A 260,172-nucleotide genomic window follows, 5' to 3' on the forward strand; every position below is an offset into this window, starting at 1 on the left:
CCTCAAGGTTCCTGGTGGAGCATCAAAGCACCATTCCCTTTTTCAACATTGGCAGAATCCGACTATCACAAAGCAAGGTGCTCATGGTTTTCCAGGTGGACAGTGGCCTTTTAAATATAATGTGGATGCCAGAGACGCTGGTCTTTTGGAGGATATCCATTGTGCAGTGCGCTGTTCCGGTAGGTTAATGTCAGGCAAAAGGGGCAACATCAGCACTGGGTAAATAGTTAATTCGATAAGTTTGGTAAGGTGCAGCGAGACATCCTGCTCGGCCTTGTTGCAAGAATATCTCCAAAAACCTCTGGTCAACTTGCACTTTGCCAATAAAAGGCCACTTTTTCAATCAAGGTCTTTCCCTAATATAGGGAATATTTCCAACATTCTTCCATCAGTGATCTATCATTACATTGGAGAAGTGACCGATCCACAAAGGTTCAGGTTCACAATATCCAGGAAGGTGAGGATTTATCAATGTGGCAGGCATTTCTAGGTTATAAAGAACTGTGAACAGCAGTCACACGGTCATTGTAACATCAATAAATTGATATGTATTAACAGCAGACAATGCCAGTCTGAAGGTGTTCAACTGGTAGGTCACTATAGGTTTAAGATGCTGCTGTCTACACAAGGCAATTAGACTGTTGCATGATAAATTTATAACAAGACTGGCTTCTATCTCAGCACTTTCTGTTGGTCAAAAGCAAGTTTCTTTTGGCCTCGGGGAGATAAATTTTACACTCTCCAATCTTGGCTGATAGCATTCCTCACAGTAATACACAGGAGAGTTACAATGAAACCCATTCAGACATCAGAGTCATGATAGAGCAGATTATTGGAATGCTGACAAATGCTGACATGGTTTGTGATACTTTACAATATGCTACAGAATAACTTTCATGACAGCATAAGATACTATCAAAGTACACTGATTTCAACATTGGCCAAATTGGAGATTATCTTGCTGTAAAGCTTCTGAATTATTTCTCCTCATGCCCATCTAAAAGTGAAACTTCATTCTGAATTTGTATCCCCCAGTTCTAGTCCTATCTACAATGTGAAACATCTACTTAGAATCCACCCTGATAATCCCCCTGAGGATTTTTATGTTTCAATAGGATTATCTCTCAACTTCTAAACTGCAATAGGTAAAGGGCCAACTTGTTCCCAAGGTAAGTCCTTTATCCCAGTAAATATTCTCTGAACTGCTTCTGGTGTGATCATTATTCTTTTTCAAATAAAGATCCCTAAATTATACACAGTACTAACCAATGGCATGTTCAGCTGTAGGAAAATTCCCCTGCTTTTGTATTCTATTCTGTGATGATGCTGTGGCTATAAGTGGCATTTTTTGTCCTAGTTGCTTTTAGAACGATAAACAACTTGTGAGGTCTTGGATTTTTTTTCTAAGTTGTAACAATAGAAGCAACTTGAGTGGGTGTGGTCACGCTCTCAGATCCAGGATCTTTAGTTCACTTTCAGTAGTTGTTGCTGGGTCTTAGCAGGGTTGGAAAGCAATTAATCTCTCCCGGCTGCTACACTGTTTCCCTCTGGAGAGTTGCTGCATATATCTCCTTCTTGCAGACAGCTCGCATGTGAGACAATCGGGTTTTTCTGAATTTGCCTTTTTGCCAAGGGTGTGTTTATGGGATGGTGCTATATTGGAACAGTTACTATTTAGTAGTAAAATAATCTATCATTCTGTTAAGTTCCAATGGACTTAAGTTATACAAGTTCCTCTTTGTTTTGTTGTATTATAACTATAATGGTTGAATAAATTGTGTTTTGCTTAACATTGAATAGTTTGACCAATCAAATTGCATCTCAAGCGCAGCACCTCGCATTTACCCTTGAAATAAGAAAAGGTTAGAGTCCATACTACCTTCTTAATATATTTTCAGGGTATCTTGTCTGGTCCATAACTATTCTCCTTGCAATAAACACCATGTTCCATTTGCCTTTCTCTTCACTTGCCAAACTGCAGTGAACCTTTTGTGATTCAGGTAACACGACAGCCAGATCCCCTGTATCTCTGTGTTTTGCAATCTCCCTCCATTTAAATAGTATACTATTTTCCTATTCTGCCTGCAAAAATGTACATGTTTACATTTTTCCACATTATATGCCACATTTTGCCCATTAACCTCTCCATGCAATATGTTACCCCCTTACACCATGAGCTTTTATTTTCCACAATAACTTTTGACATGGCACGTTATCAAAGACATTCTGGAAATCTAAACATCCACTGGTTTCCATTTATCTCCAGCACAAGTTGTTTTTCAAAGAATATGTTAGTTAAACATGATTTCCCTTTAACTATTTCAATGGCTACATCTTCTAAGATACTAGGATGAAATCCATTGATCTAGGGATTTGTCAACTCACAGTTCCAATAAATTACTCAGTATCACTTCCTGCTAATTGTAATTTTCTTGACTTCATCCCTTCCTTTTAAATCCTGATTTATGGCTATTTCCAGGTTGTTGCTTATATCCGTTTTAGTAAACACAAATGCAAAATATCTGTTCAATTCATCTGCCATTTCTTTATCCTCCATTACTGATTCCCAGACTCATTTTCCACAGGACCAATACTTAATTTGTGATCTTATTTCATTTTAAATATATGACATAAATATAAATTAATATAAAATATTCCTAACTGATTAATGTTTTTGGCTAACTCGCTTTCATACTCCAATCTTTTTGTCTTTTGTTAAAGCAATTATTTACTTATTTTAGTGTGTAATTTAAGCAAATATAAATTTTCAGAACAGGGAGCGACAGATTAAACAGGAAGTAAAGAAAGGAATTAATGAGGTTGGATGCACATTTTTCCCACAGTGCAGTAGGGGTAACACAGGAATTTAATTCGTGTAACTTGTAGTAAGAATAATTTAAATGGGATACGATTATTCTAATAGGTAGCAAACATGGTTTCAGTGGTAGTTTTCTCAACTCTGAGTCATGTAATGTGTTTAAGCACATTCTAGAGTTAAAAATATGAAGTCATTTCATGTTGAAACTTCAATGCCATATTGAAGGGCTGCTACACTGTTAGAGGTGTCATCTTTTAAATGAAACATGTCCCTCTCCTCAGTGAACACTGATGCAAAGTAATCATTCAGAATCTGACCCATTTTCTCAGGTTCAACACACAGCCTTCCTTCCTTAAGCTTTAGTGGACCAATCCTTTCTCTAGTTACCCCCTTGCTTCTTATATAAGAATTAATAGCTTTGGGATTCTCCTTAATTCTGCTCGCTAAAGCTATTTCATGACTCCTTTTAGCCTGCTGGATTCCTCATTTAAGACTGGTTCTACTCTCCTGGTATTCCAGAGAAACAGGACCCGTTCTGTTCTTAGCTGCCTGGACCTTATGTATGTTTCCTTTTTCTTCTTGGCTAGTTGAACAATTTCTCATTCACGAATCTTGCCTTTCCTAATCTTTGCTTTCAACAGGACATGCCTATCCTACACTATCTTTAACGTATCTTTGAAAGCCTCCTGCATATCAAACATGGACTTCCCTTCAAATAGCTGTGTCCAATCCACATTTCCCAGCTCCTGCCTAATTTTGATATAATTGGCCTTGGCCCAGTTTAGTACTCTTCCCTTAAGACCATTCTCATCTTTGTCTACGAGTATTCTAAAACTTACAGAATCGTGGTCACTGTTCCCAAAGAAATCCCCCACCTGGCCTGGCTCATTTCCCCAATACCAGGTCCAATACGGCCCCTTCCCTCATCGGACTATTGATATACTGCTCTAGAAAACTCTTCTGTACACTTCTTATAAATTGTGCCCAATTCAGACCTCTGACACTAAGTTTATCCCAGTCAATGTTGTGAAAATTAAAATCTCCCATCACCACCACCCTATTGCCTCCACATCTTTCCATAATCTCCTTACCTATTTGCTCTTCTACCTCATGCTCACTGTTGGGAGATCTGTAATGCAGCCCCAACAATGTAACCAAAGCCTTATTTCTCAGCTCCACCCATAATGCCTCACTACTCACCATCCATAATGTCCTCCTTTAGCACAGCCGTGATATCATTCCTGACCAGCAATGCAATTGCTCCCTGCCCTGTCCTGTCTGAAGCATCTACATCCTGGAACATTTAGTTGCCAATCATGCCCTTCATTCAACCAAATCTCTGTGATTGCAATAACATCATACTCTCAAGCACCAATCCAAGCCCTAAATTCAACTGCCTTACCCACTATTTACCCCTCGCATTAAATATATGCAATTCAGGCCACCAGTTCTTTTGCATTCATCTGCTCTCTGCTTACTCTTCCCCTTATTAATGCTAACTTCATGATTCTTACAGTCTCCAGTTTCCACCTCGCTGTCTGCTTGTCTTCTCTTCTGGTTCCCAGCTCCCTGCCACATTAATTTAAAACCTCCCCAACAGCAGTAGCAAAACCTCCCCCAAAAGGAAATTAGTTCCAGTCCGGTAGAGGTGTAGACCATCCAATTTGTAATAGTCCCACCTTCCCCAGAACCAGTTCCAATGTCCAATAAATGTGGGCGGCAGGGTGGCACAGTGGTTAGCACTGCTGCCTCACAGCGCCTGAGACCCGGGTTCAATTCCTGACTCAGGCGACTGACTATGTGGAGTTTGCACGTTCTCCCCATGTCTGCGTGGGTTTCCTCCGGGTGCTCCGGTTTCCTCCCACAGTCCAAAGATGTGCGGGTCAGGTGAATTGGCCATGCTAAATTGCCCGTAGTGTTAGGGGTAAATGTAGGGGTATGGGTGGGTTGGCTTCGGCAGGTCGGTATGGACTTGTTGGGCTGAAGGGCCTGTTTCCACACAGTAAGTAATCTAATCTAAACAAAATCTGAACCACTCCCTCCTACACCATCCCTCAAGCCACATGTTCACCCTTCCTATTCTAAAAAATAATGAAATGACAAAAGTTAAGACACAATGTTTGAATATTCACAGCAATCGAAGCAAAACAGGTGAACTAGTTGTACAAATTGAAATAAGCATGGGTCTAATGGCTGTAACTGAGATGTGACTGCAGAAGGATCCGATTGGGTCATGAATATTGAGAGAGATGTGACATTTAGAAAGCACATTGGACTGGGAAAAGGCGAGAGAAGTGGCTTTGCTAATTAAAAATGTTAATGTTAATTAGACATTCGTATGTTCGTGCAGATTGTTCAATCGACACAATCATCCGATCATTTATCTCGCGGACCGACCTGTGAGCATTTTGGTGAACTGTATTTGTACCCAAAGGCCAGTGACTGAACTTCAAAAGTAAATAATTGGCTCTGAAACGCTTCCAGCACACAAAAGGAACATTCCTGGTTTGATCACGAACATCCCTGACGGATAACAGAGCTTTTTTCTTTTCACGTTGAAAATGTGGAAACGTACAGAAGTTATATTTAGGACGAGAAGATGTTTATCCCAAATAGAATAAATGAATGCAGAATTACCAGCAACACACATATTGGAACTGTGATTGTTAGGCAGTTATTTATCAATTCTTCCTGTGAAATGTTCACAAGATTGTTATAACCACCGAGTGGAGGGAAGTAACAGCGAGGAGTCCGGGTGCGTTCCGACAGCGATACCCTGTTGAGGTTTCACAGTGTGCCCTACAAGCCCCGCCCACTGCACTGTCAATCAGCGCACACCCACCGTGTCCACCAATCATTGCCCCAGAGACGTTGTCACCGTCTATTCACCTGTCTGCCCCGCCTCTCGGGCTGTCATTCAGACATTACTCCGCCCCCTGCCTGTCAATCAGACCTCGATCCTCTGTCCTGACCCTCTGTCTGTGTGCAGGACATGCTCCGCCCCTCAGCCTGTCACTCAGACACTGCCCCACCCCCAGGATTGTGAATCACAACAGGTCCCGCCCATATTGGTGTCAATCACTCCCTGCCCGCCCTTCTATCAGTCAATCAGACCCTGCCCCGTCCCTCAGGTTGTCAGTCTGACCCAAAGCCGTCGTCAATCCGTCACTGCCCGTGCCCCTCTGGAGACAACCAGATTTAGCCCCGCCTATTGGACTGTCAATCATTCACCGTCCCACCCTCTTCCCCCAAATTGACTGGCCCCGCCCCAAGCTGTCAATCAGACACTGTCCCCACCCCAGGGCTGTCAGTCACAATGGTTCCTGGCCCTGGGCCGTCAGTTAGATATCACGTCCCTTCCTCCGGGAGATGGACAGAAAGTCTTCCCGCCCCCGAGGTGTCAGTCAGACACTCCCCACCCCCACGGGCAGTCAGTCAGACACACCCCGCACCCAAGCTGTCAGTCAGTCAGGTTCCCGCCCCTCGAGCTGTCAGTCAGACTGGATCCCGCCCCTCCGAGCTGTCAGTCAGATATTGTTTACCCCCACCCCCCCGAACAGTCAGTCAGACTGGGTCCCGCCCCCCGAACTGTCAGTTCGACTGGGTCCCGCCACTGGGTTGTCAGTCAGACTGGGTCCCGCCCCCCGGCTGCCAGTCAGACACTCTCCGCCCCTGGGCTGTCAGTCAGACTAGGACCCGCCCCCGGGCTGTCAGTCAGACACTGTCCCCGCCCCCGGGCTGTCAGTCAGACTGGGTTCCGCCCCCGGGCTGTCAGTCAGACACTCCATGGCCCTTGGCCGTCAGACTAGGTCCCCCCCACGGACTGTCAGTCAGACACTGTCCCCGCCCCTGGGCTGTCAGTCAGACTAGGACCCGCCCCCGGGCTGTCAGTCAGACTAGGACCCGCCCCCGGGCTGTCAGTCACTGTCCCCGCCCCCATGCTGTCAGTCAGACTCTGTCCCCGCCCCGGGCTGTCAGTCAGACACTGTCCCCGCCCCTGGGCTGTCAGTCAGACTAGGACCCGCCCCCGGGCTGTCAGTCAGACTGGGTCCCGCCCCTCTGCTCGCTCTGGTGGAGAGGGAGAGTTGTGTGTGTCCCGGTGCACGGTTATTGTTGGAGGCGGGTTTGTGGCCGACGCCGCTCGGGTCGAGGGTTCGCGATCGCCGGCTGGGCGCAGCGGGAGTGCGGCCCGGGGCGGTGACCGTGCGGCCAGGTGAGCCGGTGCCGGTGAGAGTGTGTCCCCGGCTCGGGGGGTGCAGCATGCCCGCGGCGGGCCCCCCGCACCAGCTCGCATCATGAGGAGCGCAGCGCTGCTGCTGCTGGCTCTGCAATGGCTGTGGAGCGCGGCTTTGGCGTCGGCCAGATCCGACTCGGAGTCAGCGGAGGACGAGGAGACCGTGGCCGAGATAGAGGTGGTTCAGTACCGAGGGAACGGCGTGGTGCCCAACAACAGCACCCTCCTCCTGCACGGACACTTCGCCGGAGCTGGCATGAGAGTGGCAGCAGAGGGCAAACTGCTGCAGGTAAACCCGGGCTCGGCAGCTGGGAGTTCAGGGAGAGTCAGAATGGGGGAGAGAGGGAGGGAGGTGCAGGTGAGAGGGGGAGAGAGAGAGAGGTGCAGGTGAGAGGGGGAGAGAGAGAGTGGTGCAGGTGAGAAAGGGGGAGCGAGGGAGAGGGCGGTGCAGGTGAGAAAGGGGGAGAGAGGGAGAGGGCGGTGCAGGTGAGAAAGGGGGAGAGGGTGGTGCAGGTGAGAAAGGGGGAGAGGGTGGTGCAGGTGAGAAAGGGGGAGAGGGTGGTGCAGGTGAGAAAGGGGGAGAGGGTGGTGCAGGTGAGAAAGGGGGAGAGAGGACGGGCGGTGCAGGTGAGAAAGGGGGAGAGAGGGAGAGGGCGGTGCAGGTGAGAAAGGGGGAGAGAGGGAGAGGGCGGTGCAGGTGAGAAAGGGGGAGAGGGTGGTGCAGGTGAGAAAGGGGGAGAGAGGACGGGCGGTGCAGGTGAGAAAGGGGGAGAGAGGGAGAGGGCGGTGCAGGTGAGAAAGGGGGAGAGAGGGAGAGGGCGGTGCAGGTGAGAAAGGGGGAGAGAGGGAGAGGGCGGTGCAGGTGAGAAAGGGGGAGAGAGGACGGGCGGTGCAGGTGAGAAAGGGGGAGAGAGGGAGAGGGCGGTGCAGGTGAGAAAGGGGGAGAGAGGGAGAGGGCGGTGCAGGTGAGAAAGGGGGAGAGAGGGAGAGGGCGGTGCAGGTGAGAAGGGGGAGAGAGTGGGCGGTGCAGGTGAGAAAGGGGGGAGAGAGTGGGCGGTGCAGGTGAGAAAGGGGGTGAGAGAGTGGGCGGTGCAGGTGAGAAAGGGGGAGAGAGGACGGGCGGTGCAGGTGAGAAAGGGGGAGAGAGGGAGAGGGCGGTGCAGGTGAGAAAGGGGGAGAGAGGGAGAGGGCGGTGCAGGTGAGAAAGGGGGAGAGGGTGGTGCAGGTGAGAAAGGGGGGAGAGAGTGGGCGGTGCAGGTGAGAAAGGGGGTGAGAGAGTGGGCGGTGCAGGTGAGAAAGGGGGAGAGAGGACGGGCGGTGCAGGTGAGAAAGGGGGAGAGAGGGAGAGGGCGGTGCAGGTGAGAAAGGGGGAGAGAGGGAGAGGGCGGTGCAGGTGAGAAAGGGGGAGAGAGGGAGAGGGCGGTGCAGGTGAGAAAGGGGGAGAGAGGGAGAGGGCGGTGCAGGTGAGAAAGGGGGAGAGAGGGAGAGGGCGGTGCAGGTGAGAAAGGGGGAGAGGGTGGTGCAGGTGAGAAAGGGGGAGAGGGTGGTGCAGGTGAGAAAGGGGGAGAGAGGACGGGCGGTGCAGGTGAGAAAGGGGGAGAGAGGGAGAGGGCGGTGCAGGTGAGAAAGGGGGAGAGAGGGAGAGGGCGGTGCAGGTGAGAAAGGGGGAGAGAGGGAGAGGGCGGTGCAGGTGAGAAAGGGGGAGAGAGGACGGGCGGTGCAGGTGAGAAAGGGGGAGAGAGGGAGAGGGCGGTGCAGGTGAGAAAGGGGGAGAGAGGGAGAGGGCGGTGCAGGTGAGAAAGGGGGAGAGAGGACGGGCGGTGCAGGTGAGAAAGGGGGAGAGAGGGAGAGGGCGGTGCAGGTGAGAAAGGGGGAGGGGGGCGGTGCAGGTGAGAAGGGGGAGAGAGTGGGCGGTGCAGGTGAGAAAGGGGGGAGAGAGTGGGCGGTGCAGGTGAGAAAGGGGGTGAGAGAGTGGGCGGTGCAGGTGAGAAAGGGGGGAGAGGGGCGGTACAGGTGAGAAAGGGGGGAGGGGAGCGGTGCAGATGAGAAAGGGGGGAGAGGGGGCGGTGCAGGTGAGAAAGGGGGGGAGAGGGGGCGGTGCAGGTGAGAAAGGGGGGAGAGGGGGCGGTGCAGGTGAGAAAGGGGGGGAAGAGAGAGGGCGGTGCAGGTGAGAAAGGGGGGGAGAGAGAGGGCGGTGCAGGTGAGAAAGGGGGGGAGAGAGAGGGCGGTGCAGGTGAGAAGGGGGAGAGAGGGGGCGGTGCAGGTGAGAAAGGGGGAGAGAGGGGGCGGTGCAGGTGAGAAAAAGGGGAGAGGGAGCGGTGCAGGTGAGAAAAGGGGGAGAGAGAGAGGGGGCGGTGCAGGGGAGAAAGGGAGAGAGAGAGAGAGAGGGTGATGAGGTGAGAAAGGGAGAGAGAGAGAGAGGGTGATGAGGTGAGAAAGGGAGAGAGAGAGAGAGGGTGATGAGGTGAGAAAGGGGGGGGGAGAGAGAGGGTGATGAGGTGAGAAAGGGAGAGAGAGAGAGAGGGTGATGAGGTGAGAAAGGGGGAGGGAGAGAGAGGGTGATGAGGTGAGAAAGGGGGAGGGAGAGAGAGGGTGATGAGGTGAGAAAGGGGAGGGAGAGAGGGCGGTGCAGGTGAGGGGGGGAGAGAAAAGGTGGAGAGAGAGGGCGGTCAGGCGAGGGGGTTGGAGAGAGAGGGCGGTCAGGCGAGGGGGTTGGAGAGAGAGGGCGGTCAGGCGAGGGGGGGTGGAGAGGCGTGAGTGTCGCAGGTGAGGAAGGGGGAGGGGCGGTGCAGGTGGGGAAGGGGGAGGGGGGAGGGACGGCACAGGTGGGGAAGGGGGAGGGGTGGCGCAGGTGGGGAAGGTGGAGAGGGGGCGGCGCAGGTGGGGAAGGGTCAGGGGAGTCGAAGGTGAGGAAGGGGAGCGGGGGGAGACGCAGGTGAGGAAGGGGGGCGGGGGGAGACGCAGGTGAGGAAGGGGGGCGGGGGGAGACGCAGGTGAGGAAGGGGGGCGGGGGGAGACGCAGGTGAGGAAGGGGGCGGGGGAAACGCAGGTGAAGAAGGGGGCGGGGGCGGCGGCGGCGCTGGTGGGGAAGGGGGCGCAGGGGTGGCACAGGTGGGAAAGGGGGAGGGGGCGGCGCAGAGGGAGAGGGGGCCAGGGGGCGGTGCAGAGGGGGAGGGGGTGAGGGGGCGGCGCAGGGGGTAATGGGGAGAAGGGGAGGGGGCAGCGCGGAGGGGGCGAGGGGGAGGGGGAGTCGCAAGTGGGGAAGGGGGGCGGGGGAGGCGCAGGTGGGGAAGGGGGGCAGCGGGGGAGGCGCAGGTGGGGAAGGGGGGGAGCGGGGGAGGCGCAGGTGGGGAAGGGGGGGCGCGGGGGAGCCGCAGGTGGGGAAGGAGGCGGGGGCGGCTCTGGTGGGGAAGGGGGTGCGGGGGCTGCGCAGGTGGGAAAGGGGGAGGGGGCGGCGCTGGGGAGAGGGGGCAGGGGGAGGTGGTGGCGCAGGTGGGGAAGGGTGAGTGAGCAGCACAGGTGAGAAGGGGGTAGAGGGGCAGGTGTGGAGGGTGGCTGTATGTAAGTAAATGGGAAAGAGATGCAGGTCCGAAAGAGGGGCGGGGGGAATGAGGGAGGGATGCTGTTGAGGAAAGGGAGAATGAGAAAGGTACAGGAAAGAAACAGGCACGTAAGAGAAGGGATGCAGAGGAAAAGTGTGGGTGTGAAGGGGTAGAGAGAACAATGTTATTACTATGTTGTCGTAGTTCTCTACATACAGGAATGGTCAAATATTGTCAGAAAGATATGGAAACTTGGATTTCAAAGCCATGATGTACTGGCAGTCAGTGGAGCACTGTTTAATAATCTAATGAAACACTCTGAGAGAATTGGAAGCTGCCATATAAACAGCAGTTGGTACTGAGTAAGGTGTCCAGAGAGTTCCACCTTGTTTAATCATGTTCATGAAGACCCGCAGTGCTCTTTCTGCCTATTCAGCCAAACGCTGGTCAGAAACTAACTTAAATTTCTGGTCAAATGATGTTCTAGTTAACTAATATGAGACAAGCTGATGTTTGAGATGTCCTATCATCATTGAATTTGAATCACTGTTCTGTGAACCCTGCTAAGATATGTCAGTATGCAATTGGTGAGGACAGGATTCCATTTTACTGTAGTGGATGGTCAACACTCGTTCTTTTGACTTGTGCATGAATCATGTGCAGAATTATATGTTGGCATCGGGCAAGAAGAACTCCCTGCCTTCAGAAAAGCAGGAATGACATTTCTACTTTACTCTTAATATAGCTACAGTACTGCCTGGAAAACACTTACCCAGTGTCTGAAGTACTGTGGACAGTTTTGATGTCCTAATCCCTGTGTTCTAATTTTTTTTCTGGGATGAAGAAAATGAGAGGTTGCACAGATCAGACCTACACCCCCTCGAGTTTTGAAAAGGGGGAGCTGATCTCACTGAAATACATCAAAAAGGTACTGAGAGAGCATTTTACCCCAGCCAAGGAGTGTAGAATTCTAAAGAATGATTTATTTGTCAGTTCCTTCGGAACTGTCTACCATTTGGTGAAATAAAGCTCCCTCCCCCCCACTATATACACTTATGTCAATGGTTTAGAAAGCTCTCTTGTTCTATAAAGTTATCGAGTGTAATTAGCTAGCATTGTCCCATTTGGTCAATGTTTCATCCAGTTTCTACAAGGTGATCTTAGATGAAGCAGGCTTTAGTCATGTTCCTGCTTTTGTACTGAGAAGACATTCTGAACATTTACTCCATGGAAGCCTTTTCTTCCGATGTTTTTCTTGGATATGTTCATCTCGGAATCGAAGTGGTTTGATGAGTTGAAACATGATTCATGATGATCTAATAGCTGGTAATGCTATGTTTGATTCTGCTCTGAGATTGATTAATTTGAATTGCTCCTGTATGGAGTCACCAGGTTTCTGTTGCTGTTACACAGCACAGGTGAGGGCAGCCGTTCCATACAGTCTTTGTGTGAACCGTGACTTACTGTTGGTAAAACAGCCTTCTCACACCAAGTATCCTCAGCAAGCTCTACCTTCTGCTAACTCACTGGTTTGTAATCATAAGCAGGAGCTGTGGTGGTGATTATTTTCTTTAGTTCAGGGTAAGACCAATTGCTGTCCCAGTTGGACTCATCATATGCGGTGCAGACTCAACTGTCTGCAGTTGTATGCCCATGCCATATGATGCATTCATCCATATTGCAGGGTTTGTTGGCCATTTATTACGCACAAATTTCTGCATCATTTAGAATCTATGGAAATAAAGTAAATAATCTATGCAAACAGTTTGCCATGGAAAGGGAGTAGCTGAGTTACTTTGGTTATGCCATAAAACACTTTGGCGTTGGAAGCCCTAAACATTGGTATGATGCATACTTTGAATCGTTAGGTAGAGTTGTAAAAAAATAACCTGACCCTCTGTGTATAGGCTGCCCTGAGATAGACTCCAGTGCCAGCTTTTGTGGTACCAAGAAAATTCTTTCTTTCTGCAGCATCTGGTTGCGAGTAAGAGTTTTAACTTACTCTATGATATAGGAATGCTTTAAAAAAACAGCTGGAAAAGAGTTTATTTTCTACCTGCAGCTGCCCTCAATATTCCCACAGCTATTGATTCCTTTAGTATCAAAACTTTATTGATCCCACGCACTTACCATCTGACCACCCACCGCTCCCTTGTATCGAGAATTGCAGAACTTCACAATTCTTTGAAGAAGTTTCTCCATATTGGCCTTAAGCTGCTGAGCCCTCACCTTGACATTCTTTTCTTGATTCCTTAGCTGGAGTAAATAGTACCTGCCCAAATTGTTTCATTGAGATCACTGTCCGTTCCAGAGTTGAAGGTATATGGACCGAGTTGACATTATCTCTTCATGTTGAACCATTCCCTCATCACAGAAATGGTTTTAGTCAAACTTTATTGCTGTCCCTGAAATATAAGTTTATCCTCTCTGAGGTTCAGTGGTCAACGCAGTGCACATTACTTCAGTTGTGCACTCAGAGGAAGACCTTTTTACTGTTTTGCTCCAAACCTTTTAGAGTAAAAAGTGCCATACCATTTTTTTCCAATGTATGTTGACTTCCTAGAATTCTTACAGGATTCAGATTCCCTGAATACTGGCATTCCCCAATCTTTCACTATTTGAGCAAAATTTTGACTTTTCTGTTTTATCTTTCAAAGCAGATAATTTCACATATCTTTGCATTCTGTTCCATTCGTTATCCACAGTTAACCTGTCTTGATCTCTTTTCATAACCCCTACAGTTTACTTTCCCACTTAGCTTCATATCATCAAGCCAGGATCTTTTAGACTTGATTGCTTCATCTAAATACTAGATGTAGATGGTAATTGCTGAGTGCATCACTGATCCTTCCAGCACCTGTCTTGTTAAAGCCAGAGGAGCTGAAAAAGGCTGGTTTGTTCCTATACTGCTTCTTATCTGTTAATCTGTGCTATTATATTGCATCCAATCCATTGGCATGATAAGATCATGTGTGGCACATTATCAAATGCTTTTTGAAAATTTGGAAGCATAATCACTAGTTTCTTTTCACCCTATTGGTTGCAACCTCAAAAAAACTGAAGTTTTTCAAACACCATTTCCTTTTCATGAATCTGTATTGACTGTGCCCGATCATTGCTGTTCATAGCAATCGCAGGTGAAATGCTGGAATCTATGGGGCTGTCTACTTCCCTGTTTTCTCTCCCACTGCTTTCTTAAAAGTGGAGTTATATTTGCAATTCATAGGGACCATTTTGCTATATGAAAAGCATTTAATGTTTGGGAAAGTTTGAACAGGTTAATTATGCAATAATTGAGCTGCTTAAAGCACAGCAAAATTTGAAGGTTGCATAGTTACCAGATCCTGATGAAAGGTTCCAACCTGAAATGTCAGCTCCCCTCCTTCTCTAATGCTGTTTGACCTGCTGTGCTTTTTCCATCTCTACACCCTATCCACTCTGGCTCTCCAGTTCTCACTATCTCCAGTTTGCAAGATCACCTTATGCCAAGTTTGCTAACCTCATACATTACACAAGTAACTCCTTAGCTGTGACAACACTGATACTTCCTGAGGTCCAAAAGGAGAGAAATCAAAAGACCATACAACTAGGGTGAGTGGAGTGGTGAATAATAAATCTCTGTTGCTGACTAAGAATATTAGACAGTGTGAATAAAGTTCAACAGCTCAGTAACAAGCGAAGGGAAGATCTGATTAAATGAGACAGAGATAATTACAAAAAAAAATTAAAAATAAGGTGGTACTGGAGACAAACTAAATGACTGGAATAACGTGGTTGGTGTAAAGGTCACATGCCGACAGTCTAATCGAAGTGATAAGTAATCCAAAACTTACAAACTTTTTGATGTGGAGAGATCATAGCAATTTATCACAGTGGCAGTGTCAAAACAGAACTGGAAGGAGGATTTAACATATACTGAACAGTATGGTGGGGTCACGTAGCGTTAACATGAACCCAAGATCATGGTTTGGGTCGTCTTCATGGGTACAGAACTTGGTGCTCAGTTTCTGCTCAGCGAATCTGCACTATTGTGTATTTCAAAGGCCACCTTGGAGGACGTTTACCCAAAGATTGGAGGCTGCATGTCATTGACTGCTGAAGTGTTCCCTGACTGGGAGGGCACTTTCCGGTCTGCGATTGTTATGCAGTGTCCCTTCATCCATTGTTGTAGTGTCTGTGTTTTCTCACCAAAATGCCATGCCTTGGGGCATCCTTGCCAGCAACATGAGAGATAGACCACATTGGCTGAGTCACAGGAGAATCTGCTGTGTACAGTGGGTGGTGTTCCCGTATGTGATGCTAGTATCCATATTGATGATCTGGCATATCTTGCAGAGGTTGCCATGGCAGGGTTATATGGTGTTATGGTTGGTGTTGTCCTGAAAGCTAGGTTGTTTAGTGCAAACGATGGTGTGTTTAAGATTTGACGGTTGTTTGAGGGCGAGAAGTGCAGGCGTAGAGATGATTTTGGTGAGATGTTCATCGTTTTGTTGAAGACTGTAAAGAACATGTGGTATCTTTGCTCTGGGGAAATACTGGACGACCAAGGGTACTTTATCAGTTGTATCTTTCAATATCCATCCTGTTTCTTCTCCTCTGAGCAGAACCTGTGCATGCGCAGGGCTTGTCCATAGGTGATCAGTTCTTTAATATACGTTGTGTAGAAGTTCTGAATTGATTGGCAAGTTCACTGAAAAGGTAAAGAATAGGACCTGGAGAGATTGACTGTATTGGGAGATGGGTTGAGAGGGTCTGAAGGAAGAGTTGAGGAACCTTTCCATTGAAGCTGACTGTGTGTTTGACCTGGGAATCATTTGATGCTGATACTGAATCCATAGAGTGGATAGACTTCTAAACACATCATTGACTTTGAATGCAATAAGCTGGTTGTTCTTGTCTTAGTTTTTTTTCCCTCATTGGGAGATAGAGAATTTTGGAAATTTTGCTAATGTAAGCAATGTAATTAGTCCCCAACACACAATAGATTTTGACTGTTCAGATGAAGAGGCAGTATTCATGCAAATGAAGAACCAAGTATAACTTGTTGACAGTGTGAGATTTTGGGTTTTTGCATAAGTCCATGCATGGTGATTGATCTTCCCTCCTCTGTAATTTTGCTGTTGCCATAGAACACACTGTACAGTTGTAGTATGCTGTCTTGCATTGCAGTTTACAGTCAATTTACTGTTTGCTTTGTTGAACACAGGAATCTCTCTCATCATCCTCCTTTGCGTCAACATAAAGTACAAGAGGGTGATTGTGCTTGATGCAGGCTCCTGGATGTGCGACAGAGATAAAAGGTCCATCTGTGTTTATAACTGCACTTGTCCTGGGGATCTTTGTGCTGACAGGTGGAGGATTACTAGTGTCTGTTGGTGCGGTGGGTACTGCACCTGCACAGTGCATGTCTCCCATGGGGCTTGAACCTATCTTCTGGCAGCTGGACACTTGGTTTCCTTAATCCCTTCCTGTTTCTGGTGTATCACTGGTGAATTGCTGTCATCTTTTCAGTGATTGTTGCTACAACAACACGATAAGTTTAAAATTCTAATTTACTGCTAAACCGTTGCAACAGAGTGCAACAACTGTTTGCCTTTTTACGATGTGCTGAGTTAAAAGCCATCTTGGTGTGTAATGTAAAATACAATTCTCATTATACCCCATGTTACAGTCAATTTAAGTTCTGATTAGTTACATTTTATTGACTGCTGCTTATCAATCTCTTCTGTTAATTTGTTCAACTTTAGTTGCTTTAATAGAATATTTTTTACGGGGATGTGGAAAATTTAAGAACTTGTCCACTATTATCCAACTTGTGAGCAGACCTCATACATTAGAATTTATCTTTCTCTGCACCTTCTCAGTAGCTGTAACATTGTATTCTGCATTCTGTTCTATTATCTTGCTGTATTTGGTTAGGTATGATTTGTCTGGTTAGCATGCAGTGCATTACTTTTCATGTATCTAAGTACATGTGACAATAGTAAATCAAATCAAACCTCAATGACTGTCAGTGATGGTACAGTGCATGGTGGAGGCAGGAGGTAACATGAGATGGGTGGTCAGTGGTAGTAAATGATGAGATCAGTCATTATGATGGGATGGCATGGTGTTGGCGATGAGTCATGTCAGCCGGTCATAAGCTTGGTAGTCATCTGCAAGGGTAGGTTGATAGGAAGTTGTGCATTGTATCAGTTAGTGCAGGAGGGCAGCTGGACAATGGGTGGTTGGTGTTGGTTGTGTTGAGGAAATTGGAATTTGATAAAAGTTATCCATTGGTTCAGTGGGAGGATGGTGAAGGCTATGGCTCAGCAATGGGAGGATAATGAGGGCAAGGGATGTTGATGAGAGTTACATCTGGCCATTGGGAAGATTGTAAAGTTGGTTTCACCAAGGGGAACTAGTGGCAACTTTGTTTGCTTTCTGGAGGCCATGTGGATAATACTGATATTGAATGACCTGTTGAGGAAGGAGGATTTTAATGAAACAACACAGAATGCTGGAGAAACCTAGGACTGGCAGCACTTATGAAGAGAAAAGCAGAGTTAAGTAACTCTGTTTCTGTCTCTTCAGATGCTGCCAGACTTGCTGAGTTTCTTTGGCATTATCTGTGTTTGTTTCAGATTTCCAGTATTTGCAAGGTTTTACCTTTATTTGAGAACCTTAGTGAAATTTGTTTTCTGAAAATACTCTTTCTTTTGTTTGGCTGTCCTTAAAATCCAAACTGAATATGATTGATACCGATGAGATTCCTTTGATCTCTTTTTAGTTGTTTTTAGTGAGGAACGTAGAGCTGTTTTCCAAGCCTGGTTCTGTACTGTTGTTGTGAAGATGTATTTTGCTACTGTCGTAGACGAAGGTTTTGATCACAGCTGGTGCAGTAGAGAGAATCACCTAAAGAGTCAAATGCCTCTGAATTTACAATTTTTAAATACCTTGAAAAATTGTATTTACTGGTTCAGTAAATGCCTCTTTGTAGTATTGCCATCAATGTACTGTGTATTGTCTTGTTTATTGTAAGTTTCCAGAGGCCTGCCACTATTGGGTTAGTGAATTTTTTTTAATGTGATGTTTGATCTCAAACTATAAGCAAAGCTTTTGTTCCTTTTCCCCATCTAAGCTTGGTTAAGGAAAATTTTCTGTTGACAGCATTAACCCTTTAAGTGCTGGAGATATTTTTTTCTTTGAGCTACGATGCCAGTGTTTTTTCTCTGTGGTGACTAAAATTGGATAATGATGGTGTCCCTGGTGGAATTACTGAAACATAAGGAGTTGGTATATTCCAGATTGCTGCATTTCCATTTTGTCAATGGGTGGAAGCTGAGATTTACCTTCCATGGTTGTTCAAACAGGTCATGATCAAAACCCTCCTGTATGAATATTTGTAATTCAATTCTTGTGCCGGGGTTAAACCAGTCTGTTTGTGAAAAGAACATTTCTCTCTGAACACTGGAAATCTGCTACTTTAGAGGAATGCATTGGTCAGAATGAGAGCTATGTAACTGATAGGGATCTGTTGTATTTTTAATTCTTTTTAATCTTCATGGCTGACGAAATGAATATATTAAGTAGATGAAAGGCTAGGTTCTGACTGAGGAGGTGTTTATTGAGTAGAGAATTGTAGCCCAGCCCTAAGTACAGCTTAAACAAGCCAAAAGCAAACATGAGAGATTTGTTTATCTGAATACTTCAAAGCAGTTTTCTCTCAGATCACCTGATAACCAGTCCTAAAGTCACACTGACTCTAATAAAGATAAAGATAAAGAACTTCTTATCTCTCAGCCACATCTTTGCAGCCTTGTATACACTATGGAGCCTGGTTTGGACAGCAACTAAAGAATTATTAAAAGCAACTAAAAAGAGAAACTTAGGAATCTCACCTGTGTGTATTTAGTTTGAACTGTTCTGGTCACTCTACCTGGTTGTGAAGCCTATTTGATCTTGACTGAGTCATCTTGGCTCAAGGTATTTGCATCAAAAGAGTATAGGAGAGGGTAATGCAATCAATGCACACTAGTATAAATGGCGAGTACTTCAAAATGCAGCAGAACATATTTATTGCTTCCAACATCCCCCACTCCCCAGCCCCCAACAAATCACTTTCTCAAAGTTGGGACCCATATTCAGTGGCCTCTTATGCAGCAGCAAGTTTTATTCTTTACTCCAGTGAATGTTGGCAAGCTCAAAAAATGACATGGGCGTCAGGATGAGACCATTGCGTGTTAACCATGGGCAGGAATCCTTGCTGAATTTTGTGTTTTCAAGTCCAGCAGCACTGAAATCAAAATTAATTCCAAATTAAAAATGAGCTGAGAACTGCTGACTGTCAATACTCAGGGAGCAGTCAAATCCAAGGGCCTTATTTTGTGGTGAGTGAGAGTCATGTTAAACAATGGGCTTTCTCACTGAACAAAACAGGGCAGTATTCCTGTCCTGCTGTTCTATCACAGCAATTTGGTGTTTCAGATAATTTTGCCAATTAATTTGACACTTTTTTTTAATCCTCCTTTGCATTATTCTGTTTAGCAATGTAGGCATGCATCCATTTGCGATTTCAAAAGCTATACCTTTGGTTAAAATTGTTCAGTCCTTATTTTGTGAACTGCATTTACCTGTAAACATAGAAATTTATTACTTTAGAGGAATACATTGGATGGAGTGAGAATTGTGTTACTGAAAGGGATCTGTATTGTGAATAGGTGGATTAAAGTTGAACCTCCTTGTGCATTGTTTTGCAAAATTCAATGAACCAAGATGGTCTTGAAGTGAGCCATTCACACCACATCCCAAGTTCAACCTAGGGGGATGGTGTAGTATTGATACTGCACTGGTAATTCAGAAACCCTTTTATAATTCTCTGGGACATGGGTTCAAATCTCACCATGGCAGCTGACAGAATTTAAATTCAATTAATTAATCTGAATACTAGTCTCTGTAATGGTAACTGTAAAGCAATCATTAATTGCCTTCAAACCTTATCTGGTTCGCTAATATCCTGTAAGGAAAAAAAATTGCTGTCCTTGACTGACTTGGCCTACATGTGACTCTCAATGTACATTAGTCTGGTTGAGTCTTTAACTGCCATTCGAAATGGCCTCGTCATTCAAGGTCTTATGGTGATGGGCAACAAATGCTGACCTTGTCAGTAATGTCCCACCTACTTTGAAAGAATAAAGTAGAAAGAGTTTCTCAGCTGCTCTAGTTGATCTCAGCTGTACAACAGTGTTACCTTGGCACCTCATGGGTGAGAGGAATTAATGGGAGGTAAGTCTTCCACTAATTCTCTTCTACTTACTAACAGCTGCTGGGAAATTTCATATGGATGTTAGGATAAGATTTTACTCTGTTCCCTCGGTTGATTAGTCTGAAGAATGGTGTCGGGGATGAGGTGCAATGGAGCTATAGGCAACTATTTTTAAAAATACACGCAAGGGCAGTAGCATAATCAAAACGACTAGTTCAGACATTTGTCTATCAAATACAGACAAGACTTCAGCGTTGGATTTATTTTCCGTACATATTAACTAATTTTAACAATTTTGTCTGATGTAACTAACACACAAAATGTCATCAACCAGATCTGGAGTTGGATAGTGTCACCAGAATAACATTTAGGAAAGATCAGCATGAATAATTTGACGAAGATAACTTATACAAATCTCCATATCTTCAAACCACGAGAAGTAAATATTTTCACAAGTTTTATTTTGATTTTTTTAAAAGCACAGAATCTCTTCATTACTGATGGAAATGTTTAACCAGATGCAAAGTTGAATGAACTTCCTGAAGCATTAAGGTTGGTATAAATCAATGTGCTCTTTAAAGAGAGCACAGATCTACTTCTAAGTGAAATGATAGGATAAGTTCTGTTATCAGCTACAAAACAAGATAGTTAAATGCTGCTACTTGCCTCAAAGAGACATTATCCTCTCTGATTCATGAAAACAAGCTGGATTTTTTGTAAGTGACGGTATTCATTTACAACTGTTGTTGGTTTATACCCTTATTGCAAGTGTAGACAGGCCTGGAACACTTGTTGAGGGTAGCATGTTAACTAGCGTTGAGTGATGGATTCTGAATTTTGGACATAGTTTTGTGAATCCCAGAAGCCAGCTTTGCACATTGTGAGCAGGAAATGTTCTTGAGTGCAGCCTCACTGGCTAATCAGTCAAGTCACCATCACTTAAAATGCTTAGCATAGAGAAAACTGTCAGGAGTTGTTAAAGGTTTCAGAAGTCACTTTTGTACAGTGTAGGCATGGTATAACAAATATTTCTTAGTTGGCGTATCAGCTGGAGTGTTGTGTTCTTTGTCACTATTTTACAGATTTTGCACAACCATGGGAAGAAATCCAGAAAAAGCTAAAAGACCGATTTCTGAATGTGAGGTCTGAGCTGTGAGAAAAGATGAATCAGCTTTTAGTAATGTATACTATGTGCAGAAGAAAGTCAGGGAAACTTGATGGAGGTCTTTTTATATTTTCACAAGTATAATGAATTTGGATCCAGGAAAGTTCTTTCATGAGGTAGAGCATTTGAGAATACATTTTAAAGTTTAATTTGTCAAAGAAATGAAAGCAACTGTTAGCTTTCAATAAAAAGCATGGTACTAGTATGGAGTACACACTCAGTGAGCAATGGAATGGAAAATTTGTTTTTTTTCAAAGAAGGGAATGAATTTCTGTTTGGGTAATGGGACACAGCTATTAATTCAAAGTCAGTGTGGGGCATATGATAGCTGGTTTTGAACAACTATGGGCTGAGCAGTGGTCTTTGTATGTCCCAAATATTATGCTATTGCTCTACAGCAATCAACAGCAAATTCCCAGGGAAAAGGTATAGTTTTTTAAAAAAAAAATCAAGGAAGAGGAACCAGGTCATATGGAGGTTAGCCAAGCTGGACTGGTGCCTAGAGAAAAGGAAAGGGCAGTAGATAAAAAGCTCTGGTATTGTCCCTTTTTTAATGTTAGATTTAGTTTGTGGTTCTGTCCTTGGCGCGCTTGTCATGATTTGAAAACACTTTATTGTCCAATGCTCAGCATTCAAATGTTGGCCCTGTACTAATGATAATTGGCAGTATGTGTTTATCATGACAAAGGCATTCCATTACAGGTTTCTTGAACTGATGTACTCTGTGTCCTCTGCTGGAGCTCTCTTTTTAGAGTGAATGCCAACTTAATATCTATCACTATATACACCATGGATAGCCTCCAGCTTTGTCCTGCTAGTATGACCAAGTGATTATTTTCTCTTCATTCATGAGATGTAGGTGTTGGTGGCTGGGCCAAAAGTTATTGCCCATTCCTAGTTACCTTTGGGAAGATGGTGGTGAGTTGCTGCCTTGAACTGTTTGTATTGTGAAGGTATAGGTTTATACTGTATCTTTGAGAGTGAAAGCTGGCATGGACCTAGAGAAGCACACTGTGCTGAAAAATACAAATTACAACATTTGATTGTAACGCAAAGAGCTGGAGCTGTGTTGCCACAGTACACAACAAATTCAAATTTGGTCAATCAATTTAAGTTATGCCACAAGGTACTAAAATCCAATCAAATTTGAATTTTAATGTTTTGATGACATCATGACGGTCCGATGTTTTCAGGTATATAAAATTTAGAACAGCAGAGAATGGCAAAGAGCAGCCAAGCACCAATTGACTGCTGGAAGAATAGCTTTCTGAAAGGTACCTGTCCATAAGAAATTTGTGCAGTAGCTGACCAAAGAAAAGACGACACAGCTGGCTGGTTTTGAAATGTGATTTTTTTTTGTAAATCTTAATTGGAGTTTTTAATCGGACTAGCATTGTAGAGTAAAGATGGGTTTAAGGGAAAGTAGTTGTAAACACTTGTTGTCTAATGTTCTCTTTTGGACGTAAAGAATAAAATTGTTAAGTTTTTCTTTAGTGATTTTTTGGGTAGTTCTTTGCCTCTCTAAATCTAACAGAGTATGAGGTGAGGTGAGCTTTCCTGTGTGTCCGGTTTGAATTAGCAGAGGAGTTTACCCCATGTCGTAACAGTTTGGGGACTTGTCCAGGATTGGAACAGGTTTAGATAGATCCATTCTGAGATTTGGACAGATTTGAATAGATGATGGAATGCTTGAATGGGATTTTTGGATTAGAGTGTCCCCATGTATCTGCTCCTGTTGTCCTTCCGGATAGTAGTGGTCATGGGTTTGGAAAGTGCTATCTATTGATGGTTCATGAATTTCTGAAGTGCATTTTGCGGGTGATACACCTTGCTCTTACTGAGCATTGCTGATGGAGGGAGTGAATGGTTATGGATAAAGTGTCAGTCAAGTGGGCTACTTTGTTCTGGGTGGTGTTAAGCTTCCTAAATGTTTTTGGAGCTGTACTTATTTAGGCAGTGGGAAGTATTCTGTCACCCTCCTGACATGTGTCCTGTAGATGGTGGACAAACTTTGGGGAGTTGAGAGGTGAGTTACTTGCTGCAGGATTCCTACCCTCTGACCAACCTTGTAACCACAGTTTTTATATGGCTAGTTCAGTTGAGTTTATAGTCAATGGTAGCCCCCAATATGTTGATATTGGGGTAAGCATTGATAATAATGCCATTCAATGCCAAGGGTGAAGTTTACATTCTCTCTTATTGACGACTGTTGGCTAGCACTCATGTATGGCAAATGTTACTTGCCCACATGTCAGCCCAAGTCTGAATATTGTCCAAATCTTGCTGTATTTGGACATGGATTGATATGGGGATGATGGCACCTTTTTATTAATAGGAGCAGCCCAGACAAATGGGAGATTTATTAGACTGTATAGCTGAGTTAGGGGAAGTTGGAAGCACAGCTTTTTGCATTCTGAATAATGCAAGGTCTCTTCTTATTGCACGTCCTGTTGTGTATGTGGGTAATATTCAAATTGTTGGGAATGTTGTTAGGTATTATAGGCCTTTTAGGGTGTGCTAAAGCATAACAGTCCTTTGGATAGTTATTGAGATGAGGTTAGAAAATTAGCCTGGAGATGAGAACAGAAAGCGCAAGGTCGAGAGAGTTCTTCCTATCAAGGCAATGCTTTGGTCAATCCAAGTTGACTTCCTTAGCTTAGAGTTTACACACAACTTGGCATCGTTAGCTGATACATTTTCCGTGACAATATCTTTATCAATCGGTCCAGTTGCCAAATCAGCAGACGCCTCTCATACGGTATAAATATTGTTTTCCCCTCATTTTGGTGTTTTTTTTTTCCAAATGTCCTGATGAGAGCAAGACAGAAAACATCAACAAAATGAGAGTTCTTTTAAGTAATACTCAAGTCTCTTTTAGTAGAACTGATATTTAATGTTCTTAGTGTGCAGATGTTTAGTACTTCATTGGTGGTGTTATCCTTTGATTCCAGGAAAAGTTTTACTCTGAGTGCAATAAGAATTTCAGCACAGACCATTCTGCTCTGGCTTGGCGCATGAAGTGATTGGTGTAGGATATTCCAAACAATGTAAGAAGCCATAGTTTTAGAGCCAAGAGCAGAAATGTGTAGCTTAGCTTCTCTTGGCCTCTATGGACACTCTTCATGTAATGAGGGTTCTAAATATCTCATGTTAATTTCAGATATAATCAATTTGGTCAGATTTCATCCTGCTGTAGTTGGCTATACTTAAGGTGATCTTTCGATGTCAGTGACATTTCAGCTTTTTCCTTTTTCATGGACATAAAAGCCATAAACTGTGTGAAGTTTATTTTAAATATTTTTGTGAAAAGAGTGCACGGAGCTGAACCCAAAATCTCCTGTGACTTAAACCATTCTTCAGAGCACTCGGTGAGGAGATGATTTTATGTTGCTGTCCTTGGCTGTCACATTGGTGTTTGTGATAATGAGATTTGTGGAGCTGTTAAATTCTGTCAGTGCTATTGATAGAGCCCAGTTCTGGAGAAGGGTCACTGGTCCCGAAACATCCCTCCTGAATTTCTCCAGCAATTTCTGCTTCTGTTTTTTTGCAGCTTGGTTTGAGTTGAAGGTAGCATTTTGGCTGGGGAGGAAACTGTTTGTAGTTGCTTACTAACCTCTTGGAACTAGTTAATAATGAATGTGTTTTGATTATCTTTTCCTGTTCCTGAAATCCCCTGTCTTGGTTTCCTGCTATCACTGAAAAACCTGTTTATATTTCAAATACCAAGTTAATTTGCGTCCAGATATCCAAATAAAATCTTTGCATTTGGATGAAGCTACTATTTCAAGCTGTCTGATTTGTTGAGGGGTGGGTTGTCAACTTTTGTGAAATTATATTCTCCACAACTTCTGTCCTGTTATCTACACAAGTAATTTGAGCAATAGCAGTTATCAAATATACTACTGTCTGCCCTGGGCATTCTCCGAACTGGAGAGTATGCATGGTGGTGGGTCAGCTTCAGTTTGGAAGGCAGCAGACAATCTGAAACTGAAATATTCCTGCACTACTTTCGTTAATATGCTGCCAATCTTTTGAAGATGTGTGACTAACTTCATGCATATTATTGTGAAGCTTCAGTTTAAAAGACCACCCAAGTATCAAATTACCTTTGCTTCAATCTTTGCTTTTTTTTATATAATGTGGTTCCAGAACACACCATTGTTCTTGTAAATCCTCAAACTTTTAATGTTTGTTCTTCTCTCCTCCTCCGCTCATGGATTTGCTGTAGCTTACAGCTGACGATTTTCCATTGGTGTGCTGTTGCAGTGTAGTTTGCTCAGAAGTGCGTTTTGGGAGACAACCTATCATGCTTCCCAAACAGTGAGCACAGCCATAGCTATGGAAGATGGAGTCTGGTGGTGATCCAGTGAGAAGCGTGCCCAACTGACTCTTTAATCCAGTTGGAAGTAATGTGGCTGGTAAGCAGATGGTGCAGTGGTTAGAAGTCTGATCTGTTTGCATGTACTCTGCTGCAATGAATTAAACAGCCTTCTTGCTCTCTGTTAAAAGGTGCTAAATGAAATGTTTGGGTGTGTGCTGTGGCCTTTTGCATGTGTGTATATATTGCACACGTAATTGGTATTTGCACCATTTGTCTCAGGCAACAGTAACTCTGTAGGCTTCCTGCATCAAGTTGCTACATCTGGCCTCTTATTACTAAAATTATAGCATAGAACAAAAGATTCATCTCACTAAGTTTGTTCTTGTGCTAACCTTGAATTCTACTTCTCAGTTAAATATAAATAATTTCCTTATGGTCCCCTAAACGTTTTAACAGGAGTTGAATTTTTTCATTGTGTAAAAGTTGACACTAAAGCAACCTTAAATGAGCTGTTATGGATTTGAATTTTCTAAAGAGAGAATCCAGGATGTTACTGCACAGTATTCAAGTAGCAGCAGCATCTTTGGAGATGCAAATGAAATATTCAGGTTGGATTCTCATTAACATGCAGTGACAGCAGGTTTCATCTGATATAGAAGTTTTAACAGTTGGCATTTTACAAATGGAACCTGATACAACAGTAGGTGCTATTCTGTGGATGGAGAGATTGAAAACTTGATCAAATAAACTAAGTAGCAGAGAGACGAAAGGTGTTTTTTTAAGGGGGAGTGTTGGAGAATGGATCAAATTGCCCTCAGTTCTGAGGATATGAGAGATGTGGTGAAAAAATAATGTGAGAGAATGTGAGGCTGCAGGATATTGCAGGCCAGCATGGGACTAAGTCATGGTAAGATTTAAGACAAGGGGCAGTAGCTTAACTTTCCCCTCAATAAATCAAATTACCATCAATTGTACTTTGAAGAAGTTTTCATTTATTGAGGTTGTGAAGCAAGAAGTCAGTGGCAATTGAATAACTGTATCTAAAGTTAACAAAAGTATCCATGAGGAGGGGTAACAACGAAGATGTTGTCAAATTGGTGATGAAACACATGATGTACAGAGGATTTTGAACATGCTGTCTGGGATTGTTGGACAGGTAGTAATGTGTCCAAAACCTTTTGAGCCACAAATTTAAGTTTGAGATACAATGCGATGATGTTTGAGGGGAGGTGTGCAAGTAAATCAATCCACTGGTTTTCCAGTCAGTGCAGTGTTTGAGCTGCTTCTTGAAACACTTAATGTGACTTGAATGTTCACTTAATTCTCTCTATTTTTAACCCAAAGATGACCTAGTGAAGTTTTGTTTTTGTACAAATCGTTTGATCAGAATTATGAATGTTATTTATACATTTGCTTCAATTTATTCAGCATTCTGAAAACTGTACGGTGACATGTAGTTTACTGGTGTGGTTTGATTTTCATCCCATCTAATGCTTGTCATGCCCTGGTGTCAGATCCCATGCTCTGTCTTGTTGCCCAGGACCATCTAAATGAGCAAACAGCCCTCTATGTTCGAAATTCAAATCACATTTTGAACTAAGATAGCTGAGTGGTTGGGAAGTGGGAAATGGCTGTGATGTGCATATGGACCTGGACAAAAAAAGGCAAGAGTCATCCAAGTTTTCTTTTTGATAAATTGGTGAGAAAACACTGTTCTTTGTCATCCTTTTATAGTCAGACTGGCTACTGTCATTTTTATCCAGTTTCTTTGATGTGAAGAATTGATATGCAGTTTGAGTAAAGGACATCTCCCAAGATGAGCACCTTTGCCAGAACCAAATGTTTTGCTTCCTTTCCTAGGAGTGTGCCTGGTAGGTAGTACATGCATGAATTTGGTAACATGTCTATCTTAAACTGTTCCATATTATACGCCCTTGCATGTGGTAGAACTTGGCGGCCTTGTTCTGTCAATATTGGGGTAGTGCTGTGGGTTTTGCTTGTTTGGCGATCAATGGTTACTCATTAACTTTGCAGTATCATTTAGAACTGAGTGTAGCAGGCATCAGGAAACTGACACTGCACCAGTGGTGTTCAGTAATGAAGACCACCAGTTATCTTCTATGTTATATGCAGTAAACAACATCAGGAGAAATCGGAGCTCCAGCCAGAAAGTACAAATGAATCTTGGGACCCTGCTCACCCCAAATCACCAGTGCCCCCACTACTATAGGAAACCCTGCCAAAAGAGTATACTGAACTGCTCTAACAGTGCAATAGAAATGTAAGCCCCCACCCCAAGGCAACATCGAATAATTCAAAGTCCACAGCCCTAGTCCCAAAATTTTCCTCTTTTCTGTTTTCCCCTCTCCATACAAGGAACTTGTATCTTCAGCATCTGACCATAGCTGTCTTCTGTGCCAAATCAAACATACGTTTGTGTTTACTCTGGACATGGTACAATGCTCCAAATTGATAGCATAATTTCTAAGAATTGGTTGAGAGTGTCTTTTTTTTGTTGTAACTTTCCTTTACTGCTTTAGCTACCTATTTAGATGTTGTTGAAGCTTGAGCTTTGCTGGTGATCTGTTGAAAATTCTAAACTTGAAAGGTTTGGAGTGACCTGGAATCAACCTGAGCCAATGCTGTTTTACATTCTGCAGCTTAGTTGTTTACATTACTTCAAGCACTGGAATCCCACTCCCATTTCTATCTTGTTCACTATACATGTTCTGTTCAATTAAGGCCCATCAGTCTGGAGTTAGGTCTATCATTTTATTGCAATTGCAGTAAAGTTACTCACTTGATTGCTGTGTTACTCACCTTACTGTGTTGCTGCAGTACACCTATACATAATGCACGTCCACGCCAAAGCCAATGTGTACCAGTACTGAACATTAGAGTTCATGGCTGATCAAGAGGGCAAGTTTGTTCTGAATACATTTGTGCTTCTTTGGAGCTGGTGTAGCCACACTCACTCCTAATCTATCTCTTTCAGGTTTTGAATAAGGTTCTGGATAAGTGTTATAGGTTGGTTCAGAGAGTTTCTGGTCAGTGGTGATTCTATGATAATAGACTTTAAAGTGGTAATGTCACTGAATGTGATGAGGATTTTTCAGATCGAATAAGGGCTTGAGTTCTCTCTCGTTTAGACAGTGGATTCCTGGCATTTGTATGGCCAATTGTTACTTGCAATTTGAGGCTGGATGTTGTCCAGACTTTTCTACATGTGGGCATGGAGCCAATCATAATTGAGTCCTACATCTAACTCTGATGGATGGAAGGCTATTGATGAAGATGGATTGATGAAGGGCAGATTATTGAGGAGCTCATGCAGCTTCTGGGAGAATTGACTTCTAATGATGCCAACTTCCTTTTCTTTGCCAAATTTTGAAGAATGACTTTGACTATTTGAATGTTTTACCTTGATCCATTGAATGTTAGAAGACAGAGGGTGGTGGTGGAGGGTTGTTTTTCAGGCTGGAGGCCTGTGACCTGTGGAGTGCCACAAGGATCAGTGCTGGATCCACTACTTTTCATCATTTATATCAATGATCTGGGTGTGAGCATAAGAGATATAGTTAGTAAGTTTGCTAATCACACCAAAATTTGGAAGTGTAGTGGACAGCAAAGAAGGTTACCTCAGATTACAACGGGATCTTGATCAGATGGGTCAGTGGGCTGAGAAGTGGCAGATGGAGTTTAATTTAGATAAATGCGAGGTGCTGCATTTTGGGAAAGCAAATCTTAGCAGGGCTTATACACTTAATCGTAAGGTCCTAGGGAATGTTGCTGAACAAAGAGACCTTGGAATGCAGGTTCATAACTCCTTGAAAATAGAGTCGCAGGTAGGTAGGATTGTGAAGAAGGCCTATGATACGCTTTACTTTATTGGTCAGAGTATTGAGTACAGGAATTGGAAGTTGTACAAGACATTGGTTAGGCCACTGTTGGAATATTGCATGGTCTCCTTCCTATCGGAAAGATGTTATGAAACTTGAAGGGGTTCACAAAAGATTTACAAGGATGTCGTCAGGGTTGGAGGATTTGAGCTATAGGGAGAAGTTGAACAGGTTGGGGCTGTTTTCCATGGTTCATTGGAGGCTGAGGGGTGACCTTATAGAGGTTTACAAAATTATGAGGGGCATGGATAGGGTAAATAGGCAAAGTCTTTTCCCTGAGGTGAGGGAAGCTAGATCTAGAGGCCGTAGGTTTAGGGTCCAACAGGAAAGATATTGTGGGCGGCACGGTAGCACAGTGGTCAGTACTGCTGCCTCACAGCGCCAGAGACCCGGGTTCATTTCCCGCTTCAGGTGACTGACTGTGTGGAGTTTGCACATTCTCCCCGTGTCTGTGTGGGTTTCCTCTGGGTGCTCCGGTTTCCTTCCACAGTCCAAAGATGTGCAGGTTAGGTGAATTGGCCAAGTGAAATTGCCCCTAGTTTTAGGTGAAGGGATAAATGTAGGGGAATGGGCCTGGGTGGGTTGGGCTTTGGCGGGTCGGTATGGACCTGTTGGGCCAAGAGGCTTGTTTCCATACTGTAGGGAATCTAAGTAGTCTAATCTAATCTAATATAGTAGAGACTTAAGGGGCAATTTAGCGAGTTGGGAGAGGCTGGTACATGTATAGAATGAGCTGCCAGAGGAGGTGATGGAGGATAGTACAACTGCAACATTTAAAAGGCATCTAAATATGGATGGGTATATGAATAGGAAGGGTTTGGAGGGATGTGAGTCAGGTGCTGGCAGGTAGGACTAGATTGGGTTGGGATATCTAATTGGCATGGACCATTGGACCAAAGAGTCTGTTTCCATGCTGTACAACTCTGTGACTTCGGTTTATTCAGGTTCTGCAATAATGCACTCCAAGAAATGATGACTTGATGCTTTATAGTTGAATCAAGTGCAGTGTGGTGCCATGCACCTGTGTTGTCTAGGAACTGCTTTGAACCAAATTAAACTCTTATGACATAGGACCCTTGCGATCAAGGAATGGAGCCATACAGTAAGCAAAAATGCTGGAGATCACAGCAAGTCAGGCAGCATCCATGGAGAGAAAGCAAGTTAACATATCAAGTATAGACAGACTACAGCATCTGCAATCAGTTGTCTCCAACTGAAGCCAAACAAGTGAATTCTGAAGGCTGTCCACTGTTTCTTATAGCCGTTTAAATACTAACGACTATTCTGTAGACAACGTGGTGAATTTACATTCAACAAGGCTCATAAACGATGAAAATAGAATAAATGATACTAATTTGATTTGGTGCTCTTGGTTGAGGAGGAATGCTGGATAGGCATTGCATAAACCCACTGATAAACATCAAACATTGTCACAGGATGTTACATTGCTGTCTCTGATTGCAGCAGTCCCTTTGCACTTCACTGAATTGTCAACCAAGTTTTGACTGTATAGCTATTGCATTAATCTGGGTTGAAGAGGTTCTCTGGCACCAGACTTTAACACACCTCCAAATTTTTAAGAATTTGGCTCCTGCTGAAGATAGTGTTGAAAGTAACATCTATATTTCTAGTTAGGTGGAATTTGTGCTCATTATGCTTGTTGTGACCTGATTCTCTCTCAAAAACTTTTATATGAGCTCATACAATCAAAAAGGTTGTTGGGTTTTGTTTCTGCTATGACTTTATGGGTTTCCCCACCCTCTCAACTACTTACATGCAGTAGCTTCACTCTGGTCAGAGTTTCATCTGCAAATACTAAATGCAGAGTAAAGTGTTTAAGAAAAAGGATCGAAATAACTGCAGGAAGTGCATCTTCTCAATTGCACTGGACTAATCTCTGTGGGTATAGGTACCTTTACTCATGTATAGTCCAGTGTTACTGCTTTCTGTGCAGTTTGAGCATTTTTGTGTACGTTTGGATTAAATGTGCTGGCTGTTACAGTAGTCATCAGTGTACATTGGCATTTCCTAAAGTTGATTGGCAGGTCTTCACCAGAAATCAAACTAATGGAACTTAGGACTTTGGAGCAAAGTAGTCTCTTTGGCCCATCAAGCCTGCTCTGTAAGAATCTAAACTTGCCTTTTCATATATTCAGTGATCCCAGTGAGCCTTCATTGTTCGCTATGGAAGAGATTCCACAGACCTAATGACTCTAGGGATGGCACTCTTGCAGCGGGTTCCATGTGTCCACTCAGGTCTTACCTCAACATTGACAGCTGTCTGGCTTACTGGAGGCCAAGGTACGGGCCTTTCCACCGTGGAGAAAGCGAATTCTTTTCCAATGATTTTATCATGATATCGTCCCCAGGTTGGAAGGGATGTATTGGGTCATCATTAGGTGCAGGAATGGCCTCCTTTGCCTTCGTGGTTACAGGTAATCATCTTACAGAATGCTTTGACATAATCCAGAAGAGCTTTCTGTGTCGAGAGTAATGCAGAATCCACAGGAAATTTAGGTCTTGTCCCTATGGGCATTGATGTCCCCATTAGGACCTCGAATGGGGTAAGTCCTATGTTGACCTGCTTTCTTAAGTTATACAGGGCTAAGGATAGGGGTTCTGGCCAAGGTAGGCCCATGTCCTGTGTGACCTTTGTCAGAATGGTTTTAAGGGTACCATTTCTCTGATCCACCATGCCTGAGGACTGGGGCGGTTGGGGAAGATGATATTTCCACATGATGCTGAATGCTTTCCTAACATTGTCTGTGACTGCTGCAGTAGAGTGAGTGCCTCTGTCACTGTTAATGCTCTCTGGAATTCCAAACCTAGAGAGCACATCCTTCACCAGGCATTTGACCACTGTTCCAGCTGGGGAAGGCCTCTACCCATTTAAAAAACATGTCGACAATTACCAACATGTACTTAAAACCCTATTTAGCTGACATGTGAATGAAATCGGTCTGTAAATGATTGGAGTGTGTCGCTGTGCTGTTGGTATTCCCTCTAGTAGATCTAAAACCTTTATTGCTTCCTCTGCCTTTGGAACTTGTAGTACTCATTCATTGGGAGCTAATGGTGCTTCTCTAGCAGTTTGGTCAGCACAAGCATTTCCTTGGGAGATTGGGCCATCAGCGGTCATATGGGCAGTGCACATTATCACAGCTACGGCAGAAGGGAGCATAATAGCCTGTAAAAGATTGATGAGCAGGGCATGCTGCAAGGGCCTTCCAGAAGAGGTAACAAATCCTCTGTTTCTACAGGGCTCCAAAATCACGTACCACTCCAAAGACATATCTGGAGTCGGTGTAAATGTTAACAGACCTTTCGTCAGCCAGGATACAGGCTCTGGTAAGGGCAAATTGTTTGGCCGCCTGCACTGAAGTTCTTTCTGGTAGCGCAGTGGATTCAAGGGTTGCAAAAGGTGTGTGTATAACATAGGCAGTGAGCATTTGGTGATCTGAGGGCTGAAACAAGGATCCACCTGTGAAAAGGATCATGTCTGGGTTGTCTAACGGAGTTTCAGCCAGGTTGGGGCGCAAGGTGACAACCTCTTGGGCTACATGCAGATAATCACTGTGCTCTGTTGGGGAATCCTGTATAACAGGGACAAGGGTGGTGTGGTTTAAAGCGGGAACACACTGAACCGTAAGGTTAGTGTGAGAAAGTAGGATGATCTCCTCACCAGTTCTCCTGGATGCTGTAAAATGCTGAGTCGCTGTTGAATTAAGCAGCAGGAAAATGAATGAGGAACGACAACTGTACAAGGGTAATTGAGTATAATGGGGTGGAGCTGAAAATGTGTTGCTGGTTAAAGCACAGCAGGTCAGGCAGCATCCAAGGAACAGGAAATTCGACGTTTCGGGCCAGAGCCCTTCCTGATGAAGGGCTCTGGCCCGAAACGTCGAATTTCCTGTTCCTTGGATGCTGCCTGACCTGCTGTGCTTTAACCAGCAACACATTTTCAGCTCTGATCTCCAGCATCTGCAGACCTCACTTTTTACTATAATAGGGGTGGACTTCTCTACCATTACAGCGGCAGCCGCCACAACTCGTAAACAGGCTGGCATTCCCCATTCAACAGGTGGGAACTGTAGAGAAAAAAAGGCACCAGAGATCCCTGTGCATTTGTGTTAGAATGCTGGATGCATATCCCTCCTCCTTGTTAACGAAAAGCTGAAAAGACTGCATGTGACCAGAGATGCCCAGAGCAGGTGCTGAAGTTAAGCACTGTTAGGAATAAGAGAATGGTCAGGGAGAAGGTAGGGCCGGTCAGGGATAGCAGAGGGAACTTGTGTGTGGAGTCTGAGCAGATAGGGGAAGCCCTAAATGAGTTTTTTTGCTTTGGTTTTCACCAAGGAAAGGGAGCTTGTTGTAAATGAAAACTTAGAGGAGCCGGGATACAGTCTTGACCAGATCAAGTTTGATGAAGTTGATGTGCGAGAAATTTTGGAAAACGTTAAGATTGATAAGTCCCCAGGCGCAGACTAGATTTATCGCTCCGGGAAGCGAGAAAGGAGGTTGCTAAGCCGCTGTTGAGGGTATTTGCCGCCTCCCTCTCCACAGGAGTCATACCGGAGGATTGGAAGGAGGCGAATGTTGTTCCTCTTTTCAAGAAGGGTAATAGGGAAATCCCTGGCAATTACAGACCAGTCAGTCTTACGTCTGTGGTCAGCAAGGATTTGGAAAGAATTCTGAGGGATAGGATTTATGACTATTTGACAAAGCATAGTGTGATTAATGGCAGTCAGCATGGCTTTGAGGGGCAGGTCATGCATTTTGGAAGGTCAAACTCGAATGCTGAATATAGGATTAAAGATAGGATTCTTGGCAGTGTGGATGAACAGAGGGATCTGGGTGTGCAAATACATAGATCCCTCAAAGTTGCCACCCAAGTGGATAGGGTTGTTCAGAAAGCATATGGTGTTTTGGCTTTCATTAACAGGGGGATCTGAATTTAAAAGCAGCAAGGTTTTGCTACAGCTCTACAAGTCCCTGGTGAGACCACACTTGGAATATTGTGTCCAGTTCTGGTCACCCTACTATAGGAAAGATACAGAGACTTTGGAGAAGGTGCCAAGAAGGTTTACCAGGATGCTGCCTGAACTGGAGGGCTTGCCTTTTGAAGAAAGGTTGAATAAGCTCGGACTTTCCTCTCTGGAGAGGAGGAGGAAGAGAGGAGACCTGATCGAGGTGTACAAGATAATAAGTGGAATAGGTAGAGTCAATAGCCAGAGACTTTTCCCCAGGGCTGGACTGACTGGTACGAGGAGTCATGGTTTGAAGATATTAGGAGGAAGGTATAAAGGAGACATCAGAGGTAGGTTCTTTACTCAGAGTTGTGAATGTATGGAATGCGCTGCCAGCGGTGGTGGTGGAAGCAGAGTCATTAAGTACATTTAAGCACCTGCTGGACATGCACATGGACAGCAGTGAGTTGAGGGGTGCGTAGGTTAAGTTACTATATTTTACATTAGGATTAAACCTCGGCACAACATCGTGGGCCAAAGGGCCTGTTCTGTGCTGTACTTCTGCATGTTCTATCTATGTTTAAGTTCCTTTAAAGGCTTGTGCCATTTCAGGCATCCAGTTCGCCTGGGTCAGTTGGTTTGGCGAGGATGCCTGGCAGAGAGGTGCATCAATAACTCGATAGTCTGATAAATCATCAGCATACTGAACCAAGGTGCTTTTACATGGCAGGTGGAGGTCTTTCAGGGTCCAGTGTACCACAGTGACATATACTCTTGTCCTCGTGTATCGGTGGCTGCTGAAAGTAAAAGCTAAAAGGTCCTGACTGTCTGGTGACAATTTGGTGGAGGAAAATGCCGAGCAGAGGTCAATGGCAAAAAAAAAGTAACAGGGAGGCTAGTAAAGATGGCTTTGGTGTCTGGCACTACTGGGGAGCAGGGGGCAACAGTGGCATTGATTGCCTTCAAGTCTTGCATAAATCTCCACTGTCCTGGTTTTCCTAGCTTGGGAATAGGGAGGATAGGAGTGTTGCAGGGGCTCATGATAAGCACCAGGGTGCCTTGCTGCAGAAAGGAATCAATAACTGGTTTTATACCCTGTTTGGGAGCTGGTCATAAATTGTACTGCCGAATAGATGGTAGGACAGCCCCATGTTTCACATTGACCACGTGAGGTGGAGCCAACCTGACGAGGCCTGCATTACTGGAGTGCTGCACCCGTAATGATGATTGCACAATTTTGAGTAGGAGTGGGAGGGCGGCAGGGTCTATATGGTAAAGGTCATTTCTTCGTGTGAGGGAAAACAACGCGAGCAAAACACCTCCTTCCCCAAGCGGGCAATCTGCATGGAGTCAGGATCCCCAGGGTCCAGGGGTTTAAATTCTCTCGTCAGACTGCGGAGTCTGTGTACCAGCGTCCCCAAATCCTTCGGGTGCCATGGGGCTTTAAAAATGATTCAAACATGAAGTGAAGCGGCATTATTGCGCAAAAACGGTTCATTGTTCGGCATTGTGCCAAACTTCAGCAGCTAATCTTTCATTCCCAATATAATGAAATCCAGTCAGTGTCACTGTGGAAGGCAGATTGAGGTAGGGGTCAGTAATAATGGAATAAAATGGGTCAGGGTCAGTAAGGTAAGCGACAGTGCAGTGAAGCTCACACAAGAAGTGGCATGTCTGAACGATCCAGTGAAGGAAGGTGGTGGTGGGGGAAAGGGGGCATGCAACAAATGTGGGAGGAAAGAGGGAAGACAAGCGTGTACAGGATTGACCGGGAGTGTCCATGTATAAAGGGAAGGAGTCAGGAAGGCCATGACAGCTTGTAAAAGTGGGTAATTGGTATCAGGGAGCTCCAAGGTGAGGCACTGTGGAGAGCAGTGAGCGGAGGCATTCAGTTTGCAGAGAGTCTGGTGGTAAAGAAGGGCAACTGATAGGAAGGGGCGATTATAACGATGTAGGGGACTGCCAACAGACTGACGACAACAGGAACGGGGGTGGAGAGGGGTTCAACCATGGGCATCCCAGAGATCCCAACGGTGGAAACTAAGTTGGAGCTGAGAGGAAGGGCCGCTGAGGGAGGTGCAAATGAGTGGGTAGCTTCGAAGTCCACTAAAACAGAGACAAAACAACCCTCCATATTTTAGTGTCCCTTATGGGGTTTTTGACAGGGAGCGGGAGATTTATATTGAGGTGACCTGCAAAATCTTTCTCATGTGCCACTCTTCGGTATTGGAGATGTGGGAAAAGGGTCATGAAGAGTATACACGGCCTATTGAGGCTGTCGCTGAGGGCAGGTTAGTGTTGCTGCAGTGACAACTGTTGAGGGGGATTGGATTGGCATTCTAGTGCCCAGTGGTCTATTTTCTCTCATGCTCTGCATCTGTCTCTGCTTTCATCCCTATGTTGCAGTTCCTGATTACATGCCTGTGTTAATCAAGGGTAAGTCTCCTTATAATCAAAAAGACCCTGTCAATCCATATTGGTAAGGGCAGTGAGGAGGGGATCCCAGTCCATGGTCTACCAGTTGAGGTTATGGGATTTGAAGGTCTGGGCATGGTAGGGCTGCATACAATTGACAAGGGTCTGGACTTCTAAACGATTGTTGTTTGAGAGAGAAATGCCCACAGATGATTCCCAAATGTCCTTAAAGCAAGCAAGGAAATCAAGCATAGGCTCATTAGCTTTTTGCAGACTGCGCGTAACTTTCCAAAAGTCTTCCTGTTGCCGTGCTGCTGTCATAATTGCAGGCCTAACTGTAGCCTCAAGCCACACTGCCCGGGCATGTGAGGAAGCCCACAGTGGCAAGGGAATCATAAGGGGAGGTTTTAATGCCTGCCCAGTGGGTTCCATAAGTAATATGCATCAAGGTGTGACATCCTGGGACAAACAATTGTAAATACTGCAGAATTGTACTAGCCAATTATAAAATGGTGTCGGGCATTTGAGTGGATCGGAGGGGGACTTGGAGCATGCTGCAGACCTCAGCGTGGGTCCGAGACTTGTTGCAGATCATTACTTGGGGATGTTGATCTGCCTCGAGTGGAGGTCACACCCTGCGGTAGACGTGGAGGTGATAGTGGGGTCAGATTTCCCCTGGTCTCATTCAGCAGTGCTCATTCCCCCACCCCACCCCACCAAGCCACCACCGAGGCCCGTGGTTGTTGGTGAGAGGTTGTTGAGCTGGAGAATGAGTAGCAATGAAAGCAACAATTTCGTCTATAAGAGGATCAAGGTCCAGGGTGGGGATGGGAACTTTAGGATACTGAGGGGTATAAGCTGGTGGGGCAGAATGTGGGGTCCCAGAAAACAAGAGGTTGTCTGGTAGCTGACGATGTTTTTTTTAAAGAAGGCTGATGACCTTTCAGCAACTTCAAATTTATCTAAACACCTGAGCACATAGTCGGTATCCCAAAAGGGGTTACCACATGCACCCTCAATGTTTGTCCTCCAGTAATCAATCTTTTCCAATTTGAAACAGCCAACATAAGCCAGTTGCAGTGGGACCAGCTGCATATATCGGAAGTGAAAGGAATAACATATCTGCTGTCATCTGTCTCCTTCCAAGCAGTATCGGCCAGTGACCCTGGTGGCACCTACCTTACTTTTGCATCGAATGTATTTACTGTCGCGCTTCTGTATTTTCTTCTAGGGGACAAATAAATGCGGGCCGTCCTTCTCAGCAGGACTTGGTTTACTTGTCCTGGGGCCGGCCTGTCCGTCTTGCGTTTAGAAGTCATCAACGTCATTGTCACTTTCTCAGTTCTGAAATATGGATCTATGCTCTGTGGAGAAATGAACAACAAGCACACAAAGACAGACAAACAAACACTGGCACCATTGTCAATCCCTCAAGGTCACCTTAAAATGATTTCTGTCCTATGGCAACGGTCTTTCCAATCTCGTCTTGTCACAGCGTCTTTCCCTCACTTGGCATCAGACTGTCGACTCAGATGAGGATGATGCAGGCAGTCATTTTTTTATACTTTAGGTTCGCTCAGGATCCTGTAATTAAGCGATCCTGCCGACTACGCCAGATTGTTGAAGAAATTCTGTGGACTCCGATCTTGAGCATTGACAGATTTTGTTGCATGGTATCATGGGGAGCACATCTTTCCTAATCACAGATCAGAAGTTATGAGGTTGGTACAGAATGTTCTAGTATGTACGGTGCCACCCAGGGCAAGGGGTCAAGCTAGGCAAGAGCAACATCATGACTGACTAAAATGGCTGCAAAGAAGCAGGCCAGCAAAAACATCTTCCACGTGGTATCACCAATGCCTGTATAGATGCAGTAAAATTTCCTGTCTTGTATTTTCCATACGCTTTGCAATGAACCCCAATGTTCCATTTATCTTTCTCATCACTTTTGCTGTACTTGTAAAATAACTTTGAGATTAATGTAATTGGGCTGTCGGAACCTCTCTACCTCCTGAGTTCTGCAAACTCTCGTAAAAAGGATGTACTAGTTTTTCTACTTTTCCTGCCAAATTTACCCACATTATGAGCCATTTTCTTTTCTTCTCATTTAACTTCTTTATGTTCCTTTGTAGAGGCTGTACCCCTCTTGAAATCATGCTCTCTTACCTTGCATGGGATGATCTGCAATCTTAGGCTCCCTCATTCAAAACATTGATGTAGGCTATAAATAGTTGAGGTGTGGCACTAATCCCTATGCTCCACAACTCATTACAGATTGCCAAATGGAAAAATAACCATTTATACCTACTCTCAGACCGTGCTGAAGCCAGGAGTCTGTGATGGCTTCACTTGAGCCTCAAGGATGGAAAGTAAGAAGAAAGAAAGGGAAAAGAAATGAGAAAAGGAAAAAAATCAAAAAGAGACGAGCTCCAGCTGAGGAGGTCTACTGCACTGCCAACTTGCAAGTTAGTTAACAAAGGGCAAGAAGCTAGTGATATTCCTGAGTTTTATCACTTACTGGTAACTTCTGATGAAATATGTGGGCATAAGCCATGGGTTGGGTTTCAGTTGCGGCTGATATGTTCTGCAGTTGATTAGCAGCTGGCAGTCATTATTTGAGCTGCCACTCTTCTATCAGCCACTTGAATGAGGTACTGGAGTCTGCACCATTTTATTCCACAGAGAGGACAGCAGAAAGAAATTGAAGTCCACCTGAAGATTGATTCTTCTTTGCTGTTCTAATTGCCTTCAAACTCTGCAATCTCAACCACACCTATCTGCTATGTAGCAGCACTCCAAAGGAATGAGATGGTAGCCGAGATGTTTTTGTAGTTAATGTTTCAGTGCTATGCGTTTGAAGTGATGGATGTACACTAATTAAACTTTGCATTGAAATGAACTGGAGCTTACTGTTGTGAAAAGTTTAGGCATGTCCCATGAGGACAAGTAAGTTCCACAGGATTTTGGATGTAAACATTTTATTTGAAACTGTCAGTGCAACTCCTCGGTCAGCAGCTATTTCTGAAAGACTGTGTGGATTTGAACAAACATGAGTAGGAATGTAACAAACTGCACATAGATCTTTCAGTTTCCCAATATTCCCTAATGCTATACTGTACGAAATCCTAGTCATTTCAATATAACTTGTCCCCAGCTTCATTCTGCTAATTATCTTCAACCCAGTTCCTAAGTCTGTGGCTTTGAGCCTTCCTTTAACTACTCTATGATTATCTGACCCGCAAAACAGAGGACCTGAGGTTCAGTTAATTTATGATTCCCTATGTATAGAATTACCAACTTAGCTTTGAAGAGTGTGTCATTTCTATTCAACATTGTAATGTATTGCTGTATTTAACTGCTGAAGATGAAGACCAATAACTGACAATTTTAGAGCAACTTGTTGGAAGGGCTACTGTTAAATGCCTTTGTTATTCTAGTGGATAATGTGTGAAGGAACATTTCTACTTTGCAGGACTACACATCCATTAAGAGGGTAAACTCTGTAATCCAGCTCAAGTCTCTCTCACATTTTTCTCTCTGCAGCAGAAGCAGTAACCCTTGCTGGAGTTCCAATCCATGACTAGCAACAGCAGTTTACACTGCAGGTCTCTCCCACTTCAAATATACTCTAAAGTATTTCTCTTTGCTTCAATGCAGTTTGTGTGTTACAATATGTTTGTAAATGTCTGTATAATTCTGCCACCAATTATGTTTCAGCGTGGTTACTGTGTGTGCATCAAAAGTTGTATTTTAATTTCTCATGCTCAGTCTGTTTTTAAACACAGTTAATTCTCTGATCCAACCCCACATGGTTTGCCCCCTCATGATTGGTGAGTGCTCAGGAATGGACAGTGAGCAGCAAGCTACAAAGAGTTGGAGGTGATGTGGAGAGAGAGAGAGAAGTGATGAGCAGTTGGCAAAAGCAGCTAAGTTTGTACGTGTTGTAAGTTTAACGAAGATATTTGGACTAATTCGGTTCAAGGGCAAACCGTGGATTTTGAATGTGAAAATTGCAGGTAATGAATCTAACCTGACCTCATTGAAGTTTCATTTTATGTCACTGGTTTTTAAAGAAAACATGAGGAAAGGTGATAGGGAGATTGTTGGAGTTTAACCTTTGAATTTACAAGGTGAATACTGATCAGCTGTTTGACTGTGAGTGAGGATCCCAGCTAAGTATGATAGTATTCTTGCATGAAAGGAGTCGGTGATCGCCTAATGGTGTTATGCCGAGACTATTAATCCAGAGATCCAGTTAATATTCAGGGGCCTGAGTTCAAACCCCACCATGGCAGATGGTGGAATTTGAATTCAATAATAATTTGGCATCGAGAGTTGCTGATTGTCAGGAAAAACCCAGCTGTTTCACTGATTTCCTTTAGGGAAGGAAATCTGCCACTCTTATCTGGTCTGGCCTGCATTTGACTCTGGACTCTCAGCTGTGTGGTTCACTCTTAACAGCCTTCTGGACAATTAGGTATGGGCATTAAATGCTGGCCCAGCTCGTGACATCCACATCTCATGAATGGATGTTTTAAAAACAATCTGTGCATTACACTTCATGGCAAGGGTCACTAGATGATCATCTGAAACAGGGATCCTCGCCCTTTTGTTTTGAAAAGAGCTTTAATAGATATGGACATATACCAATTTCGTGCCCTAGGTTACTTGCAATGACATTATGCAAGAGGCAGGCTAGAAATCAAGAACATTTGGCCTATCTGTTATTGTTCTACATAACCCCTCTGTTTGGGTAGTGGGACAGGTATTTGGGGATTGGTGTTGGCTCAAAAAAAAAATGACATTGACCCTTTTTAGACCAGAACTTGGGTTGACTGATTTGGTAGCATTAAAGTAGATTTGTATGCATTGTGTAGGGATTGAAGTCATCACTCCTGCTAAGTACTCTGGAACAGGTAAAAACGTGCAAGGCACAATGTTTTCTCTTTTTTTTTGGCCAAATACACCATGGTTGCATAATTCAGTTTAAGGCTTTTCCACAAAGAATATCATTGAACCTTTAGGAAGCAGGCTTAGTTGTAACTCCGTTATGAGGAGACAGTAAGGATTGCAGATACTGGAAGTCAGAGTCAATAGATGTGAAGCTGGAAGAGTACAGTGGGTCAGGCAGCATCCGAGAAGCAGGAAAGGCAATGTTTTGGGCCAAAAAATTTGATAAGGACTCAGTAACTCAGTTTAGTTTGATTTGAAACTGTTCTGTGTATACTGGTCTTTCGACTGCAATCCCAAAACTCCAGCCAAAAGTGGTATTATGTGTCCTGTTCTCTGATCCATGGAGTATAAACAAAGCCTGTTCATTTCTATCTCAGTAAATTTCCTGACACCTTGTTATAAGCCTGCGGTACCAAGATACTTGGTTGAGACAATTTTCTATAAATGAAGTTGTCTTATTTATTTGGTGTGTTTTTAATGTAATACCACTACCCGAAGCATGTCACTTTGAGCCATTATAAAGAGGGATGAGAGCCAGGAGCTTTTGGGGTGGATAACCAAAAACTGATCCGACATTTTAGAGCCTCTTAAAAAAGGAGAGAGCAAATGTAGCTGAAGGTTAAGCAGGGAACTCCTTAGCTTAGGAGCCTAGCTGCTAAAAACTGGTCAAATACCTAACTGTGTAATGCTTGAGGCCAAAGTTTGATGAGCATGGATATCTGCATGGGATTATAAGCGACTGCAGAGATAAAGAAGAGTAGGACCCTGGAGGGATTTGAAAATAAAGATGAGATTTTAAAGCTTAGGAGTTGTTTAGCTGGAAGGCACACTGGCTCAGAGTGAGTACAAGGATGATGGATGCACAGGGTTTTATGTGATTTAGGTTGTGGGCAGCAGGACTTTGGACAGCCTTAAATTGACAAAAGATAGAATATGAGATACCAGCTAGGAGTGTGTTGGAATAGTTAAGCCGAAAGGTAACAGGTATGAATGAGGATTTCAGAAAGGGTTAGCAGTTGATTCACTAGAATGTCACTGGGTGAATAATTCAGAATGCCAGGGGACATGGGTTCAGATCTCATGGCTGATTGTGAACTTTGAATTCAATGAGAAAAGGTCTGAGTTTAGAAGCCAGCCTAATTGTGACCATGTAACCATTGTTAATTAATGTAGAAACTTATCAGGTTCACTATTGTCATTTTTAGAGAAGGAAATTGCTGCCATGATTTGGTCTGGCTTACACATGACTCCAGACTGACAGTTGACTCTTAACTGCCCTCTGCAACGGCCTAGCAAGCATCTTAGTTGTACCCAACCACAGTGAAGTTTAAGTAGAAAAATGAAGTACGATGGACCAGCCAGCATCACCTTGCATCCCGGGAACATCAACTCTGCAAAGTTGTCCTCACCAGCACCTGAGGGCTTATCAAAATTGAGCATTATCTCTTAGGCTGGTCACACAACAACCTGAAGTAGTCACACTCATGGAATTATGCATTACAGCCAATGTTCAGACTTCTCCTCCATCTTTCCTTGGTATGTCCTGTCTCACCCACAGAACAGACCCACCAGGGGAGTTGGCGATTTGTGCCTGGTAAGACATTGTCGTGGGCACTGTCACCTTGATTCTGGACCCTATAATCATTTTGAGACTTAAATCCAAACTTCCAGTGCAAAGCATTAAATCCTGCTGATCATTACCTATGCCCATTGAATCAGTACTCGTCCATATTGAAGATCACAGTAGATGCATTGATTGGGGCAGTTGCTCAGAATGCACTGAGGGACTTCAGTATCCATCACGAGTGGCTCAGCAACACCACCACTGACTGAAATGGCCAAGTCCCAAAGAACATAGTTACTTGACTGGGTTTACAGCAGGTCGTGAGGGAACCAACATGATGCATTAATCTTTTCCTCAGCATCTATCTATTGCACATTTTTGTCTTTGGGCAGCATTAGTAGCAGTGACCATTGAACAGTCATTGAGGGAATAAAGACCCAACTTCACTTTAAGGATACCATCCCTCATGTTGTGTGGAATTGTTACTGCACTAAATGGGATGCAGTTTAAATCAACGCAGTGACTCAACTAGGCACCCATTAGGTGCTGTGGGCCATTAGCTGCAGAATTGTATTAAATCACATTCTGTCGTCTGTAGGAGGAGGTGATAGCCTAGTTGTTTTATTGCTAAATTAATAATCCAGCAATCCAGGTAATGGTCCGGGACTTGGATTTGAATTCCTGGTAATGAAATGGCAGGTGGTAGAATTTGAATTCAATAAAAATCTCAAATTAGGAGTCTAATGATGATGTGAAAGAGCAAGGCAGCTGTCATCCTTACCTGGTGTGCCCTCCTTGTGACCCCAGAACCATAACAATGTAGTTGACATTTAACAGCACTCTCTGGAATTAGGAATGTGCGATAAATACTGGCCTAATCAGCAACGTCTGCATTGAGTGAATTAAATATAAACCTCTGAGACCCAGCATATTGCCCATTCTACCATTACCATCAAACTGGGAGATTAGCATTGATTGAATAAAAACTGCAAAGAAACATGACCCATCCAAAGTGAAACATGAACCTGGAGAAGCAACTTGAGTGACAGCAGAAACAGTATCAACAGATAAAGCTGAACAATGATAAAGTCAATGGATCAGATCTAATCTCCGAAGTCCTGCTACTTCAATCATGATTGGTGGTGACCACAACTCAACAGAAGGTGATTGCTCCCCAATCTTCATCCTCCAAGATGGGGAAGCACAGCACATCAGTGCAAAGGATGAGGCTACAGGACTTGCATCCATCATCAATGTGGACATGCCAAGTGGATGTTCCATTGCAGTCTCCTTCCTGAGCTTGAAGATACTAACTTCAATCTGTTTGATACACTGCATATGAAAGGAATGGTTGGATAAAATGGATACTGCAAAGTCTATGGGGGTTCTGACAATGTTCTGTCAATGTTACTGCAGACTTGTGCTCACTAATTAGCTGCAATCTTAGCACAGCCACAATGCAGGCATTTCCCTGACATGGAAAGTTGTCCAGGTAAAAGAAAAATTGAGCAACTTTAATGCTGGTGCAGCGAAGTGGTTATCATCAATTATCTGGGGTTAGTATCTTCAAGCTCAGGAAGGAGACTGCATTGGAGCATCCATTTAGCGCTTCTGCATTGATGATGGATGCAAGTCCTGTAGTCTCATCTTTTGCACTGATGTGCTCTGCTTCCCCATCTTGGAGGATGAAGATTGGGGAGCAATCACCACCGATTATGATTGAATGTAGCAGGACTGCAGAGATTAGGTCTGTTCCGTTAACTTTATCATTGTACAGCTTTATCTGTTGCTGCTGTTTCTGCTATTTGTCACTCAAGTTGCTTCTCCGGGTTCATGTTTTATTATGATTTCAAAGATAAGAATCAAACCAGGCAGAATGCACTTTGCTTGTGGGATGGCCTCGGTCTTAGTGCCTTCACTTATTGTTGGAGGTGTGAGAAATGGAGGAGGGGTTTATGTAGAGAAAAGAGACTAGACAATTTACTTGCTAATTTTTTTATTTGTTAATGGGATGAGGACATTGCTGGCTAGGCCAGCATTTATTGCCCATCCCTCATCAAGAGCCAACCACATTGCTGTTGTTCTGGAATCACTTGTAAGCCAGACCAGGTAAGGATGGTAGATTTCCTTCCCTAGAAAGACATTAGTGAACCCGATGGGTTTTTCCCGAGTATTTACAATGGTTTCCTGATCATAGTTGGACTCTTGGTTCCAGATTTTTATTGAAGGCACATTTCACCATCTGCTGTGGTGAGATTAAAACCTTGGTGTCTGGATTAACAGTCCAGCGATAATCCCATGAGGCCATTGCTTCCTCTAGCTAATCAGTTTAAACTGATGAGAGCAGGACCCTATTTGTCATTGAACCAGATCAGGTAATGAATGGCTAAACCAGTTCTGTCTGTTCAAGTATGTTAGACTTAAGTGGGCAAAGGTGCATGTATTACTGTGAGAAAAGCGAGGTTAACAGGGAGTAACTGTTTCATTGGGGACAAGGGCATGAGCAATGCAGTTAAGGGTAATGTAAAAGGTGCATTGGTGAGTGATATACTTCGGTGTTTCATGAAGTTTATACAGTTGCGTTCAAACTAGTTTGATTGATATAAACTTCACAGATCCCTGAAGAGTTAAATTGTTGTGTTATATTTGTGTGTGTCTGTTTGTGAGTGAGAGAGAAGTGGAGGTGGGGGAAAGATTGCATGGAGGAGGGATTCCATGGAACTCATTGGTTACTCTGACCTGTTCTTTGCTGGCCTTGATGCAAGTGCTTTCTCGTTTTGGCAGTCTGGAATGCATTTAGTCTGCAGATAAAGCAGGAATTCTGGCAAGGGGGAATCTGAACTTCTGTCTTTTCACTGTCAATCCTCTCACTATAATCCAAGCAGAGGTACCTTCTGTTTAATCATTGGTTATTAACTAGGGGATCACTTCTATTGTTGATTTCACAAATTAACAAATTCGCTGTTCTTCTCCAGGTGTTGTAGCATCTGTAACTAGACTGGTAATCTGAAGGCCTGAGTTAATGAGCTAGAGACATGAGTTCCCATCTCACCACAGCAATGGGGGAATTTAAATTGCATTAATTAAATCAATCTGGAATAAATAAAAAGTCAACATCAACAGTGGTGGCCATGAAACTGCTAGTTTGTCATAAAAATGTATCTAGCTGTTTCACTGTCTGTTAAGGAAATTTGTGTTTATACAGTCTGGACTGAGAGACTCCAGCCCCATAGAAATGTGTTTGGCTCCAGATTGCCTCTGGAATGGTCTAGGAAAACCATTCAACAGCTTGTGTTTGTACATTACGTTTAACATAATAAAATGGCCCAAAGCATTTCATAGGTGTGTTTCCAAGCAATATGTGACACTGTGCAATGTAAATTGTTATGACAGATAACCTAAGATGTGGTTAACTAAATTAGTTTTAAGGAGCACCATAAACTGGGAAGGAGCTAGAGAGATTGTAGATATTTAGGGAAGAAGTTCTAAAAGCAGAAGACTGGTCATCAATACGTGTGATTGAAATCAAGGATACTCATGAGGGTAGAAGCACAGGATAGTGAAGTAAGAGATCACAGGGAGGCCATCGAGGCATTTAAAAGTTGTATATGCAAGTGAAACAGTGGAAACAGCATGCTTAGTAGCCATTTCCCTGCCACTCTAAATAATTTGATCAAATGTAAGCTCTGCAGCCCTGCCACATCCCGCTGTGAATGGTAGTGGATAATTAAGCAAGTAACTGAAGGACGAGGTTTCACGTATGTCTCAGCCTCAATAATGACTTGGCTCCCCTTGAGTGCAAAAGAGTGTAGCCAGAGTATTGAGTGGATGGTCAATCTAAATTGCCTTCTGAGATCCCTGCCAATGTGTGCTTTACAACAGGATTTGCGAAATGTGTATAGGAAGTTAGGTAAGAAGTTCAAATGAGCATCATTGCTGAGTGCCAGTTTCCTGTTTTTTTTTCCCCCCTGTACCCTTGCACGTTATTACATCCAAATAATCATCCAGTGTCTTCTTGAATGCCTCAGTTCTCTGCCAGAGATAGTCACAGGTTGGGGCCAAAGCATCATATGCTTCGAAGAAAGAGTTAAAAATAGTATCACAGAATCCCTACAGAGGATAGAAACAAAGATAGTCAGATAAATGCATGTCTGAGGAACTGGTGTAGAGGGCAGGGTTTTCGGTTCTTGGTTCATTGTTATCCCTTCTGGAGTAGGAATGACCTGTATAAGAGGGACGGGTTGCAGTTGAACTGAAGGGGGTCCAGTATCCTTATGGGGAGATTTGCTAGTGTTACCAGGGAGGGTTTAAACTAGTTTGGCAGGGGAGAGGGACTCTGAATAAGAGAGGGACCATCAAGAAGTCAGGGAAAATACATTGGCCATCAAGAGCAAGTTTACTATTCAGGATAGCCAGGGGCACAGTAAAGGGAGGAAAAAGGTTTCTGGTTTAAAGTGCACTTACTTCAATGCATGAGTAAAGCAGATGAGCTCAGAGCATGGATTAGCTCTGGGGGACTGGGATATTATAGCCATAATAGAAACATAACTGAGAGAAGGGCAGCACTGGCAGCTCAATGTTTCAGGCTACAGAAGCTACAGGTGTGACAGAAGTACAAGTAAACAAGGAGAGGGAGTTGCTCTTTTGATAAGGGAGGACATAACAGTACTAAGAGAGAATATTCTTAAGGAGTGATCAAATGAGGCCATACGGTTAGAACTTAGAAACGAGGGGGTTGGTCACTTTGTTGGGACTGTGCTATAGATCTCCAAATAGCCAGCAGGTACAAGAGAAGCAGATGTTTAGAGAAATTGCAGATATCTAGGAATGTTAGAGTAGTGTTAGTTGGGGATTTTAATTTCTGCTTTATTGACTGGGCCATCCAGAGTGTAAAAGGCTCAGATGGAAATTGCCAAATGTGTCCAAGAAAGTTTCCTAAATCAATATGTGAGGCACTACTTGGGAAGGTGCAACACTGGACCTCCTCTTAGGAAACTATGCCAGGCAAGTGACTGAAGTGTCAGTGGGAGAGCACTTTGGGTCCAGTGCCATACCTCTCTTAGTTTTAACATAGTCATGAACAAAGATAGGACAGGTCCACAGGTGAAGGTGCTAAACTGGAGCAAGGCAAATTTTGGGGTCATTAGGCAGGATCTCACAGAGGTCGATTGGGTGAATCTGTTTGAAGGAAAATCAATGACTGGCAAATGGGAGGCTTTTAGAAGTGTGATATAAAGAGTTCTTGTACAGTACGTCCCTGTTAGGGTGGAGGGAAAAGCTGACCGGTTTAGGGATACCTGACGAGGGAATGTGATGCTCTGGTCTGAAAAAAGGCAGCACACAGTACATGAAGCTATTGAGTTCACGTGAATCCCTAGATGACTATAAGAAGTGTAGGAAAACACTTGAGGGAAATCGGAAGGGGAAAAAGTGGGTATGAGATGGATCTGGCAGATAAGGTTAAGGATAATCCCAAGAGGTTCGATAGCTATGTTAAGAGTAAATGGGTGTCTAAGAGAGGATAGGTCCCCTTTAAGATCAGCATTGCCATCAATGTGTGGAGCCACAGGAGATGGGGGACAATTTTTAATGAATATTTCCCCTCAATGTTTACTGAGGAGAGAATCATAATGCTAAGAAAATAAGGGAAGCAAGTGGTGATGTTTTGGACTGCACGCATATTGCCAGAGAGGAGGTGTTAGAATCATAGAATCCCTACAGTATGAAAACAAGGCCACACTGACCCTCCGAAGAGTAACCCACCCCGATGCATTCCTCTATTCTATTATCCTATACTTACCCTGATTAATACAATTAACCTACACATCTCTGAACACTATTGGCTATTTAGAATGTCCAGTTCACCTAACCTGCACATCTTTGGAGTACGGGAGGAAACCCACGCAGACACAGAGAGAATGTTCACACCCCACACAGAGTGTCACCCGAAGCTGGAATCGAACCCAGGTCCCTGGCTCTGTGAGACAGCAGTGCTAACCATGGTGCCACCCACTGTGTTTGCAATCTTAAAGTGCGTTAAGGTGAATAAATTCCCTGGGCATGATCAAGCCCATCCTCAGATGTTGTGGGAGGCTAGGGAAGAAATTGCAGAGGCCCTTGCAGAGATTTTTTTCTTCCTCTTTAGCCACTGAAGTCCTGGAGGACTGTTTGTCCATTGTTCAAGAAATGTAGCAAGACTGAGTGAGCTTGACATCAGTGGTAGCAAGTTATTGAAGGTACTGAAGGACAGGATCAATCATCATTTGGATAGTCAAGGTCTGATTAGGGACAGTCATCATGGATTTGTGCGCAGGAAGTCATGTCTAATAATCTTTTGAGTTTTTCAAAGAGGTAACCAAGAGGATAGATCAGGGGAGGGCAGTGGATGTTGTGTACAGACTTTAGTAAGGCTTTTGACAAGGTCCTACATAGCAGGCTAGTCTTGAAAATTAGGTCACCTGGGATCCAGGGAGAGCTAGTGAGTTGGATTCAAAATTGGTAGGAAGCATAGGGTGATGGTCAAAGGTTGTTTCTCGGACTAGAGACCTATGATTAGTGGTGTGCTACAGCATGCTGGACTTCATCAGTCAAGACATTGAGTATAAGAGTTTGGGACGTTATGTTACAGTTGTATAAGTCATTAGTGAGGCTACACTTGGAGTATTGTGTACAGTTTTGATCACCCTGTTATGGGAAAGACATTGTTAAAGTGAAAAGAGTGTAAAGACGATTTACAAGGATGGTGCCAGGACTAGTAAATCTGAATAATAGGGGGAGGTTGGTAAGGGTAGGACTTTATTCCTTGGAAAGTAGGATAATGAGGGGTGATCTTTTTAAGATGTATAAAGTCGTGAGCATATTTGAGATAAATGCATAGTCTTTTTCCCAGGGATGGGGAATTGAAAACGAGAGGACAGAGGTTTAAGGTGAGAGGGGAAGGATTTAAGAAGGACCTGAGGGGAAACGTCTTCATGCAGAAAGTGGTGCGTATATGGAATGGGCTGCCAGAGGTAGTGGTTGAGGCAGGTACGATAGCAACATTTAAAAAAAAATTTAGGTAGATATATGGATGGGAAGGATTTAGAGGGATATGGATCAAATGGAACTAGCTGAGTGGGCACCATGGTCAGCATGGACCAGTTTCCATGCTGTGTTATTCTGACTTTTGCCTCTTTTTTGCATATCATTCTAAATCTATGTCCTCTTGTTCTTGTTCCTTTTGAGTGGAAACAGCTTTCCTTCTTATCTGTCTGGCTCGCTCATTGTTTCAAAAACTTCTATCAAATCTCCTTTGCTGCCTTATCTCCCAAATGAACTGTTCCATCTTCAATCTGGCCTTCAGCACTGAGCATGGCTGTTGTGCTCCTTATAAACCAGAATGTCCGAACATCTAGTTTGATATAAAAGAGCATGGCCCAGGGTTAAGTAGAATCCTTACTCTATACACAGGCCATAACTGAATAGCAAGATGGATAAACTTACTAAGTTGAGGTACTGGCTTCACAACAATGAGAACTTCAATGCAACAGACAGATTAATAAATGATGCAATTTTGCATCAATATAATTTTTATAACACAAAAATCAAGACGCAACTTGCTTTCTCTCCAATCATAGACTTGTAAGCAGAAGACCAGCACTTACCTGTGACAAATTGTACGCTTGATGAAAGTTAGCATTCCTAACTCTGAAATTATCAAGAGTGTTCCCTTTCAGATTTTGGGTTTTCTGCATGCACTTGAATTTTGGCCTTGCCTAGTTATTGGAAATTTTAGCTAGCCAACTTGTGAGAACTTTGCTTGGGTGAATTAACAATTGAGTTCTAGGAATGAATACATCTCATCATAGAGGCACAAAAGTGAGGCACTTGTGAACAGAGTAGTTGCCTCTGTACTGTTTGAAATATTTCAACCCTTAAGTACTTAAGCAAATCAGTGATTTGAACAGAAAATTGAATTTACCGTACTATAAGTTTTCGTCATGAAAGGTGCTATGTTAATGCAAGTTTTTTTTTAAACCCACTGCACAGTGGGATAGTGATTACAGGGCTTTTGTGCAATAGATTTTGAATTACAGTTCCAACTCATTTTTAGTATCATGATGCTGTCTGGGAGCTGTCTCCTAGAAATCATTGCTTTGGTGCCACAGATCCCAGTTGCCGAATAGGTTTACCATTTGGTGAATTGACAGCCTTGTTTGCAATTTCTACAAGGCATGATTGCCTTCATAGCCACAAACAGTTGCTTTCAGAGACTAACTCCCATGTAATTGACCCACTGAAAGCATGAATGTCTTCCCTGAATGGGGCTCTATCCATTGATCAATATATTTCACTTGATAGAGAGGGAGATCGCAGTCTGGTGGTTGGCTGTGAATGTGACTGCTTGATTTCTATAGATACTTTGGTTCAGTAATTTCGATGAGACATGAAGGGAGTTGGAGCGAGGCTATATATTGAATTTTTGCAGTGGCATGGTCCATGTCATTTTCACTCATACACCACTTCTAGTTAAAATCTTTTCATCTAATTTGCGATTCTTATCAGTGCTGCCATGAAGTAATGACCTTAGACTTTGAAATGAAATAATGTTTCCTTTTATGTTGCTTGAGGGTTATTCTGTTTTCTTGAACTATTTTAATAAGCAGGTGCTCAAATGTAGTGCTTGCAGCAAGGCTTGGAGCTCAAGGCCATGTCATAAAATAGGGCTATGCTGCAGAAGACAGTTAATTATCAAATTGGGTGGAATGTTTAGGATGTCTGCATATTTGTCAGATAGATCAAACGTGCATAAGACATAGCTGATGTATTGAACAGCAATGTTACTGTCCTGGCCTCGGGCATTGAACATCCCAGCATGCTACTGACTTTGTATCCTTTGCACAAGATGTGGTTTGAATCTTCAGTCTCTTTGTTTATTATCTTTACACTACCAGCAACCCACCCCCCAGGATTCCGGTCCAGAACTTTGAGTGGTTTATTGTATGCTTAGTCAAAGCCTCTTTCTAGTTTGATCTACTCAAAAGAGAAAAAACATATTGCTGTTTTAAAATGGAATCTTGTTTGTTCTGTGCTCTTTTAGTTATTTTTGTCTTGTATCTCAATTATACTTGTTAAAGGGCTGTGAGGAGAACTCCATGAAGCAGCATTTGACCTATCGCCTCTGATCTGAGGAACTCCACCAAATTCTTGTCAGCTGCAGCTTTAGTCTAGTAGAAGGCAATTTTTAAAACACGCTATTTGAATTTTCTCACCCTTTTCTGAATATGCTAAACCTTGATGGAGTTAATGCTGGTGTCCCCAGTCATCCAGGCAACTTGATCAAGTGACCTTTTTTATATGTGAACCTGATAGTATGTTTTAGACTGGCTCTCAGCATATCCCAATACTTGTGTACACACAGGCTGATGTCCTCAATCTCAGGAAAAGTGAGGCAAGTTATAGTGTATCCGTTTGAAATAATCAAACTTTGTTGAAATACTGGTGTAGTAGCCCTGATACGAAAAGAAATGGGACAGATAATGATTTAAGGAGGGTGTCAATTATACACCATTATGTTACCTTGCCTTGATTTATTTTATATGCCTTTTAAAGGAGCAGCCAAGTCTTTGAATTTTAGAAGGAACTGAAAAGTAATTCATCAAGGGAGTTCTTTTAGTTTTGTCTTTTCGAGAATGAAATATTGAAATGATGATATCCTTCCACTTCAGGAGCGCAGTAGAGTTGCATTGAGCTAACGACAATTTTATTTAAAATAAGTATGTAATGGGTAAGGTGGATTTGTGAAAGGTGGTAGCCTTGTATCTGTGGTGTTGGACGTAGTAAGTACCACTTAAGGAATGTAGAGTCATCACATGCAACCATTGTATCTCATTATTTCTGTTATCCCACTTGTGTAGGCTAGCAAAAATCTGGCCTGCATCGCAGAATCGTGATTACCAAAACAGTTTTGCATGTTAAAATGCTGTTTTTTCCATGATTGTCAAATTGCTATTGTACAAGTGTGACATTGAGAGCTCCTAGATAGATTACTAAACAATTGCAAAGAGAATTGAACATTACTCATAACTTCATTTGTTCAAGGTAACTAGTTCGTCAGTTTCAAACCATTCTAGCTACATTTTGTATTTGCCTTTTCATGCCTTGGATTAATTTAACTATAACTATAATCAACATTTTTGAAAGGTAGTAATTGTTTGTTATCTCACTCTGTGTGTACTGTCTTGCTATGTTTGATCAGAAGTCACATCTTAAAATCCAGGTTAATAACTTCTTCCTAACCAAAAACAACTGTTCACTTCCGGAATCTAAACTCCAACACTGTTTGGCTGGTTGTATGGACCATTGGTACATAATTTTAGCATGTGTAAGGCTAGTAAATTTCTGCCTAACTGTGCTATATGTAAACATAGGAACTTAGGAACAGGAGGCGGCCATTCAGCCTTTCAAGCTTGCTTTGCCACTCACCACAATCATGGCTGATTGTCCAACTCAATACCCTAATTCTGCTTTCTCCCCATAACCTTTGATCCCATTCGCCCCATATCTAGCCGCCTCTTGAATGCATTTTAATGTTTCAGCATCAAATATTTCCTCTGGTAATGAATTCTACAGGCTCACCACTCTTTTGGTGAAGAAATGTCTCATTATCTCTTTCCTAAATGGTCTCCCCTGAATCCTCATATTGTGAACAGTTCTAATTGCTCAAATCGAGTTGCCATAGTTTAGGTGACTTTAAACTTTAGGTTTGTCTCATAAATTTTCTGCAAAACCTTATTCACGGGATGGCACGGTGGCTCAGTAGTTAGCACTGCTGTCTCACAGCACCAGGGGCCCAGGAGTTTGCACATTCTCCGGGTGCTCCGGTTTCCTCCCACAGTCCAAAGATGTGCAGGTCAGGTCAATTGACCATGCTAAGTTGCCCATAGTGTTAGGTGCATTAGTCAAAGGGAAATGAGCCTGAGTAGGTTACTCTTCGGAGGGCTGGTGTGGACTTGTTGGGCCAAAGGGCCTGTTTCCACACTGTAGGGAATCTAATCTAGTCTAATCTCTCAGCTAATTCAAATTAGAGAGCTGTTTTTAAAGGTTTATGTAAGATTACTTGGGACAAAAAGTGCACTTAAGAGTTGTTGGGATATTGCCATCTAACCAGAGAATCACCCCGGGGATGACTATCACCAAGACTTCGATATGTTTTCTGAGAAGACATAACTCAATAATATGGCAAGTTTGGTCTTTTCAGGAAAGTTGATGAATCTTAAGAGTGGAAGTTCTCCAGCATTACTTAATTCGCCAGCCTGTCATGTTTCCTCTATAAAATGAAAATGTAAACTCATAATATGTGATAAATTTTTGTTTGTAATCCCCTCCCCCCACCAGCAATTCTCTGCAGTAGGTTGTGCTTCTTCAGAAAAGTACAAACTTATAATTTAAGGCTAGATTTCAATACCAGTTAGTTATTGCAAGTGCTACAATATGTGCATATCAGCATGGCTGAGCTATCTACATCTGAAAATGAGTAGTACATTCAGCAAAGATAAGTCAGTAAGTAGACTTGATGTGACAGTCTTAATTGCTGCAGACAGCTTTCTTCACTGTGTCTGGGCTGGCCTAGCCTTGTACAACTTGCATACGTTGCAGGTGCTCCGGATCATGCCCTGTCTGGTCGGTCGTAACCCCTTTGGCTATCTGTTTCTTGGGTTAGCCTGGTGGGGGTTGATGCAAGTCAGCGCCATCTTCCAGGAGTATCACAATGTCTCGTCTCTCTACTTAGTCTGATTGATTGTTAAATTAGTGGATTTGATTTAAAACCTTTTTACCCAACAGCTATGCCTCAGCTTTCACTGTATGTTGAGGGGGGACAGATGGTATCCTTTCCCTTTTGTAGTCAGAAAATGTCGAGGACAGACTTTTCACTCCGTAGTGGGGCGGACGGCTGCACCCTGCTCCGACTGCGGATGTACTCCACAGGTGGTCAGACTGCAGCTAAAGGCTTGCCATTCTATTGAAACAGCTTTTATGTTTGAACTAGTCTCACAAAGGGACGAAAGCAAATAAAGGAAAGTTGTTTGAAATATTCCCAAACAGGAAGTGATGTGAATAAATGTCTTATGCTATCCAAGTTGTTTGTAAAAAGCTGCCTGTCTGTGTGTATGTTATCAGGATTTTTATGTTTAAATGTGCTGGAGGATCTAAGTTGTTAGGAGTATGCTTTCCCTGAATATGCTCCCCCCACCCCATGTTGTGAAAAGGTTCCCTGATGAAGGCTTTATTGAATAGTCCTTTAAGATCAATTTTGCATGGCAAAAGCATGAGATTTAATCGACTGGCGACTGCTGGCTTTGAAGGTGGATGTAAATAAATATTATCTCATGCAAGGTTCTGACCAGTGGACAGGCAGTAACCAAAAGAGGCCCTGATCATTGTCAACTGGAGGCCAACAGAGGAGGGGATTGCTCTTTCCCTATTTTACATTCGCTGGTTTATGGATATAGGGAAAGATTTTAAATAAACAGTGGAAGTAGTTCCAGAACTTCTCAAGTGTCAGTGTCTCTCCAATAACCTGTGCTCAGTTTTCAAAATGATAGAATTTAGACTATTGTCTCACTCGTTGACATGAAACCGCAAGCCGCAGATCCAGTCCCTGGTTTGTAAGCTAAATTAACTGATCTCAGGATGGTGAAATTGTACTTGGGATCCCTGTACTGGTGATCAATCAGGACTGCTGCTCATTCGATATCCCGTGATGTATTATCTAAAGTGCCCGGGTGTTCAAAGTCTATGCTAAAAGTGCACTCATAGGGTAAATTTGGATCCTCAAATGAGAACAACATCCAAATAAACTTAGTTTTGTGTGAGTTTAAAAAACTTTGTCCACCCAAGTCCAACACTGACACCTCCTAAACATAACATCCATTTTAAAGTACTTTGATCCTGGCAATTGAGAAGTCAACTGCATTCACATTTTGGAGTCCCTTGGACAAGATATCAGAGAGCAGCCAGGGACTTATAACCCACATTATTAGGAGAGGAAGGTAGAAAGGCAAATGGAAAGAAAAAAGGGGGTGGCAAGGAGTGTTTACCAGCCAGTAAACTGATCTGAGTCTGGGTCACAGAGCAAAGCTTGAGTAGCAATCAGTGATCACCTGAGCTTAGCTATTAAATTACTGCGTTTTCTTTCATTGGACTTAGTTTTACCTGGAGGGTTTTTTCAACTTGTTTCAGCAGCTGTCACTGTTGACATCTGTTGTCCATCTACTTGGTGTTACTGACCCAAAGCGATCAGTGATTGTGATGGAATTACCGTTGATGGTCAGTGCTAGCCAGATGACAGCTACCAGCAACCACACTTCTGTAATGTATCCATTTAACCTTTAGAATCGCCCAACTGTGATCAAATGGTCTCTGATCTGTAATGCAAGATAAATAATGTATGTCTGTAACGCTGAATGATTATTTGGAAGGACAGTCCTGAAGGTGGCTGGATTCAAGGCAATGGATTGTACGGGTGCCAGAGGTTGGGGGTGGGGTGGCAAAAGAGTGTATAGGTACTGGATTGGGAGGGTTATGCGGGTGCAGAGGTCAGATACATGCTAATAGGCAAGGACTGTGCCAGTCTGGGTCACTGGAGTGAGCAGGGGCACAAGCAGTTGGTGTGTATGTCTATACGTTTATTTTCCCCATGTGAGCCAGTTCATTTAGAATGAACTGCCTGCACTAATTGTGATCATTCCTTGATGTGAATGGAGCTGACTATTTGCTTTCATTCCTTTGGAGACTGGTATGAGCCTTTTACCGCTAAGGAGAACGATAGACAATGATTGTGTCTATTTCTTTATTTTCTGCTTGAATATACATTTCACAGATAACTTCAAAGAGTCAAAACACGTGTCACTACGAATGGTCTTGGATCTTGGCAAACAATTTTCATACACCCGTGACAGAGAATTGGTTCGCCATTTTCATGGTTGCAGTCAGGATTTGGGAATCGGATGTCTTTGCTTGTTTATGTTTGTGCTGCTGCAACAATATAGTTTCGATTATACTGAAAGGGATGAAAGTTACCACTCTGCTGGGTTTGAAATTGAATCTAGACATAAGAACCTAGTGCTTCACCTGGGATTTGTGAATCCTAACTGAGGTGCAGCCCACAGGTTTCTAGCTGCCGTGATTAGCGAATGGCAAATGCTGTTTCACCCTTTAAACTGTTCACATCAGCTATTTTTCAGAAATGTCCCAAAAAAGCCCTGATACTCTGTAAATAGAGAATTCTGGAGCAGCATCCTTCGCACTTTCTTTATGAAATTTCCAATTGAAGCAGCAGCTGGTTATTTTGGGCTAAATAGAAAGACCATTTTGCATTTGTCAAAAAGATGTTACAGTCTAGTCCTGATGGCTTATTTAACCTTTTGAGGTTTTGTTGAACTTCAAAAATATTTATGCCAACCAGATGATCAATGGTCCTTTTGTTTTTCCCCTCGTGTACAGAGTTTTCTCCCCATTTCCACCCACCAAATATTTATACTCCTCTGTGCCATCAAACGTGAAGAAGAGTAACAAGGGATTTAGGAACTGGGAAAAAGACTCTGCGTAAGAGATTGCTAAGACTGTAAGGAATAGGAATGGGCCACGCTCTGCCATTCAGTAGGATCATGGCTGATCTGACATTCCTCATGTCTACTTTGTTGGCCTTTCCCCATAACCCTTCATTCCCATACTGATGAATAATCTATCTCAGCCTTAAATATACTAAGGACTCTGCGTCACAGCTCTCTGTAATAAGAAATTCTAAATACATTCAACCTCATGGGATAAGAAATTTCTCCTCGTCCCAATCTTAAATTGGCACCCCTTCGTTCTGAGTCTTTGCCCTCCAGTCCTATACTGTCCCATGAGAGGAAACATCCTGGCAACATTTCCCTGTCAATGTTTCAAGGCGATCACCCCTCATTTTTAGAAATCCCCGAACCTGTGTAGCCTTTGCTCATTTGACAATCCATCCATATGAGGGATTATGCCAATGAAACTTCTCTGAGCTGCCTTCAATGAAATAATATAAACAAGGGGATCAAATCTGCTAGGGTACTCCAGATGTAGTCTCACCAGCATTTTATTTTACAGTTGTAGTAACCTCCCCAGCTACTTAAGAGCTCAATATGAATTAGCTGATTTCAAAACCCTTTCACCATTCAATTGGAGAAGACCTGAGTAATTGGCACTGCAGATCAGAGGCAGTCAGGCTCAGCTCCTGGTGTTCAGTGCCCAGAGCTGGAGGGGAGAATGAACTTGGGTCTGTTGGCTGCCAAATCAGTGCTGTCATCTCCCAGAATTCCTTGTCTGAGTACCAGCAGTCTGGTTTATAGCCCTGCTGCAAAGCTGCTCATCAGTTGCAAATGTAACCCAGTGTTATTTTGCTAAAAGGTGAACGAACCTTCCTTATCCTTTTCAACATGTCAGCAGCTTTATTTTGTCTGACCCATACAACCTCCATCATATCCTTCTCCATGATTCAGCCAGGTGGGACTGCACTCACTTTGTTTTATTTATCAAGTTGTAACTGGAAGATCACCTGCAATGTTTTCTTTCTGTTGCCTCATGTCACCATTTGGGAATCTATTAAGGACAAAAGGGTAACGAGGGAGAGAATAGAGCCCCTCAAAGATCAGCAAGGCGGCCATTGTGTGGAGCCGCAGAAAATGGTGGAGATGCCAAACGAGTATTTTGCATCAGTATTTACTGTGGAAAAGGACATGGAAGATATAGAATGTAGGGAAATAGATGGTGACATCTTGAAAAATGTCTGTATTACAGAGGAGGAAGTGCTGGATGTCTTGAAACACATGACAGTGAATAAAACCCCAGGCCCTGATCAGGTGTACCCCAGAACTCTGTGGGAAGCTAGGGAAGTGATTGCTGGGCCTCTTAATGATTTATTTGTATCATCGATAGTCACAGGTGAGGTGCCAAAAGACTGGAGGTTGGCTAATGTGGTGCCACTGTTAAGAACAGTGGTAAGGAAAAGCAAAGGAACTATAGATCAATGAGCCTGACGTCGATGGTGGGCAAGTTGTTGGAGGGAAGTCTGAGGGACAGATGTCCATGTATTTGGAAAGTGAAGGACTGATTAGGGATATGGCTTTATGCGTGGGAAATTATGTCTCACTAGTTTGATTGAGTATTTTGAGGAAGTAACAAAGAGGTTTGATGAGGGCAGAGCAGTAGATGTGATCTATATGGACTTCAATAAGGTGTTTGACAAGGTTCTCCATGGGAGACTGGTTAGCAAGGTTAGATCTCATGGAATACAGGGAGAACTAGCCATTTGGATGGTGTAGAAGACAGAGTGGTGGTGAAGGGTTGTTTTTCAGACTGGAGGCCTGTGACCAGTGGAGTGCCACAAGGATCTGTGCTGGGTCCACTACTTTTCGTCATTTATATAAATGATTTGGATGCGAGCATAAGAGGTACAGTTAGTAAGTTTACAGATGACACCAAAATTGGAGGTGTAGTGGACAGCGAAGAAGGTGACCACAGATTACAACAGGATCTTGATCAGATGGAGTTTAATTTAGGTAAATGTGTGGTGCTGTAATTTGGGAAAACAAATCTTAGGAGGACTTCTACACTTAATGGTAAGGTCCTTGGGAGCGTTGCTGAACAAAGAGACCTTGGAGTGCAGGTTCGTAGCTCCTTGAAAGTGGAGTTGCAGGTAGATAGGATAGTGAAGAAGGCATTTGGTATGCTTTCCTTTATTGGTTAGATATTGAGTACAGGAGTTGGGAGGTAATGATGCAGCTGTACACGACATTGGTTAGGCCACTTTGGAATATTGCGTGCAATTCTGATCATCTTCCTATTGGAATGATGTTGTGAAACTTGAAAAGGTTCAGAAAAGATGTACAAGGATGTTGCCAGGTTTGGAGGATTTGAGCTACAGGGAAAAAGGCTGGGGCTGTTTTCTCTGGAGCATCGGAGGCTGAGGGGTAACCTTATAGAGGTTTACAAAATCATGAGGGGCAAGTCTTTTCCCTGGGGTGAGGGAGTCCAGAACTAGAGGGCATAGGTTTAGGGTGAGAGGAGAAAGATGTAAAAGAGACTGAAGGGGCAACATTTTCACATAGTGGGTGTTACGTGTATGGAATGAGCTGCCAGAGGAAGTGGTGGAGGCCAGTACAATTGCAACATTTAAAAAGCATTTGAATGGGTGTATGAATAGGAAGGGTTTGGTGGTATATAGGCCGGGTGCTGGCAGGTGGAACAAGATTGGGTTGGGATAGCTGGTCAGCATGGATGAGTTGGACCGAAGGGTCTGTTTCCGTGCTGTACATCTGAATCCTGTGAAGTGCTACTTATTCTGCCTTCTGGAATTTATTTGGTTCTATTTCTGCTTCTATTTGTCGGTTCCGGTTGTTCATTGTAGTTGCTGGTATAGAGTAGAGTAACTTTTATTTGTCATTTCTCCCATAGCGAGCTGGTTCAGTAAAAACAAGACAGACATTCCTCCAATACCAGGGGTGCTACATGGACAGCACAAACTACACCATTGTACATGGCATAAAATGTATAAGAAGTGCAAAACATGCAAGTTACAGTGTAACAGAAGATTGATGAATAATGGACATTTTTCTAGCAGCAATACGAAAGAATTTCAGGTGGCTTGGGGGGAAGAAACTGTCGCAGTCTGGTCGTGAGAGACTGAATGCTTTGGTATCTTCAGCCAGATGGCAGGAGGGAGAAGAGTTTGAGTGAGGGGTGTGTGGGGTCTTCCACAATGCTATTACCCTTTCGGATGCAGCGTGTGGAATAAGTATCTGTAACGGAGGGAGGAGAGACCCCGATGATCTTCTCCGCTGTCCTCACTATCTGTTGTAAGTCAATGTGCTTGTCAGTGGCTGAGTGTCATACTTCTAGAAATTCTCTGGCTGTCCTAAGTTTAGGTTGTGCTATGATCGTTTACTGTCTCGGTCAAATTTGTGGTCCTTGTCACCTGTGTATATGACTACTAAAAACAGCTGATCATGGCATTTAGAGGCTAGTTGGTTTTTGTGGATGTGGATTGCTAGTTGTCTGCCTGTTTGAACCATCCAGGAATTATATATGAGATGATAATCAGTCACCTTTGGCTATTACAATGGCTAATGGAAAACAAGGGATTAATTGACTATCCTTGTTGATTGCCCAATATTTAATCTGTAGAGTTTTTAATAAGAAGTGTGAACCAGCCCTGTTGCCTGATTTGGACCATGGCTCTGCAGTTTGAAAGCCAGTTGCACGATAGCATTCTGGAAGTATACAAAAAGGCAGGAAAGCTGTTTTTCTGTGCAGGAGCATCGAGGAAAGTCTGCAGATCACCATAGAAAGGCAGTAACTTCAAACAAGCCTACAGAATGAAATAACTGCTTCTGTTTTTCAACAGATTTTTGAAGCTCTGACCCCTATCTCTGTTACAAACTGGAATCCATGACAGAAATAAACAGCTTAGAAATAAAAGGAGCATCAACTGTCTATTTGGCGATAAAGATTGATTGCAAGTTGAGACAATTGAGGCTACCATCAGCTCAGCCGTAATCCCATTGGAACGTCCAACATCCAGAATGCACACAATTCTTTCATTTATGAACTTCAGTTCTTTACTAAACTTTCTACTAGCTTGCATGCTAGCCTGTGTATGTCGCAGGATTCAGGGCAGGTGTTTTTTCTTAAACGTTTCTCAGTATTAGCAATTTAACCATAGATAATATCTTCGCTGTTATTGAGTGAACTAAGTAGCTGTTTTTATACTTCAGCATTTCCTGTATTACAGGTGGTCTTTATGTTATTGAATTGGGCCATCCTTCTGTGGAGTCATATGGCTTTAAGCCAATCTTCAGAATAGCTGGTTAGAAGCTGGCTACAGGTATTTTTTGCTTTTATTTCTCTCACATCCATCTGTGTAAAGCTACATTAACTTTTGTATATGATTCAGAGAAGATTTCTCCTCCAGCTTGCCTTCTGCCAGCACTTGTACCTGTTAACCAATATCAGTTGCATTTAACATTGTGTCCAAGTCAGTGAGAGACACTGCTTTTTGAAATACTGTGTGCGCCTGGCATTGGTGCAGTAGCTGCCTTAATAAATGTGTGCAAGCTATTGCGAATACCTTAATGACCTGGCACTCTCCAATGTTTGTCCATGTGCTTCCTTATACCACTAGCGCATGCATGCCAGAATAGGCTGCCTTCTGTTCCATTACAGCGATGTCATTGCCTATTTGATGAAGCAGGAAGTTCGAAGATGAAATAATAAGAATAAATAAGAAAAGAAAGATGATGATAAGAATTAAAAGATGTCCTATTTTGCTACTTGGCACAATGAGAGCTAAGGCAAAAACTTGGTCTGTTCAAGCTTAGAGTTTGTCCAAGGCCTGAAAAATAGAACACACTGAACTGGATTCATATAAACAAAACTGAATGCTGGAAATCTGAAACAAAAACAGAAATTGCTGGAGAAACGCAGCAAGTCTGGCAGCATTTGTGCAGAGAAAGCAGAGTTAACATCTCTGGTCCAATGACCTTCCTTCAGAACTCAACTTGAACTGGGACTGGATTTATATTGTGCTTCACATTTAAAATGAACTCTTTGAAGGTGATTACTACTAAAAGCTGTGCTTTGTCGGGAGAATACATATCAATGGACCAAAGTCCGTACCTGAAGGTGTCTGGCTGATACTGGTGAAAATGATTAAAATAAAATTGATGAGAAACAGGAATGAAACCATTGCATTCAACCCGTTGATGTTGTGACTTCCAAATGGGATAGTTGAAAGAATAGAGTTATGATCCCATGATGATTGAATAGAGGAACAAGCAGTTTCACTGCTGCTCGAGGTCGTGGTACCAACATCTTTCTTTCCACTTTGACACAGATGGGAATCTGGCATTCCTTCAAAATCAAAGGAGCTGAATTTGTAACCTTATCTGCTAGCGCTCTCTGTTCTACTGAAGCTTAAATATCAAAAAATGAAAGCAGGAGCAAAGGTGTCTAACTGGATTGTGCTTGTGCCAGTAGCAAACTGTGATTCCTCCACTGTGTGTTTTATTTAGAGCGTTGGATTTCCCTGTTGTGTTTATGGAAAAATGAGCCAAGATTTAGTCAGTTTTGCTTCCAGTGGAGTTGACTGTTTTGTCCATTCTCTTAAAACTTTTGCAATTTGCTGATTGATATATTTTAGTGGCTCATGTTGTTATGCTAGACAATGAATAAACTGTACCTATATTATTTTGTCACTTTAGGAGCACTTGTAAATGCTTTCGATAAAGCATCACAACTGAGGTGGCCCAATGGGATCTGGCCTCATTCACACAGTGTGGATCCAGCCCGGTCTAAACTTGGGCAGCACGTCTGCTCTAGCATGTCAAATGAGTTTGCTCACAGTTTTACTGAAGCAGATACACAAACTTTTTTAGTTAAATGTTTGCTACAATGATTCACCATTTATTTCTGTGCTGGACAGCTCCTTGTAAATCTCAGCATGCATCTTTCCTCAAAAGGAATATTTTTATTAAGTAAAATCTGTAACCTTTTATAAAGCAAGAGTTGCTTAAAATACTGAAATTTGAGCTGTGGCCAAACTCTATGTTCTGAAATGGGTGTATGCACTGACCAGTCTTGGCTCAGTAAGCATGTCACTGATCTCGATTGAACCCTGTTCTTCTGTCCAGTACTAGCCTGAAAAGGTGACAGGGAACATGTTCCTAGTCATTGTTGGGTTAAAAAGTTTTCACAGTGGCTACCTCTGTTATAGTAAAGGTTTCTCTCTTGCTTTTACCGATTGGTGTGGACTGTTGTTGAGTGGAAAGTTCTAAACTGAAGATGAGTGATGTCTGATGGAAAGGCATTCAAGCTTATTGCGATTAATGAAGCTTTGTCATGACTTGAGCCACAAGCTATAAATCTAACTCTGCCCTGTAGAAATTTTCCTTATCTAGCCCTGATACAGGTTTAAATGTCAAAGTAAGATCTTAGCTTGAAAACAAAACACACACTTTCTGCTAGAGTGACTATCCATTGGGAAATTTTAAAGGATGGATATTCGGTTGCAAGAGTAATAAGGGAGGCAGTTGCTTAAGTTGGAATGGTTAGGGTTATATTTGCTGGAGCTTAGAATGAGGGGAGATCTAGAAATATACACATTTCTAACAGAATTAAACACAGTGCAGCTGCCTGGTTAGGAACAGGCAGTCTGATCGCCACATTTTACTGGAAGCTGTGTCCAGTGGACACTGGAATATCTGGGTCTGGCATGGTTCTGGTCAGGTGAGACTGGTCAGTTAGTAGTCTTGGCTTTAAGGGAAGACTGTGGTGATAATGTTGCTGGACTTGTAATCCTGAGGGTTCAGATCTGACCATGTCAGGTGGTGGCAGTAGGAGTTGTTCCTCCTGGGCTCCTCTCTGCAATTAGAGGCAGCAAAAGCAGGCAGTGTGTGGAATGACAGCATCCTTCCTGGCAGACGGAGGCAGCAGTGGCTGATGTGGCTCCTCCTGCTGATTCAAAGCAGCTGTGGCAGCACAAACGTGATGACCCCACCCAGCCACTCACCAAGGACTCAATGCTTCAATGGCAGGAAAGCTCTTCCAGCAATCAGAGACAGCGAAGGCAGCGGGACTGTCAGCAGCAGCAAGAACACCATTCCTCCTGGCAATGATGCGAGACTTGCAGGCTGACCTAGATTTCAGACTGTGGTTAGGCCCAGGTGCCTGCAAGGCGGTTTTCAAACACCTTTGTGGAGATGAGACTTTGATTTTAAGATCCGGACATTTTTAACTTTTGGCTTTCTTTTGTTTCTACAGTTTTTTTAAAACTATGATTTTGTCACCAAGATTGCGTTAGAAAATGGCAACTTTGTATACTTTTCAGTGAACTTATGTATTCCTGTACTTGAGTACATGTGACAATAAGATGTAATTCTAATTCTAGATGCAGGAAGGATGGTCCTGACGTCAGGGGAGTCCAGAGCCAGGGGTCACAGTCTAAGGGTACAGGGTAAACTATTGAGCACTAAGATGCGAAATTTCTTTCTCAGCTCCACTTTCATCCTCAAAATTAAGCTGAAGCACAGACCGTGATGTCTAATGTAATTTGTTGAAAAAGTGCACATTTTGAACTGCTGAGTTAGGCTCAGTGGAGAGATGTAGTGGTGGAGAAGAAACGTAAAATATCATCAGATAAATGTCAGACAGAGGAAATGCACAACTGACAGCAATTGTAATTTTGCAAATAGGGTAAATTTCAGCAGGCAAATACAAAAGTGGGAGTGATGAGCCTGTGGCACTCATTAAGCAGTCAAGGCCAAGACATTGATTTTAAGAAGGAGTTGAATTTTGTAATTGGGGCTGAAGAGATCAAAGGAAATGGGAGAAAAGTGGGATCAGGCTGTTGAGCCATTGTTTAAGAAGTTCTGTCAGGAGAAGCCTAGAAACATCGGTGGGTGAGTAAGTTGTTGGAGGTAATTCTGAAAGATTGCATATATATGCATATAGAGGGACAAGGATTAATTAGAGATAGTTAGTGTGGGTTTGTGCAAGGGAAATCATTTCTGACAAACCTGATTGAGTTTTTTTTTGAGGAAGTAACCAAAAAGATTGATGGTAGAGCCATAGACTTTACTTACTTGGACTTCACTAAAACTTCAGGCAAGTTTCCTCATAGTAGAGTAACTAGTAAAGTTAGTTCACATGGGATTCAGAGTGAGCTTGGCAATTGGATACAAATTTGGCTTGATGGTAGAAGACAGGTGGTGGTGAGAGTTGTTTTTCAGACTAGAGGCCTGTGACCAGCATTGTTGAACAGGGATCAGTTCCGGGTCCTCTTTTGTTTGTCATTTATATAAATGATTTCGATGAGAATATAGAAGGCATGATTAGTAAGTATTTGCAATGAAACCAAGATTAGTGGTGTAGTAGACAGTGAAGAAAGTTATCTAAGATTATAAAGAAATCTTGATAATTTGGGTCAATGGGCTGAGGAGTGGCAGATGGAGTTTAATTTGGATAAATGCGAGGTATTGCATTCTGGTAAAACAAACAAGGACAGTGGTAGGACCCTGGGTAATGTTGTAGAACAGAGACCTAGGGGTTCAGGTACATGAAGTTTGTGTCAAATATAGATATGATGGTGAAGAAGGTGCTTTGCATGCTTGTCTTCATTGCTCAGACTTTTGAATATAGGAGTTGGGATGTCATATTGAGATTGTACAGGACATTGGTGAGGTGTCTTCTGGCGTACTGTATCCATTTTGGTTGCCCTGTTGTAGGAAGGATATTATCAAGCTGGAGAGGGTTCAGAAAATTTATACTAGGATGTTGCTGGGTATAAAGGGTTTGAAATATGAGCCAAGTGGTGGCAAATGGGATGAGATTAATTTAGGATATCTGGTCGGTAAGGGTGAGTTGGACCGAAGGGTCTGTTTCTGTGCTCTCCATCTCAACAGGGGTCGAATGATTAGCTATGATCTTAATGAATGGCAGAACAGGCTTAAAGAGCAGAAAGGCCTCCTCTTATTTCCTTTGTTTCTGCTGTTTTTGTTTAAATTAATTTATTTGCAGAATGTAAATACCCATTTTATCATCTGATTTATAGCTCCATTTTCACCTTCATAGTTGTCACTCAATTTATTGTTCACCTGAAGGTATCAGATAAAGACGTTCCATTACTCAGATTTACATTTGATATGTGATGCGCAAATGAGTGAGTCAAGGCAATGGCACAAGAATCATGCTGTTTCAACACTGATGTAGCTTGCCAACATACGACCAGTGTTAAGAGAGGAAGGGAGTAAATTTGTGCAGGGAAGGGTGTATCTGGATAGGGACAGTATTCTCTCTCAATTTTCTTTGTGTTGATGGGCTGCAGACTCCTCTGAATACTGGCTCTTTGTCTGTGGATAAATGATATTTTAAAATGCAGTAAAACTTGACAAATTTATAAGAATGTTGTTTATTTAAGTGCATTGTTGTGTGCCTATGCCCTTGTACCAGGAGAGAGAACAATCTTCTCTCACTAGAAAATCAAAATAAAGGATACTAGCAATGAAACCAGAGAGAGACAAAAAAAGGAAAGATCCTCCATTTTTGTAATTTGCCTTTCTGGCATTTATCCTATTTGCAACTTAGTTGTGCATTTCCTCTGTTTGGCATTTATCTGATGATATTTTATGTTTCTTCACCACCACTGCATCTCTCCACTGAGCCTAACTGCACTTTTCAATGAATTACATAAGAAATCACAGTCTGTGCTTCTGCTTTGATTTTGAAGATGAAAGGGGAGATTTAAACTGTGAACTCTTAAACTTCTGCAGACCTTGTGGTTCACCAGAGTGTAGGCAAGTTGCAAGACTTTGAGCCAGCGATCATGTAGGACTGGGCAAAGAGTTCCCAGTCAAGAGTGTGGTGCTGGAAAAGCATAGCAGGTCAGGCAGCATCCGAGGAGCAGGAGAATCGACGTTTCAAGCATAAGCCCACCATCAGGAATCCTGGTTTATGCCCGAAACATTGATTCTCCTGTGCTGTGCTTTTCCTGTACTACAGTCTCAACTCTGAACTCCAGCATCCTCACTTTCTCCAAAGAGTTTACAGTCAGGATAGCGTGGTTTCTGAAGGGCAGTCTCCAATAGGTTGAGTTGAGAATGCTGTTCTGAGCAATTTCTGCAATAATGTTTTCAGGCTGAAATGTTTAGACCCCAACAAACATGTTAATCTTCCTTAGTGCTATGTAAGACTCCATTAGGTCGAGCATTGACAACTCGTGTTGCTCTGAATTTTCGATGCCACAATTAGTCAAATGCTACCGTTACATCAGGAGCAACCATTCCCATCTCACCTCTTGTATTCAGCATTTTGGTCCATGTTTGGAGTCAAGTGGCTTGCACAGAACTTAAAGCAGAACATTAGTGAGCAGATTGTTACAATGTACATGCAACTCTACAACAGTATTGGTTGCAAAATTTTATAACTTTAAATCCACCCATCACCCCTTGACATTCAATGGTATTACCATCCCTGAATTCCCCCCATTATCATCATATACTAGAAACTCAACTGGACGTATAAATACTGCGGCTGCAAGAGCTGGTCATAGAGATGTACAGCATGGAAACCGACCATTCGGTCCAACCTGTCTGTGCCGACCAGATATTCCAACCCAATCTAGTCCCACCTGCCAGCACCCGGTCCATATCCCTCCAAACCTTTCCTATTCATATACCCATCGAAATGCCTCTTAAATGTTGCAATTCTACTCGCCTCCACCACATCTTCTGGCAGCTCATTCCATACTTGTACCACCCTCTGTGTGAAAATGTTGCCCCGTAGTTCTCTTTTATATCTTTCCCCTCTCACCCTAAACTTATGCCCTCAAGTTCTGGACTCCCCGACCCCAGGGAAAAGACATTATCTATTTACCCAATCCATGTGCCTCATAATTTTGCAAACCTCCATAAGGTCACCCCGCAGCCTCCAACGCTCCAGGGAAAACAGCCTCAGCCTGTTCAGCCTCTCCCTATAGCTCAAATCCTCCAACCTTGGCAACATCCTTGTAAGTCTTTTCTGAACCCTTTCAAGTTTCACAACATCTTTCCAATAGGAAGGAGACCAGAATTGCACGCAGTATTCCAACAAATGTCCTGTGCAGCCGCAACATGACCTCCCAGCTCCTGTACTCAATACTCTGACCAATAAAGGAAAGCATACCAAATGCCTCCTTCACTATCTTATCTACCTGCGACTTCACTTTCAAGGAGCTATGAACCTGCACTCCAAGGTCTGTTTATTTAGCAACGCTCCCTAGGACCTTACCATTAAGTGCATCAGCCCTGCTAAGATTTACTTTCCCAAAATACGGCACCTTGTATTTATCTGAATTAAACTCCATCTGCTACTTCTCAGCCCATTGGCCCATCTGGTCAAGATCCTGTTGTAATCTGAGCTAATCCTCTTCGCTGTCCACTACGTCTCCAATTTTGGTGTTGTCTGCAAACTTACTAACTGTACCTCTTATGCTCGTATCCAAGTCATTTATGTAAATGACAAAAAGTAGAGGACCCTGCACCAATCCTTGTGGCACTCCAATGGTCACAGGCCTCCAGTCTGAAAAACAACCCTCCATCACCATCCTCTGTCTTCTACCTTTGAGCCAGTTCTGTATCCAAATGGCTAGTTATCCCTGTATTCCATGAGATCTAACCTTGCTAATCAGTCTCCCATGGGAACCTTGTCGAACGCCTTACTGAAGTCCATATCGATCACATCTACCACTCTGCCCTCATCAATCCTCTTTGTTACTTCCTCAAAAAACTCAATCAAGTTTGTGAGACATGATTTCCCACGCATAAAGCCATGTTGACTATCCCTAATCAGCCCTTGCCTTTCCAAATACGTGTACATCCTGTCCCTCAGGATTCGCTCCAACTACTTGACCACCACCAACATCAGGCTCACCAGTCTATAGTTCCCTGGCTTGTCCTTACCACCCTTCTTAAAAAGTGGCACCACGTTTGCCAACCTCCAGTCTTCTGGCACCTCGCCTGTGATTATTGATGATACATATATCTCAGCAACAGGCCCAGCAATCACTTCTCTAGCTTCCCACAGAGTTCTCGGGTACACCTGATCAGGTCCTGGGGATTTATCCACCTTTACCCATTTCAAGACATCCAGCACTTCCTCCTCTGTAATCTGGACATTTTGCAAGATGTCACCATCTATTTCCCTACATTCTATATCTTCCATATCCTTTTCCACAGTAAATACTGATGCAAAACACTCATTTACTATCTTCCCTCATTTTCTGCAGCTCCACACAAAGGCTGCCTTGCTGATCTTTGAGGGGCCCTATTTTCTCCCTAGTTACCCTTTTGTTCTTAATATATTTGTAAAAACCCTTGGATTCTCCTTAATTCTATTTGCCAAAGCTATCTCATGTCCCCTTTTTGCCCTCCTGATTTCCCTCTTAAATATACTCCTACTTCCTTTGTATTCTTCTAAGGATTCACTCGATCTATCCTGTCTATACCTTACATATGCTTCCTTCTTTTTCAGCGGCTTGGAATCCTGCAGTGTGTATCTCATCTTCTGACAGTCCAAAGCCTGTCCACCATCTGTAAGGCACTAGTCATGAGTGTGATGGGATGCTCCCCACTTACCCATGTGGAGCTTCAACAGCACTCGAGAAGCTTTAAACAATCCAGGACAGTCCCTCCTCTTTGGCACCGCATCCTCTTCCACTGACGCTCAATACAAAGTGCTATCTACAAAATGCACTGCAGAAATTTGCTAAAGATCCTTCGGTAGCACCTTGCAAGCTCATGCCTACTTTCATCTAGAAAGACAGAATATACCTGGGAATACAACCTCCTGCAGGTTCCCCTCCAAGCCACTCGTCATCCTGACTTGGAAATCTATTACTGTTCCTTCACTGTCACTGGGTCAAAATCCTGGAATCCCCCCTCTCACAACATTGGGGGTCAATCTACAACGTGTGGACTATAGTGGTTCAGGAAGGCAGCTCGCCAATGCCTTTTCAAGGGCAACTAGGGATGGACAATAAATGCTTACCAGCCAATGACACCCATGTCCCATGAGTGAATAGCAGTAAGAAAGATATGGCAGTGACGGACTTTGACGCCAACCACAGGGAGCCAGTTGCTAACAGCTCAGGTACCTGGAGACTGACTGCATGGAAAGCTGTTGGACAAGGTGAACAGAAATGGAAGTCACCGCACTGAAAGGAGGGTCCAGAGAATCCAGGCCAGGAAATTGTGTATCCTCTACAGCAAACACAAAAGAAATTGCCTCATGAGGTTAGAGCAGCTGAGCCCCACCAGGTGTTGCTTAACCCAAGATTGATCACCATGGCACAAACCAGCAACTTGCTGCTGTCGTGTCACCTGGGAGCTGGGTGTTCTGATATCATTTGTGGTCCCTGGGTTGATGTTGAAAGGTCTGTATAGTTTTATTCTTTTACAACTTTTCTGTAGTGGTTCAGAATAGTTGACTGGTTTGCTATGCCATTTCATAATTCTGCTCAGGGCTTAATGTAGGCAGGTGATGACAGGTTTCTCCTCTTTAAGGATACTAGTGAACCTGCTAGGTTTTATGACAATCCAATTGTAATATCGCTATTATTAAGACTAGGTTTTAATTACAGATTGTTGTGGCAGAGAGTGGAGGAAGCTACTATTAATCAAGTCCCACCACTACACGAGTTGCACAATTATTATGTATGTTTTGTTTGTCTTCAAAATCCAACATGTGAGATACTTGCAACAGGCTTCTTTGAAGTAACATTTATAATAAAACAAAATTCATTGTGAAAAACAAGTGGCACACCAATTTAACATAGACTTTTAAAGGTCTGGCTTCCTCTCAACTTTGAGGCACTGCCAAAGAAGTAGTATTAGTAGTGGGTTATAATACCTGTCATGTATCTCTAGCTCTGGAATCTCACAATGTAAAAGCACTGTTCTGTTGTTCTTCTGACAGCAGCATGATGCACTGCATGGTTCCTTCTGTGCTTTATCATTCTATAATCGCAGTAGATTTGCCGAGCCTATACTTTGAAATGGATGTTAACACTGAATCGCTGCATGTGACAGGATACCCTAGCAAGCATTCATTAATAGGGATGTGAATGGGAGGACACTAAGATTCCTGATGGCGGGCAGTGCAGTTGGGCTTGAAGCTCTTTAGATCTTGATGTTTTGATTTAATTTCTGATATGATTTAATGGCATTCCATTAATTTACTCAGACATTTCAGTTCTTTCTGTAACTGTTCATATAGATGATGTTGTGGAGATCCTCTGTGACTTTACTGATTACCCTATTCATGAGCTTAATCAAATTCTGGAAATTAACTTGAACAAAATTTCAAATAAAACAATTTATTGCTGCAATCAAACTTTGGTTGCAATATATACGTAAGAAAGTTGCTTTAACTTCAAAGGTTTTCTGCAAATTCAATAACACAAACGAATCTTCATAGGCTGAGATTATGCCTGCAACTGTTGTGGCTTTGTTTCAAACTTGCCTCTAAAAGATTCCAGTGCCTCTTAACTCCAGTGGCATCGGGTTATTTATGTTACTGGGTCATTCAAGTTACTCGTCTTGTGACTTTATTGTATTGCTTAATGTTCATACAGGACAGTGCACGATGCAAGAAGTTCTGAAGTGCTTAATTGCATCCCATAGATTCCCCTTTTTGCTCAGTTCAGATGATTCAACATTATTCTCATACTCATGAAACCACTCAACACCAATGGGGTAATGTGTATAAATAGTACAGAGTGGGGGTGAACAGCAGGTTTGTAGATCCACGTTGCTTCTATCAACCCCCTCCAACCTACCCCAACAAAATAAAATCTGGGACAGTTCATTTACTTTAAGGTGGACTGTTCCCACTTTGGAGTCATAATTTGCTCCTATTTTTTCTCATTCATAATTTCAAGGAATAAACTCTGCCCCATTAAAATGTTAATAAAACGTTAAGATATCTGTGAAACTACAGATTGCTACATTGAGACTGGAGTCATTTACTACCTGCTGCATTGCATCTTGATTTATCTTAAAGACTTACAGCAGTTAGTGTATTTGATTTAGACACTATGATGCAAGATGAGGTTTGTACATAGATTTTAATATGGTGTATTTTGAGTTTGGATCTATGAATTTGAATGAGTGGCATATGTATTTATTTATTTACAAAAATATTTTTGTAGTCAGGGTGATTTCTTTTAAAACACTGAGACAGAGTAATGGGATTTTGTTTACGTTGGGAGAATTTTGTCAATGACAAGATAAACAATTGAGTGTTAGGCTCCAATTAAGAAGGTCAGACATTTGTTATTTTTCTTTTGATTTGGGGGAAAAGCTCATTATTTGAAAAGATATTTCTGAGTTTCATTTGGATGTGTCTGCAATGTCCAGGCCAAAACTGAATGTGTGCAGTCTGAGTTTCTCCTGAGAAAGGAAAACAATTGTTTAAGAATTACTAAGAAATAGTTTATCTCAGTGTAAGGAGCTCAAAGTGTTTGAGACCAGAAGTGTTTGCTTAAAACTCTGAAGGTTTTTTTTGAAGCTGAGAAAGTTTAAGCTTAGTTGGCTGAAGGCTGCAGGAAGCAGGCATGAAATTCTCAAGACTGGGAATTGAAACCACAGTTGAAATAAATCCTATAGACATGATAGAGAAGGGAATTATCTGGTATGAGTACTGCTAAAGAATATTTTTGGGTTATAAGGGATTGTATTTTACCAGGCGTATTACAATCTGGTAAAATTGTGTGTTATATGTCAAAAGATTTTTATACTTTGTTTTCCATCTTTTGTGTAATAAATTTCTGTTTTATTGTTAAAACCAAATCTGTAACATTGAATGTTTGTGTTTCAGTGAGAGCTAACTTTGTTGAATTCCAAAAAACAAAATATGATCTGTCAAGCTAGATTTCAGTCTGGGATCTGATTTATCCAGGAATAACATCAGTTGGGATCATAGCAACATACCCACATACGTTATGTTGGTGAAATATTTCAAAATGTTCAGTTTTTATCTTTCAAGCACTGCTAACTAGATGTGACTTGACTAAAACCTGGTGTTGCACTACAGGCAATATCAAAGGCTCTGAGGAATGACTCTGTGACTAGCTAGAATATTTTTAATCATAAGCATGTTTCTACCTTATCATGTAAGGAGGGCGTAAAATGCTGCCTAGTTATTAATGAAAGTGTGCCGACAATAGAGCCTTGTTCTTTGACATTGGGGAGCAGGGAGCTGATAAAATATAGCATGCAGCACACAGAGATAAGGCTGAATTAGAGCTGGAGGTTGAATTGCAGAACGTGGGCTTTAACTCCTTCCCTGACTGTTGATCCCTCTATAAATTCTCCAATCATTCTCTAAATGTACCTTCTTTTTTGTCTCCTACTCCCTTGACCGTGTTGAATCTTGCGGGTGTGCAATTGGAGAAGTACCAAACACTGGGTATCAAAATGTCTGCTCGTCAGTCAAGGAGTACCTGTGGAGTTGCCATAATATCTTCTCCCCTCTTTCAGCAATGAAGCGCTATAAATATTGTAGTATCAAAGCATGCAAGATGGTGACCTGTTGCTTCAGTTACTTAATTCCTTTGGTTTGGAATTCCCACCCCAGACGTTTGTCTGTTGGATCCTCCCTGCTTTCAAACACCTTATTTTTTAAAGGAATCTTAGCCTTATTATTAGTTAATCCAAAAAAGGTTTTGTTTTTCTTCCTAATTACAGTTCACGGTTTGCCCCATACTTGTCTCAGATGCCTTCTGTGTGCAAGAACAGTCAGAGAAATCATACGGTTGAACTGGAGACTATTCAACCCATCTTGCTTGTACCGACTGTTGCAAAGACGTATTTTTAACTCTCCTGTCCTTTCCTGCAACTCTTCAAATTTTACTCCCTTCAAAGTATTTATCCCATTCTTTGCTGAAAGTTACCATTGAATGGTAACCACCCTTGCAGTAAATTTCAGATTGTAAGACTGTGCTGCAATTTCACCTTATCTTGGCTCTGGTCCTTTTGCTGATTATGTAAATATTATTTAAATCTGCTAATTGAATACTAGCTGAGGCCTCTTTAGTGATTAGTAAAAGTTTAGCATAACTTGATTTGTGATCTCTGCCTCTGTTATTAAGGACTGGGATCTTGTTGGTACTTTTTAAGTAGTCTTCCCCTCAACTTGTCTTCGTATCTCCAAAAACCTGTGTACTCTCATCCCTTGTGTCAGTCATTTTCCCTTACACTCTCATTTCACACTTACATTAAATCTTACATATCCTGTTGAAGTAGTTCCATTTCGTCTACAAAGTTTTAAATGTGTCCTCTGCAATCAAGTTACAGTCACTAATTTATATAGAAAGAACCATTGTATATTGCTTTATTCCAGTGTGGAAGAACAACGAGCCACCATTACTCTCTGCTTTTCTGGCCCTTAGCTAGCTTCAAATCCAAGCTCGCATCCTTCATTTTTGTAAATAAGCCCGGTACGTATCTCTGATATGATATTTGATAATCAAACTTAACTGTGAAACAACTCAGCATTGGATGCAAATTTTCTTTAAAAAGTTAATTTTGCTAGCATTTATTAACCTTCATCTTTCCACAGAACAATTTTGGATTGGATTATTGTGTTCTTCTGAAAAGAAAATCAAAATATGAGTTATAATTATGTAACTTTTGACATGCAAGTTAACCTAGCAAGGCAATATTTTTTTTCCCATTTTTGGTGAAGGTACATCATATTATTTGGCAACTTGGATTCTAAGATGAAGGAAAATAGACTTGAATTTACAGTTCTCACTTGCATTTTTAAGTTTGAAGATTCATTTTGAATAATGCATTCAAAACCACATTTCCAAGAAGTTTGTTTTTTAACTGAATGACTAGCAGCCACCTCGCAGTTAATCGTTAAGGTGTTTGCTGATTTGAGTTTTACAACCTGAGGTAGAGAGACCAGGACCTGATTCATTCAGAGAAAGGTCTACAAAAACAGTGTTGTTAGAATTGTTAGCAGTCTCCATATTATTAGGACTGGAATGCAGTTCTATAGTGTTGAGAAGTCAGTGGTAAGAAAATTCCGGAAGCAGAAGGCTGTGAAGTTGTCAGAGAGCAAGATATTCTGCAAGCCCCTCAAAGACATGAGTTTAGTGAACCCATGCTAACGAATAAGTGAACTGACTTAGCAACTTGTTTGTCATGGAAGAGAGATTCACTAAATAAAATAGCATAAAGTGAATGCACGACAGAAATTTGCCAGAAGTAAACTGATCACAGCCATACCAGCTGAGGAAGATGATTTACTATGGAGATAGTTTGCGCATCTGTAAATGTTTTAATTCTATAACAGGGATGAACCTTTCTGATACTGGAAATGGGACAATTCCAGTAGCTCTTGCATGATGTAATATTATTACTTTTCTGTGCGGTATAGCTTGTTCTTTTGTTAGAAGTATATTTGTAGCCATTTGTGACTGGGTTCATGATAAACAGAAGAGAAAAATAAAACTTTCTATCAAACTGTGTTTCACTCCAGGATCTGCCATGCCCAATATTCTCATCAGCTGAGATTGTAGACCCTAAAAACCACATTTTGCATAAATTAGATGTATAAGTTTTCAGCTAAGGCATTCTATTCACGCATCAGTAGTTCCCCTCAGTGTTTGACCCACAATGTTTTATTTGTATTTTATAACTGGGCAGAAGAGATGAAATAGGCAACATAGACTGCATTGCAAACATTCCTGGGAGTTGAAGGCACACTCTCATCTTTGCATTCAGTGCTGAAGATCTTTCATAATGGCAGTCACCAGTGCCCATGCTGGTTTTTATGCTTGCCATATCAATCAACGGGGCAGCGCAATGGTTAGCACTGCTGCCTTACAGCTCCAGGGACCAAGGTTTGATTCCGACCTCGGACAACTGTGCGTGTGGAGTTTACACTTTCTCTCCTTGTCTGCGTGACTTTCCCCCAGATGCTCTGGTTTCCTCCCACAGTCCAAAGATGTGCAGGTCAGGTGAATTGACCATGCTAAATTACCCATAATGTTCAGAGGTGTGTAGGCTAAGTGCATTAGTTAGGGAAAATGTAGAGTAATCGGTGAAGTGGAATTGGTCTGGGTGGGATATTCTTCGGAGGGTCAGTGTGGACTAGTTGGGCCTAATGGCCTGTTTCCACACTGGAGGGTTCTAATTTTAATTCTAATTCAACCATGTTTTTGGAGGGCTCTTTCAAGGCTTCAGAAGCTGCCATCAATGATATTTATTGTATTCATAACTATTTTTGTTTTTTGTTGAGTTTGTGATACCATTAATTAGAAGTGTTGGTTGTTTCTTTAAATGGCCCAATTAAAAGGGGAGGCCAGGAAAGCAATGGAGAGAGAACATCTTGTGTTGATGTGATCACTTTTGCTTTCTGGAGGGTTGTTCATTAAGTAAAGCATAAAGGAAATTTTTACTATTACCAGTTCTTCAGACCTAAACTTCCAACTGTGGTCTTAATTTTTAACAAGATGTTGTGATTTTGGAATAATTTTCAGACTGAATTATTTTTGACTAGAAAGTGAAAATTGTTGTATAGCTTTTAGTACAAATGACCAGCTAAGAGACTTTGAAGTAAATTTAAGGAAGTTCTTAAGGCCCTGGCAGGTTGGAGTGGAAACATGCAGGTAACGGAGAATGAAGAGTCTCTTCACAACAGCTGGGCATGAAGGTTGGTGCACTGTGGGTAAGCATGCAGATAATGCATGGCAAGTGAATGTACCGGAGTGTCAAGTGTTCAGCTATAGCAGTACAAAATGTGGGCAACTGGTAACTTGTTTTAGACCAATTGCGATTTGCATTGATTCAATTAGCATGGTGATATAATTTCTAGGATATACTTCTACGTGCTGTTGTAATATGATGGTAGCAATTCCTTTTTAACTGAATCTCTATTTAATCGGTTTGGCTTCCTTTATTAAAACAAAATATTCCAACCTTACATTACTGCTGAAACCACTGGGCTGTAGAGTAAATATATTCCTGTTTTTTTTTCATCTCTTAATTTCTACCTAGTGAATTAAATGATGTAGTCCTCATGATTTGTCTGGCTTTATCCAGTTTATTGTCATTTTCTGCTTTTAATGAAACTTGTAATTTTCCTTGCTTCATAAACCTCCAGTTCTCTTTATCTGGTTGCAATTCTGTCATCTTGCATCTACCTCCCTGCTAACCATGGTATTACTCCCTTTTTGTCTCTCATTCTCTCATTCTTCATCCATACTTCGATTCTCTCTACTTGATTTGGGGCGATTTAAGAAAATATTGTTATCTTTGGGAAATCAGTGATGAGGGAAATCCTCTGGGAGGCAGGAGAGAATGAGAGGTGGAAGAAATGTTGCATTTATATAATGCTTTTCATGACCACCAGACTACTCAGAGTTTTGAAGTACACATCATTGTTTCAGGCAACCACTTTGTGCTCGGTAAACTCACACAAACAGTGTTGTTGATAATGACTAGAAAATCTATTTTTTGTATATCAGTTGAGGGATAAATATTGACACCGGGAATAGCTCCCCACTGTTAACTCTTATGGGATCACACAGGGTCCTCTGTTTAATAACCTATCAGTAAGATGGCACCTCCAGCACTGCAGTACTCCTTCAATAATCCTGCTATGTCTTGGTTTTTGATTGTCTGCCCAATTATCTTAATTCAAAAGCGTTATTGCTCCCAACTGAGCTACAGCTAATACTAGAGACATGTGGTAATGATTTGGAGGTGCGGGTGTTGGACTGAGGTGTACAAAGTTAAAAATCACAGAACACTAGGTTATAGTCCAACAGGTTTAATTGGAAGCACTAGCTTTGGGAGCGCTGCTCCTTCATCAGGTGGTTGTCACCTGATGGTGGTTGTCACAACCACCTGATGAAAGAGCAGCGCTCCGAAAGCTAGTGCTTCCAATTAAACCTGTTGGACTATAACCTGGTGTTGTGTGATTTTTAACAAGGTGAAGAAAGATACCTTTCTGTGAGCTCTTGTTAACATAGAGTTTTTTTCGCAAGTTGAAACAGAGGTCAATGCATCATTTCACAGATGATTATAAAATCTTTGAATTAGATGATGCGGCCGTCTGGAGAGAACAGAGAAATAGGATTAGGTTTGAAATACCCAAACAAAAATCTGACACCGATCTGTTGAGCTCAGTAACCACCTTTTTGTACACCTGCATAGTTTAATCCCACCTCAATTTGTCTAATGTCGGTCCTCACTATTCTCACAGGCCTTAGTTGCTATAAGAGAGGAGTTGTACATATGATTTCTTTCAGTTTGTATTCTAAAGGGTTCCGTTGATGGTTTTGGGTGGAGACATGATTGGATCACAGTTGCTGATTGATTTGGGAGTGTCAATGAAAGAAACACAGATGTGTTGTGCCCCTTTAAGAATAGGTTGTTGTGTGGAGTGTCTACGATGGAGAGGACAGCCTGATTTCTGTTCTTATGTTGTATTGATCTAGGTAGAGCAAGAGAGTTAACTAAGGTGTTTAATTTGATCATTGAAGCTACATTAATATCTAACTGCTGAACGACTTCACTTTTCATTGAAGGTTGCTAAAGTTCAGAAAGAAAGGAATGGAAAAGGAAGTGAAACTGGTGATTTGCGGATCTTTCAAGTCTAATTTGACAAATATTTTGTACTACAAATAACTGTTTCTAGACATCCCCAACTCTGAGTCGTCAGCATAGTAGTGTAAGAGTTAAATTTGTTTTGTAACACTGGTACTAACTTTCTGTTTAGTTTACTGTGAAGTGTGCCTAAGTGATTCCAGTTTTGAGTTTATGTTGAAAGATTTTGGGCTGCAGCAGTACTTTTGTGATGTTCTCGGGTGACCTTGGTCAGGCCATGACTTTGTTTACTCTCAGTTACACTTCAGCTAACAGAACACAACTCAGCATACAGAACAGCACCAGGGAGAGAGCTGGCAGATTAGAAAGAGACATGTGAAATATATTCACTACATAATGTGGAGTCAGGAGGGTACACTTGCTCCATGGTCAGTGTGGTTTGGGTTTACTTTGTGTGGGGTTGACCTTTTTTTGTGACATTTCTACGATGCATTCAGGCACTCTGTCTTTTCTTCCTCTTTCCCATCCACCGATGATCAATTCAATAAATGTCTCGAGCAGACATGGCTCAGTTGATATCACTGTTGCATCTGCGTCAAAGGTTTGTGGGTTCAATTGCCAGTCCAGAGATTTGAGCTCAAACATTTTAGCTGACGTTTCAGTTGTCGATTGCTATATTTGTTGTATGCCAACAGCAGTTACAGTTTGTATCACTCTGGTGGTGAAAGGTGCTATTTTGGGGCAATTTTTTTCATTTGATTCAACAATAGTTCTACATACAATTTCTGAGCTAATGGGGGTCTTACACCCCTGTTTCACGACTCCTAAAGACAGTTTTGGAATGCAGGGCTCTGAGAGTGCAGTATAGATTTAGAATGCAAGCTCCCTATAGACAATTATTCAGCATCATCCTTCACTGGTGATGGCTGTGATGCAACTGCCTGGCTGCCTAGAGAGGGTTCAGATCCATTCCTAGATGGAAAATTCTCTCAACAACTATCACTAGAGAGAAAGTACTAGGAACATGAATAGGGCTAAAGACGAATAGGACTCCTGGGTTGCATTCTAGAATATATTTGGATTTCCAGAAAGTATTTGATAAGGTACTATGCATTAGACGACTTAATAAGAGCCCGTGGTGTTGGAGCGGGTTGGCTACCTAGTAGAAAACAGAATTAGGAAAAAGTCAATATTTTCAGGACAGTAACTTGTAACTAGTTGAGTGCCACAGGGACCAGTGCTGGGACCATTGTTATTTTCAATATATATTAATGACTTGAATGAGGAAAGTGAATATACCATAGCCATGTTTACAGATGACATAAAAATAGGTAGAAAAGCAAGTAGTGAGGACAATGGAGTCTGCCAAAGGATACAATTGGGCAGAAACTTGGTGGATATAATGTGAAAAAAAAGTGATGATGTGCACTTTGGCAGTAAGAATAGAGGAGCTGAATATTATTTTAAATTGAGAAGGACCGCAGAAAATTGTAGCATAGATTTAGGGGTTCTTCTGCATAAATCACAAAAAGCTGGCTTACAAGATCAGGTAATAGGGAATGCAAATGGAATATTGGCCTCTTTTACCCCGAAAAGAGTGGAATATGAAAATAAGGAAGTCTGGAATCCTGTGAACAGTTTGGGCCCCTATTTAGAGAAGATGTACTGGCCCTCATGTTAGTCTTGAAAGGTTTATTAGGTTGATGGAAATGTGGGGGGAGGAGATGGGGATGTTTTATTCTATGAGGTGAGGTTGAGTCTATTCTCATTGGAGCTTAGAAGAATGAAAGCTGAATTCATTGAAGGAGCTTCTGTCAGAAGGTAATGAATCTGTGGAATTCGTTAACTCAAGACGGGCTTAGAGGTTGGGTCATTAAGCATTTTCAAGGCGGAAATACATTAATGGAATTAAGGGACATGGTGGAAAAGGCAAGAAAGTGGAGATGAAGATACAAATCAGCCATGATCGCACTGCATGACAAAGCATTCAATGACCTGAATGGTTTACTCCTCCAGTGTGTTTTGCTGTAATTAATAAATGTCTGGTTGATTGCACACAAGCCACAGTGAATATGTGAGGTTGGCACAAGACTAGATGCCTGTGGCATACCATGAAGCAGATCTCCTGGCAGAAGTAACTGCATGCAACAGCAGTACTTCGCCTGAAAACCGGGCATCTGGATTGGTCCATTTTTATTAAGTTGCAAATATTTCATTTACATTTGTTCTTTCTTTGATCTTAACTTTCTGCAGTAACTGGAGAATCACCAGATTCTCTTTATTTTGTGACTACTTGAACATTTCAGGCTGCAGTGATTATTTATGCCTCTGTGTGAATGGAGAAAAATTTCATCTTCCACCAAACACCACAGTGAACGCATTTGGCATAGAATCATATTGCGTCCCAATATCACTCCTTGCTTATTCCCTTTATCTTAGGTTTGCAGGCACCCCTGTATTCTGATTAGTTTGGCCATATTTTTCCCCATAAAAAACACCCTGTTCTTTAAAGAAAAGGTTTATATTGGCATTCAGTTTCCTCCAGATTATTATACTGTGAATGCTTAAAACTTTGAATATTGATAGGGTATTTAATTTAGAAGTAAATGAGGAGCATCACAATCTCCAGTCTTCCTTTCCCAGTTTATATAACTGAGAGTTCATCGATGACTGTCCCCTCCATTATAAGGTCAGAAATGGGAATGTTAGCTATTTTTGCACAATATTCAGCACTATTTGTGACTCCTCAGACACTGATGCAGACCATGTGTGCACGCAACAAAACCTGGACAAAACCAGGTTTGGGCATAGAGTGACAATAACATTCCTAAGTGCCAGTAAATGACCATCTTCAGTAAGAGAGAACCCATCCCTCATACCTGATACTTAGTGGCATTTCTATCCCAGAATCCCTTATGAGCAACATCAAGAGGCTATCACTGACCAGAAACTGAAGTGACCATCTGAGTACTTACTGGATCAGTGGCTTGAAAGTCTGCAGAGAGTTCCTTGCCACGTCAGCTGAGGCTTGAACATTGTCTTATTGCATTTGAGCATGAACTGCTTCAGTATCTGAGGAGATGCAGACGGTGCTGAACATTGGCAATCATCACTAACATCCCCACTCCTGACCTTATGATGGAGGGAAAGTCGTTGATGAAGCAGTTGAAGATAGTTGTATCTCCTGCAGAAATGTCCTGGAGCTGAAATGACTATCCTCCAACAACCACAACCACCTTCCTATGTGCCAGGTATGATTCCAACTAGCGGAGAATTTGCTCCCTGATTCCTATTGATTCCAGTTTTCCTAGGGTGTGTTCATGCCACACTCAGTCAAATGCAGTCTTGATATCTAGGGTATCACTCTCATGTCATCTCTGGAATTCAGCTCTTTGTCCATGTTTGAACTAAGTGTGGAATGAGGTCAGGAGCTGATGTTAGTAAATAGGACATTGCAGAGTTGACAGGGTTGTTTCTGCTGTTGTCTTTTCCAGTGTGCAGATGGTCCATCCAGTTTCATTTCAATGTAGAGACTTTGTCATGATTGAAACAACTAAGTGGCTTGCTCGGCCATTTCAGAGGGCAATTGAGAGTGAACCATGTTGCTTTGGGCCTAGAGTCATATTTGAGCAGACCAGCTGAAGAAAGGACGTTTCCCTGACAGTCAAAAATAATTTCAGTCTTCTGTGTTGTTGGGTTCGGATATCAGATATTTTGTTTTTTTTAATTGAATTCAAATTCTACCATTTTCCATGCTGGGATTCAGACCTGGGTTCCCAGAATATTAGATGTGTTTCTAGGTTAGTCAGGTCAGTGCATGGTTTGGGGTTGAACTTGCAATAGGAAGGTAATGACCTAGTGGTAGTCCAGTGATAATACCACTAGGTCCATTCCCTTCCTTTTGCCAGTTCAACCCCAAACCATGCACTGACCTGACGAGGAACTACATCACTGCTCCTTCAGTGTGGCTGAATCAAAATCCTGGAACTCCATTCTTCATATCACTCTGGTTGTGTGCCTACATTACATGGGCTACAGTAGTTCAAGAAGGCTGCTCATCACTAGCTCCTTGGGCAGTGCAGGATGATCAAAATAAATAGCCTTCAACACCCGGATCTTATCAATGATTATGTTAAAATTATAGTAGTCCTCACTAGATAATGATGAGACAGGACACTGCTCATGTTCTCCTTCCTAACTGGCAAAAACGGAGGCCCATTGTACCCTTATTTCTCGGTGAGAACCACACACGCACAGATTAAGCATCAAGCCTAATACCTTTATGTTCTATATGGCTCAGCTATTCATTGCATAAACAGTGAGTCATTAGGAGAGAATTTACAAAGTTGAACTTGGAACTGAATTGCAGACATTTGGAGTACCTTCAATTCTCCAGCATAAATGCAGCCTTTCAGTGCTTTTTGTTTAATTCCACAAGCTGAAACAGATAGAGGGAGCAACAGCCTCAAGCTAAATGCTTTGATGTCTATATCTGCTCATTCCTTGTCAAAGACGACTTGTTTCTTTAATTACCTAAGAAGCACATTATGTTAACAATGGGGGGGGGGGGGGGGGGGGGGGTTCAACTCAAGATTAAAATACCATGTTTTGTATGAACTCAACACTAAGGGAGGTTAGAAATCGCTTCATGTTAGCTTGGGTGCAGCAGTGTGGTTAAACTACTGTATGAAAACCAACTGTTGCTGAAAGGTTAAACACACAACAGACTGGCAACTGAGTGGGTTATTTAACTTCACTGGGGATATATTCATATTTTCAGGGCAGAACTTTCTAAGATAATTGAAAAATGAGTAGGCAGGCATACAATCTGAACAATGAAAAGAGGATTTTATATGACCATGTGTGTAATGATGTAGTAGATGACCTCCAAGTATGAAACAGAAACATTCTATGCATGGATGATGAATGATGTACTCAGAGTATGCTTTTGGTATTCTCTCTTTCACCTGTGAATTGTTGCACCATTTATATAACTATGACTTATCAGCCATATCAGGGAATTCATTTCAGAAGTGACATTTCCAATTGGATTTTGAATAGAACACTTGGGACTTAAAGAACTTGAATGACGCAACTTGGAGTGATCAATAAATATCATAGGTAAAACTTGCATGTTCTGTTCATGTTACATGCAACTGCAGTCGTGAGTGAAGTGGGAAAGGTATCTAGTTGCAAGAGCATTCCAGTAGTTATGTAGTACACAGAGCATGGGTAGGTATGAACATTTCTTGAAAAATTGCTCTGCTTCAGAATAAAGAAAGGTCTTGGAACCCCTAATTCCCTTGGTATGTGACTGCAGAGTAAAAAGAACATGCACTCTGAAGATATACTGCTGACCTATCCGTGATTGGTGATTACAAGAGGAATCCAAGTAGGAGTGCTAATATTTCATGCATTATAAGTTAGAGTTGGAAAATGTACTTGCATGCGAAGTACCTCAATTCATGGTGTTAGTTTGCTGTTTCTGAAATGCTCTTGTACCCCAGCCCCTCCCATCTGATGCTACTAGCCCTCAGATGACAAAAATAAATCTCCAGCTGATATGTTTCTAATCTCTCCATCTTAAAATGTCTTTATGTTTAATGCTTGTCCAGGAACAAGAAAGTGCATCACCTTTTCATGCATCAATGATATTTCGATACTGGGATTTTGTAAAGAACCTTGTCATTCCCTCTTCAACTTTAATTTCAGCTTGTGGCTATGTCACTGCATGCATAGGCTTGGGAAGATAATTGTACAAATCACTGCATACATGCAAGGTAAATGCGCAGCTTTCATGCCAAGCAATCTGAAAGCTTTGATGAGCAATGACAGCATGTTTAATTGCCAATTTTCATGGCTTTGCAGTAAAATGGCATTGACGTCCTACACATTTTGATTAGCTCAGTATTTTAATTTGAGGTTGTAAATGGAAAGTGTAGCATTTGAAAAATGATTTTAGCAGTTCTACAGACAATAGAAGTTACGTGGCAGTGTATAAGATAGAATAGGGAAAGTGTATGGCTTTTCCAGATCAGGTCCAGCTTTTTCTTCATAAAGGGTTCGCGACATAGTCACAGCTATTCTTTTACTCTGCCTCCTAGACTGACAAAACCAGCCTGGAACTAGAGTCTAGAGTATTGTGCAGCTGGTAACAGTCAATCCTCTGAGCCAGAAGAATGTGTAATAACATCTAATTGAAATAATTTACTCTCCTTCAAGTCCTTGGAGTTATAGTTCTTATATTTGGGCTTTTCAATAACAATATGCAGGCACCACTGGAAGAGGACTTTTCTCAATTGTAAATAATAAAAAGCAATGCAAAGAAGTTAAATTCCTAGGAATAAATTAGAAACTATTTGAAAGTCTCCTAAATTATCTGTAACTTTATTAGATGTTGACTGCATTAACTCTAAATTTTGAATGTCAATATAAGAGGTATGGTTAGTAAGTTTGCAGATGACACCAAAATTGGTGGTGTAGTGGACAGTAAAAAAAAAGCTAATTCAGAGTACAATGGGACCTTGATCAGATGGGTTGATGGTCCAAGGAGTCGCAGATGGAGTTTAATTTAGATAAGTGTGAGGTGCTGCGTTTTGGTAGGGCAAATCAGGGCAGGATTTATACACTCAATGGTACGGTCCTAGGGATTGTTGCTAAGCAAAAAGACCTTGGGATGCAGGTTCATAGTTCCCTGAAGGTGAAATCACAGGTAGACAGGGTAGTGAAGAAGGCGTTTGGTATGCTTGCCTTTATTGGTCAGTGCAACCCTCCAACCACAAGGGATGAACTCAGATTTCTCCAGTTTCCTCATTTCCCCTCCCCCCACCTTGTCTCAGTCGGTTCCCTCAACTCAGCACCGCCCTCCTAACCTGCAATCTTCTTCCTAACCTCTCCGCCCCCACCCCACTCCGGCCTATCACCCTCACCTTGACCTCCTTCCACCTATCACATCTCCATCGCCCCTCCCCCAAGTCCCTCCTCCCTACCTTTTATCTTAGCCTGCCTGGCACCCTCTCCTCATTCCTGATGAAGGGCTTATGCCCGAAACGTCGAATTTCCTATTCCTTGGATGCTGCCTAACCTGCTGTGCTTTAACCAGCAACACATTTTCAACTGTGATCTCCAGCATCTGCAGACCTCACTTTTTACCCTTGAGTATAGGAGTCATGTTGCAGCTATACAGAGCATTGATTTGGCCACTTTTGGAATATTGTATTCAATTTTGGACTCTCTGCTATAGGAAAGATCTCGTGGAACTTAAAAGGGTTCAGAAAAGATTTACAAGATGTTGGCTAAGATTGGAGGGTTTGAGCTATAGGGAGAGGCTGAATAGGCTAGGGCTGTTTTCCCTGGAGTATTGGAGGCTGAGGGGTGACCTTAGAGGTTTATAAAATAATGAGGGGCATGGATAGATTAGATTAGATTACTTGCTGTGTGGAAACAGACCCTTCGGCCCAACAAGTCCACACCGACCCGCCGAAGCGCAACCCACCCAGACCCATTCCCCTACATTTACCCCTTCACCAAACACTCCGGGCAATTTTGTGTGGTCAATCCACCTAATCTGCACATTTTTAGATTGTGGGAGGAAACCGGAGCACCCGGAGGAGAGAGTGTCACACGGGAGAATGTGCAAACTCCACACAGCAAATCGCCTGAGGCGGGAATTGAACCCGGGTCTCTGGCGCTGTGAGGCAGCAGTGCTAACCGCTGTGCCACCATGCCACCCATAAATAGGATAAATAGACAAAGTCTTTTCCCTAAGGTGAGGGAGTCCAGAGCGAGAGGGCATAGGTTTAAGGTGAGTAGAGAAAGATATAAAAGGGACCTAAGGGGCAACTTTTTCACACAGAGGGTGGTATGTGTATGGAATGAGCTGCCAGAGGAAGTGGTAGAAGCTGGTACAATTAGAACATGTAAAAGGCATCTGGATGGGTTTATGAAAAGGCAGGATTTAGAGGGATATTGGCTAACAAATGAGATCTAATGAATGTAAACTACCTGAATGGTATCAATGACTCCACCTTGCTAATTGTGCCTTATTCTTTAAACACACCAGAAGCAAATATGTGCCTTTGTAAAGTCTACCCAGTTATACGTTTTCTTAAAATGGTTATTATTAATACTGTGTAAATTCATTCTTCCTTCATTTTTCTCACTTATAATCCTCCGAAACTGTCTCCTGTCAGGATGGTTTTATGATAAATAGAGATACCCCTCAGCACCATATACATGTAGAGGGGCAATGTGTATAATTGTGCATATGTAAAATTTTTTGCTGAATAATGTAAATTTGACACAGTGAACATAGCCATTAAGATCAGTGATGTGATGTGTCATTTCTACGTGCCACTTTGAGGAGAGTAATCCTGAGTGATTTTTCTTCCCCCTTCGTTAACCTTGGAGTATTGAGATCATTGATTAACACCTGCCAAATATTCTGTTCGCCAACCAAGACAAAGCAAATCTTGAGATATCCCATCAGTCTTCTATTATTTAACCCACAAGATATTGATGTCCATTGGGAATGATGGACTGAATCAATAACAAGCACCCCTTGCAAAGAAGTCCTTTCTGGCAATACCACTCGAGGAATTTCCACCTCTTGTTTGAAGTTGTGGTGCTTTCTGCACCATTTCCCGGGGGCACCTAGCAACAGGCAGCAAATCCTGACCAGTCAGTGACACACCTATGTTCCACAAGTGAATAAACTTAATTTGGATGTTGTTTTCAGTACAATCACTGTGTTTTGTGATCCACCTTTCCATTCAACATTGGGAGTCTGCATCACCTGGAGCCTAGTCCATTCATTATGTAATAGACCTGACACACAGTAAATACAAAACCATTTCTTTTTAGTTGTTATTATCTTATCCTGAATGTAGAATTGCAGATATATGCCAAGCTGCATGTGCAAACTCTTTCTGTGCAGATTTTTCAAATTTGATAATGGGTTTGCAAATATGTTAAGTAGTAATAGAGCAATAAAGATCTTTGGTTATTTTTTCACTCTGGTATGTTAAATGATATGCAAGGCTAGCTTTCTAGTTTGTACACCATTGACTGCAGCTTTGAAGAGCCATTGTGCTATGACACAGCGCTGTAGAATCTCTCGTAGCAAATGAATTTAGTTATCTTTCCTCATTCTTGAAGCCTCAGGGTTGTTCTGTTGCTTGACATTGTGTGAACTTGGTCTGGGCTCTACTTTGTTTCTTTATACAGTCTTGTTCAATTGTAGGGTTCAACAACTATAATGATAGATATGCATATTTGTAATTGCAATATCTGCTGCTGAACAATGTGAATTTGAGAGATTAGACATTTGTTTGTACATGTATGAGGCTGGGACTTTGAGCTGTTTTCTGCTGTAAATTTTGAATTTATGAAATTTTGTAAGTGACAGAGCTTCTCGAAAGCATGATTCCTGAGACTGGTGAAGAATGGTAATATGAAGATCTTTTGGCTCAGTGTTTTCCTATGAAATGCATTTGGTCATTCTTAGAGTTGGAGAACCTCTACAGCATGTCCTTTTAAAAAAAAACCTTCAGCCCACTGTGTCTGCACCGTCATGAAACTTCTTCCTATTCTAATCCTATTTTCTAGCACTTTATCATAGCCTTATATGCAGTGACATTTCACGTGTTCATCAGAACAGTTTTGAAATGACTTAAGGGGCCCACTTCTCTTCTTTAAATGACTGAAAGGGTCCCTTTACTGTGGCTTGTGCAATCTTGTGGCAACCAGAACTGTACTCCAGCTATGGCCTAACTGACATTATATATGGCTTCAGTGTAACCACTTGCTCTTGTATTCAGTGCTGAAAAAGACAAGTATTCCATATGGCTACTTATTCAATTTACCTACCTGCTCTGCTGCCTTCAAGAATCTATGGACATGCCCACCAAGGTCACACTTATCCACTTCCTTCCAGGGTTCTACCATTCAACGTTTATATATTTTTAAAAATGAATCCCAAAACTTTATTTGCAGTTAAAGCTGCCAATAAGTTGAACAGTGTCATGTTATCTTGCATAACTTTTCACCTTGCAAACACAGGGACTAGATGCCAGCTAATTTTCTTGTTTTGTTTGGTGTGGTAACTTACTACCATGTGTAGCCTAGACGGAGAGCAAATGCCAAAACACTTGTTCCAACACCTAAAATCCTGTACAAACGGAAAATTATCTCAAATTTTACCCTATTGCAAATTTTACCAGATATTTTGAGCTGGTCATGGAGTTAGTGCACCTCAGCAACTAGGAGTATGCAAAAATAATAGTGGGACAATTAAATAAATGGGAGCAATTTACTAAAAATGGCAGAGAAGAAATTTAAGTGCTATAAGAAACTGAAGTTGTCAGTGCGTGTACAATTATGGCAAATTAAACTAAGGGATCTCTTTATAATTTGAGAGACAGAACATGAGGCCAGGCAGGATTATGCCAGGCAAAAACTGGCACAGCTCATTTTGAATATTATGTAAAAGTCAGGGCAGTGTACTGCAGAGAGAACATTCTTGTCAAATTGTAGACAAAATTTTGAAAACAAGATAAGTATTATTGGTTATTTATCAATGAAGAAAGATGCAAAGATATTAAGAACATTTACAATACGAAAAAAGGCATGCTTTGATAGAGTTACTTATGGTTAGAAGTTCAGAGCTGTTGAGATACAATTGTATAAGACCTTAATATTCCAGGTGTGGTATTATAATGTATGGTTTTATTCTTATCTAAAGGAGGATATACGTGCCTTAACAATACAGCTTGGGTTCATGATCTGATCCCTGGGTTTAGGGAATTGATCTTAATTGAAGTGTAAAATTCAGAAAACATTTATGGATTAGATGAAGGGAGAAGACTTTCTCCGGGTGGAAATCCCAGAACATGGTTTCCAATTCTAAGGGATTGACCAATTAGGACTGAGGTGTAGAGAAACGTTTTCACTCGGATTGAGAATATTTGAAATTCTGAACTCCAGATGTTCAATTGCTGAAAATATTCAGGACAGTGATCAATAGATTTGAGTATTCAGGAAATCAAGGGATATGAAGGTGGTGTTTAGTAAAAGATTGGCCATGACCTTATTGAATGGCAGCACAAGCACAAACTCTTGAATGTTCTAATCTTACTCTTTTTTTTTATAAGCACTAAATTTAGATTTAAGCGCTGGAGTTGCAAAAAGTTTGGATATGTCATTAACATTTTTAAAATTGTCAGTGTAAACATGGTGACTGAAAACCAATGTACCTTAATGAAGTTCACAAGAGCAGGAGCTTATCTCATTTGATGTGCAATATATACCTGGCCACCTTATTGTGTAAAGTAATGGTCCTGAAAGAGTTAATATCAAAGCCTGTACCCAGTCTGATGCTTCACATGGAATTGGGTGGAAAAAGGTAGAACATCTTGCAATTTTGTTTTGGTGGGAGTTGCGGAAAGGCATATATCCACAGTTCTTCCAAAATAATCTTAGTAATAATGTCTAACTTAGTGATATATCTTGTACCTGATTACTATCATACAATAAATTACATATTGTTGAAGAGAAGAGCTTCTTGTTAAGACTCACTAGTGGTCTTCCTCTACCACTGTTGACCAAGTTGTCCCTTGGACTGAGTCAGTGGAAGAGCTTAGGAGCAGTATACTATCCCATGCTGGTAATGGTGAGCATTATTACTTCATACCTCAGGGTAACAACAGTGAGAGTCACAGCAGACCAAGGAGCAACACTGGTCATTGACAGTTGAGCCTTTTGGGGCATTAAGACCTATTACAGACAGTGGGCAGCTGCTGAACAATCAAACAATCTGAAAAGAAACTCCGGAAAAGATCAATGAGAGAAACTGCAAGTAACGATAAAGGCTTTTATTGCTTTAAAAAAAACAAAAGAACTAGGATGACATAAATCAGAGACAAAAGTAGAAATTGCTGGAAAAGCTCAGCAGAACTGGCAATATCTGCATAGAGAAATCAGAGTTAAATCAAAATGGTCAATATTACTTTTATGGTAAGAAAAGCATAGAAGCAAGTGTGAGCTAGAATATTGGTGAAAAGAAAACTGCCTTGTGCTCATCAGGACATTGTCATTCTTCACTGCTTGCAAAGCCCACCTTCACTGATCAATATATAATATCAATGGGATTTCAATAAATCAGCCCTATTGGCAACCTTGTAGTTAGGGCCTATGAAATTAGCTCACCAAACAAGTTGGGTGCTGAAATAGGGTCCATCAAAGCCATCCTTTGGAATAGTGGCTATCCTGACCAGATCTTTTCTGGCTGTAAGTTGTGCAAACTCATGCATGGGCCTCCTCTACTCTCTCTTAACCAGGAATGGTAAGTTATCTCAAAAGCATTGGCCCATAATGCCAATGAATTAAATGATGTGAATTACACTTGGCCAGTGAAATGTTCAGTATGTAGGTGAAATGTCCCATAGATGCACAGATCATATCAAACAGTATGTTCCTTTAGCAGTTCCCAATAAATCAGATACTGACCATGTACAATGTCCAAAGCAGTAGAATGCATAGATCAGTTCATTAATGTTTTCTACTAATCTTGAGATTAGATGTTGGAATTGCTGATGAGTTCTTGTCAGTTTTATTAATCCAAGTAGATTTGACTTAGAGTCATAAAGATGTACAGCATGGAAACAGACCCTTTAGTCCAACTCATCCATGCCAACCAGATATCCTAACCTAATCTAGTCCCATTTGTCAGCACTTGGCCCATATCCCTCCAAACCCTTCCTATTCATACACCCATCCAGATGCCTTTTAAATGTTGTAATTGTATCAGCCTCCACCACTTCCTCTGGCAGCTCATTCCACACATACACCACCCTCTGTGTGGAAAAAGTTGCCCCTTGGGTCCCTTTTATATCTTTTCCCTCTCACCCTAAACCTATGTCCTCTAGATGTGGACTCCCCCACCCCAGGGAAAAAAACCTTGTCTATTTGCCCTATCCATGCCCCTCATGATTTTATAAACCTCTATAAGGTCACTTCTCAGCCTCTGACACTCCAGGGAAAACAGCCCAGCCTATTCAGTCACTCCCTGTAGCTCAAACCCTCTAATCCTTGCAACACCCTTGTGAATTGTTTCTGAATCCTTTCTAGTTTCACAACATCCTTCTGTACAGTCACAAAATGACCTCCCAACTCCTATACTCAACGCTCTTACCAATAGAAGAAAACATACCAATCTACCTGCCACTCCAATTGCAAGGAACTATGAACCTATGTCCCAAGTTCTCTTTGTTCAGCAGCATTCCCCAGCAACACTTTCCAAATGTAGCACCTCCCATTCATCTAAATTAAACTCCATTTGTCGCTTCTCAGCCCATTAGCCCATCTGATCGAGATCTCATTGTACCGTGAGGTAACGTCCTTCACTGCCACTACACCTCCAATTCTGGTGTCATGTGCAAACTTACTTAGTATACTTTGTCTTCACATCCTAATCATTTATGTAAATGACGAAAAGTAGTGGACCCAGCACTGATCCTTGTGGCACACCATTGGTCACAGGCCTCCAGTCTAAAAACCAACCCTCCACCACCACTCTTTGTATTCTATCTTCAAGCCAGTTCTGCATCCAAGTGACTAATTCTCCCTGTATTCCATGAGATTTAACTTTGCTAACCAGGTCCCATGAGGAACCTTATCAAACGCTTTACTGAAGTCCATATAGGTCACGTCCACTGCTCTGCCCTCATCAGTCCTCTTTGTTACTTCTTCAAGTTAGTGACACATGATATTCAGTTTGTGCTGAATATAAATGAGATCCCATATTAGTATTAATTTTAAAGATTGGGTGTGCAAATTTTTCATCATGCTGACGAATAGCTGTTTTATATTGTACTGTATTGTAATGTATACCAACATATTTAACAATCGAATTACAAGCATATTCAAAGAAGGACCCATTTGTAACCGCAGGACTGCCTGTATCTGTAAAACTAGAGGTCAGAACATATAGATGTAGGATACAGTTACAGGGCAGCTAATGCTACTGGTACAAAGATGTCCAGATAGAATGGCTTGATGGTACAGGTCATGGGTTTGCAAGGATTTCAATGAATCTAACCAACTTGAATTTATCGCAACCTGTTTGTCAATGGAAATCTTAATAAGTTTCGTACAGGGGTGAGTGTCTCTCCCATCAGATGATTTAGATGATTTACATGGTGAAGGAGCAGAAGTTTCAGCCTTGGGAAATAAAACAGTGTCGTTAAGATGGAACATCTGTCAAGATTAAAGGTATGGTGTCCAAGCAACTGTGCATTGCCAAGAGTGTAAGATAGTCGCAAAAGGATATGTAATGCATAATCGGGAAACTTCATGCTTGACCCAGTGCATGTCTTGACCTCTGTCTTCTTGAAGTAGGAGGAGTTGTTCAACTAATTAAAGTGGAGAGAAAATACCATATTTGCCAATTCTGTCCACAAAGACAACCCAGTCACAGAACATCTCCTGTAACAGTGTTAGATATCCGATTACTAAAACGTTTTATTGGACTTCCTAATCTAATGGTAGCATTCTGTAGTACGTTGTCTGCAAAATTCATTGAAAACCTTGCAAACCGATGACCTGTACCATCAAGAGCAATAAGGGCAACAGAGAAATTGTGAAGCAAGATGTAGGGGAAGACTTCAATCAAACACATTGACTAGTGTTTCGTTACTTTGCTTTTTAAAAGCTTAATGCTGATTTTAAAGGTTCTTGAACCCGTTGTGAGTCATTCGACGGTGTTTTATCATAATAGCAAGATTCAGAATGATACTAACAACATCGGGGAGCACGGTGGCACAGTGGTTAGCACTGCTGCCTCACAGCGCCAGGGACCTGGGTTTGATTCCCGCCTCAGGCGACTGACTGACTGTGTGGAGTTTGCACGTTCTCCCCGTGTCTGCGTGGGTTTCCTCTGGGTGCTCCGGTTTCCTCCCACAGTCCAAAGATATGCGGGTCAGGTGAATTGGCCATGCTAAATTGCCCGTAGTGTTAGGTAAGGGGTATAGGTAGGGGTATGGGTGGGTTGCGCTTCGGCGGGTCGGTGTGGACTTGTTGGGCCGAAGGGCCTGTTTCCACACTGTAAGTAATCTAAAAGGCTGTATGCTTATTAAGAAATGTATGCTTATTAAGAGAAGATTGGCAATGGGAAACTGATGCTTTCCATTTCAGGCATTCAATCAGCATCAGCTGCTCCAAGGTTAGGAGCAGCATCAATTAAAATTGGTAAAACTGTCAGTCCATTATTCATCCATGTCCCTTCAAGGGACAAGAACCACATGACTCCACCACAGAGCAAAGGCCCAGCTTCCAGAACCCTGGCCCCACCCCCCACACGCACACACATTAATAGGTTGACCAAAAATATCTGAAGCTTGATTTGCATAACCTCAATCTAATTGCGACGCCCCACCCCGGCAACAAGAAAAGGATTTGTTTTTTCACTTCTCAGGAAAGTTAACATTTATGAAATGTATTTAAAGAAGAATTCGACCTTCACAATCATGTAATTGGAGATATATGGGCAACGAGCCAAGGAAGTGAATATTGGGACATAGACTCTAGGCTTAAACAATGGAAGGGTTTCAAGGAGAGAAAGCAAGCAGAAAGCCATAAGGATTGATCAAGGGAATTGCAGAATGTGGAACTCAAACAGCTGATATTTTGGGAGGCTGTTGTTGTATGAGTGGAGCAAGGTCCAGTGATAAGGAGAGGGGGAGGTCATGAATTTCTGATGCAAGAATTGGAATTTGAAATTGGATGATATTCAAAATATGCTGCATCCTTGCTTTCAGTAAATTTCAGCTTTGTACAGTGGTCATTAATTTTAAAATATCTGAGAGGAAAATAAGATCTGCAAGCAGGCAGTGTCCCCTTGGTCATTGAGCTTCATGTTGAATGTTGCATCTCTTCCGTTCAAATATTTATACATATAACGTTTACTTTGCAGGTGGTCTAAGTTTAAGATTGCATCTTGAGTTTAGTGTGACATAGAAACTTTTGTGCAAAGATTTACCTCCCAGCACGCAAGTTAAATATGATGAGAGGCTCAATCATTTTGCTCACAGCCAAAGGTCCCTTTCAGATCAGGCAGAATTACTTAGTAGCATTGGTAGAGGAATTCTTTATGAAAGCAGCCAGTAGGCTATCTTTGCCTTATCTTCAGCTCATCGTGAGTGTGGTGCTGGAAAAGCAAAGCAGGTCAGGAAGCATCCGAGGAGCAAGAATATCAATGTTTCGGGCAAAAGCCTTTCTTCAGGAATTCCTGATGAAGGGCTTTTGCCCGAAACGTATATTTTAGAGTCATAGAGATGTACAGCACGGAAATAGACCTTTCGGTCCAGTTCATCCATGCCGACCAGATATCCGAACCCAATCTAATCCCACCTGTCAGCTCCCAGTCCATATCCCTTCAAACTGTTCCTATTCTTATACCCATCCAGATGCCTTTTAAATGTTGCAATTGTCCTGGCCTCTACCACTTCCTCTGGCAACTCATTCCATACACATTCCACCCTCTGCTTGAAAACGTTGCCCCTTAGGTTTCTTTTTATATCTTTCCCCTCTCACCCTAAAACTAAGCCCTCTATTTCTGGACTCCCGCACCTCCTGCTCCTCAGATGCTGCCTGATCTGCTGTGCTTTTCCAGCACAGTATTCTCTAATCTCCGGCATCTGCAGTCCTCACTTTCACCCTTCAACTTGCCATGATCTATCAAGGAAAAATTGAAATATGTTCAGTTCTGTGACCTCATCACTAACCAGCATGTGAAATGTTCTCCCGACTTCTTTCACAAGATTGTTTTTTTTACATGTTTTTAAAGTATTATCTTTAGTTGACAACTTGGATTGATATATAATATGGCACTGAGATCACACCATTGAAGATCCTGAAAGCAAAAGTTCTCAAACTTTCTGACAAAATGTTTTCACATTCTGATTAAAGTTATAAATCCTCTCTAGCTATTGAGTATATCCTGGCACAATATTTGCTCATCAAAGAACAGAAATTTAGAAAACAATACAAATTAGCTGCTTTCACACATTACTTCAAATCTTCCATTACCATTAAATATCTCTCCCTGCCCTCACTTCCTTTGTGACAGTTCCACACTGGATCAAAAATGTAGTCAGTGTCAGATACCGCAGAAATCACCAGAAAAGAAGTGAAAACCTTAATGTTTCATAAATAGCTGTAGACCCATGAGGTAAAACCAAAAGCTCCAATATAAATAGAAATTGAAAAAGTAGTTTTCTAAAACCAGAAGTTGTGGCTATGCATTTGTATATTAGTAGTTCAAAGAATTGGGCCCTCGTTCTGTCTGCCTAAAGTCTTTGACACACATGCAGTATGTAGTTTTCTTGAAAGAATTATATTTTCAGGGTATTTTTACTTAGCAGTTTTATGTTCTGCAATTTTCACAAGGCTTACGATCCCCCTCGCCCTTTCTTTCTTACTCTCCCACTGCAGATTTTGTTAATTTCTTCTCAGTAACTTTCTTCTCCAATATTCTGTGCTTACAGACCTCCTTAAGTCCTTCCCCAGCATTTCTGTCCTATTCACTCACTTGCATTCTCTGCCATGGCTACGGTGTTTTGTGTACCATTCGTAGTTAGCTTGAACCTGGCAGTGCCATGCTGTCAATGGATTGGAGTGACAGTCTTCTGAGCTGCCAAAACCGTTTTTACATGGTAACTAAAGCAACTTGTCCATTCCAGAAAAAGCTGACAAAGTGCATTATAACCGTTGGATGAAACAACTATGATTGTAACAGATGCAATGGAGTTCATCGTGAGGGGAATAATTTCTCTGCCGTTTTGCTGATGGTTAGTGCAGTGAATGGTGAGACTACTTGCAAACAAAGGACCAGTCACCACCAGTAGAGTTTCAGATTTGATTTTTATGCATTCTCCATTGTGATCCTTGTTCCTTGAACCATTTTGGAGCTTATACCCATAGAATGGGAGTTTCCTATACAGTGTATCAGCAGAGTGCATTCACTTATTGAGATTGATTATTTGTGACCTATTATGTTACCTGCAATGAATGATTTGAACTATTAACTACTGGGGAATATCCACCCACGCTATTACTGAAATGGCCTTTTTCTGGCTTCTCTAGACCAGTTTCTGGATTATTGCTGCTCTATCCTGAATCGAACAAAGTCCTGCATTTAGCATCTTCCACACCTATTTGCAACAATGAATTATTCAATTTTGTTACAGTAAAAGTTAATTTGCACACAGGAAGCTCCCATCAAAAGAAATGTATAATCCCAATCAAGACTGTAACTATTTTGGTGATCTATCTCGGGATCAGTAACTTTTCAGATCCCGGGTAGTCAAGAAGAGAACAAGGCCACAAAATTCTACAGTTTTGAGTAAATGAACGATACTGTACAAAGTTAGAACAGTTAAGTAGTGTTTATGATATTAAGTCAGAGAGATGTTCACCACAGAAACAGATCCTTTGATCCAACTCATCCTAAATTAATCCAGTCCTATTTGCCAGCATGTGGCCAATATCACTCTAAATCCTTCCTCTTCATTTTCCCATCCAGATGTCTTTTAAATGTTGTAATTGTCCCAGCCTCCAGCATCTGGGGAAACTCATTCAATACATGCACCACCCTCTATATGAAAAAGTTACCCCTTAAGTCCCTTTTATATTTTTTCCCTCTCACCTTAAACCAATGCCCACTAGTTCTGGACTCCTGCATCCCAGGAAAAGACCTTGTCTATATACCCTATCTATGCCCTTCATGATTTTATAAACCTCTATCAGGTCACGGTGGCACAGTGGTTAGCACTGCTGCCTCACAGCGCCTGTAGACCCGGGTTCAATTCCCGACTCAGGCGACTGACTGTGTGGAGTTTGCACGTTCTCCCCGTGTCTGCGTGGGTTTCCTCCGGGTGTGTCCGGTTTCCTCCCACAGTCCAAAGATGTGTGGGTCAGGTGAATTGGCCAAGCTAAATTGCCCGTAGTGTTAGGTAAGGGGTATGGGTGGGTTGCGCTTCGGCGGGTCGGTGTGGACTTGTTGGGCCGAAGGGCCTGTTTCCACACTGTAAGTCTAATCTAATCACCCCTCAGCCTCTGACACTCCAGGGAAAACAGCCTCAACCTTTTCAGCCTCTCCCTATAGCTCAAGCCCTCTAATCCTGGCAACATCCTTGTAAATATTTTCTGAACCCTTTCAAGTTTCACAATACCCTTCCTATAGGAGGGAGACCAGAATTGCACATAAAAATATGCATGTCTGTGCTATAACATACAGAATGAGCAGGAAGTAGTTGTGGGCTAACAATAAAATGGTGATTGAACACCCCTCAAAGTATGTCAAATAGCAGATGATAAAAAAGGATTGTCTTATGATTAGTTTGGGACTCATTACAATATAGAAAAAATGAGAGGTCATCTCATTGAATTTCTACTGAGGGTTGAGAGTTTCTGCAGCTCCTTACCACAGAGAGCTGTGGAGCAGAATCTTTGTGTACATTTTAAGGCTAAGATTCTTGATCAGTAGGGGATTCTAGGGTTATGTAGAAAGCTAAAAGGTTGATGTGAGGAATGTCAGATCCCATTGAATGGCAGAACAGGCTCAAGGTACTGAACAAACTACTCCTATTCCTATTTTGTATGGTCTTATAGATATGGTCAAGATGAATCACATGGATTTCTGGGCAGACTCCCTTACATAAGAATGATACCATGGGTTGCGAAATCTAATTAAAACATTGGCTCACTGACAAGAGATTCCAGTTCTTTACTTTCAGCAATCTAGATTTTTATTTCCCTCAAAAATCTATTGTCATTAGCTGCCCAATGATTTTTCACATCCTGATATTTGTCTTTTCCACGAGACTGTTTTTCAGTGGATTCCCAAGACTGAGCTCCAGTATAATAGTCATGAGCGCAGATTTAGCTTGTTCACAGACCAGCTAGTTTCACTCAACTGAAACTACAAGGCAAATGGGATTTCTCTGAGTAGCAAGAAATTACAGCTTGAGAATTCATTATACCCTGTCTTAACGACACTGAATTAATTAACTGTGGCTCTCAGGGCTGCTTCAAAACCTCCAGTGGTCTAGATAACTCCAAGGACTTGAGCCCTAACCCCAATTCTTAAGCTGCATTTGTTGGCTCCTAAGGATTTTGTCAGCCTTAACCACCTAAAGCCCACTACAACAGCACCTTTTCATTGTCGAACTGCTGCTGCCTGTTTTTACCTGCCACCCCCTCATTTGCCCACTACCAAGGGTCCTGTGTTTGGATTTCAGCATCACCACCACTCTTATGTATTGCTGTCTCTGTAAAAGTTACGCCTGCTTTGCGCATCTTTTGGGGCTCCCAGGGCAACACAGGAATTGGCTTGCCCAGCCTTGCTGAGCTGATCCTAATTTGTTTATGAAAGGTATCATTCTGATGGTATCCTGATGAAGGGCTTATGCTCGAAACGTCGAATTCTCTATTCCTGAGATGCTGCCTAACCTGCTGTGCTTTGACCAGCAACACATTTGCAGCTGTGATCTCCAGCATCTGCAGACCTCATTTTTTACACTATGAAAGGTATCATTCAGCTGAATCATACTGAGCAGAATGTTCCTAAGTCTTTTGGTGTATCTCAGCTTTGAGGATGAGAAATGTCCTCCATTTGGTGAAATTCTGACTTTTGGATCATGAAATTCCACCTTTTTGGCAATTTTGCCAAAGCTTAGAGAAGAGAGTCACAGCAGCACAGAGAACAAGGCTCGGAGTAAGCCTGGAGGAGCTGTCACATTTTGCAGTGACAAGATGTGCATTGTTGCTGGCCCCTTGCACTGGCCAATTGGGTATGAGATGAAAGAGGATGAGTGAGAGGAACAGTACAGCCAGAATTTTGGGGGACGGGTCACCCTTCACAATTTTCAGATATTTACTTGTTATTTCTTAGGATATTGACATTGCTGGTTTTGCCAACATTTGTTGCCACTCCCTACTTTCCCTCACATGTGGTGGTGAATTAAAATGAGGTCACATCATAACCTAGTTTATAGAGCATTGCTATCGTCTTTTGCTTTGCTTCATGTGTACGTAATCCAGCTAGGTCATGTTCTGTTGTTAGTATGGAATTTTTCATGTATTATGTGCTATATTTGCATTGAATACTGGAGTATTCAGGTTAATTTGATTTGGTGCAAACAATACATTATTCCACAGATCTGCAAGCAGAAAGTAAACCAGGAAACATAATATTTCTACCCCCTCGAAAGTCTTAACAATCCCCTGTTTTGATGTGGCTGAGAACCATTTGTGTTCTGTGGCCAATTGTAAAAATGCTATAATCACATGACTCCTTCTCTCAATAAATGGAGATCCCCTTGTCTTAAGCCCTAATCTTTTAGAACTGTGTCTTGGTTCACTCAAACCTGCATTTACAGCTGACTTCTTGGCTCATGAAGTGAAAGCAAAATAAATTGACAAGGTTCCTGTCCCTGTTTGTCATGCATGACCTTGCCTCCTGGAAGGTTAGAAATTAATGTTAAGTGAATGCAGGATTGGCTTTGGTTCCATTGTCTTTTCTGATTATTGTGAAGGGACACCACTTGTGTCCTCTTCCCGTGGATGGCCTTGAAAATAATACCTTACCAAACCATCAATTTAACTATTTTCATTTCAGTTTAATTGTACACTGAATAAAATTCAACATAATTCCCCTTCAATCCAAAAGATTATGGGACTCTGGTAATATCACTAGACCAGAAGGTTCAGGTCCCACTTGAGGATGTGATGGCCATGGAGATGTGTCACAACACACCTGAATAGGTCGATTAAACATTTTCAAAGGGTCTTGAGGGGAGCAGTCGTAGGTCCAGGTTCAAGTCCCACCTGCATAGAGGTATGCCTTAATGTACCAAAATAGGATAATTTTTTATTAAAAAATGTCTTTTAGAATTCCTCTTCATGTAAAATGCCTGATGGTCAGAGACTTGCATGTTCAAGTGGTATTGCCTTGCATTATACAAAAATTGCTTTTAATGTATACCCGAGTGCCTGACTATTGATTGAACATTCTGTGTGAACCCTTCAGCAATATCAACTGAAGATACACATCTTTGGGAGAAAGAAATCTCATGCTAAATCTGGATATCAGCTGGATGCTTGCTAGGATGTCTGTAAAACAACAGACCTGGAATGGAGCAGATTGGCATTCTATAATTGTTTGGTCACAAAACTCACTTTGAGACTTTGCACAGTTTGATCGCCATGTCTGCCTACAATACAGTATTGACAAATTTACCATTACGTTGTATTGGCTACAAAATATTAAGAGCATAAAGAACATTGGTGAGGCCTCCTCTGGAATACTGTGTCCAGTTCTGGTCACTGAGTTATAGGAAGGTTATTAAGCTGGAGAGGATTCAGGAGAGATTTACCAGGATGTTGCTGGGAATGGAAGGCTGTTTCAGTGGACCATAGGAGGTTGAGAGGTGAACTTAGAAGTTAACAGAATAGTGAGAGGTATAGATAAATGGTTGTTGTCTTTCCCCTAGAATGGGGAACTAAAAGACGAGGGGGCACATTTTTAAGCTGAGAGCAGAGAGGTTTAATAAAGACACGAGCGACAAATTTTTTACAGAGGGTGGTTCATGTGTGGAGTGAACCTCCTGAGGAAGTGGTGCTTACAGGTACAATTACAAGGTTTAAAAATATTTGGGTAAGTACACAAATAGGAAAGGTCTGGAGGGATCAGTACCAGGAGCAGGTAGGTGGGACTAGTTTAGTTTGAGACTATGGTCGGCTTGGACTGGTTTGACAGAAGGGTTTGTTTCTGTACTGTATGTATGACTCTATTAAGACATCCTGAAGGTATACAAGTTGATAATAAATGCAAGTTTGTTTTTTTTTCCTTTTTTTTTCTTTCCACCACTCTTTATTCTAGATCTGAAGTAATGCAGTTCAATGCCAGAGGACATGTTTGAAGGCAAGGTGATACCAGCAATCACTGCAACTGCTTCTCCTATAGTAGAAAAACTCCGCTTTGATTCTGGCATCTAATCGCTATTAAATGGCTTGGTTTAATATATATTCCACTTCAGTTATCAAATGAGATCAGGATTGCACTGTTAAGTGTAATATATGATCAGTTTCTTTTTGCACAATGCACCAAAAAAGTGACTAACATGTCTGGATCCATTCTTCAGCAAAGGTCCAATCTTTAGAAGAATTAAGTGTCCTTGGCCCACTCATACTCATTTGCTCTATCAGTAGCCTTCCCTTATGTCAATTCTACAAAAGTTTCATTCTTGCTGATAACTTCACATTATTCAATTTGACTTACAACAAATCCTTTAGTGAAATATGCCATACTAGCCTATATTAGGATGGTAGTCAGAATTGAGCAGACAGGTAGTTGGCAGCATTTGTTTAGAGTAAACCAATCTCGTGTAAGAAAAAGCCCAGCTTTTATCCCTTGACATACATAATATTTTTTTCGAAAGTTCAATGTTATCAACATAATCAGTTCCCCATCCTCAATGTTCTTGGTTCATGGTTGAGTTAAAAACTCAAATGAGCCAGCAACAGTTAGTGCAGTGCCATATGACCATTGTAGTGCTGGAGTGTAATTTTGAAGGCATTTTCTTCCCCTGTCATTTCTGTCCCCAACACGAACTGGGACAGCAATGTTATGGGACTCCAGAACAACAATGTTATGGGACTCCAGGTGACACTGTTCTGATTTTGACTGTGATTTCATGGTGTATAGAAGTGAAAAGAGATGGACAAAATAGATGGTATGAAGGAATTTCAATGAATAAGGTTTGTAGAATGTGGGAACACACATTGCATATCAGAAATTTAGAACCAGAAAAGGGAGAAACCTTGTTTTTGTACGAAGTGATTGTGGGATGTACAAATGGATTTAGTGACCAACTCTGAGAAAATGTAATTGTTTAACAATTGATTTGATAGATCGTGAAACAAAAAGAGAATAACATTATCTAACAACTGGGCAGGCATATTGTTTGCATTAGGCTGTTTATTAGTTGAAAGGTAGATATAAACATTGGTTGGACCAGACAGCTGCTTTCATATTTCTGTGTAATTCTATAATCCCCACATATACACTTCTAATAAGGACATATACATTGTGATCAGGGTCAAGAGCTTTGGTTAATTATTTTTCCCTACTCACCAATGAGGCTAATGGCATCACCTCTGTGTTTATCTGGGCTGGGATCAGTTAACACAGCTCCCACTGGAGTAATGCCAAGTTACAACTTCAGTATTTTGCTTTGAGCAATACCTATAACCATAAGGAAACTCACCACTCTGGAGTTCTGACCAGTTGTCTGCAGTTTTCAGCACAATTCTCCGATTATTGTAACTGGTACAAATTTTAAATGTACATTTTGTTCAGCAGAAGTAGAGTTCCAGTGATGTGTGCTTCTATGTTTTAAAAAGAAAGCGCACACTCACACAACTGGTCGTTGCCACCCCCTGCCTCCCCGTTACCATGAGGGGCTCTGCTCAGCGCTTTGGTGTCCAAATGTCTGTGAAGGCTCAAAATTTAGCTGAATCCTATAAGGTCACTAATTTTAATATGTCAGCTATTTTAATAAACTGATTGCTGTGCCCCTTATAACTAGAAAGTCACATTTTAAGTCATTTCAGGTGGCACAGTGGCTCACTAGTTAGCATTGCTGCCTGACAGCACCAGGGACCTGAGTTCAACTCCAACCTTGGGCGACTGTTTGTGTGAGTTACCTCAGATGCTCTCTGACCTGCTATGCTTTTTCCAGCTTCACATCTATTGACATTGGATACAGGCAGTTGGAGTAGCTTGTCTATGTAAGCAAATTCGAAGAGGTACAAAGGAGGTAGTTGGGGTGCTCTGTTGGAATAGAATCCCCAATCTTGGCAACAGCTGGTTGGCCGTAGAAGGAGTAGTGATCAGTCAGGTTGGGAATTTGGAATGCTGAGTTATCTGGAAAGAAAAACCGAAAATGTTGTTACTAGAGAGGAATGGAAGGCCAAGAAGAACTCAAGGTACAACAAAAGGTTCTCATTGCTTCAATAAACTTACCAGTAAAGAGGTGTGCAAAGCATAGCGTTATTTTGAGTTTCCTTCTGTGGGTCTTTTGAGTAAAAGCACTTGAATCTTTGATGGTTTCCGAAGTAAAAGTACTGATCCATGGTCTCTACCAAAACCCCAGTTGTTTCCTGGGTAAAGATATTGATCTGAACCTGTGTTATTTCCCTTGTTTATTACGTAAAGCCACCAACCCCTGGCCTGTAGCTAATTTAGTGACCAAATTGCTGTGGGATATAAAGCCTCTTAATTATTTCCCTTAACCCATTGTTTGGATTCTTGCACAACAGAACACAATTTTCTTTGCCTGTTAATCCAAGTTACACATTGAAATGACACAAGGAGATCATCCTAGCAGATGTGACAGGTAAAAGAGGTGATCTAAAAAGATGAAAACAAATTACTGCGGATGCTGAAATCTGAAACCAAAAGAGAAAAGCTGGAAAATCTCAGCAGATCTAGCAGCATCTGTAAGGATAGAAAAGAGCTGATGTTTAGAGTCTAAATGTCAGCTCTTTTCTCTCCTTACAGATGCTGCCAGACCTGAGATTTTCCAGCATTTTCTCTTTTGATTGAAAAAGATGCCCACCTACAGTTGCCTAAAACCTTCTGTTCTCTGACCCAGCAACAATAGATTTAATCAAGCCTTACTTTTGACCCTGAAAATTACTTTGCATTCCAAGCTGAGAAGTAAAATTTATATCATAACATTAGTATATTTACTACCTTTGAGATGACTGGTCAGGTTGTCTTTTTCTGTGATGATTACTCTTTGACCATCAGTTCTGTGGTGAGATACAACAAAGATTTCTTCTTTAATAATTATGAACAGTGATCATTATCAGATTTTAATACATTTGGATATCATCTAGATTTTCCTCATAATTGTGTAACTTGACCATCCCTTTCACTTTGTCACAATGTATAAATTGTGCAAACTGTCCACACTGAAATGAATGGCTTCCTTCTGCTATTTGCTGCTTTTGATTTAGTTTTAACCTTGATTTGCTGTAAGCAGGGACTCTCAAATCCTCCCACCAATGTTTAGTATAAACTGAACTCTAGTATTGGATTTTACAATGAAAAACAGGGGAATAATGCTCATTGATCATAGCCTTTGTTTGAAAGCTAGTGCTCAAATGGGAACATCAAGCTGCCAATATTTGGAATACAGTGATGTCGACCCTGGAATCTATCAGTTCTATACAGTTGAAATTACGTGCCGTAGTTATGGTTTGTGTGTAGGAGTGACTGTTTCAACTGGAATTTAATGGTAAGAGCAGAGAACCAAAGCTTGTCCTTGCTTTTTATTTTGAATGGTTCAGAATGAATAAATAACCCTGATTTAATAGTGGTCTGTCGCTGGTTTTAAATTGGTAAATTTCGGCTCAAATTGTCATTTTCAGGGACTGGCTGTGTGTTCAAGGATATTTTGCTGCCGAAGAGATTTTGACAGTTCTGGATTTCTTTTCTTTAATCCTCATTTAGCATTTTGCTTTGTTTCCCTAATTAACAGTGTACAATTGGATAGCATTGAAATAGCTTTTCAATTCTCTTCTGTCAAACGGTATGAAAGTGTTTCTTCTGCAGATGCACGTTTCGTTTTATCTGATTGCTTGGCCATTTGCACCATGCCTAGTGTTGCATCATGACAACTTTGACTACCTTGAGATTCAAGCACAGTATGAACTGTTGAAAAATCTGATGACTAACCGTTAGGATCAGCAGTCAAGATTAGAGTGGTGCTGGAAAAGCACGGCAAGTCTGGCAGCAGGTCTGAGGAGCAGGAATATCAACGTTTTGGGCAAAAGCCCTTTATCAGGAATAAGGCCGGGAGCCTCAGGTGGAGAGATAAATGGGAGGAGGTTGGGACTGGGGAGAAGGTAGCTGAGAGTGCAATAGGTGGATGGAGCCGGGGGTGGAGTGTAAAGGTCAGAGAGGAGGGTGGAGCGGATAGGTGGAAAAGAAGTTGATGAGCGGGACAGGTCGTGGGGGTGGTGCTAAGCTGGAAGGCTGGAACTGGAGTAAGGTGGATGGGGAGGGAAATGATGTCATGATCAGCACCCATGTTTGGTCTCTGCTCTGTATATTTTGATGTACCAAACAGAAATTACATCTGCAGCAGTTGTGGGTATGTTCGCCGAGCTGGGAAGTTGGTTTGCAGATGTTTTGTCCCCTTTCTAGGTGACATCCTCAGTGCTGTGGAGGCTCCTGTGGTGTGCTGCTGTACTGTGTCGGTTGGAATTTATTTGGTTGTTTGTTGCATCGATTGGTATACCAGGTTGAGGTGAACATGTTTATTGATGGAGTCTATAACTGAGTACAGAAATTCTCTGGCTGTCCTCTGTTTGGCTTGTCCTATTATTGTTGTGTTGTCCCTATCACTTGTGTATATAGCTACTAGGTACAACTGGTCATGGCGTTTAGTGGCGAGTTGATGTTCTTGAATGTTGATCACTAATTCTCTGCCTGCTTCTCTCATAGTGTTTTGAGCAGTCCCCGCATGGAATCTTGTACACTATGTTTGGCCTACACATGATGTTACTGGGTCTTTTGTTCTGGTGAGTTGTCTGAGCATGGCTGTCAGTTTATAGGCTGTCATGAATCCAAGTTGTCAGAGGAGTCTGGCTGTCAGTTCTGAGACATTTTTTACAAAAGGTAGAGTGGTTAATGTGTTGGGTTGTCTCATATCCTCATCGCATTGTTTATCTGTTAGACATTTGTGGATGAAGTTGCGGGGATATCCGTTCTTGATAAAGACTTTGTAGAGGTGTTCTTCTTCCTCTCTTTGCAGATCGTTAGTGCTGCAGTGTGTTGTAGCCCTTCAGAACAGGGGTCCTAATCCAACCTCCTGGGCAGGCAGAACAGAAGGCATGACAGGGAACCCACCAACTGGACCTGTGCTTGATGACATACTTCATATTCAGAAGCTAAATATACAAGCAAATCAATGGGCTCACCCGTAACTGGGCTCAGAACAGAAAGTTATGCAAAGACCAGATCAAACAGCCCTCCCACAAATCTGACCCAAACTTTGGATCAGATACGTGGATGACACTTTTGTAATACTTATAAGAACAGAGATCGAGAGCACGCAATGGATTATCAACACCATGCTCACAGGGATCAAATTTACAAGATAGGAGGAAATTAACAACCAACTCCCATTCCTAGATATGATGGTAGAAAGAACACAGAATGGGAAATGCACAACAAAATTGTACGGAAAACCCACACACACAGACCAGATCTTGAATTATATCAACAACCATCCAAACACGCACAGGAGAAGCTGCATTATGACCCTGGTCAAAAGGGCTACAATATGCTACAGTAGTCTTGAGCTGTGAAGAGAGGAAAAACAATAACTCAAAAAAGTCTTTACCAAGAATGGGTATCTCCGCAACTTCATCCACAGATTCCTGGCAGAGAAACAATGCAATGAGGACATACCATAACCTAATACACTAACCACTGTACCTTATATACAAATGTCTCGAAACTAAGAGCCAGACTCCTCCGACCACTTGGATTCATGATAGCCCATAAACCAACAGCCATGCTCAAGATGACAACTCACCAGAATAAAAGACCCAATAACCATCACATGCAGGACCAACATGGTGTACAAGATTCCATGCAGGGACTGCACGAAACACTAAACTGTGTAGGACAAACAGGCAAACAACTAGTGATCTGCATTCATGAACATCAACTAGCAATCCGTATCCTCCCAAACCAACTAGCCACTAAACACCATGACCAGCTGGCCCTAGTAGCTATACACACAGATGACAAGGACCACAAATTCGACTGAGACAATACAACAATAATAGGACAAGCCAAACAGAGGACCGCCAGAGAATTTCTAGAAGCATGGCACTTATCCACAGACTCCATCAATAAGCGCATTGACCTAGACCCAGTATACCGACTACTGCAACAAACAACCAAAAACAGCAGGAACAAACCCAAATAAATTCCAACTGACACAGTATAGCAGCGCATCACAGGAGGCTCCACAGCACTAACGATGTCACCTAGAAAGGGGGCAAAACATCTGCAAACCAACTTCCCAGCTCGGCGAACATACCCACAACTACTACGACCGGTACCCAAACTACAAATATCTGCACAAATCTTGAGAAACTACAGCTACTTAAGCAGAACGTATATGACCTGGATTTGAAAACAGCATCAGGTTTTTTTTTAAAAATGCTTCCTTTAGAAGTTAAGTTAAAAATCACAGAAAACCAGGTTATAGTACAACAGGTTTATTTGGAAGCACTAGTTTTCGGAGCGCCGCTCCTTCATAGCAAATTTATAGCAAAAGTTTGCAGCGTGATGAAATTAAAATTATATTTTGAAAAAGTCCTGAATTGTTTGTTAAATCTCATATTTTAGAATGGGAATGTTAGTTACAGTTTTTTCATACGTAAATCGCAGAACTTTATTAAAGTAACATTCTTAAGTGAACTTTAACAATAGATGCCATGTTGGTCCAGATAATGCATTGAAGGTGTGAGGTGCCCTGTGTGAGGTTGTCTGTGCCCCAATGTTCAGACTGATTCTAATCTGAAAAAGGGGATTTACAGAATCTTACATGGGTTCAAGCAATTTTTTAGTGAACTAAAGTGTAATTCTGCAAGTACAAATTCACACCACAAACTTGTGTGTGTGCGCGCGCACATGTGGGTGGGTGTGGGGAGGTGGTATGAGTGTCTGTGAGAGTGTGTGTGCCTGTAGATCCATCCAGGAATCAGGCTATTTTGGATGTGCAACGAGGCAAGTTTAATAAATTGTTAGAGAAAAAGTTGACCTAGAAAGCAGTGACCATAACCTGGTTGATTTTAACATCAAGTTTGAAAGGGAGGAGGTCAGAAACAACTGTACTAAACTTGAATAAAGGTAATTACAAAGGAATAAGGGCAGAGATGCCTGCAGTAGGCTGGGAACGGAGTTTAACACTGAAGGCAGTTGTGGAGCAATGGCAAACGTTTTAAGAAAATAATTCATGGCTCCCAGCAGTGAGGTATCCCAGTAAGGAAGAAGGCTTCGAGGAAGGAATGAGCCAAGCATGGTTAATCAGAGAAGTTCAGAATAGCGTCATTTTTTTTCTTTCAATGTGCTATAGATTAATGGGAGACCAAAGAATTGTAAAAGTTTTAAAAACTAAGTCTGAAAAAAGTGAAAAAAATAAACTTGAAGGGTAAATTTGCAAGTAATATCAAGATAGTCAGCAAGATCTTCTGTAAATTTATGAAAAGGAAGAGAAAAGCAAAATTGAACATAGGAGAAATAATGAGGAGCTAGAAAATGGCAGCGTATCTGAATAAATACTTTACATTAGTCTTCACAGTGAAATATATTCTCAACGTCAAAGATTTTTACATTTCTAGTGACAAAAGAAGGAGAGGAAATAAATACAATAAGTATCACTAGAGGAAAAAGCGCTAAGGAATTTTCTGTGGCTAAAGGTCCCCTGGACCTGATAGCATGCATCCTCGGAATTTAAAGGAAGCAGCTGGAGAGATAGTGGACATGTTGGTAGTAACCTTCCAAGAATCTTTACTTTCTGGAAAAAGGCTAGTGAATTGGAAAACTGCCAGTGTAATTGTTTTATTTGATAGGGGAAGGGGACAAAATGAAAAGTCACTATAGATCAGTTAGCTAAACATCTGTAATTGGGAAAATTTCGAGTTTATAATAAAGACAGAGCACATAGAAATACCCAGTTTCACCGAGCAGAGTCAGCATGGCTTCATGAGGGAAAGTCATGCCTGAAAAATTTATTAGAGCTCTTTGAAGTAACAAGCAAGATGGATAAAAGATGTAAAAGATATTTGCATTTGAAAAGGTGCCACCAATTAGGCAACTTAATAAGTGCCCGTGGTGTAGGTGGTAATATATTAGCATAGATAAAGGTTTTGCTGACTATTAAAATTAGGATCGGGGAGCTTTTTCTGGATGGCAATCTGTAACTAATGGAGTATCTCAGGGGTCAGTGCTGGGGCCACACTTAATTACAATATATATTAATGACTTTTAGGAAAGTGAATGTACAGCAGTCAAATTTGTAGATAACATGAAAATATGTGGGAAGGGGTGATGAGGGTGATACAATCTTCACAGGGATACAGGCAGTTAAATGAGTGAGCAAAAACTTGGTAGGTGGAATAAAATGTTGGAAAATTAGGTTATGCACTGGCAAGACTAGAGGAGCTGAAGATGACATAAATGGTAAAAAAAAACTGCAGAAAACTACAGAGAAGGGGTATGTGGCAGTCTTCGGACATGAATCAAAAAGGTCAGCAAAATGTTCAGTGTGTTACAGAGAATGCAAATGGGGATGTTGGCTGACATTTCAAAGTAAAAAAAGTCTCAGGACACCGGATTATTGTCCAACAGGTTTATTTGAAACCGCAAGCTTTCGGAGCTCATACTCCTTAGAATAATGAGGTTCTGTTAAAACTATCCAATGCACTACCCAGACCACAGCTGGAATGCTATGAACAGTTTTGGACTTCTTATCTAAGAAAAGATACTGGCATTGAAGGCACTCCAGAGAAGATTCACTCATCTGATACTGCGTATGGAGGGTGCTGACTTATGAGGAGAGATTGAGTAGATTGGGTCTGTACTCATTTGATTATATAAGAATGAGAGGTGACCTTATTGAAACATACTCAACTCTTGAGGGAATTGACAGGTAGATAAGGAAAGGTTGTTTCTCCTTATGGGAGAATCTGGGACCAGACGGCATAATTTCCACATAAAGGGTTGCACATGAGTTTCTTCGCAGAGATTGAAATTCTTTACCACAGAGGGCTGTCAAATCTGGGTTGTAAAGTATATTTAAGACTAAAATAGATTTTCAAATCGTACGGGATTCTAAGATTACGGAAAAAAGCCAGCAAATTAGAGTTGGAGATTATCAGATCAGCAGTGATCTCGTTAAATGAAGGAGCAGACTCGATAGGCTAAATGTTCTGCTTCAACTCCTCTGCCTTATGGTCTTAATTACTGGACAAATTAGCTACACTTAGTGTTCTGGGTCAGAATTTATCAATGAAATGTAAAGAAAACAGCAAATGCTTAAAATACACAGATGGAAATACAAATTGTTGTCTTTAAATAAAAACTGACCAGTACTTAGAAAATGAAAAAGCAGAATCCCGAGGTAATCTTAGGGCAGTTTCCAGGTTTAGAGCAAGGACAAAGAGATACTGTTTTCTTCTTCAAAGACTTTGAAGTCTTTGAAGAAGACTGTTGTTTGTTCCAAGCAGACTGTATCCTTGAATTGGTTTTTTGGCCTATTGACCACACACAACAGTGTCTTGTGATTTTCTTGTGAAGCTGAAATTTTATCTTATTTTTGTATTTACAATATTACTCTTTGATTTTGTTACATGCGCCTGATTTCAGAGTTGTGTATCTATCACCTATTGACTCCAGTGCTCAATGACTACTCCTTCAGATGTCCTGAATGAACCACCCTCTAGGTAATGTTCACTTGTTTTTTCTCTTGCTGTTCATATCAGAGGCAAATTGGGTTGGACCTACATGGCATTCATTTTGTTGCTTCGTTTCAGCGCCTCTGGCAAATGAAGTGTAGTTTGTTTAGCACTACCTATCCCAAATGTGAAGAAAAATTTTTCTTCATACAATTGTTGCTTGTATGTCAGAAAAGCAGTGATAATTTTGTTTCTTTAATTTATTCTCAAAGAGAGAACGGATATTAAAAATACATCTTCCATATTTAATGTACGAACAATCACCCACGTTATGGTAATCCATTTACTTAATTGTTTTATTGGCCTGATGTATACAAACATCCATTGCCTTATTGAGTTTCTAGACTAAACTAGAAATTTACACCGAAAATTGTTTCTTGAAGGATGTCTTATGAACTTTCTTCACAGTAGCATAGGGCATTGATTTAGAGAGTGCAAAGTGCACTCAAAATATTGCCAGTGTTCAACCAGCTGAACCCATGCATCATACTGGCTGAGAGGACTGTTAGCTGAATGTTGCATATTTAAACCAAAGTATCCTACCTCTTGGGATTTTGATCTCAGAAAATTGTAACCTGAAATGACAGGTTGAACCTCTTTGGTTTTCATTAGTGAGCTTCAGTGGCTGGTTAATAATCAGCAATATCCTGAATGAATTGTACCCACTTACTTCAGGTACTAGGTTACAAGTCTGCCACAGAGCATTGGCTTTATTTTATCACCAACTTCTCTTAGAGTTACTGAAATCCTACATATCCTTTGAGTTTAGTCCAGGATCAGTCACCAATCAATTATTTAGAATTTGGCGATTTAGCATAGTCTCACTTCACTGTTTACAACAAAAACATTGGTCGTGTATGTCATCAAAATTCATAAATTAAGGCAATTGGTATATTTATTTAGAATTGAACATTGATGGAAAGCGCATAAATCAGTATAGTTATTTTAAATCAACCTGGTCAGACATGTTATGACGCACCTCTGGGACATGTGGGAGTTTGACCTTCCGGGATAGAAGTAAGGGCACCATCACTGCACTACAACACTCTTCATAAATTGGTACACACTTAAACAATTGAGAGAGTCCTTTAATAGATTCATTATCCTAAAGATTTGAATGAAGTATGATCTCTTGATTGTATACCAGGTTTTGACCTTTGGCATAATAAATTCAGGAAGTTTCATATCCTCTGTTGTACTGGACATTGAATTAATGCTGATTACTTGTTCTGTTTTAAACTTTTGATCTCTTTTAAATCAAAATTAATTTACTGACCTCTGATGCTTTGAATAATACTTTTTACACACCGCTCACTCCAGTATCATTCAGTGGATTAAGGCATCAAATGTTCTTCCTAATAACAGTTCTGTGTTTTCTTCCTGATCTTGGATGAAGATAGCATGAGTCCATAATCCTTGATTGTACACGTGGAACTAGAAGCCCACAATAAAGCAATGACATCAAGACAATAGGACAGGAAACAAGACTCATATTCTTGTTCTAACTGTTCCATCTGTAATGCACCTTAGTACTGGTGAACAAATGTGTAGAGCACAAATTGAATATCTTACAGATAACAACACTTGCACATGTCTATCAATTATGGTGTCCAAACAATGGGGCAAAATGATCTTTCACATCAAAGGGACAGTGTGTTGATTAAATCAGGGAAATGAGCTGCTTTGATCTTTTTAAGTAATTAAAACCAGCAATTCGAGCTGTTGCGTTATGACTAAGATCTCTGGAGAGCGTTCTGACTGGGCAGCTCTCCCATGTTTACTTTATTATGGAACGAACTTGCATTTATATACTACCTTTTATGACCTCCGGATGGACCTAAGTTTTTCAACTGTGGGAATACTCTAGAGATTATGTTGTAATATGAAGCAGAAATTATGTTCCTACCAATGCTTTGTGACTGTTCCAGTAAAGTTTGTGGGATAAATATAGGCTAGGACATCATGGAGAACTTTCCTGCTCCCCCTCAAAAAAAAAGTGCCATGTATCTTTTTAACCACCGACAGGGACTTAATGACTCAACTGGGAGATCGCTCCTTTGCAGCACACCCTCAATTCAGGGCGACTCCCATATCCACGGGTCTGGTTCCTGTGCTTTCAGTTACCTGTGGTTTATCATGGCCTAAACATATTATAGAAAACATTCCAGAACCAAGGACTGGGGGCTACCAAGGAGGTACACGTCCCATTTAAACGAATTGGTTCACTTCTATCTGCGGTTTTGGGTTTCCACAGTAGGTCTTGGGATGTATTCCCTGCAGGTACGAGGGGACCACTGTACTGCACGGGAGTGCCAGGCTGCATTTAGTGCTCTGTAATTAGAAATTTATTAACTGAGAACAGTGCCATGATTGTATATTTCTAGGCTGAGCATGACAGTGGGGAGAGTGCAGAAGCACTTTACAAGAATGGTCCAGGAATGATAAGCCTGAATTATGCAAAGGAATTGGAATTTTTCTCCTTGGAAAGGAGGAGGCTAAGAGGAGATCTGATGGAGGTTTTCGAAATCATGAAGAGAGTAGATAGGAAGAAACTGTTCCAACTCATAAAAGGAACAAGAACAAGAGGGCACATGCAAATGAAGTGAGGAAAGGCTTTTTCATTCAGTGAGCAATTAAGAGTATGGAATGTACTGCCTGGAAGTGTGGTGAGACAGGTTCAGTTGAGGTGTTTGAGAAGGTATGGATGATTATTTAGATTAAAAATATAAACGAGTATAGGGAGAAAGCAGGGGACTGGCACCAAGCAATGGTGAATTCGTGTGGGTCCAATGGAGCTGAATGGCTTCCTCCTGCACTGTAATGCATGATTCAGTCAACATAATTTAGCAGCATTGTTAGGTATTAGTATGGATTCGGACACAATTCTTTTGAGATAATGTTGTAACTCAACAAAATGGCACCATCACTGAAACAACTAGCCTCCCAGAAGCCAGACTTCAGCCTGAAAGCGAAGGGAACAAATGGGTCATCTTTCTGTCCATTTAAAAAGAATCTGCAGGTTCACCTCTGTGGTCACCAGTGACAGGAGACCTGTGACCAAAAGAAAAAAATAGAACCTTTTGCTTTACGCAACAGAGTCTTCCCTCCAGCGGTGCTGGACATAGTTAAAATGCTTAGTGAGCTGCGAGGAGCATTCCAAGCAACTGATGGTGTGAAGGTGGTTAGTCTACATGTATACTGACCCACTTTGATTCAGAGGCTATAAAATAAAATTGTACGTTCCAGCAAAGAGCATGATGCTAAGATTCATGGTGTCACTTATTCTCTTTAAGCTGAATGATCGTCTAAGAAGGTGCTAATATGTAACACAAATTATGCAGGGATGTACTCGAGCTGTCAACAACGATACCCAAGTCACAGTACCCTGAAGTTTTGAGGATAAATAATAGTATAGACCAGCTCTATAACTGTGCTTTCGAAGCAGCAGTACTCCTTGAACATTTTTGACTGACTTCAGATACCTGTACAATGATGTTTGTCTGCATACATCTCTTTTCTGAAACACACTTTCTGCAGCTTCTGAGCAATAAAAATGGAAGTGAACTGTAGCATTTCCTTATATTTCAGAAACAGGTGTACCCTGTGTTCCATCCATGTTCTGCAGCAAGGCATTGTCTCTTGTTTTTGACTTTCTCACCTCCATATGCCCCTTCTATTAAGACCTGTGATGAGATACGAAAAACAATGAAGACAGCATTGTTTAATATACCAGGGGCTGCTTACGTAAGCTATTTTTAGGACTTTACACAAAAAGTAATCACTCTTTGGCATTGAGACTGTTACCAAATATTCATCAGCAGGACTGTTGATCACTGAGGCCTGCTGTGAAGTGCACTTGTGTAAGATGTATCCGTGACAAAGGCCACTGACCATTGAAAGGCACACGCGAATACTGAACCAAAATTAGAAATTGCTGGAGAGACTCAAGTCTGGCAGCATCTGCAGAGAGAAAGCAGCATCAATGTTTTGATTTTGGTGACCTTCATCAGAACTGAAGCAATTTCTGTTATTGTTTCAGATTTCCAGCATCATCAATTCTTGGTTTTATTTTGGGAATACTGAATGTTTGCAAATGGTAGCAGGAAACCAAAATCAATCGAAGAGCATCATAGAAGAAAAGACAATTTAGTGTGTAAATGGAAATAGTGTAATGGTGTAAAGGCAGTATTTAGTAAGTGGATTGAGCTCGTAGTAGTCCAAGACGCGTTGTCTTAAAACTGTATAAGCCAGTATTTTAGTGCCAGTTCACCAATAAATCTCTGGTGTTTCCTGTCCAACTATAAGATGTTTACAAAATTGGAAGTTAGTCATTTTTTTGGAGGCATTATGTCTCCAGTGAAGAAAAGAATGTTACTTAGACTTGTCCCAGCTTCCAAAGCAAGAGACCCATTTGCAATCTATTTATTAAAAGTTTATATTTGTAACTTTTCCTTTGGTTTAAATGTCTAGCCTTCCCTTGGCAATTGGGTACAGTGGAGATTGGAATGAAGCAATTCAATGTTCCACCACGCTCTAGATCTAATTTGACCTAACAATTGGATTGGTAATTCTTCAGATTGGAATAGATACTGGCAAGGAAGAAGTGTTCCATACCCATTCCCGAGTAGAAATGTGCTGTTTATGAGAAGTGGTAATACATAGGGGTACATAGTATAACAGAATTTTTCTTTTAACATAGTGCAGGGTACTATTAGGAAAACATTGTCCTAGCATATTAGCTTCAAAATAAGTCTGTTGTGTTATAGGAAGTCCAAACAAAGCGTCAACACCAATTTTTTGTCATCTACTTTGGAAATAATCTAATGAGGCAGGTTTTCAGCATGGACTGTGGTGAACTGCAGGGTGAGATCAGAGGGACAGAATGCTAAGATGAATGAGAGATTCCAATTTGGCGATAAAATTGTTGACAATAGTGGCAATCAAATTAGTAGTGGACTAAAATGTTCTTTATCTATTAGTCTGTGCGAAGAGTGACAGCAATATTAGTCCTTCAAGTTATGCTGAGGCTAGGTAGTTGTTGTAAAGGCAGTTTCCTTTTTTTTTGTCACTCGTGCTATTTTTAAATTTTGATGAGATTCTAGTCCGAGATTAAAAATCACGTATTATATATCGAGAGTATATGTGTGTATAATAATTTCTGCACATAACATTTGTACGAAGTGTTTGAGTGTTTGTATAGATATGTTTTTATTGTTTTACATCTGTATGTGTTTTGGTGGTGATTTATGTTCAGATATGTCTGAAAATGGAAGGGCCTGATGCAGCAGTCCAGTTTCTGCCCCAGCTAAATCAGCACAAAAAAAAATCAGCTGAGTTCCTCCTCGTGTGTGTACTTACTAGGTTATTGCTAAACTGTAAGACAGGGAATCTACTCTGTGGACCTGGGCTGTGCTCATGTGATTGTATATAACTAGTCAACTGCAAAATTACAAAGAGTATACTGGAAAGAGTTGACAGGGTATCTTGCATTATTTTATGCAAGTGTCATGCAATCACACTACATTGAACTGGAAGCAGAGATCAGGAAAGCAACGTTTGTGCAGAGGTCTTTGGGCTACTTCTGGCATCATGTCCAAAGGGCCTTTGATCTTCTCAAAGCTCTTTGATCTGAGACTGTGTGCTGTTGGGTAGCTGCCAGTGTGGTTATAAACATTTCCCCAGAATAGAGACTCCAATTGTCAGCTTTTTTGAGCAGGGTTGGGGACAAAGGAGTATTAAGAGGCTGCTCTTCACATCGCTGTGCTCGTGACACGCACTGCTATTTCATCCTGGTGTTGAGGTTTATGCTACAGTTGTTTGTTTTCCTTTATACAGAAGGAAACTTTAGTCTGAAGCTTTTACCATCGGAGAATCTGAGTAGGTGATGAGCCAGGCTACAATGCAATTTTCGCCATTTTATTTGTGGAGGTGTTCAGCCAATGGTGTCTGTCAGATTGACATGAACATTATCAATGTCAATCTTGTCAGACTGCAGATCATTTTATGTGTAAACATTGATTATTGTCTCTAGAGTCTAGACCAGCTTTGCTGTGTATAGTCAGCATAGATGAACCTTATTCCAACAACTCTGCATGAGTCTGCCCTAAAGTCAACATACTATCTCTGTTCAGCCTCATCCCCCACCATCAATGGTGAAGTACACAGATGCATGGTTAATACAATGGAGATGAATCAGGCATTCAGTAGTCAACCTTAACCATCTGAGGACTAATTAAGACTTACTACAGGTTTAAGCAGGTAAATACATAGGAAAGAAGAAACCCTGATCTTTCTTCTCTGGTGTGTTTATTCTGTATCTTATACCTGCAAATGTGTTGCTGGTCAAAGCACAGCAGGTTAGGCAGCATCTCAGGAATAGAGAATTCGACGTTTCGAGCATAAGCCCTTCATCTGTATCTTATAGTTGAGTACAGCATCTATTGTCTGTTCATTTGGTTTGAATGGTGAGTCAGATGACAAGCAACTTTTAAATTTTCACTGCACATGTCCAATTGATAAAGTTGCTGTCCAGTATATGCATAAGTAACAATGAGCACTGTTAACCTGTTTTACAACAAAATCCAGCTCAAAATAAATCTCTTGTGCTACAAAGTATCCGTGTTTCCGTTAATGTGCATTGATCTCTTTACAAAGTCCAGAGGGAATAGCAAATAAGCGTACAGTATGTGGTAAGTGCTTGGATTATATGGGCCAAATTGCTATGCTTTGCACATGCTTTGCCTCCACACTGTATAATGACCTTGTGGTATTATCACTGGACTATTAATCTAGAGACCCAGGTGATGTTCTAGGGACCAGGGTTTAAATCGTGCAAAGGCAGAAGGTAGAATTTGAATTCAATAAAACTGTTTCAGTGCCAATTAAGAGACATTGCCTTGAAAATCCCGGAAGACTGACCTCTTCCTCTGATGGGAGAAAGTGAGGACTGCAGATGCTGGAGATCAGAGTCGAAGAGTGTGGTGCTGGAAAAGCACAGCAGGTCAACCAGCATCCGAGGGTGCCTGACATCTTCCTCTAGTGGGCAGGCCTGGGATCTGGGCACAGTCCTGATTCCCATTTTCTGATTCTCAATTTAAATATTTTCATATTATAATCTCCACACATCTGTCCCGTTTAGCTTCAATTCTCCTGTTATTTCAGGTGATGCTTATAGTAAAACAAGATCCAGAATTTTGTCAGTGCTCAAACTTCAATGACAATAGAATAAGTCAGTTATTGTCCATGCATAAACTATTACTAAGGATCAAAGCATTAAATAAAGTGGAAGCCACTAGGACATTTATATTTGCAAACTCCTCATTTCCTGAAGGCATTGATGTCTGCTCGGGTCCAACAAAAAATACTTGAAGTTATATATGACTTTGAGGTGCTGGTGTTCGACAGGGGTTGACACAACACCAGGTTATAGTCCAACAGATTTATTTGGAAGCACTAGCTTTCGGAGTGCTGCTCCTTCTTCAGCTGGTTGTGGAGGTTAAGATCATGCTCTCAGAATGTATAGCCAAAGGAAGCCAGTGTCATGGAGATGTGACACAGTAAACAATCTTAGATTAAAACTTTCATCTTTTATAATGGGATATACTGGTTTCTGTTCTTTGACATGTAAATCCCAGCACTTCATTTAAATTACATTCTCAAGCTAGCTCAGTTTTTTAAACAATAGGTGTGAAGTCTTTCTGTGTCCCAATGCTGTATCAGACTGATAAACCCTCTGTATAGTTTTATAGAGTTTTACATGGATTCATTAGCAAAATAAAATAGAATTCTATAAAAACAAATTCAACCCATAAGCTTATATGTGTGCACATGTAGGAACGACAGATTGAATGTGCATCTGGGTGTGAGTGCATGTGATAAAGTGTGTGTGTGTGTGTGTGTATAAGCTTGGTTAAGTGTGTGTGAGTGTGATGGGGTATGTGTGAGAGGGTCCGTGTGTCGGTGTGAGTTTGGAGTTTTTAATTTTGGAGTTATATAACACTATTTGCAGTCCTTGGTCAACCCTAGGTACCTTACAGCCAATTATACATGTTTCGTCTGTGGTCACTGCGGCATTGTAGGAAATGCAAAAGTCAATTGCACAAAAATTCACACAAACAGCATGGCGATAATAGCCAAATAATCTGTTTTGGTGTGGATAGTTATGGGATAAATAGTGACCAAGTCTGTGGTAAATCCCCAATCTTCAAAATACTCAATAGAATGTCATGCATGTATCATGGTTAACATGTAAACAAAAAAAAATTAGCAACTCTGACAGTGCATGCAGCACTCCCTCAGCATTGCACTGGAGATTCTGTCAGGGCTTTTGCAGTCCAGTTTCTTGAATGATAAATGAACCCTCAGCCTTCTGACTGAAGTAAGACTACTGCACACTGAATAGTGGCTTCTCTCTAGCCTAAGGCTAATAAAGCCAATTGTAGTTGGTGACTGCCATCCCTGCTACTATCAGAACAGTTCAGAGAATTTACCTGGCACTATCTTTGTTCTACATGGCTCAAATTCACTGGCCATGGTAATGATATAAGCTTTACCCCATGGTATAATACCGATCTATAGCGCACTGTCTGGATCACACAGTAAATCATAGGAAAACCGTGGTGCTTTGAAATACATTTGGAGCAAAGTAACAAGTCTAACTATGATTGTTTCATAACAAAAGTATTCCTCGACGAGTCACTGTTTGTGTTCTCACAGTGAGAACCCTGGTCCTCGCCTTTGACCCCACTAATCTCCAGATACAGCACATTATCCTCTGCCATTTCCACCAGCTCTGATCAGACCCCATCACCAGAGATCTATTTCCATCCTTACTCCTATCTGAGTTCCGCAGAGACCATTTCCTCTGTGACTTCCTCATTCGGTCCATGTTCCCCACCAATCCACTCTCCACTCCCAGCACCTTCCCTTGCCGCTGCAAGAGGTGTAAAACCTATCTCCACACCTCCCCCTTCACCTATGTTCAAGGCTCCAAAGGATCTTTTCACATCTGGCAGAGATTTTCCTGCACATCCACCTATGTCATCTATTATGTCCATTGCTCTCTACGTGGTCTCCTGTACATTGGGGAGACAGGATGCCAACTCAGAGCATTTCAGGATACATCTATGGACACACGCACTAAATAACCCCACCGCCCTGAGGCCGACCACTTCAACTCCCCCGCTCACTTCCGCAAAGGACATGCAAGTCTCCACCGCCAAATCCAAGCCACCCGACAACTGGAGGAAGAACGCCACATCTTCCGTCTTGGGACCCTTCAACCACACAACATCAATGTCGAATTCACTAGTTTCCAAATACCCCCTCCCCCTACCTCATCCCTGGTCCAACCATCCAACTTAGCACCACCCCCCGTGACCTGTTCATCTTCCTTCCCACATATCTGCTCCACCCACCCCACCAACCTATCACAATTACCCCCATCACCTGTATCCATCTATCATCTTCCCGACTACTCTTCCCCCCCCCCCCCCCCCCCCCTTGCCAAATACATGCATTCCTGATGAAGGGCTTATGCCTGAAATGTCACTCTCTTGCTCCTTGGATACTATCTGACCTGCTTTGCTTTTCCAGCACCTCTCTCTTCAGCTCAGAGATATCTGCTCATCTTTGCCCTAAAGGAAAAAACAGAAAGCAACATGTTTATATTTTAAAGCAGGTAAACATATGCAATTGATCTGCTTTTCTGCACTTAGATACTTGGAGTGCAAGATTACTGTTGAATTACTGGTGCATTTACTAAAAGGAACTTTGCAAATGGAGTCTATCAGTCCTTATTTACTGCCTTTTATTTCCCAACACTGATACAAAGCATAACTGCTGTCATTGGATGGAGGCTCAGAACTGAATTAATTGTTTCATCAGCTCTCGGGTGCTTCTCTAAAGTCTGAGTTTGTGTCTCCACTTTCTTCTCCACCCTGTGAAATGTGGTCTTGAACCAACATGCTGAAGGAAGGGTGTTCAGTAACCAGACTGGGAAAAGGTTAGAAGTGGTTTTCTTTTGCAAATGATTTGAAACTTCCTCTTATTTAGGTGGTCGGGTCTTGTGGGCTGTGGCTACAGTACAACATATTACACGATGGGGTGTGTGTTACTGGGTGTTGCCATGGCAATTTGCTAACTATGAGGGTGAGAAACAGGTGGTAAAATTCTATGTTTTGAGTACAACTTAATCTGATGGGCTCTTTTCTGTGTGTGAAACCTGAGAGCTATGTGGGGAAATACTGAGAGACCTAATAAACGGTCATTACACTTGGTGAGCTAATTCTGCCCCCTACAGGTCACTGTTAAAAGCAGCATGGTAGTCAACTATGGCATCGAGCAATTGCTGGTAATTCAGTATGTGTATTAATATGCTAGAGAGAATGGAGTCCCCCTGCCCTAGTATTAATGTTGCCCTAAGCTTGCTGATCAGATGACCAGTTGTGGGCAGTTGAAATGGTGGTGTATCTATTACATGAATGCGTACAGTCTTTTGTTTTGTGGATTATAGGATTTGGCTGAATGTTAGAAAGATGGGTTCGAAAAATGATATCCAGTACTCAGGCATGTTTAAATGCATTGCTCTCACCAGGACGATGAAGAAGTGTATTGAGCATGAATGAAATGCTAATTCTGAGTAATATACTGCCACGTTTTGTTCTTCCAAAGTTGATATTCTGTACAGACACACACCATATAACACCAAGGCAGCTTAGTGCCTGCCAGTGGGAGCAATGAATTTAAAAAAAACGAGTGATAAGTGCCTCTCAATATTGAAAGATATTGGTGACAGTGTGCTAATATGGTTGGCTAGAATTTCCATCTCATTTCCTTTCTGCTTGAGCATTCACCTTAACATTGTTATTCTTGAGTTTGGAGTGAAGTTTTTTCTGACTGGTTTAACTACTTCACCATTTTTACTTGTTTGTGCTATCCGTCAGCTCAGCTACTGAAAACTTATCCTTGCCCTTTGTTACTTTAAGAGAGCAACAGCTTGCATTTATATAAAGTGCTTTCATTTAATTCAAACACTGCAAGATGACTCTCGGGAGTCATATTTGATACAGAAAGCGATAAGGGTTTTGGAAAAGTGACCCAAACTCTTGGTCAGAAAAGGTTGAATTTAAGAATTACCTTAAAAGAGCAGGAAGAGGTTTAAGGAGGGAATTTCCGGAACTTTGGGCTCAGACCACTTGAAAGCAGACTGAGCGATTCCTGGCTGACCTTACACCTTATATTTTCCATAAACACAAACTCGGTCAAGCATCTCTTTGTATCCTAATTCCCTCCAAGTCCCGATTGAACCCTTACACGCTTCCTTTAGGGTTGCTGGATCAGAAACCAATCTAAAAGTGTTCACCCTTATTTTCTGTTTCTCCCCTCTTTGTACGCTGTTGCAACTCTTACACATCACTGATATTAATCACCTGCAATAGATGGTTGTCCCTTAGCTACCTTAGCTGGAAAGTCTGGAATTCCTTTCCTGAGCATTTCCAAACCTATTTTCTTGAAGAGTTTCCTTGTCATTTTGACACAGCTTTTGGCCAACTTTAGAGCCTTGGTGTCAGGTCGTGTTTGATAATGTTCATGTATCTCCAAGGCACTTTACTTCAGAGGTGCTGTCCAAACAGTTGTTGATGGTGAAATGTCTGCAGTGGACCAGCACAGGCACCAGACTCTTATTGTATTGAGGATATGCTTGCAATATTTCAGTTTCTGACTTAAATTTCAAAGAGGTGCTGATCACAGAGGAAACCGATGTGTCAATTATTGCACCAATATTCATTCTTACCCAGCCCTGAGATTTGACTTAATGGTTAATCAGGCATGGAAGCTAGTAGGTAATGATTGCAAAAACAAAAGTGAAGAATATAATTTTTTAAAAGTATGGTTTATTTTTGTAGTATTTTGACATCCTAAAAAATAAGTTTAGGAAGCCAATCTTCTGAGTTGCTGAAAGTAGTAAAGCCATTCCAGCTTTGCAATACTGCCTTGTGTATCTTTTAGGATAATCAAGACTTAGATTGAATATGAGTTGCATTGATGGGAAGAAGACAATACCAGAATTGAATATTTGCCTGTATTGCACCATAACCATGTAATTGTGGCATAATAGTTCCTGGGCTCCATAATTCACTCTTTATGTCTTTGCTGTTTATTTTTCCAAAGGCAGACCAAGGAAACACCAGGTGAAACTTGACTAGGGGTATAAATTAGTATACAGCTTTATTTCACAGATAGCGTATTCAGATTCAGTTCTGACCCGGGTTAGATATAGAAATACAACAAGGAACTGGAGACTCGGGAGAGCTGAAACACGCAAGAATTGCTGCAGAAACTCAGCAGATATAGCAGCTTCTGTGATGATAAGCAACAGTTAATGGGTCCAGTGACACTGTCTTTCAGAACCTTTATCAGTTCTGAAGAAGGGCTACTGGACTCGATGTTAAGTTTTATAGAGTCAGAGTTGTATAGTACGGAAACAGACCCCTCGGTCCAACTTGTCCATGCCGACCAGATATCCAATATAAATCTAGTCCCTTTTGCCAGCACTTGGCCCGTATCCCTGTAAACCCTTCTATTCATACACCTATCTAGATGCCTTTTTAGATATTGTAATCATATCAACCTCCACCATTTCCATACACGCACCACACTCTGTGGGAAAAGGTTGTCCCTTAGGTCTCTTTTATATCATTCCCCTCTCACCTTAAACTCAACAAGATATATGTGTGTGTGGGGAGAGGTGGTTCTCAGACACCACTGGTCTGTCTGTAGGAGTGACTCTAACCTTCCAGTTGTTTGACATTTCAGTAGCCATCCTACTCCCTCGTAAATGTTTCCACCCTGATACTGATAGTGTTCCAACAAAGCAGAACTCAAGCTGGAGCAACAACCCCTCATTTTTCACTTTAGCATATTACAGCCTCTATTGAATTCCACAACTTCAGAGCATAACCTCTATCTTTGATTTTTCTCATACCCTTAATGTTACAAGTGCAATATGGCTCTTCTTCGGGACTGGAAAATGGTGAGATTTTATGATGTAATCTGAGATGGCTAGGACTGAGTGGAACAAATTGAGTCGAGATTGTGGTGCTGGAAAAGCACAGCAGGTCAGGCAGCATCCGAGGAGCAGGAAAATTGACGTTTCGTGGAAAAGCCCAACATCAGGAAGGGCTCCACAGCCACCTGATGAAGGAGCGGCGTTTTGAAAGCTAGTGCTTCCATTTAAACCTGTGGGAGTATAACTTGGTGTTGTGTGATTTTTTAACAATGGGCAACATAGACATTCTTACTGGCAAAGTATAATAGATTTTGGTGAATTTTCACCAGTGAAACAGGTTCTTGTAATGATGCAGCACAATGAGAGTGTGGCACTACTGATATAACAAAACTGCCATACATCTAGCATATTTAGTATAAGATCCATTGTGCATCACCTTCCAAACACACAACGCCTACCACCTAGAAGAACGAGGATAGTAGATGCATGACACCTTGCAAGTTCCCCTCAAAACCCCACACCCTCCTGACTTGGAACTATAGTGCCATTACTACACTGTCACTTGGTGAGAATCCTGGCAGTCCTTCTTACCAGCACATTGGGTGTACCTACACCATGTGAACTGGTTCGAGAAAGCAGCTCATGATGCTGGGGGAGTGGTGGCTGGTGTGAAAGGCGGCAAATACTTAGCCAGCAATTCTCACAGCCTAAGAATGAATTTTTTTTTAATGCTGTTATCAAATAAAATTAGCAGTGAATCATTTAAGGAGATATTAGGACAGGTACCAATATCTTGGCCTGAGGGGTAGGTTTTAAGGAGTGACTTAAGGGATGCCTTTGTTTAAGGAGACATCTGCAGAGTTTCAGCTTGGCCATCAGTGTGGAGTAATTAAACTAAGATAGTGCAAACCTAAAATTGAATGGAATGAGAGGTTAACAGTTTGCTTATCTGATTTTTTTTTAAAAAGCCACTAGAGACACTGGCATCTTCTATTAGTGCAAGACTGTTAATGACATAGTCAATATCATCTCTGACTGACAGTTTATAGGTACACCCACTGTGCGTATGGACAAATATCCTTTGAAGCATCTCTGATTTCCAGGTGATTTAGATATAGCACAGTAAATGGGCTGAGTATGCCGTGCACCCTGGATTTCTACGAATCATCTTTAAGATGCTTACTAAGAATGAGATAGCACATCGGCCTCTGTCCAGCTGGCAGTAGATGAGCAAAGATGAAAGTGGAAAGTGAAATCACGCACCACAGTAATGACTCCTGTGCACAAACGGGAAGATGCAAGTTACATTTCAATTACACTTTTCCTTTGATTTGATTCCAAGTGCGGTTTAATTTTTAATCAAGCTACCATATTGCTAGTCTGACCTACTTATCAAATACAGTATTTATAGAAAAGCTTGTGTTACAGCAGAGCACTCTCGATGCTATGGTGTTTAAAGATTGCCTTTCGGTGAGACTGGAAAGAATGGGTACAATGCCCCATTTGTATATAATTCTTCTGCAACTGAAACATGCCAGCTGGAACATCACGTCTCTACAGATGAAATTCAATGAAGTACAAGACTGGTGGGAACAAAAAAGGAGTTTAAATTTCACAGTCAATAAAACTTCAGAAGTTTCATCCTTGCCTTAAACACTTCTCCTGCGTTACTGAAGTAACAGCTGGCTGAATGTGAAAAAAGAACCATTATAGGCAAAGTGGCTTAGTTCCAGCATGATTAGATGGACTTCTGGTCAGAAAGGTTGGTAACTCCAGCAGGAGGAAGATTGATTGGAGAGATTGGGAGCTTTCATCTGAGGAAGAAGGATCGGAGAGGTTGATGGATTGATAAGAGTATTGGAGTCCTGCTCAGTTTGGTATTCATGTATGACAGAACAGTAAATAATTTTGAGTTAGAAAGGTTTGGAGTTTATTTTCATTCACAGCCTCAATTGACTTACATATTTAGTGATTTGAGCCAGAGTTGCTTTTTCTTAATGAAACCTACCAAGCTTGTATGCCTGACTGAAGAAATCCACCAGGTACTGACAGGTGGGCTAAATAGCACAGAAACAGACCCTTTGGTTCAACTCGTCTGCATCAACCAGACATTCAATCTGATCCAGTCCCAATTGCCAGCATTTGACCCATATCCTTGTAAACCCTTATTGATAACCCATCCAGATGCCTTTTAAATGTTAGAATTGTACCCACCTCCACCATCACCTCTGGTAACTCATTCCATACAAGCACCACCCTTCGTGTGCAAAAGTTAACCCTCAGGACCTTTTTAAAGCTTTCCCCTCTCACTTTAAATCTCCGCCCTCTTGTTTTGAACTTCCCTACCTAGGAGTGTTTTACAACTTTCACTCCCTTCTGATTCTTTAGTAGCCGGGTAAAAATTGTTAGTCCAATATTTAAGGGAAACCATTTAAACTATCTAAGGTACCTAATGATGGAAAAATGCTCCATTAGCCAGATTTTGGCAGCTTGGTGAACTGTTTAAAAAGGCAAAATACACCAATGCTGGAAATTTGAGAGAAACATAGAAATTGTTGGAGACACTTATATCTAGTAACGTCTGTGAAGAGAAAAACAATAATATGATTCCTGTTCAAAGAATTATTGGTGTACTGTATTTATGTTCTGAGCAGAAAGAAGCTAAATTGCTCTTTTATCTGGTTACATTTTACATCTTTCACTTCAAAGTTTATAGACATTTTATGGTTTTGTTTTTTTTTAATCTTATCCCCGTCCATTTTTTACTAAATCATTCCTCCAGTGACTAATCTTGCTGTATTGCCCTTGACTAATGCTGAAAGTGACTATCTTAAGAGGTTTCATCATTCTGGGTATGATGCTGATGATGGGAATCAGTTCAAGATGGTAATAAATCTTTCCAAGTTCAGTGCCATAATATTGAATGTCAGTAGTTTTTGTTTTGTTCTTGTATTGACTGCTCATCCAACATTTTGCTGTTGGCAGCTCTGTGCATCTCTCATCCTGTTGGAGTAAGAGTGTGGTTTATTGTCTGCCATGTGCTGAATCCGCTGTAGATTGAAATCAGAAAGCAGAACGTCAACCTTTTCATTACATCATCTCACTCAATAGGTGAATTCCCAAACTGTATTCTGCGCTAATGTGACATCTTCATTTTACTGAGAATAGTAGGTAAACAACATTTCCCTAGAATCCCTCATTTGACTGCTCTTACATCACTTGCATTAATCAGCAGTGACTCCACCCCAGAGACAGGATCCTAAGATAACTCCTCAGCACTGCTACATTTGGAAACTATCAGTGAGCACCAATGCATAGCAAACCGAAAAATATTTATAATAGTTATATTGCCATACATTGTACATCCCAGTCACAGTAGAATCATAAGGTGGCAATAGAATAGAAGTTAGAATCCAAAATCTAACAAGGCAGAACATTGAAAACAGAAGGATATATTTAGACATGAAATGGAGCCTGATGGTGTAAACAACAACTCGGCTCTGCCTTCATTTCGTATGTACTTCATGTTTATGCTCATGGAAAATGTGGAACAAGCTTAATATCAGTTTTCTTTGACCCACAGAAAACCGGTATCTTGTATTCAAACCAAATTGCATCCCAAGTTAGATAAGCTCAATCTGGAGGAATGATTCATTGTCCAATCTCACCAGTTGTATATATCCATTCCTAATGTCAGCTGCAAGCAAAACATTTTGTGAATTAGAGAAGAGACAACATGTTGGTGATGGTTAGCAGCTGTTTTTCCTTGTTGCACTCTCTGTATATATGTTGCTCGCAGATTACTAAAAATTATTTATTGCTTTGTCTGTCAGTTTCACCCTCTGTGGCTGTGTAACACCAGTGAAGACGAGCAGCAAGACTATGGCTTTGTCAGTATGGTCAAACTGGAGCGTCCTGACCGAGACCCACATCCCTGTCTCTCCCTCTTCAACAAGGTCAGGAACTTGTATACAAATATATGTTTAGGTTTCATCATGTGAAGATTATATTTAACAACTGAGATGCAAGTTTGGCTTTTTCATATGTATGTAAAATGTGATCCAAGTTGCAGAAGGCTGGAATAGTGAAGGGTCTAAATATTTTGATAAATCAATTAATTGTAATGAAATGTAAATGTTTCCAATTTTATGTTCTGAGGGAGTTACCAGATGGCATACAGTTCCACAAAAAACAAAATTCCCCAGTCTTAATCAGTGAAAGTCTCTCAGGATCATTAACCTTTTAATTCCTGGGTTTAACATAGTTCCATGGGACCCGCAATCCCTGGCTCATTGAAGCCTTAGAAATCTGAACCAACGAGGCATTAAACTCAAGCAAGTTACGATTATGGTCAGTTATTTAATGCCCATATGCTGGGATTAAAATTGGATTCTGAAGCTTTTTGGTATGTTGCTGAGCTTTTGAAAGTTCTGCAATAGTGCAAGTGAGGGCTACACCAGGAGAGTGAATATTTGATAATACAATTGACAGCATTATGTTAATTGGCTGCTCCCTTAAAACCAGCACTGCTGATTTTTATTGTCCTGTTTTCCTTGACTTCTGTAATTTTCCTAAGATCTTGTTTGTATATTCTAGTACTGACTTGTGAAAGACCATAAGATATAGAACCAGAGTTTGGCATTCGGTCTATCAAGTCTGCTGCACTGTTTGATCATGGCTTATACATTTCCCTACCCCATTCTCCTGCCTTCTCCCTGTTACCCTTGATTCCCCCTTACTAAGCAAGAATCTATCTCCTTCTTAAGGACACTCAATGTCTTTGCCTCCACAACCCTCTGCGGCAATGAGTTCCACAGACTCCTCGCTGTCTAGTTGAAGAAGTTCCTCTTCATCTCAGTTCTAACAGGTTGCAGAATACTTGGAGGTCTGCAGCTAGTTGCTGTGTATCAGACTCTGAGACTGTACCCTTGGTCTTTTGGAGTGATAACCCCAGATTGCCCAAATGTGCCAAATCTGGGAGAGACTAAAGAACCAAGAATTAAGGAAGGATAAAACTTAAATGCAGAATATTTGGAGGTCTGCAGCTAGTTGCTGTGTATCTGACTGAGATGTGAAAGTTTAGTAATATAAATCAAAATGCTGCAGCTACTGGAAATCCAAAATAAAAGACAAATGCTGAAAACGGTCAGCAGGTTTGACAGCAACTGTGAAGAGAGAGAGAGTTCATGTTGAGGTGAATATGGCCCCTTTTCTCAACTAGAGGAGGACAAAGATGTGTCAAAAGAGGGAGTTGCGAAGGGCTGAACAAAAGGGAGGCTCCAGGATGTGGGGGAGATTAAATGGAAAAGGTATGATGGAATTAAATAATAAAAGCATTTGTGCAGGGTAAGTATAACACCAAAATAATGAATAGCTCTTTGAAAAGCAACTTGAAAAGCTTCATGACAAGCACATGACAACAAAATAAAAGCCAAATGGAACATAGTTTCATGGTCTGAAATTGTTGAACTTAGAAGTGAACCAGAAGGCTTCAAAGTCCCCAGTTAGAATACGAGATCCTGTTTTTTGAGCTTCAGTGGAAAACTACAGCTGACCAAAGAATGAAATGTGAGAGCAAGGTGGTAACCGAGAAGCCTTGGGTCATGCTTGCAGACACAGGGAGGTATGATAAGAGGCAGTCACCCCATCTGCATTTGGTCTTCCCAGTGCAATGGTGGTCAGATCACATGATGAACAACAAATACATGGGACTAAGTTGAAAGACCTTTAAGTAAATCATTGCTTCATCTGGAAAGAGTGTTTGGAGAGAGGAGAGCAGAAGGGAAGCATTTACACCCATCTGTAATTGAATGGAAAAGGGAGTTAATTGAGGAATGGTTCAGTGTATTGCAGAAGTGCCTTGGAAATGCTAATGGGGAGGGGAAGATGTATTTGGTAATGGTATCAGTTGGAAATGCTGGAAGTGGTGGAAGCTGATTCTTCTGTCACTCTTTTGGTTGGGAGGGGAAAAGAGCAAAAGACAAAAATGGATCAGACACTGTTGAGAGCCCTGTCAATCATTTTGGGAAGAAAATTGCGTTGTCAGAAGATATGACTCAGATGAAGAAATAGGAAGAATGGGATGGATTCCTGACAAGAGACAGAGTGTAAGGAAACGTAAGGTAGTGAAATTGATGTTAATACACATTGTTAAAAATGACACAACATCAAGTTCTAGTCCACCAGGTTTATTTGGAAGCACTAGCTGTCGGGGTGCTGATGAAGAGGCAGCGCCTTGAAATCTAGTGCTTCCAAATAAACCTGTTGGACTATAATCTGATGTTGTGTGATTTTTAACTTTGTCCACCCCAGTTCAACACCAGCACCTCCAAATCATTAATACCAGTCCTAGGGAAGGATCACTAGACCCGAATTGTAATTCTGATTTCACTTCACAGATGCTGCCAGACCAGCTGAGCTTTTCCAGCAACTTCTGTTCTTGTTTCTGATTTACAGCACCTGCAGGTTTTTATTAAGTTAATGTTAATCCTGGAAACAATTACTTGATATTTAGTAGTAGAGGCATGATAGAGAGGAATAAGGGAAAACGTGTCTCTGAGTTGGTACTCGCTCTAAAGGTGCAGGTCAGTACACCAGAACACAATACCACCAATGTCGTGGTTAGACCTAACAGAACTGAGTGCAGTAGGTTGAGAGAAAAGTAGGTTAGAGTGAGTAAGGGAAACAGAGAAAATTAAGAGGTCTTTGTTATACTGGTAATTCTTAATGAAAAGTTCAATAGCAAGTAAGAGGGCAAAGGGAAACTTCAAGGTGAAGGAAAGGTACAGGAGCAAGTGAAAGGGTTCCGTTATCAGAGTGAGGACTACCAGCCCAAACAGTGAATGCGGGGCCAAAGGCGATGGAAGAGAGTTCAGTGTCATGGCACACACAACACTTTGAGGTGGAGCAAGGTGGGATAAAACTGAGTTCTTTGCTAAGTATTGATCATTCGATATCAGAGAGACCAAAGTCAGTGCGTATTGTGAGTAGACAGGAAGCAATGAGATTAAAATTGGAGATGCAGACAAGACACTTGGAGGGGTATTGGTGTCCATGATTTGAAACTTGTGCTCCTTAACACCAGAAAGGATGAGAACTTTTTTTTTAAGTGTTGGTTTGCAGGCAGAGTGAAATGACATTGTGGATCAGGGATGGCTTTGAGATCAGGTGAATTGATGCTGGTGGAGTAAAGGATCGGGAGTGTTCACATGGCACTACATTGTACAACATGTAGAACTCAGGATGTGACAGGAACAGCAGTTCAATGAGTGTTGTAAATATCCTATAATCCTAGGTGGAATTAAAACATGAAGGATGGAATTTCAGTTGGAATCCACATAGAGTAAGTTGTAGCTGGACCGCTTGTGTTAAGTTCAGGATCTCATCTCTTCCTTTCACTTGCTGGCTAATCTGTTATACACCTCTGGTCTCAGTGTTCCTAGCTTTTATCTTTCCCATGATGGAATTTTAATGCAGTGAAGTGTGTTTAACTTCTGATTTGATGTGATCAAGGAAATAGACCTTATGGATTTAGTGAAGCCAATTTAAATTAAGACTCTCACTTTCTTTATTAAAGAGGCCAAACTTAATGGGAATGGAGCATTTCCCAAAACAGGATTGGCCCATTTCTACTTATGGGCAAGGTTCTTAAAAGTTAGCCATCAAATCTGGACTTGCATTGGCAATTTCTTCTTTATCACAATTGGACACTGACAGTGTTCCTACCAGTGCGTGTCACTGATGTGCAAGGGCTAAACATATTCGGTTGCATTTTGGAGCAGGAGGATCCAGTGGGCTGTCCTAGAAGAATCCCTGCCCTTTGGTTCAGAGGCAAATGTCTGAGATGAAGGAACCACTGGAACAATAGGAGATTGCTAGTGTTCCATTGTAAAGTTCAAAATCACACAGCACTAGGTTATAGTCCAACAGGTTTATTTGGAAGCACTTGCTTTCAGAGCGCTGCTCCTTCATCGGGTAATTGTGGAGAATAAACTCTGTAAACTTTTGCTGTAAATTCTGTGTCTTACAATCTTATTTTCCTCAATAACCTGATGAAGATGCAGCACACCGAAAGCTAGTGCTTTCAAATAAACCTGTCGGACTATAACCTGGTGTTGTGTGATTTTTAGCTTTGTACACCCCAATCCAACACCAGCGTCTCCAAATCATTGCAAAGTTCAGTCACCAGTCAACTGAATTAATACAGATGTGCTGGCTGTATACTTGTTAGTTCAAGACTTTCCTGCATTTGGGTCACTTGCCTTGATCAACATTGACAATTGGCAGAGTAAATTAGAGAGGTGTAAAATGTCAAAAATGAAAACCTGTCATTTACATTAATTGCGTTGTGACAGAATAATAGTGTTTTGATTGATATTTTCATACCAGAGATCTTTTTTTTTAAAAGGCCGTGTACTTTCAGACAAAGTAATTACCTGCCACGTTCTCCAGAGGAAAGTCTGGTGCCATAAGCACTGGGAACACCTGCCTCCCGTACAACATTCCGAATTTGTGCCAGGATAAATTCACTGGGATCCTCCTACCGAGAAGCTGTCAGCTAAGGAAACAATGGAGCAAAATAATTGCTGCTCTTTCAGTTACCTCACAGCTTTGATTGAATTTACCTATGCTTAATGAAAAATGAGCCTTTGAGGTCTGGTTCTTTAATGTATTCTTCGATTTATACTCAGATTGTACTTATGAGAATAGCCTGCTGCAGATATAGCATTTAGATAGCAGAGGCAATCTTAAGGGATTATTTCTCATGCACCTCCCATGTGCCTAATGACAACTGGGAGAACATTGCTCGGAGATTGCAGCTCTGCTGGCGCATCTTGCAGGATTCTCATTAAAACTTTGTATATTTAATTAAACATGTCTCAATTACTACAATATATTTGTTTTGGATTGCATGTGGTTGCTGTTTGGGACAGGTCTGGACAACAATAATTCCTAAGTTATCTTTATTGAGTATGAGTTTACAGGTAGTGTTTCCTATGTTAGTAAATGTTGCAAGTGGTTTGATATATGTCCTTTGTAATATTCTGTTCAGTTTTTCCTGAAGTGAGTTTTATATAATCTTTAGGGATAGGTTAACAACAGTTCAGTTGTGTTGTGGCTGGAAGTTCTCAAAACAAGGCATCAACCCCTCATCCCTTCTAAACCTTTTCCAACTCTTATCCGCAACTTCATCCCTTTTTTCTGTAGTCAGGTTCCTGACCTTCTCTTCCCAATTCAGCATCTTTCCTGACTTTCTACTGCCTTTACCACGTCTTTGCTCCCATTTTTTCCAATGCTGCACACTTCAGCAATGGACTTCAGTAACACCTTGCTGGAGTTAAGTGTTTTTGGAATGGTCGATTTGATGAGACATCTTTGAGAGCAGATTTTGTCAGCATTCCTACCAAACTTGACACAAGTTACATATCTTAACAAATTTGCTGTTCCTGGAAGCAAATTTTCAATGTGATCCTCACTGGTTTAATCGCTGCTGTATATAGGATTTGTATGCTTTGTCCTGGAGCCATTCCATAGAACAAGGCTCTAATAACTGTCAAGCGAAACAGAAGTTAATCCGGGCATTGAATCAATGCAACGCGATCTTTGTTTCAAATTCCCCTATTAGTTATTGCATCCTTCAATTCAGTAGGTCTGAAGATGGGTAAGACAGGATGCCTGATCTGCTAGGGTTAAGGTTACAGGGAAGAGGAGGGCACCCCAATTTAGTGCAGTTGATAATGCTATCTTTAAAGCTGCTTTCTAGTTGTAAATTGTGTAAAAGTGTAATTGGTTACATTTATGTGGCTGGTTTGAGCATGGGTTACAAATGCAATGCATGTCTCTAAATAACTGAAAAGCTGCAAGTTAATAGTGGAAAAGAAAGTGGAGTTGAAGATGGTTTGGGCATGAACAAGGAGTGGGCTGGGTGGAAGGAAGCAGGGGCAATACAGAAATGATGACAGCAAGAAAATTGTGTTGTAATTTGATTCTTTTCCTATCTCCATCCTGTTTCCCATAAAGCGATTTGGGTTATGAAAGTACGAAAGCAGTTTGTTGAGGAAAGCTGACTGTCTTGTCTACCAAGTACCATAGGTTTCTAATCCCCGTATCACCTCCCTAACGCTTTAACCTTCATCAGAATAAGGGTGAACCCAACCACTTACCGGAAGATTTTTTTTTTCCCTTTGGGTTCTCTTAAAAGAAAATCTCCAGTTTTAATTTTAAACATTACATCCATATTCATTTAATTTGGGGCTGAAATGGAGACTGCTGAGGAAAAGATTAGAAAAATAAGTTGGGACTGTTAATGGTACTTCCTGGCTCTAGGTGTCAATAACACCACCCGGGTCTGTGGGAAGTTAAAATCATACAACACCAGGTTATAGTCCAACAGGTTTAATTGGAAGCACTAGCTTTGGGAGCACTGCTGGTTGTGATGAAGGAGCAGTGCTCCAAAAGCTAATGCTTCCAATTAAACCTGTCGGACTATAATCTGGTGTCTCGATCAGTGTGGTGCTAGAAAGGCACAGCAGGTCAGGCAACATCCAAGGAGCAGGAAAATCGACATTTCAGGCAAAAGCCCTTCATTAAAAATAGAGGCAGGAAGCCTCCAGGGTGGAAAGATAAATGCGGGGCTGGGGAGAAGGTAGCAACCATGTCCTATAATCTGGTGTCGTGTGATTTTTAACTTTATACAGCCCAGTGCAACATTGCATTTCCAAATTATGGGTCTGTGGGGGTGTGTTGATGGGTACATTTTGAGTCTGTGAGGAAGCATGGAGCCGTACCGGTGTGTTGATGAGTTGTCTTTCCCAACAATCATAACAAGCTATTAACTGTATAATGGAATTTCTTGACCATTTTAACCAAATTCATATTGAAACCAAAATACAGTTGAACAGATGGACCTTTCTCTGATATCTTCCTCAATTGTGATTAGAGTTCACAATTTTGGGATGTGAATATCCATGAGACTATTTTAATGTGCTCCAACCTGACTAAACTTTATAATCATTGCACTGGAACTCTCTTATATTTCTTTTTGGTGGTAGCACTGTAAGTGAGTTGTGTTGTAATCAATCACTATGATAATGGCGATTAGACATTTACTCTAGTGCCGACCTGATGACCTTGAAATCTGTACATCATTTTCTTCCCTCACCAAAACCCTCATCCCACTGTCCTCCTCGAAAGGTGAGGAAAGTCTGGGGTTTTTTTGCTATTTTGTAAAGGGATGCCTGCTACCCCAGGTTCTTGCTCATCTCTGCACTGCTCCCAGTATTCCCATATAAAATCAGCTTGTGTCGGGCAGTGAATTCCACATCAAGTGATACTTGCTGTGTTCCTCTTCTGATTTTCTGTCTGGCCATAAGCCATCTTCAATTTAACCATTCACATTTATCTTTGCTCTGACTTTTGTTCCAGAAGCAATGATCCAGCCTGCCTTAGGTGATGCTGCTTGCATCAGGCCTCCTAACGACTATGGGCTACTTATTCCTCTGAAGGCAGATCAAGTCCTAATCGATTGTCAATGTAAACAGGAACAGACTGCAAACTTTACCCAGCATTAGTTTATTAATCGTTTGGTGTAGTCAAGGGATGAGTCATTTTACAATTGATTTTTCTGTTAGCCTCTTCAGCTTTTTGTTCTTTTCCAAATATAGCATCCGGCAGCTGCAAGATCTCTGCGCGCGCAGCAACATGTAGGCTGAACAAACCTTACTACTTTCCCTACACCTGATCCCCAACACTGACAGCCCACACACACACCCCTCCCTCTGCTTCCATACGGTTTCTTTGGGAATTCCAGGTATTTACATTACAATCTAGTTTCTCAAAAACATGCATCTTTGTGCAGGAGAGGATTTTTGAATATGGAGCATTCCATACAGTATTTACAGCAGGCATAACTACCAATTCTCCATCCTCAGAAGAGTCCATGGTCCATTAGATTAACTAGCACAAGAATGCAGCAGGTCTCTTAAACAACTATCAAAACAGTGCCAGGGAAGTCTGTGGAGTGAACAAGTAAGCGGGAAAGCAGTGACTGATCTGCTGCCAAGGAAAACAGTCCCTCTGTTTACTAGGCAGGTCACGTAGGGGTACAGGAAGGCCACAGGTCTCAATGTAAAGAAGTTTGAAAACTCAGCAGAGTGACAGAGACACTCCTTCCACTACCCTGTCTCCCCTCTCCCCCCCCCCCCCCCCCCCCCCCCCCACCCCCCAACCTCCCACACTAAACTCACTCACAGCCCTAATGCTGACTGTGAACCACTATTGTTTGACTGCAAATGTGTCACGGTGTTAAGATTAAAGAAACTTCAGCAGGCCCCACCCAGGCCTGGGGGTTATACAATAACCTAATTACACAGAATTTCTCACATAGTTCAGGAATAGGCAGTAACAGCTGCATCTCGAGTCCTTTCAAGTGCCGAACAAGACATGTTCTGAGCTGTGTGAGATTTGTTATTTGCGAGGGAAAGTATTTAGCTTTCAGCGTGTCACATTCCTTTCCATGTGAGTCCCAATGTAATTCAGCAGTTAGCTAGTGAAAGTTAAGGCTGACCAGGATTGTGTGAAGGAGTTTTAATGGATTCTCCCTCCTTGTCATGTGTAACCAGTATCGCTTTGTCTCCATAGTAGCATTGTCACACATAGGTGTACTGCAGTGACTGGAAGGACCTTATTTAATTCCTTTTCTATTGCCTGGATACATGCAGCAGACCACAATAAATGCAACCAGAGCGCCATGTTGGCTTAAGATTCAAATTGCCTATGCAATGAATTTTTAGTAAAATTTATTTTCATTTTACATTGCGAACTTCTAGAATTTACTTTTAACTTGAGCTTTCCCAAACCTGTCTCCTTTGGATGGCAACTTGCACCAGGAGCTGTCACATCCTGTACAATCAATACTATCAATAAAATATTGCATTTACTGAGTATTTTTTGCAAAGTCAAGATGCTTTAAAGCAGCTAATGAAGTACTTCTGAAATGTAGTACCAGTTCATTCTCACTCAGCTCCCAAAACATCATTGTAATCACAACATTTTAGCCCTTTATAAATTTTTGTCGAAGCACTGGTATTAGATAAATGATATAGCTGCACAGAGGCCAGTCTCCTGTCACCAAATCGCCCTTATTTACATATGCACAGTACACTGGCTGTAAGTAGCCAACTCAGTCAGTTCCTGAAGTGAGGAAATTCTGAATTCCTGTTTATACTTCTTTCTTATTTTTAAACCTCCACACCACCCTCTAACAGTGGGTAGAGTTTATATGTTCCCCAGAACCCATGTTGTGTGTGTGTGTGTAAGTGTAGGACACAGTGAAGAACAACGAGTGCATAAATCTTTATTCATATTCCACCTCCAGGAAGGAAGGCAACATCCAAGTGGCCAGTGAAAAGCAGAGCTCTTCTCAACAACAAGCAATGCTGAGTCATCAAAAAGTGAAAGAGAGGGCAGGGTTTAAATCAAAATAGAGTTGGAGGGGGAAATAAAACACTCCATGCTCCCTGTTTATTTATATTGGTCAGCCATAGCTCCCTGATTGGGGTTGTTAACCTGAGCCCGTCAAGGACCTCAGTCAGTAAGGTTCACATGGTTCCAACCACTACAGTAGGAAATGTGGATGGCTCCCATGCTTTTGTCTGAATATTGTTGTGGGATCTTTTATGCCCACCTGAAATGGGACTTGAGCCTTTGATTGAACATCTTATCTGAAAGATTGCACTGCCAACAGTGCAGCATTCTCTCTGTGCTGGAAGAGCAGAAATACAAAACCTCACTGATATATTTTCACACCTAATATTCATGTCAGCATCTGGATCTGGATGTAGGTTTGCTCGTTGAGATGGAAGGCTCATTTCCAGACGTTTCGTCACCTATTAGGTAACATCTTCAGTGGGCCTCCAGGCAAAGCACTGTTGATAATTCCTGCTTTCTATTTATATGTTTCGGTTGGTGATGTCATTTCCTGTGGTGACATCACTTCCGGTGGCGGTGCCATTTGCTGTTCTTTTTCTCAGGTGGTGGTAGATGGGCTCTAACTCGGTGTGTTTGTTGATAGAGTTCCAGTTGGAATGCCATGCTTCTAGGAGTTCTCATGCGTGTCTCTGTTTCACTTGTCCTAGGATGGATGTGTTGTCCCAATCGAAGCGGTGTCCTTCCTTCCTCTGTATGTATTTGACTGGGACAACACATCAATTCTAGGAGAAGCTAAACAAAGATACACATGAGAATGCCTAGAAGCATGGCATTCCAATTGGAACTCTATCAACAAACACACCGAGTTAGACCCCATCTACCACCCCCTGTGAGAAAAAGAACAGGAAATGACATCACCAACCCAAAGAAACCCAAACACACAAATAGAAAGCAGGAATCAACAACTGTGCTTCGCCCGGACACCCACTGAAGATGTTACCTAGTAGGTTGATGAAACATCTGGAAATGAACCTTCAGGCTCAGCAAACATACATCCAGAATCTCAACCTAAGCTACAAATTTTCTCAGAACTCACTAAGTCATCTGGTTTTAATCAGCTAATTCAGCACAAGTTAAGAATCTGAATGCCAGCTCTTCTGGTCTGAATGGTTCCATTCTATATCTATACCTGTACGATGGGAGTTCTGGTTGAGCTAACTCATTTTTATTTTTATTTCTACTTCCACCTTTGCTCCCAATTTGTTTCTGTGCAATTCTCTCCTCCGCTCTCATTGTTTGGAACATTTTACTATATTATGTACTGCACAAATGCAATTTGTGTGTCTCACATGAACTCGCCAATTGTCGTCTTATCTAAGGCCTAAGTGATGCTGTTCAATTTGGAATACGCAATTTATTTTAATACTTTATATCTAAGTTCCAATTTTCCTTTTTTACATGCCCAGCAATCAGATATTAAATTCTACTTGGAAAAGTTTGCTTTTTCTGAATTAAGTTTCCAAGGTGAAGACCACAGCATTTTCTGATGTTCTATAAAGGGATTTGAAATCAACTTACGTGTTAACATGATGGGGAAAAAAACAATGTTAGTTTTTGATAGTGAGAGACAGTAATGGCAGGTAAATTGTACCATTTTGGATGAAAGCCTCCACCAACTGGACTTGATTTAAAATATCGTTAATCAAGAATTCAAAGACGTTGTACTGAGTCAAAGCTGTCTCCTAGATTGACTAGAAGGAGAGCTAGAGGAAACAAGTTTGTGGTGTCTGGGAAGCTTCCAACTGGAGTCTGTGCTGCTTGGTCTGCATGTATTCTTCACAGTAAAATTGGCACTTCAGGTACCAGAAGAATGGATATGCGAGGAGAGTTCATAAAATTAGTACATGGATGGTGACTTCAGTTACCATTAATAATAGGTATGTCCCATAGATTATTAAACCAGCCTGGGGTATTACAACATACCATTACTGTTTGTAAATTTGTTTGTGATTTTCCCTCTGTGTTGATACTCTGTAACTAAACCCTGTGACAGGAGTGGATGCACTGCAAGTTCAGGACTTGTCTCCTTATTCACAAAGAATAAGAATCAGGTTTCTGCACATAGACAATGGTATTGATGCTAGTAAAGAGAGTAGTTGATTCTTTACACAATTATTATCTGCTGCCTGAGTTACTGTGTTCAGAAACTGGGGTAAAACCTTTGTCAGGAAAAATAACAAGCATATGTTGGTCAAGGTTGAGTGGAATATCTACGTATTTGACTACAGAGAGCTTTCAAAGCACAATTGAAACAGTAGAAGCATTAAACATTAAGATGGGAGCTTTGGTGGAGATATGGTTTATGTTGTATGTGATGTTTGATAATCATATTCCTGGTTACAAAATTTTGAGGCAAGTTCGATGTGTGGAGTATTTAAGTCCCCCACAGCATAAATAGGTAGTGTAAAGATATATAACGAGAATTACTAAATTTCCTACATGCCATCAAACACTAGAGATAGTGAGGGAGATCTGCAGACAATTTCGAACTCTGTTAAGATGAGGACAGTAATATTGATGGATATTAATTATCTCTCAGTTATCAATGTACATTTCTTTTGCTTCAGTCGAACTAGTAATGCATCCCAGACAGCTAGCTTCCTGTTTCCTTCAACAAAAGCTAAAGCATCCCCTACTTCTTTGTGGAAAACAAGTTGATATACTGTGGGGAACAGTTGGGAAATAGTAATTGCAGCATGGTAGGTTCATTGAAAGAATAGAACATGCTATCAGTGAGTCAACAATTAGGAATGTTATGCTAAAAATTTTTCAAAATGCAAAGAAGTGATTGGGACCTCACCTGAATGAACGATGTGAAACAAGGAGCAAAATACAATCACAGATCAGAAATGAAAATTCTTCAAATGTGATCTGTACAGATTATACGTCCTGTTGTAGCAAAAAAAATAACAAGATTGTATCAAAGTATAGGATTTCATGGCTAAATAAATTGCAGCTAAAATGAAATTTTAAAAAGAGGTGTGCAATAAAAGTGCAACTACTAAATTAAACACCAATGAAGATTATTATGGGAGAATGAAAAGAAAGGTAAGGAAAAATTGTTAAAATAAAAAGCATTTAAACTAATCCTCATCAAATTCACAGTACAATTTGTGATGTTGAATGTCAGTCATGGAAAGATTTAAAAATCCACAATTTGATGTACTGCAATTACTTAGAAATGTGTAGCTTAATCAAGGACAGATTTGTTAAGAAAGCCACATTTAGCAAATATAACTTTTTTTGTAGAAATGACAATTGCAATAGATACAGTGTATGTGAATTTTCAAAAGTCATTTGATAAAGTATCACTGAAAACACATGTTGGAAGAATGATGTATCTGTGGTATAAATGGAAATTTAACAACCTGGGCTGAAAATTATCTGATGGACAAAAAACAGATGAGAATTATCAGTCATTGGAAAAGAGTCTGAAGTGATGTGCTCCACAGTCAGTGCTAGGTCTTGATTTATTTTTGACAGATGCAGATAAGTTGAGTATATGAACAATATTTGCTGATATAAAAAAAAGATGAATAGTAGAAAATTTTCCAGAATATTTCAGGAAGACAAAATATATGAAGCAAACAGATGAAGTATGCAACCTTTTGGAGATCTGAATGAAGTAATACATTTGGGATTACAAATTTAATGAAAAGTCGCTGAGGGTGTGGATGAACAGAGATCTTGGCACTCAAATTTTCAATTCAGTGGAATAGTGTGTAATTAGGCAAAATCTTAAAGGCCATCAGAATTTTCTGTTTTGTAAATGGGGACTTGGTATTTAAGAATAAATAATGTATTCTAAATTTGTGCAAGTATTTGTTACTCTGTTAAAAGTAAACAGTTCTGAATGACCAAATAAAGCCATTAAGAATGTACAGCTTGAATTTACTAAATGTGGAATACAAAAGTTGAGTTAGACTAAGAGGCTTGAAATACTGGAAATGTTGCTGTTGAGCAACAACGACCCATAAGAGAACTCGTCATGGTTTTAACATTAAGTTTTATAAGTGAATGGGAAAAGGCAGTTTTCCCTGAGGACTCAGTGATGAAAGTTCATCAATTTTAAATGATTAAGTGTACAAGGCGAACAATTAGTAGACATTACTATGTAGTAATGGATTACAGCGAGTTTGTGTGCAAGGAGAAGATGAGATGAGAACATTGACATCCTTTAAGGAAAAATTGGATGGTTTATTGAAACTGAGGGAAATGGAGAGTAGGAAAAGGCATGGAAAATGATTTTTCGATTTGTTTCGCTTAAATCTTAAAACCTATTGTTGCAGAGGTTTACCAGCATTTTCCTTCATAAACAAAATGTATTTATTTCTCCCAAAATAAAAACTAGTTCTGTAACAGAGCCGTAGTATTTCACATTTACACCATTTGTGCTTATTGAATAACGTTTTGCTGGTGCTGAACAACTGGTCTGTAAAGACAACGTGGGTATCTTAAACAGGCAGGCACAAATGTCCGAGATTGTGTCTGGCTTGGCTTTGTACTTTGTTTTGTTGATGTTATTGCTGAAAATCTAGCTTTATGTGAGTAGATTGACTTCCAGAAACACATGCCCTCAGTGCTGTAGAGGAACAATGCTGCGTTTATTGGAACCATCGCAACAAATGCCCTCACTGCCTCCAGTGTCTAGGGTCTTCACTATCTTTGGGAGCCAGATCACCCATCGACCCCAGCCTCATGTGAAATAGATAAAAGCCATAGACAAAACAAGTACAAAAGATGGCTATGTTCGTAGAATTTAATGGTAAGCAGGTGGCAGGCGTAACTGAGGATTCATTTGTCACTGTACAAAGTAACACTGAAATACATTGGTTGGGTTCCATTCACAATGTGTAACTTTGTAAATAAAATATTAAGATAGTTGAAAGATTGTCTCCTTCATTGGGTTTTCCAGAAGTGGACAGTTTATCAAAACCATCAAGTTTGCCCCAGCTCTTCGAAAGAGTAATCCAATAAATTTCATACCCGGGTTCCTTCAATGTTTTTCTGCATTAAAGATTTATCCAATTCTGTTTTGATAGTCACTGTACCACTGAATGTATTTCTACCACCTGATTGAATATTGTGAAATTCCCTACCATACATTGCCAGTTGGATCACTATCAGCCACAGATCTATGTTTACACCCGCAATATCAGGGTTCTCAACTCTGGCTGAGCATCACTTTGGAGAACTTGGAAGTGACCTCACAGAAATTCAAAGGCATGTGAAGCAAGTGTTTAAGGGTCCACAGTTACAAATGTTAAGCAAAACAAAAGGTGTAACTGTGGAAATATAACAACTACTCTGAATTTATAGAGTCATAATCATAGAGATGTACAGCACGGAAACAGACCCTTCGGTCCAACTCATCCATGCTGACCAGATATCCCATCCCAATCTAGTCCAACCTGCCAGCACTCGGCCAATATCCCTCCAAACTCTTCCTATTCATGTACCCATCCAGCTGCCTTTTAAATATTGCAATCGTACTAGCCTCCGCTACTTCCTCTGGCAGCTCATTTCATTCATGCATCACCCTTTGCATGAAAAAGTTGCCTTTTATATATTTCCCTTCTCAACCTAAATCTATGCTTTCTAGTTCTGGACTCCCCCACCCAGGGAAGAGGCTTTGTATGTTTATCCTATCCATGCCCCTCATGATTTCATAATCCTCTATAAAGGTCACCCCTTAGCCTCCAGGGAAAACAGCTCTGGCCTATTCAACCTCTCCTTATAGCTCAGATCCTCCAACCCTGGCAAATACCCTATACTAACAATTTACCCAGATTATAAACTGACCAAAGTCAGTTTGAAAAGAAGAGCATCTTTCACAGATGCAAGCATCTCCAACATAACCTGAAACTACAGCCATTTCTGGGGAAATGTGTGCCCATTGTACCATTTCAACAAAGAATGCTCCAACTCAAACCTTACTTTATTAAAACAATACCGATTTGCAATTCTAATATTGCTTTGGGAATAAAATATCTACCTACCTAAGGAATCAACATGACAAATGCACATTGTCATACAGAAAACATTTGTGGGCTGTCTTGGGTGAAGGAGGATCCCAAGTGTATTTATAATCTCCCAGAACCAACTCTGCTGCCTCCAGATCATTTGAAAATCCTGAATCAAAGGACCCCATCCAACCAGCAAATTGGAATGCCTGAATGTTCCAGTTTGCTGCAATAGTTGATTTCTCAAATACAGGGTGGAGGCCCCACATCACCTTGTAAACAGTGTCAGCTACCTGTATTAAGATGGTGCAGACCAAACAATGCAAGAAAGAGAGGAAAAAAAATCACCCAGACTACATGGACTACATCCCAGTGTTCTGAAGGAGATAGATGAGGAGGTTGTAGAGGATTTGGTGGTCTTTCAGGAATCACTGGAGTCAGGGAGGGTCCCAGAGGACTGGGAAGTGACTAAGGTAACATCCCTTTCGGAGAAGGGAGACAAGCAGAAGATAGGAAATTATAGGCCTGTTAGCATGACCTTGGTCATTGATAAGATATTAGTGTCCATTTTTAATGATGAGATTGTGGAGTACTTGGAAGTGCATGGTAAAATAGGGTTGAGTAAGAGCGGCTTCATCAAGGGAGCTCATGCCTGACAAATCTGTTAGAATTCTTTGAGGAGTTAATGAGCAAGTAGACAAAGGAGAGCCAGTGGACATGATTTATTTGTACATCCAGAAGGCCTTTGACAAGGCGTCACACAGGAGGCTACTGAAGAAGCTAAGGGCCCCGTGATATTGGGGGCAAAGTTCTGCCATAACTGGTAGAAGGCAGGGAATGGTGATAAAGGGATCTTTTTCAGGATGGCAGCTGGTGACTAGTGGAGTTTCAGAGGGGTTAGTGTTGGGACCACAACTATCCACATTATGCATTAACAATCTATTGAGGGTGTTGGTGCTAAGTTTGTAGATGAAAGAAAAATAGGTGGAGGGACAAGTAGTGTTGAGGAAGCAGGGAGGCTGCAGAAGGACTTGGACAGATGAGGAGAGTGGGCAAAAGTGGTAGATGGAAATGCAAGTTGTGAAGTGTGTGAGATAATGCACTTTGATAGGAAGAAAGAGGCATTGACTGTTTTGTAAATGGGGAAAGGCTTTGGAAATCTGAAGCATAAAGGGGCTTGGGAGTCCTAGTTCAGGATTCTTTCAAAGGTTAATATGCAAGTTCAGTTGGCAGTTAGGAAGATGAATGCAGTATTGACATTAATCACAAAAGGCTTATGCTCGAAACGTCGAATTCTCTATTCCTGAGATGCTGCCTGGCCTGCTGTGCTTTGACCAGCAACACATTTGCAGCATTAATCACAAAAGGGCTAGAATACAAGAGCAGAAATACACTGCTGAGGCTGTATAAATCTCTGGTCAAACCATGTTTGGAATGTTTTGAGTAGTTTTGGGCCCCGTTTCTAAGCAAGGATGTGCTCGTGTTGGAGGGAATCCAGAAGAGGGATCTGGTTGTAACTTACAGAATACTGAGAGGTCTGGATAGAGTGGATGTAGAAAGATATTTCCATTAGTTAGAGAGACGAGAACCGAGGGCATAAAGTTATAGTGAAGGGATGACCCTTTCGAGCTGAGAGGAAATGAAATTTCTTCAGTCAGAAGGTGGTTCAAATGTGGAATTCACTGCCACAGAAAGCTGTGGAGGCCAAGACAGTGAGTGTATTTCAGACAGAGTTAGCTAGGTTTAGGGATTTGTAAGGAGATCAAAGGTTATAAGAAGAAGGCAGGAGAACAATGTTGAGAAACATATCAGCCATGATCAGATGCCAGAGCAGACCAGGTGGGCCAAAGGGCCTAATTCTGCTGTTATGTCTTATGGTCTAAAAGTATTTCAGTGTAGTTTTAATGTTGATCTCTGTAAATTGATTGGCACGAGAGAGGGAAATGTGGTCGGGGTCACATGACTAATTTGGCGCTGACTGTCATGGCTTCCAGTTAAAAATCACACAACACCAGGTTTAATTGGAAGCACTAGCTTTCAGAGCAACGCTCCTTCATCAGGTGGTTGTAAGACACAGAATTTATAGCAAAAGTTTGCAGTGTGATGTAACCGAAGTTATACATTGAAAAATACCTTGATTGTTTATTAAGTCTCTCATCATATGAGTGAAATTTGTACCAGTGGTGATTTGGATCCTAGCAGGAATTGATGTGTAACAACAAAGAAATGGTTAATGGGTCATGTACACACCATTCCTGTTTTCTAGACCATATTTAGAAGGCACCAGATCATGTGAATACCAGTCACTGAGATATACGTTCATATGGTTGGACACCAAAGACAAGTTAATTTTCTCATCTCCATTTTCAAAGACACTCTGTAATGACGAGATTTGAAGAAAGAATGGAAAAATTCTGATTACATGCTTTGTGCGATTACTGAAGACTATTTTGCTAATTAGTTCTTCCAGATTTAAAATATCTGCTTTTAATAGAACAAAGTGTTGTGGTATTAAACCAAATTCTTCTGGTTTTCCTAGCAGCCCCTGTGAATGTGTTTCTGTGCAGTTTTTTTAAGGCATTTGTCCTTTCATTCAGTTTCAATCAGTGCCGTTAAATCACATCACTTTTGAAATCCTTACAAAGAATTCTTTTGTATGTGTTTTTCTCCCCCCTCTCTCTGACTTGTCTGATCCTGCCCTTGTCTTATTTCTGTTACAATTCAGGAATGTACTCAAAAGCTGCTCTTTTAACATAACTACCATGGGTAACTTGCATCCTGATCTCCTTCAAGGCTTATCCATTGGCTCATCACTTGACATCGAATTTCTAGTTCATTTCTGAGGGATGGAAGATGCAATTATGAACAAGTACTTTGAAATATGTGTCTTCCTTTTGCCTTACCTCTGAAACATTCCCCACTTCAGCCAAGATCAATTATTAGACTGTTGTTTGATGGCCACCTTGGGCTGTCCACTTCACCCTCAGGGAAGAACTAAAGTGAGCCCCATACAGATGGCTTGCAACTGAGAGTTGACAGGTAGAGGAAATTGCAGGCACACTCCACAATCTTCCCACTCTGATGAGAGACGTGTTCAATGTTGTGAAGTACAGTCCAGCTGCATTTCAAACTGCCGTGATTACGACTGTGATTTCAGTCAGTGCAACCGTAACATGGAGTGAGGAAATGCATTGTGAAATTAAAACAATGCATACTGGCATTAACGAACCTTTGTACAACATTGCACACAGCCAAGGACACACAGTGTATACTTCCAAACCATTTCACCATAGATGCTGCCAGGTTCCACGTTCCTGTGCAGCATCTAAATCAGTGGTTGTAACACGAGTCTTAAAATTCAGAGGAGTAGGAGATGATTATTTCTCCCAAAAATAGGTACTTCTATCCAATCTCAATCCCTCAAGATCTGCCACTTCACTAACTATTTCAAATTATTATTTTTGTAGGCAGTATTCTCATTCTATTAATATGGGTATACTTTTCCTTCAGTACCTTATTCCTCTGCTAACTATCTTCATTCACACTGAACTACAATTCACGTAAAGTTGCCTTGTCGTCTAAAACTGTTTTTCTGCATTCCTAATTTCGTGCCTTCCTGTGTGCATCCCTCTTTACATCACAACTATACCTTGTGAACATGTTATGGCAACCAGTCGTCAAAGGAAAGGTAGTACTGATTAGGGTCCAAATGTGGAGCGGCAGACCATAAATGAGATGCTAAATGAGTACTTGGGCAGCGTCTTCCTTAGCCAAGACATGTCTAATGGGCATAGCTGCAGGTTTGAAATTAATTCATTCCAGATTGGAGACATTAGAATGTAGGTTGCTCCAAAAATAAGTGGAGAGAAATTTGGGTGGGGCAACAGAAAATCTGGTTATGACCTTCTATTCCTTAATTCTCGGGGAGATAATATGACTGAAGGTTGCAAATGTTATATCCCCTTTCAGAAAAGAGCTGAGAGATAAATGAGCAATTAAAAATCAGAGCTGGGGAAGCTTTGAGATAATAATTAGAAGTAAAATTAATTGACACTTATGTGCCGATACTCTTCAGAAATGAAAAGGAGCACTGATTTGTTAAATGCAAGTTGTGTTCTATTGATTTGATTGAGTTTTTAGTAATGGTGGACATTGAGAGAGTATTGTGCTACTTGTATATATGAACTTTCAAAAAGCATATAGCTCAGTACCACAAAATAGGTTTGTTAGCCAAATTGAGGATAATTGGTATAACGGGGTCAAGGGGCACTTGGGTGTGAAATTGGCTCATGGGCAAAAAATATAAAGATGAACAACCGTTTTTCAAAGTTGGCAGATAGCATTAGGAAATATGTTAATGTGGAGGACAAGTTCAGACTTCAGGAGGATTGAAACATCAATAAACAGACACTTAACATTTGAAATTGAATTGCAGATGAGTGTTAAGTGGTGCATTTTCATAGGGACAGTGTGATGGGGCAATATAAACTAAATGATCCAAGTTTGAAAGGGGTGGAGGCACTCAGACATGAGGGAATATGTGCTCAAAATCTTGAAGGTAGCAAGACAAGTTGAAATTTTGCTTTAAAATGGGACCAAATGTGTGCAATGAGCAGGATTAGATAGACCAGATGTTGTCTTTGTGCATTGGGAAATGATTTTGATCAATAAATCCTGGATGCTGTCTCTGTGTTAGGAGCAGGAGTTAGATAAACAGGGCATTGTAGCTATGTATTAAGAACAAGGCACTGCCTGAGTGTGAGTAGCAGCTTTACATACACTGTAGTCACTTCTCCTTTGTGAAAACAAATTGATGCGAATACGTTTCTCCCAATGTGAGGGGAGTAGCATTAAAACAGACACACGCTACTATTAAGTAAGGACCAGGGTTAGACTGTTGTGGATGCTTTCTCACTGAATATGTTCAAGGCTGATACAGATGGACTTCTAGTGTCTCAAGGAATCAACAGATAGGGGAAAGTGAATTTGAGACAGAAGCTCAGCCATAAAAGCAGGCTCAAGGGGCTTTATGTGTTCCTATTTCTTCATGTTTTTATCTTGTAACAAAGGAGCATAGCTTTAAAATTAGACCAATGCTTTTGAGGGATGATATCAGGTAGCCAAATCGTACACAAGATGGTGAAAATATGGATGATTTCAGCCTCTCTGGACCACCACACACCTGGCGCTTCCCCAAACACAGACACGCAGGCACACCACCAGCCCTGCTGCCCGCCTCTGCCACATACTCGCCACACCCCCATATACTCACCTCTGCCACACATGCATCCCCCCTCAAAAACAGGCACACCTTCCCCACCACAACACACTTCCCCCATATACACTCATGCACACACATGGACTCTCGCTCCACACGCAATTTCCCCCCCCCCCCCCACGCACTCGATGCCACGCGCATACACACACCCTCTCTCCCACGCATACACGCTCCCTCCCCCCACACACACACATGCATGCCCTTCCCACCTCCTCTCCCTCCCCACACACACACACACACACACACACACACACACACACACACACACACACACACACACAAGCCCTCCCCCTTACACACACACACCCTCCCCCACACACACACGCCCTTCCACACACACTCATGCCCTTCTCCCACACACACAAACGCTCTTCCCCCACATGCACACACCCTCCCCCCCATACACTCGCCCTCCCACACACACATGTATGCCCCTCCTCCCCACACACATGCCCTCCCCCCCCACACACAGATGCATGCCCTCCCCTCCCCAAACACACGCCCCCTCCACCACACACACGCCCCCTCCACCCCACACACGCGCCCTCCCCCACACACACAAGCCTTCCCCCCCCACACACATGCTCTTCTCCCCCCACACACACACACCCCCTCCCCCTGACATACACATGACCTCCCCCACACACACGCCCTCCCACCACACATACACAGACGCGTGCCTTCCCCCCACATACATGCCCTCCTCCATGCGCTCACGCCCTTTCCCCACACACACTCCCGCCCCCACACACTTGCCCTCCACCCCCACACACACACACACACACCCTCCCCCTCCACACACGCTCTCCACCACACACACATACACAAGCCCTCCCCCACCACACACACGCCCTCTTCCCCCCCCCACATACATACATACACACACACACACACCCTCCCTCCCCCCACACACACACACCCTCCCCCCACACACATGCCCTCCCCCCCAAACACACACACACACTCACACGCCCTCCCCCCACACATGCACGCCCTCCCCCGCACACCTGCCCTCCCCCCACACACACACGCCCACCCCCCCCCCCCCACACACATGCCCTCTTCCCCACACACACACACACACTCGGCCTTCCCCCCGCCCCCCAATATACACTCTCACACACGGACGTCCTCTCCCCCCCCCCCCCCCCCCCCACACATGCACGTACTCCACCCCACAAACACACACACATATATGTTCCTCCATATGCGCCCTGCTCCCCAACATGCGCTCTCCCCCAACATGTGCCTCCCTGCCCACATGCACCCTGCCACCCCCACACACACCCATGCTCCCCACCCAACATGCAAGTACCTACCCCACCCATGTGGCGTCTTCCCCCCTCCCCCCCCACCCCACCCACGCCTACGCGCTCTTCCCCTCACATCTACGTGTGCTTCCCCTCACGTCTACATGCGCTTCCCCCCACACCTATGCATGCTTTCTTTTGCAAATTCCCCCCACACATGCACAGCCGCACTCCCCCCCCCCCCCCATCCCCCCCCACACACACGCCCTCTCCCCCCCCACTCTCTCTCACACACACACACACACACACTCTCTCTCACATGCACGCCCTCCACACACACATTATCTCTCCCACACGCACATACCCTTCCCCACACTCGCGCACGCCCTCACCCCACACACGCACATGCCCTCTCCCCACACACACGCCCTCCACCCCACACACACACACGCCCTCCACCCCACACACATACTCACGCCCCCCCCCACACACATGCCCTCTCCCACACGCACACGTCCTCTCCCCCCCCCACACACACACGCCCTCCCCCCCACACACATGCGGCCTTCCCCCCCCCCACACACACGCCCTCCCCCCCAAACACACACACACTCACACGCCCTCCCCCCACACATGCACGCCCTCCCCCGCACACCTGCCCTCCCCCTACACACGTTACCCCCACACACGCCGCCTTCCCCCCACACGCACACGCATGCCCTCCCTCCCCATACACACACACGCTCTCCCCTACACACACAACACTCCCTTCTCCCCCATTCACACACGCCCATCCTCCACCCACACGCACGCCCTCCCCCCGACACCTCCCCCACAGCCACAGTCTCCTCCATACACATGCCCTCTCCCGCACACCTGCCCTCACCCCGCACACACGCCCACCCCCCCACACGTGCACACACACACGCCCTCCCCCCACATGCGCGCGCACACACACGCCCTCCCTCCACACACACACATGCTCTCCCCCACACATACAACATGCCCTTCTCCACCATTCACACACGCACATCCTCCACCCACACGCACGCCTTCTCTCTCACACACACACACACACACACACACACACACACGCTCTACCCCTCCCCCCACACACACTCCCTCCCCCCGACACCTCCCCACACACACGCCTTCCCCCCACATACACACACGCCCTCCCCCCCACATGCGCACACGCCCTTTACATACAGTCTCCTCCCCATCCCACACGCACACACAACCTCTGCCCACACGCACACATACACGCCCTCCCCCCACACACACAAACACATGCCCTCCACACACACACAAACACACGCGCGCCCTCCCCCCCCCCCACACACGCCCTTCCTCCCCACACACTCACTCTCCCCCACACTCTCACCTGCCCCTTCCCCACACACACTCCCTCCCCCTACAAATACACATGCCCTTCCCCAACACAGACACCCTCCCTCCACACACACGCTTTCCACCCCACACATTCATTTCCCCCTCACTCCCAAGACAGACAGTACCCCCAACACACGTACTTCCCCCCTCCAACATGTACACTGCTCACTAAACACATTCTCCCAACCCCACAAACACACGCCCTCCCCCCACACGCGCACACTCTGCAGTACATGTCCTCCCCCACATACACGCCTTCCACCCCAACACACGCACTCCGCTCCCAACACATCCATCCTCACTCCCACACATACTCCCTACCCTCCACACACACACTCCCTGCCCTCCACACACACACACACACACACACACACACACACACACACACCAAATCAGTATCCCACACATGCCCCTCCCCCTATACACATGCCCACCACACATGTATACACATTCTCCCCCCACACACGCCTTCCTCCCCACACGTGCACCCCATCACCCTCCAACCAAATGCACACCACCACCTGCACACATGAACTACGCCCACACATACTCCAACCCCCACACACTCGCTCCCCCACACAGCGCCCTCCCCAACACATAAAAACCCTACCCTACACACGACTTCCCTCCCCATACGCGCAGCTTCCTCACCACACATGCGCACTCCCCTCCCCCCGAGACACACCCAACACACACACACGGTCTACCCCCACACATGCCTTCCGCCTCCCATGCACACCCCAGACGCGCCCTCCCCTCCCCACTCTCACACACACATACGTTCTCCCCCCACGCCCACATCCGCTAACCCCCCCCACACATGCACGTACTCCACCCCACAAACACACACACATATATGTTCCTCCATATGCGCCCTGCTCCCCAACATGCTCTCTCCCCCAACATGTGCCTCCCTGCCCACATGCACCCTGCCACCCCCACACACACCCATGCTCCCCACCCAACATGCAAGTACCTACCCCACCCATGTGGCGTCTTCCCCCACCCCCCCACCCACGCCGACGCGCTCTTCCCCCCTCCCCCCCCCACCCCACCCACGCCTACGCGCTCTTCCCCTCACGTCTACATGCGCTTCCCCCCACACCTATGCATGCTTTCTTTTGCAAATTCCCCCCACACATGCACAGCCGCACTCCCCCACCCACACCACCCCACACACACTCCCCCAAAAAATACAAGCGCTCCCCCCACGCGCACACACATTCCCCCCAACACGCTTGTGCGCTCCCTCTACACATATGCTCTCACACAGGCGCACTCCCCCCTCCCCACGCACACAAGTGCGTGTGGTCCCCCCACACTCCCACAGCGCTTCCCCCCCAAATACACACACTCATTCCTCCCCACGCACACGGAAGCCACACACACACATGCTTCCCCCCACACACGCGCTCAAACCACCCCCCCCATGTGCACACTCTCTCACACGCTTCCCCCAAACAAACACGCATGTGCTCCTCCCATACACATGCTCTCCCTCTGCACATGCCATTTTCCCCAGACAGGTGCTGCTCCCCCCCCCCCCCCCCAATTACATGCATTCTTCCGCCATCCACTTGTTTCTCCCTGCACCCCCCGACACACACACACACTCTCCCAACCCCCACACACACACCCAGACCTGTGGGTGGGAGGGATTTTACACACCGTGTAAGTCAATTAAATGTGGAAAAGCTAGTACATTTTTGTGAGGCTAAGGAACCATCGAATTAATTGACTGACCCATACTTGTTCGTTCAGTGAGCCCTAAAGAAACTCTACTGCGTAACTCTATCAGTCATTTTCTGCATAATCTGTCCCTCCAGATCACTGGTTCATGCTGCAGCAGTCACTGGCTTTACACTGGTCCCCCAAACTGTGCACTGAAGCCTGCTGCTCACTCTCTGCCACTCATTAACTGCACCGATTCACTGCCGTTCCCTCCGCTTCACTCAGGGATTTGGAGGGTTGGCTGCACTGAGCAAACATAGTTCAACCTGTAGTAAAGCTGCAACTATTCTTTGAAGAGAAGCCAAAAGGATCAACACTGGCTATGTTCCAGCTCCTTTAATTATTGTAGATAAGCCCCATTCTTACTTTAAAGCCAAGCACCCATACTGCCCTTACAGACATGTTACAGTCTACGACTTTTAAATTTTGTTTTTAAAAAGTAGATTTAATAATGGTAGAAACTTTTCCTTCCGGGTCTCTGCACTATTCACCTGTGCTGCTAGTTCATTGGAGTTGACTGTTGCCTCAGTCTTATGTAAATGTTAATTATAGTCCGCAGTCACGAGTAACCCATAACGACCAACACAGTGAGGTCAACAAAGACTATGATCCTTTCTTGTCATCATTAGTTAAACATAAACCAAAGCAAAGGGCAGAAGTTAAAAATTCTGAGGGAAGTGCACGAGATAGCAGTAATAATAAAGTTCACTTCCGCTGATAGTTTTAACCATCTTATCGGGATTGCCACCATATGCCTTCATCAGAGTTGGATTCTTTATCTTCAGATATGTTATCAACCGGCTTCCAATTGTGCAATCACTTCTTCCCCTCTACAGTTGCTCAGATCATCAAAGGCTGCTTACCAACTGGTACCCAGCCATCCATAACTTACTGCTTTTCTTTGTGAAAACTTTGCTTCCATTGCCTTTTAGCACTTGATCATCAGCGAAAGGAAAAAGCAAAGCAAGTTAATTTTCATACATCAAGTGCACGTCATCAGCTGTTGAGTTGGACCAGGACAAATGTAACCGTGGGAGTGGGAGAAAATCAATGATGCTGTGCATTTCACCTCTGGGACTTGCATTCAGTTCCAACCCTGACCGATGGGATGTAAATCTGGCTTGTTAGGTGTGATAAACTTGGGCAGCCACATGCTGTACACACCTAGGAATGGACCAAAGCAGAAATCTGCATTTTATTTAGTGTTAACAGGAAACCTCACTGAGCCCATAGAATGGCAATTTTAGGAAACTGAGATGGTATATTTGAGCAAGGTGTTCGAAATTATACTTTCATGACCCACATAAGTTCACTTAATGGAATCATGAGGGCTGTGTCTAGAATTTTAAATCCACATGCCCAGACATTAGTAACTATATCTTGTTGCTGATTATATATGATAGTTGTGCTGTCATTTGAGATTCATCAGCTGATAAGAGACAACAGCAAAGAAACCATTTTACCAAACTTCCAGATCCACTGAATTGAGCAGGGCACAAGTGAAGAAAGCAAATGGGGTGAATTCCCATAGGATTTGAGGACTGGAACATCCCAATGGCATCTGAAACTAATTATATCTGCGTTGAGTACCCAAGGGTGACGCTGGGTTTCAGAAATGCAGTGTTTCTTGAACACACAAAACAAGCCTCAATAATGAACATTATTTTGATAATGTTCAAATGGTACAGTATGAACAATGAATTGCGCCTGTACCTTTGTAAAGTCAGATTTTGTCCATTTCTGTTATCTCCATTTGTTGGACTTTAGCCATTTTGATAAGTCATTTCTGGGAAGCATTTGCTCTGACTTTGAGCTGAACTGCTTTCTAAAGCAAGCCAGCAAACACAATAGGAGAAAGGCCCTGAGGGTCAGGTGTTCAGAGTAAATAAATGTTTAATGTGAAAGGAGAAGCTTAAGCTATGGGATCAAAGGCTGAGATGTGCTGTAGCGTGTTTGCAGAGGAGCAGTGCTCCAGGTGACCACCTCTCTTGAGATGCCATACTTTCAACTGGAGTGGAGAGGTTTTGACCTTTTAGTAACGTGTGTACGATTGCCCCAACAACAAACATCAAGAAGCTGCAGCACGAGACCCAGGTTTTAAAATAGTAAATGCTGGTCACAGCACTGTAGGCTTATTGACATCTGAAAGAGAAAATATGTAATACAATATCACCGGAGCCTTTTGTCAAAATTCACCAGTTCATAAAAAGTGACCAGCCTCTGTCACTGCCTGAAACATTGAGCATATTTCTTTTCCTGCAAATGATTACTTTGTAATGCATTTTTAAAGATTACATTTCCAACCGTCATTGTTTATCTTTTGCTTCCTGATTTGTGCCTCCAGCAAGCCAAACACAAATCATGTTGCTCCCTGTGAGTGAGCACTTGGCTGGGTGAGGTGGCACCAGTTAACACTCCTTTTATCCTCCGAGGCCAAAGGGCTGTGTCTCAATCGGGTGAAGCTGATCGGCAGTTACTTTGACAGGCGTTGAGTCATTGGTCATTCCTGCGTGACTTACACATTCCCGAGTTCAGTAGCTTCGACTCTGCAGCTCCCTACCACTTTGAAGGGTTTGGATAGGTGAGCGAATTTGCTGGTGGAAGATGAATTTTAAATTGCTTTCTTGAATTTCTCAGGGGAAAATGTTGATTTAATCTGCTTTTCAACCAGTGTTGTCACTCAAGTTCCTCTGGCAAAATAGTTCACAGAAGCTCTTGATCACTGGGTCTATCAGTCTCATGCTTCCTGACTCTGGTACTTCAGTTGCCCTGATTAATATTTATGATTCCGAGCAAATTCTCCTTCTGGTTATTTTTAAGTACCTCTCCTGACTTGCATGAGCCAGAAACACGAATAGAGGTCACTGTGGTCTCTAAGCATTGGTCTCAGCTGAAGCTTGCAAAAAGCAAGTAGGATTTTCATAGTTCTTTTCTCAGACTCATCTATCACTTGATCTGTAAAATCCAACTGCATAAAAATTTGATTAGTTGTTACTCAGTAAAAGTGTCTCAATACCCATCCATAAATTAAGTCCAAATCATGGATAATAAAAACACTTAAAACTTTGTCCCGATATCTACAGATCTGTGTGGTTGCATGTTCTCAAACTGATTCTAATGAAGGGCAAAAAACTGTCCCTTTGTCCAAATTGTCTGTTGCCTTATGGATTAAAGTCAATAATTAATTTTCCAAACATCTGCCATGAAAATGTTGGAGCCCTTTGAGAATGAAAGAGAAAAGATGACATACAATATCATGGGAGCTGGTGTGATCCTGCCTTCAGCGGTGTGTCTTTTTAAACTGATGCAACGATGCTTATGTTATCTTCTGAAACTTAAGAAACTGGTCAAGGATATTGTGATATGAAAGAATCCAGCAGACATTGATTACAATTAACTATTATGTACAAACATTAAATTCACAGACACTAAAGTGTCTCAGTCAATATTAAATTATTAGATTGCAGCCCTATGGCATTCTGAGACCTGATTACCACTGAGGAAAGTTTTATTTGGCAATTGTTAAGTTATGTCTTGTATGTCCAGGGGATGGAATCTCATCACTCCAGATGTTTTGAAGTATCACCTGTGCTTGCTGAAACTCATCCATTGCAAATGGATTTGCTGGTACCATTCCAGTCCCGATCAAAGCACCATCCTGCTGGGTATGCACTGTGTTGCCTTCAGACCATTCATGCACCATTGGAACAAAATTGAGTCTCATTGTTTTAAAGTATCCCATTCCTTAGGATGTATAGTGTGGATCTATGTTGGGTAAACTCAGGAATTTGAATAAATGCTGAGAAATGTGGTCATTTTAAGGTACAACACATAAAGGAAAGAGAGAAACTGACTGGATCAGTATAAAGCTTCAGACTTACTAGACTCATTGTACTATTGGCAAAGTAATATTTATCAGTCACTTCTCATTTGTAGAGTGAACAACAGTAAGCATCAGCTTACACTTGTTATAGTTCAAAACCACCACACAACACTTAAGAGGAAGCCAAGAGTTGGCTTTTCGGCTTGTTCTTCAGCTGTCCTGTGAAGATTAGAACAGATTATATTACTTCGGAGAGTTGAAGATCTTCTGAAATTTTGCCCTCAATATGTTGTGTCTCAGCCAAGAAAAGGTTGCTTTGCTAAAAATAAATTGAAAGATGTAACTAAAAACCATACAAAGTTGAATCTTGGGTGACTACACATGGATCGAGGGAAGTAGCTATGTTTCTCTGCAGATGCTGTAGTTGAATAATCAGCGCCACCTGCTGAATTCTTGGTTTTCAGTTACTGTACCTGGATGTCTCAATATACAGTAGTTTGCACTTCAGCATTAGCACATCAGAGTACATTTGAACTTTAGAAACATTTGGTGCTTGGACCTTTACAGATTAAAGAGTTAATGAAGAATCTGGGGATTCAATTATACTCAGGAGCATGTGAACCGTATAAAATTCAAAATTGGGACAAAAGATTTGTGTGGGAATTTGCAACAATTACTTTTTCAAGAAATCTCGAGTACGAACCACCGAAGATAACAATGATGTATTTAGCAACCTAATTACTCAGAAACCCACCATGACACTCAATTGCTGTTTCCCTCGCATGGTGCCATGTCTCTTGTTTGTCGGCCATTTGATCTGATGTTTGTACCTTCATTATTGTGGTGATTACTCTCTCAGACAAAGGCACTGTATCCTATATTGTCACTTCTGAAGAGTGCAAGGCAGAGAAGTTCAGATGTATGTCTGGTCATGTTTCCATCTTTATCTAGCTACTGATCGAGAGCCTCCTAACTTTATGTAACAGCCACAAATAAAGAAGCTTTTGGTTGAACAGTTTTGTGGAGTAGAACTGTTATGTATATTTTCACAACTTTTGTCATTGTCTCCTTTAGGCCAAGTTTGCTATTCAGAGAGGTGCCACTGCAGTGATATTTGATGTAACAGATGATGCAAGTGCTGCCGGTCAGGTAAGACAAGTATTCAAAGCCTCTGTCAGTAACACCAACCACCAGACTGCACAACCTGGGAATAATTTGGGGAAAATATGATCTTTTGTTAAAGTCTGTTGTTCTACAACTCAACAAAAGCAGCAGATTGTCACCTCTCCCAGAGGTGTGATGTAAGTGCACACCTTTCAAAGCATGATCCTAGTCATCCAATTTGTCACTGAGCAGACAATATCTCGAATTCTTCGGGAACTTTTATTGAAACCATTTTTATTTCCAGGCAAGCATTGACTTCTGTGGAGATGGACATCCACAGCAACTAGTTTTAACTACAAGATCCAAAAACCAGCCACAGATGAAACAAATGAAGAATGTGGTTAATTCAGGGGACTTCAGACACTACAACATCATTCTGAGCCACCAAAACAGGGAAGACAGGACCTTAGTTTTATCGTGGATCCTATCTGTTCATGGAGGCATAAAAGTAATAATAGCAGCAGTATCCAGGATGAGTTTAACCCCTTTGATTGGCTTCCTATCCATCATATTAAACACTCCCTGATATCATCACCAGTGCATCTAAGCTGCAGTGCATGCTATTTTGAAGGTATACTGCAAATCCCTGTAAGATTTTACTTTCAATAGCACCTCTCAAAGCCACAACCCGTACCAACTTCAAAGGATAAAGGCAGAAGACACATGGGGACATCATCATCTGCAAATTCCAACCAAACAGCACATGACTCTGATTTGGAACTATATTGCTTCATTGTAGTTGGGTCAAAATTCAGGACTTTCTACTTAATAGCTCTATGGGAATTCTACTGTTTAAAAAGGGCAGTAGACAAAAGATGGGGAAATATAGACCAGATAGCTTAACTTCTGTTGTGGGGAAGATGCTTGAGTCTATTATCAAGGAAAAAATAACAAAGCATGTTGATAGGAATTGTCCCATTGGCAGACACGGCTTGGTTCATGAAGGGCAGGTCATGTTTAACTAATTTTTTTGAAATTCTGTGAAGATATTACGAACATGGTGGACAACAGGGACCTAGTGGATGTGGTATATCTAGATTTCCAAAAGGACTTCGACAAGGTGCCGCACAAGAGGCTGCTGCATAAGCTAAAGATGCATGACATTATGGGTAAAGTATTAGAGAATCAAGGATTGGTTGACTAACAGGAAGCAAAGAGTGGGGATAAATGAGTGCTATTCTGGTTGGCAATCAGTAACTAGTGGCCTGCCTCAGGGAGCAGTATCGGGACTGCAAGTATTCACAATTTATATAGATTATTAGGAGTTGGGGACCACGTGTAGTGTGTCAACATTTGCAGATGACACTAAGATGAGTGGCAGAGCAAAGTGTGCAGAGGAATGTGAAACTTTAGAGAGGAACATGGATATTTTAAGTGATTGGCAAAGGTTTGGCAGATGGAATACAATCTTAATAAATGTGACATCATCCATTTTGATAGGAGTAACAGTAAAAAGGACTATTACTTGAATGGTTAAAAAGTTGCAGCATGCTGCTATACAGAGGGACCTAGGTGTCAATGTACATGGATCACGGAAGGTTGGTCTGCAGGTGCAACAGGTAATTAGGAAGTCAAATGGAATTTTATCCTTCATTGCTAAAGGGATTGAGTTTAAAAGTGGAGAGGTTATATTGCAGATGTATAGGGTGCTGGTGAGGCCACACCTTGAGGACTGTGTGCAGTTTTGGTCTCCTTACTTGAGAAAGGATGTACTGGCACTCGAGGGGTGCAGAGGAGGTTCACTCGGTTGATTCTGGAATTGAGGGGATTGGCTTATGAGGAGACCTGAATAGTCTGGGATTCTCTTCATTGGAATTTAGAAGAATGAGGGGAGATCTTATAGAAACATGTAAAGTTCTGAAGGGAATAGATGAGATCGACATAGAAAGGATGTTTCCACTGGTGGGTGAAACTAGGTCAAGAGGGTATAGCCTCGAAATTAGGGGGAGAAGATTTAGGACTGAATTGAGAAGGAACTTCTTCACCCAGAGGCTTGTAAATCTGTGGAATTCCCTGCCCAGTGTAGCAGTTGACGCTAGTCCAAACAATGGTTTTAAAACTAAGATAATAAACAATGAAGGAATTAAGGGTTATGGTGAGAGGGCGGGTACATGGACCTGAGGCCACGAAAAGATCAGCCATGATCTGATTGGATGGTGGAGCAGGTTCGAAGGGCTAGAGGGCCTACTCCTGCTCCTAGTTCTTATGTTCTTCAGATGAACTGCAGAGGTTCAATAAAGTTGATCCTTACCTCCTCAAGGGCAGTTAGGATAGGAAGTAACATGCCAGCAGTGTCCACATCCCCTGAACCAGTAAATTAAAAAAAATACTCTGTTTAATATTTGATTAGAAGGATCACATTTCTGACAAAGCAGCACTTAGTAAAAACACCACTGAAGTGTCATTCTAGATTGTGGCCTCTATCCAGAAAGGAGATCAAGCTCTCAATCTCCATAGAGGTAAGAAGGCTGTGGCTGAGCATGTCTACCACTGAACAAAAAGTCCAAAAGCATCAAATATTGCACTTTGGGGGCCCTTGTGCAGAGTAAACTGTACTACTGTTCACAACTTGAGCACAGAACACTGAGCACGAAGACAAATTCATCAATTCAAAGCTGGATTCCATTTTGAAGAGGGTAATTGTCGGAAAGTGGAAAATTATGAGAGGGCATGAGGGAATAATGGCAAAACCAGTGCTTTGAATGTTGATAGGTGGACATGTGTGAGTAGAATGCAGTTTTCTCCAATCTGTGACTTTAGCATCATGAGAGATGGTTTGATTGAACAGAAAAATGTAACTCGTTCAAAGAGTATTGCATTTATATAACCAGAAATGAGAGAGAAACAGGATTAGATTTGTTGATAAGATATTGATACTAATTACAAGTTTGTGTTGGGTCAAGAATTTAAAGCTAAGAAGAGTAATTCATACATATTTCCAGTTTTATGAAAAGAATGTCCAAAGTGGATAAATGCTTTACATTATGGAAGAACTACTTTATTCATTTTGAGCTGAGAGCCCACACGCTAACTACTAAAGTGAGTCAGTGAATGAGTGGTAAACGTGGTAAAAACTATTCTAAGCTTCACTCAGGAATATGACTTCCAAATAAGAAACTATAGTTAATCTGACTTCAGGACTTTTGTTGTACTGAGCAATCAAGTATTAACAAATGGGAAAGCAACACAAAAATCCTTTTTTATTTTTGAGGAAAAAAGCATTTGCCCACAAATTATTTGCCCTGCTTTTCTGTGTTCAAGCAGACCTATCTTTCTGAAGACACTGACCGAATTGTTTTAACCCCACTGGAATCATATGCTCAATGTCCTTCTGGAGTAATGTAGTTAATTAGAGTGCACGGTGAGAAGGCTTGAAGACTTTAAACTTTGGTATTGACATTCTATAAATGTTAATAATTTGGTTACTCTTTCTGTAATTATTAAAAAGTGGGATCAACCTCCATTTTTCTCTAAACTGAAGCCTTCCCTAAAGTGAACAAATTGCTTAGATCTTTCTTTTTAAAAATTGATGAAAGCACAGAATAATTTAAGTGAAATCCACCACAAGTGTAGGATTGTAAAATTACCACAAAGAAATGAGGGACACCTGTAGAAATGGAGTGGGTCAAAGTGAGCTTTGAAGCTAAGGTCAAGAGTATACCATGGAGGATGCAATGCATATTAACAGTTGGAAATAATGGATACATGTCAAATCTTTGTAGAAGGAAACAAAAAATGTGAAGAGTGAGACCATAGTTGATTAAGGAAATCATAACAGATCGCTGAGAACCTTGTATAAATTGTTTGTGGATGTTTTAAATGTGTTAGAATGTAAAAGAAAACTAAAACTTGATTGTGAGAGGAAATCAAGAGATTCTAAGTAACATGGGATATTCAAAGTCATTCTTCCCATGTTTGCGTGGGATTTCTCCGGGTGCTCCGGTTTCCTTCCACAATCCAAAGATGTGCAGGTTAGGTGAATTGGCCAAACTAAGTTGGGGAATAGGTCTGGGTGGGTTACTCTTTGGTGTGGACTTGTTGGGCCGAAGGGCCTGTTTCCATACTGTAGGGAATCTAATCTAATCAGTGCTGTGGAACTCCGTTTCTCTCATGCTGCCTCCATGAGTTGCTTGTTCAGTTTCATGGGGACAGACAGACAGAGTTTGCCCAGAATATTGACTGTTAATGGAATCGTTGTAGTCTCTTTTGTCTTGTTTTTCTCTCTAAGAAACATGGGTAAATTCTACATCTCTTACTGTGAAAATGAGTCTATGCCAATTTGTTATCCATCTGTGTTTTTGTATCATTTAGCCCTGAGTGTTGAGACCCTTTGGAATTTGTAAACTTGCATTTCTTTTGTATCCTTGCCACTGGCTGATGTACACATTAAGCAATGTGAAGCCTCAAGTTGTAGACAGCCTTTGTTAATTCCATATTGGTAAAAGTTTTCAAGTTATAAGTTACATACCTATGAGTGCTGCTGAATACAAGATCAGTAATTAATCCCCCAAAAGGACACTCCTTTACGTGGCTTTTCTCTCCGTCTTGGCAGCTGAAGCAGAATCAAGAGGATCTTTTGCCTTGTCCAGTTATCCTGATCCAAGGCCATGATGCTACCCAACTGATGAAGGTCATCAACACCAATGGTGAAGCAATAGTCAGGATTCATGTCAAGAGTGACAGACTGGGTCGGGTAAGTGATATGTCAGAAATGCATATCTCAAGCTTAGCTGAACTCTTGAAAAGTCAGTGGATATATTCTCATTAACTAGAGATTTGTGTAAGATAATAGGTCCTTCATAGCAATCCAACATTTGCACAGAACTACATTCAGTTTGGGACCCCACTCAGCCTCCTGCTGTTTCATCATTTTTGGCACAATGCCTAATTAACAATAGGTTCATCGTACTCTCATATTTAGCTGCCAATATTTGCCTCTCCATTAAATGGTTACCTAGAGTAATACTTGCAAAACATTTTTAGGTAACTTATTCAGAATTAATTTTCAACTATTTTCACAGAGGTCCTAAAGCTGGGCCACCAAGTGAGCAGGAGGATGTGAGGCTATCTGCATAACCTGTTTATAAACCTTTGTGAAAGCTTCGTTCGAAAGAGTCTGAGACAGATATGGTTTCATCAAGCTAATTATAGTGTAACTAACCTGTGGATGGACGTTTCCTGGGGTCTGTCTGTAAGACAGCCTCAAAATAATTCCCCATTGTAAATGTTTTTCATTAGAACATTCTAAAACATTCTAACTAAATCTGGAAATGAGACTGAGGTAGGAAATGTGACTATGAGCTGAGAGTACTTTAAGGTAAACAAAAACCCTTCTCTATTCATTCAGCTAAGAGCATTTCCTGAAGCCTTCATTTATTCATTAGAATAATACTGACTCCCATCAAGCCTAAAATTCCATTCTCTCACTTTCAAAGCATTGACAAGTTAAAATATTCCAGAGTTGGATAATTCAGGCAAATTATGATCCCAACTATATTGGTTGGATTGGATGGAGCTGAAAATGTGTTGCTGGAAAAGCGCAGCAGGTTAGGCAGCATCCAAGGAGCAGGAAAATCGATGTTTCGGGCATGAGCCCTTCTTCAGCAACCCAACATTCCTGAAGAAGGGCTCATGCCCAAAACGTTGATTCTCCTGCCCTTGGATGCTACCTGACCTGCTGCTCTTTTCCAGCAACACTTTTTCAGCTCTGATCTGCAGTCCTCACTTTCTCCTGGATTGGATGGACCCACAAGTCACATGTTAAGTAGGTGGAAGAAAAAAAACATGATTTGACAACTCATTCCCTTAGTCCATCCACCATTTGTCAACTTTGGAATATTTTTAAGTGTGTTTTAACTTCCTATTGTGTGGCCTCGTTATGAGGAAGTCAGATAATATCTGAAGTCTTGAATGTCAGTCACTAAAAGCCAGAGCTATGGGTCAGCATGAAATACTTTCTTACAGGGAATCTGAAATGAATGGGTCCTCTATATAAAAAAAATCAATAACTTCCCATAGTACGTCAACCTGTCTCTGCACAGATTAATTCTGAATGATGTTCTCATTCCTCCAGAGTTGCAAAAACAAAGTTTATCACTTCCCAAAAATCAATCCCACCTTTCCTCACCAGAAATACATTTAATTGTCTCTCTAACCATTTTATACCACCTGCCTTAATGCCCTTTCCCTGTGCCTTGTTTCCCCTATTATTCTTTGAGTCATTAAGTTCCTTCAGCATTCTTCCACCTGCATTCTGAAGTTCTATCCCTTAAAAATTTTGCCTCTTTGCCAACTCTCTCCCTCCTACCAAAAAGATTGTCTTTATTTGCTTCTCCTAAATCTTCCTTCATCATTGCTCCCTTCCTCTTCACCACTTGTGAAACCCGGTAGAAATGGTTTTGACCTGAAATGGAATGTAAACCATTCAGCACACTGAGCAATGTAACTGGCGCAATTGTGTTAATTCCCATTATTTGAAAAACTTTGTTTAGGTCAGCTGAACATTTCTTTTCCAAAGGAAAACAAGCGGAACATCCATAATCTTTCCTTGTATCTTAAATTCTCTATGTCCAGAATCAAAAGTACGTGAATCTTCTTTTCCCACTGAAAAGCAGCTGTATTCCTCTGGTTATTGAGTGCTATGAACTGCAAGTGTCAAACGGGGCCTGGGAGGAAGTTGAAAGCTGAAATACGGAAGTATATACAAATTCTGACCATTGAAGACGATATTGTAGGTAACTGAGTTATAGAACATATAGAACATAGAAGGATACAGCGCAGTACAGGCCCTCGATGTTGCACCAACCGAATCCTACCTAACCTATACTAGCCCAATAACTTCCAAATGCCTATCCAATGCCCGCTTAAATGACCATAAAGAAGGTGAGTTCACCACTGATACGGGCAGGGCATTCCATGAACTCACAACCCGCTGTGTGAAGAATCTACCCCTAACATCTGTCCTATACCTACCACCCCTTAATTTAAAGCTATGACCCTAGTAACACCTGACTCCATTAGCGGTAAAAGGTTCTTAGTATCTACCCTATCTAAACCCCTAATCATCTTATACACTTCTATCAGATCTCCCCTAAACCTTCTCTTCTCCAATGAGAACAGCCCCAAGTGCCTCAGCCTTTCCTCATAAGATTTTCCTACCATTCCAGGCAACATCCTGGTAAACCTCCTCTGCACTCGTTCTAAAGCTTCCACATCCTTCCTATAGTATGGCGACCAAAACTGCACACAATTAAGTTGTGGGTCACATTCCAGTAACTAGGTATAGGAAAATGGGCTTGAACTGCTACAAGCATGAAATGTATCCCTTTTCTTTCCTGTGAACAGCCCTTGGGCAGTTCAATATAACTCGCTACTTTCCATTGTACAAGATGAGACTTGCAAGGCTCAGCTATACACCACACATTTTGTTTCATTTCTCTTACACAGCAAATCTATCAAGCTGCAAATGTACAGGTAATGGGGAGTGAGTCACAGACAGCTAGTAACTGCTGGGAATTATCTTTGATACTTCTGTGACACATCCTGTCTGCAAAATGTTCTTGGAAATGGTTCCCTGACGATGTGCCTTCTCAGTAATGTAACAATGATATACTATCATAGGTGTCTGAATTATTCCTCTGGTATTTGTCATGCGCCCATCTACTAATAAATGACTTCTTGTCCCATGAGGGAAAATTACAAGAGTTGTGGTTCCTTTGAAAGTTTCTTCAGCCCCAGCCTTGCACACCAGGTAATGTTCACATTCCTGTAGTACCCAGAACTGAGTGTTTGTACCTCTTTTCCCCACTCTCTTGCACACAACACTAATCACTTCTATCAGAGCTTTATTCTTCAAAAAGAACCTAAGATGTTTAATGTCGCTTTTTAGATTTTGTTCACTTAGTTCAATCTACATTAATTATTTAGTTAAAGAGATCAGTAAGAGTAGCACAGTGGTTAGCACTGCTGCTTCACAGCGCCAGGGACCCGGGTTCAATTTCCATCTCAGGCGACCGACTGTGTGGAGTTTGCACATTCTCCCCATATCGACGTGGGTTTCCTCCGGGTGCTCTGGTTTCCTCCCACAGTCCAAAAATGTGCAGGTTCGGTGAATTGGCCATTCTAAATTGTCCGTAGTGTTAGGGGCAGGGGTAAAAGTAGGGGAATGGGTTGCACTTCGGCGGGTTGGTGTGGACTTGTTGGGCCGAAGGGCCTGTTTTCACACTGTAAGTAATCTAATCTAATCTTAATTAGGTCTCTTCTGCTTGTCATGTTTTGACTGAGCCATTATTACGCCAGAAGATAGAATTGTCTCGAAGACTCAATCAGTAATCTCCATTTCTCTCCTCTTCAGCCAGCCTACGATGTGGGGATCCTCATGACTCTGATTGTGGCTTTCTCAGTTGTTGTCATGATCCTGGCGGTGAGAATCAAATGCAAGCAGAACCGGACTCGGGTGAGAGCAGTGCCCTCCAATTTGTAGCAGTCTTGGCTGTTAGTTTTCTGTTAAAACGTCAATCCAGTCATGTAACTTAACTTTGGTTTACATCTGTGAATACTTGTGTTCCCGCATTCATGACCACTCAGGATTCTTTGCTGTTACTATCGCAGTGACAATTCAAATTTAGGTTCTGAATTGTGCCCTAATAACACTTGTTCTTTTCTGAAGGGAGACACGCAATAATTGCATCGTACATGTTACAACATACAAATCTGCCAGCCTAAGATTTGTGTTAAATGCATACAATATGACAATGAAAAGTCTTCAGACTCAATGACTGCTTGGTTCTCAAAATCTAAGATTTGATTCTATTTGAGAGTAAGGTATGATAGAGACAGTGCACATTTGAAAGTATTACAGAATCTCTCGGGTATGAGCATTACTTGCTGGCCTTTAGTTTGAAATCTGTTATAACCTGTGTATTTCTCCTATACACTGTTGGTACACACTGTAAATTTTCCATACTTGTGATATATTGTTGAAGAAGGAGATGCTCTGTGAGGTTCAGATTTAAACATACCTTTAAAGCATGAGGTGCTTTCTGGGATCTTTTCAGTTCAAAAATAGGAAACACACAGAGGATCGACAGCACACATGCAGAGCATGAAAACCAATGCTTTAAGAATCCCTCAGTTGGAAGACATAATATGATGATGAGCATTTAGAAAGGAACAGAGCAAGAGGATGGGATGTAACAACCACATACATAGAAAACTGAATGATTTATAGCATGTTCAGGTACAGGAGGAAGGTGGTCAAAATGAATTCACAAGGGACAAAAGAATGTGTAGGATAAATAAAGCATATGGTGCAGCATTGGGTGTAAATAGCTGATGGGAAGTTCAAAAGGGAATTATGCAAATTGGCAAAGAGAAACAGATTGAACTGGCCCAGGAGTGGAAGAGAAAAAATGGTTTTGCATAATTCATGCTGTGACTGGAATGTGTCCCTAATATACAACCTACCCATTCTCCACTTGGTTGATGACATAATGACAGAAGGTAAATAAGAGCTGTAGTGAAGATTCAAGACTGTTTAAGCCAAAGTTAAAACCAAAGGATTGCTTATATCTAGTGGAAAGATGAGGTCAGTCATAGATTCCTCCCCTCCCCCAAGTCAGGTTGGGCCCTCAGCAAGCTTGTAACATTTCCCAGGCATATCTAAGACTCTTGCTCACTCTCGCACTTTTGCTCTCTCAGGCTCTTTTTCGCATGCACTGTCTCTCGTCTTTCACTCTCTCTCATGCTGTCACTCTCCCTTTTGTGCTCTCGCTCTCTCTTGCTCTTCCCCATCCACTCCACTCCAGGATAAAAGACCCCCTTATCCTTTTCTTCCATCTCAACTGGTTCTTTGTTCAACATGTCACCTTCTAACTGAAGTGTGATCAACAACCAAAGTTTTTCTGGAAATCACACATACCTTTCATTTGTTAGATCCAGAGGATACAAACTTGAGCATATCTGTTATACCGTCAATGTAGTTAGTCATCCCTTGCTAAGTAACATCGTGTTACTAGGATATCTCTCTTACCAATTCACTCACTACTCAGAAGTCTCACTACTCTATATCTATATTAAAGGCTGTGCTGTTTATTAATCAATTTGTTGCAGCTAATTATTCAAGCTCTAATAGTCAATAAAATTCTTAAATGCATAAAGTTTTCAGTGACTAGTATGTCCCAGTCTTGACTTTCTCGATGTCTGGGATCTTTCCCAGCTCTCAATCTTGCACGTTTCCATGTAGAAATAAACACCTTTAGAAGCTGTAGGGCCTGCATAATATAGGAAAATGTTAACTCTGAATAATTCATTGCTATTATAAATGACTGGCTGTTGCTGCAAATGATCCAAGAAAGCCATCAATCCAAGGAGTAGGATGTTGCAGATTGGCTATTCCATCATGTTGTGCTGTTCCAACTTCCACAGTACTTTCTGTCCACAGCAGGAGCAACTCCTCTGAATGCTCACCAGCTGTAATCCGATCTCAAAGCCATATTTGTTGATATGTTTTGAGAATGGATGCTGACAACCCTGAACCCTGAACACCTTGCAACTGTCGTCCAACAGATGAGTGAAAGTATAAAGGATTTGCCTTGTAGCAAGAGTTTGAACGTCACAGTTAAGTGGTTACGTCTAATAATAATGCCACATCCATGCTATTGGAAATCCAATGAATGTAACAATGAATATGACATAAAGAAAGGAGAAAGAATAGAGAAAATCAGCTGATTCAGATACAGCGCTGTTTGAATATCCTTGATATAACATCATGATGACAATTTGCCCTTTAACCTGCCAACGGTGCTGTCAGCTGCCTCGGCCCTAAGCTCTTACTCCTACCCTGACTCCTCTATTTCTCATAATTTCTCTCTTTTTCTAAAATGCTCTTTAAAATTTGACACCTTAATTAAGACCTTTATCATCGTGCTAAATTGCCTGATAGTGTCCAGTGATGTGCATGCTATGTGGATTAGTCTTGGTAAATGCAGTGTTATGGGGTGGGGTGGTGGGTCTGGGTAGGGTGCTCTTCAGAGATTCAGTGCAGACTCATTGGGCTGATTGGCTTCTTTCTGCAGTGTAGGGATTCTGTGATTCTAATCTCAATGTCATCCTTTTTCAACAGAATTCCCTGCAGCAGCAGACTATCAATGCAATCAGCCAGCTCGCCACACGACGTTATCAATCAAGGTGTCAGGCTCAGAGTCATGAGCATCAGAACAGCTTGGATTCACAGAGTAGCAATGTGTCAGAGCCAGTGTGTGCTATCTGTCTGGAGGAGTTTGCTGATGGGCAGGTGAGAAAAAAAATCATAGCAGATCGATTGGAACAGCTAATAATAGAAATCCTCATTGTCATAAATGAGCTTAATTTCTCAGCCTGACAACTTTCAATGAATGTTTTTCCCCCAATTAGATTTTTGTTTCTTGTTGTATTACCACACGTTTGTATTTAAAATGTATTTGTGCAATAAAAGCAAACCTATTGCGTTCTGGATTGTGAATCTGCAAACCCTTATCATTTAAAAAGGATCCAATTGCTGGTTTGAATTCTGGTTTGAGAAGAAAGGACTGTGTTCTGGCTTGCCTCCCTAGTTTGCCCACTAGAGAGCAAGATCTTGACCTCTTCTAGCTGGGCTTCAGTTAAAGCTATAATAATCCTTTGGTCATTCCATTTCTCAGATTTTAATTTCACTTGTTGCATGATGCTCCAGCCTTCTTCAAGCTGATCCAGGTCATTTGGTGAAAGAATCACACTCATAGTTGTCTGTGCTGTTCTATTAAATAGTTGTTTCCCACTGTCCATGTCCTGTGTGTTCACTAGAATGTAATGTTTCTCCTATGGTTGATGTGTCTTTACAGGATCTACGGATAATTTCTTGTTTTCATGAATTCCACAAGGAATGTATAGATCCCTGGCTTCTTCAGCATCGCACCTGCCCTCTCTGCATGTACAATATCATTGGTAGGTGAAAGTTCTGAGTGTAGTTCAGGAATTTTTGAGGGAAACAAATCCTAATTGAGATTTGACGCTGTAGATTTGTTAAATGTTAAGAGATAAAACAGCCTGATGCAGATTATAATATACATGAAGCAGTATCCATACCTCTGAAAGCAATGTTAAAAATCACACAACACCAGGTTATAGTCCAACAGGTTTAATTGGAAGCACACTAGCTTTCGGAGCAATGCTCCTTCATCAGGTGATTGTGTCGCTCCGAAGGCTAGTGCTTCCAATTAAACTTGTTGGACTATAACCTGGTGTTGTGTGATTTTTAACTTTGTACACCCCAGTCCAACACCGACATCTCCAAATTCTGAAAGCACTGACTTTTGGTAGACATAACTACCAGCTGAGGTAATTTGTTTTACAGTCTCTGGAAGTAAAAAAACATTAGGGCAGCAAACATAAATAGTGACTGAGACAGCAAGTATGATTTTCACCTTGCTGGCTGGAGTGACCTTGTGTTATCAGAACAGGTCTGAAAGCATGCAATTTTTCAATCATTTTGAACCGAATTAAAAATTGCCACTCTTTCATTCTTTAACAGTACTGTCTGGTGCTGTGGTCAGTGTTCAAATTCTCTCCACTAGAATGAATTTGGAGCAAAAGTAGCAGCATTCATACCTCTGCTGTTGATGCTGGGGGATTGTGATTAAAATTACAAATGAATAAATGCCATACAAGTCCAGTTTTGCAGCTTTGTCTGGCTGCACAGCCCAATCTTTGAGAAGATAAAGTAAGTCATCTGCAAGCACATATAGGGGTAGAACGTGTACCAGGTCCATTTGTAATGAAGTTTGAGAGCTGAGTCTAATTTCAAGTGTGACTCAGTGGCCTACCTTGTGCCTGTTGCTTTGAAGACTGGTCCCCATTCTGTGTAAAGCTGTAATGGCCCCTGAGCCTTAGGAATGTAATTAAATATCAAAGGAAATATTTGGCTTTAATAGTTGCTAATGGTTCATTATTCCGTTTTGTTTTCAGAGGGTAGTGCTTCAATTCCGCAACTGGAACCTCAAGACCAAGCCAATCCAGCTGCTCAACTAAACCAGCGTATCCATTTGCTCAGGCGTTACCCTGGTCATGCGCATCTTCACAGGCCAGACACTGCCATTCCTTCCAGGCCTTCTCGCTTGAACAATCCCAGAACTCCAGGAATGCAAATTGCACCCCCTGGCCATTACTTTGTTGCTCCTGAAGTCTATCGTGCAGGGTTCAACACCATGAGATATGTGGCCACAAGGCCCCAACAATCTTCAAACTTGCATAGGTGTAACTATCGTCATGCTGATGGCCAAGGAGTTTTCTACAGACACCACAGACCCTTTACTGTCCGAAAAGGCCCACCATGGCCAGACCAAGTTCTTCACCACCCATGTCTGCATAAACCTCCCTGCTGGCCGCAGCACCTTTCAGCATACAATGCCCCCCTATCCTCACATCACTTAACGCCCAACTGTGCTCCTGATCATTCACAGATCACCAGCAACCATGACAACCACAGCTACTCAGGGGACAGTTTTGGTATTAACTGTTCAGTGAGAAGTGGATACCTGGCTGACAGCCCAGGTAGTGATTCCAGCTCAGGTCCTTGCCACTGCTCCTCCAGTGATTCAACACTGGACTGTACAGACATCAGTAACCATTGTACCTATGGGAGCCAATCAACCTTCCGTAGCTCTCTGAGCAGTGAGTATGATCCCCTTGTGTACTGTGGGGCGGGTGGGGAAACTATGAAGAGTTCAACCTTTGAAGTAGAGAGACCCAGGTCAATGGACTCAGTTAATGGTCCTCTGGAAGACAATGTGTTTAGCCACACTCACTATCACCATCATCGGCACCACCACTATGGCGACGCTGACCCAAGTCCCGAAGGAGTGCAATGTATGAACCCTGGCTGGAACTCAGCAGAGAAGCAGGATAGCACACAGTCGGAGGAGTTCATGAATGATAAACGACACTGCCAGCCTGAGGCAGAGTTCAGCTGTCAGTCCCAGTGCGCCGCTCATCCTGTCCAGTGCCCCTGCTTGGAGCAGCACCTGTTACTTCCCACTGGACTCTGCCTTCCTGAAACATCCCTGAAAACTATGGATGTGGAAAGGAGACAGAGTGAGGCAGTTTGTGCCAAACCAGACCAAGTGCCTTCAGAAAATAAATCCAATCGGACCAGTAACAGGAGGCGGCGAAGGAGGAGGAAAAGAAGTTTCCAGATGAATCAACCAATGGTTTACTTCCATCAGGACTACAATGCTCTGGAGGACTGTCGAGTACATATTCATTATGGGAACCGTGGACGGCAGGGCCACCTTCCAAATGTTCAGCCGTCAGTGCCAATCCCTTTAATCCTAAACAATGGAGCCTCGAATGAATGGAGTTTCCCATTTTGTGAGTGTCCTAGCTCCCTCTGTCAGCAACGCCTATGTCAGGTTGGTTCTGAGCCACAGCTGGCAGAAGAGCAGCACATGAACAACAATGAGCCACGACACACATTTCAAGAGAGCTGTACTGAAGTGTATTGTGATGGAGTACAAGATGAGTCCTTCCACTGCCAGACAATCCCTCACAATCCAGGTAGATATTTGTGGGTTCATACATTAGGTTTACCTTACATGGGGATCAATGTTCGGCACAACATCGTGGGCTGAAGGGCCTGTTCTGTGCTGTACTGTTCTATGTTCTAGAAGAGGGCATATATTCCTTGAGAAGAAAGAAAGAAATATTTTTGAGTTGCCAAAAATAGATTACTGTCAATGTTATGTTTTTAGCTTGTATTTATTTTATTTCTGGAAACTGCCTTAGAATGGTACTGAACCACAGTGAAGAGGTTGTTTTGTAAAAGAGTATTGCAGTGGTTTCCTTAGGATACAGAGTGTCCAGGACAGTCCGAGGTGCGAATTGCATTAAGTGGCTGGGGAGATTTCAGCTTATCTAATAAACATCCTAAGCATTGTTAGTGATTGGCTATACATTTATAATACAATACACTACAGCAGAGGCACAGGCCCTTTGGCCCACCAAGTCTGCACTGATTCCTAATCCTCATTTAGGCCCGCTACTTGTTGCCTATAGTGGTTTCTATCCCTCTGTTCACTTACCTTTTTTGCATATTAAATATTGCTAATGTGCCTGCTTCCACCACCTCCACTGGCAGTGTGTTCCAGGCACCCGACACCCTCTGCGAAAAACTTTCCTCACACTTCTTCCCTAAACTTGCCTCTCTCGCCTACAACCAGTGCCCTCTTGTAGTTGACTATCCACCCTATCTATGCCCCTCATAATTTTGTAGACCTCTATCAGGTCACGCCTCAGCCTTTATCTTGCCAGTGAAAGTTTATCCAATCTCTCCTCATAACTCCAGAATAGGTGACTTCCTGGTAAACTTTCTTTGCCCCCTCATCAAAGCATTCACGTCCTTCTGGTAGCTTGGCAATCAGAACAGCACGCAATATTCCAAATGTAGCCTAACTAAAGTCTTACACAGCTGTAACATAATTTTTATATTCGATGCCTCAGTGGATGAAGGCAAGTGTGCTGTATACCTTGGTGACCACCATATCCACTTTCAGGGATCTGTGGACCAGTCTGCCCAGATCCCTCTTTGTCATTCCTCCTAAGCATTCTACCATTTATTGTACAATTCGCATCTGAATTTGATCTTCCAAAACACATCACCACGTATTTGTTTGGACTAAACCCTTATCTGCCATTTTCCTGCCCAAATCTGCAATCTACCTCTATCCTTTAACAATACTCCTCACTATCTGCAACTTTGCCAATTTTGGTGTCATCTGTAAACCTACTAATCAGACTACCCACATTTTCTTTCAGATCATTTGTGTGTATTACAAATGAAAAAGATCCCAGCACTGATCCCTGCAAAAATTACTGATCTCCCATCCAGAAAGCATCCTTCCACCACTAATCCCAATCTTTTGGCATTGATTAGAGAAATGCACTGTTTGCGTGTTTGGATTTTTACCCCTTTCAACAACAACAACAACAACTGATAGCACCTAAGGTGTTAGCCCAGCACAGAACCCCACAGTGGGAGGGAATCCAGAGCAGACAGCACAGCCACAAACGGCAGGATGATTAAAAGAACAGAATTCTGTGAGCCCTCTGAATGAAATCCCATGGTAGGTAGGGGCGAGATCTGGAAGGAATTTGAAACCAAGTACGAGAATTTCAAAATCAAAAAATGGTTTGGTTAGGAACCAGTGTGGCAGTAAGCACTGATGCATGAGGGGTAACTGATAATTTGTTCAATTTAGGACCTGGGCAGCAGAGTTTTGAATGATCTCAACTTTGCAAAAGGTAGAATGTTGGAGATGAACCAAGAGTGCAGGGCATCACCAGGTAACAAGGGGAATGGGAGAGATAGACATGTTTTTAATAAGTAAGAGAACAAAGGATTATGGGGAAAAGACAGGGAAAATACTTGATGGGCTGAATGGCCACTACTACTCTTGCATCTTATGGTCTTACAGCAGTCCATCTGAGCTGTTAAGTGTGGGAATGGGTGATCATAGTACTAACACAAAATTTTGGTCAGGTGTTAACTTGCAGTGCAGTATGACATCAAGATTGCAAACAAACTGATGTTTGATGTTAAGGAGATAAATGGAGTGGATAGTTAGGAAATTAATTTTGAATGGAGATTGGAACAATGGCAATGGAATTCAGAGCATATTTCAGTGAGAGATTTCTGCACAAGTCAGGTGGACTTTGTGTTTAAAAAGCAGCATCTTTCTCATGTAAGAGAGCTTCATTTCAAGTCTTTGTAAGCAAGGGATGTTTTGTTATTTTAATGTATTTAATATGTAATATATTGTACAGTTAATTATTTTGTGTGACTTACTTTCTCAATTTATGCTGCTTTGCTCCATTTTGAAACCTTGAGAACATACCTAAAATTTCAGAAGACATTAATATGGTATTGAGAGCATAGATTACAATTTTCAACTTGCATTAAACTGAATCACAGCCTTGAACCAATTATCATCCATTCTGGCACCAGATCTGCGAGCGGACAAATGATAGGCTGTATCTTATTTAGTGGTTCACTGACCCTGCATAATAAGTGGAACTCTGTCACAATATTAAAGTCTCTTAAATTATTTATTTTACGATGGATCAAGAAATCAGGGCTGGGTTAGAATTTGCAGTTCTTCATATCATGACAGTCTTGCTGAGGTAAAGGCACCAAAGGATCTGGGGGAACAAACTGTCCATTCGGGGCTTTGTATGCAAAACAGGTTTACTGTACCAGTCAAACAGTAGATCACTCTTCTCTGCTCATGTAAGGGCGCGACATAACGTGAGTTTAAATAAACTTAACCTAGTTCTTCATGGGCGCAGACCCAACTGGAGCAAAAAGAATTTCCCATTTTCAGGATCACTTGACACTGAATTAATCCAGCTTTGGTAGCACAGCAATGAGGAAGGAGCGATTCCTGTACCCAACCTCTGCTGAGTCAGCTTTGGAACTGTAGGACAACTGTAGAAGGAGTTTTACTCTGTAGCTCATCTAAAATCATTTCATGCGACAGCTAGAGAGCATAACTCTGTATGTGCCCTGTGCTTCAGGTGATCTGGGAAGAGTTTAAGCTGACAGTACACCCTTGAAATGCAAAAGGTTTAACCTGAGTGTGAAGGCAATTCACGTAAAATATGTGTGGCAGAAATAATCAGCTGCACCCTAACTTTCATTACATTTTCCTGTTGTATAATGTGGACAATTCTTCAAAAGTAATTGCTGGAAAGCACATTAGGACTGTTCAGTCATGTGGTGGAGTAGCCATTTTAAGTGTGATGCCAAGTCAGTATACACCAGAAAGCTGCTGAAGAGGCCTTAGAAAAGATTAACCAGGATGTTGTTGGGTACAGAAGGGTTGAGTTACGAGAAAAGGCTGGATAGGCTAGGACTTCACTGGAGGTTGACAGGTGACATTATAGAAGTTTATAAAATCATGAGAGTATAGACAGAGTTAATATTAGTTGTCTTTTCCCTGGGAAGGGGGATTTTAAGACTGGGGGCACATTTTAAAGGTGAAAGGAGAGAGATTTAAAAATGACATGAGGGACAAATCCTTTCCATAGAGGGTGGTTTGCACGTGGAATGAACTTCCTGAGGAAGTAATGGATATGGATACAATTACAATGTGTGAAAGACATTTGGATTAGTGCATGAATAGGAAAGGTTTGGAGGGATATGGGCCAGGTGCAGGCAGGCGGGACTAGCTTAGTTTGGGATTATGTTCAGCTGTTTGGGCCAAAGGGTCTGTTTCTGTATTGTATGACTCTATGTTGAGATATCGTCAGCCTTTTGGAGTATTTCATTGTTGTAGTTCACCTCAGAGAACTGGTGGACCTAACAGTTACCGCTGCTGTATTCATCAACATCTGTATCCTCCATGATAAAATGGGCAATTGTCCCTGTCAAAAATCACAGGTAACGAATGTCCACTTGGTAAAGTGCCGACCTGGGACTGTGTTCCCATTAATCATTGGAGGCTGCAGGGTGGGGAGCATTGGCAGGGATGAGGAAAGAGAAAGCAATAAATTTGTGTTCTAGTATTTGTGGCAAAGATTACCTCACTGAACTGTCAATCTAATAGAATCAGTAACCCCTCACACAATTACTTTTTATCCACGGGACCCAAATTCAAACCAACCCAGCGCAACAACAAGATTAATAAAGCACCTTTAATGTAGTAAAATCTCTGTGTTTCATGGGACTTCAACAGCATTCAAGAAAGCAACAAGTTTTTAGAGCAGGTGATGCATGCTCAGGGATAAGTCCAAGGAGCATCTTAAAAGGAGAGAGAGAGAGAGAGCAATTGCCTTTGAGAAAGTGCTGGTAAGCCTCATTGGAACCTTGATCGCTGCAGTCCATCTGGCATAGTTACACAATCCTACATCAGGAAGGGAACACTAACTGTGCTACACCTTCTCCAGAATACTTGATAATAACATTGTATCCTTGAAATGACTAGTTTTTTTGTTCCCTAGAAATTATGTATTTCATCTTTAGAAAGGTTTTGCAAAACAAGATTTGCTCACTTTTTTGTTCCAGTATACTGATCAAGCTCCATTTTAAATGAAGTGTAGGTGTGGAGAATACTGTCTTTGCTGTGTTTTAACGAGAGAATATTTGTTTATCTGTGCAAGTTTTCCTCTCTTGTTACAAGATTGTTTCTGGGACTGTGGTCAGTGATTCTTAATTCAGGATACGTTACCATATTGTTTAGAGCCTTCAACTTAGCTGAACAGAACAATCCATGTAACGCACTGGAAGTTTTTCATAATGTCTGATGATGTCTTTCTATCCAACTAGGTTCAGAATCTAACGTGGGAGAGATCGGTGAAGAAGCGGTGTAGCTAACTGAAGAAACAAAGCAAGTCTGAAGAAGTGGTATAGCTGGCAGAATGAAGGGCCCAGAAGTGAGGAAACAGTGAAGCCAGTAGGATGTAGGGAGTAGGTGTGAAGAAGCACTGAAGCTGGTGGGATGATGGGGTGGTGGTGAAGAAACCAAGTAGCCGGTAGGGTAATGCAGAAAGTGTCAACATGCCATGTAGCTGGTGAGATGAGGTGTTCAGATGGAATGGCACAATAGAGTTGAATGGAAGATGGAGCAACATGACAAAGAACAAATTATTTCAAAGCTTGGAACACTCAGTCCAGGAACATGAATCTTCAGAAGCAGCTCTTCATGGTATTGGTGCTTATTATTCATTGCCAACTATCTACTTCACCAGAGACATGGGGGTATCTGTAGCCTTCCATTTGACTGGAGAATTGAAGGGCTTATTGAAGGGTCTATTCCAAGTTGTCTTTGTCTTCCAAAATAGCCCAAGGTATAGCAAACTTCCAGAACTTGTGACTCGACCCTGACTGTCAGATAGTAGAAGCACTTAAAAACAAATGTAGCCTTATGGGACCTTGTATTTACCAAGGTTTCTCAGTATATTTTGGGTACTTTGAATTAAGAGAAAAACTTTTTAAAGCGTTGTATTATATTTGTATAGAAAGACATTTCATTATGGTAATATGTTCTTAATATATTTATTTACTAATATATTTATCCTCTGTAATGTAAAGTGCCTTATAAATGATCAGTGCTGTCACTAACCTGATGGTCTGACCCTATTCAGGTTATGCTGAAATAAATTATTTTCAATTATAGAGATGTTTGAATTATTTTGTGTGCCATGACTGTAGCTAGAATACAAGACTTCTGCAATAATATTCTCAAACAAATCTCACGTCTGTTGTCTGCAAGGTGTTAGAAAGGATTCTGAGGGATAGGATTTATGACCATCTGCAAAAGCATGGCTTGATTAAATGCAGTCAGCATGGCTTTGTGAGGGGCAGGTCATGCCTCACAAATCTTATCGAGTTCTTGAGGATGTGACTAGAAAAGTTGAAGAGGGTTGAGCTGTGGATGTGGTGTATATGGACTTCAGCAAGGCATTTGATAAGGTTCCCCATGGTAGGCTCATACAGAAGGTCAGGAGGAATGGGATACAGGGGAACTTAGCTGTCTGGATACAGAATTGGCTGGCCAACAGAAGACAGCGAGTGGTAGTAGAAGGAAAATATTCTGCCTGGAAGTCTGTGGTGAGTGGTGTTCCACAGGGCTCTGTCCTTGGGCCTCTACTGTTTGTAATTTTTATTAATGACTTGGATGAGGGGATTGAAGGATGGGTCAGCAAGTTTGCAGATGACACAAAAATGTTGGAGGTGTCGTTGACAGTATAGAGGGCTGTTGTAGGCTGCAGCGGGACATTGACAGGATGTAAAGATGGGCTGAGAGGTGGCAGATGGAGTTCAACCTGGATAAATGTGAGGTTTTGCATTTTGGAAGGTCGAATTTGAAAGCTGAGTACAGGATTAAGGATAGGATTCTTTGTGGAGGAACAGAGGGATCTTAGTGTGCAGGTACATAGATCCCTTAAAATGGCCACCCAAGTGGACAGGGTTGTTAAGAAAGCATATGGTGTTTTGGCTTGCATTAACAGGGAGAATGAGTTTGAGTCGTGAGATCTTGTTGCAGCTCTATAAACCTTTGGTTAGACCGCATTTGGAATTCTGCGTCCAGTTCTGGTCCCCCTATTATAGGAAAGATGTGGATGCTTTGGAGAGGGTTCAGAGGAGGTTTACCAGGATGCTGCCTGGACTGGAGGGCTTATCTTATGAAGAGAGGTTGACTGAGCTTGGACTTTTTTCATTAGAGAAGAGGAGGAGGAGAGGGGACCTAATTGAGGTGTACAAGATAATGAGAGGCATAGATAGAGTCGATAGCCAGAGACCATTTCCCAGGGCAGAAATGGCTAACATGAGGGGTCATAGTTTTAAGCTGGTTGGAGGAAAGTATAGAGGGGATGTCAGAGGCGGGTTCTTTACACAGAGAGTTGAGAGCATGGAATGCATTGCCAGCAGCAGTTGTGAAGCAAGGTCATTGGGGACACTTAGACTCCTGGACATATGGTCACAGAAGTTTGAGGGTGCATACATGAGGATCAGTGGTCAGCACAACATCGTGGGCTGAAGGGCCTGTTCTGTTCTATGTTCTAGGACTGGCATCAGACCTTTGAGCTGACAAAAGATGGATTATATTTGAGTGGTTCACTGATACACAGTCATCAGAACTTTGGGTTTACAGTGAGCATGATTAGAGATTAAATTCCCTACAGTGTGGAAACAGACCCTTTAGCCCAATTCATCCACACCGATCCTCCCATCCAGCCTGTTAACAGTCTGATAATAAATTAGTTATTTTAAGAGTGTACAAGAAATAAGAGCTGGATGGGAATCTGCAGTTCTGCGTATCATGAGATAGACTGGCTGGGGTAAAGACACCCCAAAGGGGATAGAGAAGGATTCAGAAATACAGGGGTTCCAGGATTTTGACTCCGTGACAGTGAAAGCTTGGTGAGATAGTTCCAAAGTTAGCATGAATTGTAACCTGGAGGAGACTTTGCAGCTGATGACATTGTAATGCAGTTGCTCCTGCTTGTGGTGTTATAAGTGGTAGAAACCAGAAGTCTGAAAGCTGCAGATGGTTCTGGAGTAAAAGTCTTTGGTATCTTTGCAGTGATGTTGTCAGCGACCATAGCCTTAGCTGTGCCTAGTGTCTTCATTTCACATTGAGTGAATCGAATTGGTCAGTGCATTGAGTATAGGCGTTGGGAGGTCATGTTGAGATTGTTCAGGACATTGGTTAGGCCACTATTGGAATACAGCATGCAGTTCTGGTCTCCCTTCTATAGGAAGGATGTTGTGAAACCTGGAAAGATTCATAAAAGATTAACAAGGATGTTGCCAGTGTTGGAGGATTTGAGCTACTGGGAGAGGCTGTGGCTATTTTCGTTGGGGCATCAGAAGCTGATGGGTGACCTTATAGAGGTTTTTAAAATCATGATGGTCATGAATAGGATAAATAGATAAGGTCTTTTCCCTGGGGTGGGGAATCCAAAACTAAAGGACATAGTTTTAAGGTGAGAGGGGAAAGATTCAAAAATGATGTAAGGGCCAACATTTTCATGCAGAGGATGGTATGTGTCTAGAATGAGCTATTAGAGGAAGTGGTGGAACTTGATACAACTACCACATTTAAAAGACATTTGGATGGGTATATTATTATGAACAGTTTAGAGGAATATGCTGGCAAATGGGACTAGATTAGGTTAGGATAGCTGGTCAGCGTGGATGAGTTGGAGAAGGGTCTTTTTCCATGCTGTATGTCTCTACGACTCTAATTGTCTGAAAACTTAAAGCTGTAACAGTGGTGATCACACAGTGAGCCCAAGGTGAATCATCTGCCAAGTGCTTCTATGTTTTTTGCACCATCCCACTCAGCTACACTATCATTGATGTTGGGGATGATTTTGAGCTGTATCCTCTGGTTCATCATTTAATTTTTCTTGACTATATGAAAGTACCAGGCTTACAGAGCTTTGATCTGGTCTGTGATCTGGGAACACTTTGCTTTGTATGGTATGCAGCTTCTGCTTTCTAATGCGCTTGTACTACAATGTTGTAACTTCACCAAGTTGGCATGTTACTTTTCAGCCGCCTGCTGCAGCTCCTGACATGCTCTGTGTCAGATCTTTGGCTTGACAGTAATGGGAAGCGACATGCCATGAAGTTAGAGATGGTGGCTGAATTCTGCTGCTATTTTTCAGAAGAAAGGCACAGATTCACAATAAGTACATCAGGGAGACACTAGAAGGATGTATTTATGGTGTTGGATAAAGGGTCAGTGGTATGATAGTAATGTTGCTGGAGAACCAGGCTAATGCATTGGACACATTGGGTCAAATCCTAACAAGGTATCTGGTAGAAATTAAACCCAGGTATATTAATTGAAACTAAGAGCTAGGCTCAATAACGGTGACCACGACAGTATCAAATTGTTCACTGATATCCTTCACTTTTTTTGTTGCTTGTTATTCCAGATGCACCACAATGAGCCTGTTTGTTAGCTGACCTTGGAAACGGCCCAATCAAAACCAATAAAGCCAGACAAACCATCTGTCGATAACCTAGGCACAAAAACTACAGTCAGCAAACATCTGAGGACCTCTGTCAAACTTGATACAAGTGTACCACAGAATAGTTGAGCAACAACTCCGCTTGCAGGAGCTAAGTTTTACAGTTTAAATTTGCTGTTCTTGTCCCTCCGCTGCTCATCACTAGCACACCCCCTTCCCTTCCTCCACAGCTAGGAAAGCAGCAAGCTCAAGGATGGGCAGCCAGGTCAAAGGTAGGGGAGAGACCGAGGACAGCTCTGTAATGGGTCACGCAGCGCTTTGAGAGTCTGGCATAAAACCAAAACTCATGCTAAATGAGAAAACAGGTCCCATTTAATATCCAACACTAAAAGCAATATAAGCTGTGACAACCTAAAATGGAACACACTGTAATTGAGATAAAAGAATGTTTGTAAAGGGACTCTTATTTCAGAGTTTGTATAGTTCAAAACGAATCAGTTTTAATTTTCCTGGACAACAAGGAATATAGTTTGTGATTTGGATCCCTGAACCTTAAAGCACTACGATGGGAAGGGAACTTTCGATAAAAGATGTGAAGTTGACAGGCACACAGGAGATACGTTCGAGACACCACCCACGCCCTCCACCTCCTCCAAGACTTCTGTTTCCCCGGTCCCATCTTCACCATGGATATCCAATCCCTCTACACCTCCATCCGCCATGACCATGGCCTCCAAGCCCTCTGTTTTTCCCTCTCCAGACGTCCCCACCAGTACCCTTCCACCAACACACATTCGTTTGGCCGAACTGGTCCTCGCCCTTAACAATTTCTCCTTTGAATTACCCACTTCCTCCAGACCAAAGGGGTAGCCATGGGCACACATATGGGCCCCAGCTATGCCTGTCTCTTTGTTGGCGACGTACAACAGTTGATCTTCCGTAGTTACACCGGCACCACTCCCCACCTCTTCCTCTGCTACATTGATGACAGCATTGGCGCCACCTTGTGCTCCCGCAAGGAGATCGAGCAATTCATCAACTTCACCAACACATTCAACCCTGACCTTAAATTTACCTGGACCATCTCTGACACCTCCCTCCCCTTCCTGGACCTCTCCATCTCCATTAATGACGACCGACTTGACACTGACATTTTTTACAAACCCACCAACTCCCACAGCTACCTGGATTACACCTCTTCCCACCCTATCTCTTGCAAAAATGCCATCCATTATTCCTCTGCTGAATTTGCTCCCAGGATGATCAGTTCCACCACAGAACACACCAGATGGCCTCCTTCTTTAGAGACTACAATTTCCCTTTCCACGTGGTTAAAGATGCCCTCCAACACATCTTGTCCACATCCCGCACCTCCGCCCTCAGAACCCACCCCTCCACCTGTAACAAGGACAGAACGCCCCGGTGCTCACCTTCCACCCTACAAACCTTCACATAAACCAAATCATCCGTCGACATTTCCGCCACCTCCAAAAAGACCCCACCACCAGGGATATATTTCCCTCCCCACCCCTTTCCTCCTTCTGCAAAGACCGTTCCCTCCGTGACTACCTGGTCAGGTCCACGCCCCCCTACAACCCACCCTCCCATCCTAGCATTTTCCCCTGCCACTGCAGGAACTGTAAAACCTGTGCCCACACCTCCTCCCTCATCTCTATCCAAGGCCCTAAAGGAGCCTTCCACATCCATCAAAGTTTTACCTGCACATCCACTAATATCATTTATTGTATCCATTGTTCCCGATGCGGTCTCCTCTACATTGGGGAGACTGGGCGCCTCCTAGCAGAGCGCTTTAGGGAACATCTCCGAGACACCCGCACCAATCAACCACACCGCCCCGTGGTCCAACATTTCAACTCCCCCTCCCACTCTGCCAAGGACATGGAGGTCCTGGGCCTCCTTCACTGCCGCTCCCTCACCACCAGACGCCTGGAGGAAGAATGCCTCATCTTCCGCCTCGGAACACTTCAACCCCAGGGCATCAATGTGGACTTCAACAGTTTCCTCATTTCCCCTTCCCCCAATTCACCCGAGTTCCAAACTTCCAGCTCAGCACTGTCCCCATGACTTGTCCGAACTGCCTAGCTCCTTTTCCACCTATCCACTCCACCCTCTCCTCCCTGACCTATCACCTTCATCCCCTCCCCCACTCACCCATTGTACTCTCTGCTACTCTCTCCCCACCCCCACCCTCCTCTAGCTTATCTCTCCACGCTTCAGGCTCACTGCCTTTATTCCTGATGAAGGGCTTTTGCCCGAAACGTCGATTTCGCTGCTCGTTGGATGCTGCCTGAACTGCTGTGCTCTTCCAGCACCACTGATCCAGAATCTGGTTTCCAGCATCTGCAGTCATTGTTTTTACCTGCACAGGAGAAGTGTCAACACCCAAGAAGAGCTAGAGGCTGAAGGCTTCGATGTGGTACAAAGAGAAAGTGGATAGACAGAGAAAGAGGAACTCACTGAATTTGAGGTAAGAAGAAGCAAGTCACTCACGGCATCAGATTTTTTTCTATTTTGGCAGAAAAGGAGAGAGAGTTCTTGGAAACGATGTGAGAGTTGGCTCAAAGAAAAACGAACAAGCTGGGAAAGCTGAGAGATTAGCTTGGAGGTGCTGTTGGGTGACTTTTCAGAAATGGCTAAACTATGGTGTTGTTCCTAATCCGTTGAAAAGGAGCTCTAGGAAACTACACCATCAAGACTGTTGTTCCCTACTTTGATTATAATATAATGCCGAGCACCAGAAGATGATTGTGGTTGTTCGAAGTCTGTTTATCTCAGCTTTAGTGTCCTTGGCCCAATCATCATCACCACGTCATTAGTGACCTTTCCTCCATCATTAAAATGGAAATGGAGTTTGCTGCTGATTGCACAGTTTTCACGAACATCTCTTCATACTGAAATAGTTCAGGTTCAAATGCAGCTAGACCTGGACAGCATTCAGGCTTGGATTGATAAGTAGCAGGTAACATTCTCACCTCACAGTTACCATCTCCAACAAAAGATGTTTTTTTTAATCCATTCATAGGATGTGGGTGTCACTGGACAAGTCAGCATTTATTGCCCATTCCTAAGTGCCCAGAGGCTACTTAAGAGCTAACCACAATGCTGTGGGTCTGGACTCGCATGTAGGCAACCAGGGAAATATAGCAGTTTCCTTCCCTCAAGAGAATTAGTGATCCAGATGGGTTTTTCCTGACAATTGACAATGGAGTTATGGTCATCATTAGACTCTTAAACCGGGTCCCCAGAACATTACTCGGACTCTGGATTAACAGTCCAGTGATAACACCACGAGGTCATTGCCTTCCCCATCGAATCATATGCCCTTGGTAGTCAACTATCAACATCCTGGGGTTACCACAAACCCTAAACTTAACTGAAGTAGGCATATCAATACACTGATTTCAAGGGAAGGTCAGAGACTAGAGTTTTGCGGCGAGAGGTTGGTTACCTCTTATCTCACCAACGTGTGTCCACCTTTTACAAGCCACAAATCAGGAATGGGATGAAGTACTCTCCAATTATGCGAATCAGTGCAGCTCAACAACACTAAAAATACTGACACCATTAGATCAAAGCCAGCTTGACTGGCACCCATCACCATCTCCATGATGTTTTTGAGCAGTTCACTAAGCTTCCTTCAATAATATTTCTAAACCCATGGCCTCTACTACCAAAGGCCACATTTTGGAATATCATAAATGGTAGGCTCTTGTCTAAGTCATAAAATGTCATGACTTGGAAATTTAATTCTTCCTTTACTGTCACTGGGTCAAAACCTTGGAATTCACTACCAGCACTGAGAGCCTACCTGCACCTAGTGGATGGCAGCCTTTCAAAAAGGCACCTCACCACCATCGCTTCAAGTATACTGTGAGATGAGCAACAATAAATGCTGGCCTTGCCAATGACATTATCAGTAAAGACAAAGTAATGAAGTAAAGTGGGAGGTAGCTTATGCAAAGTGCATGAATAATGGCATAGGCTAGTTGTCCAGATGGCCTGTTTACACAAATTCTAAGCAATAAGCCTCTAATAGTTGCACTGGATCGCTTGGCTAGGAAGATAAAAACAAAGTGCTGCAGAAACTCAGCAGGTCTGTGGAGGGAGAAACAGTTCACGTTTTGAAGTGAATATGACTTCAGAACTGAAAGGGACTGGAAAGTTGTGTTTTTCGTTTATCTGTGACCAGATTAGACAATACACAACTACAATCATAACTGCATTATCATCTCTCAGATTTATCAGCTCCTTTGTATGTCTGGACAAAAGAAACATCAAAGAAAAGCCCAAACTGGACTAATATAAAACTGCAGTCAGGGATGAGTGAGTTTTTGTTTGAAGGTAAAGATGCATCCAAGGTGTGTTGGGTGCTTTACATCTCTCTCATTCGAAAGTGAAAAGGCATTAGAAAGGTAAAGGTGGAGTAAGTTTACCTCATGTTTGAAACGAAATCAAGTGGATTGAACGAATGAACAAGAGAAAACAGAGACATTTAAGGTTTGAAGCTACATCAATTTTTACAACGAGAGGTCAGTTTCTTTAATTCATTTTAAAATACATCTTAATGCAAATGTTTATGTCTGCGTTCAAGTGGGATAAGGCAAGCTTGATGCTACTTTGATAACCTCACATTATTTGTGCAAGATAGTCATTGTGAATGTGATTGTTCACTTTGTGAAAATCCCCTTGAATGACTCAAATTATGGGGTTGCTTGTTCTTCAGAGCTGCTGAGTGCAGAGTTTAGTTCACTGTGTCGGGAGCCTGGCAAAACAATAATATATATCTAAAAATCAAAAATTGTGTTCACCGATTAGTCTAGCATTTGGATTTGAATCAGACTTTTTAAAAAGGTTAATCTTTAGTTGAATGCAAAATTTTGAATGAACTCTGTGACCAAATGATGTGATGCATTACATTTCCAGGTCTAAATCTCTAAAGCAAAAGATTGCCTGCACATTGTTACATGTCTATTATCAGTCACAACTAATTCAGTTCAATCAGTGGTAAAATGTTCTCTTTTCTCACATCACTATTTCAATGCTGAAATTAACTGACAGTTTCCAGAAATTTAAAATGTTGAAAGATTTGATGAGAAATCCTGTGGTGTGACATTTTGATCTCTGGAATTTCTCGAATTCAATTTTCCATAATTCGACATATATAGAAAGACTCGCATTTATTTGTCATAGAGATGTACAGCATGGAAACAGACCCTTCGGTCCAACCCGTCATGCCAACCAGATATCCCAACCCAATCTAGTCCCACCTGCCAGCATCCGGCCCATAGCCCTCCAAACCCTTCCTATGCATTTACCCATCCAAATGCCTCTTAAATGTTGCAATTGTACCAGCCTCCACCACATCCTCTAGCAGCTCAATCCATACACGTACCACCCTCTGCGTGAAACAGTTGCCTCTTAGGTCTCTTTTATATCTTTCCACTCTCACCCTAAACCTATGCCCTCTAGTTCTGGAATCCCTGACCCCAGGGAAAAGACTTTGTCTATTTATCCTATCCATGCCCTTCATCATTTTGTAAACCTCTAAAAGGACCCCCTCAGCCTCTGACACATCAGGGAAAACAGCCCCAGCCTGTTCAGCCTCTCCCTGTAGCTCAGATCCTCCAAACCTGGCAACATCCTTGTAAATCTTTTCTGAACCATTTCAAGTTTCACAACATCTTTTTGATAGGAAGGAGACCAGAATTGCATGCAATATTCCAACAGTGGCCTAACCAATGTCCTGTACAGCCGCAACATGATCTCCCAATTCCTGTACTCAATACTCTGACCAGTAAAGGAAAGCATATCACACACCTTCTTCATTATCCTATCTACCTGCGACTCCACTTTCAAAGAGCTATGAACCTGCACTCCAAGGTCTCTTTGTTCAGCAACGCTCCCTAGGACCTTACCATTAAGTGTATAAGTCCTGCTAAGATTTGCTTTCCCAAAATGTAGCACCTTGCATTTATCTGAATTAAACTCCATCTGCCACTTCTCAGCCCAATGGCCCATCTGGTCCAGATCCTGTTGTAATCTGAGGTAACCCTTTTCACTGTCCACTACACCTCCAATTTTGGTGTCATCTGCAAACTTACTAACTGTACCTCTTATGCTCGCATCCACACCATTTATGTAAATGTCAAAAAGTAGAGGACCCAGCACCGATCTCAAGGCTTTTATTCTGAAATGCAGCGAGTGTTAATAGAATAACCATTTTGTGTACATGAACGCTGGAACGATAAAGCATATACATAATATTTGATTTAGGGAATAATATTTGCTCAAGAAATGCTGTACCAAATTAAATAATCTTAACACTTAGATGTTGTAGATGGTTGATCCGTACAAATTGACTTGTCACATTTCCCTAAATTACAACAGTTACCATACTGAAAAGTTTTTAATTAACTGGAAAGTATGTAGAATGACCCAGGGCATGATTGATGCTATTTGTAATGCTTTTCCTTCGAGCATTCTTTTAATGTAGTTGACATGGGATTTGAAAACGTTCTTGCTCTTTGACTTGCCTCCTTGATTTTTCTCGTTTGTGTTAGCTTGTCCCAACAAGACGGGAGACCGAAGTCTTGTTAACGAACATCCCAGTTCAGCAGTTAATCATACTGCCTAGTGCCTTCTGAAAATTAGGGCTTCTCTGGCATCAATCTCTTGCTGAAATTGCAGTAATAAAATAATTTTGAGATGTTTTACTTGATATCCATTGGATAAATCTGGGAGGGCAATTCTCATTCGAGTACATTCCTGTTGTAAATATTTAGCTGCTAGTTACCTCAGTTTATTTCAATAGAAATACATTCATGTAAATAACCTGAAACTTTTCTTGGGTCAAATAAATTAAGATCCTGAAATGTGATGGTCTCTATCTCTGAGTGAGAGGTTTAAATCCTTAGTTTTCTCAGTCAGGAAGTTAAGTCAGGGAGGAAAGCAGTATTTTGATGATGTAACTGTTTGAGTAATCCAGAGGCCCATGTGCTACAGCTGGAATGCACTGAGAAATCAAATCTCACTACTCCTCCAGTTGTCCCCTAAGTATAAAATTGTTGACTTGTTTATCAAACTGACCAATTCCACTCTTTTGTGCTACCATCCAAGACCAAAGAAATGGCCACTAGGCCATGTTAATCAACTTAATGATTGTAATACTTATCAGTCCTCTCACATGTGAATGTCTGTGGCAATATTTGTAGGAGTAATCACTGCCCAGTCCTTTGCAGACGAAGTCCCATTCTTAGGTAAAGCATTCCCTCCAACTTGTGTGGCATTACCACTGTATCAAAGGTGATAGATTTCAACAGATCGAGCAACTCAATTGGGCATCCATAAGCTACTGTTGGCCTTCAACAGCAGCAACAAAATTATATTCAACTACAGTCTGAAACCACATGACCAGAATTGCCCCATTATCATCATTACCAACTACCTGTGGGGAGGAGCAGCATCAGGTTCAACTCAAGTTGAGATGTCAACCTGTTAAAGTTGCAAGACAGGATTATTTCTTTGCCAAATAACAGAAGCACCGATTGATGGGTCTAAGTGATTCCACAACTAACAGATCAAATTTAGGTGTTATGCTCCTATCCAGTTATGAATGGTGATGTTGAAAAGAGTGGTGCTGGAAAAGATGGTCAGGCAACATCCGAGGAGCAGGAAAGTCGACATTCCCGATGAAGAGCTTATGGTTACAACATCGACTTGCCTGCTTCTCGGATGTTGCCTGACCAGCTTTTCCAGCACCACTCTTTTCGACTCTGATCTCCAGCATCTGCAGTCCTCACTTACTCCGATGAATGGTGGTGGATAATTAAATAAATAATAGCAGAAGACAGCTCTCAAAATATCCTCATTCTCAAAAGATGGGATAGCTCAGCACATCAGTATACAAGACATGGCTGAAGCATTCGCATTCACTTTCAGATGGAAGTGCTGGGTAAATGATACATCTTGGTCTGCTCCTGAGGTCCCTGAGATACCAGTCTTCAACCAACTGGATTCACTCTACATGTGATCACAAAATGGCTGAATGCTGTAAAAGCTGTGAACCCTGACAACATTCTGGCAATGATATTTAAGACTTACACTCCAGAACTTGCAATGCCTCCAGCCAGAATATTCCAAATGAAGTACGAGATTCCCATTTACCTATTGATGTGGAAAATGCCCAGCTATGTCCTGCCCACAAATGCAAGTCAAATCCAAGCTGGCTAATGGAAGAGATTATCAACAGTGCTATCAGTTAGCACTTGCTTACCAATGACCTGCTCACTGACAACTCAGTTCGGATTCAATCCACATCGCTTGTCTCCTAATCTCATTAAATCTTCATCCAAACATGGACAAAGGAGCTAACTGGTGAAGCAAGAATGACTCCCCTTGACATCAAGGCATTATTTGATCAAGTGTGACATCAAAGAGCTCCAACGTCAAAGGAGGCAACAAGCTGCCGGTTGTCATACCTCACACAATAAGTTGTACCAATTAGACAAATTTTGTTCTCTGAACCTGTCTCTCCAGCTTGAAGAGCTTGCTTTTTTCCAACACAAACTGGATTTCCCACTAACTGCCAGATGGACAGGGCAAAAGAATAGATCATGACTCTACTATCTGCTTTGTTGATAATACTTAGAAATATTTAATGCTATCATGTGTAAATACAGTAAAGGTGAACTTTTTTGAAAGATGTTTATGTCTAGTTAACATTTTAGGAGTTCCTGTTCAGCTGATTAAAACTGAAAATTGGCCCAATTAAATATGGTTTTTTTGTTCCTATTTCCCCTGAAGCCAAGGTAGATTCATTTTTGTTAAGCAAAGGCATTAAGGGATTTGGGTCAAAAGCAGGTATATGGATTAGACCACGGGTTGGCCATGATCTAATTGATGGGCAGAACAGACTTGAGGGGCTGAATTCTCTCCTCCTATAGCCAGTTTATTGACTCTGTTTTCCTGTGCAACTTGTTCTGGTGTTATTATTCATGAGAGACTCTTGGTTACTTGAAGTGTATATATGTAACTTCTGGAATAAAACAGTCTTCACAGAATTACTGAATTATTGCAAAGGAGATCAATCAGCCCATTGTGCCTGCACAGGTCTATTGTCAATTTCCTGCTTTTTCCCCTGAGCTCGTGCTCAGTCAAGCCGATCTCCATAATTAGAGTAGCCCACCAGATTATCACTGATAAAGCACCAAGGAATAATGAGTACTCAGAGGACCATTTTCCATTCAAAAGTCAGACGTGGAGAAGGAAGCAGACTAGCAAGGTAAAGAAAAACTGCAGATAAAGGAAACGTAAACATTTAAAAGCTTTAAATCATTCATCCCTTTGGCATCTTGTAGGATCTTTCGTCATGGACACAACATCCAAATACAATTGATTGCATTTTAAAGATTGCTGAAAGATACTAGGATGCCATTTCAGTTTGGGCTGTGGGGACTTTTGTAGGCAGATAGGCAATTGTCCCCTCCAAAGAATACTGCTGGTACAGATGAATTGTTATGCATAAGGACTGTTTAGAGGAGCTTGTGACTTATCCAAGTTTCCAGAATGATTGCACTCAGTTTTATTAGCTTGGTATTTTAGTGGCTAGCGCTTTTAGCCACGACTTCTTTAAGCTTTGAAGTTTTGCAACTATAGTCAAGTTTTGGTTTTTACCCAGGCTGTGAACTCTCGTTTGCAAGAAGTGTACAAGAACTGTTGGGAGACTTATTGAATTGATCTGTATTGAAGGAAGAATGAGAAAAGGTTATTTTGTTATCAACTACTTATTAACTTTGGAAAGAAAAATCAGGAGAGACATAAAGCATCCATTGATTTGCTGTCACGTGTGTGTCTTGAATTATGTACAAACTCTTGGGAAAGGAGAGAAGACCAACAGCTCACAATATAACTGGAAAAATAAGCCTGTTTTGGCAGAACACTTGAAAATTTCATTTTGCTGTCAAGCAACTGTAGAGACTGACACACTCTCCAACATGCATTTACCTTCTGTGCAAAGATATCTTGGAAACCATTCGGGAATTTGACCAGCTGCTTTTTGAATATTGATAATAAATGCACGTACATGGTCTCCTTGAAGTAAAGAGTCTTTGAATGTAAAAATGATCTCAACACTGTTAACTGAAGGGTCTTTACATTAGTTATCACTCTCACAATTGTCCAATCATTTCCAATAACTTCTAATCTATCACCTTGAGAGGGAACAAACATTGTTGATGGGAACAAACATTGATTGGAGACGAGGCCTTGACCAGAGATCAAATCATTTTCTTTATTCTGTATTTGGTAATCAAGGCAATGGATTCAAACACACTGCTGCTTTTTGTAATGAGGGTCACAGCGCTATTCCAAGAATCTCTTAATAATTTATCATAGCTAGGTTATTCAGCTACCGCTTTCAGTACAGCCAATCCATTTTTCAACTACTCAATCTCTATTATCACCAGCTCATCTTCCCTGACTTACTATCAATGGCTCTCTGTCTGCCTCTCTTTTTTCTCCCTGGGCTTCTTCCCTACCTATCCACTTGCTCCTTCTTTCCATCCCTTCCCGCTCATCTTTTCCTTGCTGCTTCTAGTTCTGAAGAATGTGCCTGAAACATTAACTCTGGCTTATGTTCACAGATGCTGCCAGAATCTGCTGAGTTTCTCCGTTTGTTTCCTTCACCTACTTGTCTGGTTTCAATACACATTTCTGTAAAGGTTGTCTCTTTCCTATCTGGGAAACTAATGGAACGTATTTTTAAAAAGCACTTGCTGGATATGAGCTCATTTCTCCATTCAGTTTGGATCTTCCTGTGATTTTTTGTATTTTCTGTGAGCCTACAGACAGTTCCTATTACCATTGTCCAGATAATTGTTAAATATGGGGAACAGTGACACCAACACTAATTCCTAGAAGATGTCATTTATGACCAATCCCTGACAAGACCATTAGTATCTATATGAATGCAACCAGCTCTTTTCTGACCTGGAACCACCAATGAATTCAATTTTCTTTAGTAGGCTAATGTTCAGCAACTGATGGAACATTTTGAAAAATCAAAATAGATTCAACCAGGGCTGACTGTCACTGAACTAGGAAACCAAGTTGTTCCAATAATTCAACTGGTGAGATAGTAGCCACATTGGCACTCTAATAGCCTTTCTGTGCAGAGCTGCTGGAATAGTGGTTATTTCAAGCAATCTGCTCATAGTAAAACATAGGCCTTGCAAAGGTAGTGGGGACTAAGATGAATGCCATCACAGTCAGCAGCTAAGGCCTTCTCTTCTTGACCAGGTCTATATCCATTTTAGCAGCAAATCTTCGATGCATTCCTTGTGACTGCTACAAAGAATGTAATTGGAAACATCTGTTATATCTTGATCTCAAACCAAATATTTTAATGGTCCCATTTAGTTCTTAATGATCCTTCAACTTGTAAACTAAAAGGAGAATGTTTTTAATTAAACCTTTCAAAACACAAGGCATATCAAAATATGTTTACAGCCAATTTGGTTTTCTTTTCAAATGCGATCAATGTGTAGGAGAGGTCATGGACAATTTGCGTACAACAAGCTCCGAAGAACATCAATGTAATAACAACCAGTTCATCTGTTTTGATGCTACTTGATTAGATTAGATTCCCTACAGTGTGGGAACAGGCCCTTCGGGCCATATTGACCCTCCAAAGAGAAACCCACCCAGACCCATTCCCCTTCATTTACCCCGACTAATGCACCTAACACTACGGGCAATTTAGCATGGCCGATTCACCTGACCTGCACATCTTTGGACTGTGGGAGGAAACCGGAGCACCCGGAGGAAACCCTCGCAGACACAGGGAGAATGTGCAAACTCCACACAGACAGTTGTCCGAGGTGGCAATTGACCCCAGGTCCCTGGCGCTGTGAGGCAGCAGTGCTCACCACTGTGCCACCCCAGTACTTGTGGATAAATAGCCGTTGAAATCATTAACAAAGACTACGTTGCTGAATTAAATTCTCATTTAAACTTGTGATTGTGTTCCTTAAAATTACAACTCTGAGTAAAATGATGTTAAGTGAAGAACAGGTTCTCACAGGAACGAGTTGAGTTATATGGGACTCCCTTATCAGAAAAAAGCTAAAACATTATCATTTAAAATGCTTTGATTGCTAGCTTCCCTTGCACTGGTAAATTAAATCATTTTAATTTTTTTAATATAAATTTAATAAAATGACTTTCTACAGCCCCTCTTACTACAAATGATGCTTCCTGACCTGCTAGTCTCTGCAGATCCTTCCCCTCTGACCTATGGCCTTTCCCCTCCCTGACCCTCTGTGATCTGCTCCAGGGAGGCTTTACTCAAGTCCCAGACTGCCTGCTTGGGCCAGCACTTGTAGCTGGCCACAATGTAGCTTGTTGATGGCACTGTTTTGAAATACAAGCTGGCATCTTGCTGGCTGCCCCATGCCCAGGACCTGCTCAGGCATAGTGGCGCTTCCCCTCTTGACAATAGCAGGCCCTTGGCCTTCCTCTCCATCTTCCTGGCCAGTTAGGCTGATGCAGGCCTCAAGCACATTTCCCAGGGGGGTCAGGCATGGGGAGAGAATACACTGTGTAACTGGACTCAATGCAGAGAGGAGGAGATACTAATTTGTTAGGAAAGACAAAAGGTCATTATTTTAAATTGATGTGAAGAGCTGATCCCTTTCTCATTGAAGAGTTAATTCTGGAATGGGCTGGTATCTTGGGTGGTAAATACCAGTTTGCTAAACTTCTTCAAGAAGAACCTGCTTCTGGATGTGGTTGTAGGGTGGTGGGAGTAATTTTCTCCTGTGGGAGACAGTGTACAGGACCAGTGTGATTTCTAAGATCAGTCTGAGAGGAAAGTTCCACCACCCTCCCCCCCCTCCACCACCAACAATTGGATTGGTAGTGATTTCTAACTCATCAACTGTATGGTATTAGGTGGAGTACAGAGTGTATACATTATGATATCCAAAGTATCACAAGTATGTGGGACAGGTCAGATAGGTCAAAGGGTCATTATAGGCAATTAAAACCATCAAAGTGCCTTGGCTCCTCTCTAACCATTTCAAGGGAACAGAAAACTGTGAATTCTGCTAATCCTGACAATCGATCTGTATTGTGAAAGTTACAATATTAAATAATGAACCTCAGTGAATTGGGTAGGTGGCCACATTTATTAAATACAGTGATTTCAGGTGTTAAATTCAGCCATTGTGTGAAGGGGAATTCCTTTTTTTGTTTAATCTGATTGCGGGTATGGTGCAAGAATGATGAATTAAAAACCATGATCAGCTCTCACCAGGCTTAGGGGAATGTTCTAGGGTCTGTAGGATGAAGGAAAGGTTAAAGAACACGAAGAGTTCTTCACTACAGGAGATACAAATATGGAACTTCTTAGCATGTTTAGTGATTTTCCGACCGGTTATTTCAGTAGTATCGCTGTTCTTTCCTGTCGGCGGTATAAACAGTGAGGTTTCCTCTTGCATCCTGATCGTACTCAATCGCTTCAAACAATGATTTGAAGTTTCCAGCCCCAAAGCCCTTCAAAAAAAAAAGACCAGTTAGGAGACACATTGTTCATCAAAGATTTCCTGACGCTGAAATAAAACAATTTCAGATGCTGGGAATCTAACAAAAACAGAAATTGCTAGAGAAACTCAGCAGGTCTGGCATCACCTGTAGAGAGAGAAACAGAGTTAATGTTTCAGATGTAGTTTCTTCAAAACTGTTCTAAAGAAGGCTACTGGACCCAAATGTTAACTTGGTTTCTCTCCACAAACGCTGCCAGACTAGTATTCTGTCTGTGTTTATATTTCTCAGTAAACCTGGCTGAATAAATGCTGGATGCAGCAATGTTGCTGATTCAGGGTGAGACAGTTGACTCTCAGGTGCTGAGTTTTCTGTGAATCAATGATTATTGTTTGCTCCAAGTCTTCCACTAGTTTTATTGTGTTTTTCACATTACTTTGTTGGATCAGCTGAGTGTCACAGCCAGATAAAATGTCTGGGCATTGATTCAAACTCCAACTTTGTTCACAACAACAGTTTAACAGGTAAAAGCACCGAACCGTAAAAGCCAGGAAGTCAAGGGTCACTCTCTGCTTTGTGTCAGTTACTGTTACAGGGAGGATGCCACGACTGCCTCCCATCTTGCAAAATCAGCTTTCTTCCTGCATTTACTCACTGCCAGTGACCCTTGCTACAAAACGGTGTGGTTGTGTAGGAGAGGGCTCAGTTTATGCTCTCACAATGGGTGGCTCTGCCCTCATGGTCTACGCTCACACCTGAAACATGGCCTTTTGGTATTAAAGGGTCCGTTAATAAGCTGGATTTTATGATTTCGAGAGGGATGAGAGAGCTGGAAATGCTAGTATTTGATCCATTTGCTACCTCCACTGCTATCTCAACACAGCTATGATTAGTGGTGCATGGCCAAGTAGTGACTGCCAGGCAGAAAAGTGGCTGAGTGATACTGGAAAGAGGGGCTCTATGCCCAATCAGGAATCATGTTGTTGAGGATGTGAAGGGAAGTCAGTTACAACTATAAATTCCAAGATTCCTTTTCCTCTCACTCCTTATTTGTTAAATCAGTCTAAAACAAAATTGAAGAGCTGAAGCGTACTACCAGCGAAAAGTGATCACCTTCATTAGCAGACCAGAAATTGGACTACCCGTAATTAGATATTGTGGCTACAAGACCAAGTCAGAGGTTAGGAATCCTGCAGCAAATAACTTAGCTCTACCATCTATAAAGCACAAGTCAGGAGTGTGATGGAATACTCCCTACTAACCTGGATGAGTGCAGCTCACAAAGCTTGTCACCATCTAGGACAGAGCAGTATGCTTGATTGGCACCACATCCACAAATATTCCCTCCCACCCATCATCACTGAGGCATATTAGCAGCAGTGTGTACCACCTACAAAACACACTGCAGCAATTCACCAAGGCACCTTAGAAAGTTCTTACCAAACCAACAACCACTCCAATTGAGAAGGACCAGAGCAGCAAATACATGAGAACACCACCACCTGAAAGCTCCTATCCAAGTTGCTTACCATCCTGATTTGGAAATATTTTGCCATTCCTTCAGGGTCACTTGGTCAAAATCCTGGAATTCCTTTCCTATAGGCATTATGGGTCAATCTAAAGCATACGAACTGCAGCGGTTCAAGAGGGCAGCTCATTGCCATGACAGCCCGGCCAGGGTGAGGTTCTAGCTGGAGGAGGGGTAGAGTGAGGATCAGTGGTCAGTAACTGGGCAAAGGGTGAGCTCCAGAGAGTATTCTGGGCACTGTGACTGGGTCTAGCAGGAATTTGAGTAAAGTACGTCTTTGTAAATGTTCTAGAGAAAGATTGAGATTGCAAAAGTAAGCAACTATTTAGAAATGGAGGTGACAGTCCTGTTTATAAAGGTGATCAATTCCTAATGAACGTCTGCATCATTCATTTTCATGGTTCCAAACTGGCTGGAGACATACAGTACAGTAGCAAGAGAGTATGATGGTGGGGCCAATATCCATTGAATGCTGTTTTTGACAGATAAAGAACTTTCATATCGATGTATTAAACTATAAAAATACACACATAAAGCCATCCAACAATAGCTAAAGTGTAGACAGTCTGAGACAAAATCAATGTTCACCTTCCCTACATGTGCACTGATGGGTGCTATACTCACGTTGTGATTATATCTCTGTATGACCTCCAGGAAGAGTGTGGGCCTATCTTGGACAGGTTTGGTGAAGATCTGTAGCAGGTAGCCCTTCTCGTCAAAATCCACAAGAATCTTGAGTTCCTGTTACATTACAGACAGTGACACACAATGAACAGTTTCCAACTTGCACACACTCACTCTCATCACTGGCTACTGTAGGCAAAAGAAAATGATTTTAATTATCCCCGACACATCACAGGGTCTAAGTGATAATGCCCAATAGCAGACCCAGTTCACTTTGGGGTACTACATTAACATTCATCTGACACACTGCTTGGGAAACAAAATCCACAGAGCAGTCTGACCCACTCATCAATGGCAACATTTCCAGCATCAATGGAGCCTGGAGAAGTGATAAAGAAGCTGGACCGCCATTGCCCCCTGCTGGTTAATTAGAATCACTGTGATGACACGTGCTGTTTCATTCCCCAGACAAAGAACGGTAATTCGCCTTTTGGCTCCTTGCTGGCCAAATGACCAGCTGATGTCTGTACTAAAACCAGTACTCTCCTCAGATGGTGAAAAAAAATTAGCTTTCCACATTACTCAGGCTCGCGATTGTGTATAATTCTGGCCTTCTTACCTAAAGAACAATACTCTTAATATTGAGGGAGTGCGACAAAGGGTCACCAGCCTGATCCTTGCTATAGCTCAATGGTCCTCTGAGGAGAGACTGTCAAGATCAAGCCTGGAATCACTAACATGTAAAGGAATGAAAGGTGATCTCATTGAAGTATATAATTCTTAAAGGGCTGAGCTGGGAAGATACAGGGAGAATGTTGGCTCAGCTGGTCATTGGGCTAAGGGCGGGGGAGAACTTCGAGACGATGAATTGCCTCTGAATAAAGGGTAGGCCATTTAGAACTGAGGTGCAGAGGAAATTTGTCACAGAGTGTGATGAATATTTGGAATTTTCTACCCCTAGGGTCTGTGAAAGTTCACTCATTCAAGGCAGAGAGTGATAGATCTTGATATTAAATGAGAAAAATGGCATTGAGGTAGATGATCAGCCATGAACTGGGTAAACAGCGGAGCAGGCCCAGGAGACAGAGCGTCCAGCGCTGGTTCCTATCTCCTATGTTTCTATCTGATAACTCAGCGGTTGGCCAAAGCTAGCTTTACCTGGCCATAGTGATGGCCAAAAGGGGGTAATGTACCATTTCTGTGAGGTTATTGCTCCATAAAAACAAGATGAAATTGCTCACAATCTGCCTCATTGCCTCCATCACCCATTGAACAAAACTTTTTTTTCTGCCTCCCCCCCCTAACCAGATTTCCAATAGATCTGTGTCTCGACAGCCAGGACTTCACTCAGACAGGTATTCATCTTATCATCTGAGTTTCATAAAGAGCAATCATCACCCACTCAAACTAGTATTCCACTGTTTTGGTAAATGATGGTAAAGGGCTGTGCAAATGGAAACAGAAATTAGTTACAAGACTCAATGTTTAAAGTGCTCCAGGGCCAGGTCATTTATTTCTCACAGGAGTGAGGGCCAAATTCGAGCAGGCAGTTGCCAACCTGCTTGAAATCCCGAGCAATAGACGTACAACCTCGGGCAGGTGCCAACAAACAGCTGGGCATTTCCAGAGACAGATAGTCTACACTCCCAGGCCTGGTGGCTCTCCAGTACATAATTTCTTTACCACTGGACGAGAAATCCGGACCTCCAGGCACCAGTTCAGCAATGGCACGTGGCCCAGGAAGTTTAAAATAAACACGAGTCTATTTTTATTTCTTTATGAACATTGTAGGAACACTAGGAACAGTTTTATGTATTTAGACCAGAAATCAGTAAAACAAAACATTTGAAAGCTTTTAGAGGCAATGTCTGTCATTGTATGACTGAGGGACTTAATATCAGGCATGGTTTTGCTCAGAAGTTGAATTTGTACCCAAGTTATCGCCAGAGGAAAACAAAAATCTCACAACAAAATAAACCTTTTCCATTCATCACAACTCTCACTGGGATTATTTTGTGAAGGTGATTGTGCCATATTGCCTTGTTTTCTGCAATAGGCTTGTTTGCACTAGATAATACAAACACCATTCATGGCATGTACTTAACTGAGTACAGTACATCGTTCCTTTTTGTGAAACTTAATTGTATTGAGGTGATTTCCCCATTGCTGAGTTGTTTTGTTACTGGTTTAGCTGTGTGTAATATCTAGCCTCCGCATTTGCAAATCTCTTCAGATGTACCTGTAACTTCTTAAGGTCCTCTTTAACTTTGATTTTCGCAGTCTTTAATTTTTCTTTCAGCTGATCATAGTAGGTGTCTGGTGCCATCAGGAACTCCATGCCACGGCTTTTTAAACTTGTGATCTGTCAGCAGATAGCAACAGTAATCAGTCAGTCAATCTTAAAACCACAGCCCTTGACAAATAGCAATGTCAGCAAAAGATTGTCAGAATGATAACAGAATTATTGCATTTTAACACCAAGACAGGCATGAGACTGGGAGACAATTACACAGTCCAAAGGGCAGGATGGGTAACTGGGAGACAGGTAGACAGACCAAGGGATGGACACAGGGGGAGGCCACTCACACTGCTTCTTGACACAGTCAATAATTTGAAAAAGTGATAAGATAAGCACTTGAGAGAAATAAAAGCTTGAAGGACGATAGGAAAGCAGTGGTGGGATGGAATTCACTGGATATTTCCAGGGGCCAGCTTGGACTAAACGTGCTGTATGGCCCCTTCCTACATCAGAATGAATTCTGTGCCTTAGATTTGTGTCCTCCACAACCACCTGATGAAGGAGTGTCGCTCCGAAAGCTAGTGCTTTCAATTAATTCTGTTGGGCTATAACCTGGTGTTGTGTGCTTTTTAACTTTGTACACCCCAGTCCAACACCGGCATCTCCAAATCAGAGTAACTCTGATATTGTCATTATCTAACACACACACACACACACACACGGAAAATGGCGCAGGACAAGGGAGCATCATGCTCATAACACCAGGTATCCCTGTGACAGAATTCTTCTGTGAAAAGAATTCATACTTTACACTTAAAGTGCTGCTAAGTGATGGAAGAAGTTCAGTTGGCCAAGTGTTTTTCTAACTACAACCAGCAGAGGACAATGTATCGACTTGGATAGTTACAAAATGCCTGCACAAAGTACAAGAGCCCCACCTGTTGCTATAGATGGGATAATACACAGTGAAGTAGAGGGTCCTCAGGGATAGAGGATCAGAAACCTTGTTTATTTTCTGGCCTATCAGGCAGTGTAAAACTAATGGCTGCAGAACAAACACAGCTCCTATTGTCTGACATGCTCCCACTTCCTACCACAGGGAAGGCACATTTGGATGGTTTGCCCTTGTCAGGAATAAACTATTTGTCAGCATGAGTGATTGGTAGATCCATACATTTCCAATGAGACACCAGCCTATGATTCTATCACTCCAGTAGCAGCTTTGTGATTGTGGGGGGGATGACTTACCAGGGGCAAGCAACGAGGTTCAGGCCTCTGGCACGGAGCCTGGCCCCGTTGCTCAGAAGGGAAGGGTGGAGAAAGGTAGAGCGATAGTTCTTGGGGACTCGATAGTGAGGGGTACAGACAGACGGTTTTGTGGGGGCGACAGTGACTCACGTTTGGTATGTTGCCTCCCAGGTGCAAGGGTACGTGATGTCGCTGATCGTGTTTTCCGGGTCCTTAAGGGGGAGGGGGAGCAGCCCCAGATCGTGGTCCACGTTGGCACCAACGATATAGGTAGGAAGAGGGGTGAGGATGTCAGACAGGCTTTCAGGGAGCTAGGTTGGAAGCTCAGAGTTAGAACAAACAGAGTTGTAGTCTCTGGTTTGTTACCCGTGCCACGTGATAGAGACTCGAGGAATAGGGAGAGAGAGCAGTTAAATGCATGGCTACAGGGATGGTGCAGGAGGGAGGGATTCTGGTTTCTGGACAACTGGGGTTCTTTCTGGGGAAGGTGGGACCTCTATAAAAAGGATGGTCTACACCTGAACCTGAGGGGCACCAGTATCCTTGGGGGGAGGTTTGCTAGTGCTCTTTGGGAGGGTTTAAACTAACTCCGCCGGGGCATGGGAACCTGGACTGTAGCTTTAGGGTACAGGACCTTGAGTGTAGGGAGGTTATGAATAATGCAGCGATCTCGAAGGAGGGTGCCTGTAAACAGAAGGGTGGATTGAAGTGTGTATACTTCAATGCCAGAAGTATAAGAAATAAGGTAGGTGAACTTGCAGCGTGGGTTGGTACCTGGGACTTCGATGTTGTGGCCATTACAGAGACGTGGGTAGAACAGGGACAAGAATGGCTGTTGCAGGTTCCAGGGTTTAAATGTTTTAGTAGGATCAGACATGGGGGTAAAAAAGGGGGAGGTGTGGCATTACTTGTCAAAGATAGTATTACAGCAGTGGAATGGACGATGGAAGAGGACTTGCCATCTGAGGTAGTTTGGGCTGAGGTTAGAAATAGGAAAGGTGAGGTCACCCTGTTAGGTGTTTTCTACAGGCCTCCTAATAGTCCTAGAGAAGTAGAGGATAATATTGCGAGGATGATTCAGGAAAAGAGTGAAGGTAGCAGGGTGGTTGTTATGGGGGACTTTAACTTCCCAGATATTGACTGGGAGAGCTATAGCTCGAGTTCATTAGATGGGTCGGTGTTTATCCAATGTGTGCAGGAGGGTTTCCTGACACAATATGTAGACAGGCCAACAAGAGGTGAGGCTATACTGGATTTGGTTCTAGGTAATGAACCAGGCCAGGTGTTAGACTTGGAGGTAGGTGAGCACTTCGGGGACAGTGACCACAACTCGGTGACTTTTACTTTAGTGATGGAGAGGGATATGTGTGCGCCGCAGGGGAAGAGTTATAGCTGGGGGCAGGGAAATTATGATGCAGTGAGGCATGACTTAGGATGTGTGGATTGGAAAAACAGGCTTCAAGAGAAGAACACTAATGAGATGTGGGGATTGTTCAAGGAGCAGCTACTACGTGTCCTCGATAAGTATGTACCAGTCAGGCATGGTGTAAAGGGCCTTGTGAGGCAGCCGTGGTTTAGTAAGGAATTGGAATCCCTTGTGAAAAGGAAGAAGGCGGCATATGTAAAGATGAGGTGTGAAGGTTCAGTTGGGGCGATAGAGAGTTATAAGGTAGCCAGGAAGGATCTAAAGAGAGAGCTAAGAGAAGCGAGAAGGGGACATGAAAAGTCTTTAGCTGGTAGGATTAGGGAAAACCCAAAGGCTTTCTATAGGTATGTCAGGAATAAAAGGATGACTAGGGTAGGTATCGGTCCAGTCAAGGATAGTAGTGGGAAGTTGTGTGTGGAGGCGGAGGAGATTGGAGAGACACTAAATCAATACTTTTCATCAGTATTCACTCAGGAACAGGACACTGTTGCTGATGTGAATATGGAGTCACAAATGATTAGAATGGATGGCCTGGAAATATGCAGGGAAGAGGTTCTGGGAATATTGGAAAGGATGAAAATAGATAAGTCTCCTGGGCCTGATGGCATTTACCCTAGGATCCTATGGGAAGCTAGGGAGGAGATAGCAGAGCCATTGGCCTGGATTTTTATGTCGTCATTGTCAACGGGAATAGTACCAGAGGACTGGAGGATAGCGAATGTGGTCCCCTTGTTCAAGAAAGGGAGTAGGGATAGCCCTAGTAACTATAGGCCAGTGAGTCTGACTTCAGTGGTGGGCAAAGTCTTAGAGAGAATGGTAAGGGATAAGATTTATGAACATCTGGATAGGAATAACGTGATCAAGGATAGCCAGCATGGTTTTGTGAAGGGCAGGTCGTGCCTCACAAACCTTATTGAGTTCTTTGAGAAGGTGACTAAGGAAGTGGACGAGGGTAAAGCAGTAGATGTTGTGTATATGGATTTTAGTAAGGCGTTCGATAAGGTTCCCCATGGTAGGCTAATGCTAAAACTACGGAGGTATGGCATTGAGGATACATTAGAGGTTTGGATTAGGAATTGGCTGGCTGGAAGGAGACAGAGGGTAGTAGTTGATGGACTATGTTCATCTTGGAGTGCAGTTACTAGCGGTGTACCACAAGGATCTGTTTTGGGACCATTGCTTTTTGTTATCTTTATAAATGATCTAGAGGAAGGGCTTGAAAGCTGGGTAAGCAAGTTTGCGGATGACACAAAAGTCGGTGGAGTTGTGGATAGTGAGGAAGGAAGTGGTAGGTTACAGCGGGATATAGGTAAGTTGCAGAGCTGGGCAGAAATGTGGCAAATGGAATTCAATGTAGCTAAGTGTGAAGTCATTCACTTTGGTAGGAGTAACAAGAAGATGGATTACTGGGCTAATGGTAGGCTACTTGGTAGTGTAGATGAGCAGAGGGATCTTGGTGTCCATGTACACAGATCTCTGAAAGTTGCCACCCAGGTAAATAGTGCTGTGAGGAAGGCATATGGTGTACTGGGCTTTATTGGTAGAGGAATTGAGTTCCGGAGTCCTGAGGTCATGTTGCAACTGTATAAGACTCTGGTGCGGCCTCATCTGGAGTATTGTGTGCAGTTTTGGTCGCCATACTATAGGAAGGATGTGGAGGCATTGGAACGAGTGCAGAGGAGGTTTACCAGGATGTTGCCTGGAATGGTAGGAAAATCTTATGAGGAAAGGCTGAGGCACTTGGGGCTGTTCTCATTGGAGAAGAGAAGGTTTAGGGGAGATTTGATAGAGGTGTATAAGATGATTAGGGGTTTAGATAGGGTCGACACTGAGAACCTTTTACCGCTAATGGAGTCAGGTGTTACTAGGGGACATAGCTTTAAATTAAGGGGTGGTAGGTATAGGACAGATGTTAGGGGTAGATTCTTTACACAGCGGGTTGTGAGTTCATGGAATGCCCTGCCAGTAGCAGTGGTGAACTCTCCTTCTTTATGGTCATTTAAGCGGGCATTGGATAGGCATTTGGAAGTTATTGGGCTAGTGTAGGTTAGGTAGGATTCGGTCGGCGCAACATCGAGGGCCGAAGGGCCTGTACTGCGCTGTATCTTTCTATGTTCTATGTTCTATGTTCTAAATAATATGCGTATTGGTTTAGGCCACCTTTCTCTAGCTGTTGACCAATGTTATGAGCCAAAGAGTGATGGAGGATTGTGAATGATGTGAAGCTGGTATTCCTAATATCATGCAGCTTTGTACGTTGCAGTATATCTTAACTGATGTGGGAATTGGCAAGAGCGTCATTTTAATGTTTGGTTCCCATCCAGAACCAGAAAAAAAAGGTCCAATACACAGTGAAGTTCAACATAAAGCCACAAACTCCCGCCTCATACAAAGACACATTGGATCTTTTTCAGATTACTAGATTAGATTAGATTACTTACAGTGTGGAAACAGGCCCTTCAGCCCAATAAGTCCACATCGACCCTCCGAAGTGCAACCCACCCAGACCCATTCCCCTACATTTCACCCATTCACCTAACACTATGGGCAATTTAGCATGGCCAATTCACTGTCTAGTAAATATCAGGAAGGACTATTTTTAATTGTTTTCCTTTATTCAGTCATGGGATGAGGGCATCACCGGCTAGGCAGCATTTATTGCCCATCTCTAATTACCAGAGGGCAGTTTAAAAATTAATGACATTGCTGTGGGTCTGGAGTCATGTGTAGGCCAGACCAGGTAAGGATGGGACATTCCTTCACTGAAGGATATTAGTGAACCAGATGAGTTTTTCCTTACAAATCAGCAATGGTTTCATGATCATTATTAGATTCTTAATTCCAGATATTTATTGAATTCATATTTCACCATCTGTTATGGTGGGATTCGAATCCAGGTCCCCAGAACATTATTTGGTTTAACAGTCCAACTACAATACCACTAAGCCATCATCTCCCCAAGCTATTAATTAAATTTGTGTCACTATTTACCTCACGATGTACATGACACAAATGCAATGATTACATCAAATGAACTGAGGGCTAAGAAGGAAATATAACTATTAGACTCACGGACTGAATGATATCAGAGGTGTTGAGAGCAATGTGCTGCACTCCGGGTCCACCATTGTAATCTACATACTCCTAGAGCAAGAGAAGGTTGGAAAGTGAGATAAATCAATCAACAATCTGCTAGGCACTCTCATTTGAAATAATGTGACACCATATTGTGTTTCAATGTCTAATACTGACATAATTTATCACTCTGCCTAATCAACATTCCCATCCCTTATCATGCTCTACAACAGGAGATCCTGCATGGAATGCTAGTGAGGAGAGTTCTTTTCTGACTAGGCACAACCCCATGCTGACAGAATGATGCAACCAATGTTCAGGCCGCTGTTAATCATGCCTGCTCCTGATGAATGTCACTTTGCAGCACATAGCAGAGCTCAAGATCTATGCTCTACTGATCCATTCCGTTATTCCAAGGGGATATTCCAGAGGCTGCAGAAGTGGCTCATGGCATCCTGACAGATGTAACCAAACAAGTAACATTTACTCTGGATTGTCCTTCATACAATACCACAATACAAAGTGATGCCAAAAGCACAAGTCGCATCCCTGCACTGACTGAGGTTATCATGAAGGATTCTCCTTCTCAGTCTCACCTCTCACATGAGGTATGGTGACCCTCAGGCTAAACAAAATGATAAACCACAAGTTGTGAGTCTCTCTCTCTCAATTTGAGAGAGTAGCCCCATGGTCTGCTGGGGCTATGGCGATTTTACCACATGTAATGATAAGGTCTTCCAGGATTGGACAGGCATTCATTCTTTGCCTCTGGGGGATCAGTGGTGCAGCCATAATTGGAAAGAAGAGATTCCAATAGCCTCTTCAATCAATGGGGTATAATAGCCCTTTCAGTAAATGTGGTGGTGGTGGGGGGAGTGAGTATGAGCAGGAGAGCACAAGACTGCTGACCTGTCTGCCACCCCAGCATTGGCCTCCCTTCCCTCTGAACACACCATCTGCAGAGTGTCATGATTGACAAACTTTCTAGTTTCAAAAATCAGCATGGGGTAAAATTAACAGTACAATCAAGTGACTCATGAAAGACATATGCCAATTGGATAAAGAACACAAGCAACCATTAAAAGTGCCTATCACGTTTGCTTTTAAAATCTAAGCTCAAATCCGACTGTCTCTGCTCTATCAGGAGCTTCTGGGCATGTTAAACATGCAGTTTGTCTGCACTTCAGAAAATGGTACACACCCATTCATTCCGCCCATTATATTCAGGAATGAAGTTCCTTGCTGATCTGGGAGGGAGGTACAGTTGTTCATTCCAGATCCATTTGGAAGACTTCAAATTGAAAAGAAATCCTGCCTGCGATCCAACTCAGAGAACTAAGTAGGTGAAAGTTGCCCCATGTAATGCTGATTACAAAACCTAAAAATCTCAGCCTTACCACTCAGTACGTTGTTTCACATTTGTTGACACTTTCAAATTCTAATTCAAGATTGTCTCAACCCAACTTAGAGTCCATCTCGTCCTTTCCTATTCCTGTCCAGCCCAGTTTTTAAATGCTCCCCCTCCTAACTGAACGTTGCTGCTGGTTAATGTTGTGACAAAGAAAAAATTGATGCCAAGGCAGTGACTGGCATTCAGACCTGGATTTGGGATTTTTTCTTTCCAGCTGCTGGCTCATTGATGGGCATTTTGATAGTCTCCTCATAGTTGGCCACAACAATGGAGCGCAAGGAACTGTAATTGGTGTGGATTTGTTTGTCATCCACTGACCAGTATCGATGAAACTTCAGACAGTTCTGGTACCTGCGGAAAAGATTACAGCTTGTATTACTGAGGCACACAAGATTTAACATCACAGCTGCTACGGACTGTGTCGAAAGGAGGGACCAATTCTTAACTTTCAGCTTCTCCATATATCAGCATTTGTAAATGTCAGTCCTCCTCTGACGTGTAGTTGAGTATACACTTTTCTCACTCTCGTATTTAATCCTCATGTCATGCTGCGTGCCTCTGGATTCTCCCAGTCTTCAGGAGTTTATACTGATGCTCTTTTTTTTAAACCAGAGCCCACTGTGGACTCTATGATCCAAACTGCTCCAGGAGTGTGTAATCTGAAGCTCCTTGCCCTCACTAGATGAAGATTAGAGATTGGATTGACTCACCATCACCATATAGGAGTACATGATCAAAGCTGCCCTGATCTGACCACACTGTATCCAAACTGCACCAGCTATGAAGTTCACATTCTAGACTATTGCACACCCACTGCTCTACACAGTATAAACTCCTCCGGTAAAATATTGGGACGATCAAAGCCATTGTCTTTGGCACTGACACAAACTCTGTGCCAACAGGCACCAACATCACTAACCTCTGGCCAGTGTCTCTAGTGCTAATAGCCTGTTCACAATGTTGTCCATTCTCCCCTCCCACATTCCCCAATATTCATAGCTGTGGCTTGAGCTGCCCATGTTCCTAATCGCTGGGATTCCAACCCTTGCTGTAAAACTAACATTAAACCTTATCTCTTTGACCAAGGGTTCAGCCCTATGGTTAGGCATCCCTTTAACTCATGCTTCTGTGAAGTAATGTGTTTGCTGCAGGGATAAATAATTGTGGCTATTGCTCACAGTGTTGTCCCAACTGTGTGGAGTTTATGTCTAGACCACCCATTGGTGATCACCAAGGACCATGTCTCACACCATCCTCCTGGTATTGGTATGGGTTTTTAAAAATTTATTCATTTTATGGGATGTGAGCGTCACTTTCTTGAACCTCTGCAGTCCACCTGCTGTGGGTTGACCCACAATGCCCTTGGGGAGAGAATTCCAGGATTTTCACCCAGCGACAGTGAAGAAATGGCAATATATTTCCAAGTCAGGATGGCGAGTGGCTTGGCAGGGAACTTGAAAGTGGTGGTATTCCCATATATTTGCTCACTTTGTTCATAGAAAGAAACAAAGAAAATTTACAGCCCAGGAACAGGCCCTTCGGCCCTCTAAGCCAGAGCCGATCCAAATCCACTCTCTAAACCTGTCGCCCAATTCCTAAGCATGTGTCCCTCTGCTCCCCACCTACTCATACATCTATCCAGCCGCATCTTAAATGAATCAACCGTGCCTGCCTCTACCACCTCTGCTGGCAACGCGTTCCAAACGCCCACCACCCTCTGTGCGAAGTACTTGCCATGTGTATCCCCCTTAAACTTTCCACCTCTCACCTTGAAAGCGTGACCTCTCATTATTGAATCCTTCACCCTGGGAAAAAGCATGTCTCTATCTACCCTGTCTGTACCCTTCATGATTTTGTAAACCTCAAAATGGTCCCCCGTCAATCTCCTTTTTCTAATGAAAACAAATCTAACCTACTCAACCTCTCTTCATAGCTAGAACCTTCCATACCAGGCAACATCCTCGTAAACCTTCTCTGCACCCTCTCCAAAGTGTCCACATCCTTTTGGTAATGTGGCGACCAGAACTGTATTCTAAATGCGGCCGAACCAATGTCTTGCACAATTAACATGACTTGCTGGTTCTTATACTCAATACGCCCTCCAGTGAAGGCAAGCATATTATCTGCCTTCATGACCACTCTATCCACCTGTACAGTAAACCTCAAGGTACAATGGACCTGAACTCCCAGATCTCTCTGCCCATCAACTTTTCCCAAGGCTCTTCCATTCATTGTATAATTCGCTCTAGAATTAGTCTTGCCTAAATGCATCACCTCACATTTGTCTGGATTGAAAACCATCTGCCACTTTTCCGCCCAACTCTCCAGTCTATCTGCATCCTCCTGTATTCTCTGACAGTCCCTTATGCTTTCTGCTACTCCACCAAGACTGTAATGAGGTCAGGATCTGAGTGACCCTGGTGGAACCAAAACCGGACACCATTATGCAAGTCATTGCTGAGCAGGTGCTGCTTGATAGCACTGTTACCTTCCATCACTTTACTGATGATTGATAGGAGACTGATTGAGTGGTAATTGGCTGGTTGGATTTGTCCTGCTTTTTATGTAGAGGACATACATTTTCCACATTGTTGGGTAGATGCCAGTGTTGGAACAGTATTGGAACAGCTTGGCTAGCAAAATAACTTGTCTCCTTCTTAGGCAGTTACTTGGATTAGTGACCTCCTTCCACTCTATACGCTATATGCTCCAATGCTTGATTTGTACATTCCACCACAACTAAGACAGGTGGTTTGAAGAGATGGGTGGGTGGTGATTCACATGCTGTTTGCACTTGGCCTCCATCTGGGCTGATCAGAGACAGTGAAAACAATTGGCACCTCTTGTGGATGTTTCTTTTCCTGCTTTCATAGCCTTGGTCAAAATATTCTCAGAAGTTGGAAAGAACATTGCATTTTTCAAGAAGGACATCCTTTAAGTGTTTCCTCTAGTCTCCTGATAACTTGTATGTAAATGCTAACATGCAATTGTCTTCCTTAGGACAAGAGCATCTTTCTATTTAGCTACCAGGTATGGTTTTCACTATTGCTCTCGAGAAAGCAGATGTTGAAGGCTCCCGATAGGAAAGAGGGTGATGGAGATCAATCGACAAAATCAATTTGACACCATGACGAGCTATGGAGACAGCAGGGAATTCCACAGACTAATACCTCAGAGGGGTAGTAATCTGTGGAATTCCAGGTGGAGACCGGGTCATTGAATATTTTAAAGGCTGCGTTAAATAGTATCTGAAGAAGAATCACTGGACTTGAAATGTTGACTGTGCTTTCTCCCCACAGACCTGCTGAGTTTTGTCAGCCACTTTTTTGTTTTCTATAGTTTATTGATTGACAACAAAGTTAAAATTTATATGGGACTAACAGGCAAGTAGAAGACTCAATCAGATCACCATAATCTTATCAAACGGCAGAACAGGCATGAAGGGGTGAATGGCCTAGACTATTGCTGTGTTTATATGTTGTGTGAGAGACTGGATCATACCATTCTACCACGGGCACCATCTCATCATCTGGCTGGTTTCCCACGATGTGATCAATGAAATTCAGATTCACAGGGGGTCTGGAACACACATGCAATGTCAGTTTCAATGCAGAGGATCCATCATTTCATCAAGTGCACAGTTCATAAAATGCATGCATAACTTGTCTAAGTGCAGTACATTTAAATACCTTCCCTGAAAACAGAGTACACGACTTACATCTGTATTATCGCTGTGTTACAATATTCCTAAGAATGAGGGACTATCTGGAACAATGGTCCTGCTCAAAGCATTGAGGGGAGGTACAGTGGCTCAGTGGTTAGCATCGTTACCTCACAGTGCCAGCGACCTGGGTTCAATTCCATCCTCGGGCAACTGTCTGTGTGGTGTTTGCATGTTCTCCCCATTGCCTGTGTGTGTTTCTTCCGGGTGCTCCAGTTTCTTCCCACAGTCCAGAATGTGCAGGTTAGGTGGATTAGATATGCTAAATTGCCCATAGTATCCAGGGCCAGTATTGGCTAGGTGGGCTAGCCATGGGAAATGCAGGGTCATAGGAATAGGCAGGACGTGGACTGAAAGAGCCAAATGGCCAGCTTCCGCACTGCAGGGATTCTTAACAAAATGTAGCTACTGCACACTTCTCCATTTCAATGTGGTAATGTCCCTTAAATTAGGGTGACCTTTCTCATATCTCCTACAGGCTGCCGGTGTGCTACCTGCTGATGACCACATTTTTTGCTCTAGCCTTTAAACATTTTGCCTAAGTAAAAAAATTCTGAATATATTGATCCACTCACAGCTTGGAAAGAAGTGGATCCTTGAAGAGAGGTTTCATGTATCCAGGTAGGAAGAGGCCACGGTAAGGCCCTAGGTACTCCACAAAGGTGTGTGTTGTATCCCCATACTGCAAACAAGAGCAGAGCAGAAGGTGTTAGAAACACACGGTGCTATCTGTAATCTTGGCATCTGGGGTTTGTTAACTTGTCAGGGTTCATTGTGTGCAATCCATTCATATCGTCATGGTTCAGAGGAATTAAATCAGGAGGTGGCACACAGTCCATGGACCATAAGGGAAGGGAAAGGCTGAGAAGATGAGAAATTCTGCATCTTCGATTCAGTTTGCAATTCCAGGATTCAATCTTTCAATATTATGAATTGGAAGAGTATGCAGAACAAGGGACTTGGAGCTGTGAAGGAATAAGAGAGGATCAGAATGGTTGTTCTATTATAACTGAATGTAACTTTCAGATTATATTAAATAATCCAAGAAGCCTAGTTGTAGGCCCCACATTTACTGTTCCTTTCCCAATTTTGGGAGAAAGTGAGGTCTGCAAATACTGGAGATCAGAGCTGAAAGTGTGTTGCTGGAAAAGCGCAGCAGGTCAGGCAGCATCCAAGGAGCAGGAGAATCAATGTTTCGGGCATGAGCCCTTCTTCAGGGTTCTTCAGAGCCTGAAGAAGGGCTCATGCCCGAAACGTCGATTCTCCTGCTCCTTGGATGCTGCCTGACCTGCTGCGCTTTTCCAGCAACACATTTTCAGCTCTTTCCCAATTTTGCCCCATTTGAGTTTTATGGGCCAGGTGTTTAAGAGGAATCAAGTTGGAACAGAGGGCACTGAGGCAACCCCAGTGTGTTCTGGGAATGTTTTTGACCAGTATTTCAGATGTCACTAAGTTTAAATCAAACCTAGACTGGATCGGCACAGACCAATGCTGAAGTGGGCAAACCTGCTCTTGGCTGCCCACCAGTCCCTCACTCAGAGTGACAGCATGGGCGGCGTTGTGGCTCAGTGGTTAGCACTGCTGCCTCACAGCACCAGGGACCCAGGTATGATCCCTCTCTTGACTGACTGTCTGTGAGGAGTTTGCACATTCTCCTCGTGTCTGTGTGGATTTCCTCCGCATGCTCCAGTTTCCTCCCACAGTCCAAAGATGCACAGGTTCGGTGGATTGGCCATGCTGAACTGCTCACGATGTCCAGGGATTTGCAGGTTAGGGAAGGAAAATGTGGGGTGGGGAGGTGGGTCTGTGTAGGATGATTTTCAGAGGTTAGTGTGGATTCAATGGGTCAAATGGCCTGCTTCCGCACTGTAGAGAATTCTATGATTAAGCAGAATCTTTGATTTTGGAAGGATACTGCAAAATCTCTTCCTGCTCTCACTCCACATGCCAGCAAGAGTCCCTCAATAGTCAGCACAAATAGGAGTCATAACTGCTTTGACTCCCCTCTTCGGTCCCCGGACCACTGAATCAATTTGGTAGCAGGATACTGGAACTTGAGACTATGTTTACTACTGAAACATTATTCTTTCAGGGATTTACCAGGAAATTCCTGCTGTACTTACCGTTTTCAGAACAGCATACTTCACTTTGCCATCGCTATCCTCCTCAATCCATGGCTCCTTCATGATGATGGCTCCCTGCTCCTTTGCTTTCTGCAAATAGAGGGCAAAACATCACCATCAAATTTAGCCCCTCCTCCACACTTAGTCAGATCAAACATCAGTCTACAGCACCAATAAGTCAGACAAAAGAGCCCTAATTAAAGGGACAAGCTGATATTGTGATCAATTTCAAGTGAAATTTTCACCTCAACAAGTGTTGTAATCAACAGCATCTAAGGAAAAGATAAAGGACGACCAGACAGGTAGTGTTCTGAACATTCACCATCCTTTCAGACACCGACAGATTTGCTTTAAAATTACATTTTCTGTTTCTATTTTGGTGTCAGAATTGTGACTTTTTTTTGTAGAGGATGTTCATGAGAGCATCTTTTGCAATCTCTACTATACCAGAGCCATTAAGTTGATTATTCTAAGCTTTTCACTTCTCTACCTCTGTATGCTCCAACTTCCACAAAACTCTGAAGACGGTATCACATCAAAACGAAGTTGTATTCAAATAGAATCCTGATTAGTATTAACTTATATTAGCTCCTCTTAGCCTCATGCTGACCTTTACATATCTTCACCACACTGTTGGCTGAAATTCCTTCCAGCATTGTATCTCCTCCAAGTGATGCTATTCGTTTGATGATGGTCTTCCTTTCTCTCACTGCTCCTTTCACCTTCCTGACAATTTGCATTGTAATTTGCATCCTACACTCTGGGAAATCTTCCCTAAGGTTTGCTAGCTTTTTAAGACTTTTTGAATATCCAAGTGTTCTGTCAGTCATTTTTTTTCTTAATCTTCCCCTTTCTGGCACAGTGTCAATTCTAATATACAAGTAATTATGAAATGTTCTGGGATATTTCTTTCCATTGAAATCTTGACATAAATGTAAAATTTTGTAAAGAATCAGAATAATGAGGGCAACAGGAGAATGCCTTCTTAGGAATATCCCAGACACTGAGCTCTTAGTGAATCAGGACATGTTTTTACCCCCATGGGAAGGCAGGGTTCTTTGTGATGAATCAGCGCAGACGTATGCAGCTGCCACTCAGAGTAGCTAACAGCAGGGTGGTGCCAGGAGATCCCTGGCCTATAACCAGGAAGTCAATCTTCTGACTCCATCAGCTGGGCAGCAGTTTGCAGCATCAGAAAATTGAAATGAGGACAGGCCTTGACCTTGAGCTGCACTGGCAAAGATCAGAGTGCACACAACTGACAGCAGCTGTTTGGAGAACGATTGAGAAATAGCTGGTATGGAGGGTGATGAACTAGGTTTCTGTAATGTCTGAGCCAGAAGGAAATCATTAACTCAGAGTGACTGGGAGAACGGCACATCACTGAGAAGCAACTGGTAATGGACTCTTGGTGCATCAGATTTCACCAAGTTCAGAACTGCACAGAAATGGAGGTTTTCAAAACAGTATTGTGAATTTGATAGCACCGATCCAGAAAATCCAAAGAGGCACACAATTAGACAGTGGCACGGGGACCCAAGTGTGATTCCAGCCTCAGGTGACTGTCTGTGGAGTTTGCACATTCTCCCCGTGGCTGTATGGGTTTCCTCCCAAAATCCAAAGATGTGCAGGCCAGATGAAATGGCCATGCTAAATTGCCCATAGTACTATGTGCATTAGTCAGGGGTAAATACAAGGTAGGGGCATGGGTCTGGGTGGGTTACTCTTCGGAGGGTCGGTGTGGACTTGTTGGGCCAATTGGCCAGTTTCCAAACGTTAGGGAATCTAATCTAGTCAAGTATTTCCCCACTGTTTTTATAGCGATACTTCACTGGCTACCTTTTAAATCATCAAAATTACAGAGCAACAACCCTGATTTCACAGCCCTCACAGTGCATGTTGTACAAACCAAAGGGAGTAACTTGTGACAATCTTATGCCACTGCCCCTGCAGGCCCAGTGCTTTGCACACCTCCATTTTGATTCATACCTTCACCAGGAAGTTACAGTCTTCTACTTGGAATGCGATGTCCTTCACACCATCCCCATGTTTCCCTAAATGATCGGTCATTTCTAAAGCAAATATAAAATATGTCAGAACACAGCTCAGAGCAAAACAAGAAGCAGAATAACAAACATAGCCAGAAGGTTACAGGTGTGGACTCAGCAGTCCAGTCATGGAGACAGTAAGGTCAGAACGGATTGAGTAGCCTAGACACAGGCTAAGCAGTTCAGTTACAGACTCAGCAGTGTCCATCAAAGATTGGTAGAATAGAATTTGAGAATGGTTACACCCTCAGACCATCCTGCCTGGGCTAGCTGTGTGAGAAGAGCTCATCCATTCACATATTTCATCTTTTTCCCTCCAGCACTTCAGACCTTTTCCCTTCATTACCAATTCTCTAAGAAAGCCTCAGTTGAATCTGCCTCCATCCTAATTTCAGGCAGTTCATTCCAGATGTGAAACTACTCACAGTCTAACAAAATGCTACCAACTTAAACTTTGAATCTGGATCATTTTGTCAATGGCAAGTTTCTCCCAATTGACTCTGTCCAGACCCTTCATGCTTTCATCTATCAAATCCCTTCTGAATCGCTTCCAAGAAGTAGTTCCTCATCCTTGGAACCATTTCCCTAAAATTTATTGTGCACCCTTCTCTATTGTCTTCATATCCTTCCTAAAAGATGCTCAGAATTGGACACAATATTCCAGTTGAGACAAAAATCAGTATTTTATGTGGAACCTACATCAAAGACATGTACTCAATAGTGTCGATGTGGAACACATAGATCAAGCAGCACAGAGAAACTTTCGACAGGCAGGCACAGATGGAGTTGTGCAGGTAGAACACTATACACATCATCCTGTGTTCCGATTTGGATCATTATTGGAGAAGAGGGAGGAACACTCTTAAAGTAGAGCTTCTAAATTGGAAGACAGCCAATTTTAATGGGACCAGAGAGAATCTAATCAGGGTAGAATTGAACCATGTTTGACAGGAAAACATTTTAATGGAACGCTGGATGATCTTTAAGGAGGAGATGTTTCAGTAAGAGTTAGTTACATTCCAACAAGAGGGAAAGGTTAGGTAAACCAGAGCTAAAGTTCCGTTTATGATGAAGTGAGTTTGACCAGCCTTGCTTTTTTCATTATATTTTCTATCTAACTGTAGGGCATAGAATTCTTCAAGTGAGATCCAGGTAGACTACCAGGTTGGGGAAAAAAGTGAAGAGGAAGTAAGACTGGCAAAGGGAGAACATGACAATAAAGTAGTGGTTAACATAAAACAGAGTGCCAACATCTTTTCCTGGTATATAAGTAGTAGTAAGAGGTAGATTGGGACCTGTTAGAGTAAAAATGATGATATAGGTTTAGAGGTGCAGGACAGGACTAGAAGTTTAATTTGTGTTTTCCATTACTGTTCACTGAGGAAGAGGATGCTGAAAAAATTCATTACAAGGGGAAATGGTAAAAGTAATGGATAAGGTGAAAATCGAAAAGATGTATTGAAAAGGCTGGATTTGGCTTGATAAATCAGTTTGCATTTTAGATTGTGAAAGGAATTGGAGAGGTGACAGCCAAAGGAGTTGTCATATTCTTCCAAAGTTCCCTTTGTACAAGGAGGTCAGGATAGGGTGGTCAAGGATTTGAAAGTGGCAAATATGACACACTTGTTCAAGGAAGTGTGGAAAGACACTGATGGCTAATCAGTGGTGAGGTGCAATGTTTTACAATCAAGAATCAAGACAAAATTTAACAGACTTTGGACTGATTTGAATTAATGAAGGAGAACCAGAATGGATTTGTAAAAGACATATTGTGTTTAAACTAATTGAATTGTTTATGAAGTAACAAATGTTGAAGGGAATGCAATGGATACTATCTAGATATTTAGGAAAACATTTAACCAAATACCACATTAAAACAGGACAGTCTATACAATTTTGATTAAAAAAATTTGCTTAAAACAGCAAGGTGTGGCGAATGGACATTTCTGAGAATGGTAAACACTGCCAGGACCATTGGGGTTTTTTTTGAGCTAGAGATATGTAAATAATTTGGACTTTGGGATGCAGAGTAAAATTTCAAAATTTGCCAACGATACAGCAGAGACATGGAAAACAGTAAAGATAATACTCATCAACTTACTCCCAGTGCTATGAGCTAGTGACGGCTGGAATAGGAGGATAGAGCAGATGAATGCATGGCTGAGGAGCTGGTGTATGGGAGAAGGATTCATACTTTTGGATCATTGGAATCTCTTTTGGGGTAGAAGTGACCTGTACAAGAAGGACGGATTGCACCTAAATTGGAAGGGGACTAATATACTGGCAGGGAAATTTGCTAGAGCTGCTCGGGAGGATTTAAACCAGGGAGATAGTGAGGAAAGAGATCATTCTGAGACTGGTACAGTTGAGAACAGAAGCAAGTCAAACAGTCAGGGCAGGCAGGGACAAGGTAGGACTAATAAATTAAACTGCATTTATTTCAATGCAAGGGGCCCAGCAGGGAAGGCAGATGAACTCAGGGCATGATTATGAACATGGGACTGGGATATCGTAGCAATTACAGAAACATGGCTCAGGGATGGGCAGGACTGGCTGCTTAATATTCCAGGATATAAATGCTACAGGAAGGATAGAAAGGGAGGAGGGGGAGTGGCATTTTAGATAAGGGATAGCATTACAGCTGTGCTGAGGGAGGATATTCCTGGAAACACATCCGGGGAAGTTATTTGGGTGGAACTGAGAAATAAGAATGGATGATCACCTTACTGGGATTGTATTTTAGACCCCCTAATAGTCAGAGGGAAATTGAGAAACAAACTTGTAAGGAGATCTCAGCTATCTTTAAGAATAATAGGGTGGTTATGATAGGGGATTTTAAATTTCCAAACGTAGACTGGGACTGCCATAGCGTTAAGGGTTTAGATGGAGAGGAATTTGTTAAGTGCGTACAAGACAATTTTCTGATTCAGCATGTGGATGTATCTACTAGAGAAGGTGCAAAACTTGACCTACTCTTGGGAAATCAGGCAGGGCAGGTGACTGAGGTGTCAGTGGGGGAGCACTTTGGGGCCAGCAACCATAATTCTATTAGATTTAAAATAATGATGGAAAAGGATAGACCAGATCTAAAAATTGAAGTTCTAAATTGGAAAAAGGCCAATTTTGATAGTATTAGGCAAGACCTTTCAAAAGCTGATTGGGGGCAGATGTTCACAGGTAAAGGGACGGCTGGAAAATAGGAAGCCTTCAGAAATGAGATAACGAGAATCCAGAGATATGTTCCTGTCAGGGTGAAAGGGAAGGCTGGTAGGTATAGGGAATGCTGGATGACTAAAGAAATTGAGTGTTTGGTTAAGAAAAAAAAGGAAGCACATGTCAGGTATAGACAGGATAGATCGAGTGAATCCTTAGAAGAGTATAAAGGTAGTAGGAGTACTCTGAAGAGGGAAATCAGGAGGGCAAAAACGGGACATGGGATAGCTATGGCAAATAGGATTAAGGAGAATCCAAAGAGTTTTTACAAATACATTAAGGACAAAAGAGTAACTAGGGAGAGAATAGGGCCCCTCAAAGATCAGCAAGGCGGCCTTTGTGTGGAGCCGCAGAAAATGGGGGAAGAGTGTTTTGCATCAGTATTTACTGTGGTAAAGGATATGGAAGATATAGACTGTAGGGAAATAGATGGTGACATCTTGCAAAATGTCCAGATTACAGAGGAGGAAGTGCTGGATGTCTTGAAATGGGTAAAGGTGGATAATCCCCAGAACCTGATCATGTGTACCCGAGAACTCTGTGGGAAGCTAGAGAAGTGATTGCTGGGCCTCTTGCTGAGATATTTGTATCATCGATAGTCACAGGTGAGGTGCCAGAAGACTGGAGGTTGGCCAACGTGGTGCCACTGTTTAAGAAGGCTGGTAAGGACAAGCCAGGGAACTATAGACCAAGTGAACCTGACATCGGTGGTGGGCAAATTGTTGGAGGGAATCCTGAGGGACAGGATGTACATGTATTTGGATAGTCAACATGGCTTTGTGTGTGGGATTTGGGTGGCACGGTGGCACAGTGGTTAGCACTGTTGCCTCACAGCACCAGAGACCCGGGTTCATTCCCGACTCAGGCGACTGACTGTGTGAAGTTTGCACATTCACTCTGTGTCTGCGTGGGTTTCCTCCGGGTGTTCCGGTTTCCTCCCACAGTCCAAAGATGTGCAGGTCATGTGAATTGGCCAAGCTAAATTGCCCGTAGTGTTAGATAAAGGGGCAAATGAAGGGGAATGGGTGGGTTGCGCTTCGGCAGGTTGGTGTGGACTTGTTGGGCCGAAGGGCCTGTTTCCACACTGTCTAATCTAATCAAATCATGTCTCACAAACATGACTGAGTTTTTTGAGGAAGTAACAAAGAGGATTGATGAAGGCAGAGTATTAGATGTGATATATATTGACTTCAACAAGGTTCCCCACAGGAGACTGATTAGCAAGGTTAGATCTCATGGAATACAGGGAGAACTAGCCATTTGGATACAGAATTGGCTCAAAGGTAGAATACAGAGGGTGGTGGTGGAGGGTTGTTTTTCGGACTGGAGGCCTATGACCACTGGAGTGCCACAAGGATTGGTGCTGGGTCCTCTACTTTTTGTCATTTACATAAATGATTTGGATGCGAGTATAAGAGGTACAGTTAATAAGTTTGCAGATGACACCAAAATAGGAGGTATAGTGGACAGCGAAGAGGGTTACCTCAGATTACAACAGGATCTTGACCAGATGGGCCATTGGGCTGAGAAGTGGCAGATGGAGTTTTATTCAGATAAATGCGAGGTGCTGCATTTTGGGAAAACAAATCTTAGCAGGACTTATACACTTAATGGTAAGGTCCTAGGGAGTGTTGCTGAACAAACAGACTTTGGAGTGCAGGTTCATCACTTCTTGAAAGTGGAGTCACAGGTAGATAGGATAATGAAGAAGGCGTTTGGTATGCTTTCCTTTATTGGTCAGAATATTGAGCACAGGAGTTGGGAGGTCATGTTGCGGCTGTACAGGACATTGGTTAGGCCACTGTTGGAATATTGCATGCAATTCTGGTCTCCTTCCTATCGGAAAGATGTTGTGAAACTTGAAAGGGTTCAGAAAAGACTTACAAGGATGTTGCCAGGGTTAGAGGATTTGAGCTGCAGGAAGAGACTGAACAGGCTGGGGCTGTTTTCCCTGGAGCGTCGGAGGCTGAGGGGTGACCTTATAGAGGTTTACAAAATGATGAGGGGCATGGATAGGGTAAATAGGTAAAGTCTTTTCCCTGGGGTCGGGGAGTCCAGATCTAGAGGGCATAGGTTTAGGGTGAGAGGGGAAAGATATAAAAGAGACCTAAGGGGCAACTTTTTCACACAGAAGGTGGTATGGGTATGGAATGCGCTGCCAGAGGAAGTGGTGAAGGCTCGTACAATTGCAACATTTAAGAGGCATTTGAATGGGTATTTGGATAGGAAAGGTTTGGAGGGATATGGGCTGGGTGCTGGCAGGTGGGACTAGATTGGGTTGGGATATCTGGTCAGCATGGACGGGTTGGACCGAAGGGTTGGTTTTCATGCTGTACATCTCTATGATGCTATGACTCTAACAGCAACAGGAAATAGATAGATGAACAGAATAAACAGATAATTGATGTTTAAAGCAAAACGGTTGAGTTGGTGCATTTTTGCAGAATGGAGAGGCAAAGACAATTCAGCCTCAATGACACAATTCTACAGAGTGTGCAGGAGCAGAAGATCTAGATCACAGATCTTTGGAAGTCACAGGTCATTGTGAGAGAGCAGTTATTAGAACATATGGGATCAGTTTGAAGTTCTTAAAAAGAGATATACAGAAGTTATGCTGAACCTATATGTTTATGTTAAGGCCACAACTAGAATGTCTGTTCTGCACGCTACAAGCTTGCTAAAGTCCAAGAGTGGTACACAAAAGGTTATCACAATAGTTCCAAAGATGAGGGGCTTTATCTACAAGGTTAGATTGGAGAAACTAGGGTGGATCTCCTTGGAGCAAAGTGGATGAAGGGAAATTAGGGAGAAATGTAAAAAAAAAGTGTGACTGTTTTAAATAACCTAGACAAAGAAAATCTGTTCACATTAGCAGATGGTACAAGGAGGAAACATACAGAAAAATTTACATTTTGGGAAAATGATATAAGAAAGAACATTTTTCTGCAGCAAAGTAGTTATGATAAGGAGCAAGCTGCCTATAAGTATGATAGAAGTGGAGATGATCTGGGTCTCAAGGTTAATGTTCAGTTCACATGACTGCAGGTGAGGTTTCCTCTTTAATACAGACTGTATCCCAACTAACATTGTACTTTTCCAAATCATACCCAAACATTAGCATTATACATCCAAAGGGAATCCCCCAATTCACTAATATTGTGTCAACTTGTCTATATCTGAGCTTACCAAACAATGTACTCCAGTTATTCACCACTTTCTTACACTGGCTGTACTCCAGCCCAAAAAGCTGATGAGCCAACTCAGGCTATTGCTTATCCCATCCTTGGGCTGTACCACATTTCATAGACACTTGTTTTGAATAGAATGTTACAGAGCAAAACAGCAAAAGGACCACTGTCCTGAAATCAACAGGAAGCTAAATTATTTAATGATGGGAAGTTAAAGTCCTGCCTACAATATATTTAATAGCTCATTAAAGGAATCATTTAATGCACATAATTACCTATATTAACCCTGTTGTAATGCCACCCATTTTACTCACCCTGATCATCAGGATTCAATGCTGACTGGAAAACAAAGAAAATCTGTTGAAAAAGAACACAGCATTAAGTTTAAAAACTCTGATCAGCAGAGAGGATGATGGAACCAACACTACAGAAGCATTGGGAGCTATTGCAGGCCACAGGATGTGACACAAGGGCTCATGCCATGTAATGCCTGTTGTCCTGAGGTTCCCAGCATCATAGATTTCAGTCTTCAACCAATTTGATTCAGACCATGTCATAGTTCAAAAAGGCTGAAGACACTAGATAGGAAATTAAGGCTGTGGGCCCTGACAACCTTCTGGCCACAGTGTTGAAGACATCTGCACCAGAACATGCTGCTCTCCGAGCCAAGTTGTTCCTGTATCACCATAACATTAGCAACCACCTGGCAATGCCCTGATATGTCCTCTACACAAAAGGCAGAACAAATCTAACCCAGCCAATTAATGCTCCATCGACCTACTTGCAATGAAGGAGGATGTCATCAACAGCATTATCAAGCAGCACCTACTCAGCAATAACCTGCTCAGTGACACACTGTTTAGATTCTGCCAGGGCCACTCAGCTCCTCACCTCATTACAGCATTAGTTCAAACATGGACAAAGAGCTAAACCCCAGAAGTGAGATGACAGTGACAGCACTTAACATCAAAGCTGCATTTGACAGGAGCCTTAAAGTCACCAGCAAACAGATGGAAAATTCCCAGCTTGCATAAAGAAAAATGGTTATGTCTGGTGGAGATCAGCCAACTCAGTTCTGGGACATTGTTGTTGAAGTCTTCATGATAATGTTCAAGGCCCAAATACCTTCACCATACTTCATCAATATCTTTCCCTGCATCATGAGGTCAGTTGAGGGGATCTTGGCTGATGACTGTAATAATACCCAGCCTTAGGCTGACAAATGGCAATACCATTTGCACCACACTAATGGCAGCCACAGACATTCTCCAGCAAAAAAGAGAATCTAACCATTTCCTTATGAATTTCAATGGCATCATTCATCATTGAATCCTCCACAATCAAGGCCATGGAGGGGCCATGAACGGAAACTAAATTCAAACAGCCATTGAAAAATTTTGACTCCGAAAGTGGTCCAAAGTCTAGGAATGCCTCAATGATTAACTAACCTCCTGACTCCCTACCATCTACAAGCTACAAGTCAGGAATGTGACAGAATACTGTCCACTTGCCTGGATGAACACAGTTCTAACAATAATCAAGAAGTTTGACATTACCTCAGACAAAGTGATCTACTTGATTAGCACCACATCTACATATATTTCCTCTCCATCGCTGACACTCAGTAGCCGCAGTGGGTATCATCTTCATGATGCCAGCTGCAGAAATTCATCAAGGCTCCTATGATTGCACTTTTCAAACCAACCACCTTCTACCATCTAGAAGGACAAGAGTAGGAGATGCATGGCAACATCACCACCCAGTTCCTCTCCAAGCCACTGACCATCCTTCCCTGTTGCTGGGTCAAAATCCTGCAATTCCCTCCCTAATGACATTGTGGGTCTACATACACCATATAGAGACAGCAGTTCAAACAGGCAGCTCACCAGCACCTTCTCAAGGGTCGGGCAATAAATGTTTGTCTAGCCAACAACATATGCATTCTATGAATCAATAACCAAAAAAGAAATCTCGTGTAAACAATACAGAGGTAAATGCCGAGAATTTCAGACCACTCCGCCCCTTCGGTATTGGTCTTAGGAATAGTGCATGCCAGAGACATATAGGTGCAACAAGGCTAAGAGTACAGTGAAGGAATTATCCTTTTGATCTATTTCCTCATTTATATCAAATATAATAGTCATTCCCCAAAGCATTGAAATAGCCAACAGGATTGGCAACAAGACAGATACCTGCTAGATCTAAGTTCCACCATGTTCAGATGTTTCCCAATCCCTGGAACTAGCCCCTTTCCAACCCAGAATTTCAAAGCAAAATATTATGAATCAGGGTCAGCTTTTAATTATATCTTTCTCAGTGAGCTGGTCCTTACCTTATTCTGCCTAATGACATGTGATACTCGATCACGGTGCCCCGACTCCAGTCCTTTGTATGCTACAGACTCAAATCCAAATTTGTTGCAGTAATATGATGCAGCCTGCAGTGACAAATAAACACACACCATGTGATAGACTGTGGTTTAGCTTGATTGATTACTGTCAGTAAGCAGGTTGTATTGTAATGAAGGCCATTATTTACAAATTCTGAGTCTCATTCTTCTCCCCATTGCTCATAATGACTAGCACTATGAACACATATACAAAAATAAATTGCTTGCTCTTACTTTGCTGTTACGCTTGTTAACCACTTGAATACAAACGTAGAAGGCATAATTAGTAAGTCTGGAGATGAGATGAAAATTGGTGGGATTGATAGTGAGGAGGATGGTCACATGCTACAACCTGCTGTTAATTAGCTGCTGAATTGGGCAGAGTGATGGCAGATGGAATCCAATCCTGATAAATATGAGGGGATGTCTAATAATGGAAGGAGGGACACAATGAATAATGGGACTTTGGTACACAAGTCCATAGATTCCTAGAGGTATCAGCACAGAGGTAGACAGGGTGGTGAAGGGAGCATACAGAATGCTTACCATCATGAGCTGGAGTGTAGTATATAGGAGCAAGGAAGTCTCGTTACAATGTTATAAAACATTGGTTAGGCCACAGATGGAATACTGTGTGCTGTTCTAGTCACCAGACTATCAAGAAAATGTAATTGCATTGAAGAGTGTGCTGAAAAGATTCACCAGGGTGTTTTCTGGAATGAAAAGTCTGTTATAAGGGAAGACTGAGTAAGCTGGGTTTGTTTTCCTAGATAGTGGAGACTAAGGGGTGGATCTGATTGAGGGAATACAACATTGTGAGAGGCAAAGACAGGGTAGCTCATAAAAAATCTCTTCCCCATTGCAGTTGTGTCTAAGATCAGTGGGCATATGTTTAAGGTGAGGAGTAAATGGTTTAGAGATATGAGATATGAGAAGATTTTTTTCACCTAGAGGCTGGTAGATATATGGAACAAGTACTCTCTCAATGTTTAAGAAACATCTGGATAAATATGTAAAATGCCAGGGCTTAGCAGGCCATTGGCCAAATGCAGGTAAGTACAATGTGTGTTTTTTGTGTTTGTTGGCTAGTGTAGACATGGTGGGCCATCTGTATGTATGCTGTATGACTCTAAACATTACATGGCTTAATGTCAGACTCAACCTCCCTGTTTTAGTCTATCACTTTCCCTTACTACACTTCACCTTTTTAACCTTCATTACCACAAGAAGGTCAAAGGCAACTTGTACACAGTAAGTCATCATCCTAATTTAGGAATATATTGACAGGCCTTCATTATAACTGTGTTAACATCATTCCATCAGTACTGTAGGTGTACCTATCCCACATGGACTGCGAGGGTTCTAGAAGAAGAATCACTACCATTTTCTCAACTATGAATCAACAATAAATGCTGACTGTGCTAGTTCTGTCTGTCTCCCACGAATTTTTTTTTTTACTAAACTTAATTCCAATTTCTGAACATGTGATGGTAGCCATACTGCTGGAGTACCATAGACTTCTTCCTCATTAGATGGAAATGACTACTAGTGAGTCTAACCTCCGGATCACCCAGCCTCTGGTGGTAAGAGGTGAGGTTGAGAAGATGGGATTGTCCTAGTGACCACACACAGGAACTGAACCCAGCTGCTGGAGTTGATCTGCATCACAAGCCAAAATAACTCTATCCCTATGAACATTTCATTGTAATGAATATTCCAGGAAATCTGGTCTTAAGTCTACCCCCTGCGATGCCAACAGTTTTTATGCTCTGTGAAATACTAATCTTCATAGCCTTTGATTGTATTGCTGACCACCAACTCAAGTTGTAGAAAAGCTGCGTTGATTGAATGTAAACTGTTTCTCTCATCATCCAATCTAAACCTAGTGCTGCAATATGTCCTTGTGTCAAGTCACTGATGTCTCAATTTATAGGTTTTAATTTAAACAAACTCTGTTGATCTGGATACAATTTGTGTTGCCCTCTTCCTTTATGCAAGTGAGAGGGTCGATAACAATTTATGACTGTAGATGTCAGAATTTTTTTAACAGGATGCTCATTGCATTTTGTAAAGTAACAATAACTTATAAAATGTCTAATAATGCAACTGAACATTAAATAGAGAAGACATAGTTAAGAATTATTAAGTTTATGGGATGAGAGCTGATTGATGCTAATCAGAAAATAGTGAAAAGTCTGTGATTTCATGAGGGGAAATAGGTAAAACAGGGTTCAGAAACTGCACCATGACACAGGAGTTTCATAGTAGAGTCAACTTCACTTCTGGGAGATGACAGTGGTGTTTGGCCATCACTATGATCAAATATATGACAAAACCAAAAGTCCATTGTATCCTCAAAGCTGGCACTTCACCGTAGTACAGAAGGAGAAAGGTGGCATTGTAAGATGTACAGTTTTCAAGATGAGATATTAATCTGAAGCCTTGTCTATCTGATGGGGGTGGTAGGGGGAAGAAAATTCTGATACCTTGACCAACATTCATCCCACAATCATTACCATCAAAATATGTTGCGAAACATTTATCACATTACTGTTGTGGCACCTTGTGCAAAATTAAGCTGACACGTTTGTCTATCTAATAACGGTGATCATATTTCACTGACTACAAAACACTTCGGAATATTCGGAGGACATGAAAGATATTGTGTGGATACAGGTTAATTTTGGGAATTAAATCATGTACTGTAAACGAAAGCCTTGCATATTGGTCAATGTTCATAATGTTGAAGAAATTGAGATTGCAGCAGGTTTGCAGTTGATGTTGCAATGTTGTGTGCTCTCTGACAAGTTGCACAGTGTACATTCTGTCTCTGATAAGCTTCTTGGTAAAGGAATGTCAGCACCCAGAAGGTGAATGAACTTCCATACTGAAACGGTCAGATTATCTCAGGTTCAGGCCCCTATTGACCTTCTTTTCTGCACTATGTATCCATCATGACATAGGAGTTTCATAATGGAGTCAATTTCACTTCTGGGAGATGATTTCAAGACTGGGGGATATTTTTAAAGTGAGAGCAGAAAGATTTAAAAAGAATATGAAGGGGTAACCTTTTTACACAGAAGTGGTTCATGTGTGGAATGAACTCCGAGAGGAAGTTGTGGATGCAGATACACTTACAATATTTAAAAGACATTTGAATAAATTCATGAACAAGAAAGGTTTGGAGGACATGGACCAAGTACAGGCAGGTGGATTTTAATTTAGGATTATAGACAGCAATCACTAGTTGATCCAAAGGGTCTGCTTCTGTGCTGTATGACTCTGTGACCCTATAATCAAGTGAGGTTTCTGAGAGAGGGCTGGATTGTCAGGCAGTAGGCAGTCATATTACCTGGTATCCCAGGAATTTTAACTTTCCTGATGCCATTATTCTCCATTTTACAGTAATAATATCTCACTTAAAAACCCAAACATCTTATCACATTGCCTGTCATTCCTGAATTAATCCACTTTGTCTCCAAATTTTTCAAATCTTTGTCCATTATGTTCCTTTTCTGTTCTGTAGATTTTTTCAGAATAAGTATAAAAGGTAAAAGTAACAGAAAATATGAAGAATCATTTAAAGGCCTATTGACATCTGAAATAGAGACAGATTCACTTTTCATTAACTTGTTTTCCTCTTCGCAGGTCTTGACAGATTGATTATATGTTCCCGGTATTCACATTATTCCTTTGCTATCTCTTGTAACCATGCATTCCTTACCATCATTTCAGAAACACCCTTTTCTACTTTCACCTCCCTTCTACTTTACTTTCGATCTTTACAAATCTCTTTAAAACTCACTTTTTGCTTGACAAACATTTTTTGTGATTTGCTACACTTTCCTTTTTTCACTAAACACCTTTTATTAGTTCCATCATTTTTGCTTTTCTTCAATTCAGATTTCATTCTAAGATCTTTAATTATCAGGTAGTGTTCTTAAGTTTGAAGTAGTCTGGTTTTTACATTTTGTGAAAAAGCTGTGGAACTCAATAAGGTGGGAGGTTGCACATATTTTGTGTACTTGCCTGTGGTGTGTGAAATGAGTTGTGTGGATATGTCTGACAACAGATAAAATTGTGTCCAAATGCAATTGAATTAATCTCATATGTGCACCAAACTTATGATCATCCATTTTCATTCTTTAACGTTTCACAACTTCATCCCTGCCTGAAATTCATTTGCTATAGAAGCTCTCATTCATGTCTTTTGTTTCCTTTTGTTAATGACAATTTAATACAATCCTTTACATTCTACCTTTGGTAAGCTGAAAGTAATCCAAACCTCTGCAGCACAATGTCCTGATACCACTAGTTATCTTTATGCTCATTGATTTACATTGTCACCTGACTAAACAATAATTGGATTTTAATATTCTCACAACTGTTTTTAAATTCATCCAAAACCTTGCCGACTACTATCTCTGTAATTGCAGCGAGTCCTATCCTTTGAGACAGGGGCTGTTGTGATATAATGGTAATGTCCCTATCTCTGAGCCAGCTGACCTGTGTTCAAGTCCTACCTGTTTCAGACATGCATAATAACATGGAAGTGGCACAGTGGCTCAGTGGTTAGTGGTTAGCACTGCTGCCTCATAGCACCAGGGGCCTGGGTTCAATTCCAGCCTCAGGCAACAGTGTGGAGTTTGCACGTTCTTCCCATGTCTGAGTGTTTCCCCTGGGCACTCTGGTTTCCTCCCACAGACCCTCCCTCCTTCAGCGGGTCAGTGTAGACTTGATGGGTCAAATGGTCTGTTTCCACACTGTAGGGATTCTCTGATATTTGTGCTTCACTAATTCTGGCCACTTGAGTATTCACAATTTTAACTGTACGTGGCAGCACCTTCAGTTTCCAACACTACAATCTCTGGAATTCCCTCCCAAAATACTGTCTCTCCATTTCTCACTTTCGTTCATATGAATGCTCCTTAATACCAAGCTCTTTCATCTAGTTTTGGAGCATCTGCCTTTATATAGTTAGGTGTTATATTTTGTTTTTTAAAGGTCCTGTGAAGCACCTTAGAATGTTTTTTTATGTCAAACATAAATATAATCTGTTGTTGATTGCGCTGTAGGTGTGCCTGGATGCTTCAATGTTGTAGCTGGGATAGAAATAAAACTTGCTACTCATTTTACCTGTTTAGCGTTTCCTACCCAGAACGTGGCATGGTGAAAGCTGACAAATCGACCTTTCTCCAGCTGCAACGGAAGAGTTTTGAATTATTCTGTTTGTCTTCGTGTCGGCAGAATACAGAAAAACAGAAAGCAGCAAACTGTTTGAAGCTTCAAGTAGCAGATGTACCATACCTTCTCCCCTTTATCAGTGTAGGTCGTCTGAAAAAATTAAAATAAAATTGTTTTATTATAGTATGATATGACAGTAAACAGTCTATTTATCATGATCTGGTACCTAGTTTGTCACAATATTACTGTTACCTTGTACAGTATTCTGTAATGGCCTTATCTGATTGACCAAACTCTGAATGTGGGGTTAAAATTCATAAAATCCCTACAGTATGTAAGCAGGACATTCAGCCCATCAAATCCATATCAACCATCCAAACAGCATCCCACCCATTCCCTGCATCTCTGCATTTTCCATGGATGATCCACCAGTTCATTCAGCCCAACATGTCCACACCAATTCTTTGAAGAGCATCCGACCCAGACTCAACCCTCTGCACTATCCCTGTAACCCCACAATACCCATTCCTGGACACTATGAACAACTTAACATGGCCAATTCACATAACCTGCACATGGAATCACAGAGATATACAGCATGGAAACAAACCTTTCAGTCCATCGATGCATTCCTTACCATCATTCCAGAAATACCCTTTTCTACTTTCACTTTTTTGCGAACATTCACTTTCCTTTCCTTCTTTACAAATCGCTTTAAAACTTACTTTTTTGCTTGACAAACATTTTTTGTGATTCTCTACACTTTTCTTTTTTCACTTAACACCTTTGATTTTTTTTCATATTCACTCTCACTTTTATTAGTTCCATCATTTTTGCTTTTCTTCAATTCAGATTTCATTCTAAGATCTTTAATTATCAGGTAGTGTTCTGAAGTTTGAAATAGTCTGGTTTTTAAATTTTGTGAAAAAGCTGTGGAACTCAATAAGGTGGGAGGTTGCATATATTTTGTGTACATGCCTGTGGTGTGTGAAATGAGTTGTGTGAATATGCCTGGCAGCAGATAAAATTGTGTCCAAATGGGATTGAATTAATCTCATATGTGCACCATGCTTATGATCATCCATTTTCATTTCTTTAACATTTTACAACTTCATCCCTGCCTGAAATTCATTTGCTCTCATTCATGTCTTTTGCTTCCTTTTGCTAATGACAATTTAATACAATCCTTTACATTCTACCTTTGGTAAGCTGAAAGTAATCCAAAACTGTACTGTTCAATGTCCTGATACCACTTGTGCTCACTGATTTACATTGTCACCTGACTAAACAATAATTGGATTTTAATATTCTCACAACTGTTTTTAAATCCATCCAAAACCTTGCCTTCTACTATCTCTATGATTGCCTTGAGTCCTACCATTTTGAGACAGAGGCTGTTGTGATATAATGGTAATGTCCCTATCTCTGAGCCAGATGACCTGTGTTCAAGTCCTACCTGTTTCAGACGTGCATAATAACATGAGGGCAACACAGTGGCTCATTGGTTAGAACTGCTGCCTCATGGCAGCAGGAGCTTGTGTTCAATTCCAGCCTCAGGTGACTGTGTGGAGTTTGCACGTTCTCCCCATGTTTGTGTGGGTTTCTCCAAGATGCTCCAGCTTCCTCCAGCACTCCATAGATATGCAGATGAGGTGGATTGGCCAAGGGAAATTGCCCACGTTGTCCAGGGTTATGTAGGCGAGGTGGGTTAGCCATGGGAAATGCAGGGTTACAGGGATAAGGTGGGATGTTCTTCAGAGGATCAGTGTAGACTTGGCCTGCTTCCACGCTGTAGGGGGTCTATGATATTTGTGCTTCACTAATTTTGGCCACTTAGGTATTCTCAATTTTACCTGTAGGTGGCAGCACCTCCAGATTCCTACAATACAATCTCTGGAATTTTCTCCCAAAACACTGTCTCTACATTTCTCACTTTCTTTCATGTGAATGCTCCTTAATATCATGCCAAACATAATCCCAAACCAAACTAGTCCCACATGCCTGCTCCTGTCTCATGTCCCTCCAAACCTTTCCTGTTCACCTATCCATCTGAATGTTTTTTAAACATTGTGACTGATAAAGGAAGCTGGAACTCCCGGGAGAAACCCACACATCCACAGGTACCCAAGGTTGGAATTGAACCCGGGTAATTGGCATTGTGAGGCAGCAGTGCTAACCACTGAGTTACCGTGCTGCCTAGGCTGCTCTCATTTGAAGTCTAAGTTGTCGGTGATTTTATGCCATCATATCATTACCCTTCAACTTTAAAATCATCCTGTTCACATTTTCTGTTTGATACCCTTCAGTTTTATTCCTAACCCAACTATAACATTGAAGTATCCTAATCACAGAGATCACCTATGTGGAATACAGCCACAATATACCCCCCCTCCACCCCACCCCCATCCACATTCTATTTGACCCATACAGAATACTTCCCACAAAGGTTAGTGCAGAACTTCTCTGTCACTGCCCAAAGACACCATGGCATCATCAGACTGGGTGGAGCTCAATGTAACATGAACATTACCTCATTCAGAACCATTATGTTATGCATCAGTCTGCACAATGTTGGCCTTGGAGGATGCATGATCCTTATTTTAATGCTTCTCACTTTCTGTATGCAAATTTCTCAGTCTAATGAGCAATCTCTTTATTGGGTATCCCTTGTCATAAAGATGCCAATCCTCTAATGGCTACGGCAGACACAATATCTACAGATCCTGGGAGTACAAAGGATAGGGAGCGGATACTTTGTCGATGATCACATACGAATTGGATGTTGCTGACATGATATATTTTCTGATTGACAGCAGGTTACCATGATGGAGCATTGATGGCCTTAATTTATCTCACTGAAATGTGCGGAATCCAGCTGTACAGGTGAGGCTTCTGGCTCTTCTGATGAACTGGTGTTACGGTAGCGTAAGTCATTTGTTCACCTAAACATTCACCTAAAGAAGACCTTTATACATTGGTCAGCTGAAGCTTGAGGTATGCCACAAAGGTCTCTGGTTCATTCCTGGAGTGACCCCAAAGCATAGAAGTTCAAGGACACAGTCATCTTGAGGTCAATTGGCATAGAGTGACCACTGATGCAATTTGAACAAATCTCTCAGCCAGCAGCTCACAAAGGGAGGAGAGACCAATCTGCAAAGGCAATGGTGATCTCACAATTGAAGGCAATGCACCCTTTTCCTGTAGCGACTCTGTGTGTGGGCTACTGTCTTCTCCAACACATTGACTTGTTTTCTGTCTTGCTCTGGGCATTGCAATAAAAGCAGGTCTTTCACTTGCCTGAACCACATGATGCTTTTGTCTCTGGATAGTTGGCCTCCTCTAGCTCCTTTTCTTCATTTCCTCTGCACTGGGAGAGCCTCCTCCACAATGCACAGTCCCATGGGAACAGCAATCTCTGGGGGTCTCTGTGAGAATCCTCACTAGCCCTGTCTTGGGGTAACCTTCTTTCTCAATCTCCCCTTATTTGGAATGTCGATCTAACAATAGTGAAGGACTAAAGTCCACTGCCAGCCCAACACTGCCACGATCAACAGCAGCATCTGCTGCTACCTGTACTGTGCAGTACTGTTCTATTTTCTATTTCCTGCTGAGAATCCACCCTTTCCCACCTGGTGTCAATCGGTCCCATGGTTTTTCCTGTGAGACTACCAAAAATTGGATTGGGTTTTGCAGTCAATACCTTTTTAACAAATTCTGTCCGCTAATTGCTTTATTTCAGATTAGTGGGCAGATTTCCAGTATCAGCTCCTGCATTGAGGAAGAAAGAAAGGCTTCTCCAGTAAAACCCCAGCCTGTTGCTCTCCTGTTTAATAGCTCCCCATCCCTGCCTGTCCTGCAACTACCACTCCATCTGGATACCCAACCAGATTGCTACCTTCACAGAATTGGCACGTTGTGATGGGGAGCATAAGATCAAAAATCACACAACACCAAGTTATAGCCCCACAGGTTTATTTGAAAATACTAGCTTTCAGAGTGCTGTTCCTTATGAAGGAGCAGTGCTCTGAAAGCCAGTGCTTTCAAATAAACCAGTTAGACTATAATCTGGCGTTGTGTGATTTTTGAACTCGTTCAACCCAGTCCAACATTGGCACCTCCACATCGTAAGGAGCACACTCAGTGTTGATAGTCTTCTAGTAGCTTATTAATAATTCTTGTCCTTTGAATTGGCTCAGACCACCCACTGAGGCCAATGAACAGATGAAGTGGCCTCTCTGACAATTTAACACCTATTTTGGGATCTACTTCAAATCACAGCCAGTTTCTTTTAAACAGAGATCTGTGGATCCTTTTGCTGCTTTCCCTTTGAACCTTTCTGTTTAGTTATAAATTAATCTCTGAGACACTGTCTTAAAAGAGATAGAAATATATTCTGCTGTAGAATAAATTAAACAAGACATGGGCAATGGCCATTTCCCTTAAGCTGATGAGAAACAGTGTGAAACGACCGTACATTCATAAATATGCTGTTACAGTTCACCTCTGCCCTCTTTTCTATCATAATTGGCTGCAAAATCAATTCATTTAACAAGATTTGGATTGAATATATCACAATGGCAACTCACCATGATGAAAAGGAGTTGATTGAGGCACCTCAGAGTAAAGAACAAAACATTAACTGCCTTAATCTTAAATAGGCAAAAATATTTAGCTGGAAAGCAAAGTTGCCTCTCATTGGCTACTGTGAATCCACCCCTTGTTCCTCCCTAGATATCCAATACCAGAAGGAAAAACCCATTGCAATGTGTGAATGGTTTGTCCTGGTCCTACTCACTTAATGTACCTCAAAATTTAGCTCCCATACAACCTGCGTGTTCATTTTTGAGTAACATTGTATTGTCACTGTTTTTTTCCATAGTGATTGTGGCAGCAGATTGATGTTCACTTCTTCATAGGAGCCACAAAACAACTGATTCACAATACGGTCTCTGACTTACGGGTTAAAGGCTATGTTCACTGACAGCAATGCGTGAGTGCTACACACAGCTCAAATATTTGCATACGTATTTAAACAGGTTCAGGTTTTTAAATGGGATGCAGAAAATGGGAGGGTATCCAGACGGAGTGGTAGTTGCAGGACAGACAGAGATGGGGAGCTATTAAACAGGAGAGTAGCAGGCTGGGGTTTTACTGGGCACAGAAGAAGCCTTTCTTGTTCTATGTATGTTACTCATCAATCAGAAACACATCAACTGTTGTGTATTGAGTAAACCCTTGTTTTCATGCTGCGCAGGACTAAGAAGAGCATAAGTCACAAAAGTGTTGGTCCCTGGTCTCTGCTGATTTTTACTGTCACTTGCTCTCTGGTTTACCCTCCCTCATTATTGAAGGATCTAGTGTGGCTTCTGTTCCTCACACATTCCCCTTTCACCCAGTAGAGTTGAGAGAATTAGGAATTTAAAACTTGGACAATATGTCTGAACTTGTCAAACTGCACTTTGAGACATCATGACATCATGATTTCAAATCTTTATTTAATCCAGCACACCTTTTGTATACAGCTACAGTGGGTCTTGTAAATAGTGCATCCTGCTGAAACTGTGCATTGTTGCTGGAGAGGCTGTAAAGTTAGGGCTGAGATAGGAGAAAGAGAGTGAGGGCTGTATGTTGGGTGTAGGATGCATGCTGAGAAGATTGAGGATACAGGGTGTGTAGGAAAGGAGGGGTGGGCCCTATTTCCACATTCAGAGCCTTCACTGTCTGTTCCTGGTTCACCACATTCCTCCCTGTCTCCCTGTCTCTCTTTCTCTCCATCCTGCCACATTCCCCAGTCCCTCCTCCCATTTCCTGCATCCCATTTTAAAACCTGAACCTGTTTAAATATGTATGCAAACATTTGAGCTGTGTGTAGCACTCATGCATTGCTGTCAGTGAACATAGCCCTTAACCCATAAGTCAGAGACTGTATTATCTGTGAACCAGTTGTTTTGTGGCTCCTATGAAGAAGTGAAAGAACTCAAAATGAAATGATCAGAATAGTGAAGGACTTAGGAAACAAATGAAACACCTCATAAAATCCTGAGAAACGGGGTTATTGAACTGTACTTCCCAGCTTTTTTCCTCTCTATCAATCACACCAAGTTTTTTTTATCTATATTTGTATATAAGAGGGGTTTTTAAAAGGGATTGGAGTGTTAACGTGCAGAGTTAAATGTTAATAGTTCATAGTTGATTACCTTTAGTTAGAATCTATTTACTTGTAGTAAATAATTCTCGTTAAGTACAGAAACCTGGTCCAGGTTTTCTGAAAACTTGAGGCCTTCAGACAGGTACACTGGCGACTTTGAGAAAATGCTTTAATTCTCTCATGCCTTTGGAAACAGTGGGGCTTAATGTCTCGTGTGTGACTCCAGTCAGGTGTAACAGCTGAAGTAATTCTCCATATTCCTCTTGTTCAGCCTGAGACTCTGACTGGCAAGAGCTGTAATCATTCTTTTTCTACTCTTGAACCTGTGACAACACCATTCCTAGACCAAAAAAACTAGTATTGATTTCCATTATGAAAGGGAGTTGGAAATTTGGGTAGCCAAATCAGGTGAAGAAGCACAGTAGTTCAAGCAGCATCCAAGGAGCAAGAAAATCAACGTTTCGGGCAAAAGTCCTTCATCAGCAATCTTCACTCTAACCTCCAGCATCTGCAAGACCCACTTGTCCTAAATCAGGTGATGAGACAGCTTCTGTTTGAAGATGCAAGAAGAATCTTCATACGTTGGGTCCAACTCCCTGTGGATGTTCTGTGAAGTATCACACTTTGTACATCCTTTCCCAACCATTCCTTAAGTATTCTCCAATTTCCTCAGCAAATCATGGAGTGGAGAGGCCAATCTTGTGTAGCCCGACACTAACATCTTATAGTAATCAGCTAGACCACACAGTTCACTTCCTGTCTTCAATTCACACCACTCCTGTACAGCTTGGATTTTGACATCATCAGGAGTAATGCTTTTCTTGGTAATGAAATGCTCAAGGTGCTTTTCTGTCTGGTTTCAGCAAAAAAGTCAGAAACAGGGAAGGTTATAATGGGGAACAAAGAGATAATTAAATACATAATTTAGTTCTGTCTTCACAAAGGAGGGGACAAATAACACAATATTGGGGAACGGCTCAAAGGTAGAAGACAGAGGGTGGTGGTGGAGGGTTGTTTTTCAGACTGGAGGCCTGTGACCACTGGAGTGCCACAAGGATTGGTGCTGGGGCCTCTACTTTTTGTCATTTACATAAATGATTTGGATGCGAGCATAAGAGGTACAGTTAGTAAGTTTGTAGATGACACCAAAATTGGAGGTGTAGTGGACAGCGAAGAGGGTTACCTCAGATTACAACAGGATCTGGACCAGATGGGCCAATGGGCTGAGAATTAGCAGATGTAGTTTAATTCAGATAAATACGAGGTGCTGCATTTTGGGAAAGCAAATCTTAGCAAGACTTATACACTTAATGGTAAGGTCCTAGGAAGTGTTGCTGAACAAAGAGAACTTGGAGTGCAGGTTCTCAGCTCCTTGAAATTGGAGTCGCAGGTAGATTGGATAGTGAAGAAGGCGTTTGGTATGCTTTCCTTTATTGGTCAGAGTATTGAGTACAGGAATTGGGAGGTCATGTTGTGGCTGTACAGGACATTGGTTAGGCCACTGTTGGAATATTGCGTGCAATTCTGGTCTCCTTCCTTGAAAGGGTTCAGAAAAGATTTACAAGGATGTTGCCAGGGTTGGAGTATCTGAGCTACAGGGAGAGGCTGAACAGGCTGAGGCTGTTTTCCCTGGAGCGTCGGAGGCTGAGGGGTGACCTTATAGAGGTTTACAAAATTATAAGGGGCATGGATAGGATAAATAGACAAAGTCTTTTCCCTGGGGTTAGGGAATCTAGAACTAGACAGCATAGGTTTAGTGTGAGAGGGGAAAAGATATAAAAGAGACGTAAGGGCCAACTTTTTCACGCAGAGGGTGGTACGTGTATGGAATGAGCTGCCAGAGGATGTGGTGGAGGCTGGTACAATTGCAACATTTAAGAGGCATTTGGATGGGTAAATGAATAGGAAGGGTTTGGAGGGATATGGGCCAGGTGCTGGCAGGTGGGACTAGATTGGGTTGGGATATCTGGTCGGCATGGACGGGTTGGACCGAAGGGTCGTTCGACCTGAACCCAATATACCGACTACTGCAGCGGACAGCTGGAACTGACAACCGGAAGCGGCAGATACAAATCACTATAAATGCCGGAGGAAACATCACAGAAGTGCTTCACAGGAGGCTCCCAAGCACTGAGGATGTCACCTAGATGGGATGAAACGTCTACAACACAAATTCCCAGCTCAGCGAACAGAATCACAACAACAGAGGTAGTGAGAACTGCAGATGCTGAAGAGTCAAAATGGGTAAAAAAATGGAGCTGGAAAAAAGCACAGCAAGTCAGGTAGTATTAGAGGAGAAGGGGAGTCAATGTTTCAAGTCAGAACCTTTCATCAGAACTGGGGTAGGGGAAGGAAGCTGCAAAATAAATAGAGGGAGGGGAGTGGGGCTGTGGGAAAGGTGGGTTGAATGGCAATAGGTGGATGCAGATAGGAGGTGGCTGTGATTGATCAGCGAGAAGGGTGTAGTGGTTAGGTGGGAAAGAAGATGGACAGGTAGGGTCAGGTTAACGGAGCTGGGTGGAGAGGGAGGGTTAGGCCTGGGATGAGGTGGGAGGTGGGGAGATTTGGAAGCTGGTGAATTTTATTCTGGGCCGAATAGTTGTAAGCTCCTGTGGCAGAAGATGAGATGTTCTTCCTGCAGTTTGCGTGTGACCTTGTTGAGATTGGACGAGGCCCAGAATGGATATGTCGTTGGGGAAGTGGGAGGGGGTGTTGAAATGGCTGGGCAACCAAACGGTGTGGTTAATTGGAGCGAATGAGACATAAATATTACTTGAACTGGTTTCCGAGTTTGCGCTTGGTCTCTTCAATGTAGAAGAGACCACATTGGGAGCACCGGATGCAATGATTCAGCTTAGAGGAAATGCATGTGAATCTCTGGCAGATTTGGAATGATTCTTTGGAACCTTGGACAATGATGAAGGGGGAGGGGTGGGACCAGGTTTTGCACCTCCTGTGGCTGCAAGAGAAGGTTCCAGGTGTGGAGCAGGGCTCATAGAATTATAGATTCCCTACAGTATGGAAACTGGCTGTTTGGCCCAACAAGTCCACACCGACTCTCCGAAGAGTATCCCACCCAGACCCATTCTGCATCCCCCATCCCTATTACTCTACATTTCCCCTGACTAATGCACCTCACCCACTGGGAGAATGTGCAAACTCCACACAGACAGTCCAGTAGCTGGAATTGAACCCGGGTCGCTGGCACTGTGAGGCAGCAGTGCTAACCACTGAACCACCATGCCGCCCTGGTAGGGAGTGTGGACCCAATGAGGGAGTCATGGAGGGAAAGGTCCCTTTTTATTCCAAGTCCAGTAAAGATTCACATGCACTTCCTCTAACCTGAATTATTGCATCCGTTGCTTCCGATGTGGTCTCCTTTACATCGGAGAGACAGAGCACATACACAGAACCAGATCAGGGAACAGCTATGGTCCATACACTCCAATCAATCCTACCTTCCAGATGCCAGCTATTTCAACACCCCCTCCCACTTTCCCAAGGTCATGCCCATCCTGGGCCTCCCCCACCATCAACACAAGGCCATATGCAAACTGGAGGAAGAACCTCTCATTGTCTGCCTTGGGTGCTTACAACGATATGCCCATAGAATTCATCAGTTTCCAAATCTCCCCAACCCCACCTTATCCCAGGCCCAGCCCTCCCTCTCCACCCCGTCCCCTTAACCCGACCCTGCCTATCCATCTTCCTTCCTACCTATCCATTAGACTCTCTCCACTGACCAACCAGAGCCACCTCTTATCTGCATCCATCTATCACCATCCTACTAATCTTTCCCCCAGCCCCACCTCCATTTATATACTTGAGAGCTCCCTTCCCCTCCCCGAGTTCTGATGAAAGGTTCTGACCTGAAATGTCAACTCTCCTCTTCTGCTGACCTGCTGTGCTTTTTCCAGCTTCACTCTTTAAAGACATTACACAGCCCAAACAGCATTCTCACGTATTCACAAAGTACCCCCATGCCTGTTCAGAATACCATCTTTTCAATGTCTGGTTCAGTGATGGGGTAGTTTGTTAAAACCATGGGTAAAAATAGAGACTGCAGAAAAAGTTTACAACTTTGACAACTTGTAATGCTTCCTGAATCCCAGTTGGAGGAACCTTATCAGTCGCTGCTGCAAATGTATTGCTGGTCAAAGCACAGCAGGCCAGGCAGCATCTCAGGAATAGAGAATTCGACGTTTCGAGCATAAGCCCCAGTCAATGAGTAGTATTGTCTTGTCTTGTATTCAGCACAACTAGGACGCAACAAATGGGCTTGAAAAGAGGATTGATATTTTAGATAGCATGAGAATAGGATGCTTATGGGTTTGCCCTCATTGACATGGAGAAACAGCAAAAGCAATTACTGTCAATCTTAATTCTCAGACCAGGTAGCTAGTTTCTGCTTGGTTAGGGTGTCGCCATGGGGATGTAGTAGCAACTGGCTGTCAGCATGAACACTTTTTAGAAAAAGGTATGATGTGTGTTGAAATTCCATTTGCCTAGATGAAGCTGCATACTAGTGTGTAGCTTCTCGCACACACACAATTGTGCCACTCTGTGAGCCTGACCGACAATCTTCAATTTGTTTTTGATATGCCTCTCAGTACAGTCCGGTTTATTTATTAAAGGATTTCCAATAGCAGAATCACATCTACTGGTGGGTATACTTATCTGAGGCTTACAGGCATGGGGTGGTTGAAGACAATAGCCATATTGCCCACTGCAAATGGTGAACAGGACATAATATCTACTACAATCTGCCAGTCATTGGGATGTGTAGTCTAAATACCTAGCATCACATTAGCACTGAAACTTATATCACATTACTCATTTGTGAGGTAGGCATAAAGTATTTTTCACTTAATGGTAACATCCTGTTAGTGGAATAAACTACTTGTGAACTTACTGCATAGTAGCAATAACAGCTAGCCTCACTTGTTCAAATTTTTGAGATATCTTGCCCTTCCAGGACACTATGCAGTACACTGGGCACTGCTCAGGGCTAAAAGTCATGGATAGGCCTTTTCATGAGTTTTCACAACATGGTAACCAACACAGGTGTTAACAAAAGTTTGGCCTAAAGGGAATCCCATGGCAATACCATTTATTTGGGTTCACATCGTGATATTGAAACTAAACAGGTGGGTACTGCAGATGCTGGAGATTAGAGTCCAGATTAGAGTGGTGCTGGAAAATCACAGCAGGTCAGGCAGCATCCAAGGAGCAGGAAAATTGATGTTTCGGGCAAAAGCCCTTCATCAGGAAAGAGGCTGGGAACCTCGATGGTGGAGATAAATGGGAGAGGGATGGGGCTGGGGAGAAGATAGCTGAGAGTGCAATAGGTGGATGGAGTTGGGGATAAAGGTGATAGGTCAGAGAAGGGTGGAGCAGATAGGTGGGAAGGAAGGTTGACAGTTGGGACGGGTCATGAGGATGGTGCTGAGCTGGAAGGTTGGAAATGGGGTAAGGTGGGGGGTAGGGGAAATGCTAAAACTGGTTAAGTCCACATTGATGCCCTGGGGTTGAAGTGTTCCAAGGCGGAAGATGAGGCGTTCTTCCTCCAGGCGTCTGGTGGTGAGGGAGCGGCAGTGGATGAGGCCCAGGACCTCCATGTCCTCAGCAGAGTGGGAGAGGGAGTTGAAATGTTTGGCCATGGGGTAGTGGGGTTGATTGGTGCGGGTGTCCCGGAGATGTTCCCTAAAGCGCTCTGATAGGAGGTGTCCAATCTCCCCAATGTAGAGGAGACCACATCGGGAGCAATGAATACAATAAATGATGTGTGAAAGTGCAGGTGAAACTTTGATGAATTTGGAAGGCTCCTTTTGGGGCCTTGGATGGAGGTGAGAGGGGAGGTATCGGCGCACGTTTTGCAATTCCTGCGGTGGCAGGGGAAGGTGCCAGGAGGAGATGGTGGGTTATTGGGGGGTGTGGACCTGACCAGGTAGTCACGGAGGGAACAGTCTTTGCAGAATGCAGATAGAGGTGGAGAGGGAAATATATCCCTGGTGGTGGAGTCTGTTTGAAGGTGGCAGAAATGTTGGCAGATGATGCGATGTATGTGGAGGTTGGTGGGGTGGAAGGTGAGGACCGGGGGTTCTGTCCTTACTGCGGTCGAAGGGGTGGGGTTTGAGGGCAGAAGTGCAGGACATGGATGAGATGTGTTGGAGGGCATCATCAACCATGTGGGAGGGGAAATTGTGGTCTTTAAAGAAGGAGGCCATCTGGTGTGTTCTGTAGTGAAACTGTTCCTCCTGGGATCAGATGCGGTGGAGACAAAGGAATTGGGAATACGGGATAGCATTTTTGCAGGAGGTAGGGTGGGAGGAGATGTAATCCAGGTATTTGCAAGAAGGCGTCCGGTCTCCACAGTGTAGAGGGGACCGCATCTGGAGCAACGGATACAATAAATTACAAGTGTAAAAGTGTAGGTGAAACTTTGATGGATGTGGAAGGTTCCTTTGGGTTCCTGGACGGAGTTGAGGGGAAGAGGTGTGTGCACAGGTTTTGCAATTCCTGCGATGACAGGGGAAGGTGCCAGGATGGGACGGTGAGTTGTTGGGGGGCATGGACCTGACTAGGTAGTCACGGAGGGAATGGTCTTTGTGGAAAGTGGATAGGGGTGGGGAGGGAAATATATCCCTGGTGATGGTTATTGAAACTAAATTCAACGGCATGCGTTACTAAATTCACGAATTCAATGTATACAGGTTCAGATACAGGTGCTACATTTTGACTGCCGTGATATAGTGACACAGTACAGGTGTCAATGGTTTGTTTGAGTATTGTGTTAGTCAATAAACTGACTGTGTTGAATCAGCACATGGATGTGATTTTGCTCTCTGTCTGGTCCTAATGAACATGAAGGAACCCTTCACTTTTTATGTGAAAATCAAAGTTAAAACTAACTGCAACAGCTCCCACAACCATTTAGCTAATTCCTTTTTTGCAGTGCCAGTCAACATAGAATAGGATATAAGGGGATAGCGCTTTTGTATATCTTGTGTAATGCACATGCATGTGTGCACATGGTGAACTGCAAGGACAAATCCTTATCCTATATATTACCAGGCAGGTTATCACCCTTATGCAAATTCAACAAGCACCTCTGCAACTTGCCCCTGAATGTGACAGTTTGGTCTTGTGTACTGACAGGTCCTCAGGTCCCATAGATATAAATCTGGAAGCACCATTGAATTTAATATGTATTTTGTGGCAAACAGATAACATGAGATTTGAGGTGAAAGTGAGGACTGCAGATGCTGGAGATCAGAGTCTAGATTAGAGTGGTGCTGGAAAACACAGCAGGTCAGGCAGCATCCGAGAAGCAGGAAAATCGCCATTTTGGGCAAAAGCCCTTCATCAGGAATGAGGCAGGGAGCCTCTGGGGTGGAGAGATAAATGGGAGGGGGGGGGTGGGGCTGGGGAAAAGGTAGCCAAGAGTACAATAGGTGGATGTAGGTGGGGATGGGGATGATATGTCAGCGGGGAGGGTGGAGTGGATAGGTGGGAAGGAAAGTTGGCAGGTAGGACAGGTCATGGGGACAGTGCTGAGCTGGAAAGGTTGAAACTGGGGTAAGGTGGGGGAGGCGGAATGAGGAAACTAGTGAAGTCCACATTGATGCCATGGGGTTGAAGTGTTCTGAGGCGGAAGATAAAGCATTCTTCCTCCAGGTGTTGGGTGGTGAGACCGGCGGTGGAGGAGGCCCAGGACCTGCATGTCCTCCGCAAAGTGGGAGGGGGAGTTGAAATGTTCGTCCACGGGGCGGTGGGATTGATTGGGTTGGATGTCCATGAGATGTTCCCTGAAGTGCTCTGCGAGGAGGCGTCCAGTCTCCCCAATATAAAGGAGACTGCATCGGGAGCAACGGATACAATAAATGACATTGGTGGATGTGCAGGTGAGATGATGATGAATGTGGAAGGCTCCTTTGGGGACTTGGATGGAGGTGAGGGGAGAGGTGTGGGCACAGGTTTTGCAATTCCTGTGGAGGCAGGGGAAGGTGTCAGGACGGGAGGATGGGTGTTGCGGGGCGTGGACCTGACCAGGTAGTCACAGAGGGAACGGTCTTTGCGGAAAGCGGAAAGGGGTGGGAGGGAAATATATCCCACCAACACATTTCACCCTGACCTTAAATTCACCTGGACCATCTCTGACACCTCCGTTTGGAGGTGGTGGAAATGTTGGCAGAGGTTGATGAGGTGGAAGGTGAGGAAAGGGGGACTCTGTCCTTGTTGCAGTTGGAGGGGTGGGGTTTGAGGGCAGAGATGCGGGATGTGGATGAGATGCGTTGGAGGGCATCTTCAACCACGTGGGTAGGGAAATTTCAGTCTTTAAAGAAGGAGGCCATCTGGTGTGTTCTGTGGTGGAACTGGTCCTCCTGAGAGCAGATATGACGGAGGCGGAGGAATTTGGAATACAGGATAGCATTTTTGCAGGAGGTAGGGTGGGAGAAGGTGTAATCCACCATTGTAGTCAGTGGGTTTGAAAAAAATGTCAGTGTTAAGTCGGTCGTCATTGATGGAGATGGAGAGGTCCAGGAAGGGGAGGGGGGCATCAGAGATGGTCCAGGTGAATTTAAGGTCGAGGTGAAATGTGTTGGTGAAGTTGATGAACTGCTCAACATGAGATTTGAACCTATTGTTTTGTTACAAGTTTTGCCTTTCATTCTTTGATTCTAAATTTCCTGGTCCAAATTTGTTTTCACCTCATTGAAATGGCCCTCCGCATTGCTCCTTGTCCTCTCTCCTTCCACTTTTATACCTGATATTTTAAGCCATCTCATTCCCCCAAATTAGGTTTTGTTGTACCTCCTACTTCATTGTGCCAGAAACAAACAGATCAAGAAAGTAATCCTTGATACTTTTCATAAACTCTTCCCCTCCTCAGCCCTGACAAGGCATACAAGGTGCTAGAAAAAGAGGAGGCTATGGCCTGGTGGTATTATTGTTGGACTGTTAATTCAGAGACCCAAGTAATGGCCTGAGGACTTGGATTTGAATTGCACCATGACAGATGGCGGAATTTGAATTCAATGAAAAATCTGAAATTAAGAGTCAAATAATGACCACGTTCATTGCCAATTCATTGTCAAGCTGAACATTGCCAATTGTTTGAGAAAAACATCTAATTCACTAAATGTCCTTCAGGGAAGGAAACTACCATTCTTACCTGGTCTGGCCTATATGTAATTCCAGACCCACAGCAATACGGTTGTCTCTTAACTGACTTCTGGGTAATTAGGGATGGGTAATGAATGCTGGCCTAGCCAGTGACACCCACATCCCGTGAATGAAAAGGGATTAGAATAGTTAGGTGGTCATTTTTAACTGGTACAGACATGATGGATCGAAGAGATCTTTTTCTGTGCTGTAGACCTCTATACTCTCGAACTCCTTTAAAATGTAAAGAGACTTGACACCATTGATAAGGCAGCTGATGATGGTTGGACTTCTGTCACTAGCTTAAGGAACTCCTGCAGTGAACTCCCCAGATTTAGATGAGTGATTTCCAATAACTATATCATTTTATTTAGAGTTGTAGAGTCATAGAGATGTACAACACGGAAACAGACCCTTTGGTCCAACACATCCATACTGACCAGATATCCCAACCCAACCTAGTCCCACCTGCCAGCACCTGGCCCATATCCCTCCAAACCCTTCCTATTCATATACCTATCCAGATTCCTTTTAAATGTTGCAATTGTACCAGCCTCCACCACTTCCTCTGGCAGCTCATTCGATACACCTACCACCCTTTGCATGAAAAGGTTGCCCCTTAGATCTCTTTTATATCTTTCCCCTCTCACCCTAAACCTATGCCCTCTAGTTCTGGATTCCCCCACTCCATGGAAAAAACTTTGTCTATTTATCCTATCCATGCCCCTCATAATTTTATAAACCTCTATAAGGTCACCCCTCAGACTCCAATGCTCCAGGGAAAACAGCCCCAGCCTATTCAGCCTCTCCCTATAGCTCAAATCCTCCACCCTGGCAGCATCTTTGTAAATCTTTTCTAAACTCTTTCAAGTCCCCAAAAAGTGGAGTTTCCCATTGACTCCAACAGCACTGAAAGCTCAGTAATGCCATATTCTGTGAAATGCTGCCTTGACGTGTCTAGTGCAGTCTATCTCACCTCAGCGCTCTCTAGAGATGCTGCAAAAGACCTGCAGAGTATTTCTGCCTTTTTCAGTTTCACCTCCGCTTTCTGGTTGAAGATCCATAAATGCCTGATGATTTGAACATAGTGACATGTCAGTGGTGAACTTGGCTGGACTGCAGAAAATAACAAAGCCTCATGGCAAGAACAAAAAACAGCTTGCAAGAATTTGATAGTTGTCAAAACTAAGGAAGACAAATAGATAGCAGAGCTCTGGCATAAGAAAAGGAGCTTGCAAAGAAATAGAGTTTGTATATTGCACATCAATAACATCATCACCATCAGAGCTTCAAGCTGACTAAGCAACTCTCAAACCACATGTGAGAAGCAGCATGCAGTCAAACCCTCTTCACACTGCATAAAGATTACATCTGTTAGTTTCTGGAAAATGGTCACCCAAATGGCTATACAGTAATAAGCCACAGAGTAAGAGGCTACAAATGATCTAGAATCAAGCAACAAACGTTGTAAAATGCCCCACATTTTATCTACTCAACCCATCCAAAGAATATTTGTGTACTGCAATATAATGGCAGGAGAACTTCTGAAAATCTAGTGATGTTAACTCCAGTGCTGGTACTTCCAGAGGTCACCGTCATGGAAGGGTGCAACAATGGATTGCATCACTGCCTCACAACGGCAGGGACCAAGGTTCAGTTGCAGTCTTAGGTGATTGTTTGTGTGGACTTTGCATGTTTCCCCCATATCTGCATGGGCTTCCTCTGGGTGCTCCCATTTCCTCCCATCGTCTAAAGATGTGCAAGTTTGGTGGATTGGCTGCACTAAATTACCATAGCGTCGAGGGATGTCCAAGCTATGCAGGTTATCTATGGTAAATGGGGGGTTACGGAGATAGGGTGGGGGGAGTAGGTCTGGGAGGTGTGTTCTTTGGAGGATCAGTGCAGACTTGATAGACTGAATTGCCTCTTTTTGCACTGTAAGGATTCTATGATTCTAAGTTCAAGGATCAAGACATCTGCAATATTGCAGATCTACAGTAGGATGTTAGATTTCTGCAATATTCATTGTCAGAGAGGTCTACTGAATGGCAAGCATGTAAAGGTGTCAGATTCCTGAAGAAGGGCTCATGCCTGAAACGTCGATTCTCCTGCTCCTTGGATGCTGCCTGACCTGCTGCGCTTTTCCAGCAACACAATTTCAAGCATGTAAAGGTGTCTTACCAGACCCCTCGAGAGACAGAGTGGAACAAGTGGTGGTGATTTAACTTAAGAGTAACCATACCTCCGTTGAGGGGAGGGGTTGAGCACAAAATGTCTTTATGGTAACCTCAGATGGCACAGAAATTAAACTCACATTGATGACATCACTCTGCCTCATCCTGCCAACTGAGCTAACCAATCCCCTGGCAGGCACAATGACCATGTTGACTGCTTCAAATTGCACAAAACATAGAGGATGTGTAAAATTTGATAAACCCTGACCTCACTTTATTAACCACCAAATATACTCTATGCTTAATCCATGCCATAACTCTTTGAATATTAAATGCACAGATTCAATTTAAACTACCGTTAGTGTTTGTTCAATCACAGATTGCTGTGTACAAAATGAACTCATCGTTACAGTGAACCTTATTATATCCTTCGGTCAAGCTATAATGGATCAGAAGTTATGGCAATGTTGTATTTTTATCAGAATTAGATTATTGGTTTGAATTTGTGTTTACCATTAACAGTTGGCACATGATGCATTGTAATTTATAGAATCTATTTTTGTAAGGTGTGAAGAATATACATTTCTAATTTATGAAAATATGGATGAACCAAATTCTATTCAGATATCAGTGAGGTTAATGCAACAATGATTAACTCAAACTTGTTGATAAAAGGTCTGAGTCACAGACGTTCCATGTGTATTTCTTAGGAGTTACAAAGAACTTGAATAAAGATGAAATGATAATTACAGAAAATAGATTTTGTTTTTTTTTTCTCCGATGTGCCTTCAGGGAATCGTTTTAAAAGTTTGGTGAAAATAATTAGCATTAAAGTCATACAGTTATAGAGATGTATAGCACAGAAACAGAGCCTTTGGTCTAAATCATCAATGCCAACTCGATATTCTAACCTAATCTAGTTCCATTTGTCAACACTTGGCCCATATCCCTCTAAACCCTTCCTATTCATATACCCATCCAGATACCTTTTAAATGTTGTAATTGTACCAGCCTCCACCACTTCCTCTGACGACTCATTCCATACACGCACCACCCTCTGCGTGAAAAAGTCGACCCTTAGGTCTCTTTTATATCTTTCCTCTCTTACCGACCCCTCTGGTTCTGGACTCCCCCAAAACCCGGGAAAAGACCTTGTCCATATATTCTATCCATGCCCCTATGTTTTTATAAAGTGACCCCTCAGCCTCCAACTCTCCCAGGGAAACAGCCTCAGCTTATTCAGCCTCTCCCTATAGCTCAAATCCTCCAGCCCTGGCAAGATCTTTGTAAATCTTTTCTGAACTCTTTCAAGTTTCGCAACATCTTTCCAATAGGAAGGAGACCAGAATCATACACAATATTCCAATAGTGGCCTAACCAATGTCCTGTACAGCCGCAACATGACCTCCCAATTCCTGTACTCAATACTCTGACCAATAAAGGAAAGCATACCAAACGCCTTTTTCACTATCCTATCTACCTGCAACTCCACTTTCAAGGAACTATTCTGGATTACTGCTTCTGATTTACCTAACGCACAAAAACTTGGAGAATATTTGTGGAGCAATTGAAGAAGTGCCCAGATATCTGTTTATCTACACAAACATGAAGTAGGAGCATGAGTAGATTATTCTGTCCTTCAAAACTGCTCTATCACTCAATAAGATCATGGCTGATCTGATTTCTTCACATTCTACAAAACCTTTCTGCCTTTTTCTTACTTATATTCAAAGACTCTACTTCCACTGAATTTTCAAGAGAGAGATCCAAGGAATCTCAATCTCTGTGAAGAAAAAAATCTCCTCATCTGTGCCTGAAATGGACAACACATTATGTTCAAACATTCTTCTAGATTCTCCCACAAGGGGGAGCTCCCTTTTGAATACCCACCCTGTCAAGCTCTGAGCATCTTATATGTTTCAATCAAGTCACCTCTTACTTTTATAAATTCCAATGGATACAAGCCTGGGTTCCGATCTTTCCTCATCCCGCCCATTTCATGTAGTAGTCTAAGAACCTTCTTCGAACTGCTTTCTGCTGTTTAAGATAATGTTTCTTAAAGAGTTAATGTTGAAGTCGACCCAAACTGATGATGTCAGACAGGGTGGAGAATCAGGCGTGACGTCCTGATGGATACACATGTATCATCTCTGGTTCCTGATGGTCTTAAGTAATGATTTCTGACCAGCCAGTGTCACTTGTACATATTGCTACCTTATTATATAAGGCAGTATCTCATAAGACTTGCCAGTTGTCTATTCTCTACCTATAATAATTAGACAGGGCTGTACACTCTGAATAGAAAGGAGGATTGGTGGCAGCACCTTGCATCCTAGACCCAGCATGACATGTTCATACTGGACACCATTGCTGAAATACCTCAAGGTACCAACAGTGGAGAGAATCCATTTGGCGCAGGAGCGCTAGCTCTTTGAAGCCAAGTGAGTGTACCACTTTAAATACATTACTGCTTTTGAAAAATACTGACAGTCTGCAATTGAAATGTATGAACCAACAAACATGTCAGCAATATTTGTGCGAGCAGCAGAAATGCTAAAGCAGGAGTCCAGAAGGAAATATTCACCTCAAAGCTGACAAGCAGCACAGAAAAAACAGCATGGACCAGAAAGAGAGTAAAAACTAGCCACTGTGGGAAGTTGAAGATTCCTTAATCAAAAAATGCTCTGCTGGAGGGGTTGGGAGCTCTGGGAGTAAAGGGGGGAAGGCAAGGGGGAATCAATTTAAAATAACAACTCAGAGGACCAGGGAGTACTTATTCTTCAAACGTGAGAACAAGTACTGACCTGGAAAACAAGCATTGCCTTAGTCATGGCTACTTTAGATAAAAAAGGGGACAACAGTTTAGTTTAGCTTATACCAAGGGTACAATATTGGAAATGTAGCACAGTTCATTTATGGGGTCTAAAGACAGAAGAAGAAGAAAATGGAAGATCGAAGAATCTTAAGACGTTTATTAGGTCAAAGTTAAAAATCACACAACACCTAGGTTATAGTCCAACAGTTTTGATTGGAAGCACTAGTTTTTGGAATGCTGCTGCTAAATCCGAAGCCTCCAGCAACAGACCTCCCTCCGGATCCTCCGCTCCACCCTTGCAGCCATGCGTCGCTACCTACACTCCCTGCAATCAGCCCTACCCCAGCTCAGGACAACACTCTCACAGACCTGCAAAGGACCCCTGCTGTTCTTCATCTACAGAAGAATCCACAAACTCAACAAACAGTTCTTCCTAGCCCTATCAGAGATTAAAGACAGTAAGTACCAAAAACTTTCATGTACTTACCCCCACACTCGTGGCCCCTCAACTATTCCAGAATCTTCCACAGGCCTGTCGGACGCCATTACACATGTGGCCTCCACAGCGCCCGCGGCACCAAAGGCCGCCGCCGACCGTGACGTCACTTCCGCCCCCACCGACCTCGGAGCCCCCGCGATCGCCGCCCCTACAACTGCCCCGGTGACCACCACACACACAACCGCTTCCACAATCGCCGACGGACCCGCGACCCACGCGGCCACCGGGAATGACCACCACTCCTCCGTCGCCGCAACCATTTCCGCCCCTCCGGTTGCCGTCGACGCAGCCACTTCCGCCCCCACTGACATCACTAACCTGCAGGAGCACAAATCCTCAGGTTTCCCCGCCCCCACGCCGTCTTTCGTCACTACGCATAACCCCGCCCATAACCCCGCCCCCACGCCATCTCCCGTCGCTTCACGTAACCCCGCCCCCACGCTTATTTCCGTCACGACGCATGACCCCGCCCCCACGTCGAGCAACGTCACCACGTCTAACTCCGCCCCTACTTCGATCTCTGTCCCCGCCCCTAACCCCGCCCCCAGCTCCAGCTCCAGCTCCAGTCCCACACCAGGTCCTAGCTCCCAGCCCTGCCGGATTTTCACCATCCCTCCAGATCTCCCCCTCTCTGAGGATGAGAGATCAGTCCTCAGCAGGGGCCTCACCTTCGTTCCCCTACGCCCTCGGATTAATGAGTTCAACACGCGGCGAGATATTGAACAATTCTTCCGCCGCCTTCGCCTCCGTGCCTACTTTCACAACCAAGACTCCCGCCCACCCTCTGACGACCCCTTCTCCCGCCTCCAACACACCCCATCCACCTGGACACCCCGTGCAGGCCTCCTACCCGCCCTCGACCTCTTTATAGCCAACTGCCGCCGTGACATCAACCGACTCAACCTGTCCACCCCTCTCACCCACTCCAACCTCTCACCCTCAGAACGTGCAGCCCTCCACTCCCTCCGCTCCAATCCCAACCTCACCATCAAACCCGCAGACAAGGGAGGCGCGGTGGTAGTTTGGCGCACTGACCTGTACACCGCTGAAGCCAAACGCCAGCTCGCGGACGCCTCCTCTTATCGCCCCCTTGACCACGACCCCACCTCCCACCACCAAACCATCATCTCCCAGACCATCCAGGACCTCATCACCTCAGGGGATCTCCCATCCACCGCCTCCAACCTCATAGTCCCACAACCCCGCACCGCCCGTTTCTACCTCCTGCCCAAAATCCACAAACCTGCCTGCCCCGGCCGACCCATTGTCTCAGCCTGCTCCTGCCCCACCGAACTCATCTCCCAATACCTCGACACGGTCCTGTCCCCTTTAGTCCAAGAACTCCCCACCTACGTTCGGGACACCACCCACGCCCTCCACCTCCTCCAGGATTTTCGCTTCCCCGGTCCCCAACGCCTTATTTTCACTATGGACATCCAGTCCCTGTACACCTCCATCCCCCATCACGAAGGACTCAAAGCCCTCCGCTTCTTCCTTTCCCGCCGCACTAACCAGTACCCTTCCACTGACACCCTCCTTCGACTGACTGAACTGGTCCTCACCCTGAATAACTTCTCTTTTCAATCCTCCCACTTCCTCCAAACTAAAGGAGTTGCCATGGGCACCCGCATGGGCCCCAGCTATGCCTGCCTCTTCGTAGGATATGTGGAACAGTCCATCTTCCGCAACTACACTGGCACCACCCCCCACCTTTTCCTCCGCTACATCGATGACTGTATCGGCGCTGCCTCGTGCTCCCACGAGGAGGTTGAACAGTTCATCAACTTTACTAACACCTTCCATCCCGACCTGAAATTCACCTGGACTGTCTCAGACTCCTCCCTCCCCTTCCTAGACCTTTCCATTTCTATCTCGGGCGACCGACTCAACACAGACATCTATTATAAACCGACTGACTCCCACAGCTACCTGGACTACACCTCCTCCCACCCTGCCCCCTGTAAAAACGCCATCCCATATTCCCAATTCCTTCGTCTCCGCCGCATCTGCTCCCAGGAGGACCAATTCCAACACCGCACAACCCAGATGGCCTCCTTCTTCAAGGACCGCAGATTCCCCCCAGACGTGATCGACGATGCCCTCCACCGCATCTCCTCCACTTCCCGCTCCTCCGCCCTTGAGCCCCGCTCCTCCAACCGCCACCAAGACAGAACCCCACTGGTTCTCACCTACCACCCCACCAACCTGCGCATACAACGTATTATCCGCCGCCATTTCCGCCACCTCCAAACGGACCCCACCACCAAGGATATATTTCCCTCCCCTCCCCTATCAGCGTTCCGCAAGGACCACTCCCTTCGTGACTCCCTTGTCAGATCCACACCCCCCACCAACCCAACCTCCACCCCCGGCACCTTCCCCTGCAACCGCAGGAAATGTAAAACTTGCGCCCACACCTCCACACTCACTTCCCTCCAAGGCCCCAAGGGATCCTTCCATATCCGCCACAAGTTCACCTGTACCTCCACACACATCATCTATTGCATCCGCTGCACCCGATGTGGCCTCCTCTATATTGGTGAGACAGGCCGCTTACTTGCGGAACGCTTCAGAGAACACCTCTGGGCCGCCCGAACCAACCAACCCAATCACCCCGTGGCTCAACACTTTAACTCCCCCTCCCACTCCACCGAGGACATGCAGGTCCTTGGACTCCTCCACCGGCAGAACACAACTACACGACGGCTGGAGGAGGAGCGCCTCATCTTCCGCCTGGGAACCCTCCAACCACAAGGTATGAATTCAGATTTCTCCAGCTTCCTCATTTCCCCTCCCCCCACCTTGTCTCAGTCGGTTCCCTCAACTCAGCACCGCCCTCCTAACCTGCAATCCTCTTCCTGACCTCTCCGCCCCCACCCCACTCCGGCCTATCACCCTCACCTTGACCTCCTTCCACCTATCCCACCTCCATCGCCCCTCCCCCCAGTCCCTCCTCCCTACCTTTTATCTCAGCCGGCTTGGCTCTCTCTCTCTTATTCCTGATGAAGGGCTTATGCTCGAAACGTCGAATTCTCTATTCCTGAGATGCTGCCTAACCTGCTGTGCTTTGACCAGCAACACATTTGCAGCATCCTTCATCAGGTGGTTGTGGAGAATAAGATTGTAAGACGCAGAATTTACAGCAAAAGTTTGCAGTGTGATGTAACTGAAATTATACATTGAAAAATACTTGATTGTTTGTTAAGTCTCTCATCTGTTAGAATGACCATGTTAGTTTCTCTTCTTTCCTATGTAAATCGCAAAACTTTTTTTTTAGAAGTGACATTTTCAAGTGAACTTTAACAATTGGTGTCAGCCCAGACAATGTATTGGGTATTAGCACGCCTCTGTGCCATAACTTTTGGACTGATTCTAATCTAAAAAATGAATTAATAGAATCTTACATGGATTCATGCAGTTTTTGAGCAAAGTACAATGTAACTGTGCAAGTACAAATTCACCCCACAAACATATATGTGTATATATATGTGTGCATCTGTCTGTGTATAGGAGTGCCTGTGTGTGTGTGTGTGTGTGTGTGTAGTGCAATGGGGTCACCTGTAGTGTGACATGAACCCAAGATCCCAGTTGAGGCCATCCCCATGGGTACCGAACTTGGCTATCAGTCTCTGCTTGGCTACATTTCGCTGCTGCCTGTTCCGAAGTCCGCCTTGGAGGATGGTCACCTGAAGGTCCAAGGTCAAATGTCACGGACCGCTGAAGCGTTCTCTGACTAGGAGGGAACCCTCCTGTCTGTTGATTGTTGTGCGGTGCCCATTCATCCGTTGCCATAGCCTCTGCTCAGTTTCCCCAATGTGCCTTGCCTCAGGGTATCCTTGCGTGCAACGTATGAGATAGACAACATTGGCTGAGTCACACGAGCACCTGCCACGTACATGGCTGAAGGTGACCCCACGCATAATGCTGGTATCCATGTCCACACTCTGACACATCTTGCAATATTTACCATGACAGGGTTGTATGGAGTTGTCCTGAAAGCCAGGCAGTTTGCTACCATCAATGATTTGTTTGAGGTTTGGGGTTGTTTAAAGGCAAGCAGTGGAGGTGTGGGGAAGGTCTTGGCCAGGTGCTCATCCTCTTTGCAAGCTGCGAAGAACATGGTGTAGTTTTTCAGCTCCTGGGAAGTACTGAACAACGAAGGATACCCTGTCGGTTGCAGCACGTGTCTGTCTCCTGAGGCGGTCATTACGGTTCCTTGCTGTGACACATCAGAACTGGCGGTCGATGAGTTGCGCATCATACCCCGTTCTTAGACCTAGACACACACACTCTCTCTCTTTCACACAGACACTCACAATCCCACCCTCCACGCACATGCATATATACACATATACATTTGGGGGGTGAATTTGTACTTGCACAGTTACATTGTATTTTGCTCAAAAACTGCATGAATCCATGTAAGATTCTGTTAATTCATTTTTTAGATTAGAATCAGTCTAAACATTATGGCACAGACAGCAGCACACTGAGGCGTGCTAATACCCAATACATTGTCTGGGCTGACACCAATTGTTAAAGTTCATTTGAAATTGTACCTTTTAAAAAAGAGTTTTGCGATTTACATAGGAAAGAAGTGAAACTAACATGGTCATTCTAACAGATGAGAGACTTAACAATCGAAGTATTTTTCAATGTATAATTTCAGTTACATCACACTGTAAACTTTCTGCTATAAATTCTGTGCCTTACAGAGCTCTGAAAGCGAGTGCTTCCAAATAAACCTGTTGGACGATAACCTGGCGTTGTGTGATTTTTAACTTTGTTCACCCCAGCCAACACTGGCATCTCCATATCTTTATTAGGTCAGGCCCCTTATACTTTAAACTGAATATTTGGTAGAAAGATTCATTAAGGCTATAGAAATACAAGGGGGTGTGCATTAATGTTGAGCCATGAAATGGGGGGGAAAACATCCCTTAGCCTGTGAAGAAGCCAGGGACTTCAATCTTCACTGCAAAATGTTGGAAAACTTCCAGAAAGCAGGAGCCCGCCAGTTTGATTGTTTCAAAAAGCAGGAAAATTTCAGGAAGCAGGAGAGATACAATATAAGTATTGTTTAGAATTTAGAACCTATTTAGAACTTGAAAGAAGTAATGTTTAGAACCCTCACTAATTTTTAATTGTTTTAATTTTTATTATTTTAATAATATTGGTTTGGACTTGGAGATGACTTTTCGTCATTTACATAAATGATTTGGATGTGAGGATAAGAGGTATAGTTAGTAAGTTTGCAGATGACACCAAAATTGGAGGTGTGGTGGACAACGAAGAAGGTTACCTCAGATTACAACAGGATCTTGATCAGATAAGTCAATGGGCTGAGAAGTGTCAGATGGAGTTTAATTCAGATAAATGCAAGGTGCTGCATTTTCGGAAAGCAAATCTTAGCAAGACTTATACACTTAACCGTAAGGTCCTAGGGAGTGTTGCTTAATAAAGAAACCTTCGAGTGCAGGTGCATAGCTCCTTGAAAGAGGAGTCACAGATAGAAAGGATTGTGAAGAAGGCATTTGGTATGCTTTCCTTTATTGGTCAGAGTATTGAGTACAGGAGTTGGAAGGTCATATTGCAGAGGTTATTGGTTAGGCCACTGTTGGAATATTGCATGCAGTCCTGGTCTCCTTCCTATCGGAAATATGTTGTGAAACTTGAAAGGGTTCAGAAAAGATTTATAAGGATGTTGCCAGAGTTGGAGGATTTGAGCTATAGGGAGAGGCTGAACAGGCTGAACAGTTTTCCCTGGAGCGTCGGAGGCTGAGGGGTGACCTTTTAGAAGTTTAAAAAATTATGAGGGGCATGGATAGGATAAATAGGCAAAGTATTTTCCCTGGGGTGAGGGAGTCCACAACTAGAGCGCATAGGTTTAGGGTGAGAGGGGAAAGATAGAAAAGAGACGTAAGGGGCAATCTTTTCATGGAGAGGGTGGTACGTGCATGGAATGAGCTGCCAGAGGATGTGGTGAAGGCTAGCACAATTGCAACATTTAAAAGGCATTTGGATGTGTATATGAATAGGAAGGGTTTGGAGGGATATAGGCTGGGTGCTGGCAGATGGGACTAGATGGGTTGGGATATCTGGCCGGCATGGACAGTTGTACATCTCTAAATCTCTATGACTCTATGTGAACTTTTGGATAGCTGTGGGTAAAAAAAAAAGAACAGACTAAAACAAGCTTTTGTTTGTTTGTAAGACCAGGTCTGAAGGCAAATTGCTGAGAAGGCTGAGTCCTGATCAAAAGGGCTCCTACAGACCCAGTGACCTGGGAACAGCATTGTGTTTAAATGGATAGCAGATGTTGACTATTAAGAAGGACAGTATCTGGGCATTGGTTCCAGCAAGTCTGGAAGAAATTCTATATTCAAGCAGAAGCCAGGCAGTACTTGAAGCCTTGGTAAAAGATGGTGGGTGTCTCAGGACAGGACCATAGTTGAAGTTAGTTTTTTTGATTTATGTTTTCTGTGGAGATTGGCTTGGCTCCTGATGACAGAGCAGGAAGATTTGAAAGCTGCTTGACTAATCTCCTACACCTGCTTTTGGAAGCCCAAAGAGTTGAAAACGGAGTTAGAAGTTTACCTGAATGAACTGAGAAGGTGACCCTGAATGGTGGTTCCAGAAAGCCATCCAAGGAGTGCACATCTATGCCTGTAAAACAATATTGTGAAAGCCATTAAAGTAACCTGACCAGTTAATTTCTTTTATTTATATTTTTAAATTATGTGTCTGGCTGAATGGGGGCTGAAACAAATGTTTTCAGGTTAAAGCATAGACATTAATCAGATAACCTTGTTCAAGTTTTCTTTGCTGAAATTATTATGTATGTAATATATTGTTAAATCTATTGTTTGAATTACAAAACCAGTACCTGGAATTAATTATTCATAAAGTCTGGGACTGGTTATTAAAAGTCTGATCAGAAACTATTGGAGTAACTTTTGGAGGTGTTCGCTTTAATTTTACTGTGTTGCAAATACAGAAAGATTGATTTGGTTTGGCTGACTGTCTCTATGTCAGATTCTGGATTAGTGGTGCTGGAAGAGCACAGTAGTTCGTAACATGATGCAATTTTACTATCTAACATTTTATTGGAAAAAAAGTTGTGTGCTATTGCCATGATACTGGATTTTAAAACTTGCAAAGGGAATACTGCAGCATTGTGATATTGCAGCAGTATTCCAACTTTAAGACAACAGAAATAAAACAGCATTGATTTGATGCAAGAAAATAAGCTTAAAACCAACAGATTACAAACAGCATTGAGATGCTACAGATTTAACATTAAGAAGAAATTGAAGAAGATTGAAACTTCCAAAAAGATTTTATGTCAGAAATGGGCTAAACAGAATAGGATTGGATACCTTGAAGAAAACAATTCTTGAACTATAGAATTGCTTAAAAATACGAAGCTAAACAAATTCACAAGTTATTAGTTGCAACAGGTTCTATAACGGACAAGTAACAAAACCTCTTAGGGATGGTTAACTAGAAATGTTAAAGATAGTACAGTCGGTTCGGATATAACACAATAGTTCCCTTCTCATGCGATCTTGCATTATAAGAAAATCATGCAATAGCTGTGCTATTTAAACTAGTGTGACCAGAATCGTGTTATAGACAATACATGTAAGGAACGTTTGCTTTCTACAAATAATGGGTCTAAATTCTTCAATCGCATTAAAGCTGATTTGCACTGAAGCACCTTGTGCTATAGCAAAACTAACTGTATCTAATAAAGAGGAAAATCATATAACTGTGCAAACATTGGTGGCAGGTAAGAAGATTGGGCAGAATATAAACAAACTGACCAAAATATTAATGCAGACAGGGGAGGGTAAACAGAATTAGATTATAAGAGAAAGCTATCTATAAATATATAAAAACATTTAGTAATATTTCCGATAGATATTTTAAAAATAGTTAACAAAGAGGCCTAAGACAGTGAATCTAGAAAATAAGACATTAGCAGATGAACTGATCAATATTTTACACAAATCACTACAGAAGATACAAGTGACATCCCATTTACAGCTATAAAACAAATAGAAGGAAAAAAAATCACAATAATTGGAGAAGTGAGACTGTAAATTGTTGAAGCTCAGGCTGACAGTGACTGGGTCCTGACAGACTCCATCCTAGGTTCTTAAAAATAATGTCTAGTTAGATAATTAATGTCAGACTTTTCCCAATTAATTAAACCTATCTATAATCACTGAATCCTACTATAATGTACTTGTACAAGGTAAGCATGGTAGCACAGTGGTTAGCACTACTGCTTCACAGCACCAGAGACCTGGGTTCAATTCCCACGTCAGGTGACTCTCTGTGTGGAGTTTGCACATTCTCCCCATACCTTTGTGGGGATGCTCTGGTTTCTTCCCACAATCCAAAAATGCGCAGGTTAGGTGAATTGGCCATGCTAAATTGCCTGTAGTGTTAGGTGTAGGGGAATGGGTCAGTTTGGGCTGAAGGACCTGTTTCCATGCTGTAAGTAATCTAATCTTTTTTGCCTGAACTGCTGTGCTCTTCCAGCACCACTAATTCTTAATCTAAGAAAAAGCCTATCCTGTACACTGGTTGGGTCCAAAACATGCAGTTCTAAGAAACTGTTCTAAAAACACCTTGGGCTAGCTATTCCAAAAGGGGTAATTACAGTCAGATTACCCCTACATTTTTATGTTTAGATCTCAGAATTTGTGATTGGTGATTCTGATCACAGCTTTTTCAGACATGCGGAGGGTATTTAAACTTTTCAGCTTGCTTGCAGTGTTGGATAGTCAGGGGAAGTCAAACCACATGCCCCTTTACACTTCAGTAGTTACTGTATTCTAGGATTTTAATGTCCAGAAGCACAGACAGGAAATTTGACAGCTCCTGTGAAAGGGCAAATGTGATGTTATAATGTCCAGTGGGTTGGGTACCAAGGTGCCAAGTCATAAGATGCTAAGTGTGCCAGGTCAATGATGGCATGCTTAGTGTAGGTTGGGCTGGGCAGGAGTTGTCGAATCTGATTGGGCGAGGGGGGTTCGTTATCAGACCCTGGGATAGAGGTGGGTGTCAGGTTCTGGATAGAGGGATAGTATCAGGTCCGGGGGATGAGGGTGGGTGAAGTTTCAGCCCCAGAGAAAGGGGAATATCGATCCCTGGAAGGAATTGAGGGGAGATGTATTGGGGCTGTATGTGTTGGGTAACTTAGTTAAAATTCACACAACACCAGGGTTATAGTCCAGCAGGTTTATTTGGAAGCACTAGACTCTCGGAGCACTGCTCCTTCATCAGATAGTTTCTTTGGTAACTTAGTTTGTCAATTTAATAGTTATCCAGAAAAAAATACTAATTTTATAAAATGCTAGGCTTTTAACTGTCTAGTTTTCCAGACGAACCATTAAATGGAAACCTCCACAGACTGATTTAAATGGATCGTTCACTGGGATTTATTTGGAGGGGAATTACCCATTGGATTCTGCAATTTCCCAGGAAATTCCCTGAGAATCTGCTGCTTCAGGGCTTCCTTTTTATGCTGCACCTCAGAACAACATATTAGAGGCAAAATATAAATCTCTCACTCTCTTTGTTCATATATTCAGTTTTTCTTATGTTACTGATGTTTAGACTTATTCCCTGAGATTTATTTACCTGAGCACATGAAATGTAAGACAGATTTCTATGTCATCAGTGAAGGTAGCTGAAAAGGGCAAAGCTTAACCTTCATTTCCACAGAAGATGGTGGGGGAGATGAGTAAAAGAGGGAAGAGAGTTGAAGGGGATGAAAGAGAGGGGGCCGAGAAAGAGTAATTCTGTGAAGGAACTACTGCGTTAGAAACGATCAAGATGCTGCACACTGAATAATGGGCAACCACTGAACCGCCACCAGGTGGAGCACCCACCGTGTTTGATTGGTTGC

The 260,172-nt window shown here is 42.4% G+C and overlaps 2 protein-coding genes across 4 annotated transcripts; one reads left to right on the forward strand and one right to left on the reverse strand.

The window, feature by feature from the left end:
- Nucleotides 1–6,876: 6,876 nt before the first annotated feature.
- On the forward strand, nucleotides 6,877–179,089 carry LOC132830349 (E3 ubiquitin-protein ligase RNF43). Of its 3 annotated transcripts, XM_060847989.1 has the most exons (9): nucleotides 6,877–7,341; nucleotides 128,724–128,846; nucleotides 158,890–158,964; nucleotides 163,532–163,672; nucleotides 167,333–167,434; nucleotides 170,102–170,272; nucleotides 170,838–170,940; nucleotides 171,961–173,547; nucleotides 178,313–179,089. In XM_060847989.1, the coding sequence occupies exons 1-9, from the start codon at nucleotides 7,114–7,116 to the stop codon at nucleotides 178,354–178,356; spliced, it is 2,574 nt and encodes an 857-aa protein (XP_060703972.1). In that variant the 5' UTR covers nucleotides 6,877–7,113; the 3' UTR covers nucleotides 178,357–179,089. The 3 variants fall into 3 exon arrangements, with proteins under 3 accessions (XP_060703972.1, XP_060703973.1, XP_060703975.1); XM_060847990.1 differs by lacking the exon at nucleotides 167,333–167,434; XM_060847992.1 differs by lacking the exon at nucleotides 128,724–128,846.
- Nucleotides 179,090–192,761: 13,672 nt separating this feature from the next.
- hpda (4-hydroxyphenylpyruvate dioxygenase a) lies at nucleotides 192,762–231,994 on the reverse strand. Its single transcript, XM_060847805.1, has 14 exons — nucleotides 231,980–231,994; nucleotides 229,573–229,599; nucleotides 229,402–229,464; nucleotides 224,209–224,313; nucleotides 222,191–222,233; nucleotides 215,417–215,499; nucleotides 213,428–213,517; nucleotides 211,880–211,986; nucleotides 211,085–211,162; nucleotides 207,772–207,934; nucleotides 206,170–206,241; nucleotides 200,424–200,546; nucleotides 198,185–198,301; nucleotides 192,762–196,044 (listed from the first exon to the last, which is right to left on the reverse strand). Exons 1-14 carry the CDS (start codon nucleotides 231,992–231,994, stop codon nucleotides 195,931–195,933), a joined length of 1,200 nt encoding a protein of 399 aa, XP_060703788.1. The 3' UTR covers nucleotides 192,762–195,930.
- Between the last annotated feature and the right edge of the window lie 28,178 nt (nucleotides 231,995–260,172).

This window comes from Hemiscyllium ocellatum, chromosome 31, assembly GCF_020745735.1.
Source record: "Hemiscyllium ocellatum isolate sHemOce1 chromosome 31, sHemOce1.pat.X.cur, whole genome shotgun sequence".
Lineage (NCBI taxonomy): Eukaryota > Metazoa > Chordata > Chondrichthyes > Orectolobiformes > Hemiscylliidae > Hemiscyllium > Hemiscyllium ocellatum.

Bases quoted from the DNA above. Each gene is read 5' to 3' on its own strand.
- LOC132830349 (XM_060847989.1), top strand. From the start codon at position 7,114: ATGAGGAGCGCAGCGCTGCTGCTGCTGGCTCTGCAATGGCTGTGGAGC. The intron at 7,342-128,723 runs GTAAACCCGGGC...TTTGTCTGTCAG, and splicing joins CAGAGGGCAAACTGCTGCAG to TTTCACCCTCTGTGGCTGTG. The intron at 173,548-178,312 runs GTAGATATTTGT...CTATCCAACTAG, and splicing joins GACAATCCCTCACAATCCAG to GTTCAGAATCTAACGTGGGA.
- hpda (XM_060847805.1), bottom strand. The intron at 224,314-229,401 runs GTAAAATGAGTA...TTGTCACTGCAG, and splicing joins GGGTAGGAAACGCTAAACAG to GCTGCATCATATTACTGCAA. The intron at 206,242-207,771 runs GTCTGAATGCCA...CTCTTGCTCTAG, and splicing joins AGAAAAAATCCCAAATCCAG to GAGTATGTAGATTACAATGG.